The 288,358-nt window shown below is 42.1% G+C and overlaps 1 protein-coding gene and 1 long non-coding RNA gene across 4 annotated transcripts; one reads left to right on the forward strand and one right to left on the reverse strand.

The window, feature by feature from the left end:
- Positions 1–118,206: 118,206 nt before the first annotated feature.
- Positions 118,207–120,488, reverse strand: LOC136995418 (uncharacterized). Its single transcript, XR_010887011.1, has 2 exons — positions 120,349–120,488; positions 118,207–118,423 (listed from the first exon to the last, which is right to left on the reverse strand). It is a non-coding gene; the product is annotated as an uncharacterized lncRNA (long non-coding RNA).
- Positions 120,489–120,687: 199 nt separating this feature from the next.
- SEMA6A (semaphorin 6A) lies at positions 120,688–240,056 on the forward strand. 3 transcript variants are annotated; one of them, XM_067315478.1, is made up of 20 exons: positions 120,688–121,190; positions 172,569–172,706; positions 175,449–175,566; positions 181,137–181,197; positions 182,756–182,818; positions 183,670–183,771; positions 186,580–186,670; positions 189,612–189,731; positions 190,822–190,910; positions 191,812–192,029; positions 195,264–195,395; positions 198,270–198,425; positions 202,955–203,131; positions 203,842–203,982; positions 204,086–204,166; positions 205,910–205,968; positions 207,801–207,821; positions 207,953–208,003; positions 215,271–215,435; positions 237,525–240,056. In XM_067315478.1, the coding sequence occupies exons 2-20, from the start codon at positions 172,607–172,609 to the stop codon at positions 238,712–238,714; spliced, it is 3,135 nt and encodes a 1,044-aa protein (XP_067171579.1). In that variant the 5' UTR covers positions 120,688–121,190; positions 172,569–172,606; the 3' UTR covers positions 238,715–240,056. The 3 variants fall into 3 exon arrangements, with proteins under 3 accessions (XP_067171579.1, XP_067171580.1, XP_067171581.1); XM_067315479.1 differs by lacking the exon at positions 207,953–208,003; XM_067315480.1 differs by lacking the exons at positions 207,953–208,003; positions 215,271–215,435.
- The last annotated feature ends 48,302 nt before the right edge of the window (positions 240,057–288,358 follow it).

Here is a 288,358-nt window from a genome sequence, read left to right on the forward strand (position 1 = left end):
GAGTGGGAATAGGCACCAGAAAGAGAGGTGGTGGGGACCTCATCAAGGTAGCTGCTAGGATGTCATCTACCCAAATTGCTCTCTTCATAGAAGACTTGGAGGCTGGGTATTATTTATTATTATTGCAAGCGTGGAGTCCTCTCATGTTATCGCTTAGTAAGCCATGCAAGAACTGCAGATCTTCAGGTAATCAGCAGACTTGTATTAGGGACCTGATCCAGCAGACACTGAGCTCAGAGGAAGTCCTCCCATTGGCTTTGCCAGCCTTGGCAAAGAGCCTCAATATATATTTCACATCATGGGCTACAGCCCCACGCATGAAACAGTGACAGAAAGGAAGATTCTGTTTAAAGATAGTATCAGCATTCCTTGGGTAGGCTCTAAATCTTAAAAGCAAACTCAGCATGTTGTTTGCTGAATTATACTGTCTGTTCATATGTTTCAACACAGAGTAGACCTTGAAAAACATAAACTGTTTATTTTTAAGGGGTTATAGGCATTCATATACTTCACAAAAAGAGCTGACTTGTAAGGACATATGCTTCCATATATTTGAAATGAAAAAGTATTAAATTATTTAAAGGGAACAGAAAAGGACTGGAGGCCTCAGGACCCTCTGGATATTTAAGCCTCCAATATTCTTTACCAAGTGCTGCCTTTTTTTCTTATTTCAATTTACATAACTCCTGAAATTAAACAGAGTATTAAGCAATGGAGAGGAAATGTCTACAGATATAAAACATCTCCTATTTCTGCTTCAAGAGAACCTTCCTTCTTAGAGGTACCATTTTCAGAGCAATACCAGGGAAACAGGAGGTCAGTTTTTAGTATGCAGCAGGAGGCGATGGACAGAGAGGCACCGGAGCAGTGTGCGGGTGTCTAAGCCCGCCATTGCCATGGCCGCGGTACTTGTCTATCTGCCGCTTCTGGCAGATGTGCAGCCCCATCTCTCTGTCCCAGCTGTGCTGCCAGCATGAGGATTCAGCAGCTCCTGGGCATTTCGGCTATGATAAGGGTAAGAGAGAAGTGCCTTTAAGAGCCCGGTCTTTGCCTCTTGATCCCTAAACATATGATAAGGGTCAGGGCTACCAAAGTTTGTATTTCCATTCCATGGTATGGGTCAGTGTCCAGTGACTCTACTAGATACTATTGCACAGACCTCCCAAGACTTTTTGATGTTGTTGCTTGTTTCCCAGTAGACTACAGCCTTTTGTCCCTTTCTGCTGGGAAATCTATCTGTCTTAGTGCTTTTTCTGGCTCCAGGATTAGGGCACATGGGATTTATTCTCAGAGTGATTTGTGCAAGTTAAAAGCGAGCTCTGGCACCAACAAGTCTAAACACTCTTTAGTTTCCTTGACTTTTCTCATCATTTAGATTATGCAAATTCAGGTTCTTCAGACTCTCTTTAGAGCCACAAATCTGTGCAAATATTTTTGTCATTCTGAGAGTTAGTTCTTAGGTCTTAGTGTCCATCTTTCTCAGATTTTCCATTCATCTTTTGCAGTTCATCGTGAGAACTTCTTGGGGCTGCCTTGCAATCGTTTCATGTATTGCTGTAGCCAAAAAACAAATACCACTGTGGGTAAAAGCAAATCCAAATGTTAATCCAGTGTGCAACCTTAAGATGTCAGTACTGTTTTATGTCTACCTCAGCTCTGTAGAGGCGCCATGCAGGTTTTTGGGTTGTTTGGGGAATTCGTGTTGTGGGTTTTTTATGTTTTTTTTTTCAGCAAGGGCTACTACATACTCTTCCTGTGGGCTAAAAGTGCAGCATTTGAGCATTTGATAATTTAAACAGAACTCCTGTCTCATTGCAAAGAAGGTAGACAGCACCACTTAGTACACACAGACACTAAAAACATTTTCTGCATGTGGTGCTTATTTTGCTGTTGAAGAGTTGACTCAGTGAACAGACTGTGTAGGTCGTCAACATGGGAAGCCCTAAGAGAAGGATTTAAATGTTTTTCCCCCCCTCATGTATGTTTTGCACTCTACCAAGGACTATTAGCATAAAGAACTCGTTGTCTATACAGAGACAATATAAGAATGTCTGTTACATTGGAGAGGGAGCAAACCTCAAGTGGAGGCGTAAATGAATTTACCTTGCTGGAGGCAAGAAAATCCTTACAAAATTTCCTGGAATTGGGTGCCTTTTTATTCACGTATATGCCTGTAGTACTGAATAGCAGAAATGGCTTTGCATTACTGAATTTTGCTGCTGCTTTTTGCTTATTTCTGTGGTCATAGATTAGGGATGTTTTCTACAAGGCACTTGCAGAAATTCTACACTGAAATTTCCATTAACTTTTTCTAACTGAATATGGTCAGCAGGACAGACCTCTCATATATCTCCTAGTGGCTGTGCCATTCCAGTGGGGGGAGGAATAAAGGAAGAGCAAGAACTGGATGACTGACGTCCCAGGAAATGGCTAAATCTCACCTTCTCCTTCTCACCTTCTCCTAAATCTCCTGAGAAGATTCACTATAGAAATTCTGCCACAGAAGTCTTAGTGACCACCTGCAATCAAGTAAGGGAGACCTTGTAGAGGTGATCCATACTTCCAGATATTCATGCCACCAGCAGCTAAGTAAATGTTGAGCACTCTCAGCTGCTAGCAAAATCAATGGGATTTGTGTTGTGTACCTTATAACATGCTCTAGCAAAGCTAATCCTTTTGAGAAAGTCAGCTCCTCCCTCATTTAAAATGGACACCTACAATTAAGGTACCCTTCTGATCACTTTGATTTCACCATGACCTATTCCTCCTTATCTATAAGATGAGGAAAATAACAACACTTCATCTGATGGAGATTATAAGGATAAAGTCAGTGCTTACAAAGCTCTTGGATAATGCAATGAGGAGAATTATAGAAAAATCTATGAGGAAAATAATGATCCTACACTGAGCATGAGGATTGACTGGCCTGTAATAAAAAGCCAGGTTAGTGACTAACTACCAATTCAGTGACTGCAGTCCAGCCTGTGAACTGAAGAAGATAGGATCTTACAAGGGGGAAGACTGTACAGGATTGCATTGTCCAAGACTATGTAAAGGCAGGGTTGTTGTCCTTCTATCCTGTTAAAACTTTACTGTAGTCAACAAGAAAGTATTGCTTCAGCTCTCAGGAAGATCTGGCTTCTTTCTAGCTCCAGGACAGGGGGATCAAGCCCAGGATCGCAACTGAGCTTTCCCAAGTGGGACTGCAAAGCCTGCTGTCGTGGAAAGGTGCCTGCCCTGATGTTTCACAGTGAGTGGAAAATAGTACATAAACATTGATCTCACAGAGAAATTTCAAATATTTGTCTTTGTCTTTTGGTGGATGTATCTGGACAGGATATGTGTGTAAATATGACCGCTGTAAATGGACCGTGAACTTGCAAGATATGCAGTATTTGGGATTGATGGGCTCAGCTTTGTGTTTCATTCAGTAAAAAAAAAAAAAAAAAAAAGGAAAAAGATTATGTCCAAAGACTAGAGAAGGAGAAAAATAGCCCTTCCTGCTTATAAGATTCATACTTAGCTGTCAGTAATAGTTTATAAATGGAAGCACATATAAATTGCCTGTCTACATATAACTTGAAACAAGCAGCTTTTGAACAGCAGTAAGTTGAGGTAGCTCTTGCTCCTGACAGCAGCAGAGGTCAATAGAGTTGCCTTTCTGAGCATCAACAACAGAAAAAGTCAAGCTGCAATTTTGTTAGGGTAGGTGGAAAAAGTAATTTGCAGCCTCTAGTGATGCATATTTTATCGCATGCTGGGGAGAAGCTGCAGTAGCCCCATAGCACTGTTGATGAGTAAAAGGATTCATTTAATAAGTACCAAAAATAAAATGGAGCTAATTAAAGCTCTGGTATAAACGTCATGCTGCAAATTTTAGACAGAATGAGAGATAAAGTAAAAGTTTTAAATAGAAATGATATATTCCAAAAATACATTTGATGATGCTGAAGAGTCGGATGTGTTTCATACATAGTGAAAAGAGCGTGGTACTGGGAGGTGGTGTAGACCCGTTGATTTTGGGGCAGAGGAGCAGGCTGTGTTTTGTACTCAGGGAGTCGTTACTAAACTTGTATTAGACTGCAATTTCCCAGTCATCATCTGCCAAAGGAGCATTCACGGTAGCTTTTCATTGTCCGTTCTCCCCGATGATTGTCCTGTTGTATTCCAAACTACAGTAATTCCCCTACAGAAGATGATGTTAATGTACCATTTTCCCCTGGAAAGGAGAGGTGTTTGTAGCAGATAGTGTGGTTCTTTTTTCAAGGGCCATGCTAAAAATACTGCCGTTTACTCCATCCTGTCATGATGCTACAAGCATTTCAGCTTTCTGAATTTCAAGGGCTGTAACCACTGATGTTTTCCTGAGGCTCAGACTTGTCCTTTGGAGGTGTGCTTTAGAATACCATCCTTTTGATACTCACCTACAACTCTCGCTTGAAGTTTAAAAAAAAAAAAAGAAGAAGAACAGGAAGGAATAAAGTGCAAGTGTGTCCACATTCCCTTCTATATGTGGGAAATTGACTGTGTAGGACAAACTGACATACTCAGGAGAAATGGAAAAAAAATAATAAAACAGATCTTTGGCCAATATACCCAGGAGAAGTGTCTCTGATCTCAGACTTGGAAATCAACTCAGCTCTTTACATTTTAGCAAGCTTCATTGTCATTAAGACATAAGCAGGAGAGGACATGTGTTTCATCATTTATGTCCCAGTAATGCTGACAAGAGCTTCACAAATATACACTGAGGAGACAATAGACCCCAAGGTTTCAAAACATGGATGTAATATTCTTTCATGAATTGAATTTCAATCAGTCTGGCCTATTTTTGAAACATTTTAAAGCAAGTTTTATGGTTTTGAGTGCTTTTTTCTGCATAGAGAAGTCAAAACCAGCTGCAGTTTTTTAAATAACATTTTGTAATCAATTGTTCCCAAATGCAAATGAATTTGTTTACCCCATTTGGAAAATATATAAAACTAGATTGGGTTCCTTCATTTATAAAAGCATATATTGTTCATACTTTTAGTTCCTTTTTTTTATATTAGGTATGGAATTAGATAAGGTCCCTTGGACTGAGTCATGGCCTTTCCACTCATTTCTGACACAGTAGATCCTAATGAATTCATAAAAATCAGTGCAGCTTACTATTAATGCTTTAAAATTGACTTGGCAATATTCTTGCTCCTAAATGCATCATTAGTACTGCTGCATCTTCATATGCCAGTGGTCATCAAGGCCTAGGCCTTTAGACATCAGAAATGCTTCAGGAGAGACTTCAGAGCTTGTAATAATATGTGCTGGATAAATTTAGGGTGTTCATTAGTGGAAGTCATCACCTCTCATTTAGTGTTGGATGTTTTTTTGACGTGAGCTCTTTTGTTGGCACTCTTCTGCTGTCACTTAAGTTAGGCTTAATATGCATTTGTTGTCTTGTCTGTAATCAAAATGTTTATATCTGTTTGGAACCTACTTTTAGAAATACTGGTCTCCATATGGAAGATCAAAACATAGTTGAGAGAAAATGCCACAAGGATTTCTTTCATGAGTTTCCCCTGGATTACTCCTCCAGAGGTCAAAATGTTTATCAGCACCAAAGGAACAGAGAGTTTGTTCCTTTGCATAAGGTTTGCATAGAAGCCCTGTGATCATACGTGATTTCAAAGGACACCTTTACCAACCCCTTCCGAACTCTGTAGGGATTCTCTCTGACCAAAATTAACCCGTCCTAGCTCCGTATTGGGTGAAACCCCTTCTTTGAGGAAATACAGGTGCCCAGGAAGGGAAGGGAGCACCATAGCCCTCTTTCCCCATGGCAAATGGTTGGGACACCGAGAATGCAAGTAGGGCCCTTGCCCTGCCCACCAGCGCAGACGCAGCCATTTAGATCAACTTTACTGTTCAGGGACAAGGAGAAGGGCAGGAAAATGCTGGAAAGAAAAAATTCCCCATGTCTGTTTATCATAACATCTTGGCTACCATTTTATTTGGCTTGAAGCTACTGTGAAGTGTTAGCAGAGTATGAAGAAGCCACTGTCCACCTGAGTCCAAGTGTTGTTCTAGGGTGCCCTCACTGAATTCAGTGAATTAAGGAGCTGGAAGGACCTTTTGATGCTGTATTAGTTAATAAAATAGGAAATGGAAATGTTACATTTTCAACATTTTAAGGAATCATCTATGAAGTGCAGGCTGGCAAATTGTTTGGCTCAGCATGCGAGGGCAATGACTTTATCCCAGCATCACTGATTGAATTGGTGGTTTGAGACTGATTAGTCTGAGCAATCCGTTTGCAGATCTGAATGAAATAAGTGATTTGTGACTTGGAGAGAGGGAGCAACATCAATAATGCAATTCCCTACAGCAAATATAAGTTAACAGAGAGGCAGCAAACTTATCCTAGACTTACTTTACCAGCCTATACAATGGCAGAAAACCACTAATGAAGTGTAACTGACTGCTGTATTTCCAGATAAACTCTCAAATAAATGGCAGGAAGACTGTAAAGGTATGTGCCATCACTTTAAAGTGAGGTTTCTTGCTCAAGCAGAGATAACATTAAAGTCATTTTTATTTCTATTCCAGACAACAAATGTTATGTTTTGGAGTGTGGCAAAACTCACCAGCCCAAGTTATTAATGAATTAGAACATCCTTGACAATGGAATTAAAATGTGAAAAAGGTGGTGATAAGCAAGAAGACACGTTAATTAATGGTATGTCTTCCTCAGAATATATTGCTTTTCTGCATCAGCATCATAAATAATTGAGTAACCTCTTGAGACAATCATCCAGAGACTGTTTGTAACAGCAGTAACTTAAAAAAAAAAACCTGAATAAATGGCTACAGTAAGTGGAGTTGGAATGTGCAATTGTAAGCCAAAGACCAATAAAGCTAAATACAATACAGGGTTCAGTTCTTCTCTTCTGCTTTATCAAAATTCATATCGTTATTCTGTAGTGATTGGTGTTGCTAGGAGATTAAAGTACATGTGGCCTCCTTCTCCTTCCAACATTAAATTTTAGATTTAAAATGCCAAAATGTAGTTGGCTATTAAATAAAATTACACTGGAAAGGGTATTAGTTGAGTTGAAGTTCATTTCCATGTCTTGCGCATCAGTCATTTACTTCACATTAGCATATTGCATGCAACTTTTTTTTTCCAGATGTCAAAGGGTTAAATTATGTTTATACCTGAAATGTCATTGCTGATACTCAGATAGCAGGGACTGTGATTTTGAATCACAGAAGAGGGTACAAGGCCCAAAATAAGCCCAAGGAGGTCAAATGAGTTTGGAAAAGTTCAGAGAAGGGGTGTGTGTGTGTGGGGGGGGTGTTTCCTCTGAAGAAACAGGGTCCGTACATTTGGTAGCTAAATAAAGAATTGTGACCCTAATACTGGCTTCTAGTTTGGGGAGAAAGGCAGGAAAAACACAGCCATGTGTGGCAGCTGCCTGCTGGCCAGGATGACTGCTCGTACTAGGGAATAGCCGTAACGGGTGCTGCCCCTTGCCTGGTCAGCGTGCCAAGGAGAAGGAGGGAAGGGGCCCGGGAAGGGAGCTGCAGCCACTTTGCTGGACATCAGGGTGCCCAAGTTACTGTAGAGAGCATGTTGCGGGAGCCACGGGAAAGCTGAGATGAGTGCTGGGAGTGAGCATAAGGGGTTCAATGGTATTATGCTCTCTTCCTCCCCTCCACACATCTTCATCACTTTTTTTTTTTAATACAATGTTAGTTTTGCTCAGTCAAACTCTTCCTCTATTTACTCTAACCACAGAAAAGGAAAAAGGGTATTTCCACATGTGGAAAAATCCATTAAAATTCATGGACTGAGGAGATGGGGAGCAGGAAAAAAAAGAAGGATAGAGATGATTTTCTAGTTGTTGCAAGCAGGAAACTGTAAGTGTGTGGCTGCAGCCTGGTGGGAGGGAGGGTGGAGCAGCTTGGCACGACGATCCAGAAGATTAAGCAGTTTCCTTGTCTGTACCAGAATAACGGAAAGGAGGCACATGAGGGCAGAGCAGGTGGGAATGCAAAGGCAGCAGCTTGTGCAGCACAAGAAGAAAAAAATCTTGGGATCCTGTTGAAGAAAAGCTGCAGCTCCCCTCTCTAGAGCAGGTCTCAGATCTCTTCCACTGGAGCACAATGGAGCGATCAGTCTCCGAAAGCTGTCATAGAAAATCTGGTAATCCTATTGCAGACAAACCTCAACTGCTGTTACTGCTATTTCCACTCTCACTTGGGCACTGTCCAGCAAAATGACACATGCTGAAGAAAAGCTTAGCAGCTGTTGATTGCCAACCTAAGAAACCAAAGAGACTGTTGAGCGTTACAAAGGGATTGTTTTGCCTTCCTTTGTCATCTCCTGCAGAGTCAAATGATATGGTACGAAAAGACCAAAACCTGCTTCCGTAAAATGAAGAGCTAAGGTACTGTCACTTACTGCAATGCAGCAATATTGGACACAAAACTGCATGTTTCACCTATGTGCAAAAAGTGCCCGTGCTTTAAACAAAGCTTAACGTGACAGCAAGAGAGGACAAATAAACAGGTGGCATCTCAGTCCATCCAGGTACAAAAGCATGAGCCTAACTTTAGGCACTCAGTTTCAGCATTGCTTAATTTACTGGAATGATTCACGTGCTTAAAGATCAGCATATGCCTATGTGCTTTGCTGCATGAGAGGTGTCTAAACAGTAGGTTGTGTTTTCGGTTTCCCCGTTTACACTGATTAAAATGATGTGTCATTAGAGTCAAACACAGCTTTAGCAAATGGAAGAACAAACCGGACCAAAGTGAGAGCAAGGGCTTGGGAAGTTGGTTTGTGTTGCAGCCAGCCAGTTTGCTCTGTATCTCTTGCAACAGCCCTCAGCAAACCATGACAAAAATCAAATCATTGCAGGATATCTGGTTGCTCAAGTATTTTATCTGCCAAATATTTTTGCTGTAACACTCTCCATGCCTCAGGTTCACTTTGTTTTGGGGCCCTGTTAGAGAAAGACTAGTGAAGAGTTAAGAAACTTTTGTCTTCTGTTCAGCGTGTTTTTTTTTTTCTGTTTTATTTCTTTTCTGTGTTTCTAGGGAGTTTTTTTTGTTACTGTATGCTGTGGTAGGAGTCCTAAATACTAGCTGTTTTCAGGCATTTGGTTCAGCTCCAGGAAGTCATGCTGAGTGAATTACTGTAAAATGTGAAATTGGTACGACAAGTATATTTTACACTCCTCTTGAATCAGATGAGTGAGTGCAAATTAAATTTTGCACTAACCTGCCCAAAGCAGTTAGCACACAGTTTGTTTCTGAACATTTAGGCTGATTGCAATATGAAAAGTACATACCTTTCCTCCATTTGTGCAATGCGTAAATACAGCAGAACTATTTTTTGTTGTTATCAAAAATCAGTGACTTTCAGCCACTCCACTAGAGTGATGTTAAAGTTGAGCTGTTGAAGAGTGCTACATAATACATGTCACATTATACAGGATTCAAAACCAGTCAGAACCTATTACCAGGAAGGGAGGAAGCAGAGATCTCCAAGGAATTTATTACCTAAGAGGATACCAGGCACTTGAAACCTGAACAGAACAACAGGGAATTTGGTTCTACTCTATCACTGATTAGCTGTATGCACTCAAGTGTCTTGTATTGCTTTTTCCTTTGCCTCAGTTTCCCCCCTGAGCAGTCAGCTTTCTCCCTGTGCTCTTGTCAATCTGTTGGTGGCTAAAAACTGTAGGATGTTGTGTTTTGGGTTTTTTTTTTTTCCCCCTTCCTGTGTAATACTGCTTATTAGTAGACCATCCCGTCTCTGAAGGTTGCAGCGTGGTTTTTCTGGCACTCTGAAAGCTATTGTTTCTGAAGGTAACCACCCAAATGATACTGCTGATAATCTATGTGCAAGCTTTCCTCCAGGTGGGGCCTTCCCAGTAGCAGAGCCGACTCATCTTTTGGCAGACCTCTCCGCTACGGGATAGAAACCGTCCACGCCATGGAAAAGCTTGCGATGGCATCCCCACCCCTCCCTCCGGGTCTGTTAAGAGACATTCAAGTGCTCCCTGTGTGCCGAACTGGTGTTGGATTCAGCTTCGTGGCCTTGGCTTTGGCTGGCTGGTTGCACCCGCGCGAGGGCTTGGCCCTCCTGGTCTGCCAGGGGGCTTTTGGATCGCAGTGTGCGTAGCGCGGGGTGCGAATGGGCTGTAGCAGACACCGTCTCTTCAGGACAGACCTGTTAGGCAGCATTTGTGCCTTATCAGCATGCAGCAGGGAAGAGCTGCTGGCCCGAGACCTGCCCTGCGACACTGCGGAAGAGTGCCCTAGCTAGTGTTTAGGAGAAGGGAATGATTTGTGAAAATGTCAAGCGATCCTGGCCTTTCAAAAACGCAGGAAAGCTCATGCTAGGTAGAGCACGCAACTTTTAAACTTCACTCTCATTAACCCCACAACAACGGCAGAAAAGCAGCTGGGCAAAATGCTCGGCTGGAGCAGCAACTTATAAATCTACCTTGTACCTTTACGTTGCAGGAGCCGACTGCAGCAGGCTGCAGGGTTGGCGCACCTCAGCACACCCTCTATTTCGAATGTCGTGTCTGAGTGCCCCGGGCCTAGCTGTTGGTTCAGTTGTCATAAAGCAAAGGCAATGCTGACCGAAGGCCTTGTGGCGAAGGAGGGATGGAGCGCTGTGTTTTAAGTCGCCTAGGGCATATGGGACAAAGGCTCCCTTGCTTCAAGCTGAGTAAACTCATCAAATCCGCATTGTTTCAAGTTGGGTTTTGCCCTCGGATCAGAAATGGTTAGAATGAGTGAAAGCCCAAAAAGGGGAAGTAATTTACAGCCCAGTGGGGAAAAATTACATTAAATGCAATAACAAACTGAGAAACAAAACATCTGTCTTGGACTATTTTTGTTCCAAACTCATCTATATGTTGTGATTTTTTTTTGTCCTTACTGCTTTATAAAGAGAGGCTGAACTTTTCTCTCTGCTTATTAGGGTTTTACTGGGGGGAGGAGGAAGGAAGGGGCTGAAGATTTTGGGTTTTGGTTTTCTGTTTTTTTGCTTTGTGAAAAGACGACGGCAAAGCTGAAGGAATAACATAACATGACCGCTTGCCTATTTCTTTTTTTATCAAGGAATAAAAAGGTTCAAACATAATCTGAATTCTGCAATGGAAAAGAGAAACTGTTTCACATTGTTCATTCATGACTCTTTTTGCTGTAATTAAGCCTCTAATGCTCCAGATGGCTGAGTTTTCAAAATTAATAAACTTCAGCTCTGCTGAACACTGTATTTCAAAACGTGCAAAATACTAACCAGAAGCTTTTAGCAACTTTGGTGGCAAATGTCTCCAAACACTGGAGGCTCTGTGACATTTGCCACAAGGGGCCAGGATGCGATGTCCTTGTCGAAACTTTGTACTCTGTTTAGCACTGCGCCGTGCGGCTCTTACAGTCCCTGGCAGCCAGCACATGCACGACAGCACCTTCAGCGCACGTTCGGCATTTCCCGCCGTTGGACATTGCCTGTCTTCATTGGGTCAAGTTTGCAGGGATGGGCTGAGACTTTGGCAAAGGATGTTTGAAGGGAGGCATCTGGCCCCAATGCTTCAGTCTGAATGACAGTGCTTCTCGCTGCTTAGGACAAATACATGCACTACTGCCAGCAACAGCACTAAAGCAATTTGCTGCAGTTGCTCGTGGAAGCCAGGTGAACCAAGTTTCCGTTTGTTCCCCATGTGCGGCTACCATCCGCTTGCCTCCAAGGGGGAGCCTGCCGATACGCGGCATGGGCTTACCCGTGCGTTCAGGCTGACGGCACGGTTGGCCTGTGTTGGGACATACCGGCAGGTTCCTGCTGCCTTGAATGTTTGCGTAGACCAAGTCCCATCCAGCCTTTAGAGTTCAAGCTGCTTTATCAGCAACTTAGCATGACTCTAGAAATATCCCTCCTTCTGTGCAGCTTTTTCTTATAGCGATCTCTGTGTGTCACTTAATAGAAGATGTGCTATGTCATGTTTTCTTGCTGTTTGTTACTTAGAGTGAAAAACTTTTACAAAAACATTGCATTAAACTTGTAGAAGTCTTCAGGCGTTATGAACCCTTCTTTCATTTTCTTCACTGTTTCTTTTTGCTGGATCATTTGTTGAAGATCTACATTATATAGCTCCAAACCTAAAATGTGTCAGAAGCTTGAGCTTACTAAATGGCACATTACTGATGTGTCCCAAAGTGTGTGTTAAGGACAGGGCACTTAGTACTATGGCCATTGCAAAAATCAGCATAGCTTCATCTGTTGAATTTACAATGTAAAAGGAATGGCCTTTCAGGGAAAAGCAGGGAAGATGGGAAAGCAGGAGCTAGCATATAATATGGCTTCTGGAAGGTTTCATGAATGAAATTAATTTTTAAGGCTGTTATAAATGCAAGTAAAGCCCTTGGTAACCTGACTGAGCTGGTATCTCATGTAGATTCCTGGGGCTGAAGGAGGCGTTTGCTCTGGCTGTTCTCCCTTTGCTGGGTCACTGGAGATAGAGTATTTTCATTACTGCTGGTTTCTTTGAGGTAACTCTCACATATTGCTGGGACACAGCCAGGTGTTTGTATTCCTGCGCTGCTGACTTGATAGTACTGAATGATTGCAAACACCGTGTACTGAAGAGAAAAATCATTTACTTGGTGGAACTGATTCTGGGCTGGGTCCAGCCTGCACTCCCCGTCCCCCTTGGTCACGTCGCTGCCTGAGCAGCGCGGAGAAGGTGCATGGCTGCTCCTCTCCACGGCAGTGTCCAGAGGCCTCCACAGGCCCCTGGGGTAATCCTGAGTTGACTTTTCCATGGCTTTCCCAGCAGATGGAGAAAAGCCGTTCTGTGAGGTGCTGCGTCAGGCCCGCATCACCAGAGGGACCTGACTTTGCGGACAGGGCTCTCAAGGAGGGCACGCGTGGTTCGCATGTGCTGGTCTGTCAGCATGGAGCTGCTGCAACGCAGCTGAGGATCAGGGTCTCCATTTGTGGCTTTTTGTACCTTTTCAAATGAAATTCATGCTCACTGTCAGACAAAGCTGATTACAAGCCAGCTTGGGCTACGCCTGTTTTTATTCCATATTTTCACACCCAGGTCAGTCGCAGCCATTTTACCGTAATTCTTCTGAAGTTGCATTCATAAGAGTTTTGTGTCTTATTCCCCCACCACCACCCCTCAAAAAAAAAAGAGCAACACCCACTTCTGCCTCTGCAGACAGGCTTCTTCCAAATGATACAACCCCCAAATGAGAACACAGGGAACGGGGCTGTTTGACTTCAAGACTGCAGTGAGATTTCCTTCAAAGCTCTGATCAACAGGCTTCTCAAAGATCTTTAAAAGTATACCCAGGGCCTGGACCTCTGTTCACCCATTGGCCTCCTAACGGGCTTGTGGAAGTCTGCACTTAAAAGCTCACGACTCCTTCCTGAGGTGGTGCCCCTTGGCGGGGGCTTAGCAAGGCAGCCAAGGCATGGTCCTTGCGGGCAGTGCTTGGGGCTCAAGGTGCTGGTAGTCGTAGAGACAGCCAGTGTGGCAGTAGTGGAGGAGGAACTTGCGGTTGTGAGGGAGAAATAGCCTAAAGTTGGTGTTGGCAACACTGTGAGGGTGGGAGAAGGAAAAGGCAAATCTCTGAGGAGCTCCCTCTCCTTCACGCCATTTTCCTCCACGCTTGCTCCTTCTGCTGATTGTGAGGCTCCTCCTAATAGGCTGCACCTCCTGGGTGGCTTCAAACGCTTCTCCTTGTGCCGCAAATAAAAAATAAAAAAAAAAAAAGCAACAACCTAACCCTGAACAATTTCCTCCTCCTTCAAGCCAAATTAGGAACAGTCAGAGTTGGTCTTAGATGTAGTGAAACGTTAAACTGTTGTGATATAATGTAAAACATTCTAGCTAGAAACATCTATTTAATTATTCCACTGGGGAGATGAGGCTCCAAGTTTAGGAAGATTAGTTTCTAGTTCAGGTCAAGCATAAAACAGTTGATTTTAAGCTACATCACTCTTGTTGCTAGCTTTTTTATTTGAGATTATTCTTAGAATGATCTACTAGTACTTTTTTCTCTCTTCTGCAGTTCTCTCATACCACTGAATTACCAGAGAAGGACTAAAATCTCCTATATTTACTAAAAATTAATTCAAAATAACTGAAGTGTGATAAGATATAATGGCATTAAGTAATACCAATATGGAATTACTTTTATAGCTCTTTCACAGTGTCCCCTTTTGTGAGCAATGTCACCACGTTCATGTTCATGCTACTGAATACTCTTCTGCCTATGTATTTGTCAACAAAGTTGCATAGAAAGTACTTTTTTTTTTTCCTAGACATATTGTAATCCTGTGTGTCAGCACCTATTTCTTTCCCAGGCTAACCCAGTGTGTGTTCCAAAGATTGTCATATAAATATTCTTGCGACTGAGTTATAAAAGCAAAACCCCCAGGTACTGTGCTATGATTTTTATTACTTTTTTAAAAAATCTATTGTACGTTTCCAGGAGATTTCACAGTGCTTAAGGCTTGATTTATTATCAGTCTGTTTCAACCTTGTATATTGATCATTCTAATTTGGGGCTAAGAAGAAACAATTAATATTCACAATAACGACAGCTTTGTGACGAGCGAGCCCAATGTTAATTTTTCTAGCATTCAGCCTTCGCAGGCAGTGCGCACTCCTCTGGCGGGGCTGGCAATCACCAGCAGCATCTCGGGAAAAACTCAGGAAGGACCATGCCCCAGGGCAGGTTCTGCCTTCATCTTCCCAGCAACCATGAAGCTGCCCCTTCTCAAATGCGTCTGGAGACTGGCGCACAGTCCTCAGTGTGTGCTCGAGCACTGCGAGTCGAGTGTTTGGATGACTCAACCTTGCTTCAAGGTCGACTAAGACCCGGAGGAACATGGCTGAGCCTTGCTGCTGCTCTGGGGACTTTCTCTGGGCCTTGCATTTATCTGGGTGTTTGATGAGCAGTGGGGCACAATCTGCACACATAAAAAATACAGCAGAGCACACATTTAAGCCCCTCAGAAATCACGAGGAGAGCTTGTTAGAAAATAGATTTCCACACAGCTGCTTTTTTTTTCTTTTTTTTTTTTTAATACTTCTTAATACAGAGTAGGAGGAAAAAGCCAACATTCAGCAATGGCCCCTGCAGTTCTTTTCAGAGGGAAAACTGTTCTGCTAAACAGCAGTCTCATTCCAATTCTCAAAATATTATTATAAATTTTGTAATAATTTAACATTACTGAAAGCCCTTTCAAAGTAAAAAATAAAATAGTGCAATATGCCATTTTGATATTTTAAAAGCTGCTATAGTTCTGAAACTAATGCTGATCTATGAAATGCTACTTGAAACATGTCAACTTTACTGAAATGCCTGTTCCCAGTGCAACCTTGTTTAACTTGCGCTTTCTGGCCAATTTTTCTTTGCAGTATTTTTGTGCTATTAGCCTCTGTTGAACTCTTCAGTCACAGCCTCTTCAGTACCTGTTAGTTTCTACCCCTTCCTAAAATGCTCTGTAGTAAGTCAAAGTAGATGGGTAAGGAGAAATGGCCTTTAATATTTTACTGAGCAAACCTGGTTATAACCAGCCTGCTGTCAGGCAGCCTTGTTCTTGAAGTGTGTTTCATTAATTCTTCAGTATGTCCTGTGATATCCTTTCTGATCATCATAGGATAAAGTTCATTTCCTTCACACTTTTTTGGAGCTCTTTGAGGTGGTCTTCGTTTTTGTTTCCAGATGTACCAACAGTTTTGTGCTTGTAAGCCAAATGTGGTTTAAATTTCCCTTCCATTCAGGAAATGAACAAAATAATCCCAGACTGCGCTTGCATAAAGCACATCATTTGTCTCCTGAGTGCTTACGTCCAAGTCAGGGAAAGCAGCCGAGTGCCAACTGTCCTTAACTATGAAACTTTCTCATTTCCAACCCAAGACCCATTACGGGACTGGAGGCCATTCTCCAAAGTGACTTCAGACCATTTTACATGAAATTATGTCAGCCACCATAGTTGATTAAGTTAAAGGAGAACAAGGATATCTGAGAGAGGTGGAAATTGTTTTAGTGCTTCCTGCCACTCACAAACATTTGGTCTTGAAGCACAAAAGAAAATATAATTTCATCTTAGACTCCAAAGATGCGTCTGGACCCAAACCGCGCCAGCACAGGTCTGCCCTCTCCAGCCCGCCAGCTGGCCCTGCGGGTGCCCAAATCCTGCCGCGTCTCCGACAAGACATGCCACAGAAATGGCACTGGCTGCTTTAGACAGCCAGGCTTTGTGGGTGCTGCTCAGCTTCCCTGGGCCTAATCCGGCTGCAGCCACTGCAGCTTCACAGGCAGCACACATGTCATCAGTTGCACATACTGGGTAACCTGTGTCAAGTGTCAGACCTGAACATCAGGCAAATCTTTTTAATCTTGAGGTTGTTTCCTTACACACATATACGTGAGCACCTCATAAATAGCTGGATATTATTTAACATTTAAGGGGAAGGGAAACCTTAATCTTCGTAAAGCATGAAGAAGCTGGTATTTTAGAGGAATGTGTTCAAAGTTAGGTTTAGAAGAATTTACTGGGTGCTTCAATAGGTGCTGTCAATAAGAAAATGTAGATGCTGATATTTGCTGACAGATAACTTTCAGCCTTGCTTATTCTTCCTACCCTCCCATGCATCACACATACTCACTGTCCACCATGGCTATCTGTGGTTGTTTTGGGCTTGTATGCTGGAAAAAAAGGTAGGAGATTTTCTTTTAAACAAAGAAACAAACAGTAAATCCTTGACTTTTGGTCCAGTGGTCTGAAGCCAAAACCACTGCAAGTGTATTACTCCATATGTTTCAGATTAATGTGGGAGCCCACCCATAAGGAAAAAAAATTGTCCCTTCAAAGTCCCCGGCTTTTTGTAGCATTAAAGCCTAAACCGTTCTGACTGGCATGGCCAGTGCCGGCAGTTTTTATTCTCATGGTTTGTACCATGACTTCACCTAACTTAAGTCTTTGAACTTACTGTTGCCATTGAAGCCTGGACAAATAGGCCACTCCGAAGCTTCTCCAGGACCGGCCAGTATCTCTTTTTCAGCAAGGGAGGGTTGCACCCGACACACGTCAGGCACGTTTTGGAATTGAGGGTCTGACTTGGGAAAATGTTGAGTGCCCCACTTCTTATTGAGAAACAGCATCAAGACCTTGAAAGACAATGAATGAGGAGGGCAGTAGCAAAAAAACACTGCAGAATTCAGCAGCTGGAGTAGGAGCTGCTGTGCTTTGAAATGCCCCTCTGTTCGCTGCTGCCCGGGATGCCGCCAACCTGGGCAGCGCCAGCAGTAGTTCCCTAAAGCTGTTGAAGTCTTGGGCTATTCCAAACAGTTTAAAACTGCTTTTCTAAAATTACTCTAAATTACAAGCAAAAATTTAAACAGGTGGGATATTCTTGCCCTAACTTCAGTAGGCATTAGACAGACAGCCAAAATTAAACTTCTTGTGAGGGTATAGTTTTGTGATCTTTACTAGTTAAATGCTTAGATCCAAGAAATAATAGAAATAATGAGCTAATAAACATCTCAAGATTCATATGAGATCCAAATTATTAAGCTGTACCTGGTTATAAGAGAATGGCCTTTTGTGTAAATTAATCTATGGCTTGTTGGCAATATTCAGTCCCTCTAGCCTATCTCCTGGTCTTTGACTTACTTGGCCATAAGTTAAGAGTTGTGCTCATATACGTGCAAGACCACCTGAGCACACACTAGTCCTCTTGGCTACACTTGTTCAGGAGGGCAGCTCCCATCCAGTTCCCTGCCTCTGGAGTAAGCTATGTGGCCAGCTGGTTCTAAAAAAGATAGGCACAGTAGTTGATTTAAGTTATTATAGCTCTCAGTGAAACGTAGAGGACAAGCCTTCACAATGTGTAGTTATACTTTGCTGCAACCTATTTTATTTCATGTGGCTCTGGACTATGAATGATGAGTTCAGGTTATTCCATACTATTTTAATGCCTCATAACCTAATGAATGATTTAGCCAACAAAATCAGGAAAAACAAATAAGAGCTTCCCTTTGAAAATTTTCTTTAGGGTAAAATATAGAAAAAAACAAGAACTTGACTAATCCCTTCTAAGGTATCACAAAAATATATAGCTGTTACAATATTTTAGCTATTGGACTTGATTTTACAATGTGCGGAAGAGGAACTGGCACAAAGTATGTAACAAAATCTTTCCCTTAACTGTAAGATATATACATCATTAAAATAAGATATTATATTAAAGCTGATAAGGCAAATATAAACTGTAAGACTTGAGTGCATCTTAACCCAGTTGTATTTTAAAAGACCACTACTTTAAAAAAAAATTAAAGGTGATCAGGTAATTTAAAAACAGATGGGCTCACGTAGCATATAGATTGCAATAGAAGTAATCATAATCCAACATACTGACAGGTTAGTTAAGTTTGAGTCTCATAAAACTCTACTAAAAATGAACAAGATGGCTTTGCCCTTCAGTATCATGGGGAGTTGGCCATGAAAGCTGAGTCCTGCTCTCCTAGAAGTCAGAAGTAAAACAGCAGTTGAGTTCTGTGGGCTTTAGATCAATCTTTGGCTTAAGTTTCTTGTTTTTAACTTTGCATATTTAGTTTCATCATTTAACCAGCCACCCTTTTAAATCAAGCTCATTAGATGACAAAATTGATTGATCATTTAAATCTTTTTTGCACATAATATGTTCTGAGTCAGATTGTTTTCTTTTAATTAGGCAAGTGGTAGGCAGATTCTGAATAAATGTTAACTTAGGTTAATTATACACTGTATCAGTCCTGAATCTCTCAACGAAGTGGGTAATATTCATTTGCTTAACTTCTGCCCTATGCAGAGACACATGACTTTCCTATGCAGTAGCAAATGCATTGCATCTTCATCATTTTTGACAGTCTATTTTCTCCACAGAGAACGTGTCTCAGGCCGCAGAAAACATCTGTCCATTGAAGAATATTCTGTAAGGAAATGTGTGTGCCTTGTAATTTCTGGTCTTTGTTGATACAGAGCATTTTGTTCTGCGAGGAAATTTCTTTCTCTATAACTTTCTTAAATCTATTCTCTTGCCCCATAGAAATGAATCTGTGAAAGCCAATAGCTTTTGTTTTCTTCCTCAAGTGATCGCTTCCCCATCCAGTCATACTCCTTAAATAGCACAGAGATAGGAAACATGTTAAGCTGCACTACTTTTTGTCCTGTATACCATTGCTTCAGGTAAGAGCAAGGAAACTGCTGGAAAAGTTGGTCTGAATTTTGGGTATTCTTAACACGATGCATAGAAGTTGTGTACATCCGAAGGTCTAGGTGCTTTTGGCCCCCCTCCTCCTCATGAATAATGCTTCCCCTGTTGGAACTAATTAACCATGGGACCAAAGAGAGCTGTTTGTCTGCTACCATCCACCACAGACCTAGCTCTTTCCTGAGGACAGTAAGATGCATAGAGCTTTAGGTATCCAGCTCTGACCAAATGTAGTCATTCTTCCAAAATCCTGTAACTCTCAAGTCATTAGAAGCTGCTTTCAAAGATGTTGTACACTTGAAACTCCCAATGACGTTGCCTAGTGGTGAGGATGCTTTCAGCAATTCAAATCTTTAATATCACAAGGCTCCACAGTTAGTCGTGAATTCACTGTTTCTTTGCATGTCATGCTACTTTCAGTATTCCTGGTCCGTATATGCTTTAAATGGGTTTATGAAAGCAGAAAGCCTGTGGTGAGCCTCTTCTTTTCCAATAAACACATTTTAGGAATCAGAAAGTTGCCCAGTTTTTGTTAAACAGTGGTGTGGCTTTGCACTAAGATAAAGACATATCTGTGCTAACTGTTCCTGATCTTTTTCTGTTCTATGTTATGCACAAAGAAAAGGACTCAGGTCTAACTGCAAATGTAGAACACCTTTTTTTTTTTTTTTTAATGGTGGCTGAGATTTATATATACTTGCTTGTACGGAAGCAAATAGAAAGTTTAATTAAAACAGAACTGAGTCAGGTTGAACCTGCAACCTTTGAAGCAAGAAGCAGTGCTGTTATCCACTTGGCTATCTGGTCTCTAAGGGAGTTTATGTATATGGGAGTTCATTAGCTTCACTCATGTTCCTTGAGTATAATAGAAATCTGGAGGGAATACTACGTTAAAAATCATTCTAAAAATCAAATACAAGTATTATTCAGTTCAAACAAAACCTATTCCCCAATTCATACAAAGATCTAAGTGCTCAGAAAATTTAATGAAGGTTAGATTTGCAGTAATAGTCTGTTCTTTTGCTTGAACCAAAGATGTTTGAATAGTTTCAAGGGCCAAATACTAGTACTATTCAGTATGTCAACTGTTGATTTCAGTGGGATGAAGGTTTGGCCCCTGATGCCCCATTTTGGTGTTCTAATGTATTTATTGTTTGACTGCTTTGAAAAGTCTCCCAGCAGAGAGCTGCTGTAAATACAATGTTTCAGTACTATAGGGGCATTTTTTTGCTCTATGCTGTACTGACTTCCCTTACAGCCATTGTGAAATAGAAGTATTATTCAGCAAAAGAACTATATAGAAAATTATGGAGAAAAGTTAATTAAAAGTCAGCTGTAAATGTTGAGTTCAAACAAAGCTGACTCCTTACTTCCTAACTGTACGTGTAAACAAAATGTAATAAAAACTGAAGTTAATCTACTGTTTTATTTCATCAGAAAAACTTATCTGAACATGATCTGTATGCTTCTTCAATACTTAACCCATAAATATTTGCAGAAAAATGGTACTAAGAAAATTACTTTGGGATATGAGAGTGATGGGTCTGTGCAAAACTGTCAAGAGAGTAATATTTAAGAGTTTGGTGTTAAAGTTCATGCCTGAATATGAATTATCCTTGGGATGTCAGACACTGCTTTGGGCATAGAAAAGGCTCTGCCATCCATGTGTATCCTGGCTTGTTGTTTATGCGAGTTCTGTGAGACCAACACATTTTTCCTCTGGGAGTAGTGTTGTTGGAGGGTTTGGGGGGGGGGGGGTTCCTATGTGGATGTGTGCTATTTCACTCTCCTAAGTTTTGCATGAAGCTGTAAGGTTTTATGCTCCTGACCAACTGTGTGTTGACATACATCTCTGCTTCAGACCCTTGTCATTTAGCCGCATCCCATTTGTGTGTGCATCTTCAGCGTGTAGGGCTGGGAATCTGTGATACTTACCTCAGCTGGTCTGGTCTCTCAATGCAGGTTTCCTGGCACAGATAATTGAAGTCACCCAGTGGTTCAAGGAGAACTTATAATAATAAAAAAATACCATGGGCAATCTGAACATCCAGAAACAGCGAGTGAAGTCTGGCTTTTAAATAGTTATCTGTGACTTCCCTCCTAGCTGCAAAAAAAATATTACTTACTAAACATAATCTACCTGGTAAAAATTAAAGGTGCTATGGATGGCCACAGTAATGCTGTTTTGGTCTACAAAGCCATGCTGTCTAGCCAGCAATGTACCAGATCCCTCAAGTATGGTCTTGCCTAGACAGTATTCATAAAACTGCCCGTTTAACTTAGATCAGTCATAACCATGATTAGACAGACGTGTTTTGAAGTTCAGTGTAGGCTGGTGACTACTTAGCTCAAGCAACCATTGCATGATATTCCCATGTGTTTGGCCAGTGAATTTGGCTTTCACAGCAGTATCATCTAGAGCAGCAACCCATGAGGGGCTGAACAGTCCACTTTGCACAAAGTGAGGGCCAATGAGTGAAAAACTAACACTATCATTCCCTACAAACTCTTTGAAGGAAGGGGTGATAGGGTGCTGTTGTTGCTATGCAATTTCATTCCAGCTGTTCTGGGAGAACATCTGTCCTAAGTCATCCATGTTTGCTGATTTTTTTGACTGAGCAAGCTTAAGGAAAATTCTGATGTGTATGATAGTACTCTGGGCAATGATACGTAGAAAAAGGGAGGAGAGACTTGGAGGCAGACTCTGGGAACCAGAACAAAGCCGCGGTAGTTGCCATGCTTTGCAATGCAGCAGGGACAGCTCAGCAAGAGTGCTCATGCTTTCTTATTTATGTATGCCGTAAAGAAATTAGGCCAGCGTGGATAGGCCTTGATACAATAGGAAAGGAGCCAGAGAACTGACATTAGCATGGTTTCGGTGACCCTATTAGCCCATGTCACTGCAACAGCTCTACTGGAGATGCTTTGGGCAGCTGGGCTATTTTCACTGTCCTTTGCTATGAGGTGGATTTCGTCTGCCCAAATCTTCTCCCCTCACTCATTCAAAACCCACCTATCCTGTCAATGTGCTACTGCAATGTTTAGGGCAGGCTGGCTATGGCAACACCACTGCTTGGAGCTGAAATAATGGTAGCTGCTCTTATTTTGACTTACATTTTGGTAAAATAGTATTGCTGCTGGCAGCACTAGGACAGTTAGCAATGACTCCTGCTTTCTCCATCTCTTCTGAACATTACTCAGATGCAGGGGATAGAAGAGCATAGACATAAATACTTCGTGTATTTTAAGCATATATATAAATAGGTACTTTCTTGATATGCAGCTTTGTCACTATTGTAGTTCAAAAAGGGGACTTAAATCCTATCAGGAGAAGGATTTTTTTAATAATGGTTTAATGACACCACTTAGCGAATTAAGTCTTGAAGTTATATATATAACCTTTGCTGCTTTTACATAAGAGTATACTGCAGGAAGTAGTGGGTTGCTCTTGAGAGTAAATATTCCTCAGTCTCAGGACTGCGAAAATTAGCCTGTAAGCAGCAGGCCATTTATGGTTATACTCTCCATTTTCTGCTATTAGTTTTCTTCTGTACCTCTGTCTCTCACTGCAATGGTCTTGGAGAATTTGTGGGAGCTTACAGCTTTTAGATGAGGAAAAACACATCAAGGGAGAAAAATGCTGTGACATTTGACTCCCAGAAGAGTGTGCTTCTGCTGCTAAATCTTAGCATATGTGCCACCTGTGAACATATACTTTTGAAGGAAAAAAAGACAAATCAGGTGACCTAAGCAGGAGTTAGAATCACCCAAGGATGACATCCTATAAGATGCTGTGCATAACCTTTTCAAGGCATCTTTTTGCAGTCAGGCAGCAATGTACTTCAGATTCCTGGTACCATTGAGAGGAAGCAAGAGAGAGAGCACCTTAGTAAACACATATCTTAATGATCCTTATAGAGACGCCCTGAACAACAATTCTAGCATTTGTGCAAGGTTACCTGTAATTTTTACTGCAGCCAAAATGACTGAGGAAAAGATCAAGGGACAAAGGATAGAAGCAGCGTGCACAAGCCTCCTGGTTAGCTGTAATCCTGAGATTAATTACACATGTTTATGCAGGAGGTCAGTCACTTCTGTAGCAGAGAGAAGCTAAATATCTGGCTAGCCAAGCATAACAATTGCACCCCAAACACTTGGCAATAGATGGAGTTTGCCATTTGATAAAACTGTTTACTCTCACTCGCTTAACTAGGAATAGCCAATGGTCAAGTGAGGCTATATCTCACAAGAGTATAATCTATGGAAATGTATGTAGCACCCTATGAATACTAAACAAATTCATTATGATCAGCAGTATTTCCAATGAATCTGTGATGATGGAACCTTTAAATTAAATTGTCTCTCTCAATTTTTTGGTGTAATCAAGTTCATCAGCAAGTTCCTTCTTTTCCCCTTATTTAAGGCATCAAACCCATGAGCTCATCAAAATATAAAAGCACATTTGAGCTGTTCGGCCCAAGAACAAAACAGAGGGGAAAAAGACAAAGGAATCATTCTTCACATCATGGAGCACTGAATTCTGTATTGTAAAAAGTAGAGTGAAAAAGACAGGGATTAAGAAATATAGAACAAAATACCCATGCCAGAGAAATTGCAAGGGGTCAATTTCCTAATCTCTAATTTACAAAGGTATGGCAATGTCTTAGAGGGGTAAGATACCTACTGGCATTTGAATCAGTGAAAAGGATTTCTGAAAAACACTTGATGTGAAGCTTAAGCCAGCCCCTTCCTAACAAGATAAACCCCAAAACTATTTGGGGGTAGTGAAAACATATTTTTTCATCCTGTCCCTCAGACTCTTATCAGGAGCTTCTCAGTGGTCCCATCAGTAGACTGCTTGCACCTGCACTGATCAGAGAAGTATTTCCTAGGGTGCAAAGTGGGGTGGTTTTTTTTTTTTCCTTTGGGTGAACTACCTGCCAGGACAGCAGATTTCCAAGTGGGACCCAACTTCTTTCATTTCTTTAACACTAGCCTTGAGTCATCAGGGGAAGCAACAGCTGGTCATTATAACAACTCTGCTTCTTCTCTAGGAGAACTTGGCTTCCTGCACAGTGCAGCCTATTAGGGACCTCATTGCTTGTGAGCAATGCAGTCCTCCAGCTGCACTATTTGCTCTTACACTGCTCAAAATCTGTATACAGCTGCCAGCAGGCTAAGGCTACTCATTCTGCATGTCTAACAGCTCTGGATTTATAGCCTTGTCTTTCTGCGTCACTCCCAGTAGATTACTGGAACAGGTCACTCTCAAGACCATTTCTTTTCTCTGGTGCAGGGAATGCATATATGAAAACCTCAGGCTTTAGTGGCTTATGTCTTTTTTCAAACTGTACAGTCAGCTGGAATGTGTATTTTCAAGCCAAAAGCTCTTCTATGCCTAGTGGAATTGTTGAAAAAGAGTCTTTACTGTTAGTAAATGGCAGCATTTATCAATTTAATTGCCTCAACAAATCTATATGATTTCAATATTTACCTGAGTGAACACATTCTCTGCTTCTTTATTCCTTCCCCAGAAATTAATTTAAGAAGCCTGTACACAAAAGTCTGCTTTTATTCTTTGTATCCAGTGCATACACATAGATTAAAATACAGCATCTAACTTCAGCATATCTGATTTAGGATTAACTAAATAGTGCATACACAGTCAAGGAATCAAAGGAACTTGGTGCTGTTGTTTATGACAAGTGGTGTTGATCACAAGCAGTTTTAACTGGGCGCAAATAAATTGCAGCGCTCTTATTTATCCAGTAGGTCAAAATTCATGCACTTCATTGTCATTCAGCATTTGAAACAGGAGCTCTGTGACTGGTCTCCCCACATCAGATTTTTCATCCACAAACAGACAGAGGTGATAATTTTTTTTTCCCCCAGTGAATGTGTACAAAAAGCTCATTTACCTTGGATTTCTCATGACCTTTCTTCGATATGTGCTTAAGATGCACAAAAAGACAAACGCGGCTGAGTCAAATCTCTTTAAAAATGCAGAGGAATCTTTCAAGAATCCTTTTCTTGGCAATATTCATTTAGCTCCCTTGCAGACATAAAAGTATCTTCCTTTTCCCATAGGTCTATTTTCCCAGATACACAGAAGGACAAAATTTATCCCATCGAATCAGCCCCGCAGTCCGTGTGACACAGACTCCGTCTCCTGTTGGTGGCAGTCAGCCTCAGATGCTCCAGGGAAAGTTTTAGGTCCCTGCAGAATAAACTGCCCCTTGATCTCTGCTAATAGAGATTGACTAAAATCTCGAGGACCAAAGATAATATCCTTTTCAAAATCTTGTAGTAGCTTTGAAATGACCAACTACTGCCGTAATAGTTTGGCCTCTCTTCAGAGTAGCACGGTAGCAAATCCTGAAAAACCACCCATATTTCATGCTACAGGGAGATGTGGAGTTAATTGCACGAATAAGAGGTTTCTAATGTGCCTGCCGTATCGCCGTGACCAACACCTGCTCTCACCGAGTTCACCGAGCGCCCTTCAAACACTCAGGCTCTACATCTTAGATTTGTCTTGGTCTGTTTGCGGCTCCATGGCAGAACTAATAGGATAAAAAGTGTTGCATGCACTGGGTGACCTTTCTCTTTCTCTGTAGGGTGACAGCAGTAAACACATATTTACAGGGAGTTAGGTAATACAACAGTGGGGCAGGAGTCTGGTATTGCAAATATAAGCAGCTTCATAAAGTTATTTCGCACTTGCCATTGCCCTGCGAAACACTGTTTCAACACAGTTAAACTCCTGCTCATCAACATTTCACTGATGTGGGTGTATCTTCGTTTTTACATGCTTTCTCAGTTTGGACAGATGTATGTTTTTGGCAGCACTGCCTTCATCTATTGATGTCCCTAAACCTGTGGCAGCATAGCAGTTTCCAGGCTGCTTGTGCCTAGCTCTGCACATAAGCCTGGATTTTTATTGCTGGCAGAGAGAATCTCGTTTTGATCATGTAAGGAGAGCAAAGCAAATCCTAACAGACTTAGCAGTTTTTATTAGCATTTATTAGAAGTCTAGTCAATAGTAATTTTTCCTTGGATGTCAATAAGCATTTGGTTTAGTCCCCAACAAAGCTGTTCATCCTTTCACAAAATTGTTAATTAGTATATCACAGAGAATTGAAAGTACTTAGTAATGTTGTTTACAGTGCTATACTGTTAATATCTACTTGTAGTGCTGTGGTGCACTTGACGTGGCCCAAATATAATGGATGATGCAGAATGTGTTTGACAAGGCTTACATTACACAATGAGTTTTCAACAAATATGCATACTAATTAAAAAAAACAAGCTGCATCAACCTTGTTCAAAGTTCTATAGCATTTATTGTCTGGAGATACTCAAACAGTTTTAATAACATGATTATTTGTTGAATATACGTAGAAGCAGATTAAAATAGGTAGATATGCATATCACTCACAATAAGAGAAAGATACTTGGGAAGTTCTGCTTGGTTCACCTTTAAACGAGTCAGCATTAAATATCAGTTCAAAGCATGATAGCACAACAAAATTGTAATATAAACAAAAATACAAAAATTAACTGAAAGCCATTTAGAGTATTTCTTTAGAAAATTCTGTGTCTGAGGCTTTCCTTGGCTCTACCTTCTTGAAAAGATCTGTCATTAGAACAGAAGAACCTTCCACATGCAGTTCTTTCAGGCTAGAAGCACTTTTTCTTTTTTTTCTTTTCTTTTTTTTTTCCCCTCAGAAAAACAATCTGTGACAGAAATCTTGAGAAAACAGAGATTGGTTGCAAAAACTTCTCAAAGTAGCTGAAGTGTTTTCAGGATGTGGTCGGTGGACCCATGTCAGTCTGTGAGTACTTCAAAGGGATTCACCAAGTAGAAGCAAATGTCCCATAGCATGTGACGTCTCCCATAACCATACAAAAGGTCCCCTGAATCTTGCCTTTCTCCTGCTCTTCTGAATTGCTGTAGGAGCTCCTGCATTTTTTAAGGAAACCCTAGCAGCACAGAGTATTTATGGACCCTATCATCTCCCAAAAGCACTTGCTCACATTTTTCTGAACGTTTCTGGAGGCAGAGGGCTTGTCTGTTGTTGTATTTCTTATTAGTGTTCTCTCTTTTTTTCCTTGATGGCATGTCATCTTGAAAATTAACCATAGCTTTGCCGGATTGCTGACTTCTGATATTTTCTCCTCATTTAATAACCATAATTTAGAACTGCAAGGAAGGAACACAGATAGCAATTGCAAAACTGAGACCTTGACCAAAGAGCTTCTGGGTTTGTTAAGTGAGAGAAAATGTCTTTGACATGCATAGAACCTGTGACAATGTTTTAGCTGAAAACAAGTTGACACTTGAGGATTATGTAAAAAGCAAAATAAAAGACCATTGTTAGTGCCTGAATGTCAGGTTCTCCAGTGCTTCCCCAAAATGAGTAAGAAGAATGGATGTAAAATCTATTTCCAGAAAATGATAGTTCTGTTGCCAGTGTAACAGCTAAGGTAGCACCACTGCAAATTAGCCAGTGACAGTGGACCGATGCTTGAACTGAATTCAGAATTTCTTGTCCAATTCTGCTGAAAACAAAAAAGTTCTGTGACATGGCAGAATCAGTAGCATCTTGATGCTTCTTCTCCTGATCACATATTTTTACATGCTTATTCATGTTCAGCTCGAGTAATAATGAAGATGAAATCTCAGCATAAGCTAGACAGAGGACAAATAGTGTTACTGAAATAGTTTGCTCACTTTGTCATAAACTGATCTCATCTAACTCAGTAAAACTCACTGATAAGAACTGCGTTTATGCGGAACATTGCCTTTAACTTTTTGCACACCGCACTGTTTAAATATTTTTATTGTCAGCAAGCTTAAAATTGCTACACAGCAATACCTGCATACAGAATTTCAAAAGGGTCTTGAATGCCTCTATTGAAAATACATAGAGGTCTGCAAATCAGCCCTTCCTCATAGGCTACCAAGGGCTTCCACTTGCATTAAATGTTGCCCAATCAGAAATATTCAGCTGTTTTACATAGGAAGCCACAAAGACCAGAAGTCACTGAACCAGATTTTCCTTTAAGTGAACGCTACTGGAGGAACATTACAAGCTGACAAAACTTGAATTCTGTAATACTGCATTCAAAGGAAGTTTCAGTCAAACACATACTTGAATGAGTTCTTTGTTAGGATGTTGGGACCCTGCAATTAACAGGAATTAACATCTCGTGGGAACGGCTGAAGCCCTAAGCAGCCTCATGTAACTAGGACGCTGGCAGTGCTTTGGGCAGCAGGCTTGACCTCCAAAGGCCCTACCAGCCTAAGCTGTCCTGGGTCATTGCATCTCCATGGCTTCAAGCCATCTTGGCTATGAAACCAGCCATCTAGTTTCTAAACTGCTGATGGGTCATTGTCATTTCCTGGGCAGTACTGTCCAGGTAACAACAGCTCCCAGACCTGATGACCATACATCAAAACCATATTATCTCTCTTGAAGATACTAGGAGTCTGATAAACTTCAATAAGACTATTTTGACTCCACCTAGTTTAGAATAATGCCCCAGTGTTTTCAGGAGACACCAGGAAATACCAAATGCAGAAGTCATCTCCAAATGACAGTCTCTACCCACAGGTAGCTTGGTAAACAAGCCACTTAAATGAGACAGCTTCCCCAGATCAAGTCATTTATGAGTAGACCTTTAACCTGAGTCTCCAAACGTTTCCCCAGGTGTTCATCTTTCAAGTATGTGAGTACTTCCATAAGAGGCTGATGGCTGTAAGAGGTTAAGCAAATAATAGGATTAAAATATTGCCAAAACACAAGACACAATTACAAGATACCACTTTTAAATTACAAGCATTCAACATCTAGAGAACAAAATATATTAAAATTGAGATTCTTCTCAGCCTTTTTATTTTTCTTTCATCAAAGAACAGTAGAGAGAGGAGGATCTTAATTTCAGCCACATAATATAGGATATAATATTAGAAGAATTTTTTACATCCTGCCCTATACATGAATAGAGTGCCTCTTCTCTCTTTCTCCAGCACACACATGTTTTAATGCTAATTGGAACACTTACAATGTAATGGAAACCATTAATATAGCATGTTATTAAAAACTGGTTACAAAATGGCTTAAACTGTGGCCTCCGCAGACCCCCAGCATTGTCAAAACTTCCTCTCCCTTTCTATTTCTGACTGCTATAGTTTTCTACAATTTATACTGTGCTAGTCAGTTGGTCTGTATAACTTGATAAATCTTACGATAACCATCAAAATATTGTCTTTGTAGCTCTTATTTTGGCTGATAAAAGTCTAAAGAAGTACAGCTGATGTCTTTCTCCAGAAATATTTTCACTGTGATGTTATAGTTTGGTTTAGCTTCAGTTAATGTAAATATCCATGAACTGGGGCTTTTAGCTAATTTCTCATTAAATTAAACTGGCCTGAGTCAATTTCCAATGCATACATCAAACACCACAGCTTTTCCAGCATCTTTTTTTATTTAGCAGTCTCCGCTACCGTCCCCCGGGTAAAATCCATCCTTTTGCTGAAGTCTCGCAGCTGCTGAGTGAAAGGGGAGCAGCTGGAGCCAGCGTCGGCCTCGGGAAGCCGCTGCGGGTTGTGGAGAGCTCTGGGAGAGGTGCTGAGGCTCTGCACAGCTGGCACCGCTGCTTTGGGGGCAGGAGAGCAGCCTGCTAGGAACAAGGTGCCCCAAGGCGCTGCTGAGCTGGCTGCCCTGACCCAGGCGCCAGGGGGCTGCCTGCCCAGGGACAGGCTCGCCCGGGCAAGGGGCAGGGGCTCTGCTTTGGCCTGGTGGTGACTAACGGCTCTGTGCAGCCCGGGATGAAACAGATAGGAGGGGAACAAACTCATGTCTGGGCCTGGGAATGTATTTTGTCCTTCCTCCAGAGCAGCAAACTGGAATTTTTGCCCACGCTGCTGAGAAGGGCTGAACCAGCACTCCCCGTACTCCGTACTGGGACGGGTATTCCCTGCCCCTGGTTGGGGTAGCGCCAGCTAGCAGCAGCTGAAGTAAGAGTTACACCAGCTTCCTCTCCAAAAAAATTCTCAAGAAGGGGGTATTTGATCTCCCCATTCTTAACATTTGCTCAGTCAGAAGCTCATAATGCTTTGATGATTCTTTGTATGAGCAAAAGCTTCCTAACAAAAGGTACTTGAAATCACCTTTATGGGAATGGCTTAACTTAGATCTGGGTACCCAAGGTCAACATTTGGTTATACTCTGTCCTCGTGCATGGGAACGTGTGTGGAGCAGACACCCCCAAATGCTGCTCGTCTCTGCAGTCACGGTTACTGTTTGTAGTGTCAGACGTGGAGGTGGTCTAATGTTTCATGTTGCAGGAGATGATAGCAAGAGGTTTCTCAGACGTTTCTGCACGGGAAAGCTGCTCCGGTTTTGAACTCTTTCATGTTCAAAGATCTAATTTAAGTTAAGGTTTAAACTGTGCAGACCCTGCTATTTCAGATGGCATAATGGTAGCTTGCAATGAGCAACTTAAATGTTTCCTCTTTTTCTGCTGCTATATTTGTGAGGCATGGTGAGGCCATGGTAGTGGCCTCACCAAAAATAGAAAGAGTGGAATAAAAGAGTGATGGAAAGGGCAGCCAGTACTGCAGAAGACTAAAGTAATTTTAACACATGGGGCTTGGTTTTGTGAGGTGATGTCCTCTAGGAAGGTCTGTATTCCTCAACTCTCATTGTCTACAGGACTGAGCCTGTGATCTCCTATCCTGGTTCTTCATCAGTAAAGCAGCATCATATTAGGACTTCATTATTTGTTAAAGTGTTACTCTTGTAACAGTCTGTTAAGATTTCAGATTATTGCATCTAACAGAATGAGATTTCTTTCAGCCAGAAAATATGCACAATGTCGCATGTAGGAAAATGCTAATAGATTTCAACGTCTAACTCAGTAGGGACTGAGTAAGTCTATTTTCTTTCTTCCATCTGCTTTTTTTACTTTGTCTCTATTGTTTTGCTTTCCCCCTTTTTGCCTGGATCCCCTTAGCTGTTTGTTATTATTTAGTTTTATATACCTGCTTTAAAATCTCTTTGCAAGTCCTCATACTTCCTCTCTCTTTTCTAAGATAGATTTTATTTTCCTCTCTGAAACTTCCTTTCTGTTAAGCTCTCCTCCCTCTTTTCCTCTGTTTTCCTTTCATTATTCATTCCTCCCCCATCATATGTTTGTTTTTACTTGCATAGGAGATGGGGAAGGGGGAGGATGACACTGGCCATGTCTTCCAGAGTACGGGAGAGGGTCTGCGGTGGGGCCAGGAGAGGGTCTGTGGTGGGGTCAGGAGATGCTTCCGTCCTGTAAGCTGCTGTGCCGTGTTCAGAGGGAAGGGAAAGGGTCATCGGCATCACCACACAGGCATCCAGAGACCCTTCCCTTGTGCACAGGGAAAGGATCTTTCCTCCCGTACCCTCTGATCACCGCCGAGAGTCCCCATGCACAGTACCCATGGAGAGGCATTTTGGCCATATCTCTCTTGAAACTTCAGCTGCTCAAATGAAGGGTAATTGGAGTAACATGTGATATAACTTCTGCATCCTCTTTCCATAATATAAAAAACCTGTGTGATCCATAAACATAAAGCAAGGGTATAAAAATGAGCTGCAGCTTAAATGCTGGCATTCCTGGCTCCAGTCAACCCCTCGCTGTTGGTCGTTTGCAGGATCGTGCGGAGGGGCTCAGCGGGTGGGGGGGGGCTTGCTGTGCCACCGCTGTCCAAGGCAGCAGGAGCACAAACCTTAACAACCAGGGGCCTTAACAAGATAAGCACTTCTGCTACTTTAACTCTTTTTCCCTGTCAAAAAGTAACATGTATGCCAAACATTAGACTCCAGTACAGTGCTTCTACCGTTTTTTTTTATGCATTTCATTCAACCTTTTTTGCAGATTGTTGCTAGAATGAAAAGCCAGTAGAAGGCCTTGCTTGCGGAGATCAAAATTCCCATTGTTCTTGGAAGAAGAGATTGTATTTGAGTACTGAGATTTGCATAAGAATTAGCCCCCTTCTTTGAATCAAGTCAGCTATTTTCAGCTCAGTGTAGCAATCTTCAATTTCTTAGTTGTAACTATGGCAATAAGATTAGATGGTATTCAGTAAAATTCATTTTACAAATTAGCATGGGAGGGTGCCCATGACTGTGATAGAAGGAACAATGTAAAAACATTGTGGAATGAGGTTGAAATTCAATCAGAACTCAGAATATTCCTCAAAATAATGATTCTCAAATTCATCCAGCACCATCTGGTAGTTTGTGAATGATTTACAGTTAGCCACAATAAACATGATGGGATCAGTGTGCCTGATGGGGGCTGTATTTCTTACTCAATCCCATTTTGAAAAGACATTTTAACCCCATTTTGGGTGGATGCTGAATTCTTTGATCTGGAACTTTTATAACAGTAGCAGGCAAATCAATTTTGAGCACTTTCATTACAGTACAAATCTACCAAGCTCATTACGGTCGGGGGGGGGGATGGGGGGAACAAAAAGTTTTCCTCCAGGCCTCAGGTCAAGTTATAACGAGGATAAGAACGAGCAGTGGTAGGTACTGTGCAGAGAGCTGCCTCTCTGCCTTTCTGCTACGTGGTACAGTCCTGTCAGTTTAACTGAATGGCAGACCTTAATTTGCCCATGCAAAAGGTGGCTTCCTCAAGTTTTTGTGTCATTTGTAGTAAATCTTGGTTTTGATCATATTTCATTGCTAATGAGTCTCCTGTCCGTACCTGGCCTTTGCTGTTCTTAATGATATATGCAAACAGAGTTAGAAGGAAAGCAATTTTAGATGCACATTTTTCAGGTATTTAATGAATGTATTATTATTATTATTATTATTATTATTTGCATTTTCCCAATGAAACTATTGCCCTAATAAGAAAAGTCTTGCAAAAATAATTTATTTTTTAAAAAGTATTTGACTAACTGGTTCTTTCATTAATATGCTGATCAAGAAAATTTCAAATTTCCGAAAAGCAAATGAAGTCTTATTTTTCTTCTAAATATAGTCTTACATAGCTTTCCCTGGATGTAGATAGATACATTAGAAGGCTGGCTGTGATCAGTCCTGCAGCCTTGCACAGGAAGACAGCAGGATCGCATGAAATTCCATATCCCGACTCAATTTAAGTTCAAATGATGCCCTTCAGTATTGCCTGTGAGGCCTGTACTAGCTGTCTGCATAGAAGTGAATTGTCCTTTGGAGCAAACTCAGGGAACATATGTTTTAACTGCATAAATAGATAAAAAAGGAATTTTGCCTTCCTAAATAATGTCCAGCAGCCCTGATAGGACCGGATAGGCTGACCAGGCCGTCCTAGCAAACTGCGTGGGCAGCTTCTGAGATGGCAAGCAGCCCACGCGGGCCCTTGGCAAGGGAGGGGAATGACAGATTAGGTAGTCACAGGACTCTTATTTCAGTCTTGAAAGGTCGTTTTCAGGTACTTCTCTTTTAGTGTTCAGTCCTGAAGTAGTAAAGGTCTTAGCAAGGGCACCCAGCACCTTCCAGGATGAAGCTGTTATTTCCTGAATGATTATTGTGGGTATTCTGTGCCACTTGTGTTGGCTACTTTTTTGTTTCCCTCTAATATCTTCCTGTGAAGTTATTTAATTGCAAATCCTCATTGAAAGCCAGGAACAGGGACATTACTTCAGTGGACACATCATGCATTATCCAAATTGCTTGTATTTCTTCTCAGGTAGAAATACTAACACTTGGGGTGGAAATTTCCTTGCTCCCAGTTTATTCAGTATTATCTGAATAATCATTTGCTGTTCTAAATGAAAACAAATAGATGTTGGCATATAAATAATCATAACCCATTTTCTTGCCAGCAAAACATATTCGAATTGGTGGTATATAAAGCGTAGTTACGCAGTGCCTCAGAAATGACCATGCCTTTTTAAATGGTTTATTGCGCAGGATAAAACAGATTTTTAGCAGCATAAGCAAGAGCTAGCTGTCAGAGTTTTGAACCCTCCATACTTTTGCAAGACAGGATTCAGCAGTGTGGTCAGTGCTCTGTGAATCTCTGAAATGGATCACAAATTCATCTTACACAGGGTATGTGTTATAACCAGGGTGTATGATGCAGTGTGACAGCAGAATCACAGCAGTGCACATACAAAATTACTCAAATCTGTGTAATATCAAGATCTTAGTGCAAGGAGTTGAAGTGAAGTAAAACAGTGAGAAACTTGAAACCGATTACTGTAATTTAGCAGGTGACGTAGCATCAGTCCTGATTTCATATAACAGTTAAGGGATCAGGTAGATCTGCCAAGGCCCTTTCCTTCCCGGTTAGGAGGAGCCCCAGCCTAGAGCACGGTTCACCAGACAGGGAGCTGAGGCAACAGGAGTGGGACCAGAGACACATGTAAGCTAGGTGGGAACCTTATCAGGAGAGCAGCTTTTCAAGGATCCCCAGAAGGAATATCTACTGCTTCACTCTTACGCAGTGGAGAGATTTGCCTTGGTCTATCACCCTTGGATTTCAGCCCTAAATCTCATCTCTTATTCAGGAGCCAGAGGTGCTGCTCCTATGCACTTCTGGGCCTCTGCTTCATCGGTAGCACACCTCCATGAAGCATCTTTTCTGAGTGTAGAGCCCAACAAATCTCTTCTCCTGAGTTCTCCAAGCATCGAAGCGAACAGTAGTGTCCCTCTTCCCCGGCACAGCAGACATGCCCTGCGTTGTTTCTTACTGCAAGCTGAGAACGAGCTGGGATGCGTGCGTGCTGGCAGTGGGACGTGGCTGACTGTCTAGGCAAGAGTCACACAACCTGGATATACTTGAGAAAGCGGTGTGACTCTGCTATCCGTTGTGCTTCTGCTTTTCTGGCTATTGGCAGGGGGTTGTACAGTGAGAGCTGTGTGCAGTTTCTCAGAGCTTTTTTATACTCCAGAAGCCCGGATCCACTCAAGAATGCCCACAAAGTCAACATAAAGTTGCAGAAAAAGCCTATTCTGCCCATCTTGGGAAAAGTTGCAGGTTACACTTATAAATAAAGAGAAAAAGAAGCTGCTTTTAAAGAACTAGTTTCCAGGCACTAAACTGACCAGCAGATGTACTGCATACATCCGCCTCCTGCCTTTTCTAAGCCAGTCCAGGGTTCCCAGAGCGGCTGGGAGTGCAGCGGCACAATCAGTTGGGTGCATGCGCACCTTTTGTCACTGCTGCCCCCTTCTCTGCTTTTAATTTGTGAATGCACTACCTGTGTTTCACAATGTCTTTCTCTGATTGAGTTGTGTAACAGGAGCCTGTGGATAAGGTTTACTCTCCTGTTGTCCTCCATATACTGAGAACAATGCAGAAAATGAGTCATTACTTAGCTGACAATACAGGAGATAGAAGCAGCTGATATTTTTCTCTGATTGGGAAGGCATCACTATAGTTCTTTTTACCTGAGCACTCAAAACCTTTTCTTTAATCTGAGAGAAAGGAAGCTCTGCTGTTTTACTGAGTGAAGGATATTTTTAGAGCTACTGAATACTGTAGGATCAGAATTTCTACCTGTCTTTGAAATGTGCTGGAGCCTTCCTGTTCTTGTAGACTAGATTTCTTTGTCTCCTCATAGCCTGTCCATCCTACTCCCTATCCAGTTCTTGTGCAGTATAAGAAATACATGTTTAGAGGAGATTCTGGCATGTGTGGTGCAAACAATTCCTAACTTTTTGTGCAAGGAGCCAACCTTTAACTCCTCCAAGGGGAAACTGGGAGGGCTATAAGGCCCTATGTGCTTGTGCCTGTGGTGCAGTCATGAGTGAAATGAAATACCAAAACTTTCTTCTGCTGAAAGATTCTATATAACTGTACTTTTTGGATTCACAAGGAACTGAGATGCCAAGGCACGGAGCACAGTAAACATGTAGAAGAAAAGAAAAGAGGAAGTAATTCTGCAAAGTGTTTTGGGGTACATGATATGTATAAATACTTTTAAGAGTTTTAATTAAGCTACAAGGAGAATTACTCAGTGTCCACTACTGTAGGGTTTACACAAAGTCAGTGTTGAGCATCACTGTGGGTTTCTCAGTGCACAGTGACATTCAGCTGAAACAGCCAGATCCAGTGTCTTTTTGATGCAGCTGATAAGAAAAAGGTTGGTTACCTTCATCACAAAAATACAGGCTGTGATTGTATATATATGGTTTTTTTTCTGTGTTCTCATTCACCAGGCTCATGAGGAAGCCTGAGTTTAGCTTAGCATAGGTTTGCTCTACTTTTGCTTTGGAGTTTTATGGCAATGGCATTTGAATCGTGGGCAGGAAGAGGATGCCCTTGAGGTCAACTCCGAGCAACAGCAAGAGGCTCTGCTTGGAGCCTTCCTGGCTTCTTCCCTAAGAATCAGAACAAATCCTCTGCTGAGGATGGAGAAAATAGGAAAAAAGGAGGGATCTTCTGATGAAGGACTGTGAGGAGTGAAAACTCATAAGGAAGCATTGTGGGGAATCCACTGTTTGTTCTTTGTTGTTAAGAAGCAGAGTAAAAACTGCATCATCGCTACTGTACCCTTCAACCATTTGCTGATGGTGACGCCGCTGCTGTGACTCATTCTCGGCTTCTTATTGCCCTGTTGTTATTACCCATGGGGGGACAGTGGCGGACAGCAGCACGGTGCTGGCAGTCTTTGCCCCAGCCACCCTCTGGGAGCAGCCGGTAGGTCAGCATACACAGGAACGGGAAGCAGGATCCATGCCGAGGGCAGCGCTGTAAGGCTCTTGGCTGTCACAGATCACTGCTGTTATTCGAGCAGGTCTGCAGGAGTGCCCCAAATCCCCGCGCAATAACAGCGACCTGTTGTCTGAATACTGATTGCAGTACGGGCAATTCCTGTAGGAGATGCAGTAGTTTAATGTGGATATTTCCCCATTCAATCTTGGCTTGTTCTTTCTGGACTGCTGTTTTTTGCTGCCGAGTGGCCCTGCTGTGCCCTTTCCTGATTTAAATCACATTACCCCCAGCTAGGATTCTCCTGCCTGTTTGCTTGCCAAATCAACAGGAAGGCTGACACTTAATTTACAGGTATCTGCATTTGCTGACTTGTCCTATTAATCATGTTGACTGGCTGTTTTACTAATTGCAAGTGCAAGAAAGTGAGAAAGAGAGACAGCGAGAGGAGCGAGCGAGTGAGCACTAACTGACAAAATCCAGTCCCTGATTATCTCGAAACTTGTGGTGACTTGGTATCTCTGAAATTCCTGTTTGATAATTTGATAGAAATTGGCTGACAGGTTCAGAGTTGCTAGTGGGGAGGTGGCAGATGCCAGACGAGCAAGCAGACAGCGTGATGATAGCAGTCATGTTTCCTTGGTGAAACCGGCGGGGAACAAAACGACTTCAAAAAAAGTAGCCATGGAGATTTTGACACAGCAAGCTCTTGCCCTTTGCGTGCTACTTCAGAAATGTGATCCGTCACTGCTCACAAGGTCCACATGACACCTATGTCCTGTGTAAGGCTTGTGTGAGAATTAAGTGGAACTCAGGATGGAGGGATTTTTATTATTTATGCTCTCTGCTTGAAGGAACGTTTTGATCTACCTGGGCCTCACGTGCTACCAGGTTTAACATGCAGAACATCCCTCACTGGAAGTAGGAGCAAACTGCAGATATGGAGATGAGTTTTCATAGTTTGATGATGTTCGGCTGTGCGCTGTTGCTTTAGTCTTTTTCTAATTGCCACAAAAAGGCTGGAGTTGGCAGAGCAATATTTCTTACTGGACTGCGCCTGGTCTACCTGGCAGTGGGTGTTAGGCTGCTAGAGAAGGGGATCATTTTCTCAGAGAGACAGCTCAAAAATGCCAACCAGCCCAGAAAATTAATTCTTGCAGCGGCTTTATGTTGGCTTCTGTGCGCTGCTGAAGGAGATGGATAATGTATTTTATTATAGGAGTTCTGACAGAGAAGTGTCATGCTGTTTTTAAATATTACAGTTTAGACATCATCCAAAGGGAATGTATTTTGGTTTTGGTGAATAAAGTATAACGATAGCAGAAGTGAAGGACAAAAATTTAAGCCTTCTAATGTCATCAAAAGCAAAACATTTATGAGCCAAAATGTTTCCATTTGGATCATTTTGTTATCCTGATTTATTGAATGACTTCTCTCATCTGAAATCTTTAATGACATTAAAAATTCACTGACGTATTCATAAATCAGTTGAATTTTGCAGAAAAGATTTGGCTTTCATTTGTTTGGGACACATTGTGGCTGCATTTCTCTAGGTGGCCTCCCAGGGAAACAAGACTGAAAGTCTTCAGAGAACATCCCATCTTTACCAGCGAACGTCTTGGCCAGGGCTTGTGACCCACGGTCCCATATAACAATAAGCTATTTGAAGGAGATGCTCCACATGGGCACAGCTCACAGTGTTTTGGGTTTTTTTTCCCCTCATGAAAAAGCCAGCTAAGCTCCAGCCTCAGAGACACCAAAGATGATAAAAGACAATTGGTTAGAGAGGATGTGGAGATACTGAGGTAAACTTCAGGCCAGTTTAGATCGATCGGCCTGTATCAGTAGCTGACTGCACATTTAGCTGTTTTCATTTACAACAAAAAGATTTTAGCTACAGAGATGGTCACAGCGTAAATTAATGCAGTTGTCATTTCAGAGAAATTAAGCATGTTTGCATGACATTTGGCTACTGGAAGTGAAGTTTTCATGGCAAGATGATGATTAGCTCTTGCCTCACTTTTTGTTAAAAGCACATACAAAATGCTTCTGTTAACATGAGCAGAGATCTTGCATTTTTTATGTCCTGCACAGACTCGGACACGTTTTATGCAGGTATAAATGATTATGCATGATGCATGGTAGAGGAGAATCAAGCTAACTCCCTATATAGTTATTCACAGAAAAGACTGCTTCCTACCAGTTTCTTTTGAAAAAATGATTGATGCATGAAATTGTAAGGAGAAATAGTCTCCTAGCTAAGCCTTTTTTACCCCTCCTCATTCATCGCTCTGAAGAATTTCTGATCCAGTCCAGCACAGATTCAGAATTTTTGCTTTTTATGGTAGGAACTGTTTCTTTTCTTTCTTATAACTTGCAGTGTCATCATCGCCTCCTTAGAATGTCCTTTCTATCTGAGATTACAGGCTAGCTTAAATCCAGTTTCTGATTTTTTTCCCCATAAAATATATTTCCTTTCCAAAGGTAATGTAACAGAAAGCACATTTTCGATGACTTTCCATGAAATATGTGTGCAGTGTTTGGCAACTGCATTTGTTTCTCTTCTTGTGTTCACACAGTCATTGCAGGTAGCATACCTTGACATCAGCAGTAATACTTCCTTTCTCTGTTTTGTTTTAATATTTTGAGCCAAACTCCCATGTGTCTTTTTCTTATCAGATCCAGCTGATTTAGCTTACTGAAGACAGATGAAAAACAACTAATGAACTTCCTGTACCATTGGTTGTAAAGAGCATCCAATAACAATCCTTAATGTCCACTCTCAAATTTGCTTCCTCTTCCATGACATGAAAGATTTCTTTGGAAGTGCCTTTGACTTATCTCAGACTTCAAGCCATTTATCATCGAGAACTATGGCTTCTTTAATCAGCCAACCCTAATAGCCATTGGCGCTGTTACAAGCATTAGGTATATACCTTCCATCTTAAAGTGGTTGACTTAACGTTCTCTAATTAGGCAGAAAGAAGAGACAATTTCTGTAATGAAAGAAAGACTATATGAAAGATTTTGAACTCACATTGCAAAAAGTCATTTATCCAGCAGAAAGAGAGAATTTTCCTGACCTTGAATACCTTTGGGGGGTTGCTTTCATACTGTTTATCTGAATAGACCTCAGGGAACATCTTTACAAATCTCACATTTTTATTTATGTTAAGATAGCCTTGGCCAGGGCTAAGATCAGAGACCCTTTGTGCTGGGTTTTCTAAAAATACGTGCAAGAGCCTGCTTGGCAGAGATTACTACCTAGATAAGCAGTGCAGGGAAAGTGTGGGAAGAATGATTATTGCTCATGCTTTACAGCCCAGGGACTGAAACCCGAGGAGGGTTACGCTGAGCCTTTGCAGTGTAAGGATCACACTGGGAACAGAGCAGGCTGCCAGGCAAGTGGGCCAGTTCCCTGGGTCGGTGGCCAGGGCCTGTTCCTCTGAAGGGTAACACCAGGAGGATGCAAATCTTACCGTTGAGATAAGGATGCTGGTGTTTCAGAAAGCGCACACCTCTGTACACCCATTTATGTTGCTTCTTGCTTTATTGGGACCTAAGAAAGAGGGGGAAAAAAGGAAAAAAATGGAGCAGAAAAAAAAAAAAGGAGGGCTAACAAGGAAATGCCCCTGGCCTTTTGTCTATGGATGCTGCCCACATCAGCATGACCGCTTCTTTCTTCTAGCTCGTCTGGCAAGGGTCCCCCCTCAAAGGAAGGGAGCGTTAGTCAGTGGAGGTCCTGCTGCACTGGTTGTATGTGGGGTTAGGGTTTATGTCTTTAGTTTTTCTTAAGTCAGTTCATTTCTAGTTAGCCTAGATAAATGATCGTCTTTGAATGAAGAGAGATTTGGCAGTGGGGAAGCACAGCCGAATCATTGTTTTTACAAAGATAAGACACAATATATTTCTGGACTACAGTACAAAGAACTATTGTATCCTCCTTCACTGTGCAATATTCCTATTTTTGGTGAGCAAGACTTTCTTTATGCATTGAACTTCCTTCCATATTACCCACTGCTTCTACTTTCCTGTTTTTAAAATATTTCCAGTTCAGTTCTCCCAAGATTTTCCAGCCTATTAAGGTTTCTCGCAGTCCCAGTAGCTGGGTTCCTGATTCTTACCTACCTGGCTCACTCACTACTGCAAGCATGAAAGTATCATTAAATTTTCTTGTGAAATGGGGTCAGGTGTATAGAGTTTGTCGTTGTGTATGTGTGTGTATCCAGTGAAGATACTCAGAAAATGTACTCAGTTGCCAGCTCTATCAACACAGAACTTAATCACGTATTGTCGTTACAGCATATTATTTCTAAGAGACGCAGGCAGATATGACCTTTATTATTCAAATTTCTACTTAATATATTTTAACATTGCTGCACTTTTGGTTCATGTAAAATAGCCTTTTTCTAAAATTAGACTACTTAATAACAATAATGAATGTGAGCTTTAATCTGCATGCAGCCCTGTCCCCTTACTCTCATAATGCACTAAATTGGGAACTTTTCATGCATTGTAATTTGGGAAGTTATTCCTGAGCAATTGCACACACAGCTAAGCTAATCTTTCTTCCTCAGGATGGGAGATTCCTTCCTGATGCAAAACTAGGGACTATCGTTTCCTTTTCCAGGATGCTTGACTTTGACTGATAGCAGCTAACCTATTCCTTAAATGTCCCCTGAAGGTGACTGTGCCAAGTGCAGGGCTGTGACCTGCCCTCGCGACGCAGAGCATCCTGTGCGTAAAACTATTGTGCTCCGGAGCGGGTGTGCGTGGCCGTCTCTGAGGGGGGGTGTACGAGAGCGTAGGAAGAGAGCCAGCCTCTTTCATCAAGGTTTCTGCAGGCTCCTAGATGAAAGAGCAGGCAGGATCCCAGCGCTGAACTGAAGTCAAGGCAAGAAACCAGAAGAAAAAAAGGCTCTGGCGTAAAATAGATTAAGAACAAACACCTTTTTTGCTGACGCTAGCGAGAAAAAACACATTGGCATAATTCATTTGCACTGGAAATAACACGGTCTTCTAATCTAGTGGCCTTCCCGAGTCAGTTCCTCACTGTTACATGCTTTACGTGGTCATTCACACCTGTGCAAAGTGCATATGAATCTAGCAAACAGTTTTCTCCCCTTTGTCCTCATGTTAATGCTTTCTCTTTAGTTTCTACTCATTCTGCATCAGGGACAAGGGCGAATCAGCCTTTCCAAAGGTGTGTACCAAGTCTGTTTAATGTCACATACCCCATTCTTTCTTTGGGGTATATAATGTAACAAGTTTGCATTAATATGGTCTGAGTTGCTTTATGAACAGATTAATTTGAGTCTGTCTCCTATCCCAGGCCACTGCCTGTCTGCCTCCCAGGTCCCTGGCTCCTGGCCAGCTGCTCCCTGGCTCTGCCCTCCCTCCGCTCTGCCACTTCAGACCCCCGTCATTTCTCTCCCTCCTCCCAGCTCCCTCTCTTTGTCCCACCTTGGCCCAAAATCTCCTGTCCAGAGTGAGCCAATCTCCAACTGCAGCGCTTCGCCACCTCCCAGCCCCCCAATGTCTGGCTCCCCATTCCCTTTCCATGGGGATGCTCCCCTCCTGCTCTGGGATGCTCCAGCCTTCTGCCAGCTGCTGTGATATTGCCCCTTTGCGGTGTGAGCCCTGTGTGCCTGTGTGCCAGCAGGGAGAGCACTGGAGACGCTTCTCCTGCTCCAGAGCTTGGCCTCCACTGCCCCCGTGGCTCCCGGAGTCGGGAAGGGTGCAGAAAATTCAGCTGCTTCAGGCTGCAGCTGTCAGCTGTGGCACGTGCAACACAGGGGACTGCTCCAAAAACTGGCTCTCCAGCCCCGACCCATCTCTGCTGAACATGCGTGAAGTGTCATCTGCCAAAGGCTTATAACTTACAGCTTGCCATGAGATTTAAACGACCGGCTGCTCAGGTCTGGTTCTGCCTGGCAAGTGCTTACCACGCAGCGTGCTGGGACCAGCCCCAGAGCTATTCACAGACTGAGTATCTTTGACTAAGGAATAAATCACCACAAGTAGCAAGCTGCCTTTTGACTTTCACAAATGTGAGGGGAGGGGAAGATGGAAATGAAATTAATGAATTACCTTGTGGCAAGTTATTTACTTAGCTCTAACGAAAGCAGAGGGCCAGATCCTTAGGTGATGTAAATCACCCTAATCCCTTTAAGGTCAACTAATAGATTTTAAGATCAAACGAAACCTTTACATCGCATAATATGACCTCTTCTATGACCTAGGGCAGGAGAATTCACTCACTCGCCTCTTTATTGAGTTTAATATTAAATGTTTGTCAGAGGTGACATTAATGGGGTGTGGGCCTTGAAATGTTTTTTCACTGTTTTGAGAATATTTTGTAACATTGCCACTATGGGACATGTATATACATCTACATGTATATGTGTGTGTTTGTATACACACGCTGTAGGCGTGTAGTGAGTTCTTTAATAATATACTAACACATCAGCTCCTGACAAAGGGACCTTTCAATTTATTTTCAGCTGTAATGTACCAGTACAGCTGAACAACATTCGCATCTCCCCCACTTTGTGCCCTAGTGGATCCTTGCGCTTTTAGGTAAACTCTCTCAAACCCCAGTGGGGTACAGCATTTTCTTCAGTCTGTCCTCATCAGTAGCACCCATGAAACGTGCTCTAGATGACTGGTGTGAATGGAAACTAGCACTGCACAGAGCAATGCAAAGGCATCAGAGGTATAGGTGATGCTATGAGCCTCTTAGATACCAGATTTTTGTTCTTCCCTGGGTGAGAATCACGGTAGCCTCAAAGAGTGTGAGCATGTTGCTTCACTCAAGCCTGAGAAATAGCATTGGCAACCAAGTGTGGCTAAGGCAAAAGGAGCATAGGACTGCCCATGTCACAGAGAAAGCAGGTTTGATACCCAAGAGAGAAAAGGAAAGTAGGTGATTTTACTGAGAACAGTGAAATACGCTGTTAAACCGGAGGGCAGACACCTGGTATTTTCATATGCATGAATGACTTACTGTGGATTCTCGTTTATTTTCTACACTGTCTACGTGTGTGTGTATCTGTGTGTGCTTCCTAATTAGTTTATATGACAGAACACAATATAATTAAAGTATTTTATATTAAATCTCACCATTTAAAATTGCTACAGCTGATAACCTGTTTTCCAAGTTTAGATTAATGGTGACATCTAATTGAGCTGTAACTGAGCTACAGCTGGCTGTCCGTGCATCATTATGGGAGTACTCCAGAGTCGCAGAGGAGACTGATAGAGATCAGCCTGCCATGCTTGTCCTTGGTGCCTTGTGTAACCTGGGAGAATCAAATCAATCATATGCAATTAGGCATTAATTTCATTATTGGAAAGACACTATAAAGCAAAAGATGTCCCTTGTGCTCCTGGTAAACACATACATAGAAAGCGCAAATATGGCAGATCATTTTCACTAGGCCAATGTTTTCCTAGTGTGAACATCCTGTTAAATATCTTGACAATTTTTAAAGGATAATTGCTTTAAAAAAAATTCCCTGGTAAGTAGGTTGTGATTCTTCATTCATGCACCCTAACAATGGTCTCCAATACAAGTATACAAATGTTACCTATCAATTTGACTAAATATTCTCTCCCTGTTACTTTTTCTTCATTCAAATGCAAATCACAGCTTGTTTGTCATGATGCTTATAAAGGCGCCGTTTTACCAAAGTTAATTTTTGTTCCGTGACACTAGCCTCTCTTTAGTGACCGTGTAATCTCAGTTTTGTTTTTACTCATGTTCTTCTGCCCTTAGCTTTTTCCTGTTATGTATGTATAGAGGAGATGGGGGAGGAGGAAGAGATTTTTGTTCTGTGTTGTAGCGTCCGTTGCCTCTAGCTTGGTTCAAAACAGTCCCAATTCCGCAACTTCAGCCTCAAATGCCTGACCACTGCTACTTTGTGGATTTTAGATTGCAGTCTCTTGGGAGAAAAAGCGTGTCTTCGTTGTGCTGCAGAGTGCCTAGTACACAGATGAATAGAGTCATTAATCATAATACTAAGCTCTGCTGAGAGAAAAAGTTGCAGAGCTGAAAGCTTTTTAACTTCTGAGCGTATTTTTTCACTTTAATTTTATAAATAATTTTTCCTATAATTTAAGCCAATGTATTGTCTTGATTACTAACTTAACCCCCAAGCCTGTATGTAGTGTAAAAGTAAAAGCCTAGGACTAGGTCTGTGAGAACAGCCATTCCTCCTTAATGCATAAGTCAGGCTTTTTAGTCCAGTGTTCAAGTGGTTTCACAAGGAGGGAAATGCAATCATTTAGTTCTTGGCTTCCTCAAATAAACCATACCCAACAGGATAATACAAGGCTGGATTTTGATCAAGGGGTTTTAGTGACAATATAAGCCACAAGAACAAAGCTGGTATGGTTTAAACGTGCCACTAGAATCCACAGCTAAATAAAAAAGACACACAAACATTCTAATAATGCACTCTAGGTGTAGCCTGTTTATATGACTCGAAGAAGATAAAGAAGAAAAAACAAAATCAACAGACACAAACATTAACATGTTGAAAACATTGTGTGAGTTACATCCCATGGCTCCTTGCCTTTGTGGTATCGTGCAGTTGAAGCCCCCTAGCAGTGCTTTGAACATGCAAGAATAATTGCTAATTTGAGAAGCTTTTCTCAGGATTTTGGTTAAAACTTGATAGTTCCTATCCAAATCACATGGAGTGGATATTTATAGCATTTTAGCTCCTGCTGCACGTTTCCTTTCATACTTTGAAGGCTTGACATCATCCTGTTTAGCAGTCACAGAATAAATAGCTTAGAAGATCATAACATTTAATTTTTCTATAAGAGCTTTTTGCATTTCATTAGTTTTTGCTATCCTTTGTTATGTGTGCTATTAATAGAATTGCTACACTTCAATTAGCAATTACTAGTTAGCAGTAGCAAGATCACTTCTGCAAGACATTTTTTTTTAGTCATTTTACTTATTTGACTGTCTGTGAGAAAATCAGGAATTTCACTGCAGTTAACTTTCCCAGTGACACAGCCATAGTCCCTTCAAATAACTGAACAAACTGGGTTTGCATTTGCTCATGAGAAATGTGCTAGCTAAGAGCTGGAAGTAGAAAGACCACTTTGGAGTTAGGTTTTCCTTCTCGATAATGTCTGCCACAGACCTGTAGGATTTCTGACCATCATTTCAGGTCAAAAGAAAAGACCAAAGAAAAGTGTGTAAATCGTTTAGCTTCATAAATTGCTGTGTGCTTCTGCTCACGTTGGTAAATGGGACTACAGTACTTCCCTGATAAGTCCATTTTTATTTCCCATATTAACAATGCACTGCTGCCTAACAAAGATGTCGTGAGAATGAATGGAAAATAGATAACAAGAAGACAGTGCCTCAAAATACAGAGGCTTTGTCTTGAATTCTTCAACAGGACAGATTACCCTTCTCCTAGAAAAAATGACATTAGTCCCCATCGTGCTTCTGTCTCTTTCTCCAGGATCTGCAACCATATCAAGGTCTTAAATTGGGGCCTGACTTTATAGTGCAGTTCTCAGTCTCAGAAGATGCCTAGCAGTAATGGCTACTAAAGGATGCTTAATTTTTGAATAGAGTATTCAGTGTATTTCAGCAAGGTATCTAGTGACCTTAAAACCATGACTACCTTGCCACAGAAAACAGAGCAAGAAGTCATTGACTCTTTGTCTTTTTGCCAGGTCGTGAAGGGTAAATATTAGGTGGTGTCCCATTTTGGAGGTGACAGCAGCAGGATGAGTGTGTCCTCATCCCAGGAGCTGCACCCACCGTCCACTAAGATGAGGGATAAGCGTCCAATGGCGTGGCAGGATGAGCCGCAGAGGCCAGTGAAGCTGGACATAAGACGGAAGAAAGAAAGGCTAGTTCAGCAGAGAGGACGAAATTTTGGGGTTTTTTAGGTTGGCAATGTAGGTGAGCATGGTAGAGATCTCTAAGAAGTCTTCTGTCCTCCCTCCTCCAGCTGAAAGACCTGAGAAAACCAGGTGCTGTCTCACTCTCAGATTTCCTCAGGATTATTGTAACGTGAAGCAAAAGCTCTCTGAGCCACAGGGACCTGGGTGTGTTTTCTTCTGTTATATTTCCATGTGTTTGATATCCTCTTTTTCCTTCTGTTCCTCATGCTGGAACAGCCCATCCAAGCGTTCACAAGGCCGTTTTGCTGCAGTTCACCATTTGAAATGACTGTCTATCCATTTTGTGATCTGGTCACCGGCTCACTAAATGGATAGACACCATACCGCCTTTGTTTGACCACAGTCCCCCTTTACACCATGTAGTGATGTTTTTCTGTGGCACGGGACTCTCCACATTTCTCTTCAAACATCCGTCTACTCCGAAACGGTATTTTTCCTGGCTCTTACAGGGTATAAGGCAAAGAGAAATGCTTGTGAGTTTGTTTTGAGGTCTAAGCTTTGGCAGCTGCTGGGGAAATGAAGTGCGTTCCCTTCCCCCTCTGCAGCTGATGTACAGCATCCCAGATGGTGGTCTGACAGCAGAAGCAGGGACAGGGCTTTCTCATTCACTGTCTCATAGTTAGAGAGTAATTTCTCCCCTGCCTGTGCCACGGTGTGCTATGAAAATGTGGCGCTGCTACAAGGGATGATGGACAGCCCCGCTGTGCGTAACTAACAGGTGCCACACACAGAGATTTGGCTGCCCGGCCCGGAGGTGCCTTTGCGGAGGGTCTCCTCGCCAGCCGTCGTGCGGTGCCCGCTTCTCCCGTCAGGGCTTTCTGCATCCACAAGCACGCGGGGAGGAAAGGGAAGGGGGCGGCAAAGCATCTCCTAGTTAAATCGCTTCTCTTTCAAGTAGGTCCACCCGGTTCGCGTCCCGGTGTCATTTGCGGCGGTGAAAAGCTCAAGTCGCGCTCTTCACCTCTCTGGAGTTACAACTGGCTTTACACAGGTGTGACTGAAAGCCGTGTTTGCTTTCTGTAGAAATCTGGGCATTTATCTTCTTTGATAAAGTGCTGAAAATCACGGGCACAAAGCTGGCAGTGAGCCTGAGTCGCAAAAAAACAAGAGAGAGGAAAGAATGGTGACAAGTTTAGAAATGGTTTTTTCCCCTATATTTGAGAGTCAAATGGGCTCTACTTCTTGAACTACAAGACCATGAAAAAATGAGTAAGACTCAGCATTTCCTTGGGTTTATAGTGCAGAGAGATGGCGGAGGAGGAGGAAAAAAAAAAAGGAAACGGTTTTATTTCTTTTCTGTTTTACAGTTGATCTGAATCCTGTCTGTGAAAAATGCTCCGCTTTTTCTGACCTTTCCCACCATGAATTTAAAAGATGTCGCCTCTTCACTCAGTCTCAGATTTATAGCAGAACGTCTAATGCCTTGGTTGTGCATGCACAATTAAAAAAATAAGAATCGCTGTTAGTAATCCGTGTAATACCGTGTGGGTGAATTTGGGTGAGCATGAAAGCACCAGTGAACTGTTCACCTCCACAGTAAATGTAGCAAACAATCCCCTCTAAGTTCACAAACTGAATGCCGTTTTCCCATGAAGAAGAATGCTTTATCATGCAGCCTGAATGTGCCCATTAGGATGGCAAAGGAGTGTGGGTCTGAAGAGAAAGGTTTTTGCTGGCAGCTGTGGGAGATGGAGCCTGCAGCCCTATGGCAGGGCAGGGTCCCCACGCATCCCCGCGCTGTCGCGTCTCAGCGCTGCGGCCTTTTAGCCAGAATGTGCTCTCAGTTACATGGCTGCAAAGCCAGGTAATACTGAATTTTAGTGCTTCAATTTACGGCAGGGGGACCGAGAGCTGAACCTGGCCTGTTGTGGACGGCCTGTCTGAAAGACTCATTACATCTCCCGTGTAGCTCAGAGGTGGCATCTGGACTGGTGATAATGATCTTGGGGCCAGAAACTGTGAAACCCATCATGAAAACGGAGCTGAGGTTGCCCGAGTGAAAGGCAGCAGTGCAGTCATTAAGGCCTCGATTTCACGTGGGCCTCAGCCCTCGACCATCCCACCTCTTTGCCTGCATAAACACACGCCGTCAGGTGGATTGAGGCTAGGAACCGGCTTTAACATGCCTTAAAGCATGAAGAGGTATCCCTAATTACAATTTTAGCCTATCTAATATTGCTGTGGATGGTCTAATTGTCTACATAAATGTTTAATTACTTCGTGAATCCTACTAAGCCCCTGGCCTTGCTGAGACCGGTGGCAATGATTTACAGAGGTTACAAGTCACAGTTAGATAGCAGGAGGACATGCTGTGGAAAAGGGTGCCCCCGGCACCCAACGCCTCTGCTAGGGAGCCAGCAGGGACTTAGTTTTTTTCTGTCAGAGGTGAGAGCGCTCTTGCTTCATTATTCTTCTAGATATTTTAACCATGGAGCTTTGTCTACCACCGTTTCTGTATATAGTGGATACTGGGAAGTTGCTCTGTGGTTTTGAAAGGTTTTTAGTTGTTAGGATTTCTTGGGTGAGAGGGGCGTGGGTTTGGCTTTCCCTCTTAAAAGGAATGGGGGTGAGAGGGGAGAAATGGCCCTGGATTCCTTAGCAGAGCCCTCCTGGCCCTCCCCTGTTTGGGAAAGATGGGATGATGCAACAAGCAGATTAGTGGGATGTTTGCAAAATTAAAAAGAAATTAAATCCAAGCACTAAGGATGGCTAAATTCTCTGCTTGATTAATGCCACTTTGCACTGCTGTCACCATCAAAGGGGCATTAAAGCCCCTGGGTGGACAACAAGGCCCACTTTGAGGACTCCCATTCCTCCCAGGCTGCTGAGAGCTGGCACTGCTGGTGTTGGGACATCCTTGCTGCCCTGGCCCGGCCGAGGTGCTCAGGGCTCCCCAGGCAGGCGGAGCAGGGCTGGATCACAGAGTGTTTTGTGAAAGTTGACCCAGAGGAGCAGTGCGTAGGAAGGAGGCTGCCACAACGGCTGTCTCTTGCACCAACCTGTGCAGCTCAGTAGTGGAGGAGAGGAAAAGCAGGTGTTTTTTTAGAAACATTGTTATCTCCTAGTTGTTGACTCTCTACTAAAACCTAGGCTCAGAGGGGTGGATATCATGAGGTAGGCTCAGGTCATCCCTGATGGGGCTTGTTACTGTTGTCTGCCTTTTAGCTTTGATGTGCTGGAGCTCGCCAAGTGGATCGGCACTCACCAAGCAGCAGCAGCTCCGCCGCCCTTTCAGGATCAAGTCTCATTACATTGCTGTCTACCAGCAGTCTGCTGATGAAAACCTCATTCATAACACAGCATGGCACAGAAAGCTTCATGTTTAAAAAAGAAAAAAAAGGCAAATCATGCTTGAGTGCCTGTGTCTGAACTGCCATGTTTCTTCCTTGCCATGCTCTCCCACAAGCCAGAATTTCAAGAAACTCTGTTACATAAAATACAGTAGCTGCATCTCCCTCGCCTTGTGACCAAGAGGAATAACAATAATAGGCAAGGAAAAACTTTAGTCAGATAAACACTAGCACCGTGTGGAGACCTTTTTGTAGAATATCTTTATCTGCTTCTAACTAGCTCTCCTTTTTGAGTGCTCGAGCAGCCATTGCTCTGCATGCTGTTGCAGAGGAGCTTGGCTCTGGAGGCAGCCGCCTTTAGCTGCTGCATCCCATTGTGTCTCATCCTCCCGCTGTTTTTCTAAGTCTCAGTGCAGGCCAACAGCACATTTGTTTCACTTCAAATTCTTGCACAACAAGCACAAGAAAGACACCTAATTCTTGCACTCAGGGGAATGAAGAGCCGAGTGTAAAATGTCACTGGCTGAAGGCAGCTACCCTGCAAATTAATGATCAGCCCAGGATCCTCATTAGGTTCACTTTGCCCACACTTGGTATCCTCACACAAATAGACACTTTGCATTTGGAGCCCGCTACCTGTGATGGTGAATACTTCTGTTTGCAGAGCAGAGGGCTGTCCGCCCCTGCGAGCGTGTGGCGTGCTGGGTGCCTGCTGCAGAGAGCAGTGGCAGGTAGTGCGCTGCCCAAGATTGTGCTGCAGCTAGCGTATCCCTCGCTGGAGCCAGTCCAGCCAGAGGTATCCCAGCCTAGTGAGCCCTCAGTGAGGCCTGGGGGAGAGTGATGGGGGAAATACATGGCTAATATGTTTTAAGGGTTCCTGGGAGATAGGGAAGAGGTGGTGAGTCGTGGCTCTGCAGACACCATCCACTTGATTCCCTGCAAGCTGAGCTGAGCGTTTGATCGCCTCCTGTCCAGTGCCGAGCACAGGCTGCAGTCGTAGGTCGTACAAACATCACATCTGTGGGGGTAAGCAGCTTTTTTCCTTCCAACAAATGGCAGTTGGGTTCACTCCCTTTTCACTCCGACTTTGGTCTTTGCATTCCAAACATGAAAAATATTACAGAATATGGGCAGTATGAACAGAACACTTATGCCTTTTGGAGCAAGGGGGACTCTGGAGGTCAAGAAAAAAGCAGCAGGAGACGGCAATCTTGAGCTTACCTCCTTAATTTGTCTTTCACCTTTTTTGTTTAGCAACCAGCACAGTAGGCACTGCGACTTTGTTCCCATGACATTTCATCATGAGAATGAGTGTAGCCCTGGACAAGATGAGTGGAAAATCACTTTAGGAGTCAGTGATGAGCTAACTTATTCAAAATCTTCTCTTGTTCAAGACTCAGAAACATTGTCCCTGCAAATCTGTTTCAGGAGCTAGCTAAAGAGCAAAGACTCTGATGATAATTAGACCTCTGGCAATTGTGGTAGTTTGAAGAACAGACCTGTTGTATTAGTGTTGAATGCAGTTTTACCAGCCCATTATTTTGCTCTGTTTTTTAATCATCTTGCCTGAAGGCTTGTGTCAGTTCTACCTTGTTACTTACCCCTCTGTCTCTTGACCTGCTAAAATGAAACAGAGAACACTAGTAACGTATTAAAAAAATGGAATATTGAAGCATTAGGCATTGCTGAAAATTTAATGGGGAAAACTTTCATAAAATGTCATGCAACACATTCAAAACTGTATTAAACACTTTCTGTAATGCAGAGTCAAACTACTACAAACCTCAGTATTCCTTTTGAAAAATCAGTCTCTTTCATCATCTTCTGAAACTCTCGGTAGAATAGTATAAATTTTGGTTGAGAGAGTAGATTGCTTTAGAGGCATGTTATTTTCCTGCTGGGAAAATGAAAAATTTATACGTGGCTAAAAAAGAAGAAAGAGTAATCAGGAAGGCTGCACCACATTAAGGTTATTTGCAGTTCACCTCTGTGTTATTCCTAGTTGACTAATTAATTTTTAGCACTTCAAAACTTTTAAATGGTGTCTTTCTTCTGGATATGTGAATGTCTCACAACTGTTATACCAGGGCTAATGAACTTAGAGATGCGACTTTCAAAGCTGCAGGAAGAATGTGAATGCCAAATTCTTATTCAAGTTAGTTAAAGACCTGCTGGTTTTAAAAGACCTATCCCAAGTGTTTAAAGCCAGGCACCCATGCTACATTATATCCTATTATAATGGTGACTGCAGTGCTAAGCTTATTGATTTGTATTTTTCTTTCCATGCTTAAGGTGTTTGTTTAGAAGTTTAAACATGGATTTGAGTCTATAACTGAGTTTCCCAATATGAATGCTTTGTTCTTGTTACCAGTAAATCATACGTGTATACACACACTCAAGGTTTGGTGTAATGGCAGTTGCTAAATAAAAACAGGCCAGAAGGACAACTCACGCTCCTTGAGCTTGCCAAGCCTCGGAGCTGCAAGCATCCTCGAGAGTGGAGTAACCACACGGGAACTTACTGGTTTAAGTCTTCTGTAGTCACAACACCCAACGAAATGAGATGCTATGATGGACAATGAAAGGACACTTGTGTTACAGATCTTCTGGGATTTTATGGATTGATTGGTTTGAAAACGAGGTTCGGTAGCAAGCAGCACTGCACCTAGGGCATTATGTCAGTGCTGAACTGCTGCAAACTTGGCCACCTGAAGCTTCCTTTTATTTCCTAAGAGTAGTCCTAATTAAAGTGCTTAATTGTACCCTAGCTTTGATATTTAAGGTTAAACTTAACAATTAAGTAGGCCTTGTTTGACTAAGAAATAGCTTCTGAACAAATTACAGATTGTGTCACATGTTTAAGCCAGAGAATGGCAATGAATCCATTACTAATGAGAGACAGTCTTTGACTAAACTTAATCTTTGGCCTGGTTTACTCTTGGGTGTCTCCCATCAGCTTTACTTCTTTTTTTTTAATCTATAATGAGCTTTCTCTTATTCCTTTTATCCCCACCCCAGGCTTCTTCCACTATCTGGGAAAGCAAAATCATAATATCACTAAGACACCTGGGAAATCATCTGATGCAATCCCAAACAAACTAAACATTATGAGATGTATTGTCTACTTGGTATCTTCAACCATGTGTAAAGGCTTGTACAAATTTATTTGTAAGAAAAGTATGTAATGTTCATGTCCTCTGACTGAAAAAAATTGTGAGGACAAACCACTTCACCACCATGCTGAATTTTTTAATGGAAAGCCCTAAGGAACAGGGGTGGTGATTTCCTCTTAGTCTGATATTATCATTTCATGCTGCTCAACTAGCAAGAAGCAGTACAGGTTCTTTTTATTCCCACACTGGTATCTTCTTTAAAGAAGAACAGCCTATGGTGAAGTATTGCACTTTGTTCTGCCTGATATAAATAACTGTATTAGGTTAATATGATTAAGGCTAATGAGACACTGAACCTCATCCAAAAAATTTGTCATTAAAGCACATTTACCACTGATGAATTAATTAGCAAAATACAAATCAGCTTTTAGGCAGGATATGTGCCAGGGTTAGTCCAAAAAAGCCAGCATCCAAGCATTTTCTCTGTGATGGCTTCAGCTTATAAATCTGAGAGAGCAGAGAAGGACCAGTATTCTGCTAATGTAGGCACTGGCACTGATCCTCTGGACCCCGAGAGCAAAGTTTGACTGGGCTGGATGGGTATTACCTAGCATTTTTAGCTCAGGGGCCTGTCTTTTGCAGCTGTTTCTGCCTGTTTCCACCTTCTTAGTTATATTTTAGGAGCAAAGAGGAGAGGAATGTTCTGGCAAAGAGATTTTGGGAATAGCAGAGCATACTTCTGAATGTGTGGTTTTCCCCTGGGATACATATGTGCTTCTGAAAAGGGGACTAGTTTCACTTCTCTTTAAGCAAGTTCCAGTTTTCAAATGTCCCTAACCACTTTAACTGAAATTGAGAGATCACTCCAATCTAAGGTGAAGTTAAGCAAAATGATTACCTAGTCTGACCTCGCCTGCGGCACTGCCTCTGTGTGACAGACTGTTTTACAGTATCCATTTTCATCAACTCTGTAGCTCCTTTTTGAGCTAAGGCATCTGCTCCTGACTCCACTACACTTCTAGGCAAATTGTGCTAACTGACAGTGCTGTTTTATTGTTACTTATCCCTATTATTCTTTTTCTGTTGATTCTGCCCAAGTCACCCACAGCTTGTATGTCGCTGCAACAGCATTGACCTCAGTTCAGCAGGGAGAGAGGAGAGAGTGCGTGGCATGTACTGGCTCCCAGAGAGACTGGAAAAATTCGAAGCATTTATCTACCACCACTTTTGTAGTGCAGTTACCTGACAACCACTGTTGCCTTTTTAATTATTTTATGACTCTTTCAAACCTCCCCTCTACCTAGGTGGCCAAAGGAACAAGCTTGTCATAGGATATGGGCTCGTTGAGGACTACCGACGCTGCTTTTCCGTAGGCATCATGTGAGGTTACATGGCGTTTGCTCAGTGACTGGTTTGATAATCTTTCAGTGCTCACCAGAGGGTTGTGGTTTCTTGAAAAAAGTGAGAAGTGGATGAATTTCAGCCATACCAAAAAGTTTAGATTCTCATAGAAGAAATAATCTGATGGAGCTGATTATGGACTTACTAAGGAAAATCTCCACAAATCAACTTCAAAAACTCAGCAATAAAAATGTATCAGTTTCTGTTTAATTATTTAGTCAGGCAGTTATATTGACATGTAAAACCATTAATCTGTCAGTACTAACCCATGTAGCACTAACTGCACTCTTCTGATGGCTAAATATTTGTTCTTATTTAATATATTAAGCACATATCGTGGTATGGCAGAGAGGCTAAAATAGGGTTTATGTTGTGTACTGTGCATTAGGCAGCAGAGATGTGATCGTGTTCTTGCTTTGTGCAGAGGAAAGCCACAGGCACATGGCGTAGCCTGTGGTGCAGCACCAGCACTGGGCATCAGCTCAGACCTGGGCCTCCGAACCCATGCAGTGCAAAATGCCAGGGAACCAAGCACTCCCTGCCTGTGCTGTAATCACGTCTCTACCACAGGCAGGCATGAGACATTGCCTTCATCAAAAGAAGGGATGTTGGCCAAGATCGTGGTGCTGTCACCGGTGTATTTAGAAAGAGCGATAGCCTTGTTCTTCGGTACCTGAGCAGCCATGAGAAGTGAGTAGAGGGGAGCTTAGTGTAGGCACCCAATTTCCTGTGCAGCAGATTCCAGAGATGGGAAGGTACATCGTCATCAGTCACAACACACAGAGGACAGGACATCTTGCAACAGCTTCTACGTAATTCATTTACAGTGTAGGACAGGGCATGTACCAGTTGCCCTCCTAAGGTGAATGTGGTTTCTAAAATGAACCCTTTGATTTGATGGGGGTTACTGTGGGGTGTTCACAATCTCTTTCAGTTCATGTGCAATCATATTTTATCCTTACTGTACTTAGAGACGGCAAAGGCCAAAATTCTCTGAATATTTGCACTCGCTATAATTATCACCATGACATTTTCACACTAGGAACTACATGATCAAGAACCCCTTTAAACCATAGTAGCAAGTATAAACCATGGATTTGCATGTGATTACATATGTAAATGGTAATATGTGAATGCAAATTCAGCAATTACATATGCAAACATACAGAGCTGTGATCAGCACTGAGAGATGTCTGGAAGACATCATGTGTCTGCCCCTGCCCCACTGTGCTGGGGAATTAGGAACTGGGCCAGCGTTATGATTCTTTCAATTATATGTATTATAATTACCTGATAAATCCTTATGTATAAGGTGTGTTTACCTGTGATCTCTGGCTCCTATTCCACTTCCTGCTGGAAAGTTATTGTTCTTCGCAATATTAGTGATAGGTTTATTTCCAATTCATCTCTTTTTTATGTTTTCTTCTTTATTTCTTTTATATTGCGTTTTTCCTTTTTTTTTTTTCCAAAATGACCCTTTAAAGGAAAACTAAGTCCAGAGTTTCTGGACCTGAAGGCCTATATTTAGACTTCTGTAATCAGATTTATGGTACGTAAGCAAAGAGCTTAATCATCAAAGCTGTTGAGAACCCATAATTATCATCAACTTCAGTGTATATCTAGTTTCCCCAAATCAAGAGCTGCACAAGCTGGTTTTGAAAATATGCACACCAGTGAGCCTCTGTTTTTAAAAATATGATCTTTTGTGGCTTGTCTGTGAAATCAGTGGCAGGCTTAGAACGGAGGAATTCCTAGCTTCAAGGCCTGCGATTAATCCATTAGCTGGTATAGACTTTTATGAATGCATAGGTAATTTCTTCATTAGATTTCGTCTTGTTTTGACAGGAAATTCATTAGTTTGCTAGAGCATAAGGCAGCTGTACACGAAGCCCATGGACCAAACTTCTTTCATGGCACAAAAACCTACAACCCCCAAATCAATCTTACAAATTAGTTCCCTGTTAAGTGATAATTGTAAACTCTTAAATACCTAATTTATCATCCCTGAGATATTCTAGCAAAAAGCACCACGTGCAAATCCGTAGGAAACCCTATTTGCATGTCAGAGCTAAACGAAGGTGAGAGAAAGAGAAGTGTTAACGAGGATGGTTCCAAGCCGCTTACCCACTGTGTAAACTTTTAAGGGAATGCAACTGCCTTTTTAATATTTTCTCACAATGAGCACAATTTCGCAGTTGGGAGAGGCACTAAATGGTCACAGTAGTTGACTCTGGTGAGGTTATTCTTTCTCCAGGCACTGTGTGGTCTAGTGTTTCGCTTACCTTTTCTGCTCCAAGTACTATGAGGCTCAGAAGGGTTTCCTCATTATTCACTTTTTATGGCAACCTTTTTATTGTGCTGGCCCTGGCCCCCCCCTCCTCCCCAGAACCATCCGCATGCTGCCACTGGCTATAGCTGTGGTCAATCAGTTCTCTGTAAGGACACCTTCCAGGTTTTCTTTTATTCAGAGGCTTGCAGAGGGAGGCACCGGAGCGAAGTCAGAAAGGTGAAGACTTTCCAACTCCCATCACTGCTAGCCGTGGCAATCTGAAAGCTTGCAGAAAATGCTGCCTGAGATAATTATGCAAAAAGTGAGAAGGAAAAGATATTCTTTTGACACTGGTTAATGCTTTGAAAAGAGTCTTTTCCTGAAGGTGTAAATTGAGGGGATAGTACCCATTAACAAAAGGGCTCTTGCTAATGAAAAAGATTATGTATCTGGATTCCAGGGTTTGTTGTGCCACTGTTTTGACAGTCTATGATGTGTGTAAGTGCTTTTCCAATATTCCTATGAAGCTGACGTTCATTAACTAGCTTTTGGCTTTGGAGTTTGTTCTCAGCTTAATTAATGTATTTAGGCAGTTGAGGTTTACATTCACATGAAAATGAGTTGAGCGTACTGCCCGTAGAACATCCACGGGTAGCTTCTGACGTATAACTGGGGCATAGCTGGGAATAGACGTGGTTAGTGAAAAAATCCAAGCCAAAAGCTCCTCTTTTTAGGGTATCCTAAAATAAATAGAAATCAGTAGAAATAATAAATACAAAAATATGAAGCACAGAACACATCATTGCCAGAAATGTGACAGTGATGGTTATTATAAGGGAGAGTTTTTCTGAAATTTCATCGTGATTAGCCATTTCATTACTTTAATGCTTTTCAAGCTTGTACTTAATTAGCTGTGATTGGTCAGAAAGTATCCAGAAAAATGCTTTGTACAGTGTCGCTGTATCGTCAGAGCTAGCAGAAGACCAAAACTTGCCAAAAGGCTTCTCGAATCAGCCTGCACGGGCTGATAGGCTTCCACAGAAAGGGATTATGTATTATATACAGTACAGAATGACAAAATGAAATTGCCATACGGGGCGCACAGTGCAGCAATATGGGAAAGGAATTGGAGCCTCTGCATGATGATGACACACTGGTTTATGCGGATGTTTATCACTAAAAGCATTTTCAGAGCCTCTTACCAACAGCAGGAGGGAAAGGGAGCAGAGGCAGACCACACACAGAATGGGCTCGGATAAGGAGCTGGGTCATTTTTCAAGCCTTTCCCTACATCCATTTTTGAGTATTCATACTTCCAGTTAATCTGTTGTTTGCTGCCTTATGTTAATGAATAATTTGCTTTAATAAGAAGCTGTTCAACCACTAAAAAGCAACCCTGCACTAAGGGGCAATGTTAGGGGAGTTTTTTCAGGAAAAGGGGTATTGTGTGAAGTAAGGGGTTTTTTTGTTTTTTTTTAATGAGTGGATCTCAAAATTGGAATCTGCAGGTTCAAGCAATTTCACATTGCAGCCTTATCCTACTATATAATCAATTTTTATGTCAAAATATGTACCTTGAAAAGCATGAGAACTTGATGCATGTCTGTGTGCCTGATATATGTGTGAAGTGCATCTCTTGATATAAATTTAGAGAAGACATTATAGAAATAAAAATGAGCAAGGAAATATTCCTGCTTTGCTGAGATGAAGGAAATTCATCACGACAAATTTATTCTGATTCTTAAAAAAGGGTTTGGACTGGACTGATTCTATTGAGGCAAAAAGGAAAGGCATTATTTTTCTTAAAATAGAAGGGATTATACGCTGACTGATTCATTTTCTTTCTCTCTCACTCTCTCCCTTTTATTTACATTTTCTGGGACTAAATGACGCAGTGTTGAGTAGTGAAAACATAAGGTTTGGTCATGACGTTTGTGCTGCTTCGGTTGAGTGCTTTAATCTGTGAAGAGATGCGCAGGTGGCCATGAGGGCCACCTCCAGCCACAACCATGCTCCCTAGGTGTTGGGTGCCAGCGCGGCAGAGGCAGCTGGGGAGCGCTGCGGGCCGGCCCCTGGGTGATGAGACCTCGGCATCGTGACTTGGCTCCCGGGGCAGCTGGCAGAGTTCGCAGGAATGCAAACGTGTGAAAAAATCAGAGCACCCCAAAGGGAAATGTCACTTGGGGGGCCTCCCTTCTCTAGGTGGGTGCCTGAGGACCCTGCAAGGAGGCCTTGTTTCCGCAGGAAGGGTGTGCAGCAATCGGAGCGGCATGAATTTGGGGGCTCTCTGTTCACAGTACCTCCAGATACTCTCCAGAGTATTCATTCCCAATACCACGTTCCCAGTGTCTCCCCATGTTTCGTGCCCTCTCTCTGTGGCATGACTTCCGTCATGGTATACGGCTGCAAAAGCCGTCTACATAAATTGAGTGAGGAGCTGCTCAGCAAGCCTTCCCAGGATCTCCAGCCAAGTGGATTCATGTCTGCTTTGGGGGGACCCTCCATAGGAGTGAGCAAAACCAAAGAAAAACAGCTTGGGATTTTTGCTTCTGTGCTGAGATTGGTGGGTGCTAAAAATACAAAAGGTTTTGTTTGTAGGCCAGTGGTTCCTCTGCCCTGCCGTCACATGTCCAAAGGGACTTAGTAAAAGCTCAGAGAAGGAAGATTTAGAGACTTGTGATGAATACTTAAGCAATGACATGCCAGTGGACAAAATGCATTTTTTTCTAGGTGCAAGAAAAATAAACTTGAGCTCAGATCTCCAACAGCATTTCAGTAGAAGTCGTCCCTTAAATATCCATGATGATCAGGGTTTCCGTAACTGATGCTAAAAGGTTTGATAGTCTTAGAAGAGGAAAATGTGCTATGGGGTAATGGGCAGTATTTTTGTGTGCAAATAAATGTCAGCTTTTTTTCTTAAAGCCTATTAATTTTTTTTATAAGGTTGGACAAATGCTGCAATAAATATGCACAAATTATTCTTTAAGATAAAACTTCTGCATTCTCCTGATGGCATATAAAATCTTCTGAAACTGTGCGAATACAATTTCACAAGCACATTTGTGTATCTGTAAGTGATTGATTTGATTTGGTGTTAAGTCTCAGGAACTGGAGATCAGTCATTCAGCTTCTTCACTTGGCAAGACTAATGCCTTCTTTTAGGGCAGAGAAAGGATATTTAACAGCAGTTTTTCCCCCTAGGAAGAGGCCACAAGTTCAAACACTGGGGCAGTATTTCAGTTTGGACAGTGATCTGGAATGCCTATAAAATAGGATTGTGAAATTGTGTAAGCATCCACAGAAAACACAGATACACATACATATGCACATTTATTTGGCTTAATGAAAAAACGCGAGCAAAAACTCTCTCTGCTAGCTGGACAATAAGGTTTAGATTTCTTTCTTTCCCCTGGGTAGGAAAGTAATTCAGCTATTCTGAAAACTTTAATTCGTTAAAATACAATGGCTTTATGGTGGAAAAAATGGACAGGGGTTTACAATTTCCTTTGTTGTGTTCTTTCTCTGGGTTCCTGAAGACATCCTACCCCCACAAATTCCTGAGGAGCGCATTAGATCTTTATCGTTTTAATAAAGTTTAGATCAAATTATGGAACACAACACGACCATATTTAGGCTAATCAAGTCCAGAAGTGGGGGTGAATGTTCCGTAGGTGCAGTGAGCACAGGCCATCATTTGTCCTTAGGATATTGCATGGAGCTCACCAGACTCATTTTTATCAAGGTTATGCAATGGCCAATACTCAGTTGGTTATGGCTGACTGGTCCAGATTGAAACTACTGTTGGGGCTACCAGTACAGGGCAGGCCAAGCACAGAGGGCCGGTTCATGTTTAGAGATATAAGCCCGGAGTAACTTGTCTTAACTCGCCATCCCCGCTCCTGTTGGCTCTCTGTAGCCCTTCAGAAATACTTAGGCAGTAGGAAATAGGAAATTAGGTAGGGATAGGAAATTAGGTGGGGATAGGAAATCAGGTGAAGGTGGAAATTAGGTGAATACAGCCATATTTCTGGCTGCTAGCTGCATCCCCAGCACATCTCAGTTGGCAGGAGGAGGGCTTTGCTGGGAACAGCAGGGGCACAATAGGACTAGAGGAACTGAACTGCTCAGGGGACAGCTAGGACAGATTGCGAAGTACGCAGCTGGGTCACAGAGGCAATCCTAGGTGCCGTTTCTTGCTGACACTTGCATGGCAAATTATCCCATTTTCAAAAATATTTAGGTGCCTACATCTGTGGTTTGCATCCTAGATAGGCAAGAGGGACCAACCATAGCAAACAGATGACTTAAATGTAAAAATTAGCTCTACAGAACTTGTCAGCTTCATTCCTGCTCCTTTGTTTTAGGAAGGGTTTTTTTTTTAACTTTATTTGATTTTTTTGGTTCACCTGACTAGTTTTAACTGGTTTTCGTGATAATGGTGGTGATAATGATTGTTTTCCAAACCCAAACACAGCATCAGTTTTATTTCCCATCTGTTTGTCATTATTTATTGGGTCTATTAAAGGGAACACTGTGGTAATTAATGTTAGAGCAGGAATTGAGATTTGGAAACCTGAGGACTCCTATCAGCAAATAATTTCAAGCACATTTTCAGTGCTGTGCCATTGCCAGCTTTCCTCAGAGCAGTTGTATGTCACTGTGTGATTACAGCAAGCCTCTCTGGTGGAAAAAGGAGAAGAGAGAGTGGTTCCCAAAAATCTCCTAGCACTTCCCCTCAGAATTAAGAAAAGGCGCCTGCCTGACACAGTGGCAGACGGGAGGACAGTTCTCATATTCCACCAATGAGCTGACCATGTTTTCACCTCTCCTCTTTAGTCAAGCAGTCTAAATTCATGATCATTAGCACACAGGTGCTCAGTGTTTCCAGCAGTCAAATGACAAGAGAGTTGTCTTTGTTTCATTGCAGGATTTTTACTTTCTGATTTAACATAGTAGGTTCAGTCATTTCTTGAGCACAAAGGACTCCCGTGGCTGTTTCCTGAGAAACCACTTGGATGCGAATGGGGCAACGTTTTCTCCTGTCTTTCTGCCAAGTCTCCAGCTTCAAAGAATTGGCTTTTAGGATTTCACATAAAAAGCTGAAGGAGCAGGAAAAATAAAGATTACCACAACAATTACAGCAGAAAATAATCCCCCTGTACCAACAGCTATGGAACTTCCTGATTTTACTTTGCAACTTTGGCCCCAGTAATTGGAGCTAGGAATTAACCCTTACGCTGCTTCACCGTTGTTACCATTTCTTATTTGTGTTGCCACTGTGCCTGGAGGCCCCAGCCAGTGACTGAAGCTCTTTTGTACTAAACGCTGCATATGTATGAAATTTAAAGACAGCTCCTGACCCTAAGAGCTTAACAGGTGCAGCAAGTTTGATGTACACCCATTTTTCCCCTTGCACTGATGTACTCCACACATTGTCACATTTGTGCTGTACCTATAATTAAATTAATAACTGAATAAGGGAAAACTGCTGAAGTTCTGTTTTCTGTGCTTTAGCTCTGCATACAAACAATTAATTCATAGCGATGGCTCTTCTGCACTTACATCATTGCAGTCCTGGTACTGTATAATACAGTTATAAAAGGTGTGCAAGAACAGAGGGTGTCCTTCCACCGCACCTCTGCATGATGGGCAAGACAAAAGTAACAACCTTGAATCTGGAGGTCCCTGGGCCCCCTTATTCGGCTTTGTTTCTGGGTTGACTTCTGATCCTGTTGTTCATGCTGGGTAGCATTCACTCCTCAGATATTTACTTTGTAAGAGCAGCATAGTCTGGTCCTTATTCTTATTTCATTTGGGAGAGGAGCAAAGGCTGCAAAAATTTGTCTTTGAAATTGTGTCTGACAGCTTATCATGAACATCATTGTTATCCTGTCACAGAAAATACAGTAGCGTCAGTTCCAATAGAACAGTATCAGACCTGGACAGATTCTGATCTAAATTACATGGTATAGATACTGAGTAATTCTTCAGTCTCCCTGATTTATGGTAGCACAACCAAATCCAAAGTAGGTCTTAGTATTTAATCTGCAGATTAATATTTTGTTCATATTTAGAAATACTGCCAAAATGGGCCAAGATATTAATAGAAAGAGACCAACACAACACAGAAGTAGGTTGTTTTCCAAATCTCCTTCCCAGAAGTCTGCTACAGACTGACTGCAGATTATTGAAGCAATATATGAAATAGTAGTAGCTTCAGATGCCTTAGATGAAGTTTACAGCATAAATGTTTATTAAAGAATTTGGGTCAGGAATATAATAGGACCTTACAGAGGTTTCTGAAGAAAAGAGCCAGTGTTTGCATGAGTCTGTATGAACCTGTTACAGCTGCAGTCTTCATCCATAGGGAATGATAAGAACCGTTCCTTCAGTGTCAGTCCCGGGCTGGCTGATATGGGCAAGCACATGGGGAAACCGAGCCCGTATGGTACACTGGGATTTAGTCTTCTCTGTTTCACTATGTCTATATGTCTATACAACCTCTGTTTATACAAAAACATACCAAGATTAAGGCAGAACTCATTGCTGGAAAGGCAAGAATCCAAAGTTTCAGAATTATGAGCAGTAAGACTATCCATCTCTCTCCCATGTGGTCAGTATGATAAATTTGTGAATTACATGATCTCATAGTGCTTTTCTACTTGGTTTCTATCTCATTGATGAGTAGGTTAGTACTCAGTTGATGAGCAGCTGTCCCATATTCTTCTCTCTCTGTTCAGCGGCTGGCTCCAGGCCTTATCGGATGCTCGCAATGCAAAAACCCTGCTCTGGTCTTAGTCATGGGCTTTTCTGAGGTGCTCATCAAGACTTCAAGCTAGATCTAAACAGAATCAGGTTTTGTGTTGTGGCCTCAAAGTTTTTTGTGTCTGGCCTGCCAAATGCTGGACTACTTGGCTAGGTCCCCTGACTAATACCTGGAGAGAAGTGGGCACCTCAGAATGGAATCTGCAAAGACAAATCCAGAGAGCTGCAGTATCAGCCCTGTCAGCAAGGAGGTCCCAAGGGTAACCAGTGGGGAAAACTAATAATAGGAGGTTAATATATGTACTACTTCTTTGTGAGGCTTAAGTGCCTTAGTCAGTATTACCAGGCAGTGCCTTCCTGTACCCAGACTATGCATCTTCTGAGGGTGGTGATACCAATGCTCTTGCTTTGGGGAGGGGAGCCAGGTTCACTCTTTTCCTTCAAGATACGGGCAGTAAAAGAGAAGAAAGGGGTGCCTCCTAACCTGTCATTAGGCGCAGGAAAGGGAATGTGCACAGTCGGTTTCTTCTCTGTCCCGGAGAATGCCTTATCTCCCATCAGGCTGCAAGTTTTTCTGGGTTGGTAGAAGGATATTCTCAACCCTGCCCACTGGATATGAGTTCAACATGTCTGAGCATGGGAACGACTGAAAACAAGATTTCATAATGAGAGATGTTGGGGATATTGCTAATGAGCCTTGGTAGCGCTTCTGCTTATACTTTATGTGATTTCCTTCCCTCTCAGCCCCCCACAGGGCCTTAATCTTTCTATTCTTCCTCAAAAACAAGTAGTACTTTACTTCCTGGTGCAGTAAGGATGCCAGAAGGGTGACACTGGAATTAGACAAAATAAAGCTCCTTTTGTAGAAGGATTTACTGAAAACAACTCTTTTTTTGCGGGGGAGGGAGGAATTAATTATTATTTTTAGTATCTTGTCAATTTTTTTCCTTTGAAAGCACTTGTAAGCATGAGGCCAAATAACTGATGAGTCATTTGTGCACAAAGATGCTTTGCAATGATACTCTGAACATGCAATTATGTGCAAATGTACATGCTTGTCCACAGATAATGAATCTGAGCATCAAGGGCTCACAACACAAATTTCCTTCAAGTTCTCATCCAGCCCTTTCCAGCTAGTGATTCTAGTATGCTTTCCAGCATAAAACTGTTTTGCAGGTTCCTAACTCACAAAACAGTCCTACTAGCAGCAACTCAGACTCTAAACTTCATGGAAAAATACAAAGAAAGTTGTTCCCAGAGGCACAGGGCCTTATGCTGAGAAACCTTGCAGATGAGTTTATAACCCTTAGGAGAAAGACGAGATGAATGACCAGACAAAGCCCATCAGCGGTAGTAGCTGATGCTTTTCCAAGGCAGGAACCTCAAGAATTAATTTGCTCGTTAGTCCTCACCCCCTTCCTCCGTTCTTTTTGTCACTGATGAATTTGTTACCATGCCACGTTTCCTAAACATGACATCAGATGGCATCAAGAAGCGAGGGGGGAATAATTTTTTAGAGGGAAATCTAACAGGAACCACACAATAGATGGAATGGGTAAGAGCTACTGCTACAAGGTTAAATGCCCATTTAAAAATCTCATTACCAATTGTCCTTTACTGTCCTGCTCCCCTTCATTGTGTGAGTTGTTTGCAGCATGGCAGGCTTCCAAAGCTGTTTTTCAGATGCTTTGCAGCAGATGTGATAATTACAAAACGCACCATCATAGGATTTTGGCATTTATCTGTTTTCCTTAATTTCATTTTTGCTACCTTTTCTTTAAAGACAGCATGGATTGAGGCCATAAGCTGTCAAATTCTGTATCTTATGAGGCAACCAATATCATGAAATGCAAGATGATTTAAATTTTCAATCAAATGGACAGAAATGAAAAATTCAGCACAATTCCAGTAGAAGCAGGAACAGCTCCCAAGTGGGATTTTTTTTCTCCTCCTTCTAATCTTTGTAATTCCAGTACTAACACTAAATCAGAGTTTGTAGAAGATTTTCATGGTCCAATATTGGATCAGGTTAATAAGAATAGGATTCTAAAATGATCCAAGATTGTTTCCCTTCACCTTTTTCCTTGGTGTTTTTAGGAACTTCCCCTCCCCAAGGAATTAGGCTCTGCAGCATGATAATAATTCTTGTTGTCAAGAAACAAGATGGCTATGACACTTGCTAATCAGTAGGGAAAAAGGTGGGAAATAGTCAGTGATCTACTCTGAAAGCAGGATTTCTGTATCTAAGGATCTAAGTATTAATAAATTTGAACTGGAATTGGCAATTAGAGTAGGCACTCTGTGGACAAAGCGGCAGATGTGGCTATTCTTCTTAACTAAAAAGGAGGATCTTGAATGAAGGCAGTATGCTTCCCCCCTCCCATCCCAATATGATGCTGTGAACACACACACACACGCACACGCGCGCACACACACTCACACAAATCACTAAGGAAGCAAACTGCTTGTGTGGCAGAGTAAGGGAATACAAGCTGCAGAGCAAAGAGAGACGTGGAGGGAAGGACATATGGTGATGTTTCGCTGTGCTTGATATTGTCTTGACATGAAAGACAGCTCTGCAGGAGGATTTGCAGTGCCCATCAAGATGCAAAAGGCAGCTTTCAGCTAAGCAGCTCTGATAGCATTCAGTGGCTAACAGGCATGGAGAAGCATAGGCCACCTGGGATCACAGGATAATTAAATGCAATCCTGGTTTTCTTTCCTTTGCTATGGAAGAAAAACAGAAAACAACACAAACCCATGAGCCCTGACCCCCAGAAAAGCACACAAATTTGCAGCTTTTTCTCATCTAATTAATTACTGTGTCTGGTTAAGTTTTTATTCACTAACATGAGAGCTTTTACAGCAATTTCACATCTCTGTGCAAGGTCTCATGGGATAATAAAAAACCTAGTGGCAAAAGTTAAGGAGGTGGAGAGGGAGAGGAGGGGGAAATGATATTTCCACCTGAGCTATGAGACCCCTTGCTCCAGTGGCCTTTATCGGGTTATTTTGCATCAGAGCTGTTTTAGGGATGAAAAACATGCAGGTGTCAAGAAGGCGCCAGAGGTGGTGGTTACGGCCGTCAGGCCACTGGGACAGCGCTCAACAAACTGGCCTTCTCGGCGTTCAGCGAACTGCGGCAGCTTCTGTGCACCACAGGCCGTACACTTGGATAACTCCTTTTAATGAGCTGCACACAACATACGTTGTAAGAGCCAGCATAGGTTCTCTTTTTAACTGCGCCATGGCTTGGGTGGGAAACAAACTTCAGCACATGAAGACAACAGCGCTTGCATTTGCAACCATCTCTTTTAATAAGTGTATCTGAAGCTTTATGCTTGCATAACAGTTTTAATTTTGGAACAAACGATTTTAATGTAGATAGAATTTTGCACCTCTAACTACTGTTCATTCAAGCTGATTCCATTAAGTTTGCTTTATTAATGTAGAGATTTCAGGCTTATGAGAGCTACAGCTCATGGAAAGACTCTCTTTTATTTTTTTAAACTAGATAATAATACTTAATAAAACTCTGATGATAATAACCCTCAGCACTTATATAATATCATCACTTTTTCAACCTGAAAACACTTCACAAGTACTGCCTGTGAGGCAGGAGCAAGTCTTATTATCTCCATTTCACAGACTAAGAAGTTGAGGCAAGATACTAAGATTTTAATATTTTACCTTAAGTATAATGCCTTAGCTATTAAAAATCTTTTTGCTTTCTTTTCCCCTGTTTCCACCGCTCGAGCTCTGACACCAGAGCCTCTGCTAGCAGGCTTTCAAACTAGCAAACCAGCACTCCTGTATCTTACCCACGTTTTCACTGTGTCTTTGCTGATTTCAGATCCTGTGTAAAATAGCCCTCCTCATTTAAAGAAAAATATATATATATATACACTTTTTAAAACCTTCCATCCACTTCCAGCTCTCACAACATATTTTTTATTACCTCTCCCTTCATTACACTGTAACGTGTCCACTGGTTTTCACCAGCAAAAGAGCCTTCACTTCTCTGTCTCCTTTAGCTTGGAAAGCATTTATGACTATTACTGATGTTGTTTTGCAGATTATTGAACCTGAGGGCGCAGTCAGAGATTACGTGCTGTCCTCTGCGCAAACACTTACCAAAAAGACAGCTCTGGTTGAGAGGGAGCTGCATTGCTGTGAATACTACTCTTATTTGAGTTTAGGGGGAGTTTAACATAGCGTGAGGTCCATGATGTGTCTCACTGGAACTCACAGCAGGCTCACATGAGACAGCACGCCCTTTACACGTCTGCATTTTAAAAAGACCTGAGTTCAAATTTTAGATGAAAACAATTTTTCCTCTTGCTGTATCTGTATCTCTGTATTTCTCTCTCCCGTTAATATTTCATCCTGAAACTGGAGTATTGTATTTTGGAAGTATTCAGGGGATCATGTTAGCATGATATATATATTACAGTGTAAAACTGTATTTTTCTGTGAATTCTTGCCTTGAATCAAAACCACAGTACTTACTGGAAAGATGTCTAGTGATTTCCGGGGCTTTGCATCAAGCGTTCCCTAGCAAATGCCACAGTATTCTGCTTGGTGGATAGGGGCTGAGCTGATTGTTACCAAGCTATTATTCTTAAGCTCAACGATTCTGTGTTGTTCAGGCTATCTCCTATTTTATGGTATATCAATATTAATTATATTTATTTCAGTTAGAAATAAAATAATTGAAGACCTCTGAATTATGTGCCGAGGCACGTAAGATCATGGAGGGATTGGGATGCTGTTCAGAACACAAGCAACAGGCTTTTGAACACTGAGCCAGCCCAGGGCATACCTTTTTTTTTTCCCTGTTTCCTTCATGTAGGGCTGCAGTACAGTACCTCATGAAGTTATGTGAGTATGAGGTAATGCACCCTGAGTTATTGGCCCACTCTAGCAAAAATTAGCCTGTGCAGCATTCTGACATACTGCACCGTATCAGATAATCCGTTTTATAAACACTTGTTTATTTTATTGTTCAAGTGAGGATGTGCCTGTGGCTTGGAGAGTGACCCTTCAGTCAGTGGTATCCCTTGGCAGCCTCCGACAAAGCCAGCCCCCCTTGGCAAGCGAGACATTTTCCACCGCTCCTGAGCTGCAGTGCGGGCGCATGGCACAAGCTGCAGGGACCCTGCAGCTGCGTGGAGAGGTAAAGCCCTCCTTCGAGCCCCCAGGAACAGGGTGAAAATTGAGACATTAGTTAAGAAGCCTGGGTTTGCATCTTTGCAGTCATGCTTGCTGGCAAGTGCTGCACCGGCCCAATGAGGGTAACACACTGCGGTAGACTTTGCAAACAAGCGTGGAGTGTTTTACTGACCTCCTCCACTTTTCTAATTAAAGAAAATCACTATGAGTTGTATTTCCTTTGCAAGTCTCTAAAAGTCGCTTAGCCACTTTAAGAAAGTAAATGAAGAGGATTTTTTCATCTTCTCTTGCTCTCTCTGCCTGCAGCGCAGAACTACACCTTTCGCAGTCAGGATGACGGGGTGTGTAGTGAAAACGTTGTGTTGAACAGCATTAATGCCATAAGCAAACAGCTCATGGAGAAAGACCCTTTTTCGCCATATTTTGTGCTGGGCTTTTTCAAGACAGAAATCTATTGATCATGCGCTTTATGGTGTCTGAAACACTCAACAATTAATAAGAGTCTAGAGAGGTAAAAAAAGCAACCCAAAATCCACCTAGCAGCTATCAGCTGTTTAAATCCCAACTTAGATACAATTTTTTTTCCTTCTGTCTTTCTTCCTCTCTTTACTCTGTGGCCCTGTTTTCAGAGTTTCCCTTTTTACAGTAAGAGCTGTGTGTGGATTTGTAACCGTAGAAGTAGGAGATAAAATTCTAAGAAAAATATTTTGTTTGGTTTTAAACTGGCTGAACAGTCAGGTTGGAGTGTATGCATGTGCATGGGAATCTCCCTCCTCACATGTCTGAGCCCTTCTTCTTCTCTCCGCCCACATGCTGGAAATCAGCTGATAGTAAAAATGTACTGTAAAGGTTTCCCAAAAGGTTCAGAAAGGGAAAGAAGGTTGAGTAGAAAACAAGTCCAGCAGCCTATCATTGAACTTCAGTGAAAATGTGATATGGCAGTATAGTGCTGTATGCAGATGCCCCCACTCTTTAATAGGCAGGAGCTGTCATATCTGCAAGTCCTGTGAAATATTAATTGTCAATTTGCTTGGGATTAGTCTAATTCTATGTAAATTCCATGCAATCTGTAGTTTGCAGAAGGTGGGTATTATATCAGATACAGGCCACAATTAACCATAAAATCCCCCTAGGTACAATTCTTCCACCGTATTGTGCTGCTACAGCTGGGATTAACTTTCTTAGCCTGTGAGTCATCCTATTGAGATCTATGTAAAAACTGTTTATGAGTAACTCAACAACAGGCCTTCAGATTAAACAGAAGATACTCTTCTGTTCAATGATGCAAATAACTAAACAATAAGAAAGCTATAAGACCAGCACCCATCGCTTTCAGGGTAATATAACCATGCACATACAATTAGTGTCTCATGAACAGAATGACCTTGTGACGCTGCAACGGTTGCATGTTTGTTAACCAGAAGTGCAATTATCGTGATGTATCTCCGAATTTTGAGACACATGCAGTAGTATCAAAGATGCCTAATGGCAGGGAGACAGATTTTCAGAGAACTGTGGGATTACATTTTCAGGACCTCAGCTTCTCCAGTAAGCCCCACATTTTCAGAAAAGTTCTCGTTCTAGACATCTAAATGAAGGCTGAATTTTTCAAAAGCATTCAGTGTTTAACATTGCCCCTGTGTGATGTCTGTGGCCGTGTTTTCAAAAGAGCTCAATATTTAACATGATGAGAAAAACATCTGTGAATGTTGAGCTGTTTTGAAAATCCTGGCCATGAGGTAAAGTTTTCAGAGGTGCGTAAGTCATTGTTTCAAAAATGAGAATATGAGCTCAGAAACCCAAACAGGTTACTCTGAATAAACAAGTCAAGACATACCAGCATAATAAATTGTCTGCATGTGTGCTCCTCGCTATTTCCTTCTAGCCTAAACCAACTCAATATGCAACTACTTAGCATTGGCTGAGACAGCAGTTAAGATAGCTCAAGCACCGCAGTAATCTATTCATTGACTGACCCCTTAGGCATAAAGACTGCATATAAAATCACATGGCATCTTCAAACACCCACAAGCACCCAACTTTTGTGGAAAGTAGGTGTCTAGATGTTTCTGAAAATAGGAGGCCCCTTACCTGTTGACTCTTTAGGAGCTTAAAATAATTTTGAAAATGTAGTCCTACAGCGCTTTTGTCTTGACCCCCAAGTCACATAGGAGGTTTTTGAAATTTTCCACAAGCATGTATACTGTAGGAGAAGGATGAATAATTACAAATGTATAATTTATTCAACTGATATTGCTTCTTTTCTGTTCAGGTGTTATCTACAAAGAGTTACGTTCTCAAAAGTAGGCAAAAATATTTGCTGATCTGTTCCATGAATCATTTTTTAATCTGCAGCCCATTCAGCAATAGTTCACTGCAAATATTCAGAAACCAAGATGTGTCATTTAGTTAGATAAATTACATGATATTGTTTCTTTTCCCTGAGTGGGTGACTTGGATAACTAACCAGCAACAGCAAGATTTTCAAATTGCACATCTGAGTGTAAAATTAGTCATTTGGAATTACAGATGCAATTAGAAACTTGCTGCTAGTTATATGTGTGTGCACATTCCCGTACTGGGTCTATGTATGCACACATGTATGCCTTCAGGACCAGCTCTTTGGCTGGTGCAAATCAGAGTAACTCTCTTGCCAGCTGAGAATCTGGCCCGTATGTTTAAATTAACTTTTCAGAGTTGCACAAACCAAGTGAGCTAGTATTTGCATCTTCCTCAAAGCACCATGAGGAGTGTGCTGCAGGTACTCATGGCTGGTGGGCAGTGTGCAGTGCAGCAAGTTGCTCCACGTGTATCTCTGTGGCAGCCTTCCCACAAAAGCACTAAACTCACAATTAAGCAGTTACTCCCAGATATCTTAGTCTTACCTCTTATCCCAGCTCTAGCCAACTTGTTGGCCTGAGAAAAGCAGCACTTCAGGGTAGCTACAGTCACTTCTCCCCACTACAGAGTTGATGTGGGGCATTCCTGCCATGAAATGGTAGGCATTGAACTTTTGGACAGAGTGTAGGGAGACAGCACTCCTCCTCAGGGACCTTGCACGCCTGCAGCTGAGTGATGTGACGAATCCTCTAGCTGCTCCCACTGGCCCACAGCCTGCGTTTCCACTCGGACAGCTCAGGGTCCCGGTTAGGCTTATGGTATGATGGGCCTCAGGTACAGCAGTGCCTCTTGTTCAGCCTCCTGCTATCCTCAGAGAGGTTGATGCAGCTGCCCTCTCCGCACCTCAGGCTTGATTTGCTTACACTAAAGCAGGAACTGCTGAGGAGCTGTCAGAGTTTCAGAAGCTTAAGCTGGATATAAATAAGATCACAATCTCTTCTCTGGAGAGTTAATAGGGATGCAGGTTGGAAGGTGCTCTGCCAGGCTATTAGTCAGACTGAAAATGATGTTAACGCAGCTTTAGTCAGCTGCATGTCTTTGGTCTTTTCTTTCTCTTTTTTTTTAATGGAGGCCACACAGTACTGTGCTTCACAAAAGAGTGTAGCCTGAGTCAGTGGTTCTCTTCCCATATTTGTCACTCAACCACTCTGCCATCTTGGGAAAGTAATTTCATTTTTCAGTATTTACTCATCTGTAAAATGTGTATATCAATTTTTATTTCGCTTGCTAAGTCCCCGAAGACTTAATCTTCTCAACTTCTTTGAGACCCATGAGAAGCAGCAAAGAAGAATCCAGCACCACTGCTGTTGCTTGAGTATGTTAAAGTTTATATAGTAAAAAGCTCTCAGACTGGCATGCTGATGAAAAGCACGGCACAGTGCATTTCAGTTCAGCTGCCTGAAATGATGACAAAATAGTACATGCTTATGTTGCCTGCAAACCCGTCTTCAGTGTAAATTACAGGTCTGTATTTGGTATCTGTAGCATACATGCCTTGGGAACAACTCTCAGTAGGAGGAACTTCAAAATAGTGATGTGTGGTGAATATTTTGACAAAAGCTCCCATGCATTTCCGCACTCAGCTGGCTACAAATGCTATGTGTTGAGCTGTATCACTGGGAAGCTTACTCACTGGAAACAAAAATGCTTTCTCTCAACCGAAAAACAGACAGCACAGCTTGTCAAATCAGTGACATTTCTGAAGGCAGAGGCTTCTTGCATGTGAGAGCAATATGAGCGTATTGAGCAAGATGGGCAGATCTGATTTCAGCCCTAGTTTGTTTCCAAAATTCAACCATGGGAGGAATTTGCACCTGCAATTTAAATACAGGAGTAAATCAGAAGAATTGCTCCTCACTTGTTTAATTGCAGGGACAATTAAAATAATTAGAGGAAGAGATGTGCAGAGAGCTGTTCATAACTCAGTTTTTCATCCCTGAAAGCCCTTTGAAAAAGCTAGCCCTAACAGGACTTTCTGAAAACCCTGAAATATTGTTCCTCAAGATATACTAAACTATACTGCCCAGCATTTAACCTGTGAGCTAAAGGCAGGTTTGAGTGCAAATCTTCTAAACAAGACAGAAGTACTGTACCTGTGAAATAGGTGGTAACGCATGTGACATTTGGTGAAAGTCAGACCTTTCCATTAGCAAGAACCTCCCTGTACATGCTTTTTTAAAGCCCCTGGGTTAAGTCTTCTCTGGCAAGTATCATTTCGCTGTGACCACGGAGAGACAAACTCTGTTAGAAAGAGGGAAATACCCCAGGGAAAGTTCACACTTCTTTTGATGGCAAAATTTTAACAAGGATCTCCAAGCCCTGGGCGATTTCTCTTCAGCATATCTTCATTTCAGAACTATGGAGTTAGTTACGGGATTGCGTGTCTCCAAGAGAAGTTGCAAAATAATTAAATATGGAAACCTTGACATGGAGACCTGATCAGTTAGCTTAAGGGATAATGGATTTTGGCGATAACACAGGATGAAATCCCTTCTGGAGGTCTGTTGCTAGGCTCTTTTATGCTGTTGGCTTTATTTACCTCTTGGTTGCTTTAGTTTATGCCTCAGTCAGTAAGTTACACCAACATAAAACTTGAGTTAGGTGTGAATCAGCCCTTGTGATTCTGTAATGCTTTTCAACTCAGTTATGGCTGCTAAATCTTCTTGTGGCTGAGTTACTATTGATTTTGCCCAAATGTTTATTTTTAATTGATTCAAACTCTGTATATTTTTCAAGCAATTAAGGAAGTAAGAATGAGTATCTAGCAGAGCAACATAGTCTGTGGCCCTCTGATAATCAGGATGACAGCTTATGTGCTGTATTTCTTTTTCTACTAGCCTGTGTAAATTAATAGCCTTTTCAGATCTGCTTTTACTCTGATGGATATAAGAAATTGTAATGATCTAATAATTCTCTTGCTGGAGGGCAGTCAGGTATAGCTACTGTGAATCTGTTTAACTGAAATTATATAGACAGGCCCAGAGAGTTCATGATGCTGAGCACCCACGACTTCGGCTGAAATCCATGGGAGCTAAGGTTGCTCATCACTTCCGAACCTGGGCTAATCATGTATTCCTGGCAGGCTTGGTGTATACAAGCCATCCTGTGAGCAGCAGCAGTAATTAAGCCTGATTTCAGGCAGGCTGTGTTCGTACTTGTCTGCCCTGCAGTAACTCCTCATCCTTCCACCACAGCCCTCTCTAACTCGTGTAACCTCTGTTCCCCCTGTGGCGACCCTGGAGCCCCATCAGCCAGTACAACCCTCCTCCTCCATGTGTCCCCTGCCTCGTTCCCGCCATAGTGTTTTCTGTTTCTTCCACACCTCCCCTCGGGCACCGTGAACCTACTTCTTACTCCTTTCTCATTTGCCTTTTACACCAAGGGAAAAGACGCCCGATCCATCATTCCCTGGTGGGCTTGAAGCTGCTTGGCCATGTCAGTTGGCCAGTTGGCAGGCAAAACAGTGCAGGTAAATGTTTAATTCGCGCTGAAACCTTCCCCTCATTGGGACTTCTAATTTAGCTCTCACTTCCCTGTCTAGCTGCCAATTTTCAGGAAACCTGTTGCAACATAATATATTTGAGCCTGGTACCTCTCTGTTGAATTTAGTTGAACTAAGCCAGCAGTATCAAAAGTTATTAAAGGGCAGGACAGAAAAACAAATGGGCAAGCAGTACTGTTACACTAGTCTTATTTCCTTAGGAAGCCAGGCTAATAAAACATGCAGGCCGCTGTTCATTGTATTTTTTTTCTCATGACCTTTCACGTCTGCTTGGATCCCAGTTCTGCAACCATATTAAAGTCCAGTGGGCCCAGTCAGTATCCCAGTTACACCTCTGCAGCTGCATGCAGCCTCCACTCAGAGACCTTAGATCATAGGTGGCTTCATTTTCAAGCTCTTCGGGCTTGTGCCTTTTCATGACAGTGACAGTGCCTGGTCCACTTTGGTACTATTAACAGCTTACAGACCAGATGCTCATGCAGTTAAAAATTGAATCGTCTTCCATGACACTGTGCAAATTACTGGGAGCATAGCCCATCAACAGCTTTGCAGTTGCTCTCTGATGCTTTAGAGCTTTAAGGATGAAAAACAAAGCAGATGATAAGTTTGTTCAGTCTCTTGGTATTATTTCTTTATGCTGTACTCAGGATTGCAAAGGATGTGTCGGGTTTGTTGTTTTCTTTTTAGATAGCAAACCAAACATTTTTGTTGCTTTCTTCTGTTAAAAATACTTGATCTCTATTTTCTTATTTGCTCCCCCGGGAGCGTTTGGAGGTATTCATAGTGATATCACTCATGGATGTAAACTGAGCTGTGACTCGTCCTCCTCGTATGGGAGCTGTGGATGTGAGATGCTGATTCTCAGAACTGCCAGCTCAATGTAGAGGTCTGTGGGAGACGGCTGGCTGATTGTAAACATGGATGTGCTTGTTTTCCTAGGGCAGTGGCAGCACTGTGGTCGGCATGGCCGCACTGGATTTTTTGATGAGTGGTAGAATAACAGCTCATTGGTGGTCCTGCAGCTTTCTCCACAGAAGGAAGAACTTCTGTCCTACTCCTGTAGACCAGTTCCATATTGAACAGTTTGTGGAAAATTAATGCAATATGGTGTTTTTCACTTCTTGCCTGCAGAGGCTGAAAGGTTTTTTTTAGCCTGATCCAGAAACCACTGGAGTCAATGAGGTTTAGATCAGACCTTCCGCAGACTGCTGGATGTTGCCCCTGAGCCTCTGATTCAGTAAGAAATTCACAGCAATTCCGTCAGCATCTTACAAAGGTGGCAGGAGGTTTTTAGTTACCGCAAACAGATGATGTGATCAGTTTCACATCACATTTGACAGTGACCCTGTTATGCCAGCTCTAAGGGCTCATCGTTCTACACAAACTTGGCCAAACCACCGGCCATGCCCCCATCCCCAAGCCTGTAGCACTGAGATGCCAGAACGTCAGCCAGCATAGCCCAGAGCTTGTGCTAATCCTGGTGACTTAAAGCCTGTGGTACAGGAGATGTATAATTAGGAGGGAAGTTGTGCCATTGGGGGACCCATAGCTTTCCAGCAACCTTTAGCCAACTTCTCAGCTTTGAGCCTGTTGGCCCGTTGGCCCACAGGGCAAGAGCAAAAGGAATTGTAGCTACAAGCTCCTGGAACAACTGCTGTCACCCTTGCAGCTTCTTCCCTCCAAACAGGGCCAGGACTCATTAGGTTCGACTGAGGACTTAGTCCACCATCTGCATTTCTGTCAGCCCACACACTGAGGCGTAAAAGGGTTAGTTTATCAAGTCTTCTCAGCAGTATAAGCAAACTGAATTTTTCTGCTGCATAGATGAAAATGGAATTACTTCCTGGACAGGTCTTCAGTTTGCCCAGATTTCACGGAGCCGTTATTCCTCTGAGGGAAGTAAGCAAAGCCCTCTGCCATACCGGAGGGGCTTCACCTTTCCCTGAGCTGTGAATTCGTGAGAGTCTGGCCAGGGACAGCAGCTGGCAGAGCCATCAGCACCTCTTGCTCCTGCCCTGGCCCTGTGTGGTGAGGAGAGGGCTGGGGGGCTGCCGCTCCTCGCAGGAGCTCCTTGTGCTGGCGCCAGGCTCGGTCGCCTTCTCCCATGGTGCTGGGGCAGCGATTAAAGGATGCAAGGATGGGAGAACGTTTCCTCTCGAGGCAGGCAGGCCCCGGTCCCTAGCTGCGGAGCTGTTGTAACAGCTTCCAGCCTAACCAGGCTGCTGCTCCTGTCCCAGCCCGTCCTGCCAGACCACATTCCCTTGGGAGCCACATCGGCCTCAGGCAGCACTGAGGCCGCCCGCCTGCACTGCTCTGCGCCTCGGGCTTGTGTCTGCCTCATCGCCCTTTACCGGTGGTCAGGTCCAGCGCTGCTTGTCGCCGGCTCTGTGTGGGTGGAAACATGGCGGGTAGAAATGCCCAGGCAGCACGTCATTTGTACACTCAGTGAAGGAGTCTGGCTTTTCTGTAGGGAGATGGGCTCTTCCAGAAGGTGATGCAGAGCTCTGCTAAATCACTCCTTGGAAAAGCCTGCCGCACTTGCTTGACTGCAGAGGCAAGTTAAGGTTGTGACTAATTGTGTGCTCCAGGAGTGCTTAAAATCTACTGGGTTCAAGCACTTATCCCAAGTGCATGTTGTTCCAGACCGTGAAACCTCTGCCTGTGCTGCTAGAGGAAAGAAGCCCAGCCGTAAAGCCTAGGTGGGACTCACAGCAGGCTCAACGGATCAATAAGCTCGAAGAAGAGAGGGTACCTACTAGTTAGTTTAAAGCAAAGCCAAGGAGTTTAGCTTCCTTCAGTTGCCTAAACTTTTGTGAATTGAGCTGGGGACAGATCCTTCAAAAGACAGCAATTGATGTCCATAAAGGTCTGATCCTGTGCAATGCATCTTTTTCATGTTGTTACCACTTAATCTAAATAAAAAGGGGTGTTATATATCGTGGTTACAGCTTCTGTGAAAAATCTGCTAGTAAGAAGCAGATGTGCGCAACCTTTCTGAGACAGAGGGATGGTGTAGAGAAAGGGATGAGGGACGGTATAGAAAGAGGGATGATATAGAAAGCTATATGGGGATTTCATTCTGTACTCAGACATGTCTCCTGAATAACATTGCATATTGCAAGCATCAGTCAAAGGAAGCATGAAAAATGCTGTGGTTAATGCAGATTTAGGTTATTAACCTACACTTGATTCTGTTTCATCCTAGGTTATCACATGAGAAGTTTTATGCCTTAAAATGGAATAGTATCATTTTAGTTGCATGTTTGCACATCGTATTATAACTGAATTATGGAGAAGCTTTTTGTAATTATCTGAATGATGCTGGAGCCCTTTGGCCTTCTCATAGGTGAGTGTTTTAATGAGTGAGAAAGATGTAGGGATCTGCTTCCCAGAGCTCCCTGTCCTAACCAGCAACAGGTGAAATTTGTGATGGAGCACAAAGAGAAACATCAGGGAAGGAGGACAGCTGCCCAGCCGAGGCAGCAGCCCGTCGAGACAAAGCAAGTTGCTGGGTCCCCTGATACACAGCAAATACTAGGCAGTTGTGCACACTAAATATTTATAAGTTACTTTTCTGAATGACAGCACAGATGGTGCTTCACTTGTATTTCTTTTTTGCCTTTGCCCTCCTACTCCCCAAATTTACTTGTAATTAGCTGTAGTGGCATGCACTGCAGGGATAATTTGGGGACCTTTCAAGCACCTGGCATGATCCCTGTCCCCTCTGTCTGTGACTCGGCTGGTAAAGGCCTGATGATGCTTTTTGTGCGTCAGGAAGGAGGCTTTCCATAAGTGGATGTTCGTTGTGCCACTTGCAGGACCACATTCGTCTCTTTTTTCCCAGGTTTCCCCTGTTGTAACTCCTTTGATATAGATGATGGTCTCAAGACTGCAGATTAAATGCTTTAGAGTTAGGCCTGTGGACTCAACAGATTTGATTAAAATAGTTCTACCTTGACTAAAATAGTTCACCTACTAATTCCCCAGCCCAGAGATCACATATATGTTCTTTAATGTACACAATAATAATAGGAAAGCAACCCTCACATTATCCCAGCCATAGCCAAAATATACTAAATCTATAAAGAAAGACTGCATAGACTGCCTGGCTTTGCAAAAACAAATCCTTAGGGAAGATTTAATCACCACATGCTCTGAAGCTGCAGCTGAACAAAAATAACAATCCAGTAGATACAGACCAGAAGAATTAAAAATTAACAGTCCATTTAACCAGTAGAAACACAAACAGTAAATACTGTGTGGGACTGGAGAGCTTTCATTGTGTGACATAAAAATGCATCTTATTCTTTCTGCTTGTACTCAGTCCTTGGTGAGACCACTTGTCAGTCCCTTCCCCTCTTCTTCTAAGATTCTCACAAAATGGGCCTTTTTAATCTTACTTTTACTAATTCACTCTGTTTATGGAAGAAAAGACAGCTCTGTCATTTCTAGTGTCTTTTCAGTATCCAGCAGCAGGCAGGGGGCCTGGAAAACACGCGCTGTGCAATGAGTTAACCATTTATAATATTTGGAAAGTTACTTCCCTTCCTAGTTCTATAAACAAATATGAAAGGCTGCTAAGCCAGAAAGAAATCAAATCCTACCACTGAAAACAGCAATGAAAAAATGCCTGTAGTAAACTTTAATTTTAACTCTCAGCTGCTATAACCATCAGTGGGTGAAGGCTGTCTTTTGTATTGCAAAGAACCTGGCTAAGTTTTTTTTTTCTCTTAAACTTTCCAGCCCAAGAATATAAAGAATGCCGATCTTTGTGGCAACCCTGCAATTTGGTCCTTCAGTGTGACTTTTAAATAGAGCCACGTGAAATGCAAGGCTTTCAGCTTGCAGGAGTTTGTAGGAATTTATGGGAGTTTCAGAGAAATCCCCAAATCTCAGGGGTAAACGCTGGTAAAGTGACAACTCTCTAGCATCAGATTTATATGACATTGCAAGCCTGGCACAGGTATCAATATAAAACCACAGCTGGGGCCGGATTCCCTTGAAACCTGCAATTCTCTGGGTTTCCCCTCCGCTGAGTCCTCTTCATTAAAGGGAGGATTCAAGGCTGCCCAAAGGCTGCTTGCAGCCGTGGAGAGGCTTGGCCAGTGCACAGAAGATCCCGACCTCGGATCCCACTCTCCTCCCAAGCAGCATCTGTATTGGATGCAGATGCATTGCAGACCCTTCCAAGCGCCTGCACCAGCTTCAGGGTCATCGAGAGCAAATTAAACGTCAGCACAACGCAGAGCTGAAATACTGTCACTTTTTACTCCTGGGGCTGCTAGGATGGCCACCAGGCAGGGGGAAAACGAGGGGTCAAGTTAAACTGTGCTTATTATACAAAGGGCTTCTCCCAACAAGGAGAGCTCTCCTAAAGGTGGCTGCATCGCCAGCCTTTCAGAAAATGCCAGTTCTGTGATACCTGGGAACTTCCCATGCTGCCGACACACTCTGCAAACACGAGGCCAAATTCTGCTCTCAGTTTTACAGCACTACTGTGGAGTAACTTTTAGAGCCAGTAGAGTTACTGCTGTTTAACATCAGCATCAATTTGGCCTGATATAATTTGGCTAAACTTGCTGAAACGATGGCAAAATATGTAAATGAGGTATGATTTTAGTCTCTTAATTCTCCTTTACAGGGGTTTGCAATTTCCCTTTTGGCTCCTGCTCCCCATTTAATTATGCCAGGCTCTAAAATGCATTCTCAATGGCAAGCCAAGATTTTGAGTAATTACAGCGAATGGAGGATTTCTTGTTCCGACACACACATTAGCTAATTTTCCTTGGGTTCTGATACTAACTATCAAATTCCACCACCCCCGTGTCTCTGGGTTGTTTTTTTTCCTTGTTTTCCAATTGCAAAGCAGACATCTGGCAGTTCTCTGGTGGCAATAGCTGATGATACACTCGCTCTGCTCACTGCACTTTACCCGTTTCTCTGTGGGAGGTAGGAAGAGAGGCAAAAGGAGCCCTGGTTTCAGATTCAAGTCCTTATTTTTATCCTGTGTAATTCCATAGGGGGATGTTTTCTTCCTCCTCCCACCCTCAGGCTTGTGCTTTCTATTATTGCTAAAAGACCCACCCAGCGAGAAGGGCTTCCCTCGCCTTTAAAATGATGGAAATTCTGGCTTCTCCTTTTGCAAACAGTGCTTGGTGCTCTTCCTGCAAAGCCTCAGCTTCTTCCGCACCCCTGGAGGCGGGGGGCATCGGAGCTGGTGGGGGGGGCCTTAATTCAGCGCTGCCACCCGGCCCACCTGGCGCTTGCCGCTGTGGAGGGCACAGCCGTCGGAGGAGTGCCATCACGAGCACCTGCCGCGCTGTTTGGCAGTGGCAGGGGTCCCCGGGGGGCAATGCCAGCATGGGGGGCGGAGGGGAGGGGGGAAGCGGCACAAGGCTGTATCTGCCATAACGCACCCTGTTCGTCCCTTGAGGTCTTGAAGATGACTGTAACAGAGCCTTTGCATGACCTTAAGTTTTCACCTTAACATTTAATCATGATTTAGATTACTGTGATGTTGATTAAGACTGAGTAAATATATACTACACATAAATGATTTCACTCTAAATCAACAGCTACATTTCTTCCCAGTAATGATCGTCATTAGCCTGGAATGTTTCTCATGCCTATAATTTTTTAATAGATTGAAATTATTTTTATTGTACAATAATCCCCACATGCCCCTGTGTAATTTGGAATATTAATTCATTCCTATTCCCATGTCCGTGACCATCCTGCCTGAAGTCCTTGAGGCTCATAGGAGAATGATCAGATTTTAATCTTAGGCAAGCTGTAGAGTCTTCTGCTCTTTTGATACGGATGCACTTCAGCTTTCACATTGATGCTGACACAAATTAATTGTCAAGATATTCACGTGGTCTGTGGAAGGGCCTAACTTCACATGACACTTCATTCTCCATTGCGGAATACACGCGCGAATCTTGAAATGAGTCTGATGATTGATTCCAACTTTGCAGACTTGTACACATGATCTACAGATGCCTCTATCACTTTTTTATCCTACTGTACTTACTCTACTGTCTTTACTCCAGCTCACTTACATTGCAAGAAACTGTTCCTTGATATTTAAGAAAAATTAGAAGTACTGACTGTTGCTATTAAGCAGACTTAGCTCTCTGCCAGGATAACAACTATGCTGTGCCAGCCTCAAATAACATCTTCAGATCATTTTCTGAATAATACTGATCATTCAGTTTCAAAATTGCTTTTTTCAAATTCTAAACAAGCCATCATAATGTTTGGAGTTGTCATGTGAATATGTATTATAAAGCTTTAGTACCCGAGAATGTCTGAATGTATAAATATGAAAAAGAACACAGAAGAAAAATTAAAGCTCTTTTAAAATAGGCTCATCTGATTGAAAAATCAGGCTAGAAATTTCTGCTCTGAATGCCGAGAATACACAGGAGCAGGGAGCCCAGTATGTTAAAGATGTGCCATTACCTTTTACTTGTATCAGTTTGAGACTGTCAGCAGCTTTTAATGCACCTGATTTAAAGGATCCTCCTAGAATATGTAGAACAGGCCTGAAAAATCCTGCAGCCTACTGTTTCGGCTTCTGGAAAACTGCAAGTGGTAGTAAGAATCTGCACTATTTCCTTAAAGCTCGATCACGGGGCTGAGCAGCAAGGGCTTGAGCAGGCTTTAAGCAGAAAGTCAAATGTGAAGCAGAGGGAGACAGAGTGAAAGCAGTAATTTTGTGGAAGTGTCTTTTTCTAAGCACATTTCTTGTTCAGTTTAAGAAAGGCTAACATAGCACTGGGGCCAGCTTGAGGGATATTCGGATTCTGTGGCAGAAGAACTGGTCTGATACCCCCCTAAGGGCAGGCTGCTGCCGGCACAGGGTTTTTCTTCTTCAGATCACTGACCTTTAGGACCACTCATAAGTTTTAGAGAGAGCTAGTGCTTCACTTGCTTCTTATTTTTCCTGCTTGTGACTTCGAGTCACTGCATGGGGGCCCTTGATGCAGTGTATCGAATCCGAGCTGGTCGTCCCTTGTGCTGTGCAGTCGGTGGGCCAGGTTGTGCTGTGGCCTCCACCTGCCTGTCTGATGTGTCACTCCCAAAGCACAGATGGACTTTAGCCAAAGCGGTCATCGCAGACTGATGGTGTGCACGTATTTGTGATCCGTAAGATAGACTGTCATACCGCTCCACTTTATTGCTTTCTGCTGTCTAGCCGCTTATCGTGTGCAGAGTGCTGCTGTCAGAGTCTTAACTCAGAGTAAGCAGCCTGAGCGTGTCGCACGAATCTTGAGGGAATGGCTTTGGCTCTTTGTCAGAGGTTGAATTGATTTTAAAATTGCTTTGATGACTTACATAGTTGGGCAGCCATTTGGGGCATGTGTGGCTGTCTCTCCATGCGAGCCAAGGCACCATGTGAGATCCATGGGAGCTGCTCCGTGCCCTTGCCAAAAGTATAGGTTAGAGTGGTAGCATCCTCGTGCTGCAACTGCTGTGTATCCCAGGCCTGGAGGATAAAGTTGATTACAGTCAGGAGAGAAAGGTCAGTAAACTCATCTGAAAGACAACTTCACTTTAACTATTTTCCTCTAGTATCTCTTTTTTAATGAAGCAGCTCTGTCCCGTGAAACCTCTGTCCCCTTCAGCTTTTTAAAAAGTGGTTGGGTTTATACTATAGATGGAGTCTGGCTGATTAGTTTCCTGCCCTTGTGCAAGTTAAGCATAGTTTTAGTGTTGTTGAAGTAAGAGGAAAAGAAAGACTCAGCAAGAGGGGCGTAAGTGCTTATGTTTTACCTCCCATTTGGGACAGACTGAGAGCCCATATATGATCAGTTACTGTGGCTCTGCTGATGTGCAGTAACTTGTTCAGCTGCAGTAGCTTTAGCGTCTGTCTGAGCCCTGAGGGTCTGTCTACACACAAAAGTTGTAGTGTTTAACCATACCATTAAAGTGCAACATTGCCTTCAAGGATAGATGCAGTTAGATTGATATAAAAGTATGTAAAACCATGGAACTTAGTCTTGTAAGAGATTAGGAGTAAACTGTCAATATAAAGTACCTTTATACATTGTTATAATGCTATCTGTAAGAGAGTATGTAAGCCGGAGATCTCCACTCAATGCCATTAAATACCACGTGGAAACCAGGCTTGAAATAATACAGTACTCTCATTGTTAATAACATTATGACAGAACACACATTTTAAATCCTTCCAGTTCTTGAGTGTGTGGCATTCAGCAGTGAAAAAGGTATTTCACCCCAATTACGTACAGGGAAAGTGCGTGGCGTGGGAGGGAACACACAAAGTATTAAGTGTCACAAGAGTCTTGGATGCAAAAGATTAAAGCTTTCTGTTCAAGCAAGAAATGGTGTATTAAAAATTCAGAAATTGAAGAACAGGAAGGAATCTGAACCAAGGGTCGTGCTGAATTGCCAAGCTTTCTACATTATGTGTTCATTTAGTAATTGATGACAATTAGATGACGTTAAGAAGGTGGAAAGTAAGACAGTAACGTGATAGTCAGCAAACAAGTTTTGCTGGAGTCCTTGTAGGAGCTTGATTTGAAACTTGGGATCCATCCATAATGTATTCACTGTATTACAGAGGAACAAAAAAAACTAGACTTGCAGATGTATTTGATGGACTGAATGAAACTCTAAGATGAAATATCCATTATATGCTGCATATATGCACAAAATATGAAGAAATTCTTTATGACGGAGAGACAATGTGGCTCCCGGAATGGATAATAGATTACAGACCGTTTCTTTTCACATTATTTAGAAGTATTTCCAATGGCTGTACCTTGTCTGCTGTGTGAAGTGAATTGGTGAAATGAGCTGGGCACCCTCTTTTTGTCCTCTGAGGAAAAAGTGAGGCCTGAACATCAATCCAGAAATGGTTGCTGCAGAGCTTGGGTGCAAAATGACAGCCCCTCTCATAGGACAGATGGCCGTTAAGCTCAGTCTGCACACACGTAGTTACCTCTGATAGCCTCCGGCATATTTCATAAAAAGGCTAGTGGGGTTGGCAGAGCCTTTGCCCAAGGTGTCTAAATAGGCCAGAAGGACTAAACCTCCAGCTTGTGCACAGCTGGATGGAATTAAGCAATATCCACTCTGGACCCAGAGTTGACTCACAGGTTGCTCTTTCTGGCGTTAGCAGGGAAAATTTCAAATAATTTTTTTCCAGATAAACCAGACTTGGTTAATGCCTGGATTCGTTTATAGTGTGTTACTTTAAGCTGCTATATTTCCTTTAACCTCCATGGTGTATTTACGTACTATAAAGAAGCATTAAAGGACAGATTCTCACCTGGTTGTATCTTCTCTATCAGACCAGTTAAAATCAACTAAATCAACCGTCTTATACAATAAAGTATCATTTAGCATAACTGAAGTATCAGAATCTGGCCCTACACAATTAGCTTAATAAGCAAGAACACTTTTCTGCCAAAGACTTGCTGACCTTTTAGTGCTGGTTTTCATGAAAACCAAAGTGCTGGTTTAGTTTTGTCATTAGACTTCATAATCACAAAATGCCCTCTAATTCTCCTGTACCAATGTATTGAGCATTCCCAGAAGAATGCCTATTACCCGAAAGAAACAGCTAAAGTAAGCTGTGGCAGTGTCACGACACACTGTGGCAGACTGCTTCTCAGGCAGTGGCTGCACAAGTGCTTCGTACTGATCTTGCAGCTGCAAGATCCATGTATTGGTTTAACTGCATGGAGATTTTCCAGAGAGAGTTAGACTGTCCAGAAATAGTTATTTGCTAGACATTTCACAAGGCTGGAAACAGCTACAACAGAAAAAAGCATCTGATTGTTACACCAGTATAGAGCAGGCAGTCCCACTTTAGGCTTTTTTTTATTGAAAGTGACAAATATTGAGAAGGGTGTTAATAAATTACTGAGCTTTACCTGTTACAGTGATACTCATCATATCTCTGCAATTGAGAATAAACTAATATTTACAATGACATATCTGCAGAGTTTGGAGCTTCTCTAACTCCAACTTACTTTGGGAGTATCAAAGGCCATTTATTAACTGGATTTATCCCCTAAATCTCTGCCTAGCCCCAGACAGGTAGGCTGGCATTTGCTCCATCCTATAACCCATGACATCTATCTAGAGTCATAAATTCTTAGGATTCTCCCATGCCGTAAGTGCTCAGCAAGTGAGGATGACTCTCCAGCATCCCTTCTTGTTAGCTCTCCCCACTTTTAATATTCACCTCCATATTTTCCCTGTAACAAGATTTGGAGAGAAGGAGGTTTAGGTGATGGCTATGCTGAACATCATTCTTGCACCATCTAAGCAGTAAAGAAGAGAATGTGCCCCTGAGGTTTCAGCAGAATGAGCCCAGCTTCCCTGCAAGCTGTCCCAACACCCAGTGGGAGTGAGGCCCAGGCACCCTGCAGAGTCACCCTGTATAATTCATGTTAGGAAAACTGACCACACCACAGACAAACTCATACCTTGTCTCAAACACGTAGTAAAATGCAACAGCATAGAGTTTAAACTTTCCTGAGAAAGAACACATTTTACCTCACCTTTTAAATATGCTCATGTCTGATCGCCTATCTCAAGTCAGCAGTGTGGAGTAGGCACAGTACTCTGAGTCTTTAGAGTCTTTAGAGATGTGTTAGGCCTAATATATCCGTAAGTATGCGCAGGTATATATGAACCTTATTTTATTCCCACTTCTACTGGTTTTACATCTATGTATATTGATTGAGTTCAATTCCTCCTAGCATAAATGAAAGGAGAGCCAACTCCGTAGATACGAATAACTTGTAGCCTTCAAAAGTGCAGTTTAAGCTCACTCTTTGGATATAAATAATCCCTTTGGTTAACTAGAGGTACTGCTGATGCATTATGGGTACACAAGATTACCACTGGTAATAATGGTGATTACCATTACTGGTCTCTTTTTTTTTTTTTTTTTTTTTACCTCATATTCATTACAACTGCTATATCATGCAGTTTTAATTAAAAAATGCTAATTCCTTACATTCGCGATGTACATCCAATAATGATAACACACTGTCCATATAGCAGAGCGGGGCACTTTCACTGTATGATTCCGTTTTGTTTGAGAGCTTTCAGGAAGCAGGAATTTATGCAGAACGTTGCACTGCCAAAGAAGGTCATGTCTAGATTATTAAATGATGTAAGTGTGAAACTTTCAGGCCCCTGGAGCGGGATCCAGATTTCTGAATTAGGTGCTTTGGCTCCATACGTAGAGCCTAGGGAGACAGAGTCACTCCAGGAGGACAATCGAACCATCTTGTAAATTGAGGAAGCCACTGGGAAGCCAGTGTGCTGAAACTGCACCCCATCCTGGATGTAGGTGTCTGACCCAGGGCTGCAGGCAGGGACCTCTGCTCGCCTGGCTCATAGGCTGTCTCCAGTGAGTGGATGAAAGAATAGTTCTGTTTTACTGAGAGGCAAGGTAAAGGAAGAGGGCTGAGCAAGGTCTACCCCTCCCTGTGAGTCCTTGTTTTCTACCCCTTGTAATAATACTGAGGCTTTCTCATCACAGTGCCACAGTTTCCTCCCAGAGCTGAGCCCCTCAGCTATTTGCAGGGACCAGAGAGAAAACATGGTGCTGTGCAGAAAAAGGGACCCTGTGCTTTTCGCAGGCATGGCCCTCTGATGTTTCTGGTGGGACTGCGTGAAAGACTGGAGGACGGTCAGTATCTTTCCTGCTTGCTTTGGAACACAAAAATGAGAAATGACATGCAGACTTTGGTAGGCTGTGAAGAGGGTTGACTCAAAGTCTCCCACAAGGTGGCTGACTGCTTTGGCCCAAGGTAGTTATCTAATGGGTGGTGGCTGTTCCGTTTTCTCCTGATAGGAAAGAATTGACCACAGCAGCATTTGGATGAGCATCAGATCCTGCTTGTAAGTGCTTATGTTTGTATGGACGACAGCAACTGGGTTGAGTTGTGCATCATGTTAGGCAGAAACTAGGAGCTGGACTGCACTGAGAGCCACACTAGGATCTCCAGACCAGAGTCCTGGGCACACTGGGGACACTGAAAGCAAAGCAGGAGGCCCCAGGGCTAAGCAGCTATTGAAAGAGGGCATTTACGCATCTCAGTTTTACACTTGCATGCCACAGTTCCACTTGAGTTCAAGCTTAGATTTCAAAGCCATTTACTAGTATAATTCATGGTTCCCTCTTGACACAAATAACTGGATCTTCAAATTGGAATGAACTATGGCTGAATCACTGATTTTTCCAGATGTTTGATGTGTTTCCAGATGTTTGACCTTTTAAAAGTAAGGCTTAAAAAAAATGTAAATTTAATATAAACATATCATATTCTCATTTTATATGCATACTCAAACCTACAGGAAACTCTAGGACAAAAGTAATCCTCGATGCCCTGGTGATGTTGTAGCCCTTGTTTTTTCAAAATGGGGAGATATTCATGGGGCGCTATTCATGGAAGGAAGAGGAAAGGGTAGATGTCAGAGGAGAAACACACAGGAAAACAGTCTTTGCTTCTTTAAAAAAATTCAGGATGGAGCAGAAAAGTGTTCTGCTCTAACAGAGTTCTTGAAATTGTCTCCACGGTTTTCTGCAAACTATTTATTATTTTCAAGATGTCAGTGTTATAAATTTTGCAGCCTTGGAGCGAAACTTTATATACAGAGTAAAATAGAAGCTACATAAATAATTATCAGTAGATTAAAAATAACTTTCCATGAATACATGGTTAAAAAAAAGGGACGGGCAACCACTGGAGCTCTATTTGCTAATACTTCCTGGCCAGGCATACGTCAAGTATCACTTGGCAACAAATTGGCAGAAAAGCAAAGCTTCCTGCAAGTGCAAGTAAGAGACAATGAAATTAACACAACCTTAAGTTAATTTTAACTACTGCTTGGTTAAAAGAAAAAAAGAGAAGCTGTTCCTTTCGACGTGGTGATTCTTTCTTCAGTTTGCACTTTCTTCTCCCACTTAGAACAAGCATTTGACCAATTCTCGTCAACTTGATCTCATGGGATGACTTAATAGTTTCGAAGATAAACATTTAGTTTCCACAGAAGAGCTGCAGCTCCAAGCTGGAATTACAATATTCAAACAACTTTTGACACTCAAAGAAATTCCTGCCTAAAAACCTCAGACGTTATTAGTAGTGCTTATGACCAGTTGAATTTCAGTCTGTTTTTGTGCTCTTGTATATTCTCAGAATTTTATCACAACGCGGGATGTAGGAGCCCAAGCCTTTCTATTGATTTTACGAGACTCCAGAGGGGCTTCAGAAGTGTTATTAGGATATTTTATATCATACAAACTGTAAGAATTGCAGAACTTTTGGCCTAATATCTTTTTTCTGAGAATGGTCAAAAGTGATTTCCTCAGGAAGCGTTTTAAGAGTGAAGCAAGGACATAATTATATTTCCCCTAAATTCCCTCTAGCTTCCCGCAATTTGCAGCTCAGGGGATTCATGAGTCAAGGGTGATTTCTGCATAGCTGGAAGGCTTCAGGTATTTGTCTTCTCATGAGCTGATTCAATTTCCCTCTGACCCTGTGAGAAATGTTGGGTTTCACAGCATCCTATGGTGAAGAGTTTCCACCATGTAATTACATGTCATGTGTGTGAGACCCACCTCCTCTGATCGTCATTTTGCCCTTCTCCGGCCATTTTCTAAATCTACTACAACCCTTTTGCAATGGAAAGACTGTAGGACTCGCCATGAATTTATACAGTGGTAAAATCATATTCTCTGTTTTATCCCTTATTCCTTTCCTGATAATTCCCAACAGTCAGTGTGCTTTTGACCACCAAGCTGACATTGTCACAAAACTGTCTATTATAACCTCAAGATCTCATTCCTAACTTGTTACAGTCAGCTTCCAGGCCATCATTTTATACATGAACTCATGGGGAAAGGGGGAGAGAGGCGAGGTCCCGTGTGCATCCATTTACATTTATCTCATTAAATTTCATCTGTCATTTTAATGCCCAGGTACAAAGTCTCATAAAGCTCTTCTGGTAATGATGGGTAGCCCCTGTCATTACTACCCCGGTAACTCGGTGTTGTCAGCGAACTTTGCTGCCTCTCTGTTCACCCTGATCAAATTAAATACAGGTTTCCTAGGACGGTGCCAGTCAATTGTGATGCATATTTGCACGCCCATGCAGTAAACAGAGAGAAGATACAGAGATACCTGATCTGTGGAGAACAGTGAAACAGCCACAGGTTTGAGTAGTTTGCTCATGCCTTCATTTGAAGCCAGACTGTAGGAAGCTGATGAGGAAAGAATGAGACAAAAACAATCTTTTGGAAAAAGTCGGCTGTAAAGCATAGTCCTGTTCATAAAGTAAAACTCCTGCAAGGCATGCCAGTTGATTAGATTTCAACAGTGTGTAGACTTTAATCTGGTATAACTAAGTCACACTTAAATCAATTTAGAACCCCTTTAGCAGACTTAAGGGAAGAAATATATCACAGAGAGGCCTGTTTGTTATTGCTTTCGTAGCAGAGCTCGTACAGTGTGTTGCAGATGTTGCTATCACACATGCTTGTCCAGGGTGCCTAAGAGAGCTGAAACCTCGACGCACTGCATTGTTACCGGAAATAGCAAACAGAGCTACAGCAGTCTTCCAGCACGCTTTACTATGGGATGCTTGGGAGGCAAAAATGCTCTCCCAAATCCTCACTGCTTTTTTATTTATTTACATGCCAGTTTATTAGTAGACAGCCACTGTATAAAAATGTTGTTGTATTTATCGTAGTCTAACCATTCTTGCAGCAAACTTGAGCCAGCTTGTAAACTATGTGTCCAGGGTCAGTAAATTGTGGCTCTGGTGGACGGATGGAACCAGAAGGATCTGCACCAGATACAACTGCTGCCTTCTGCTAAGACACAGTCCTTTGAGCTTCCCAAAGTCTGCTTACGTGGACAGAAATACATGAATGGTGTAAAAAATGCATGAACTAAGGAGTTCCCAAGTGATGTAAAAATAGACTTAATATAGAAATAGTGCTTTAAAAATGCATTCAGAAGCAAGTAGAAGCTAAATAAAGATGTATCTTCAGTTCAACCTGCTTTCTTAAGCAAGTGGATTCACAAGTGTTATTTAGGAGAATTATTAGAAGTTGATGGTTTTGGTTTTTCTCTAGAGTAGTTCCAAGTCAGCTGCATTACAGCAAACTCACCTGGAGATAACAGAGCGTGGGTAATGGCGGAGGGAAGTAAGCAGAAGCAGGGGTGGTCTTCTGCTACCACCTAAAGATGTCTAAGTCCAATGGGGAGCATAGAGGAGAACATTTGGGGGTTATCTGAGTGGTTGAGTAACTGGTCTGGGATAATGTTGGTTTCTGCACACTGATGAAACCTTTTCCTGGCAGCCTGCAGGCCAGATACATCCTGCACTGCCTCTGCATGCCTGCTATACTAGCTGAATCTATTTTCGGGTTTTTAGATGGTACTTGATGTGTGGCCTGCCAAAGGTCCTTGAAAGATTAATCCAGCCTTCAGCGAGGGAAATAACCTCATATTAATCATTCTTCCCCTTTTGCCTGCCGTGGTTTTTGTCCTGAAATAACAACATAGTTGAAATGCAAATTGATAAGAAAGAAATTAACAAAAACGGTCATCTTTTTCCTAGTTCTTTGAACTTCTAAGTTAATGTAAGAATACTGTGTGACTCAGAAACACCCAGTGACCTTCTGTCAGCATGTGTATATCCAGTGAAAAATAAGAGGCCATTTCCTGATGCTACCTTACCCTGGTGCTAGCTAGCTGCCTTCAAGTCAACAGCACAGTTGTGTGCTCTGCACTACCAAATGCAATTTATCTTCTAAGCCATGTTGGTAGACAGAAAGGTTTCACTAGAGTATGTTCATGAGCATATCATGAAAACCAATTTCGAGGCTGCCAGAGCCTTTGTTAAACCCGGTGTGAATGTCCTGATGGAAAGGTGCAGGTTCACTGGAAGTGCTCAGCAACATAAAGCTTGAGGGAGCTTCTGTAAACATAGAAGTCTCTCGGGGCTGGAGAGGTATGACAGGTGCCTCTGTGAAATGCCTGAGAGGAATGCTGCCCTGTCTGTCTGTCCCCTCCTATAGTGCACCCATTGTTGACGAAGGCTGTCCTCCTTTTGCTGGTGTTCACTGTGGAGAGAAATGCACTCGTTATTTACTGGTGAAAATGAGATGGCAGTAACAAGCAAGGGAAGACAGTGTTGTTTTTCATTTTGCATTGACGCCCCGCTACAGAGGCATGCATTTCTCCCATTAACTTCTCAAAGCCTTACTGTCCCGGCTTCCTATTACAAACCACGCTAGTGATGGCAGCCCCGTGAAATCCCATCAGAATACTGAGAACAGTGTATTACAGTACCAGGCAAGAGAATAAGTGCAGAACAATAAGTATAATAGGGAGCGTATTACCCCAAAATGAAACAGAAGCACTGTACTGCGTGCCAGCTCTGTGAAGGTGCCTTCTCTGCTGCATGAAGACAAATAAATAGCATTTTAGGGGTTCAGCCTCACCGCCAAGTAAAATCTGCCTCGTTTGAGGGAAGGAAAACAGAGAAGCAAGAGGAGCTGCATGCTCAGGTGCTACTGTCTGTCTCCCTGTCTGTCCAAGGACTCTAATTTTAATCTCTCTGAAAGACTGACTTTCAGGTATAAAAAGCTGCCTATATTTTGATTTACAGATATAACTGGACCCTGCAAACAGCTGCACTTATTTTAGAGACTTGTTCTTTCCTTTGTTTTGCTGGCATCAATGGCAGCACATGGTGAGAGCCTTCAGGAGAAAGGCTATCTTTAAAAGCAGCCGGGTTGATCTTGAGTGTTATTTCTTGTGAAGCCCAGACTAGAAGGAAAGTGGCCAGTTTGTAGACAGGCAAGCAAGGGCCCGTTATGGATGAGCAGGAAGACATCTGGGCCATCAAAATAAGTGAATACATCAGTAATGCTGACAGTTCACAGGGGCAGGCCGGTATATATCCTCTCTTTAGATGGTCTTAATCGTCTTAAAGTAAAGGTCCATACAATAGGCAACTGAAAGCCACCTGTGGAACAATGTGCCAAACAAACAAAGATAAAGAACAATGCTGAAGAAGAATTAACATTTGCCTTTGCCTTGGAAGGGGATTGTAAAAGCCACTTCAAAACTGTGGGTTCCCACTGCCTGTCAAATAGCTGTGCGTTCAAAGGTAAGAAAGCAGCTGTGTTTCTCTAGAATGAAAAAAAAGATCAATTTGAAAGGCTTTTAAGAAAAACTGTCAATCATTTCAAAAAAGAAAATCGGAGTAGGTATTGGCATATTGTTTTTGATGACAGATCACTTTCTGGTTTCGAATATATGTTGTAATTCTAAAAATGGAAACAGTAAGTTTGGATTTTCTCCTTAAATGCCAGATGCAGTGTTTTCTGAGTTATTAACTTTAGGTGATACCATGATATAGAGCATAATTTTCTCTCTGAAATAGTTTTGTTTCTAGGTGGGGCCCTGGCTTTGCAAGCTGGCCCAATGGGTCTTTTAGATGAACAGGTCTCCAGTGAGCTTTGGGCTCTCTCTTTGCAGATGAGCTTGCAAAATTGGGCTAAAATTTGAAATGGGAACATCTCTCCGAAGACTTATAGTAGGACAAGCATTTGCAAGTCTGGTTGTTCAGCTGAATATAGCTGAAATGTATTGTCCTGGGAATTAGCATTATGTTGATGCTGTTTGGTATATTCTCCTGCAATTTCCTTTGGAAAACGCAACTACTAAATGAAAAAACTGGCTGAAAACATATGAAAACAGGCAGTGTTGTGTGATTTCTGTATATTCTCTATTTCCAGATAGGTTAGTAGCCTGCTTTGAGACCAGAAAAAAGCATAAGGTCTCTGCTAGTTAGGCCAAAGTGGGAATGAGAGAGGGCACAAAACCTAAACCCCTTCTGAAGCTTAATGTTCGATTCAAGGGCTCAGACTGAGGCTGGACAAAGGTGTGAGCTGAGAGTGTGGACTCTGCCCAGCGTGTGCAGAATCCAGATGGCAAAAACAATGAAGAACCAATCCTGTGGGAGAGCTTTCCCGACAGAGAGATGGTTGTATAATAAGCATTTCAAGCAGTGGGTACGGACCTCATTATGTGAATATCAAGGGAGTTGCTAGGATTTCCCATCTTATCATATCTAAGAAGATGCCCACATGGGTTTTGCGTAGAATCACAGAACCTGGAAAGGACTGTTTTGGTCATCAAGTATAGACAAGCATGCCAGAGGTGTTCAAATCACATAGATCCACAAGATTTCAATGTCACCTGTCCATGCGTATCAAACGCTGAACAACAATTTCTAGCACTTTAGAATAAATAGAAGGCCTGTAGTATAACATATCAAAAACCACTTTGTAGTACAGGAAGGGAGCGTGAAAGCTCAACAGTGTTGCCACTATTTTAGGCTGCTTCAGTATTCATAAAACTTCAGTTGCTCAACGTCACATGTGCTCGGGAAGGGTCAAGAACAGCCATCTTAGCAAACACAGCTTGCATCTTTAACTACAAACTAAATGTTGAAGAATTCTCAAATATAGAAAGTTACAGGGCAGGAAACTTCAGCATCTTTTGTGATGGTACCTCCTTAATTGTTTGGGGGTGGGGATGGTTAATAATGTTTTTTCAAAGAAATCCATCAAATCTGGAGGTTCTTGGCTGTCTGTCCTTGGTTGTCTATGCATGATGTGAGAGGGAACATGCTAAACATGTAATTACTAAAGAGTAATTGATTGCAGAGATATAGGTAGCTTTGTAATTACTTCCAGCAGTTATAGTAATTGTTTTTCTCTCTGTAATACCATGTGCATTCATTACATCTTATGACAAGCTGTGAAATAGAACCATAATATTTCATGTTACCTAACTGCTTCAAACTAACCCTCTTGGCAGATTCTCTTTAAACAACCTCGAAGTTACTTCTCTATCATTCCACAAGGTGTTTATTCAGTGCTATGCATTGAGTCAAATTATTCAGTTCTAGTTATCTGCAAGTTTCCCTTTGCCACAGTATGTTTGTGCTTTCTAAACTGTTAGTCATGGTCATTGTGCGATGAGTCCTCCAAACATCACTGAGATGGTCACCTTTAAGAGATGCCTGTTTTTCACACTAATCTCAGATTACTCAGTAGTGGTGAGCAGTATAGAGAGCCAGTTCTGAAAAGTCAGTTTAACCTAGGCTCTGAGGTTGATTGTTCCTCACTGTTTAAGTTCCTCCTTTTTAAGATTTCAAAACATGCATGCAGCATAAAAGTAAAATTAGTAATATGAAATACAGCCCTTAACTGAGAGAAAACCATTTACAAATATTTTAATAACACATCTGTTTCTAAAACCCCTTAAGAAAACCTTATTACAACAGTAATCCACTCTGTAATTCCTTCCTCTGGTGCTAAAAGCAAAGTGAATGAAAGTCATCTCAGAGGTGTGTCTGATCATAACGTGCTTTGAGCATGAGCATATTAAGTTTTATGACTGACTGAGCTTCATTTATAACTAGTCCATAGCAGCTGTCCAACAATTAAAGCATTACTGCCCTGAAAATGGATGTGATATTCCAAAGCGTCACTTGTTAGATGTTCTCTGTAGTCTTCCTTCTTCAGATGTAATGATAATATGAAATAATATATCCTCTTTGAAAGAAAATCAAAAAAAGTCTGCAAGTGATGCTGTTGGCTTCAGTCACTGAGGAAATATGGCTTTGCATAGAAGTGCCTCCTACTATCAGAGCTGGATTGGGGTCCTGCTGTATAAAGCCCCTATTGTAAGAAATGATTCCTGTCCCGCAGACAATCAGGCAAGATCCAGAAAAACCTTTAGAAATCTAAGGTAGGATTTAGCTGCATAAATACAAATCGCAACCCTCAGAAACATCACTTGGCTGTTGTCTAAATCTGGAAAGTGCCCGAGTTCTCAGCATTACGCTGACGTAAAGCTTGGCTTGTGGTTTCTCTGAGAAGGGCTGGAGCATCCTGACTAGGCCACAGAGTACTTTCTGCCTCATGGCCAAGACACCCACTGTCCCACAGCCTGCATTTGTTGTCTCTGTAGTGGCTCAGTGCAACCAGCATTTGGCAAGTGTATCTTCCAGATCGGGTTGTGCACAAGGCATAGCCGTTGCATTACCACAAAGTGCATCGGATGATGGGCAGAGCAGGACAGTGGTCCTGCTGCTCTCGCAAAACCTGCGTTCAGCTCCCTTCCCCACCTGAGAAGGTCCCCAAATACATATATAAACTCTCTCTCTCCCTGGTTCCTTCCCTCTTCTCCTGCTGCCTGCCTTGGTAAGAGCAGGATGCTTTCATTCACAGCTTTTCCTGTTGTTGCTCCACGTGCTATTGAATATGTCTAAATAAAGTGGGGACAGATAGTGAGCATCAGCATGTCTCTGCCAGAGTAAGACTCTAGTCCCTGCTCTACTGACATCAGACACCTTATCTAGTGAGCATTTAATGTAAAATACAACTGAGTAGGAAGCACTTGCTTAAATGCATGATGAACAAGGCAGACTGTCCGCTCTAAATCCATGCTGGTATATTTGCAAGGTATGAATAACTTAAAGGAATTTGATGACAGTGACCTGTATTCAGAGTGTTCGTTCAGTTACATCAGTCCAAAACTGCACTGCAGAATTTTTAGTTGTTACCATACGTTTCTGTCCAGCATACCAGTCCATGAAGTGGTCAGTGAGGTATCTCTTTTAAGCTCCTCCCTCTTAGGATTGTCTTAGATAATTCAAAAGTAAAATCAAAAAAAAAATTGATTTTCTGTGTTCTGGCATGCTACTCATCTCCAGATTTCAGTCTGTGAAAAGTCTTTCTCTCTCACTTATGCCCAGGGAGCATTGCTGTGGCATTAGAAAGACTACCAGAACTGCTGCTGTGGTTGTAGCCTAGGTATTTTGTAGCCACAGACTGTCTTGCCTGAGGACTTTTACTGTTTTATGGATCTGAATGTGTATTTAATTACAAACTAGTTCTAGTCCGATAGTGGATGATTCCTGTCTTTATTAGAAGCCTATTCCCTGTGAGGGGATGGAGTGTTTTTGTTGCAGGAATCCCTGTTTTGGTTGCCTTTTCCTTTCTTTAAGTGCCCCGTTGTTTCTACTTTTAGCCAAAACAAACACAAAAATATTGCAAAAGATAAAAATCTCAAGTGAAGCTACAGCTCCAGAAATTCACAGGCCTGCTGCTCATCCAAAGACATTTAGGCAAGTCTGATTAAGCTTTGAACTGAAACTTAAAGCTATACTAAACCTCCGGGCCAAGTCATTACCACTTTGAATATTATCAGCATTGCACTAACATGCCTGGGAAGTTCCTTCAGCTTTTACTCAAGCTTGTTGCTCCCGCAGGTCTGCTGACCTGCCCTCGCAAAGCCACAAGAAACGGGCCTGGCCACGTGCTGGGCAGGGTCCTCAAACCCTTCTGCACCTGGACATAATTTGTGCGCTTGCCTCGAGGTTTCCTTGTCATTTTTTTGCTCCCAATCCTGAATTCTTTGGAAGTATAACTCCCCTGTTTTGAAATTACTCCTTTATTCCCAGGAAGCTAGCTTATCAAAGAAAAAAAGCCGACACTATATGATACTTTCTGAGGAATAAGCCCAACCACAGAAAACCATAGAAAAAAACATTCTCTGTCCTTCCTGTTCCCTGTGTTGTCCCATCTAGTTATTCCCCCCTTCTCGCCGACTCTGACTGCAGACCTGTGGACAGCCATCCAGGGGATTTGGGGGGAAAGGAGGAGGTGGTGATTAAGGTCTCCCTTCACCGAGGCAAAAAAAATAAAAAGACCGTCACATGAAAAGTCGCTTCATTACAGGTTTCTCAGGGGAACAATCCAGACCCTCATTTGTAAATGAATTATGGTTTCTAAGATACCTCCGTGTTTTGGATGGTGATCCCAAGTAATTAAAAGAAATATACAGCATGTAAGTAAAGCTAATAATTTTAGCAGGCGCCTCCTTGAAAAATAAGGCTCTGTGATTTTTCTCTCTGTGCTTTAGTAAAAGAAAAACTGCAAGAAAAGTGAAGAATTTTCTTTTCTATTTGAATCCCATTCAACTTCATTTTGATTGAACAGGGAAAAGAGCCGTAAGAGCACTAAACACCACAATCCCCATCTGTTCATCCAGTACATTGAAATATTTTGCTTTTGAGTGAAACAAAGATGAAGCTAAGAAGGGTTGTTGAAGACAGAAAATCTCATATGTCTATCAATATTCAGCCTTTTAAACTAAGGCAGCACTTGCACTGAAATTTATCTTCATTGTTCAATTGTCAGCATTCTTTGTTGGGTCTTAAACTGCCCACAAATTTCTGTTTCTGATTGCAGGAATATATAGGAAATCCAGATTCAAGGCACTGTGGAGAGCAAAATATATTAATAGTTTTCAGTATTTAAATCATATGGGAAGGTAGACACTTCAAATCATTTTATTTCTGGAACTATTCTTATTGATCCTACATATTTTCAGCTGAGAAAAGCATTATAAATAAGCCCTAGATGCAGTAATACTTCATTATGTTTAATTTTTTAAAAACCCACATTTCTACTCAGAGTGAAATCAAGTGATCTGTCTTCCTTTCAACTCAGCAGATTAAAATAATCTCTTAGGGTCCCCCAGAGAAAGAATTTTACAAATACTTCATTTAGCATATTTATATAAAGCTCCACCAGCAGAACCTCTGCATCTACAAAGAGGCATTTTACCACAGCTCAGTTTAGGGATTTTTCTTTCCCTTTATCCAATGGTGGTATCCTCAAAAATAATGAATGCCTCAGTCAGAACTCCCACAGTTCCTTAAGAATACCACCAGGACTTCACTGCTAATTGAAGAAATAGATAACATGTGTCTTCACTTCAGCAGCCTTTATTTATTTTATGGACATTTTTCATCAACTTTCAGAGATTTTCACTTTGAAATTCTACATAATTTAACGTTCCCCATCTGGAATGCTAATACTCTGCATCGAGAAAAGGAAGTCGAAGTGAAAAAAAAAAACAATGTAGCAACATTTCTTTGACTCCTGTGTCAGTAGTACCAATTAGCTACATCAATTTTCCATCTTCTGTAGCTGAAGAAGAGGTGAACAGCTGCATCCTACAGGAAGGCAATCTGGTGTAGCCAGCAAAAACTGTCTAGCACCTGGTCATGTCCTGTCACTAGCTTCACTAAAACTGCACATATCAGACCACACCAGCTCTGTGTGCTAACTTTGAACAATCTCGTTTTGAAAAAAAAATTGCTGCTCTTCTGTTTTCTCTTGGCAAAATCTCTTTGCCTATTGATTTAAGCACTTTTGGTTTATATTTTACTTTATGTGCATTGGACTGAACAGCATGTGTGTGGAAATGTATGGGCCTCACAGTCTCCCAAACAATAAGCACACCAAAGTAATGCTGCAAATTAAAGAGAAATCAATGTCTCTCTTCGGCACAGCCTAACTCTGCTATTAATTGGTAATATATATTGTGTTGGGTGGTTGCATTTAATCTATTTATTTGCTTAAAGGAATACCTACCACTTTGCCCCTGTGTTTCAGATTATATCATGCAAAAGTATCTCATTCCTCAAATTTAAAAGGTGATGCTATTTTCTTTACAAAAAAGAAAAGATGTGGATATATTATTTGGATGGATAAACTTCAAAATGTTTAAAGTACTGATGTTTTCATACATTTTACATGAAGGACAAAGTTTCTCACAAGATTTCTGGCACTTTGGCTGCTGCATCCTGCTGAAAATGTTGAGAGAATACCTTTCATACAATATTATGGTCCTTTATAATTCTGGGCCCAGGAATAAGTTTCACATAAAAAAATCACGCTCCCATTCAAGTTAGCCCGTCACTTGCAGCATCATTAACAACTTGAAGTAGCGTCTTTGTCTCCCGGGTCAGATTGCCTCTTTTTAACTTCTTAGCAAAGAAGAAAAAGATTAGGCAAAGGCAAAGTCTTCCTAGAGAGCAAGATACACAAAGAATGTGAGCCTCTTATTTTAACTTTTGCTTATACCTGTGCTTGGTGCTCATTGCTGAAGCAGTCGCTTTACTCGCGTGGTGCTGTTTCAGGGCTGTGACTGCTTCGGGGGAAGGCTTACGGAGAGGTAAGGCCATCTGTAGCCTTAGGCAGGGTGAGAATGCTTCCTGGCACTGTCAGGGTTAGGAAGTTTCTAATCCTTTTAAACCTAGCGTTGTGAAACCCCTAATTTTGACCTGGCGTGAGAAATTAGTGATTTCAAAAGAAAGATTGTTTTGAAAATAACAATAGGCGTCAGGTGTTGGCTTGCACTCAGCATCTTCACAAACAGCAGTCGAAAGTGATACATTCATGTATGTTTTGGGACGTGACATGCAAGTATTTCTGTGATTTCGGTGCTACACCTCTTGTCAGGGGTTTTGCCTGACAGTAAAGACTGCCCTGTGGGCTGGGTCCCCCTTATCAAACATGCCGGTCCCATGGCTGCAGTCCACAGAGCCGTCCTCGGCGAGCACAGCGAGCAGGGAGGCAAACATCTGCAGGGGAGCCTGTGCTGACGCCGGGTACCATCCTCACGGGAGTGATGCCGGCGTAGCCTCTTCTTTGTAACCTGATATTTTGGCTGGGTCAGTGCATACTGGGGTGTGCGGTGCAGCGAGGACAGCCTCTTTGTGTAGATTGACCAGGGAGGATGGGTTTTCTGCCACAAACTCATCATTGCACCTTAGTTCAGCACAAACATTTGGGGATCACCCCTGTTTTAGCAGAGGAAATGCAGGGATTATAAATACAATCTCCAAATGTCTCAGCTAATTGCAGGTGATCGCTCTGTGAAACCCACAGCATTATTTTTAAGCTTTTCATTACACTTCATAATTTCTGGGTGAGACGTTTTTTCTCACTCCTGCATTTATACCTGTCCCCACAGCGCCTGTCCCTCCATTTTTCCTTTCATGGTTGACAGCTAAGCCTTTTATTTTTGTTTTAGCCCAAGGAAATAAAATCATTCAAACTCTTTGATTTATGAGGTCGTAAGTAACTGAAAGAAGGATCCTGGAATGGGAAATGCATATATTATTATTGGTGTTCAGCAAAGTGAAGTTGTAATAATGATCATTAAAATTCAGAGCTCACGAACCCCCTCAAAGATGCGAGAGAGTTCTCTACATTCATTCAGTCTTCAGAATCGCCAAATGTCTGGGTCCATGAAAAACAATGACTTTTTGACATAAAGATCTCTACCTTTTAAAGATAGTATCTGAAGCTAAAACTGGCCCTCTTAACATATTTAGATCCTAAGGATAATGCTTATTCATGAATAAGAGAATATAAATGACTGATTCTTGGATCTTGAATCATTAGGTTATCTTGTTACGAAGGCTTTTTTTAAGCACGGGGTATAAGTATATGGTTTACAAGTACTTTCTCTCTTCTTAGTCCATTCTCTTATGGATATCTCTCCATTCTACTTTCCTCTTCTTGGCAACTGTCCCTGAGGATAAATACTTCTTGAAAGAATTACACTTTAGATCTGAGCATTGAAGATCATAATAGGAGATTCTGCAATTAATTTTCAAAGATAAAGTATCCGACTAAGCTGCAGCAGATATTTCTCTTCATTATTGGAGCTATTTGTGTAAGGTTTATTCTTGACTCGTATTCACTGCCTTCTAAACCTGTTTTAGCTGTATATAAGCTATTTATGAAAAAGATTTATAGAAAGTGGGCCATCATCCATAAAATGTACTCCATATTTTTGGCCTTCCAAATTCAGGAAGTTCTCAGCTCTAGTTTACCCACCATAAACACTTCCCAAACAGCTAGACATTATTAGTCTCCCTTAACAGTGTAACTCCCTTATAAGACTTTTTTTATGATGACAAAATCTCTGATCAGTTTTCCTACTACATCAAGCTTTATCATTATCACTGTTGTTATAACACACACCTTTCTAGAACACACAAACAAATTGGCTCCTGAAAATGGTTTTAGATTGCACAAAGTGTCCATTAGGCACACATATAGTGTATCATATATCTACATTATATAGCCAGAAAGAATGGGGGCTAATGGACAAAAGCTGCCCATTTTTGCTGGCTGAAGGTCTGTTCCACTGAACCGTTTGTGTTTTATGGACTGACTCACTGGATGAAGCAAATGCTGCAAAGCATGTAATTATGTTAGATAAAAACAGTGAGCAATAATTTAAGTTAGAACACTGAAATGGAGCAGGTGTGTTATACTGTATTGCTTTATTCAGAAAGCACAAGGGTTGTGAACCCATGGAGGTAAATATATTGGTATTTTTGATTTAGAAATCCACCTATTTTGCCATCTTTAAACTTTGGACATTTTGTCATTTAGTGAAGGTTCATAATTTGCAGCATTAATCAGTGTATGCATCTAGATACAAGACAACACTTTTAATTCCATAATAGCTACTATATAAATACGTATGCAAAGATGTGGCATCAATCATCAACTGTTTTGGTGTTTCTGATCAAAGTGTAGGGTTCTGCAGAGCTAGATGCTGTACTGATACGGACCTGCTTAGTGCCTTTCCCCTGAAACAGAACACCGTCCATTTAATCCCCATGGTTACTGCCATGCTTAAGGCTAGAGGCAGCAACAACAGTCCTTCAGAGGAAAGGTGGGTAAGGGGTGCCATAATGGAAGCTAGTGTACTTACACTGCCACATGTGTACCATACGCTACCTCCTGGCTTTGCTATGCAGGTTTTATCCTCTTTAGTCACTGCAGAGCTCAGGAGAGAGCGAGAAGGTGAGCGGTAGAAAAAAGTGTGAAAAGGAAAGGGAGGAGGAGGGAGAAAAGCAAATGGCAAAGTGCAGGAGGGCAGCAGTGGTGAGGGAGGGAAAAGCTACTTTTGAGCAGCGACCAGCTACAAAGAGCTGTGCTGGCGAGGCAGAAAGAGCAGCTCGAAAGCATCCGTTTGAAACCCAGTGGCTGCGGTGTGGGTTTGGATGTGGTCTTGTGTCTGGCTGCTGCTGTGGTCATCGTCGCTGCTCACCTCTCCCAAAAGCCCGAAGGGGAAGGCAGGCCTTGCAGTACACCTGGCTACATTTAAAAAAGTAAACAGAGAGCTGGTGGGCTGAGCAGGGGAAGGGAAATGCTAGCGAATGCATGTCGAACCTGCCCCGTTAGCAACCCCAGCGCAACAGCTCGAGCTCCTCCAGTCATCCTGGCAGTAATGCGCTGTGCCACGCTGCGCGGGGACTTGCGGTCTCTCGGGTGGGCGGGTTCGTGCCAGCTATCGTCAGCATCAATGAGAGTGCATGATGCTGGATCAGGGGGATTTGTGGCAGTTCAGTGAGCAAAGCTTTATTTCGGAGATTTCACAGCTTTGTCATAAAAATTGCTTAAGGAAGAACCTGACGGGATGGTGCTCAGTGACTAATTTCAGCCATTGTAAACTAAGGCGAAGGGAAGAGGGAAGAAACTCGGTAGATGCAGAACACATTCGTGTCAGTCACCCGGCAATATATTCTTGTTTGTTCTACACGAATTATTTTCCTCGTTGTTCAAGTCTTCATAGACCTGTTTTCCCTGTTTTAGTGATATAATTATTATATAGGCAGAATCACTGCTATAAATGAATTCCTCCTTCTGTTTGTCAAAGCAGGGGGACCCTAGGTTTGCCTTACTAGCAATGTGTAAATGACAAAGACTAAGAAGAAGTCAAGTTAATTAAAAAGTGGTGAGACTGTGAATCGATTGTTTCCCGTGGTTGCAGTTTTTTCTTATAACCCTTTATGCTCTTTCTTGATGTATTCATGTGAAAATAGTGCAGCTACTTGAATCAGTCTTCCATATTCTTTTCAAGACTACTATGCACTCCAACTTTTAACGACAAGCACTTAAACAAAATGCACTGTTCCACTGGATTTACTGTGAGCCTCTTAAGAGATTCTTCTGGTCAGCAAACTCACTTGAAAGCTTGACAATCTACCTTTTTTTTTTTTTTTTTAATGAGTTGAAGAGGAGCTAATTTAAAGTCACTGGAGAAATCAAATGGAGGAAATTAAAGCAGCAAATCAACAGAGGAAAGGTGAACAGAATGAAATGGCCAGTGATTTAACTCTGCATGGTCTCCTCTGGTCATAGATATATTATATAAACTTCACCTCCCTTCCAGACAGTACTTCTGTAGGATGACTAGAGGTGCAATAGCTACTTAATATGCATACTATCAGTAACAGTAATCTTAAAATACTTTTCCATAAATGCCTGCATTTGACTTCATACCCCTATAGTGAAGTAAATCAGTAAAAGCTATATATCTAAATTGGTTTCCATGTGCAATGATTTCTGATGCGGCCACCTAACAGGAATTAGACAATAATAGAACCATGGCTGGATATATTTTTTCTTTTGAAACTAGTTACAAGCCCATTTATTTAGGCCATAACCCTGGTTTACTGGTCCTGAAGCTAGTTACAAACTTGCTAAATCATTTTGACTTAAAAAACAACAATCTTCTAACTAGGCTTCAGAAAACAGAGGAAGAGATTTTAATGTACTTATGCCCTCTTTTCATCTTATGGCCTAGTGATTTGTGTACTCACCCAAGATCAGCTCCCCTTTCTTCCTAACAGGGATTTGAACCTCCTTCTCTTGCAGAACACTGCCTCTATCAACATGCCAAAGTTTATTTCAGCACGATCAATCTCCCTGTTTCTATCTCATCAGCCTCATACTCGTCTTGGTGTGGTGACTCTTTGGACAGCTCGCATGAAGTGGAATAGCACCATAAAGAAGATTGAGAGTCGTTTGCCCTAGCACACCCAGGAGCACAGTGCCGACAGCACTCTCCTGGGGCCTGCAGCCTCGACTTCTTTTCAGATACTGTAGAAAATTGACCCCAAGCCTTACCAGATCCGTTAAACAGACTAACTCCAAATTATCAGGTGGATGAAGGTGCTGTTGCGACTACAGCAACGATAATGCATTGCTACTAAAAACTTGTTTACCCAGGTTTTAACCCAACTTGCATTAACCTTCAGATGCACATTCTCTTATGACCATGGTTAATCATTTGGTCTTTTAAAAACTCCATCACCCAGTGCCTCCCCCCCCCCCCCCCCCCGCAGCCTTTGGAGGTCAACTTTCAGCAGCTCACCTGGATTATCACCCTCTTCGATCTGCCAGGGGAACTGTTCGTGTGATTCTCTCTTTAATACATTTCAATCTAGATGTGTCAGGCTGGCAAAACTCTACCACTCGGATTGTTTAAGCCAGATAAAACACTGTTTAAAGAAGCACAGAAGGGCCTCTCACACCTATTTTCCTTGAAAATATTTAAAAAACAAAGCAGACCTTGCAGTAATCTGGAGAAATGTGGAACTGTTGTGACTTTGTGAATGACTAAAAATAGCATGTCATGGGAATTTCTTTTTTATTTTTTTCCCTGTGTCTAGTGAAGAGAGAGAAAAGTAATCATAAATATGCTGTCCTATTTTACACAGTTGATCTAGGAGATGGATGGTATTCAGCCCTGAGACCTAGTCACAAAGCATCAGAATCATACGCACGGGTTTTCATAAGATGCACGACAAAAAACCTTAACCATATTTTAGGTCTTTTGTTTGGTTTGGGGTTTTTTTTCAGTTTTTGTGCTCTATACTGTCTCTTCTGTAAAGAATCACCTTTTATTTTATCTTTACAGAAAATAGTGACCTTTTAATTTTTAAATAATTTTACAGGGAAAAAGGTTTTCGTGCAGTTTCTGTATTTGGCTTTTTTCAACAGCTCAGCCCTGAGATATGCACATGAAAAGATCTATGCAATGCTATTGTGAACTGTTCCCATTTAACAGCCTCAGTGAAATCTTGCCCCACTGAATTCAAAGGCAGGGTAAGGTCGATTTTTGTAGCGTTAGACTCCTTACCTGTTTCCAGGGACAGCCTAGAGATATCCAGCAACATATGTTTCCCTTTGAATCTAATGGATGAAAAGTGGTCGAGGGCAGACTTTGCTCGTGACTGTGGCAACCTGCTTGCCGCTGCAGTTCTATTTATTAATTCTGCAGCGGGCATTTTATGGATGCCATGCAATGCCAGCTGAAGGTTACCACAGCAAAGCAGCAGAAAACAGGAGGACTACAGAGTCATTGGCAGTTTATTTTGATTCAGCTGGAAAGAACAACTTGCGCTTTTATCATCCTTTGTGTTTGGCAAAGGTTAGAGCTTGTCTGAGCTTCACAAGCTGCCAAAATGCTGAGCAGATCCTGCCATTGTCTCGGTGAGCACTGAATTGCATATTAATTGAAGATCTAAGGCTCTACATCAAACAACAGAAGCATAACCAAACATTGTAGATCTGGGATGCGAATGTCTCTGGAGCTAGACGGGAATGTTTGATTTAACGAGAGCATGGATCTGACCCTTTAAATGTTTCCTACAGAAACGTTACTAAATCATTTGAAAGTTTGACGGTGTTTTGATACTAGTTGCAGTCAAAAATGAATTTCTGGAGGTCAATTCAGCATGCTTGCTTTGTGGTCGTACCCAAATAACCTATATTAGGAACAGCTCCAGTCCCCAGGCTGCTGGAGACTACGTACATCATGGAGCTGGAGCACCTCACTCCTACGAGGCCTGTTCATCATGCACACAGCCGCTTTCCTACCTCACTGGTCATTGAGAAAATAAGAAATAAGAGTAGGGCCAGGAGAGGAACTGTCAATCTCATCCTTCCAGGAGGCATATGAGTGTTGGAAGAGCAAAAAAGGCAGCAAAAAGAAGAGACCTAAACCAGCAAAGCAACCACTGCTTGAATAAACAGGCGGATTTAGTAACACTGTAATGCCTGAAGAGTTTCTATCAATCAGCCACAGAAAAGAACACATCTCCTGGATGTTCTTTAATATGTGCATATACATAAAATAGAAGGAGGCAGAGAGAACTGACCATTTATCCAATATGAAATATTAATAATCTAATGGATATTACAGAGAAAGGCAGGAATAATGCCAAGGAATTTAATAGATTCAAATCCATATAAAAAACAGGTCTGATAATGATTACAGTATGTTTGCGTTGAAGAAATTGTTCTAGGATGTTTATATGGATTGGGTATTCTTTTACAGAAATTTAGCTTGAGTCTGGGTCTGTGTTTGCTGCTCAGTCTTTGTTTTATCACGGTTCTGATCTAAAACACAGCATTTCAGCATTTGTACCTTTGTATCTTTAGGTTTGACTACTCTCTTGTATGATTTCTTTCCCCAGGGAAACATTGTGAATTAAATCCCAGCTTCACCAGTGTACAGAAAGCTGGCAACATTCAGTATCATTGTGGCTAATCAAGTTGCCTGCTTTGGAAGCAGACTCACAAACATAGGTTTTGGTATCTTAATTGCATTTCAGGTACCTACATTGCTTTCTGGATCTGACTCCAGCTGGCTGTCATGCGTATATTGTGTGCTATTTACATAGGATGAGTGTTTTGCTGAGCAGATCCACACACACTATTTTTTCATTATATTTGTAATGCAAAAGGTAAATAGTGCACTGCTGTAGAAGGCTTCACAGTGTTAAGTGATTAATGATAATATATGTAGTTTTAATGGACCTCCTTTTAACAGAGAATGGATCATAATTTTCACCATACAGTGGTGTAATTTTAGATGTGATCCAAGATGTTAAGAATCAGATATCCAAGTAGGAAGTAGCTTAAAGTACTAAGTATCAACCATAATTTTAGAGTCTGAATGCTGTAAACTGTAGTCAGGAAAATTTGCATCGCAAAGTTGTATATCATCCAGAGAAGATCTTCAGGCTCCTAGAGCTTCTTACAGACTCTCCATAGCAACTTCCAGCTCTGCTTCATCCATACAGCTGCCTTCTCTTCTTCTGCCTCATACTTTAGGGATGCACTTACAGCCACTTTTGGTAGACATATAGGACAAATGACTCTTAAGATTGCAAAGAAAGGATTGGTGAACTGAACGATGTTAAGACTCCATTTCCACATTCAGCACACATACTTAACAGAAGTTTCTTGAGTTTCTTTAATTTCTTTTCTCACAGGCATATAACCAATGAATTATAAAAATTTTCTCCTACAGCTGCTGGGGCCAGAACAAAGAGGTCATGGTTTTGAAAAGTCACTTATTATCAAGTGCCTCCTCCATATAATTATACACACACAAAACATGATTCTAAGAGGCAGCAACAAAAAAACCCAGAGATAGGTGAGATAAGTTCAGTGAGATAAGATCTGTTTTACATATATTAAAAACTCTACATCTTTCTCATATCAGTATAGCTACGGGATTTGAAAGTTGTCTATATTTCTCTTAATTCTTCAAAATGTTGTTTTACTTGATATTTACTATTTACACAGACTAGCATTTAACACTGTATGTCATAAATAAATCATATTTAGCACTGTCATTGGGATGTTAAGTTCTGTAAATAGGAAAGTCTGTACAAGAGCATCATCTCTCAAGGAAAAAGTTGCAATACAAAATTGAGTCCCTGAGGTAAAAGATAATATTTGCAACTTATCCACAGGCTCAAAGGTGGCTAACAATCCTCACCCTGTTTTAAGGTCTAACAAAAAAAGAGTGTTTCCTGGGTAGTTCTTCCAAGATAAATGTTGACTTCAAAGAAAAGAGTGATTCCATTTACAAAATGGGTCACCAACAAGAGCTGTAGGGTGGAAGGAAATATAACAAGCAAGAAGTATGGAAAAATGGAAAGTTAATTTACTGAGATCTCCTTCATGATATACAAAGCCAAACCTGCACCTGTTCTCATTCTCTGGAGAATTTTATAGTTGATTTCAATACTGATACTGAAACTTCTGTAACAAAAAAAAAAAGCAAAAATTACAGAAATTTGATCTTGATTTTTAATTTTTTTCAAAGGGGGTTATGCATAGTACAAAGTCAACTGGAATATATCATTTAACTCTCTCATATATCTTTATCTATATATTGGTATGCACAGTACAAATAAGGAATAGACTGTATTTAATCTCTACTTTTTTTTTTTTTTTAACTTTTTCATTCACCACTGAATTCATTCAGTCCTGATTTTCCAGTTGTATAATTTGAGGGCAATTAGATGTGTACTTTAACCCTCTCTTGAACTTGTCCAATGAAGTAGATTATTTAGCCAATTTGGAGACAACAGTTATATAGGAGCTTCCATGCATCCAGCATGATCCCTGTTCTTCAGAAAGTGATGCCCTCAGTGGATTTGCTTGCATGTATATGCTAAATGCTCCTACCCCCTCGTGTACAGCCGAATAATGTAGCTGGGATTTTTCAAAGAGACAGTCACCCTTAATTACCTGTGCCGTTATACAAGCTGGGCTGATAAGGCTAATGGAGTTTCTTATGTCACACTACGAACTCATCTGGAGAAGCGACCAGTCTGCTGAGCTAAATACCTGGTGCACTTTGTCCATCTTCTGACAACTGGTGGACAGAGAAATAAAGCAGTCACAGATTTCTAAAAGCCCTCATTTATCACCTGTCGACATACAGCACTGTTTATAATGCTTCCCTACCAAACTTACACACATGGACACAGAGCGCTCACTATAGCCTGTGGTAATAGTTGTCATATTTTAACTTTGTAACAGTAGCCATTTGTCTGCCAGTATAGTGCCTACTATTTTCTCATCCTAAATCTAGAAGGTTAACAAATTTAGTCAATCGGTTCAAGCTTAAATGAGGATCTAGAGGACTCCCCCAGTTATTTTTGCAGCAGCATATGCAGCAATGCAGCAATCCAGCTTGCTTGGTCTATTGTATTTCCTTCCAAAGAGGAGCTCTAAAGGGACATTTTTGTGGCTGCTGAATAACCTTGTATTTTCTGTGTTCACTAATCATGCATACTTGTGTAACATAGAGTTTGAACTGCTAGGCATAGTGCGATTCACTTTCTTATGAGAAAAAAAGGCAGGACTGTTGCACTTCACATCAGAAACAGCGAGTTTGTAACTGCTGGGGCTTTTAATGATTGATGAGAAGTTTGGCTTAGTTTCTGTTTGGAAAGAAGGGCTTTGAACTGGTGGATGAAATACGAAGAGGAGAGACTTACATAATGGGCCCATCTCCCCTAATCTCCTCACCAAAGAATACACAAGGCAGAAAAACAAGGAGTCCCTTGTAACCCTTGCAGTGACAAGCGCCTTATTTAATGTATTCAGTTACTTATTAGTAGACCAATATAAATCTTGCAGAACAGTGTGCAAAGTCAGCAGGGGGTCTGAATCCTGATGTTTTTTTCCCACTGCTGAATAAATGATCCCAACCACCAGCTTCAGAAGCTCATCCTCATTAGTATGTATGAAATGAGTGGAATAAGCACTGGGAGATTTATATTGTTCTATATCCAATTTAATTAATATGAGACGGTGCCGATTTCTGGAGGAAGGAGGCAATGTCCATAGATTCCTATGCACCTTTCATTGTAATTAGTGATATAAATCTATCACAGCATGGAGACCTTAAAAAGTGCCCTCATCATTTTCTAATCCTACTGATATTCATTAACTAGACATTTTAGCAATATGTATATTATAATATGCCACCATCATTAAGGTCACAGTAGAGTTTTCATTATAAACCCCCAGCTTCCAGGGTTTATAACTCTGCTGGAACATTTAAGGATAAGCATGTATTGCCAAGGAGTACTTTTTGCTGTTTTAGACAATGTTGGAAGAAACAGCATTCTGACTATTTTTAAACTCTGGGCAGACCAAAAAAAAAAAAAAAGAGCGACAGAAATACCATTAAAAAAACAAATAAACAGCTATCTATTGGTGTCAGACACTGCTCTGAGACTGAATAATATAGGTAGAGTCTGCAAAGTCTTGAGGGAGTCACTGTGAAATGAGTTCCCAAAAGGAAGGAATGGGATATTCTTTCCATTAGCATAAAGTAGACTGTGGAAAAAGGTGGCTTGTATATGCCTTATCTGACTAATTGGCCACTGGCTCCAGTGAGACCAAGAACTGAACTAGGCTTTCCAGTTTCATGACTGATACATTTTATTTCATAGATTAAGCTCTTCTTGATTTTCTGCTTTTACAGAGTAGGAGGCATGGTCACAAACTGGTTAATGTAATGGATTTTGCAATTTGGGGTGATATTCTAGTCCCACTAAAGTCAGTGACAAAACTTCCAAAGAATTCTGTAAGGCCAATTCTTTACCCCAAGTACTTTAGCCCATTTCAAATATAGCTCATTTATAAATCTACTTTGGTCTTTATTCAACTGAAAATCCAAATTAAAGATTACAGTAAAATACAGGCCCAGGCAAAAACTTATACTCTTAAATCTAGGACTATTTAAATTTTATTTGTCTTTGATATAAGACATAAGTAGATATTAAAAAGCACAAAGTTTTTCTGCTGACTTTCTGTGAACACTAATGCATATTCCACACAGGGCTGAATGTAAAATCCAAACATCCACAAGCAGTCACTGCCAAAAGGGAATAATGTTGTCTTCAGGACAGCCCAAGTAAAGAGTTAGTCACCAAAAATATTGCTATAAATGATACCCTTGGCAATAATATGCGAATTTATTTTTCAGCTAATGGAGTTTCATCACTGATAGCACATAAATGAAGACTGTGGTTTATTTCATGCAAGTTGATGATCTTCCCCACATTTCTTCTTCATTATACATAATCTTACCGCTTCTGTATCTATGAGGTATACTTACTTATCTACTAAACTTCCACACATGCAATGATAAATACATTCTTAGACATTATGTTTGGTAAAATGGATTAAGGAAAGGACAATGATTTAACTCAGAGATCAAATACATGTCTCCTAGCAATGGAAGCCCCCCATTTCATGGTGAGTCAAACAAGCTCTGAGCAGTCAGCTTCTACGTGGTCTCTTGCCCTTTGCGTTGGGTTAATGACAAATCTTCTGAGCAGCTTTCACTCACTTCCTCTCAATTTTGCTGCATTAGTATCGGGCCCAGGGGAGTGACTGAAACTTACCTAAGCCAGGCTGGAATTTCTGGGCTGTGATTTACCTGGGCCAGTCACACATGGGAGAGGCCACCTGGTTAATGAGTCCCAGGAATGAGCAAACACAGGAAGTCTGTCTCCTCTCTCGCTCCCTGGTAATAGTGCGACCTTCGTTAGCAAGTGCTTTTCAGCTCTAATAATCGCCAGGAAACTCCAGACTAAATCAGTCCAGAGGGAGGGGTAGCTAGCAGCAGTAATGCTGTTGTCATCATCGTCCTCACACAGGGCCAGAAGCAATCACCTCTGCAACGTAAGCAACATCGAACTCCACAGCCAGCTTCGCTAGCTTCAGGGGAGCTTCTTGTGGAGTAAAGCACTAGTAAATACAAGTACCAGTGGCAGAATAGTTATCTGGAAAAGTCTAGGCTACTGAATTTGAGTTTCCAGTGTTCTTATTACTTTTCTCGGCGTAATGCAGTACAGGGAAAGTGAAAGAGAGCCCACTCCATCTCTTTTAGTTGCACTAGTGCTAGAACCACCATCTGTTACTTTTAGTCTTAGGAAGAGGAGTATGGACAAGCAGATAAAGGAAAATACTGATTTCAGCTCTTTTTCTGAAATAATATCTTTGCTAGATCTAAAGCATACTCTGAAATCACTGAAAAGACCCCATCAATTTCCCATGGTTTGTATCCCTTCAAAGTGAAACTGTGCTACAAATGTACAGCTCCTCCCACGTTCTCCCTTGGAGAGGAGTCATTTTCTGCTGTTCCCCCTGAGACATCAAGGATATTAGCTCTTCCTTCATGACGGCAGGTATACTGGAACATGGGAGAGCTGTGTTTCCACTTGTCCTGTTTTCAACTTGCTCATAGATTTGATGTAACAGCCAAGAGGAGCCAAACTCCAACCAACTCATTTGGGTCACCTGCTTGGTCACCTGGGGCCTTTTCAGGCTGAGTGACTGCCTGACCCGTGTCCTATAGCACTGTTATTTCCTGGCTATCCTATGTCACTTTTTCCACACAGAATTAGATCCAAATAGTTCATCAGGCCGGGTGGGGAGGTGGCTGACACTAATGAAAGCTGCTTTGCCAAAAGCAGGACATGCTCTTCCCAAATACTTTGTCATGTCTTTCAACACATTTTCAGTCACTCTTCTGTATCTTAGTATACCATAATGTGTTTGACATTAATTTCTCCTTTAGTATGTAAAAATATTCATATTATCTAAAAGCAAGTGCAAACCTATAGCAACTCAGCCTCTTATTTCTTGTTGTTTTAATTCAACGATCTTGCAGAATCAAAGGATAAAACCTGATTAAAAGATCATTTTCCATCAGCTGCTTATTTGTCAAGATTTAACCAATCCCTTTTTTCCTACATTCCTGTATTGTATCTTGCTAATCTTTTGCTTCACATAGAGACTATTTACTCTTCTCCCCCTTTAGTTCTCTTTCTTCCTGTCTCCTTCCCCTCATTCTCTCTGGTTTCTCGCCCTTTCCCCCACTGCACACACTCCTTCACAAATTTTCTCAGCTGGAGCCTTTTTCTTGTCTCTTCCATTTTGTCCTAGTTGCTCTTTTTCCCTCTGTCGTTCTCCTTCCTCCTTTTTTTGTCTGTCAGTCGCAGACCCTTTCTTTCTCCAACTGCCATCAATTTGAGGGTTAAAAAAAAAGAAGTCAGCTGTATGAGATTTAATGTTATGAATTAAAGTGTGTGTGTGTTGGGGAGGAGGATGGAATAAAGCCTCTTTCTTTCAGCTACTGAAACCATTAAAGGTTTCTCTTTGGTAATATTGTATTGCCTAGCAATTCCACTTACTGAGTGCTCCTAAGGGTTCAGTTCAGCTGAAAGGACACTGAAAGCAATGATTTTGACTTATTTAACTAACTACTTTTTACTATTTTAAATTGGATTTGCTCTGTTTGATGCTATAATTGTATTTAAACATTTTTATTATAATATCAACTTCTTTCAGTGCTGTCTTTTCAATTATGATAATTTTACACTTTCTTTAGCTCCCCCATCTAGATCTGAAATGTTCACTGCTATTTTGGGAGCCACAGTAATGGTTCAGTTTGGACCACATTCATCCACTGTAAGAACACAGGCAAAGCCAAATAAATCTACTCTTCTCTTACTGCTTTCCTTAAGCTCTCAATTGATACCCTGATTTTTTGGCGTTCTGGTGAGAACAGAGCATTTACCCCAAGAAAACTGTATGATTTGGCTTAACTTTCCAATCAAAATATATTCTGCACATTTTCAGGGAGTCTGTCTACACCTCTTTCTGTGCCCCCCAAACAACTAGACAGAGTTCGTGTCAAACCTTATAAACCTTGTCAAACCTTTGTGTCAATCTTATAAACAGAATCAGTAGCTGAGAAATGTATTTTGTTCTGTTCGGTTCCTTGCTGTACTCAGAAAGGAAGCAACATCTAAGCACAATGCTGGAAAAGCTAATGGGGAAAAAAAGGAATTTCTGAAACAGTAAATTAAAAATGTAGAGCACAATATTTTGAACTGAACTACCATGAAGTAACTAAGGAGTGTACTTTCCTTTCCTATATTAAAACTCTCAAGAACGACAAACTGAAAAATCTGTAAGATTCTCTGTCTACAGTTTTTGATTAATTTTCCTCTCAAGGAGAGACTCTAACTGGAAGAGACTAATGTGAGATTGTCAACATCTGAAGTGTGAAGAAAGTAAGCTTCCCTTTATGGAAAATCCAATAAAGTCCAATAGCAAATATTTTTTCTAGAGACTTAAAGAATTGCCTATGGAATTCAAAGATCAATTATATTCCTTCTATGGAGCTCTGTAGGATCGTTAAAAATTACTGTATACCTCCCTTCCTGGTGAAATCCTACAAAACAGATTGTCAGCAGGTGAAATCAATATGGATGCGCTGACATTAATGAGACTTTACGTTAATTTACACCAGAGGAGGATCTGGCCCATACGTGTTTAGAGTAATTTGACAATAAATCTCCATAAACTTCTGCTGGTTTTAGCAACTGTTAAATTCTACAGTACTTTCCCATACTGATCGTCTGTGCTCAGTTGTTTTGTTTTTAATAGGGAACCACTCCCTTCACCATATGGTCCAGCCACTATCCACAATACTCTGCTTATTTCACCATCATGTAACACTCTCCTCTTCTGGGAACTAGATGACACAGTGACATGTGAATGTTGCTCACAGTGCAACATGAATTTCTGCTGATTTTTCTGGCACAATACAGCAGGGGCTGACCAGGGCAGCCTCTTGCATAAAACATCTGCTCCCCGGCCCTGTTTGGCTTCCAAAATGCTCCGTAGTTGTAACGACCAACCTGCAAAGAATTGGCACAGAGAGAATCCTTTTGGGTTCCCAGGCAGAGGCAAATCTGTCTATGGAGTCTTTCTAGTGAATATTTTGAACTACTTTCCTTAATTTTAAATACTTTGGGTTCCTCTGATGAGCACATGCTAGATGGGCCTATGGTCATCTGGGAATCCATGTTTTATTTGGAAGATGTCTGAAGAAAGAGATTAAGAAAAGGAAATTCATCCATGCTAGCCAGCAATATAATAATGTGGTGTTACTAGTAGGGTCCTTGTTACAGAAGGGATTTTGCAGGGATTCATAAACCATTAAAAATCACAGCCATAGCAGAAACTCATGGCCTACCTGTTCGTAACTGGATCTCATTTTAAGTGTTTACATTGGTCTGTAAAATGTTTAGCGCCCATAAATCCTAAACTATGCGCCTGACTGCAGGAGGTACTCGGGCAAAAGACTTTTTGCTATCTTACACTACGAGGCCGAGAATTGGTTCCCTGTTGTTTTCAAAGAGTCATCTTTTCTTGTCTTTTTAAGAGCTGTTGTGTGACCAAGAACAGTTACATGCTGATGAAAAAACTGCTAGCTTTCAACCACATTTTCAGAGTACAGCTGAGTTTGGTGAATTCCTCTGAACCGATTAACAGAAGGATCTTATTTTTCTCTATGTAGGAGTAATTACTTTGCCAGGATTTCAATAATGTTGTCTTGACAAAAATCATATTTACAGTTTGATGAGCTTTCATTGTTGCTGTAAGATTAAAGAAGTCAACACTTCTTTATATTAAGATGTCTCTGCACTCAGCATTTTATTTTCATTTGCGGTAAGACATATCCCCACAGGTAAAGGCATCTCCTCTGCTGCCAGAATGGGATGGGGAAAAAGGAGATAGGACCCCTCCTAGGATTACAGGCTTCCAATGTCTCATGGATATCAAAACCATTTCATACCTTCCTTGGGGGCAAAAGCCCCTGGCGTTTCTCAGCTGTCAAAAGCCTCAGCTCCACCACTCGTGTTCTTACTTGTCAATGTAAAACTTTGCTGCACTTCAAATCTTTAAAATAGGGGCAAGAATAAACCCAACTGAATCCAATATTAACAGTAGGTACAGGAAATGGCCAATGCTGCACGGATCAGGCTGGCATGGGAAGATAATGAATGGGGAATGCTCAATGCTGATGTACCACTGCATCGCCCCGGTATCCCAGCTCTTCAGAGCTGTATTTAACGGGATGCCCCACTTACAGTTACATGGTTCCAGGAAGGTGGTAGAGCAGAAAATACACATGTATTTAGCGTGCGGCTCAGCACGTCAGTTGGCATCCAGCTCTGAACAACCCATCTAAAAGAGCCAGCTGCTCCCAGTGACAGCTCTACAGAGGCTCAAGCACCCTTCCCCCATGCAGGCCACGTGTCCCACTAACCTTAGGTCAACATATTTTGTATGTAATTAGGAGACAGGGGTAGAGGTAATATTTTCATACAAACCCAAGTGGAATCTTTGGTAGAGGCAGAATATGAAGCGGGGCTGGAGTGAATTGGAGAACATCTCTGTGGCTTTTGTGGATTTTTCAGATAAGGTGCTTAAAATGCAAATTCCAGCAGCTCCATGGAAATCTTGCTGAGAAACCCTTAGTGGATTGAGACTTAAAAACCCCTTGCACTCTAGCTCAGCAGCTGCCAAAAGGCAGCTAGGCAGTGCTAGCTGGTACGGGTAACAGTTTCCTTCCCCACACCAGGGTGAGCAGCTCTGGCCAGTTTTTAACTGGTCTGGGTGAGCGAGCAAGGTTGTGTCTGTTTTCAGAAGATCTGACTGCACTACAACTTGAGGTTGATATTCAAATTCCATGAAAATAACCTAAAATCACTTGGCGGGAAAGAAAAGAATGGGAGAGTAGTTTACTGGATGGGGTGGGGGAGAGAGAAAGGGAACATGGAATCAGGGAAAAGAGGGGATTTTTTAAGCTATGAAGACACGTAATTTTGCAGATTGAGGCTAGTAAATTAAGAACAGAAGGAGCAGTAAGGGAATAAAGGACAGGAGAGCTGAATTTCCTTTTGACAGAAGGCTAATTGAAAAAAAGAAGGTTCTAATGTGAGATTTGAAGGAAGAAATTAGTCAATGCAGGCTTGGAAATTAAATATGGAAAGAATGGAAAGTGGATGAATGGAAAACACTTTTGTAAAAGAACCTGAATAATAAGTTCTTGCAATTGATGCCACATCTAATACTGACATATGGAAAATAGGATGTTTTAGTGCTTTCTGCTTCTTGCAAAACTTTTATAATACAAAAATCTGGTCTGTATTTTTCAAAGCTCTAAATATAGGGGAAAAATATTTCTGTCAAAGAGCCTTTTTTGATTAATGAAGAAATGCAAGTGTAAAATAAACTGTTCAGCATTTCAGAAGTATTTCTGATGTGAAGCACACAGTGAGGGCCCAATCTAGATTTGCTTACAACTCAAACCCACAAAAAAGTCAGTGGAAGTTTTGAACACCTCAAAATGTACATAGTGATTGACCATAATGTAATGATTGAATGTCAGCATTTGGTATTGTTGAATGGATGTTGCCCGCAAATTCAGACTGTATTTTGTCTCTGCTCTTGTTTCCTGTCAGAGAGAGAAGTAGCATGAGATTAGCTGGTGCCTCTTCGGGGAAATGGGGTTAGGGGTCTTGGCAAATCAAGGTCCATTCATCTGGTTTACCCCCCTGCCACATGGTTTGGTACCCAGAAATTATTTGTACTCGTTGAGTTTCTCTAATTGCTTTCAGATCTAGGGTAAGTTTGTTTAGCTAAAATTTATCTGTCCTCAGCAATTATTCTGTTTGGTGCAGAACTCTCTTCTGTTTTAGATTTCCAGGGAAAGAAAGAAAATATATATTAAGTCTCAGTTCCTTTGGTTAGAAAATTACCCTAAGTATATAGTCAGTTTAAACTGTCTGAAGGGAAAGAAAAAACTTTTCCTTGATACCAAAGAATGCTTTCCCTTGTAATCTAACAACTAGAAATTGAATTAATGTGTGTGTAATTTTAGATCCTAAATCAAATACCAAACCAAAACCAATTTCTGAGAGTCCTTTCATTATCTGAAAATAAAGGGCAGAAAAAGAGTTGTCATAAACAAGTAATTATTTTAATTTTCATGCGACACTTCTTGGCCTGATAGTAAATCCCCTGGTTGTAGTCTGTCCTTCCACTTATCTGGTTTAAAAAATACATGCATAAATCAACTTAAGGCAATCGCACTTGTCAGTGAATCCTCAGGAAAAGAGATATCTTCATGCCGAAGTAACCAGAGCTTCTCCTCGTAGTGCGTCTCAAACGAGACCTAGAGCACAGAAATTACAGTCAAAACTTTGAGGCACCCCACGCCACGGGCGAGGCCACGCTGGGCACCGATTTCCAGCTCGCCGGTGTCATCGGGTTTTCTCGAGACGGTCTCGCAGGGGGGGCGGCGCGCGGGCCGTTAACGGCCGGGCCGGCCGTTAACGGTCCGCGCGCCGCCCCGCCCTGTGCCGCGGCGTTGCGGGAGCGCCGGGCGGGGTTCCGCCGGGGTCGCCTCACGCCGAGCGGCCTCGGGGCGGGCAGCTGCGGGGGAGCCGGGGCCCGGCGGGGCGGTTTGCCTCGCTGCCGCCGCCGTTACCCCTGCGAGGCCGCCAGCCTCGCCGTAAAGCAAACGCGACGGCTCAGTTCTGCGCTTCTCTGAGGGAAGGCGCTAAACCCGGCATTGATTCGGTTCAGCCCGTGAAACAATCCGTTTGTTCTGCCTAATTCCGGCAATTAAAGAAGTTTTCCCAGGCACAATTAAGATGTAAGTGAGGCGCGGGGCTGGGCGGCCGCCGCCCCGGCCGAAGGGAGGCAGAGGCCCCCCCCCCCCCCCGCCGCCGCCCGGGCCCGGCCGCAGCCGGGGGATTAGCGGCGGCGGAGTGTCTCGGCACGGGGCCGGGGAGGAAGGGGATTAATTTATTAGCGCGGCCGCTGCTCCTCGCCGGACTGATTGGCTCCGAGACAGGGACGGATTAACCCGGCGAGCAACTATCGAAGTGGGATTTGGGTGGAGGAAAGGGGGGGGGCGGATCCTAAGGGGAGAAGAAAGAGAATCAGACGGCTGCGCCCTGCTCCAACCGCGTGTTGCAGCCCTGTTCCCGTTTCCCCAAGGGGGCGAGGGATGGCTGTCCCGGTGCCTCGGATCAGTGCGCTCCGCGAGCGCCGAAGTGCGATGAGCAGGTTACACAATACACTCTTTTTCTTCCCCCGTATAAAACGCAAGCCGGGAGCTGCGTGCGGGGAGGCGCCAGCGGGCGCAGCGCGGGGCCGGGGCGCCTCCGGGGTCGGGCCGCAACTTGGCAAGTTTGGCCAGCCGGTGCGCGGATGCGACCTGGCGCAGCGGCCCCCTCCGGCACCGGCCCGAGCAGCGGGAGGCGCCCCGAGCCGCCCGGGGCCCGGGACAGCCGGGCGGTGCGGGGCGCGGTGCCGGCGCGCTCCGCGGCCGCCCGGCCCGGCCCGGCCCCCGCCACGCCTCCCTCGGTGCCTCCTGCGCTTCCCGGCCGCGGATCTCCGATGCCCCAAACTGCATCCCTGCTCTTTGTAGCTGCTCTCTCCCGTTCGCCGTTTCCCTGTTTTAAACGAAACGCTGCTACTTCTAAGATAAACCCTTTTTTAGTGGACGCGGAACCATCGCGATGGTTTAAAATGCCACTGCCGGCGCTCGGTATTTATGGCTGCCTCAGCATTATATCGGATGGAGGCATACGGATCTACAGATAGAGCAGGAATAACGTTATGTCTCTTGGATGGAGGGGTGCAAAAATTTATTGGCCTTTGGCAAGTTTCCACAGTTGGTGGGTTTGGAGCGGAAGGGCTCCTCCCCTCCTACTCGTTTGCACCTGCTCAAAATAAACCTGATAACATTTAAAAATAGTCTCGTGCCGGTAGCTCACTAGGGTGGTTTTATTAGCAGCACGTTCGATACCAATAAAAAAAATTTAAATAAAAAACCTTGCCCTTGCGTGTAAATACAAAAATTCAAACATAACGTTCAGACTGTCACAGAAGATCTGTTGGTAATGTCGTTGGCATAGCCTGCCCTTTGCAGATCATCTATACGTTACATTTACGTACTGGTAGGAGAGTATTTTTTGCCGAGGCTATTTTTACCCCGCATACTTTCCAGGCCGTTTGTGCCCTGGGTGCGGTGCTGCCCGGGCCGCCGCTGGGGCAGGGGCGGTCAGAAAGTCTGAGAAATTCACTTACCCTCGTTCTTTAAAACTTCTCCATTTAAGAAAATCGATGAGCAAATCCTTGCTGGTACCTCGCCTCCCGGAGCGTCGCGGCTGGCCCTGCGTGATGCCTCCCTCGCTCCCCCCCTTCCTCCCCACGGTTCAAGCCGCCGCTGCCCGGGGGCGCCGGGTGGTCCCCCCTCCCCTCGCACCGCGGCCCCCCGCGCCCGGCGCTGCGGGGCGGGGCGTGGGCGCGCCCGTCCGGCGCGATCCAGTCCGGGATTTGGCTCCGCCCCCGGCGGCGGAGCGCGTCCCAGTGACAGGGCGCGGGGAGCCCGGTAGCGGAGGGAGGCAAGGCACGGCACGGCACGGCACGGCGCAGCCCGCTCCCCGTCCGCGCCCGGCGCCGCTCAATGACCGCGAGCCGTGCGCTAGCAGCGACTCCGCTCTCCTGCCGCGGCGCGCACGGCGCCTCCAGCCTAGGAGTTTTCCTGAAGCAGCCTTCACACCAGGAGCACTTTTGGTAGAAAGGGAGCAGGACAAGACCCTGAAATGACTTACCTCCTAAGACACGACTGAAGGGGACTTACTGGAGTGGAACCGTAGTGGAATTTGGGTTTGCAGAGGAGTTGCTAACGCTTTTTCCCTCCCCCCTTTTCTCCCATCATTGGAAATGAACAAATTGCATTTGCAATTCAGAAAGTAGAAATATTAAATATTCCATCCCCCAGGAAGCACACATGTAGTAATGACAAAGGATTGCAAAGGAGAGAGTGGCTCCAGTTTCCCAGAGAGATCCCCTTAAATGGATTACTAAATGGGACACTACAGCAGCTAGTTCTTTTCTCTAGCTGCCTAGATACATGCACCGAAAAGGTACAGTACTCCCCTGTCGTCTCTGTATCTGATGTTTCGGGGTTGCTTGCAAGGAAGGTTCCTGGGTCGCCTCGGCAGGCTCGGGAAGAGTGAGCGAGGATGGTGTGTGGTTTAAGGTTGGCTGCTGCTTTCTGTCTCGACAGCGCTTGCAGCGCCTAGGGGAGGAGGAGAAGAGCCGCCTGCAAGTGCATACGCTGCGCTTGCTGTTGCCACTTCCCAGGCATCTCGTGGCTTCGCCTTTCCTTTTTTCCTCTTTTTCGTCTCCCGGCCGCTGAATGTACTGGCGTTTCTCGCGGGCCGTGCGCGCAGGCTTCGAGGGGAGCGGGCTGCATGCGCGGCGTTGTGCACCGCTCAGCCGGCCCCGGCCCCGCGCCCGGCCGGCCCCGAGGGCCGCGGCTGCCAGCCTCGCTGCGCGGCGGCGGGCCGGGCCGCTGCGGCCGCCGCACCCGCGGGAGGGCCGGGCCGGGGCCACCGTGTGCGGCTGAGTCGGAGCGGAGAAGAAAGTCTTTGTTACAGGGACGATGTGGGCGCTCCCCGCATCGTCGCCCCTCGGGCCTTGCCGTTGTGCGCGGAGGAGCGGGGGGCTGGGCCGCGTGTTTTGTTCAGGGCTGGCGGCGGGTCCGGGGGCCGCGGAAAGCGGCGCTGCGCGGAGCGCCGGGCGGGCGGCGGGGGGGCAGCGCGCCGCCGCGGGCTTTGTTCGCCGCCGCGGGGCTGGGGCCGGGGCCGGGGCCGCGGCGCGCTCGCCGCCCGCCGCCCGGGCGCCGTCACCGCCTCCTTACCGCTGCCTCCGCTCCGCCGCGGGGGCGAGGGGTGTGCGGGCGGGGGCCGCCCTACGGGCTGCGCGGGGACCAGGGTGGCTCTCGGGCAGGGCCGCTCCCCGCCCCTTTCTCCCGGGTGCTGTCGGCCTCTCCCTGGCGGGGCGGTGGCGGGGCGCGCAGTCCCTCTCCCCACTGGCGATCGCGGCAGCCCGCTGGCCCCGGCTCCGCGCCGGCGGCGGGCAGAGGGTACCCCGCGGGCCGGCCGCCCGCGCAGCGCCGAGCCCATCCGCGGCGGCCGGGCGGGAGCGCCGCGGGGCGGCCGGGCTCCTCGCCCTTTGCCCTTGCCCGCCGCCTCAGCCCCTGCCCTGTCGCTGCCCCGGGGCGCCCCCCCCCTCGCTCCAGCCCCCGGGGAACCGGGCGAAACGGCGGAAAAAAGAAAGTTTTTCTAAAGGGGAATAACAGGAGCACAATAGAGTTCTTGTTCGGCCAGCCCTCCCGAAAGCACTGCCGGCGTGACCGGCACCCCGCACGGCCGGGCGGCCCTTCCCCCGCCGGGCGCTGCCCGCGGCGGGGCGGCGTGGGGGGGCCTCCTGCGAGGAGGGATTTTCTCCACCCGCCGTTCTCCCCGTGTCTGCATGAGCATGAAGAGCTCTCACTTGAGAGTAACGTGCGTTAAGTGCTCTAGCTGCGAATTTGCGTGAGGCGAAGCGAGAGCCCGCAAATCCCCCTGCGCTGTCTCCCTGCCCGCTGGTGCGCTGGGGGCGCGGGGCAAGCCGGCGCGCGGAGCCGTTACCGCCGGCCAACGGTCGCCAACGGTCACCGCCGGCCCGGCCTGTGGAGGGCGGCGGAAAGTTTGGGTCTGGGCGTGTGGAGAAAGTACCTGCTGCTCGCTGGGCCCTGGCCGTCACATCCCCGTCCTGCCCGGGGCAGCTGTTTCCCGGGGGTGGTGGGAAACTCGCGGCTCTAGCCGGCGTCCAGGCGGAGGGTTAAAGGGGGAAATCAAGCGCGGCTGAACCTGGGCTGCTTAGCGGAGATGTCCTTTTAACCGTGACCACAGCGTTTGTCGTGTGTGGCTGTTCTGAGGGTGAGTCGTAATGCAGTAATTGCTGGGTTTTCCTTAGGCTGGGTTGTTCTTTTCCTGCTCTTTCCCACTTGTTTAGAGGGAAATTTGTTCGCTTTTTTCCTCTCCTGAGCTAATTGCTGCTTTTGAAGTTTGTAAACCTGCGCGCTGATGCCAGCGTCTGTGTAGTACGCATCTTTAGTTGCTCTGGACACAAAATTATTTTGCTAGTAGAACTGCAAAAATACAAGCTTTAGTGGCGCTTTAATTGTAAAAAAAAAAAAAGCTAACTCCTGACTCTGCAAGGTGAATGTTTGCTCCTCCAGAGGGGCGCACACAGACTGCAGGTGTTGGTATAATGAAGAGCTAACTCTCCCCAACTGCTTTCTGTCATACGGCTGCTTGCAGTAGCTTATTACTTGACATACGTTCTGCTAACTTGTGTTTAGTATCATCCAGCACTAATATTAATTATTAATCTCAGCTCAAATATAGTGGGAAAATCACATATCTAACTACTCTGTCTTTGCAAAAGTAATTTCAGTGATTGTATTTGGTTTGCATTCATTTAATTTAAGTGTCATTCAGTGACCCTTTCTCGTGTGAGTAGTGTTGGCGGGTAAATCCTTTGGCATCGACGTGAGAAAGTCCAGCAGAGTCAGGCTCCTTTAATCACATAACTCTTGTGGAGATTTTGAGGACCGTGTGGCATCTCTCTGTGAGTAAGATTTACGCAACTGTTATCATGTTCAGGGTTTCCTTTGCTGTTAGTTTTCAGACTAGAAAAGCAAAAGGATCTTGCTCTGGTTAACTTCTGTTTTTTTAATGAGATTGATCTAGTGTATTGTGGGGAAAATTGGGTCTGTTCCAGTAAACCCCTTTCTTCGTGGAGTAGTCTCATACATGTTTGAATGGAAATACTAGCTTCATTAAGATCAGGAAGGTTTGTCACCCTTAGAAAAAGTATAGTTGCCAAGGCATTTCACTGTCTATGCTATAATTTTATCTGAAGGGAATTCGTTTTTAATATATAACTTCTCATAAAATATAATAAAGAGAAAACATCCTAACTCTCTTTAAATTCAGACAATTTGCTATGCATAAAAATGTTGATCTCAGTTTTCCACCACTCATTACCAAAGAAAATCTCCTTCTGACTTTATGGTAGTTCAGGAGTAGGCTGCCCAGATGAGGTTTCTGTCTGAATGTAGAATGGATTAACAATAGTAATTAATAGCATTAAGTATACTTGCAACATTTGCTTTTCATGTAGTAGGAATCGAATGCCTGAAGCATGGGTGAATATTCTGAGGGAAAATGAATTATATGGTCACAGATGTTCTGTATATTCTCCATTAGTCTGCATTAAAACTGTGTATATTTACTTCTAATGGCAAAATCAATCTTATCAGCTAAACAGTACTACTTAAAGCAAAAAATAATTGGGCAGTAACATCTACGAGAAACATAGGTAGTTAACACTTCTAGCTACTTGAAGATGAAAGTAGAAATTAGCAATAGCCCTCTCTTAATGTTTGTAAATTGAGGAGTGCAGTTATTGCAGTTTGAAGCTGAAGAAGGAGGTAGTCAGGCTAAGGATAAATAAGGAGTTGCCTTCATTAAATCGGGGGGGGGGGAGAAAAGGAGAAAGATCAAATTAATGACCTGTGATTAAATCCAGAATAGAACTGTTTGCATTAAAAAGGAAGTAGGTGATTGTGAACTTGTTTGTGCATGTTTTGTGAAGGGAAGGGGAAATTTGTCATCTTGTTTTGAAGAGCCATACATAAATACACATGAAAGGAGTTCACATGGTTTACAGCAGGGAAGACATAAAATGTTTTAGGATTAAATTGACCTGAGCTAATATATGCCTCGCATCTAACTTGTTTGCAGGAACACATTGTTACGCTATGCAAACAAATGTTTTTTGTATAGTACCTGATTCCCATCCACTATAGTAGAGCGCTGAAAACAAGCAACAGAGTAAATCCTGGAAAATAGCATTCTACTATATTAGACCCAGCGTACGCAAGAAGGAAGTTGAACCGTACAAGAACAGAAGTTCTCACTATCCTCATTTGGTACAGATCCTGCAATATTTTAGCTACTACTATTCCTTCATTAAGGAGGTACATTCTTAGTCCTTACTTGCCTAGTCTTACTCAAATTTAAGTCTTACCAAAGTAAACTGCCCCCCCCCCAGTAATTTTATAATAGTAAAGGCAGTTGCTCAAATATTTTTCAAATAGGGAAGGTTTTTTATATTTAGGCCCTAGTCTGAAAATACTATTTTCCAGTGAGAATCAATCCTTACAGAGGACCTGAAACTATGGTGCAAGTACTTTTGCTGTGGATCAGACCTTTAATGTTAATTCAGACCTAGATCTGTGTGTTCTAGAGTAAATGGTATCTGACTCAGGCCTACAACAAATTGTGGTAAACTTCCTGTCTCCCTTTTGCATTGACAGGGTGACAGAAGAATGGGAGGAAAAAGCAATGCTTTCTGCTGGTGATCCTTTCAGTATTATATCATCATTAATTCTGTTTATCAGCATTACTCTGGGGTGGGTGAGGCATATATGGAGATAATCTTGGCAGTAAAATACAGCCAGTATTAGTATGGAGTCCAGTTGCTGACCAACAACATACAGCAAAAATGAACAGTGATTAGAGACAAAATCAAGCAGCTGGGGGAAACTCTGGACCTAAGCCTGAAAGCTCTCTGTGGGAATATTTTTATTATGAGCCTCGCTGAACAGCTTATATGTGTGTAGGGTCTGGGGAAGCAGACATGAACTTCCTCGTTCAGGTGCAACCTTGGCAGATCAGGATTTGCATGTCTCTTCCCCCCCCCCCTTTCCATATATGCTTTCTTCTGCTATAACTGAACCATTATTCATGATGGTGGAAGTAACCGAATGTTAGCATTTACACAGTGTTACGGGATCTTTAATTGTCCACAGTGAATAAGACCTTGGTTTTAGGTCTTGCCTGCAACATGGCAAGTATGGCAGCACAGCATCAAGTCATTGCTTAAGGATTTAAAGGGAAGAGTGCCACCTACTGTGTCGTAATTATACATATTGCATGTCTTCTGGAGTTCCCAAGCTGCTCACTTGCCTATCCCATTTTAGCAACTGGAAGATGTGAAAGGATTTAAAATTTTAAGTGAGAACTGAACAGGAACTGAGAAAAAAACTTTAGAAGAAAAGAGGTGTGCACCCACCACATCGGAATATTCAGAAAGTCTTGGAAGTGGTTCATTTAAAAGATATGCATAGAGGCATTTGCTATTTTGTCACTTCAGACTCATAAAAGCTGCTAATGGTTAATTATGGGGCCACAGGAAATAGAAAAGGGAATGAGTTATCTGTGCCTTTCCCCATAAAATAATCATATTCTCAGCTTTTGTGCACCAGATGAACATAAATGAGGCTGCCAGACTTATGACCTCCAAAATCTAAAGTTTAGCTCCAGCTATAGTTTTTTAAAAAATGAAAGATACCACTTTTAAAACAGGAAGATGAAAATGAGAAAAACTCTACATGCATTACCCCATAATTTGCTGCAAAACCTTTTGATAGTTAAGTCTTCCACAGTATGGAATTGCAGTTATTTATCAGCCAAAAGGAGGGGAATACTATACTGTGTGTGAATACAGAGACATTTTTGTATGAAAGGAATGTTTCCCCAATCCCCGGAGTGTTTCTGTAGTGGCTGAAATAGAGATGTAAAATGAAGTAGATAAACCAGCTATTAACAGAACTGCCAGTTGCTGTATCTCTAGAGTGAAGACATATGGTAATTCACTGCATTCAGTGATGACCTTTCCTTTAAAACTATTGTTAATAATAGCCATTTCTATATAGAGTATTTACACCAGATACTTGAAATTCACGTGTCATGGACTACCCCATTTATTTATTTATTTATTTATTTTATTTAAAGCTACTGACCAAACTGCTACTGAGGAACTCCCAACAGAAATACAGTTTTACAACAAGAATTGATGCTGTGCTGAAGTAAAAGCGAGTTTCCAGGGACAGATGCACAACATTGCAGCATATCATGTGACACGGCAGCATGTGCACTATGCTCAGTAAAGGAAACCCTTGGCTCCTTCTCCCTCACCCTCCCCAGGTAAAGCCATGCCTCAGCATGCCTTCATTATAGGGTTATAACCTTACTGCTAGGGGGTACCAAAAAAAAAAAAAGTTCCTATATCTTTATGGTCTGTAGAACCAGTTGCCTTTAGTGAAAATCTCATGTTTATGGAAGTGGAAAGGAATACAGAATATTTTTATGTCATTTCACCTTAGTCTGAGACCACCTAGTGGATGAAGACCATAATACTAGTATTTTTACTGGAGATAATAATGGAAATTTGATTATGCCCCTTCCAAAAAAAAAGTATTCCTAACCTCTCATCAATTTTGCAATGGCTCTGACAGACTCATGGGGCCTTCTAGTGCTGAAAATGAGAGTGTCCTGGTTCAGCAAGTGAAGTGAGCATTAATTCACTGATACGAATCCCCAACACACTGGGAAAACTTGTGTCCAAATATATTCTGACTGCAGCAAACACTGTTTTAACTTTATCTCTGGCTCCTCAGATTCACTGAGATGTTCTAGATATTGAGTGTTCTCACATAGCCATTCTTACAAAGCCATTCTTATGTATGACTTTGATACAGTCAGATGGGAAATTTGCTGTATTGGTTCCTTCATCACTGTTAGCGAATGTTTATCCATTACTTGCATTGGAGGCAGATGATCATTGTAATGTTAATAGGAATTTGAACAGTTTATAGTTCTGTAGAATATTTCTTTCAGAAGAAAAAAATTGCTGTTTTGTTGATGCTTTTTGAAGTCTACTTTTTATTGGTAGATTGAGATGAATTCTATGCTAATTCCTCTTGCATTCTTGAATTATGGCCTAGCTAGGCACTGTCGCTGGGATCTTCATCTATTAATCATGGAAGCTGCTTTCTTATTCAGTTGCCATAGTTTCAGTGCCTCAGATAGTGTTGGGGTGCCTTGGGAAAGGCTTGAGATATACTCGGACTTGCAAGCCTTGCAGTTATTTTGGCAGTAGTAGTGCTCTGAAAGAACAGAAAACAGCATCCAACATTGTTCAGAGCTGGATTAAAAGAGACAACTTCTGGTTATGTCTCTCTGGACCTTGTTATGTGAACATCCAGCTGATATTTACTCAGAAGATTTGCTTCTTGTTTTGTCTTGCTAATAAAAATGTAGAGTTCAGAGACTAATGGCTACCTTTATCTATTGCAAGAAAGGCTTTTCATTAGTGCTGCTGATAAATGGTTGGGTAAATTAGGGCATTTAGGGTTTCCTAAGCAGTCCAGGTAATTTGTTTTACATTCTCTTTTAACCTAGCTACATACAACATGACATCATGTTTGAGACTGAGTTAATGTTTATTGTTTCCATTGTTACCTTAAATTTAGCCTTTTTCTTCGGTGTCCAATGACAATAAGTATCCTTTTGTTAGCTGCAGAGCTGTTTGAATTACAAAGAAGAAAGGGGGAAGTAAACTTTTGTCAGACGGAACTAGTACTCTTTCAGCACTGTGTTGGCATTGGTAGTATTTTTTTTTTAATAATGTTTCAATGTCTGTTCACAAATGTAGCATTAAAACATGCATGCTTTTAGAAATGCAGAGCTGTAAGTGGTCAAGAGTAGCTTGTTTAACAAATGAGAGAAATGGTAAAGAAGTAAATAGGTCTGATAAGAAAGTAGCTGAAAGACTGAATTCCATGTAGTGTTGAATGTTAATTGTTTTTTGTTAGTTATGCACAATATAAAATAATGCAGAGACATCTTTTGCTAAGCATAAAGCTTTTTCTTTCCCCATTGAGAAAAAAATTTTCATCGCTTTTGTGTGAGCTGGAGTAAGCAGATATTTAAACCCCATTTCTTTTGCACTTTATTTTCCAGTGTCTCAAGAATTAAGTGATTCCCTCCAGTTTTAATAAAGCAGTTTGGTTCTTGCATAGATAAGCTTGATAGGTATTTTCTGATCACAAAAAAAGCCTTTAAAATTCACATAAAGCAGAGAAACATGTTAAAAGCATTGCAGCTTAGATTAAAGAATTCAATATTATTGGAACTAATCTGGAAAATTAGCCACTTTTTAACTTTCAAATAGTTAGCTCTCATTCAAAGATGAGCTTCAGTTTGGGATTTTACTACCCAGTCTTGTCATTTTTCCAACAGGATCAATAAGCAGACTGGGAACGTGTGCTTGTTATTTGTAATTGACATTCAGGAGTCCTACCAAAGGAACCATTTCAAAGTCCAAGAATTCCATATGAATTTTAAAGATAACAAAGCTTTGCCTGCTGGTAGATACACAGAACATCCATATTTGTAATTTTGAACTCTCACACAGTATGAAGTTCCTATTTTATGGTCTGACTTTTTAATATTCTATTGTATATGCATATTGTATATGAAGTTAAGCCAAAACTTCTTCTGGCTAAACCCACAATGTATGTGTACCTAGAAGCATACCACTGTGCTAGTTTGGCAGTCTGACAGGGCAAGTAATATGCCCTGGCCAATTTGCAGTTCCTTTTGGAAGGGACCTGGTGATTGCCAGAGCAGACTGTTACGAAGGAAAAATATCTTGGGTCAAAAGCTGTAGAGGTACAAATTCAGTTGTATTTTTTTCTCAGAATTTGTAGTATTCTATTTAGTTTCAGGTTAGATGTAGAATCGTTCTGTTTAGAAATGAATTTAAGCAGTTCTGTAAGGTACCTATGTACTTTCAGTTAACGTTAATGTTTTTTATTAATTATTATTTATTTTTTATGTCCAAGATACTGAGGTGTGTAGTGATAAGTGATTGTATAGTCAGTATAGAGGCCCAATCTTGTTCCTGTTGGAGAGAAAAGTAGAGTTTCTGCTGACACCTCAGCAGCAAACCCTTATTCCATTTACAGTTCAATCTAGTTCATTTACTTTATTTATGGTTGGTCATAAGAGTTCATCTACATCCCCAGGCAGCTGAATTTTAGCAGCAGATCTCCTGAGCTCATCAGGAAAAGACAAAAATTATTTCTGGGTAACTATTACATTTTTATCTTTCTGTTTTGCAAAGCTTACACGTGTTGAATAGCATCTTACCGCCTGAATATTCCTGGAAGGCTGAAAGTTGACTTGGACTTCATGCTTATGAAGAGGCGAGAGAAGGAAGAAGGGCCTCCCTCATTTGGCCACAGAGTGCCCCTGTCGATGCATCCCATCAGTCGGGTGCACGCAGCATTCACACCTGAGCTCTCCACGTTTGTTTCAGTTGTTTTGGGGCCAGTCAATGGGGAGGGTTGATGGGAAGGGAAGCTGAAGCCGTTGCCTTGGCTCTGCTTCTCCAGTGCTTTGGCCAGTGCGACTGGGTCGGCTTGGGAAGTACTGCAGTTGTAATTGGCACAGGCCAAAGCGGGAAACTACTACATCCTCTCCGTAAATGCCAGAGCAAGAAAAAAGGTGGGATGCCTTTGGGTCTTGTAGAGGTGCAAGTTTTTCACTTGCCCTGTGCACAGAGTACAGCTGCATGTCTGTCGCTTGATTCATGTTCTGTGGCAAAGCAGAGGCTGAGTCTGACAGGGTTATCTTTTTTGAGTAGTATTGCACTCCATGAGCCTGGCTAAATGTGGCCTGATATTTGATTCAGAATGTCTTTTGTATTATATAGAGGGGATCACAAGCTGTTTAACTGCAATCTTGAAGCTCAGGTCATTCTTTATACTACTGGTTTTTCATCATAATTCTAATCTTTGCTAATGAAAGCAGGGCATAGAGCATTAAAATCAACTTTTGAATTTAGTTTTCTGTGTGAACAAAAACTTGGTTCCATGTCTATAAACTTCTAATAGCATTCAACCCATCAGCTTCCAAATAATTTGTATTTATTAATTATGAGTGTTCACCTTTTGCAATTATTACTTATTGATTTTAACTATCTTAATGAAAAGTTACCTAAGTTAAATTTATTTTTAATATTTGCTATCATCTGCTGTAGGAAGGTGATTATGTAACATCATTTTTTCAGAACTGTGTCCACCCAGTATGATTTTTTTTTTAATAAAAATACATTGTGCAGAAGATTTTTCGTCTTGGAAAAGAATTAGAGAGGCAAGTCATTTCAGATTTTGCAAAGAAGTGAGATGACAAACTTTTTCTAGTGATTCTTTGGGATCTAGATGCTTTTCTTTCCTGGTAAAATGATTCTTGAATAGGAATTTTGTTTTTCTTTACAAAGAAATTAAGACTCAAATCCTTAAAGAGCTGTTGTGGGAAAAGGAAAGGTTTTGCATGAGCTACTACACTTTTTCATTATCATCTGCAAGGTGTTTCCTTTTGTTTCTGTTGCAGGGAAGTTCAGCATGTTCAGATACACTGATTAATTCCGTCACGAGAGGCGTATGTTGTAGGGTGGTGTCTTCTTTTTTTGCTTTATCCTGTTCTGAGCATAAGACCTAGAGATACTGCCAGAACACTTCCTTTCCCAAGATGTACAAGAAAAAAAAAAAAGGAGGGGGTCCTTTTCTTGCTCAATGGCGTGTGTAGTCTGAAAGCATATTTAGCCAACCTGGAGCTAATAGCCTGAAGGTGTGAGATGAAGGCTGCTGACTGACTGGCTGACTGTGAGAATAATGCTATTTTAATTTGTCGGAATATTTTTCTTAGTGTACTGCATATATGCATAAAAGTATAAGGGAAAAAAAGCTTTAAAATGGAAAGCAAAGTGTCTGTAATGCAGTGAGTTCTCTGACATGAATTCTGATTCCATTTCAGCACACCCTTTACATTTTTGTCTGCTTTTTCTTTTTTTTGGTTGCGTTCATCTATGTTTATGTGCTAAGCTGTCTTGTGTAGCTGAAATCCTGGAGGTGACATCATTTGCAAAAAACACATATAGCACCCAACTCAAGTGTTGTTTATGTGAGAAAGGCAGTTAGCTTGACCCTTTCTGGTAACATGGTGTTGCAACTAAATGCTGCTGATGTGCTGAAGAGGGGTGGAAAATGTAGGTTGCATAATGACTGCTAATGTCAGAGAAGGGATTTGTAAGAATGCTTGCACTGATTTACCTTGAATAGCAAATCAGTTCCTTAGACTTTTTTTTTTTTTCCATAAGTGGTTACTAATCAGTTTTAGTGTAAAACAGTTCAAAGAATTCATTGTTGTCAAAGTCAAAAAAACTAAAGAGCTTTTCAAAACCTGAAACACCTACATTGGTACTCACACCACTGTTTTTTCAGAACTAATTCTGACCTCCTCCTTTATGCCAGACTCCTAAGATCTGAATATTGGGGTACCCTGCTATAAAACTCTATTCAAACAAATTGCCTTAACTTGTCTGAGTATTGTCATCAGACCCAATTACGTTACTCATGTAAGTAAGTGCAGAGCTGCTGGGCTGAGGCACGAAAATATGGGTTAGCAGGATCTAACATTTATCTCTTAACATCAAACAGACAAAATGAGGGCAAAGTTTTGCTTCAGCTCACACATCCATATTTATTTCACCAGGCATGGGATTTGTCTAAAAAGGCCTAATGCAACTCATTCGTATCAGTGACAGAACTCTTTCTGACTTCAAGAGTTGCTATTAATTCCTGAAATCTAAAATATTTGGAAGAAATCGGCTCATGAGCAAACAGATATCAAAACCATCAAGAAGGCATTGTTCTGCAGAATACAAGGGTATGTTGATAAACTGGTATTTTAGCTTGAAGAGTTTGGGGCTGGAATTTTTTCAAAAGTAAAACATCAAAAAATATATATAGTAGCAAGACTGGAATGCCACTCCACAATTTTGTTTTCATTTTCTAGACAAACATCTTGTAATAACCTGTTGTAAGAATTAATTGGATTTAATAAAGGGTTCCATAGGAATGAACCAAATATATTTACATAAATACATTTTGTGGGGGGGGGGTGTATGGGAGGGGGGCCTTAAAGGTTTCTACAGCAGAATTTACTTAGAGTTCATTGCATTTTTCATTAGTTGTATTGCAGAACCTGGAAGAGGGCAAGTAATTTTTCTTACCCTTCTATAATGGCCTTAGAAATTGCTACAGATTTCAAGAGAAGAAAAAAACCTGTCACCTTATGATGCAGTTTGTAAATCCAGTGGTAAAGGTACGACTCATAATATACTGTGTAAATAAACAGAAGAAGGGCTTGGTCACATTTTTATAGTGAAAGTGAGTCTCTAACGACTTATACAGTTTTCTCTGTTGGGCTGTTTACATTGTGAAAGCTAACAGAAAAGTGTATTTTCCTTTTTCTTTTACATGTAGCCTGCCCTCTTGTGTTTATAAATCTCAGTGCAGGCACTTCAGGCAGCCAGATGATTACTAGGGTAGTGAAAACAGTGGGAAAAAAACAGGAAATGATAGACACAAGCCATACTCTTCAAAGGCCCTGAAGTGCGTTGCCTTGCTGTCTACAGTATAAGAAGCAATGTAGTTTACAGTTTTCTTCTATAAAGACATTTGAAAGTGGGTTAGCCAAATGGACATGCAGAAAAGCTCTAGGAGCCAATTCACAGCAATGGGTAAAGGCCATAAAGCATATGGTTAAAGTGAAACACGCTGCCTACCTGAGGAATTGCTAATAAGATTCTTACACAGTTTTCATGTCTCAGTCCTGCTTTTACAGAAAATAAATTCATGTTTAGTTTCAGTGGTTGCACGATTTTGCTCAGCCCTATAGGATAGATAAGAAAATCAAACTATGCAAGTGCAACCAGTTGAACACAAAATAATACAATTTGCACTGAACAGAAACCATGTCTGTGCATATTAGCAAAACAGTTTCTCAGGTTAACATTCTCGCAATCTGTCTTGAGCTCTGGTTCTTTTTTATGATTATTAAAAAGCTAAGTAGTAAAAGGGATTCTAACAGCATAGATTGAGACAAATTAGTTAGATTTTTTGAGAAAGAAGGAAAGACAGAGATTCCAGGTCCTTTAAACATTTTTTTTCTTTCTGTTCAGACAAGAGTTTCAAAATTGCTCCAAGCTATTAAATAGTTTCTGGCGGTAGTTTTAACACTTCCCTTTACTCAGATGAAGTAAGTTTTCCCTAGCTCGAAAGTATTTTTTTACTCTCTTATGTATAAAGAGCTTCCAGAATTTTGAAAAATATATAAAGTTTTTGTAAGATGCAGAAGAATAGACTGCAGCAGCTGTATATTGTGCAAGTATTTAGTAGAATAAAGAAACGGTAATTCCTGTAATTCTTTATTTTAAATGTAATTTAGATTTCAGCTAGAGATGGGTTTGACCCACATATCCAGGGACATTTTAATTTTCATTTTTCCAATCCAGGTTTTAACTACATGAGAAACAGCATTTGGATTTGGGTTTTGCCTCAAGTCAATCCTATGTGAACTCGGTTATTTTTAAACATTTCATTTGTATCTTGCTGAGATGCAACATCTTTCAACCTACATGCAGTTCATTTTCTTAAATATAGTCATATTTTGGATCCAGAACAGGAAAATGGAGGTTAAGGTGGTGGTTGTTTAGCCATCCTGTAGTGACTTTAAGCATTTAGGATTCAAGCCCAAACATGCCCAAGTCCTAACAAAAAGGACTTGGAGGGGTTAGCATGTTTTGTTGTTGTTTTTTTTTTTAACTTCAAAGCAAGATCCCCACAGAGAGAGGTTTACGTTTTGGTGTAATTCTGCTCCAGCTCCTGCTGATCTCTTGAGATCTGCACAGGCTCTTAAGAAATCTGCAGATGGGCAAAGCTGAATACTGACGATGTCTATGGTCATGTGCTGATTCTGCACCTCTTTATTTGCCCTTTGGCTTTAGCACTGTGCCTCCATTGAATCCATTTTGCCAGGGTACAGTCTTCTGGGCACTGCTGCAGACTGTCCCACAGAAGTGGATTCCCAGCTGGAGAAGCCATTTTAGAAAAGGTGATGTGTCTGTATTTGTATCCTGTAATTGTTCTAGGGGCAGATCATTTAGGAGCTTTTTCTTGCTTAAGACCCTGGTTCACACCTTTGCATTCCACTCAGTCCACACCTCAGTCACACATCTGTAAGCCTGCAGGTGGTTTTAGACAAAATCTTGGGGAGAATGCTGCTGGCAAGCAGCTGGCCTTTAGTGTGGAAGGAAGGGGATACATTCACAAAGACATCTCTCAGTTCTTTAGACTCATTGCTCAGGTCTCACTTTTTTTGTTGTTTTTAATAAAATGTATCGTGTATGTTTAGAATGTGCCATAACTAAAATGTTGAGAGACTTGGAATGGAAACAACTCAAATGCATACATAAATAAATCAAATGCGCCAAAGGAATTATGAAAACCTCCAAGCTTTCTCTTTGTGGGTACACCATGAAGTTGATGCGTTAGGGCAGGGAAATCCATCTGCAAATATGGATGTTGCCTGATTCCTTCACTCGCGCCTGTTATGTGCTGGTAAACCAGACTTTTCAGTCCAGGCATTTGTTTATTTAGATTTATACTTTGTGCTAGCTATGGGTTTGGAGAAGTTAAGACTGAAACAGCCTCCTTTTCTTTTTTTTTTTTTTTTCCTCAGTACAAACCACAGACTTTCTAGGCATCTGTTCAAAACCCTTTTCAATACCCACTGAATAGCCTGGAAAATAGGGAGGTTGTGTATTGGAAAGGTCATCGGATTTTCAGTGTGACCAACAGAAGGTGAGAAGAGGTGGAGAAAGTGTTACAGCATCAGGCTTCCCGTGGAACGCTGCTGGAGCAGCCCCAGTGCTGCAGCCATAGCATTAGCTCCAGCCTCACTGTTTGGGTCTCACAGGCTCCAATGATAAGGAAAGATGGTTTCTGTCACCATGCAGGGTAGTTAGGAAGAAACAGAGGAGCCACTGAGCAAAAAGGAGACTCATGTTACCTAGGCAGTTTATCTTTTAAGAAATAGGTGGGATACTCCATAAAATACTATGTTACACTGTTGTGATGGAACCCGTGATTTCTTAGGAGCACGTGCAGTATTTCCATTGACATCAACAGATGTGAAACAAGGACACTATCTTTGGCTGGGGCTTTAACTTAGAAAAACTAGGACATCTTAAAGGCAATTCTGTCATTCTCTGCTTTAAACTACATTGTACCTTTGCGTTAGAGTACGTGATATAAAAAGATAAAACATTGTTCTGGAACCTGCAAGACTAAGTGGAAAATTAGGGACAAAATGGTTCTGTTAACTGCAGAAAAATCCTTTCTATCAGTGTAAATGAAACCCTTTTCTTGAACTGAGTACTTCATACCTAATGCATATTGTCAGCATTAACTATGAGTGGGCTAAAAGATAGGAAATTGTTGTCCTGCTGAAGGATGCATTGGAGGAGAATAAGTAATACAGAATTTATCCACATCAATATTTGCTATGTCTTTGAAGTGTTTGTAATATTTAGAAAAGTTTATATGTCAAGTTAATGTCTGCTCTGTAAGCTTGCTAGAGAGATTCTAAGAAAGCTATAAATAATTTCCAGAAAATTGATTTTTTTTTCCCATAGCAAAACAGCTAAGACTATCACTTTATCTTGACCACATTTTTTGAATGAAGCATCACGCACAATATTTCAGTGAAAAGAAAGGTATTTTGGATAGTTGCTCCCCAGTCAATTAAGCTGAAATTAAGTTTGTGGGGGGCATATCAGTGCTTTTAGTCTGTGTAATCTCTCAAAAACATTGTCTTCGAAAAGATAAAATCATGACTAAGTCAGCAAGAAGCCCATAAACCTTGAAATTATGGGCAGATGCAGCTGTGGTAGCATACTGCTCTTGATTCGTCCCAACTCCACCCACAAGCAGAGGGACAAATACAGGAATGTAGAGAAAGATACAGTATAAGGAAAAGAGCTTATAGGGAGCAAAGTAGCTGTAAGCTCAAGGCTGAGCGATGGAAGGTTTCTAGAAACAGAGGGTTCAAGGGAATAGGGGAAGGCCTGTATCTGTACTGCTGTATACAAGGATGGAGGAAGGACAGAGGTACAGGAGGAATGTGCTTTTATTTCATTGCTCTCTCTACCTTACAAACCTGCAGTGTGCTGTACGGTGATTCCTTTCTGATGAGCTGTCCCTGTCAAAGGTGTTTAGGAAGCTTGAAGTGAAAAAATAGATGGCACAGGGAAAAGATAAAAGTAGCTTTGTCTCTGTCTGATTTCTTTACCCTTCATATAAAATTCTGTAGGTGGGAGAGAAAGCCCAAAAGGGAATCTGTCCTGTTCCCATACCCTATTTCTTGCCCCTGGGAAATCTCATGAGATTCCTTTAACTTTTCTAACAAACTGCTGGTAGAAAAAGAAAGTTTTTTCCCTCATTGCCAAGCATCTCCAGTGATTGGCTTAGAAAGGTATTTTTCTGTGGAGAAAAGAGATTAATACACAATACGGCAGAAAGAAGAGGCGTTGTTTTCCAGCAAGCATTTTGTGTGTGCTGTGAAGCTTGTCGGAGTTGGTGTCGGAGCAAGACGTATAGTTTCAAAAGCTGGTAACTTTTAAAATTTGGATTTAGTATCTCATTCTGAACCATGGAAGAAGTACAGTAAGCAATTGTGTTGTAATCTTAAATCTTGAGTAAATAGGTGGAAAGAGGATTTACAATATATGAATTTTAAGGGAAATTGCTAATGGGATATAGAATCTTTTTACTTCTAGGCCAAGGCTGATTTTACGTTGGTACGACTGTGAGTGGAAGGCCTTACCGTTTGACAGCTGGCTGGTCAACTGTATGAAATAAGTTAATGGCTTTTGTCCGGTTTCCACTGTACTAATAAAACTTCCTTTAAAAAAAAAAAAAAATCACTGCACCTGGCACTGTTTAGGGAAATTGTCAGTAGCCTCAGCAAGGAAGCAAAGGCCTACCTAGATACAGAAGTTAAACTTATTAGAAGTTAGATTTTGATGTTTCATTCCTTTTAAATAGTGGCAGCCTGTTTTCAAAGTGAGAGGTTTTTTGGAAGGGGAAGAAGGAGGGAGAGGCTGGTGGCTCTAGAGACAGTAGGCACCCAGGCACCAGTCTGGCATTTCTGATGTAGCCCAAAATTCTTGCTGAAATAAGCAGGATTTGTCTTTGTAAAGACAGTGGATATAGAGTTTGTCTTATAGTAGAGGAAAAATAATATCAGAATGAAATCCTCATTTTAAGGTGTAATAATCTATGTCATGCTGTTGCTGTAAATGGTGATGTGCCAATACATATGTAAAGTTCAAAATGCTGTTTTCCAAGCTCAAGGCCTAGATGTCGGCAGAGAGAAGAACTGTTGAACTAGCTGCTCAAAAATGAACCAAGAGTGCAGCATGCTGGCTGGGTAATTCCAGGAGGAAGGGTAATATATGTGGCTGCTCTATCTGTTCTGTGATGAACATGAGCAATCTGGTATTTGTCATAGGTCTTAAAACTGAAAACGAACATAAATAAAGAATCTCTCTGCAGCGAACGAAAGTTTTATAGCAGTTTCCAGGAATGAAATTAAACCTAAACTGCAAGGGAAATATTCTCTGCCATATTCAAAGTTTGTGTACTGAACTTTTCAAATAAATGCTTTGTAAAAGTGATTTAATTCTGCTATGATTATGACCTTTCCCAAACATGCTGTTCCACATTATCCTTTTAAATAAATTTGATTCATAACAGCTGCAACTCCCCCAACCACCCAAATTTTATTTTTTTAAATAGATCAGAGTTAAAAAAAATCCTCAAATCATTTAAAATAAAAATTTGATTTTATTTTTAAGCTAAAATGTGCTTGACAATGTCCCATTAATAATTAGATGGACTTGCTCCTACTTGGAGAGATTGCAATGGTCTATAGTTCAAACAGACAAACTATCTTTTCAGTTTCTGGAGCACTTTGTGAGTGTTTTTAGTATTGGTTGTCTGTGTGTGTTGAACAAGTACTAAAATCTGGCTTTATTATAAATGATGCTGCTTGGTGCCAAACTGTTTGAACCCAGAGGCAGGCTGTCATGGCTACATTATAAATTAACACGTACCCCCACCACATGCACATGCAGACACTCACCCCCCGCACACACATCTATCATATGTATTTTCAAATGATGGTGTTTGTTTATGACCCATGACTGAATTGGTTCATTCATGGTGAATGCTCCATGGAACATGGCAGTGTTCGAGTGCTGAGGACCTTGATTGCTTTCCCACCCTTTCCTCCTTCGCGTAGAAAACAGCCCTGGTGAAAGAAGCCGGGACACGCTCCGTCAGTAGTGCTCTGAGCTATTGAATCCGTTGTTTGGTTCTTCCCCTAAGACGCCAAATCTCATTTTATAGCACAGTGTGTTGTAGAATTTTCACTTCATTAGGGCAACAGGCTTCTTGGTCTCCGGTTTTCCCATATATTGCTATTGCTGCCAGCACTGTGCAGCTTTCTGCATGTGTGACTACAACCTATTTTTCTGCAATTCTTGATGTGAGTGAGGGCTGCAGGCATAATATCCTATGTAGTTGTACACTAATGAGCTTGTCTACTAATTAGACAAAAAGACAAAGTTGGCAGTGTCTTTATTTATTCTCAGCGTGGCCTTTTTGACTTGTTTAGAGTTTCAGGGTGGTCTTGAGGGAAGAGGTTTGGTAAGCAATTGCTGAGTGTGTATTATGCTTTATCAACAGTGAAATAAAGTTTGTAAAATATTGTTTTGTTCCTTCTAAGCCAGATAACACAACATAATTAAATAAGTCAAACAGAAGCCAGACTGAACTTACTATTTAGAAGGAAAGGGAATCAAGTGGGAAAGTCCTTTCTTGGAATTTATTAACATTTTTGTGTGTACCGCATATGTTCTATGACATCCATGATGAATGACAGAGTCACAGGTTAAATAGCATTTATTATGCACTTTTGACCACCTCCCTTGCACTTCACCTGCTAATGCTTCTCCCTCAAGGTTCCTTGAGCATTCTAGCCTTCTTGAGCAGCTTCAGGCAGCTGCCATTTGCTTAAAGGAAAGGGCATCGAAAGGTTACCTTTTTACCCAGCAAATGAAGAATTTCCTGTCTGGAAGTACATTTTGCCAAGGTAAAGGACATTTTTTGCTGAGGTAGGAAATAGGCTTAAAGCTGAGATCCTCTGATCTGGTAAGGTTAGAGGCAGATGGCCAGAATCTCAGGTGATTTGTATCTGCTCACTGATTGCTCCCTATCAAGTGTCAGTGCTTTGCAGTATTCAGAGCAGGACATTTTCATACCTGCAAGGAGAAACACACCGCTTGCCTTCTAGTTATGTGACTGAGGTGTCAGAATGTAAGATGTAAATGTAAAAAAAACTAGACTGTAAAAAAAAAAAAAAAACAGACAGGATCATTCTGAGGTTTATAATTTTGAATTACTGTTTTTTCCTTCCTTCACCTTAGGTAGCTAAAACGTGATATTCATGAAAGTATGCAAAAATGGTATGAAACGATAAGCCAGTTTAAATGTGTGCAGTCCTTCAATCTTTCAATAATGCTTCTCTTGTCCATGGTTCTTCTCTGGGGCTTTATTTATGGCTGCTGCTAAAGACAGGATATTCCCAGGTAAGTGAACTTTTGGTCTGAATGGCCAGTATGGCCATTCTTATGTTCTGATGGCATGGGCAGTTTCAGACATGGGCCTGCTGTTAGGCAAAACAGTTGTTGAAGGAGATTTTGTAGGCTGACTGAACGAAAAAATTCAGTGTTGCTACTCTGGCTCTTTGGAACCTCTCTCAGGTCAGCAGTATAATAAAGGAAAAGATGAGGTAGCTCTGCACCACTTTGGTGGCACAGTATTTTTCATAGACTTTTCAGACAGCAAAATAATGTCACCATTTAGTGATTTTGCTCAGTTACTTCATAATTTCAAGCCCAAGAATTAAAATACTGAAGGTCTACTGGTGTCAAGTAATACTTAAGAGTATAGGTCTTTCTGTAACGTTTTGGCAATCCTTGTAAGCATTGCTGAATTTGTGGCAGACCATCAGGCTAGAAGTTCATTTCAGTTGCACTCATCAAATGAAAACAAGTGCTGCTTATGTTTCTGTCTTTTGTATGAAGAAATTATAGGTTTAGAAATTGCTATTAGGAACAGATTTTATTAGATTATGAAAGTCTGTAGACATTGGAATGTGTATTTGGGAAAGGTGTTAAAGGATAGATGTACGTTGTACAGAATGATCTCTGATTACTTCTTGTTAGCTTATTAATATTTGGTATGTATCAGAACTGATCTAGGCATTGTAAAGTGAAATGGAATTATGGCTGGATATTTTTTCTTTGTAGGATTATGTAGAAGAGGAATGTGAGTTAATTATCAGAGACTTATTTACATGCTGTACATGGGAGAGCTGGACTGGCAATTAAAGTGCTGTATATAGAGTTATTTTCTTTCTAATCCCCTCAGATACAGAATTACATGTCTTGGAGCTAGTCACTAAATATATTGTGTCTTATTTCCAGTTTTTCAAAATTGAAGAAAAAATCTTTTATATAGGGACATGAAGAGATGTAATCATTAGTTACTTGCTCTATATATTTAGTGGAAAGGCTACAGAGGTATCAATTTTTTTTTTTTGCTTAATAATAATGGTTAATGCTTAAGGAAATGTTTTATTAGAGATGCATTTGATAATTTTCCCAGTATTACAAATAAAGAGCTTTTTATGTTTTATTTTCTCCATGGGTTTGCTCTTACAGTTTAGCATCACTTGCATTTATGGAGGCTTTAAGGGGGTGTCACAACTTTCAGAGCTGCTGATTTTTCAAGACTTCCTGGTGAAGTCAGTGGCAATTGACGGTGCACAATACCTTTTGAAAGGCAGGCTGCAGATCTGTACTTTTTGCTTAAAACAGAATAGGCAACACAAGTATTTTCTTTAACCAGACCCTGCAACTCTTGCTTATGCATAATTCCCTTGGACCTTTGAATGAATCAGGGATGAAGGCTATGGAATCAGGCCCTTTGTTGGATCAACTGATAAGGAGAAAACTGGAAGAAAAAAGGGGGGGCGGGATTAGAGTCCATTACCCCCTTCTACTGTTTCTTTCAGAAAGACTTTAACAGATGAGTCCCCTGTTGGTCTAACCTAAGCTCTTGCCTGGGTTTGTTAACTGTGGGTGCTGTTCTGAGCGCAGCTACCCTGTTCCCAGTTCAGAACTGTCTCAGAACATGGGCAGAACAAGCTTGCCTCTGTCTGTGAGAAATGGTATTCAAAAAGCTCATCTTTATCAGTGGAATAAATTCCTAAATCTGGGTCTGACAGGTGGCAGTAAATATGTCACTGACTCATTCCTAACATCTCAACATGAAAACAAAAGAATTCTTCTATTTTTCTGAGGTCTCTAGAATTACAAAGAGGTACAGTGTGTCAGACTCCACTATTCAAGAACCATAGGTCAGGCTTTCAACATGATGAGATAGGCAAGCTTAAAAGGCACTCTGAAGAGATGAAGAATTTTCCTACTCCTGGAAATTCATTTAATAACGTGATTCCAGAAGCTGAAGCATCCAAGAAAATACCCAATGTTACTAGCCTTGTGATAAAAATTGTAAGAGTTAACAACACTGGCAAATACGAAAACTTTGCTTTAAAGATATAAATACATGTTGCATTAGCTGGCAAGTAATCTTCTGGTGATTCTTAAGTTATCTTCAAAAGAACATATTTTTTTTCAGCTGTCACTTAACACAAGAGGTGACTTGATGAATAAAGAAACAAATACTTTTGTTATTGTTCACCCATTGTCCGTTATCTCAAAGCAAACAAGGAGACATCCCTATGAGCAAACAATGTGAAACTAATGGTGTGCTTTCAGACTTCAAGAAAACCTTGGTTTTGGTGATGGATTTCTTGCAAATTAGTTGTTGGATCTAAAATATATTTTAAACAGGTTTATTCGTAGACTAGGGGAGTTGAAGGCCTGGTTACCATAGAATCTGTCCTGCAGTTATTAAAGCAGAAGAGCATTGGCATGGTAGAAAAATGTAAGTAGGCATGTGGTACTTTATTTAAATGCAAATAGAAAAGGCATTTAAGTTTTATGGTTTCTTAGAGAGTGAGCATGTACTTCTGTGAGGAAACTAAGAATAATTTTAAAAATTTAGGAGTGCTAGGGCAGCACGAGAGGGAAATTGGGAAGAGCTTGATTCTTAGGAAGTAGGTTTTCTAGAGCTTGTGGAGAGTATGAGGAGCAGTGACTTCGCAGTTCAGTTCTTGAACTTTATACAATAAATTTAGGCTGTCATCAGCAGTCAGATTTCCACTGGAAGAAAGAAGTATCATCTGCAATGAACTCTTTTTTTTAAAAAAAAAAAAGTCTTTAGAGCTTGTATCTGATTGTTAACCCTATTTTATTTGAAAGTAGGAACAAAAGCTGTTGAGTCAGGTTTGACCCAGACAAAAATACAAGAAGGGGAGGTCACTCTGAATAGGCTGAGGGTAGTCCCACAGTCACCAGCACATCTAGCAATGAGCCTGTTGAAAAAGTCTGCTAAAGAGCTGGAAATTGGTCCACTAAATTTACTGCAAGTACATTCACTGGCTGGACATCTGGGTTTGCAGCAGCTCTGTGGCTGCACCAGCTAGGTGCTCTTTTATAACAAAATGAACAATATTCTTAACCCTCCTGTGTACGTAGGCGCTGGAGTGTAGAAAGAGGAGGGGTGTCAGCACAGCTCAGTGCGCAGAGCTTCTCAAATTAGCTCTCATGTTTTGTGCAGAAGTGTTACAGCTGTGTTAGTACAGGGCTCTGCCAGGGTTAATAAACCCTGCTTTTGGGGGTCTTGTAATAAACTCCCTTATTTGATGTAGATGCACTGTTGTTTTACCTTACCAGTATACATGAAGCTTGCACAAATTTCAGTGGTGGGAATAGTCAGTTTGCTTACTGTTTCTGTGGAATGTTCCAAGGAATAAACTCATTTGCTGGAGTGTTTCTGGATAGAAAGTGAAAAGGAGGATAAAAAGAGTGAACAGAAATATTTTCTGGTATTTTCCCCCAGGGTTGGTCACAAGTGAATCAGCTAAGGATGTTAGGGATGAAGATTTTATACCCACTTCTGAAAAAAGGATATAGCATCCAGACGAAGTAGATGTATTAAATTGATACTAAGTTTCTTTGCAGAAAGACCAAATATTTGATAATTGTTTTTGATTAAAAAAATCTTTTTCAGTCATATAGAACCTATATCTACTAAAAATGTGTAAAAATTGAAATTTTAGGTTCAGGTAAATTTTGTGGATTTCATATCAGTGGATCATTTCTAAGAGATTTTATTGCAGCCTGCCACTGTAGTGTATGAACACTTTTCAAATAAAGTCAATTAGTGGGAATTAATTTCTTATTGGAATTCACAGTGGTTAGAAGGTATTATTCATCCCATTCTCACATAGCTAATTTGCAGCTCTTTGGAACTCTTTGCTTTAGAGAAATAGCAATACTGTAATTTTCATGATTTGAAGGGCGGGAGGGGAGAACCCTTAGACCCTGACTACAGACTCTATACAAGAAAGTTCTCGTTGCCTTTTATAGCTTGCAAGACCACAGAGAATGGCAGAGCTATACAGCAGTCTCGCACACAACATGTTGAGCCTTTAGAGCAGCCATCGGTTAAGTAAGCTGGATTCAGGGATGCGCTAGGGCAAGGTGTGTGAAAACTGTCACAGCCAGGAGCTGGCCAGTCTATTCCTGGAAATCAGTAGGACATAAAGCCACATTGTTCACAGCTTCTTTCCCTTCATTATTTCCTTTGCAGTGGTGTCCTGGGAAGCAATAGTTCAGGACACAACATGGCAGCTTTGTGCCACCATCAGAAGATAAACCCTTTCAGAAAGAGCCTTCCTGCAGCTCAGCTGTATGGGTTCAGGTCTGGTTACACTTGGAGTTAAAACAAGAACATTGAAGAATCTCAACCAAAAGCCATGTCCTGTGAGCTGGTAGAAAAAGCACTGGTTGTGCTTTAGCTCAAAAGCAGAAATAGCTCTTTATCATAAAACAAGAATGGACAAGAAAATATTTTTTATATTTTGTTCAACTCCATTTAATTTTGGAACTTTTTTTTTTCCCATTACTCTTTAGACTTAAAACATAAAATTGCCAGACATCATCAGAAAACTAATTACAGTAGACCTCAGCATTTTTGCATGCCTTATGGAATGCAACACCTGCACTCTACAGCATTGAATTCTTCGCTGATATGACTGGAGCCATATTCTAGCAGGGTAAACAGAGACTCCAGACTTTGCCGACTTGAAACGGTAGGAAGAACTACCCCAGATTAGGCTGTTGTTTGGATTAGCTGTATCCTTATCAGTCTGTTCAGCTACAGTCACTTGAGAAAAGGTACTTTATTTTGTTTATTCTATGAGCTCTTGTAGATTACAGTTGAAAAACATCTCAAAAAGCTTTTGTCTGAAAGGAGCAAGGGAAACAAACACCTTGTGCATGTAGATGTCATGTGGGTAGCTGGCAAAGAATTGGTGGAACTTGCAAATCACCACTGGCAGGATCGAAGTGGGAAACAAGTTCATATGTGAAGGACCGGGCCACTGTGTGTTAAAGTCCAGCAATCTTACTGCCTCAGCTAAATTATTAAATAACAGGAACAAGAGAGGTGAAATATCCTGTGCTCTTATTTGAAATGCTTTTGCTGCTTTCATTATTTCCTGTAGTAATGCACAGGATATCCAGCTGATTAGCCATAGCATACTGTGATCTTCACAATGTCCACAGGAACTTTATAGGATCTTTTGCTGAACCTGCAGAAGAATCTTCTAGAGATTATCAGCAATGCCAAATATTACTCCTACATACAAGTATTTTGAGTACGGCTGAGGATGGTCAAAGATGTGGATAGCTAGGATAAAGTTTTACCATTTTTTTTTACCAAACAAATTTTTTTCAGGTCTCTTCTCTTCATTCTATCTTTTATCTTCTTGTATCTTCCTTTCTCTGTATCTCCTTGTCCTTGTTCCCCAGGACCTACATAGGTAAGACTCATTTGCTACAACCATGCTTTACTTAAAATGCATTGATCCCTGTGTGAGTGATCTTATTCTGAAGTGGCCTTACATCAGCTTATCTCTGCTTGCTTTAGCAGCTTAGAATGTTTTAAGAATAAACTTCAAATTTACATCTTTCTTCAACTGTCCTAGCTTTCCTTCAGGGTCCCAGTATTGACAAGCTCCTAATCTTCGCTGCAGTTCAAACAAATGCTTTCCTCCTTTCCAGGATTCCGATTTGGAGCCTTCCTTCCTATAATTGCAGCTGCTTTTCATTCTACATCTTGACTATAGAAGTGCCTGCTCCCCCACATTCTACTTTCTTTTTCTTAGTTTCTGACTCTTTACCTCTCCTTGTCTTTCAGAATGTAGCAACATCTCAGGAGGTCTGATCTTCAGGTTTTTTGATGCATTGTACAGTCAGTTCCTGAGGAAAGCCTGAATCATCTAAGATTTAGAGTTCCCCAGAAAGCAGAGACCTTTATATATGCTGATCCCCATATTATAGTAATAAAGATACTCTCTTCATAAACAGTGGGCCTGGTATTGAGATGAAGCATTACTTATGCAGATGGGAAGAAAATGCAGATTGGGTTCAGGATTTGAACTGGAATTACAGTTCCAGCTGATTCTTAATTTTTCCCCAAACAAAAACCACCACTCCAACTCAACCCAAAATTTAATGTTGTCTTGAAGGAAGAGACTTGAGTTCATTTTTCTGTATCACTGAAAATACTTTGATCAACATAAATAACCTACTAATACAATCTGAATCATCTCTAGCAGAGCTATTTTGGTAGTTAAATCATTTTAAATAATTGTTGTTCTTGCAACTGCAGGAACTGTTAGCTATAGTTTGTGCTTGGGATTGAGCATCCTAAGGAACCAGTCATCTGCAGGTCTTTCTACATGGTTAGCTTCAAAAATTGTACTTCTTTAACCTTTTGTTTAGTCACAGGCATTAACTAATGGCTTGTGTACACAACAGGTGGAAATAGGCACCAAAGGCATCTTCATCCTAAAAGAGTGGGTGCTTTCCTGTTGGCATCAGTGAGATTGAGTTTAAGCCTTACTTCAAGAGAGAAATACTAGCTCTTGTGGGGTCAGTGGCAAAACTCTCACTGAGTCTGATTTTGTTCCAAATTCTTGCCAGGCTGTTCAGAATACGTGTGGATTTATCAGGGTATGAAATAGGTTGGGTCCCCTTCATTACTTCCTATCAAAGTGGTGCATGCTGTCAGCTCTGTGAATTGGTAGCAGACACAGCTCTCTGGTGCAGATCCGTTTCTTCTCTTCTGATCTGGATCAAGGCTGCTTTATCTCCTGGTTTGAAAGCCAGAATTCTGAGAAAATACTAGTGCAGACATGGCATGTGTGTCTCCAAGAGCAGTATATACTGCTTCTCAGACTGGAAGTCTGTGTAACAGTTAAAACATTGTTATATTAACTCTGGTGCATAAATAGTTGGCAATTTGTTCTATTGATTTTAATGATGAACAAAGGTGGAAGTAAAGATAGAGGTCATCCTTTGATTGAAAATAAACTCTCAAAAAGAAAAAATAGAAATGGAGAACGAGAAAAATGGGAAGGGTCAGATCACCTTCCTTATACCAGGTTCAGTCTGCAAGCGATCATATGAGTAGTCCAGTTAGAATCCCTAGTGACAAGGGCTGTTTCGGTACATTAGCAAGGAGTGTAACCAAGATACAGTTGCTCAAGTCCGGCCAAAAAAAATAACTAGCACGCTTTCTTGTACTGTTTAAAGGTGCGCCAGTTGCAGCTGGCACTTAGTCAAACCTGTCATCACCTTCACTGCCTTTGAAAGAACATTTTGCTAAAAGGTGAAGGCATATGCCTTTCCCTTTGCTTCATCTGCACAACTTTTCAGAGTCTTGAAGCAAATAAAAAGGCCATCTAGGTCAAATTAGTCTCCAGTCACACTGCCATGATTTATGGAAACTCAGATTTATTAGCTTGCTTTAATGTGTTGATTATTCGTTACAAGCAAAGTCAACAAACGTGGGAGCAGAAAGTTTTGAGAAGGCAGTCTTGTAACTGGTTAACTGAATGTTTTAAAAAGCAAAGAATGAAGTTTGAAACCCATAAGAAAAAAAAAAGTGAAATTAATTTATTCCGAAAATACCTTGACGTGGGAAATGCCTTGACTTTCACGTCTGTGTTTCTGAAGAAAAAATTCTTTATATTTGAGCTTGTGCATTCTTCTTAGCCATTTATAAAATGGGCTTTCTGGTTCATTAAACAAAGAGGTAAAATAGCAAATAAGTTGGAATATGAGGGAGAAAGACAATATAAATTATATTTTTTTTTAAGGGAAAAAGGCCCCCAAAGCTGACTTAGCAAAACATAATGTTATTAAGTACTTCAAAGGCTAAAAATATATGCTTTATAATTAGAACTGTGGAGGTTAGCAGTCTCTTGAATTATAGTAAAAGGAGCGTTGTACCTCATTTCACTCTCACAGCAGAGGAAATCAGGAATTATACCACTGAAGCCAATACTGTTGTTGAATATGAATAAACCTGGTGGAAGTTAGATACAAATCTTTTATTTCAGTTGGAAAATAACGTGGAATTTTCCTGCAGAGCAGAATTTAAACAGCTAGAGCTCATACATAATTCCTACTCTTGCTAGAATGGTGTTCTTCACTGGGACTAGCAGAATGCATATTTTTCAGTAAAATGAAGCTTCAAGTACTTTGGTTTGTTCCTCTACAAAGAGTGCAGTATCGTTGAAAAAATGTCTGCAAGACCCAAGATGATCCTCAGAGCCACTGAGAGCAAGTGTTCAGAAGCACTTTCTGCAATTCTCCAGTGTAGGATTTGTTGTACATTTTTTAATGTTGTGCCTTTTCTTGATCAAACAGCATTTTACGAAATCTGGCAGAGTGGCATGACTCACTGAAATAAGAGAGTACTAATTTAGCAGTGGAGATTGCACAAAGCAACAGACATGCAAACTAGGGCATAGTGTAGCTGTGCATGAGAATTCCCATGTGGATAGATCAAACTTCTTTAAGGCTTACAGAACTTACTTTTTCCTGTCCTAGATATCCAACCATGTGTAAGATACCAGCAAGTGTACTGGAACTACTAGTCTGTGTTTGAACCTGTAATGACAATAATGTGTGTTAAGTACTGGCAGACAGCAGTTCTGTGGGTAGATCATCATCATCAGTATATAATAACCCTTTGCTCTGTCCACAGTAATCTTATTTCTAGCAGTTATTTTTGTTATATTTTTAGTACCCCATCCTGTATTATTCATTCAGAACGTGGATGCAAGGACTGTGGTGTCTGGTTTCACTTCCAACAAGTTCAGAATTCTTAGACTAAGTTAATTCTTGTTAATGAGTAATTTGCTTGAGCAAGGCAAGCATGTAATTCAAAGTTTCCTCAAGTGCTGCACTTTCTCTCACTGCGCTCTGCACCGTCCTCGCACCTCCTGCCCCCCACAATGTGCAAGGGTTCCTAGGGATATTCATCCTCAAGTATGTATGGCACAAATCCAATTGGTTACCTTCAAGCACTTTGTCTTCTTTTAGAAAGTTCCATAAAGAGCTATTGCAGCAAGGGTAAGGGAACCGAATTTTATGTTACTGTCAGTATGGCTTGTTTTAATTCCCATAGTTTACACCAAAAACTCTGACACTGACTCAACTTTGCTAGTGGAAATTACATTCGCAAAGAGTTTTTGGCCTTGATTTACAGGCAGAGCAATAAAGCGTAGCCCAAGGGCTAAGAGAGATTAAAAGTAAGCACTGAAGAGGGAGAAGTGTGCCAACTAGAAAAAGGGGGAATTGCCAGGGAACAATAACATTACCGTACACTTGCCCAGCATCCATTATTAGATTATCTTGAAGTGCATTATAAAAATTAATGGGGCCTCATAACTTCCTTGTGAGGCAGGTACTGTGTTAGGATACTGATTTGCACATGGATAAACAGAGATCTTGTGAAATCCTGGGTTTTGCAGCAATGCCGTAAATACCCTCGGGAAAAGATTTGAAAAGGGGAGCAAAGACAAGCTAGCACACTGTGGACTGGTAATTATCAGCAAGCCACCCTTGCTATGTTCAGTCTTAGTTCTTAAAGGTTGTTGCCATCCATATCTTGAAACAAATTGACTTTGAAGAGGAGGAAAGTAAAGATTCTTAAAAAAAGACAAATTTGAAGCTCAGGTATTTGAGGTGGCTACTAGCTTTCCACTATGAACAGCCACTCTAGCCCTCTCTCCCTTTCCTGCCCTCCTAATGCTCTGTGTTGTTTCTTTTATTGTTAGTTCAGTGCAGTTTAGATTATTTAGCAGAGAGGTGAATTGACGTCATGGCTTAACCACCTCTGCGAGCACAAGGTTTTACTCAGTAGTCTAAAAGGAATTTCCCATCTCTGATTTATTTGACTGTGATTTATTCTTTGGGGAGAAGCAGCTGGGAATTGGGAAAAATAATACATTTCCCAGTCTCTTAAAATTGCTGCAAGGCTGCCATTTGGCGATGGCTTTATATCTTCTATGTTTGCCCCTACTGAAGAGCACAACTATTGAGGGGGAAAATGTTCCACTTTTACCTCAGCCTGTAGAGCAGACTTGAACTGCACTGTGACTAAATGCTTGATCACTGCATGCCAAAATACTTAGCTTCTAATTGACATGAAAGCTGCTTCTGGCTTGGTATTTAGAATATAACACAGCTTCTAGTACAGGTTTGGCTTCCAGAATAAAGCATATTCTTTTCTGTCATGCATGTTAATGCATTGTCCTCCTTCCTTCTCCTAATAGCCCGTGAGATTTGAACTTGGAGTCAGCAAAGTACAGGCTTTGTGAAGCACAAAAGAACACGAGGTTTTTATCACACCATGCCTGTATAAAAAGCTGTTCAACCATTCAGTTGCTGCTTGCATTGTGCAGCTGTTATTTTACTGCTGAGAACATCTTGCTGTCAACAGTGTAGTACCTGAAGGAAACACTGGCACACAGAGCTTTTCAGGAGGAGCTGGGTTTGGGATTTTGCCAGATTCCTGTGTGGAAATTAGAGGTATTTTCTCTCCCCCTGCCTCCTTTCCCATTCTAAAATCTTTGTAAATAAGTAATTTTTTGTCTGCCAGCCGGCATCTGTTCCCAGATTTTTGCACAATGAGGTCTTCCCAACACGTTGACAGTCAGTGCTTTTTGTCTTTTAAACCCACCTCGCTAAAGCTGACAGTGAGACTGCGCTTGGCCATGGCCTGCTCGGAGTTTGCAGCGCCACACTGCGCTGAGTGGGTTCCCAGGAGGGCAACTTTCTCGCACAAGGGCCCTTTCTTCCCCAAGCCCACGGTCAGTGTCTGCTCGGTCTCATCTATTTAAAGTCAGCTGAGCAGGAATCCCAGTGCTCATGGAGAGGGCGTTTTGTTTGCTTACAAGTTAACAGGAAATTCAACTGTTTCTAATTAAATACAAACAACTGTGTGAGGACAGCATGAAGGAACTGTCTTAAACCCACAGAACAGGGGCAATTCAGAGAGAAGCTCAGTCTTATTCAGTCTCCAGGGCTAAATTTGGCTCTGAGCTATTGGGGGTACAATTCCCTCTATAGGTCAGGGCTGAAATTCTTCTTAGCAATTAATGCATGTGGCTATATTTTTAGCCTGGTTTCCTAAAGAAACAAGGCTTGTGTGATCATACTGTCTGTGTGCAAGTGGTTGTCAGCTCTCCCCTAATAAATTTTGAATTTTTGAGCTGACTCTAGACCTGCACTGCAAGCAAAATCATGGTTTCCCAAGTTCCTGCAGATTTCATGCAGCTAGGCAGGCAGGTTAGAGTGTGACTTTACTGAGGCCTGTAGCGAGGCAAAAGGTGTGGGGGACTCGATCCTTTTAAAGACATCAACATCAAGATACAAATTCCTAGCAAACCAGACCTCACTGGTTCCCCTTCTCCTGGAACCGCTTGTTTAGTAGTAACATTTCCATATAAATAAATAGAACATTCCTGCTGTATGGTTGTGTGAGGCTGAATTTGGTATGTCATGTTTCACAGTGCCCGACACATCCTATAACGTAAACTAGCAGACTAGCTAGTGCAGAATATTAATTTCATAAGGTCTGACTTGCTGGCTACACTCCCATTGACTTTATTAAATTAAATGGCAGTTTTGTCTGCCTACGTTTCTCAATCCAGATCCACAGTTTGCATATTTCGAACAGTCTGAATATATAACAGTGCACAACTCCTGATCTTTGCCATATGGAATACTAACCTTGTGCAGGAGATGTAACCCCCAATAAAATAAGACAGTATTAGGAAGAAAAATGCATGGAAAAATGCATGGAAATTAATGAATGACTGAATGGAAGCAACAGCGGCATGTTGCATAACAGCATGGCAGCCCGGTATGCAGTGTACCACTGTCAAATACTTATTGGACATGCTCAGGACTTAAATGTTCTAACCTTAGATGTTTGTGTTTTGTTTGTTGCTTTTTTTGGTTGGTTGGCTGGGTTTTTGAGAGGAAGAAAGCTGAAGGCACGTTATTTATACTTCTAACTAGGATCCAAATTCAACTCCTTTTAAATTCAGTGGGACTCTTTCCATTGACTGTAATGAGAGCTGAACTGAACCCTAGTTTTAAAATTAACCTATTCGTTCCTTCACTTTGGAGTGGTGTAGGAAGCATCTAAAACCCTTGAAAATACAATTTCAAGCTATAAAATCGGGTATTATAGATCCTCTTCTCATTTGGAATTGATTTGATATCTGAGGCTGCCAAATTCCAGTCTGATACAAATTGGAACAGCTGAGTTAAAATTTTTAAATCAACCCTGAAGTTTACAGATTTATAATGGTTTCATGGGAAGAATGTTTTATCTTTGCAGCTGTATGAAAATGGTGGTCCATTTTATTTATGTTTAACTGATTCCTGTGATACAAGTCAGGTACATGGTATGTTGGTCTTTCTGTATACGTTCCTACTTCCTCATATTTCTTCCAGTTCTCTTCCCACCGTGTGCTTCTCCTCAAACTCATATTTCTGTCTTCCTCATCTTGCTCTTCTTCCATTCCACCTTGAGACTTGGAAGTCTTTTCCTCTCCGTATGGGCCATTTGTCGGTCCTCTCCTGTGCAGCTGCTGTCTGAGGTGTACGATAGTGCTCTGTGGGAAGACATTTTCTATGCTTTTATAACAAGTCCATGTGCTGCAGGCAACAGACACAATTACTATATAAATCACAGCCACACATGAATACACAGGGAGCTGGGCCCAGACTCCAGTTCCTTCATCTCTAAAAACATAAGGCCAGTTCTGATGCTTAGGCAGAATTCCCTTGGCTCAGTAAGTCTCCAGCTTTTTTTAATTCCAGTCTTGTAAGAATGAAGTGGTTGTTTTGTGGACCACCTGCCTTCCTAGTCATGATCTAAAGGCTACTTCTCCTTTCATATATGATCAGAATGCATCCCTGAGGCAACTACAGTTGCTGACATGGAAAAGTGCATTCAAGGAAGTATTTAATGTATTTTAGCTGTTCTTTATTTGATTTAGCAGCTAATAAAAAAGGGCATGCCAATGGCATGTGACCAGAGAGATACCAGCAGAAGCAATAGGGGAGTGTCTTTTGGTCCAGTCGCAACCTACAGGACACAAACTGTGTTAGTATACAGCCATAGTACTGGGACCTGTAGTCTTCCTGGGAGCCAGCTGCTGAGAGGAGAGCATCATTGCCTCATTGATATACAGTGTCAGTCAGTACACAGAGAACTTCCTTCCCTGTGTCGCTCCCTCTCCTTTATTCATTTCTGTAAAATTAAAAAGTTGGTAAGTTAGTAAAGGAGCAAAGTAACACACATCTATGAGAGCCAATTTCCAACCATACACTCCAAATGAAAATGCTTAAAATGTGTAACGGTAGCTTTAATGATGTGTTTTCTCACTCTTTCAATTCCTTGTATCCAGCTGATGTCCTTCTCTTATTTCCCTTTTCTTATTGAATCTCCTATGAATCTTTTCCCTTTCTCCTTCCCTTGCCCATAATTCCCTTTCTTCATTTGTAAAGACTCCTTTATATATATCTGCATCTGTCCTTCTGCCTCACATTCTTTTTCCAGCTATTTTCATTTTGAAATGTCCTACTTGTTCTTTATATTCTTCCCTCCATCTCCCCCTCATGTTGCCAGTCATTTCTCACCCTCCATGCCCAGATGCCACCAAAGCTCTCCCTCCCTAGCCTGTTTCACCTCTCTGAACCTCCAGCTTCCCCATTTGAGTGTTCTTCGTTCTCTGCTTCCCTTTCCAAGTTTCTGTACCCCAACCTATTCCCTTTTTTCCACTCCAGTCTTGCTTTTTTTCACTTCTTTTCCAGATTCTTCTCTCCATCGTTTTTGAATGTACCTGTACCTTCAGATGCCTTCTCTTTTGTTGTGGGAAATAATTGCATAAATCTGACAGTAGATTTCATCTCAAGTATAAAGTTTGTTTTGGAGGTTGTGATGATTTGTGTCTCCATTCTGCATTAGATTCACTCCTAGTGTTTGGATATTGTTTCTTCCATTGATGGACATTACTGGAGCACTGTTGCGTTGAAAGCATGGTAGTATGAAAACCGAATAAGCCAGCAACTATATAACAATGGTGTGTGGAGGAAAGAAACAGCTGGCATCAGCACAAAGGATTATTGGAACTTGTAATACTATGTCATCTTTCTACATCTTCAGATATGCTCAGGTATATTGATAGCTCTTCTTTGTCACTCTTTGCAGTTGTTTCCGTAAAGTCTAACAGGAGCATTTCATTAATTTCATCTCACTGTGTCTACCACTTGAGACTGTACTGGCTTCTGTGTATACCTTAATGCCTACTTCTGCAACTGCTCCCCATAGTGAAGTCAATGGGATTTCTGCATGCAGAATGACTGCCAAATTTCACCACTTTTGATTATGTAAAGCTTCCCAGGAGCAGGAACTGCATCTCCCTGTGTCCGTACAGGGCCAAGCACACAGCTGGTGCTCAATAAATAATATATGTATAGACATAATAAGGAGTGACTGTTCATCTAGCACAGCTGAGATGAAACATCCTTTTGTAATAAGAGGTAACACATTATCAATTTTACTGGTATATTTTATACTTTAGGCTTTAAATAATGAAAGTGTTAGCCAGCTAGTTCAGGGGAAGCTCATTTACACTGCCTTCACACAACAAGTCCCATGTTTCAAATGACAGGAAGGGTAGCTAGTTCTCTACAGTAGAATGCATAGTGATTAAACTGTCTGGGCACCAGCAGTAGGCAGCCATCGAACAGATCATTATTAAGATGCCTATAATTACAGAGCCAAAGCAGTCTCTTGCAGTGCACTGGTAATCTGCTTTGAAAACTGGGGACACAAAGGTGTATCTTCTTTATATATTGAAGTCCAAGCTGTGTAAAGTAGCTGCAGATTTTTATGTTATGTCAGTCATATCTTAGATGGTTAACTGCTTCTGTCTGCTCTTTGGAAGCTGGCCTGTTTTCATGGTTGGGGGATATGAGAGAGAAATAAGTGCTAGTAAAGGACTGTTTAAAAAAAAGTATAGCTATGACATTTCCACAAGAGCTGTCATGGTATTGCTTTAGTCATTAGCTGAGTGGATACTTGAGCTTAATCAGTATCAAAGGGACATACACAAAGTCATATATTTCATTAAGCTAATTTACATGACTCGGCTTACCTAAGAATCAAGTTTTCATGTATTGCCCATCTTGCTGTTAGGAAGATAAGGGGAGGGGAAGGAGTAAATGGTAAGCAATACAAGACTGAGATGTGGTGGTGTTTATTCCTTTACTCAGAGATACCTGCTAGTCTTTCAGAAACCTTCATTGCTTTTGGATACCTGAGATACAGACCAGTAAGCTTTATAAAGTATGTTTTCAGTCACTTCTGCTTAGCAATCAAACTTAGAGAGCTTTATTAAGTGCAAGTACTTCAGAGCAGTGTGTACCTAGACTTTTAGCAGCTCTTAGGGTTAAAGAGGAAGGTAAGTGTGGTTTTCAGAGGAGGGGAATGGAAGGTTAGAATAGTTAGCTACAATAGACCTTCAACCTCCCTTGGTCCCTGAGAGACATCAATGAAGTGTTTTGTGTGTAGCCTCACACAACATTGCAATCCCAAGGGAGTTGCTACTGCTATTTATATCGTGCAAGAGCTGGCTGTGACTTTAACAGAAAACTGTAATGTGCTGAGATGGTTTCTTTTCTTGTTTCTCCATGGTGCTCAGGACACTGTCCTCTTTCAGTACTGACTTTTTTTCTCTCTTTCTTTCTTTAAAAGAGAAAGAAAGATAATATTTAGTATTCTCCTTTTCATCACTGCTAGAATTGAAACTTAAAAAAATTAATGACTCTTGACTCTTGAAGACATATTGCTTTAGTTGAATCATCTGGTAACTGTTTGCATATTAAACCTTAAGTTTTTCCAAGATGTTGTCACTGAAATTTGCTTTTACAGACAAATTTGTAGTGATGATTGAAGTATTTGGACTAAATCAAGCTGCTGGAGTCTAATTACCTAATTTAACTTGATTGATTTGACAGAACAAAAGACAGCTTTCATAGGACAACTAAAAAAAATGAGGGACATCATTTCTGTTGTTATTGAACCAAGACTGATGGGGAATTCTGAAGTCCATTTTCAGACCCTGTTCAGGATTTTCAAACATCAGTGTTTCTGAAGTCTGATGTTTAGGATAAAGATTTGATAACAATCCTTTTGTTATTCAGGTAGCTCTTTTAAGTATATCTAAAAAAAACGTAGCTCTGACTGATGAGTTGGTAATGATGAAACACGAAACAAATACATGATTATGAGTTGAATATTGCCAGTGAGATGAATCATCATATTTGTTCTTCTTGAACTGGAAAACTGCACTCTGAAACCATGTCTCTGCCGAAACACAAGCTCATAGCAATAACTCATCTGTTTAGGGGAATGCATCCATGTGCGTGCATGCGTGCAAAGTTGAATTCTGAAGGACTTGGTGCTGGCCTGGAAGGTCAGTAGCTGAATGTGGTTGCTGGAGCCTAAAGCATTGTTGATCTGAGAAGTTAGTTATTACAGAGCCTGTTACACTATAGAAGCTACATCAATATTTTTACAGTCTGATAGTTAAACTGTTTGCTTAAAGAAAGAACAGGGCTAAAGAAGACTTCTGTATTTAAATCAATAGAACTGCAGTTGGGAACCATTTTTCATGTATCTGTAAAAATTAAACCCTTCTTTCTCCACATATGTAGGTATGTGTTGTCTGTGGATTGTAAACTTTTCAGGATAAGCATTTTTTTTCTTAAAAAATGCACAGCATCTACCGTTGTTGGGGTAAAATACAAGTTTATAAAAGGAACAACCAAAGGGAGTTCCAGTGGAGTAGTGTCTTTTTTTCTTTATATTGGTAGCCTTGTTGATCCAGTTCTATACTTTAATCCCCAGTGGTATTTTGATATAGGGGTTGTAGCCTAAATTTTGTAATTGTGTCAGTGATAGAACCTAGGTTACAGCCTTCTACTTTATGGTTGATTCCAGCAAAAATTTACAAGTGATAACATAGACAGGGCAGCATACTACAGTGCTCTGTTCAGCTGATGCAGGACATTGGTTGACTATAGGTAATGTGCAGTTGGTTTGTGACAAAGCAGCAATCAGTAATCAAATTCCTATTGTATAAATTTGCAGAGTCAAAGAGAAAAGGGTATATGAAGAAGGAAAGGTGGGAGATTGCAGCTGAATAAGCTCAGAGGAGAGGTTTCTTACTCTAGCATTCAAAGTTGTCTTACCTCTGAAATCATATCTGTTTTTTCTAATTAGAGCTGCTTTATTTCAGGCCTGTCATAAAGGAAAGCATACCTTTTGTCTGTGTTTACATTAGAAATACCTTGAAAGCAGCATATTGTAAATGAAAGGTTTTTTTATAAAGGTTGTGTGTGTTGTTTCATGCAGTACAATTAATTGTGTTCAAGAAAATCTAGGAAGGAGGAGAATGCTAGCTAAAGGTAGCATTCTTAAATCACCCTATGGAGCATGTGTTGACCTGGCATTTTTTTCCTAGGATGTTTGACCTCATGCATTTCTAAGTATGCATAGCGAGAGGTGAGATGGAAGTATAGTTGTTTGGAAAAGATTTCTATCCCTATTTGCATCTTCAGTCAGGCAGAACTCTTCTGGATCAGGGTCCTGCCCCAGCCCCTGGAGAAGTTCGAGCAGAGGTTACACGCTCAAATCCTGGCAGAGGGAAACAGTTATCTTTGATGGGTCAAGGGAAAGCAGGATGCCTAGTCCTATAGACTAGGAAAGAGAAAGGCAGTCAATTTATCTCCATAAAGAAAAAGAAAGAACATGCCTGCTGGGCTCCAGGAGGATACAGCTTCCTCTCCTTACTCTTCATTGTCCTACCCCTGAGGGATATTACCCACATCTCTTTATCCCAGTTTCTCTTTATAACACGTCTTCAGAGCTTACCAGCATTCGTCTGAGAGAAGTAATGTCACAAGTCAGTTTTATTTTAATGTACATTAAAGGGCATATTCCCTGTTTGGTCATCCTTTGATCATCAAGAGTTGTGTTTTTATTTATGTGAAGCACCAGCTATCTTTTTAAAACTGTCCAAAAAGGAGGGAAGATACCATCTGTCCCCACAGGCTTGCAGCAGAAATACATTCTCAGCTTTTGGAGAACATAAGGGTGTATATGAGTAAAGGGAGTAATCTGTTCTGGTGTAAGGGAAGCCAAATCTGTTCTTGGGTGAGGGAAGCCAAGTCCTTTTACGAGAGAGTCAGTGTATGTGACTGTAGTGATGGTGTGATGTAGTGATGGAATATAGTGAGTGGGGAGCTCTTTAGGATTAAGATAGGAAGTGTACAAGCATTTCTTTTAGCCTGTACTAGAGAGGCACCAGAGTTTTCATTTTTATAAAGCAAACCTGATCTTTAATAAAGTATTTTATAGAGCAGCTTAGTCTTGCTTGTTGTAGGTTCCTATGCTGCCTTCTTCAAAGATGTCCCTGCCTCACTGCATAGTCCTCCATGTGGATTCTGCACAGGTTGTTTCGCCCTGTGCTGGGGAAGTAAGTAATCCTCTCAGGACATGAGGAAAAAATGCTCAGTAGTTTGCTGAGGAAAACGCACATGTTTCTAGCACTGAATTAAGGAGGGAAGTTGTGGTTTGTCCCAGTATACAACAAGGCAATCATAAATTATCAATGAATTTCAACCTTCTTTTTTCCTGTTTTTGAAATATATGAGAATATATTCTACCTCTGAAAGTATTTTCTTACTTAAAACTGTTGATCGGCGTGTTCTGAGAATGCCATTTGTTCTGTAGCTAGTCATGTTTCTGATTCCACACTGACTAAGCATAGCTCTTACTGGTAAGTAAACTACATGTAAGGTCTGCATTCCACAGGTGAACCCAGACACTGCATAGAATAGGTGCCAAGCCAGCAAAGCCATCTGTAAAGTCATCACTGTTGATGAGTTTCATCAAACTGATCAGCCCAAGAGAATGTCAGAAACTGGGCTGTTGCTTCTACTAGGGTACTTGTATGACTGGTATCCAGAAAAGATTTTCAAAGTTAGGTACTTTCTTTCAAAGTTGAATTTTTCTATTAGAAGAGGGGAAATGCCTGAGTGAGGTCCTTCACAACACTTTGTTATTGCAAGTCTTTGAGAAAGGGCTTCCAAAAAACTGCTCTAGAAGATTCACAGGTGTGTTGTCGTCTTTTGTACATAGCACGCATCCACATCTTTTTTTTTTTTTTAAATGTAAATCTTAGAAGGAAGCTCTTTTGAATAAGTCTGCTGACTGTGCTGTATTTAGATCTAAAAGCTTTTTCACTGAACAATCACAGACCATTTTGTAGCTTATGTTTATCCTTATTGTTCAGAATACCAGAAATTATCAATGTATATGGTCAAGGTATATAGTCATAGATATTGTGAAGCTGAGATTTTCACAAGCATAGGTTGAATATAGGTGCATGCGTGTGCAAAAGAATGAATAGTGTTTTACTTGAAACGAATGTGGTGATATTTACCTCAGAACAATAATCCCCATGAGATTCTGCTTTGAATTGCTCACAGGCAGATTTTAATGAGAAAAAATAGGGCATGGAATATGATGAAAAGCACCTCGTTCAGTTACTCTAAGAAAGAAAGAACTCAAACCAAAGTAAGACTTTCTTCAAAAAAGTAAGGGTAACCTGAAATTTCACAGGAAACTTGAATATGGTATATCCACTTCCCTCACTTCACATGAGAGATTTTTGCCAAAATTCATGTAAAGTTAGCAGAATGTGACTCAGTCCTATACCAATAAGAAGTTATACTTTTATAAGGATTTAAGTATTAAATGTATACAGTTCTTTGTAAGCTGAAGGCTTATCATTAGGTAAGGCAACATCATGTATTAGCTGATGTACATGGTATGAACTGTACAGCAGGTACAGGTCTTTCTGAAGTCCAGTGGGAATCACAACTGCACAACACAGCAGACAATGGCAGCACTTCCACTGGTGTTGCCAGAAACAAGCCAATGCCCTTTAATTGTAACTGCTACTGTGTGATTCTGTTGTAACCTGGAGAATGACTACGCTGTGTTATGAGGAGACATAAGTTTCTGAGATGTCGTTCATACATGCAGGCATGGCTTGACACAGGGCTCCTGGACTGGACTCATGTTGAGAGCATCAAACCTTGGTGCCAACCTGGAGCTCTTCAGGCTTTTCCGGTTAGTTCTGCACAGTCTGTGCATACAGCCTTCAGTCTCATTAAGAAGAGATTGGATTTTCTGATCTAATTTCTTTTGTGCTTTTTCTCTTCTATCTGCTGGCAGGAATTTGAGTCTTGGCTGTAGGTCGGCTCCTGGCAGCTGATCAGCTGAATGTCCATGTTATTGAGGCCAACTCAAAGTTAGAAGAAACACTCTCTGCAGCATTTGATATAAATCACCTAAGAAGCAGAACTGCAGAGTAAGAAATAACAGCAGCAGTTTGCCAGCTACAATGTCTTCTTCTGTGTTCCTATACAGGAATTTCTGTTCTGTCAGGCAAACTGAAGAATTCATCTGGGTTCAAAGCCACTTGGCAGACTTAACAGAAATGCCATAATTGTGTGTGCCTGGTCATCAAGTGCTCTTGTGGAATTCACACAGATGCACTCAGGTAATGAACCATTGTTTTTCCTGTGTTCCCTGCTTTTAAGGATTTGTAAGTTGTAGGGGGAAGAGGAAGAAGAGCAGGAGCTTTGGAAAGAGATCTTGAGTTATCTGAGAAAACACTAGTGTTTCAGGCCCAAACCTAGCATGCAGAGATTATATGTGCCTGTTTCAGTGAACGCCAAAGCGAGAAACTTCCCATTCTGGCAATGGTGGATGTAATTTCATCATCAGGATGATGCCTGAGTTCTGTTTGCTGCACGCAATTTTTAACTCTACAAAATTAGCTAGAATATTAGTAATAATGCTTTCAGCATCAGTCATTAGTTGTGTGCTGGTGCCATGAAAATGGCTTTTCTTCCTGTGTATCTCATTATTTGCTGTTGGAACCTGAGTGTAGCCAGTCATTCCTAAAATAACTGTGGAAACCACGAGCGAAACAGAAATCTCTTTGTCTTACTGCTGTGTTGTGGGCTGCATATCTGAGTCTGCCCTAGCACAGGACCTGGAAACAGACTGCTGACTCATCTGGGTGACAGTCTGGATTGGCCTTTGCTAAAACCCTGCACGTGCTACCGAAAAGGCAGAGAATATTTCCCGCAGAAGAAAAGAATGATTTTGCCTTGTTTGACCAACTAGCCCAAGAACGGATTAGAGGCTTTTGCTATCCACAAGGAAGCTCATCCATCATGCCCCATTCAGGCAGTCATACTCTGTGGACCCGTTCTTTTGCTACAGTGAACCTTTTTCTTCACAGTTTTTCCAGAGAAATAAAGCACATAATAACAGAGCTATTACTTACTTTTGTAACTTGTACTCCAGGCATCTGTCAATGCTGCTTTGACTCCCTTTCTATGCTGCTGTAATCCCATCATGCTGTGCTAAGAAGCAGGTGTGAATGAATGTGTAAGGATGCTTGTATTCTACAGTACATGGGTGAATGTGTGTCAGGAGAAGAGTAGTGTATTTATTTGGTGCGGTGGCTGATCTCTCTCTGAACTGTATTTTTTTTTTCTGACCCCCAGCACCTCAATTTTAAATTTGCCCTTGAAATCACATCAGATAATTTTGTGTTTCCCCTTGATAGCTGTCTCCCAGTAATTAGTGATCTTGCACTGTTCTATTCATTACAGGAATTGTGATTTTTATATTCAGGAGTTAATTGATGATATCTGCATGTAACATTTTCCCTTAAAATAAATTGAATTACAGTAATTAACCTTATGTCCAGGTTAACAGACAATACTGTTCATTTCAGTAGTATTCTGGAAGTAGCATTTTTTTTAATGTATCTGTTGTCTTCTCACTTTGCCTTCTATGTTTTTCATAACCCTAAAGTAGAGAAATGAAAAGATGAGTGGAAAATGTGTCATGTTGTCATACTGAGGTGATCATTTTTCCCCAAAAGGCATTCTTGCAGATAGGGTTCTTTCTTGTATTAACCTGTCCATAAAGCTGTTAAGGTTATATATGATGTGAAATTTGGGAATTTGTTGGGCATGTATCCAGGCAGAGCAAAGCTCAGAGACTGACACTTTCAGCTAGCAATTACTAGCAAACTGCAGCAACTGGATTATTGCAAGCATCATACTCATCTCAGAGGAAAAGCAAACTACATAGATTTTTCAGTCTCAGAGTCAGATTTATTTTACTCCTTTAAGGTTTCCAAAAATACCAGAAAAAAATATTAGGCTTGATTGTCGATGAAAAGTAATCATGAAAGATAAGAGATCTGTGGAATTTGTCTTGAAAGATGGAGCTCTATGAAATTTGTCTTAGCTTCTAATAAAAACCCTTTCCTGTGATATTTGAGCCTTTTAAGTTTGGGTGAATGTCTATGAGTATGTAGGCACCTTTGAATGGATGTGGGTCCAAAGGAGAGAGATGTCAGAGGCAGTTCTGAATAGTGAATATTTCCAGTTAATTTGATTGTATTCTTAGCACTCAATGGGGTTTTTTTTGTTCTTTGTTTTTTTTTTGCCACTCACTTATGCTTATCTACAGGTGCTTTTGAAACTTGCCTCAGGGATTACATCTGTTTTGTGGACATTACTCATTTTTGCAGTAATCTCCTTCATGTTCTTCTGTAAGGTGCAGAAAAACCTAAGAAAATTGATTTCATAAAGAAGTTAGGGATTAAAATTATAAATATGTATCTTTGAGAACTCTTTGCTTACCTGCAGTTTTTATCTGTCAGGCAGACATAAATTATCATGATGAATTTTCTTGATTTCCAGAGGGGAAAACCTGACCTTTCCTTTCTCTTGTAGGAGTTCTGGTGCACATTAATAAAAGTCAGCTTGCCTGACTGCAATATCTCTGCGTTTCCTTGTGCTGAGCAACCTTCCGTAGAGTATGATATTGAGATTTGGCCCAAATATTACTATGACCATGATTAGACTATCACAGTGGGTTTTCTGAAGGTTGCTATGGAGGTAGGGCACTTTCAGGTATGGAATCCACAGCTGGAATAATTAATATATAAATGTTCATGTTCGCTGCTGGCATTGTGCAGTGTTTACAGCAGATTTCATCCACATTTGGGGGGTGGGGAGGAGAGTTTGATATTGTATCAAACCATTTCTTGCCAAAGTTGATTGGTGCCTTTTGAAAAATACTCTGACAAAAGTTGCTGTTTCACTCAAGGTAAATGAAGCTATGTTAATGAGTCAATTTTCTGCATAAATAGCTTTAGGGCCAGCACTGGCCAAACCGCACCGAAGCTAAGCAATGTGCTCTGATTACTTAACAGCTGACTTAAATATAAAAATTTGCATTTCTTTTGCTGCTTTATTACATTAAAAAATGGACACTTTCACTTCAAATAAATGGGACAAGTTTCCTGAAGAAAGCAGCCAGAGGCCATGCATGAAGAAACAACATCCCATTTCTTGCACACACACACAAAAAAAAGTAAAATTAAGTTGCTTGTGATTATGTTAAGCAGCAATTAGCTGCTCTAAACGCAGCGATAAGTTCTATGGGATCCTAATTTTTCTTCAGAATTAATCTGTTCCCTTATATATCAGTCTGATCTGTTACCCAAACATAAGTGGACTGGAAATTACAATTATCTTTCTGTTTAGAGGGTGAAGAAGGGCTGGAATGCATTTAAATATGTACCAACGTATACCAACAGCAAAAGGAAGCCTATGCTAAGTATCTGAGGGAATCTGACCTGAAGAGTTGTCTGAGCTGGAGAGATTGTTTCAGGATTCCTGCCTGATCCTAATGCTATGTTTACAGCAGACGCGTGACAGCTGAGACAGTGTCTGCAGGGCTATGTCAAACTTTTAGTCGGTGACAATTGGCAAGATTGTTGCGAAAATATATCAGGCTTCATGTTTCACCTTTGTTATCTAAAAGGAAAGGAAAACAAAGGGAGGCCGCGTTTCATTCCTGTTAGGGCTTTAGGTCACCTGGAGCCGCGTAATTTTTATTCCATCTACCAGATGAGAGAATGGAAGGTCAGTTGACTCACACTGATATTTCCCAGGCAAAGTGAGGGTCGGGAAGAATAATGGTGTTGCTGGTAGTGTGTCTGTTTTCTATTAAGCACACTGAGATGAAACAGCAAAGTATGTATCAGAGATGGTGTTCTCTCCTGTCAGAAGGCAGTGATTGCTATGTTTGGCTCTTAAATCAATTCAGAATCTTGACAAAGGTTTGCTGTAGTCCCACAAATAATCAGTAGAGCTATTTTTATCTCTTAAATGACTGAGGCTTTTAAAAATAATAAAGACATCTTTGTAATGACCGACCAAGCTGGTCTGTTGCTCTAGGTGGTGGGAATGATGAGAGAGAGGGGTTATTTGGGCATTGCCTTTGTTCCATTCCACAGGTTTATCACCCCAAAATAAAATTGCAAATGTTTCTGGCAGTCATCCTCCAAGCACAGATGGCTTTCCTCCCAGTTTTGGCAAGCCGTATTTCAGTATAAAATTGAGCAATTATTAGAAAGTGAAATATTGCATGATATAATACCACTACTGCCACCATCAACATCGTGACAAATGAAGCGTTCATTGTTTCTGTTGCTGTGTGAGAGGGTTAGTGTCACTGTGTTACCCCTTCCTCTAAAATGTGTACCTTTGCTATTCCTGTTAATGTATAAACAGAGGGATAGAACAGAGCAGATGCTTTAGCAAGGAACTGCGGCCATTTTCTCATTTGCGTTGGCTCTATATTTCAATGCAAATATCACTGAACAGGTGGCTGATGAGGCCCCTGTAGACTGTTTACAGTAAAGGTTACAACCAAAATCGATAGGCCTGAGATGCTTCTAATTCCATCTGGGAGATGTTCATCTTCCATCTGACTGTTCCCTCTCTGAACAACAGCATCCTATTAATGCTGCAGTCATCGGGGATGTCTCACTCGGTCAACAGAAGATTTCTCCTATTTAGGCCTCCATTTTTTCTTTACATTTTCTTTTTGTACTGCGCTGGGACGAGCAGTAATGTTGATCTCGACAAGACCAGTTGCCTGCATTAAGTGTGCTGAGTTTTACCTACTGACTTGACACCTGCTACTGCCATTCTACAGGCCGAGGCTTATCAGTTCTGCCAGGGGGTTGTCCAAATCTTTTCAGCTTATCAGTTATTGAAGTAGGAGGTAGTAGTGTTGCATATCATAGGTGACATTATTGTGCCTGATGTATGGCCTTGTACAGTTGCAAGTGATGGGGGAGGAAGCTGGTAAGGACTCACATTTACACAAACCTGAACAAAATAAGCAAGTACCCCTGAAACTCACTTAAGAAGTACCTTGCGTTTTATCTGAAATTTTATTTTAGCCATGTATTTGTGCAAAACTTAGTGGGAGGTTCCACATGGTCTGTGTATCTGTGGTTCATAGAACTAGTAATAGAATTTGCATTGCTCTCTTTAGTGAAGATAGGTGCTGTGGCTTACTATGTGAGGCAAAATCATGCTCGTTGGTGGCTTTCCCTTGGGCCTAATCGTCGCGTCTGGCGTGCAGCCCACAGCAGCTGGGCAATGAGTAAGCAGTGCTGAATCCAATTAAAATGGTAGTAAAGCGTGTATAGCAGAGGGCACCATATATTCCTCTTACAGTCAGGGAGTACTTCTCGATATGCACAAAAGCTGAGAAAGAATTTGCTTTATACACATAATTTATGTTTGTGGTGGCACCTAGAAACTCAAATCGGAGACCGAGGATCCAGTTGATAGAAGTACTGCCTGGAGACCCAGCAAAAGGACAGATCCAGCACCAGAGAGCTTATAATCAATAGAGAAATAGAGTCAACAGGGCTGTAGGAGAAGTGGGGGTGTCCCTTGGTCACTGCCCCACCTTCTGCTATCCCTTCTCCATCCATCTCACCAACAGTCAGGAGAGCCCCCTGGTCACTGGGTAAATTGAAGGAGTGTAAGTGTTTGCCCTGATGCATTCACACACCAGCCTCTCTGGTGTAGGGGCCAGATACCTGGAGTGCTAGAGTGCTTTTTTGGCTGCATGAAATGAATGGCCAGCTGTAGAGACAACAGGAGCAGGACAGGAGAGGGAAAGATGAGTGATGGCTGCACTGTGGGTCACAAAAAGATGTTGGAGGCTGGTAGTGATGGTGGGCACAGAGCTGGCATAAGTCTCTGTGGCCACCTGGACCACCATTCAGGTGACTGAGCAGCAACCAAGGGGGGGAAAAAAAAAAAAGGAGGGGAAAAAAAGAAAAACCAACAGAAAAAGAGCTGGCCAGACCAGACATCATCTTGCCATGTGCCAATTTGGTTGTAATGTCTGACACTCCATGCTGTGTCTTGCTGATAGCCACTTGTGTCTCCTGCCTTTTGAGTTCCCCAAGCACCCACTGAGCTTCTGTTCACTCACATCTGTCCGATCCCCTCGGCACTGTTGGGCCCAGGCATTTTGCGTGATCCTTTTTGCTGCCAAGTGCATCCGGGCAGGGTGGTTGTGCAGCAGTTAGCCTGCCACCCAAGCAGGCACAGACAAAGGATGCTCTCCTGACCAGCTCCACTCTGCCCACCTAACTTTCCTCTTTTTCTGGAAGCTGCAGCCTGCAGGTTGTATTCCTGTCTTTTTTGTTGCATTATTCCTAATTCCTTTCTCTGACTTTCATAGAACTATGTCTTTTGCTTTCTAGGAACTGTGAATTTATAGGGGTAAATAGCAGTAACAATAGGGTCTTCCACGCAGAGATTTCCACAGGTTTAGCCAAAGGAGGCAAAAGACGCTTGCCAGCATCACATGGCAAATCTGCACCGTAGCAGGGAATAGGATTCAGGTTGACTGACTGGTTTCCGCACTCTGCCTTCACCAGGACGAAGCATGTGCTGGTAGATCCATACGTGCTTGTTTATGTATGGATAGGTAGAGCTCACTCTTTCAAGTCTCTTTCAATGAGACATTAACACGGGACTTTGGTTTCTTGAATGCTCTTAAAATGCTTACCACAAGAGAGTCTCAAATCTCTTTGTTACTTCTCTTACACAACTCACTTCCCCCCCCCCTTCCTTGTTTATGGTCATTTTATTTTTGCCAGTGTAAAAAATGCTGAAAGTGATGAGAAGGGCCATTTTCTGAATATTTCTGGGTCAGTTAACAGACTATGACTTTTTCCGCTCATGCATTTTTCCTTATGCAGTAGTTCAAATTCATCAGGCTGAAATTTTTAGTTTCCTCGCTCTCTGGTTAAATACTATTCCTTTTTAATAGACGGGCAGGCTTTTTGAAGAAAGGTAGATTATTTCTACGTTTTTATAGAAACAAAAGATTTTTTTTCGTTAATACAGTCATGGGTTTTTAGGGCCATTAAGTTTTCTCATTTTGCTTCATACATAACACAGACCATTGAATTTTGTCTAGTAATTCTCACATTAAGCTTGATAATTTGTGGATCGAAGTGCAGCTGTCATGTATGGACATGTGTCATCATGATTTAAAGAAAGTTTGTAATAATTATGAATAAAACAAGATCTGTCCATTACTGATGTGGCTTACTGCGCCATGGGAAAATTCTCACATGGTTACATGCTTTGATTTTTGCTGAGAATTACACTGGGTTTAGCTGGCTGTACAGTGAGGCTAAAGCAGCTAGATGGGAGATTTTCTAACATGGAAGAACATCTTTCCCAATAGCTGTTTGTAGAAGTGTCTAGGCAGCCATTGCTGTTGAATGTGTTCTCAAGATTAAATCTGGCCTTACACTTTTATAGCATTTACCAGGAAGTTAGCACTTCCGTTTAGGATTTTCCATGTAATATATATAACCTTGCTGGAACTTACAAGCTCCAGACACAATAGCCTGGTTACTAGAAAATTGTGGCAGTAGCCATGTGAGCATTTCCTTAGCCAAGAAGCTATTCTGTGTATGCATTTCCACCCAGACTGTTACTCATGAAACACTAAAAAGAGCAGACAGCAAAAATCAGAGCTCATCATGGTGACTTCTTGTTGTCTCAGGGAACCGTGGACTCTAGAAAGCATAGAAAGCACTTGGCTCAGAAAAATCAGACCTTTCTGGTCCATATGGTTTGACTTGGAAACCATATTGGGATGGTCATTACCATCTTAGCTTCAGAAACTCCTCCGTGCTGGCAACATAATTTTTACTAAATCAAACACCACTGTGGCATGTGTGTATGTATGTATGGAGGCTTTGAGTAATGCTAATAGCAACTATATTGTGCTGGTATGCAAACTTCCTACTTGGTTCTTGATTGCCTTTTGTTCTGGACTGTACAAATAGAAAAACTTATTCCCCACCCAAAGAGGTTCCCGTCTAAGAAGGCAAAATTCTGATTTTCATATAAGCCAAGGGATCATATGGTTTATTTATATTTAATGATAAAAGGGGGGGGAATATACAATCCAATTGAAACAATTGAGTTCAGAAAGAAAAGTCAGAGCACCAAGGTATCTTGCATCAAGTTACTTTTGCACTGATCAAAGGAAAGCAAGAAGCAGATTGGTTGGATTTTTGGGACTTGGAAGAAATCTTACTACTCCATAAAGTCTGTGGCTAAAAGTCATTGCATTAGATGCAGGTTATAAAACCTGCTCTAACACATTTGCAGTGCTGTATTCCAAGCGTCTATGAGTAAAAGAACCTCACCAAAAAACACACCTCTTGTCATCACTTGTGTCCTTTACAGGAGCAGTGAGCACATTCGGAACGGGAAGAATTGGCGTTCTTAGAGCCAGTTCTCTCTCAACCTGAACAGCTTAATACAAGCCAGATTGGACTTCTGTGGTTTACGATGACTGAAGCCCTCTCCCATAATGTTTATAAGACTATTATTTGGAGATGGTACCTGTACTTGCTCAGCATCACTATCTACCCACTTGTGCTTCATCAAAAACTGTATTTAGAAGCACTTTTGATTAGGAAGTAGTTTCAGCACAGTTGCAAGTGAGGACACTTGCATCACTCCCAGGAGCCCAACCAGAGTCGAGGATGTGCTGAAAAGGAAGTTTGTACTAAAAATAAGTGTGACCTTCTCAAATCAGCACCTTTCTGAAGTTCCACTGAAACGAAACAGATTTTTCCACTGTTGTAAGGACAGCAAAACTCATGTTATGGTTGATAATTACCTCCTGGTGAAAAGCTACCTTTGGAGGCAGCTTGTGTCCTACTCTCTGTTACTTTATTGGCACAGGCATTGATACAGATGCGGAGTCAGCTTGAAACACTGACAGGTCAAAATAGGCATGTTTTGCATTTATTTTGTATGAATTCCAACAACTATCTTAGTACTACAGCAACAGTAAATGAGACTTTTTTTCTCTCTTCCCTCCCTCCCTTTCCCAGAAAATACCCTTAAGAATGACAGAATTCCATATACCTAAAAACCTTTGTACTGTTAATCTGTTAGGAGGCAATATGAGAGTACCTTTGTTGGTTAATTCTTTTCAGGTTAAAAAAAAAAAAAAAGAAGAAGGAGAAGATCCAGTCCATGAAATGACAGAGTAAGCATGTTGGATGTTATTAATTTTCTTGGAGACTGTCTCCTGTATATATTTACGTAGAGTGGTACTCATGTCTGAATGAGGAGACTGATGGTGCAGAATCGCCCATTAGAAAAGTTTTTAAAACTCTCTAGTGGAGTGGCTGAGATTTATCTGCAGTACCTTAATGCTTTCCTCATAGTGTACACAAATCATTAGATAGCAGATGATGTGCTGATAGGCAGTAACAGAAAGCAGCTATTCTGCTCCAGAGTCTCACCGTGAACCAAGTTTGGTTTGAATTGTCAGCCTGCAGACTGATAGTGTGTGAATAAAGTTTACATGGAAGAATTGGATTGCCTGATAAGTTTCTTCCTGTTAAACTGTTGCTCCTCATCTGTACTTCAGAGAGGAATTTTGCATTGAATGGTAGTAATTGCAAGAGGGAAAGAATTGAAATCTGTTTGTATATTAAGATAAGATACTTTGTTACTTTACAGTGTACTTAGAGGGGCAAAATTTTGAAAGTAGCAAAATTACATTTCAAAAAATTGTATGAAGAACATGAAATTAACCCCTTTGCTGTTTATATCTATATATAATATAGATAGAAGGAGACAGATATAGATCTTATCTTTAATTCAAACCCTTTGAGGAAAACTGTTTCCAAGTATTACATTTACGTCTGCTGTTTATTTCTACTTTGGGCATTCCTAAGGGCCCTAAATGAGGTTCCACTGGGCACAGAAACAAATAGAAAGAAACAGTTCCTGCCCTAGAGAGCTCATAGTGAAAACAACATGTAAGAGGTGATTAAAGAGACAAATGGAGGAAACAGGTAAAGAAAGTGTCTGCAGGCAGACACTGCTGCATCAGTGGTCATACATGGCTATCAGTCTAACCAGTGCTAGATGGAAACGCTTCTCCTGGGGCTTGTATGTGCTATTCTCCAGTATGCATTCTCACATAAGATATAATAGACAGTTTCTGTATTATGCTGTATTATTCTTGCTATTTTATGTTTGCCATCCTTCTGACATTGCTTAGTTAAGGGGTCATTCAGTGCCTCATATTAAGTTTTATTTTTCCTGGACTCAGGCTTTGATTAATGAAAACAGAGAATCAGCCAAGTTTCCAATTTATGTGTTTGAATAATAATAAGCAAGCATAGAGTGTAATAAATCATTAGTCCTTATGGAATATATTGCCCTACAATGAAGTCTCTGTTCCAATCCAGTTATAAGAGCTGAAATTTTATTTAAAAGCAAATATCCAATACGGCAAATTAATTATTGTGACATCTTTAATAGGATAAATGCTGAGGAATCAGCGGTGTCTGTGAAATTGCAAGTCAAAATGCAACACTCAAACTTGTTAATGCTTTTTCTGGTATAGAGAAAGGAGACATAGGCGTCTAATATTAAATGGTGTTGCAGAAGGGCAAGTTAGCACTTTGTTTGCCAAATTAAGTTTCAAAGACTATGTAGGTTACGAAGTTTGACTTTCTGCCCATAAATCTTGAATGATTGACAGACTACTGTAAAATAGCTTTGTTCAAAAAGAATCTTTGGCAGGTAGCATCAAAGGTTTGAAAATCTGGAAGGGATGAAAAGAAAACCCCACTTTTACACTGATTTCTCCCTGCAGATCAGTGTCTGTATGAAATTTGCCTGGGAATTATGAGCTATTTACTGTATTATGTGCTGTTTTCTTTCACTGTATCCAAAGGCCCCTGTGGTTCCTTTTATCTTCAAGATTTAGGGATTTTTTTTTTGGTACATGAAATGTGAATGAGTGAATGCATCAATAGAACACAGGGGAAAAAAAACGTGGTTTTAGACAGTTCTGTTCACCCTTATTTTATCACAAGTTTGAGTATTAGTTTTATGGCACCTAAATTTATGGGTACATATTTTTATGGTAAAGCCCAATGACATGTTCTGCATGCTCTATCAAGCTCTCTCAGTGTTTCTTCACTTGATTCACAACTCTGCAGGGTATGAATCAGTCCTGTAGTATAACCCTTAATCTCTTTTTAACATGAATAATGTAGTGTATTTTTTATTTATGGTGTGTGTCATCATCTAATTAAGTCAACCTAGCCAAAGAAATGGCAGACTAAATATTTGCTGAAAAGCTCTTGTCAGCTGTCATTCAGTGCAGAAGACAAAGTTTCTTTATTGTGCGCAGGCAGCTGAGACAGAAAATTCTCAGTAACACACAAATATTGAAGTCTGTCCTCAACCAAGACATGGCACTTTTGGCTGGGGCATGGGCTAAGGAGGAGATGGCCTGGCAGGGCAGTTCCTGCTTAGAAACACAACATACCTCTTCGATTACAGTGAGAAGCTTGAGGAGAAGAGGAAAGATCCCTTTGTTTTTCATTGGCTATTTTAGCTTTCTGTATGCATTGGTTGAAGCTGAATTGATACGAAGCGCTTATGCTCTTGTTTGTCTTCCACAGGGTGAAGTGCAGAAGTAAAGTCTCCCAGCTGAACTACTATGAGGTCAGAAGCCTTGCTGCTATATTTCACACTGCTACACTTTGCTGGGGCTGGTTTCCCAGAAGATTCTGAGCCAATCAGTATTTCGCATGGCAACTGTAAGTATAAGACTCTAGAAGTCTCAATTTCCATGGTACTGATCAGCAGACTCCCCGTTAACAATATTGTATTACAGTTGCAATGAATGAAATTGTTTTTCCCAGTCTCTCCCAGGTCAGCCAATTTACATTCTCCAATATTAGTAGAAGAGCAAGACTTTTTCACATTCATTTATGATTACTGGGTGGTGAACTGCTTGTTCCTCAAAAACAGGAGCCTTTCTCCTCCTCAGACAGACACTTCAGTAGCATAATCAAACCCAATTTCTTGTTTTATCTAGCAGCAAATGAGGGAAGGTTTTTTTTCATGATCAAAGAGTTCCTCACCTGATTTGTGAAAACAACATTCTGGATAACCAGCCAAGCACCTCAGAGTATCAAGCATAGCACACTAATGAAACTAAGCTGTGAAAACATAATTGATCTAACACAAATAACCAAACTTATTTCTTCAAGCTCTGATGGATTCCACTTTAGCATTTGGCATTTTTGCCTAGAAAGCTTGCTGGAAATTTTGACTAAAAAAAAAACAAGAAAAAGAATCTTTTGTAACAGAATCTCTCTTCTTTCTTACTAGCAGTAACTGGCAGACTCTCCAAATCTAGGGTAACAGACAGCTGCAAGTCAGTATTGAGATTTAGTGGCTAAACAGGTGGAGAGCTTTTTTAGCATATTACCGTGCAAAACAGGCTTAGCGTAAGTAATTCTTCCTCATTTACCACAGCTCAATTATGATTACTCCAAAAAAAAGTCTTCTGAAGTTCCAAGGGTTCAGATATTCAAAAGGAAGGACTTGGGTCTGTAAAAGTGTGCTAATGAGTGGTGAGTTAGCAGTGAGTGGGTAGGTTTATGTTAACATCTTACTTTGGATCAGGAGTTTGATTTTGAAGTGAATCTCCTGATGGTCCTTGCATACTGTGCCTTGGGGTGGGATCAGGAGTTTGATTTTGAAGTGAAACTCCTGATGGTCCTTGCATACTGTGCCTTGGGGTGGTCTTGGGGCATGTAAAATAGACCTTTTTGGATAACACTAAACTGAAAGACAGACTCCAGCAGCATACTTAATGTGCTCCAACTGCTGATAGGCATCCAGTCCATGGGACAAGGCTAGAGCTGCTCTGAAGTAAACCCCACTGAAGCGTATCTAGTGTGACTGCTGGTTCGTCAACACCAACTTTTTCACCCTCCAGTCAGGTGATGCTAATCACACTTGCTAATGTAGATTTAACCAGTCTTGATCCTTTTGGAGAAATGGAAGCATGGGATAACGTCTTTCTCTCCATCACAGAGTGCTGAAGTCTGTACAAATGTAGAGGCCCCTACTCATGTAAGATCAGTGAGTTATAAAGGAAACAGTATTGAATAGAAGAAAGCTTGGAAGTTAAAACTTGGCACTTTGCATGTAAATCTTGATCAGAAGGATTAAGCTTCTGAACATAAATCCCGGCTGAACTTTGCTAATTTGTTTCTCCAGAAATACTCAGCATCTGGTTTACAGGGAAGTTACTGTTTCTACCCAGTGTTATCACCAGGCTTTTTGGCGCATGGCAGTCTCAAGTGCTTTGCTCAAGCCACACTATGAATCCATAGTTTAACTAAGCTTAACAGGGAGAATGCTTTTAGAGGACAGTAGCTGAAAACATGAAAGCAGTACCTGAGGTTCTGAAGAAACAGACTCCTTCAAGGTAACTCCATGTTTCTGGGAAAACATTGGTGGGAAAAGGCACAGGCATGGCTAGATGCTAGTCAACTGTATAATACACACACACAGCAATTTTGCATTTATGCTACTGCTTATCAGGTTTATGCTCCTCCTGTCTTCCAATTGGCTTTTTGTTTACTTAGCTTGCTCCCTAGTTTGTGCATCTAGGTTTCACAATCATGCATACATATTTAACGGCAAGATGGCTCCTAGACAAAAATGTTCACTCTTTTTATAGACAGTACGCACAGATCATCTGGGGAGCACCAGCGCACCTTGGGTATGTTGAGGTCTCACCAAATAAACCATGAGAAAAAGCAAATAAATGCTCCTGCTGACTGGTAGGGTAAGGGGAAAAAGCTCACTTGTTGATAGCATGAAATCAATACAGGGCTTCCAGTCAGAACTGTTGTCCAGTTGCCAAAAGATCTGCAGTATCAGACTGGTTGCCAAAATAATATGCAGTGACTTTCATTTTATAAAGTTCAAGTAAATGGTTACCCACAGTTTCTCAGAAATCCCCACAGCTGCTCTACAATGGCAGCCTGATCCTGTAGGAAACCCATGGAGCTGGCAGTTTGTACGAAGCAGAGCCAGGGCTTTTGCTCTAACCACTACCAATCTAGTCTTTGTGGTGATTGATAGGCCACTGTAAAACAGCTTTGTCCTGCTAGATACACTTTGGCAGCCAGAAGCCAACATTTAAACTCTGCAAGCAGTGAAAGAAAAACTGTGAGAAAGTGCTGAGTACCTGTATACCAAGAGCTCCAGAGCAGCTTTAAGTTCTAAAAAGTCACAATTTTCATTTTCTAAAATGGTAATGACTTTCTCCTTTACAACTGCAAACAGGCTATAACCCTAAAGAACTGTTCAGCCCTCTGTGCTAGTACCTTCATGCACCAAGCTGTATTGCTGGGAGAGAAAACTGTAGTTTTGGGCAGTAGGTTGGAACTGAGATGCTCCGTGTTAACATGGTTTCACCTTGTGATTCTGTTTTGTCTTTTGCTGCTTCTTTATGAACCTTTTTTTCCTTCACACAGATACAAAACAGTATCCGGTGTTTGTGGGTCACAAGCCAGGACGGAACGCCACGCAGAGGCACAGGCTGGACATCCAGCTGATAATGATCATGAACAGAACTCTCTACGTTGCTGCTAGGTCAGTAACCCTCAGCTTCCTCGCTCCCTCCTTGCTCTTTTTAGAGTGAGAAAGGGAAAAAATGGGATATTCCAAGCTCGTCTTGGCCAGACATTTTACTTCTGGATTTTTTCACCTTTGTAGCCTGTTAATAAGACATATTAGAAACCTTGTTAGCGAACTAAGGTTCAGTCTCGCAAGGTGCTGAGCCGTTCCTTTAAGGTACCTCCACCTCCCTTTGAATCCAGGGAGAGGAGGTTGCCAAAGGAGGAGTTCAGCACCATCGTGGAGAGAGATCATCCTCATTATCTCCTTAAAGGAGCCTGTAATTTTGTTTGCGCACACAATTAATTACATATTTTAGGGAATGATTCTGCTGGTGCACAAATGCATGTTTGAATAAGAGTTGTTAAACTTCAGTGTTACTCTTTCAGGCACATTTTTAATATCATAAAACGAAAAAGAGAAAAACATGTTTGCTGCTGTTCTTTTGATGTACTCAGCAAGGTTAATTGAATTTGGTGTCTGGATATTTTTGGAGAGCTATACTGTGCAGATACAAACACATGCCTTTATGTAAAAATTGCATATAGAGCCAGCCATTTGGTTTGTGTAGCTCAACATAGCACTATGAGCTTCAGTGGAGCTATGCTGATTTATATAGCTGTCAGCCTGACGCAGATCAGACATTAACACTTCCTTTCCCTGCCTGTTCTTACCAGAGGAGCCTGACAATCTCAGGGTGGGAATTACCTGATGGGCACAGGGTAAATGCAATAAGGACACAGATTAGTGAGGGTGAGTAGTCCAGCTCAGGAGCTCTTGGGCCCAGATCCTATTTGGGACCTCCCTGCAAGCTGCCCCTCCAGTAGCAGCCTGTTTCTTGCCTGCTTTCTGCTCCTTCTGCTGCTGAGAAATACCCACTTCTGCGTGTGCCACAGAGAGCCAGGCTGTTGCTGCAGATGGGAGGAGTGGCGGGTGGGATGGCCAGGAGGTGAGAGGGAACAGCTGCCGAACAGGCAGCCACTTGCCCAGCGGCAGCCACCGGCCCTGTCCTCAAAGCCCTCAGCAGCCTCCAGGAGCTGCCTGGCTTTCTTCTCAAGCAGTTACTCCCTGACTTCTGAGTGGTTGGATGTATCCCGCAATGAGGATCTTGCCTGTTGACCTTCACTTGGCATGAAGTAATTAGTTGCTTTCACCAGCAGAATCACTGGGTGCAATTTTTACATGGTCACTTGTCTGACTACTATAAAACTGCACTGCTAACTGTGCGTGTGCCCAGGCGTTGCAGCTTTATCTGCTAAGCTCAGGTTCTTAAGGCTTTTCACATACACTAGTTTGTACTTCCTCTGTGTCATTGAGTTTTGGATTCCTGCTCACGCCAACACAGGCTGGTTTTCCTGCCATGTTGCCCCTCCACAGCAATTACTCCCAAAAGCAACAGGAAGAGCAATACAGGTCTTGAAGCCAAGAAGGTGTGGGGATTGAAGTTTTTAAACAAAGAACATATGTTTTCTAAACACCACCAATTTATTTTTTCCTTTTTTCAATACTGCTTTTTCCTAAGTCATCGCACCTCTCCTTGCATGTGCATTCCCTTCTCCCAGCTAGCGCAAGCCATACTTCTTTTACATGCACAGCTTCCAGGCACAGAAGGCGCCAAAAGCTCACGTCAGATCTGGTATTCTGCGGTGCAAAGCATCCTCTCAGGAAATGACTAGCCACCTGGGCCAGTCCCTTTGTGTCAGGTCTTGGCAAAGAGTGTGTAGACTGAATAATACATAGTTATGCAACACAGGGCTGCGGTTTCTTTTCTTCCATGGGGTGTTTGGATTCATGCTGTGAATATTTTTGTTGGCCAGGCCACTGCCAGACATCCAGGCCCTCTGCATCTTCTTCCTTCTACAGGGAAGTGTTGTGGACTTGGTGCTAAGGTGCAAAGAATGGGCAGTCCCACAGGGAGGCCTCTCCAGGCTTTACCTCAACTCAGTGCTTAGTAATTTTGCTACATTTAGTGTGATAATGAGCAGGAGGTGGGAGTGGAGTGGTTTGAAAGGTGGTGGCAGGATTTCCTTCTTTTCATGGCTGAGTTCCCTTTGCTTTCCTTATTTGTTTTCTTTTAAATTAGCAAATTATTTGCAGCGAGAAGGTGGTAAATCCGCTTTGCGGATTTTGCACTGTTGTACTTACAGCTTGTTCCCAGACTAAAAGATTGCCGCAATTACAGTGTTGAAGTGCCCAAGCAATTGACCCTACAACAGGAAAAGTCAGCTAAACATTTTGGGATCTGCAACTACTGTGTGTACAAGTTATATAAAGAATGTTGATATTTGGAGGAGAATATGTATATTTGTATGTGTATATGCATTCTAGCATAATATATAACTAGGTACATGTATAAAATGATGTTTTATAATAAGAGCGGGCTTAGATACCCCTAGGAGCTAGTGACCTGCAAAAAAAACAAAGACCTAATCTGTTTTGTTCTTACTCAAGCACAAGAACTTCTTATACTTTTTTCCTTCAGTAACTCAAAAACTCTTAAGTGTATTCTTTTCCCCCTCCACATGTTATTGGAATCCCTGCTGGGCTGAGAAGACTATGTGATATAAGTTAAAATTCAAAGGTCATTTTTATCTTCAAGTGATAAACTCCAGAAAATGAGTCATCTTTTGATAATTAGTGTGAATGAAAGTTTATAGCTATAACACTGCATCTCCTTTAGGGGAGGTAATAAACCTAGAGACTGAAGCAAATGTGAACACAATCAAAAGTGTTTCTCAAAGAGCTTTGCGACAAGATTAATTGAAAACTGTAGTTAGCATAAATCCCTTAGCTATCATATCAGATGTTGCTTTCATGCTGTTTTTTTAGGTGTCTAAATATAGCGATACTAAGTTTATGTGTGTACCCAATTATTTGAAAAGCAATCAAAACAGATGATTAAACATCGAGAGATTTTGGTTTGGGATTATTGGATTTTTTTTCTTTTTTTTTTCTTGTTTGCTTGCTTGTTTGTTTTTTAGAAAATCCAGTACCCAGTGTTTGCTTTGCAGACAATTTCTGTGGGGAAAACAGGGCAAACTCAAATTTCAGAACCTCTAATAATTTATTACTGAGTGACTGACATTGAACACAATTTCTTTGTCTGTCAGGTGCCTCTTTGGGCATGTGCAGTATGGGACTTCTGTAGTGGCTATTATCAAATAAAATTTGGTATCACTTTGGAAAGGCTTCAGTTCGTATTACAGAATAGAGATAGTCAACCTGTATAAACTAACTCAACTGAAGCCCATGAAGCCATTTTGCTCAGCAATTAGAATATCTAACTTCTAGTGTGTAAAGAAACAACTGTTTTCTTTTTTCTCCTTGGAAGGGGCTCTGTCTGCCTCTCTCTTTCTCTCTCATGCATACGCCCTTTTGTAAGTTGGCTATGTCTCCTCCTCCCATTGTATTGAGCAGTGGCTGCTTTTATTCACATTATCTGTCACCTCTCATATGTATGTACAAAATGGTTTACTGAGCCCGTGAAGCATCAGAATGATTCCCTCCTCTTTTGCAGTTACCCATTTCCAGACATTGCACTGAGTGGCCAAGGGTCATGCACAGCCAGTGGCATTATTTAAATTCTCTTCCTCCACAAGATTATGCTATGGCAACAAAACTCAGTTCTGCTGACTGGAGGTGGGAAAAACGGAAGCCCTAGGATTAAGTCAATTTGTGTTAGAATAAACTTAATTAGCAGCGAGCTGTACACATACCACAGCTAGTAGATAGTAGGAGTTAGGCAGTAGTGGGAAAAGGAGGGCGAGGACAATCCCTTATTTTCTGTAGTTAGAGAACCTTCCCCAGAATTTGACAGCTCTTTCACTTTCTGCTGACATTGTCAGCAACTATGTGTTAAATATGGTATGAGAAAATGATACATAGTTTGCCTGATACTAGCCCTCTTTAAGATGACCCCATAAGGTAGCATCTGAATTTTTTTGAATTGTTTGTTAAACCAGAAGGTAAGTCCCCTAAAAACAAAAAATCCTGACCACTGTGGGCCAAGATTAGTAACTAAAATTAAGAGCTGTATTGAAAGGGTTTTTTAGAGGTCTTGCAGCACCTAGTTTTTTATATAGTAGAACTAAAGGAAACAAAGTGTGATGTACATAAAAAGGAAATTGTGTGGTAATCTATGAAGCTGATATGCTAATAAGTAATTTTATTCCATACTGACCCTGACCACTGCTCTGCCAATAAAGTCAGACAAATAATAAACTGAGGCATTAAACCTGTCTTGACAGTAAATGGCAGTTTGTACAGAGACTGGAGGAGAAAAAAACCCACAGCTCCTCAGTTTGGCATCTTAACAAAGCAAGTGCCTCAAGTGCCGTAGCAGAGAGTAGATTTTTTAAAGCCAGTTCCCAGTAACAATGCTGCCCCTTTTCTCCATGTGAGAAAAGTGTTGCTTATTCTTCTTATAGCGGAGTGTTTTGTGTTTGCTTTAGTTAGAGACTAGCACTGTTTCCCCCAAACCTGATAAAAGGAGGCTAATCTTGACAGCAGAGATTGCTAAAATGGAAACAGTCTACATCCTACTTTCAGCAGACTCCTGTGGAGACCCCTTCAATGCTGTGGATCATTCTCCAGCTGCACGGCTTCCTGCTTTTTGAAAAAAGTCAATGTTATTTCAAGGAAAAATGTGATGCTCAGTGTTTTTCCTTTCCTTCTTCCCAGTTTGGTGTGGCTGTTACTATAGTTCTGTGGATTGGTGGGGGGTTTTTTGAATTTTAGGCTCCAGACAAAAATGTCATTGTTCTCAGCTTACACAGAGGAGAAGGTTTAAAAATAACTCTTCACCTGAGCAGCTGAGTCTATTTTCTCTTTCCAAGGAGATATTGGCAGCTAATTGTAAAGAGAGCCAGGTTCTCAGGAAAGTGGGAAGGTAAATGCAAGCAAGGAGCATAAACTTTTTTCAGAGGAATATTTTGCAGTTTATTTTGGCCATCATTGTGTGAAGAGATGAATGATTTCTGGGAACAGTTTTGTGGTTGTCAACCTTTTCCCTTCTATATTGTCAATCAAATTATCACAGCTGAGGTTAAAGGCATAATTATAAAAAAAGAGAGAGAGAGAGAAGAAGAGAAAAACATTAACCTCTTTTTAACCCTGAATGGCTCAGTGACTACTATCCCAGGAAGCTGGCAAAGGTTATCTAGGGAGGATTGCAGCTGATTTCAGGATATGCAAAAACATCTGCACACTAGACCGTAGCATCTGGTGTAAGACCTATAGAGCAGACATGATATGGGGCTCATCTCCTTTCCAAAATCTCATTTGTTCAAATAATCACTTTTGGGAAAGAATCTCATTTGGAAGTTTTGTAGAATTTCTCTTTTTTTTTTTCTTAATGGGAAGGAAGATGGTTTATATATGGAAGTGCTTTACTGGGAAAAGCAGGCGATGCTCTCAGTATTATTCCCTGGTAAAACCTGTGTTCTTTTTTGAATGGATTATGGATTATCTTGTGATAGATAGCTCTCTTCATAGGAAATGAACTGACAGCTCCATTTGACTTTGCATTCATTTGCCTTTGTTTACAGGGACCATATTTATACTGTTGATATGGACACATCACATACAGAAGAAATTTATTTTAGCAAAGTAAGTAGCTTTTATCATCACCCAGAAACCAAGGACTCTAGAACAAGCTTCAAATAAATAGGAAGATGACATTGTTTCAAACAACTTGCCAGCGCTGCTGTAAAAACTGTAATAATCAAGTAAGATGGCATTGCTAATCATATTTGGGGAAAGCTAGAATAGCAGTCATGTCCTCTGTGAATTTCTGATAAGTGATTTAGCTGGGCTGATAAGCAATCCGTACTGAAAAGCAGTGAGGTCCCTGCTGGAACATCCATCAAACATCTCTTCATTTATATTCTGCAGCTTTCTATAACTGCTATACTATCCCAATTAAGTGCACTGAAACTTTCATCATAAAAAGCAAATGCTATTTACATATTTTCATGCACACAGATTGTATTCACTGATGCAAGTACTCACTAAATAAAATCTTATTTTAGCATCGATTTGTAGATGTATTCACATTATCTCCATGGGAAGTTACATCCAAACTAAGAGCTTTGCCTGCATGGCCATATTGTACATTAACATATGCATACTAGAAGGAGTCTCCCTTCAGCTCCTTTGCATTGCATGCACATTGTGTAATATGTGGCAAACACAGTCTTGATCCACTGGAAGATCATATGAATGTGGCCACTGAATGGATTGCACCGCAGGAGGGAAGAGTGTTTTTTTGTAGCTATCAATGATGCTGAAGATGAGCTTATGCCTTGTTACTCTTCAGAAAAGTGAGGTCAAAGGCTTGTAATGGAAAGAACAGTGTTGTTACATTCACGATAAATGTTTAAGCTAAGAGCCCTTAGTGAATGCATATTGCCTCAGTTTACTGTCAGTTGACGCTGTCAGGACCAAAATCATGGTTCTGATGTCAAAGGTGTTATTTTCTTAGACCACAGGTTTTTAGATTAAGTTTTATTTTAATTAATCAGCCTACGACATTTGACCACTTCTGAAACTTACCACAGATTTCATGACTTCATAAAAGGGCTGTATCCAGAATACAGTGGAGACACGAACAAAAATCCAGGCTGGGATTTACCTGTAAGTGTTCCAGAGGAACAATGTTTACAGATAAAATCAGGAGTATTTTGATAGGTAGAGGGCTCTTTGAGTCTGTTAGCTGACTTGAAGTGATAAGAATTACCTGAATTTGATTTCTTTGCTCATCTAAAATGTCCTCTGCCAGAATATGTATTCCAGTAGCATAATGACAGGGTTTGTGGTCTGTAAATGTTTATTCTGATTTGCAAAACAAATTAAAAGAGAGAATGCAGCACTTTTAAGAAACGTGCGTATATTTTTAAAAATAGGCCTATTGCTAAATTCAGTTGTTTGCAGACTTCAAAAAAATAGGATCATTTTCTAGTTTAATGAATAGATAGCAACACAAAATTAAGTGAATGTTTTGCATCACTGATCTTTCATTGTTGTGGTGAATTAATCATGGAGAAAGGGTGCAGAAAGCATTCGATAAATATATGTTCAGCAGCTAGTCTCCCCTGGGGACTTTTACTTTTGAAATCAAATACAACAACCTCTGGTCTCTAATTGATTTCTTTCTTGATCCTTGCAGAAATTGACATGGAAATCTAGACAAGCTGATGTAGACACATGCAGAATGAAGGGAAAACATAAGGTTGGCAATTTTCATTTCTCCTGCATCTGCCACTTTAGTTTAGTTGCTTAACTATTATCTCAGGCCACTGTCTGTGATGTGGAATGGATCATGCCGTTCACTTCTTTGCTAGTAATTGCTTTTTCCATCAAGTTATTGAAGGCTTTAGTTTGCAAAAATAGTTTGCTTTTAATGTGTTAAAACATTATTACAAGAGCTGCAGCAACCTCCTGAAATACTGAGAGCTCTGGGGATTTTGGACATAATGCTAGGGGTACTGATTTTGCTTAACATTGCCTCACCAGCTAAGTGCTGCAGTCCATCCTCCCTAGGAATTTACAGAGAAGTTTGTATAAAGCATCAGAAAGCATGAGTGTTTGCAGATATAGAAAGACTGTGTTTGATCACACACCGGTTTTCCCCTGGTGTAAACTATGACTAACACAAAAGGGATCAAAATTAGGTGCAGACTCTTTGTTCCTGCTCCCCCTTCTAGTTATGTCAGTGCATTACTTTAACTTAACCGGTGATACTACTCTTACCGCAGCATAGATGAGAAGAAAATCATGTCTCTGCTCTTGGGGAAAGCAACAGCTTTAAAACAAAATTAATCTATGTGAACGATAGCAAAATCTGAGCTATAATATGAGTATCATATCCTCAGTCCTTTGCAACCATTTTTTAAACCAATAGAATGGAAATTAATTGTCTTCTTCACTGTCAGTTAAAACACAGTAGGATTAAAGCCCCAAATATCACAGTGGCTACCAGTCAATTTCATTTTAGACCTGACGATGAAAGACCATAGCATAAAAATAAAGGCAAACACCCAGAATGCAGTAGCTGAAATACTTTTTATTATTTTTCTTCAGGATGAGTGTCATAATTTTATTAAGGTTCTGCTAAAAAGAAATGAGGATACATTGTTTATCTGTGGAACAAATGCCTTCAACCCTTCTTGCAGGAACTACAAGGTATGTGATCTGTCTGTGGGATTTTATTTATGCCCTTTCTTTCTGTTGGATTTATTGTGACTATGCTGGCAACAGCATGAGGTGTGTCATTCAACAGTGCATCATTCAGTTCTGTAGCATTTATCGTGGTTTCTTTCAATGCTACGAAACTCAGTGTTGATTGCATTTCTGAGGGTTGTCAGATTGAAGACCTACTTCTTTGCAACTCTTCCATATTGAAGTTTATTGTCACTTTGCGTTGCCCTCCATAGTTGCAAAGATCCTCAGTTCCCTACATGGATGTGGGGTTGCTCCTCAGAATGTCCCTGAATTTGTCATTGACACCACATTAAGACATAGGCTGATGCTGAAGATTATTACTGGGATAACGCATTTTAAATGTCTCCATCATATTGTTCTCAATTGCAAAGCCAGTTCTGAAGACGCTTAAGGACTTTGCACAGTAAAACCCAGAACGATCAGTGTTTGGGACCCAGCAGAGAGGGAACCTATGAAGATACTATGGTATTGCATACTGTAAAAGTGATCAACTGCAGATCTCCATAGAGAAAGGCACAGCAGGCAGGAGAAATGGATGTATTTCTCACCAGTTGGGACTCTACAAAGCCAAAACATTATCTAGAGCATTGTAGAAAACTATGTTGGTCCATGGATACTGGCCATTAATTCACTGACCCTGATTTCTTCCTGAGACCTAGTGTGTCCACTCTATCTGCATATTAAGAGAGCCCATTTACTCAGCTATTTTCCATTTTCTCAGGCTTGCACCCATATAATCTGACATAACCTCCATCAATGGATGTTTTTTGAGTAGCTTTGAAATGAATTGAGTCAGGCCATTGATATCCAGACTCTCCTTTTCCAGATTCTGCTGTGTCCCAAAGGTCATTTCTTATCCTTCTTCGGGTAGAAGAAAATTCATGCTGCTTCTAATGAAGTCATGGCACATTCTCATTGACTCAGAGGTGTCAGAGTTATCAGAAGAAACAGCATAAAGATATTAACGTCCAGGAAAAGAACTTCCTTAGTGGTATTGCTTGTGACTGCTGCTCTTCTTTCCTTTCTCTGCCATGCTTGTTTACCTCATTTACCCACTGTAAGGGCTGTAGCCTAGGAAACAAGTTAGAGAAGTTCAACAGAGTATTTTCTTTCAGTCTGTGAAGGAAGAATCTTATTCAAGTGCAAGCTTGCATTGTGGTAATCAGTTGGTGCACATACCTGGTGTAAAGCAGCAAGAGGACAATAGGTGTTCTGTTAATAGCCATTTCTTCTTCCTTCCCTGACATCCTGCTTCTGGCATGCAGCTGGCTTTTCTGTTTCCAGTGCTGTATTTAGTATTCCACCACTGCTTGTAATTGCTTAGCGCTCAACAAAACTAATGCTGCTAACAAATTTCAACCAATCCTCTTGCTAGAAAGCTGTCTTTTAATACAAATAAGAGTTTTCCATGGCATCCTAATGTGAGGGATATAAATGGTCCTCCTTTCCCTTACTGCAGATGTTTCATTCCCCATGATATATGACCTGTGCAGACTGCCTCACCTGTCGCTGAGCTGCCGGAGCTTGGATAGTAATACCTCCGGGAGTCTGCAGAAGGTCACTCAGACACCTGCCCTGACTTTTCCTCTCTATATTTCTAGCAGTAGAGACAGGGCACTAAGGACATGTCAAACAGAAGATATGGCTGTCCCTCAGCACTGTAAAGTGAAAGCGCAAATGAGCTTGGAATGTCAGGCTCAGTACAGGGAAAGTTGCTTGGGACTGTAACTCATTTCCTTTCACTACCATTTGAAATGCTTTTCCATTCTAGAGTAAACACAACTAATTCCCTTCCGTGGGTCTTGACAGAAAAGATACATGAAAGAAAACAAATGATGACCAATTATCCACTGAGTGGCTTAGGTCCCATAACACAGGAGCTAAAAGTTGATTGGAGTAACTGATGGTGACGGATGGGTTATTTTTTGTGCTCTGTAATTCTGTACTGTGTGTGACTTATACAGTATAAACTGTTCAAGTTACTTGAATATGCTAGAAATATTTTTACCTCCCAAATACTGTAATATAAGAATCTTAAGCAGGTAAGAGCTGTACTTTTCCCCTGTAGCTCAGTAAACCCTCTTGAACTATGTGTAAAGTTGATCTGTATATTTGTATAATTATTAGTACCTAGGGTGAATTCATTTCCCAGGAGTTACACTTAAGCCTGAGATTTTGCAATTTCTGCACAGATTAGTTCTTGCCTGATGGTAAGAGGATTTCTTCATGACACAGACTCAACTGATACAGTTAGACTTGGAGAGCATCCTTCTAAGTATACAAATCAAGGAAGAGAACACCACTGTTGTGACTAGAGCAGAAGGATCTCCGGACTTGAGAGAGAAAAATGCACACACAGATAATTGTCCTAGTGTTGTTTCCTCTGACTGCTATCGCTTGCAGTCTTTTGCTGTGTATAAGAGCGCTTCTGTTGAATCACTGTTGAGGACAAATTTTGCATCCTTGCCAGAACTGCAGACCACATAGGCTACTACAGTTCAACAGGAAGCTAGCATACAGATAAAATATCAGACTTTTGTAAAATGTATTGGGGTTACCTCTGAAGGGATGCCTGACTTATAGGACATGCTTTTCCAGGCTGGTTTTATTTAATTCTGTGATTTTTGTTGGATTTTTAATTCACAGTCAGGAACACAGTTACACAAACAGTTATCTTCCCTTCGCAGAAATGAACAAACACTGTCATAAGTCACATCCTGGGTAATAAGTTCTGTTTCTTTGTCTGAAGAGCTCCCTTTTGTTTTTCAGATGGATACGCTGGAGTTCCTGGGAGATGAGTTCAGTGGAATGGCCAGGTGCCCCTATGATGCAAAGCATGCCAATGTTGCATTGTTCGCAGGTAAAGAAGAATGACTGTGATAATCTTTGGCTTTCTCTTCTGCAGCCCAGGTTTGCCATAGCACTGTATCTCTTGAATCCAGAATGCCAAAATCTAAAAGGTGGCAAAGGGAGTGGATAATGACTACAAATAGGGGCCATAAGGAAATCATTAGCACAGGAAACCTTGCCTTCTCTGGGATTAACTTCACTACCATAAACAACATTGCCTAAAGCCTTTGTTTCCTAATTCAATATTTCAGTATTTCCTGAATTCATGATAATATAATGCGAGATCAGTGTGAGGCCCAATTTCTGGCGTCCTGCTTCTATGAAAGTCAAGGACAAGGCTTGTGTGAACTTTTAAGGGGAGGAGGGCAGGATATGCTCCTTTAACATCTCCTAACTAAGTTAACGAAAGGAAGTTAGGGAATATGCTGTGATGTCCCCTTTTCTAGATCCAGAAGGAAAGGGAAGGCGATTTTATTTTAAAGCAGAAAACATCTTCACATTCTATCACCAGCTGTAGTATACAAACAAGAGAGATCTGTTGGTTAATAATGATTTATGCTGCATGCAGTGAAATGCAGTTAACTCTGATTTCTTCTACAGTAGTTAAAAAAGTGAGTGCTTATTAATGGGGTTAATTTGGGCTATTGATTGTGAAATGATATTTTGGTACCTCTCCTCTTCATAGATTCCCAATTAAATTGTTTCTTTATTGAACTTCTCTTAGTGTGAAACCTGCTGATCTTTTCTTAAACTTGACTGTATAATAGATGTAAAGATAAAATGAAAGCCACTTATGATAATGTCACTCCTTTTTACAGGTGTGTTACTAGAAAGCATGGCCTGTAACTTATGTGGAAATAGTTTAGGAGTTCCTCTGAAAGTTTAAGAGTTTGTACGTATTCTAGTCACTTTTAACTGAAAATCGTGTTTGTGGCTGTATTAACCACTACAGTGTTAGAGCTAGCATGACCTGCCTTACAACAGAGAGATTTTATAGCAGGTTGCAAAAAATTGTCTTACTCCCAGTACTGTAAATTAGTAGGTCCATTTGTTTCCAAAATAATGATGATGATCATGGTGATGATCTGTAATTTCTTAATTAAAGTCAAAAGAACATTAAGTAGAAATTCTGTGATTGTAGCAGATAATTCATAGACCACAGAAATAGAGAGACATCTTCAGAGAATGATTCATCCCATGTCTCAGATTTCTATCTTAGGGCAGTCTGATGACCCTTTGGAAGTGCTTTTCTCTTCCCACTGGCCAGAGAAGGAATTTATGACCAACTTAGTCTAACATTTACCTAACATGCAGCTAAAGTTAGGTGAGCTGAATCCCACTCTGTCACTGAAGAAGTTCTCTCATTTTTTGAAAAGAAAATATTTACAAAAATGATCCTACTCTCTCTTAGGATAATTCAGAATATAGATTGATTCTGATCAAATATATTCTTACAGAATATACCCAGTAAATCTACTAGCTTAAGAAAATCACTATTTGATATGCTATTCTTATTAATCCCCTTGATAACTTTTCACAGTGTGAAAAGCACTTTCATAACAGTTTAGGGCACTAATCCAGCTCACCTTAGTCTGTTGGGTGCATTTACATGAATATGGTTCTTGCAGCCTGTGGCTATTATGACTGATATGTGCAAATTGTAATTGGTCACATGGTCTGCAGGAACTGGGCAGGAAAGAAAATGAGCATGCGATTATATTAACGTGACCTCAGACATCCTTCTCTAAACAATTCAGCTTTTTATTCTATTTTAAATTGGTCTTAGCATCTGCTTTTATTTGCAATTTTTTTTCTGGTTTTGCTAAGAAAGCGAGCCCATTTTTAAATAGCCAAATAATGATAAGAACTGTGGGATTCAGAACAAAGAGTATAGTCCTGCTAATAAAAAAACATCTAATTTCTAAACCTTGAGTGGAAATTAAACATTGTCTATAGTTGCAATAAGGAGTGCTTGACCAGTAGAAGCTTCTCACGAGAGGGCCTTCGAGGCCTAATAGGCAGCATAATCTCTGTCAAACTAGATGTGGGTGATTCTGAATTTTTGTAGTCACAACTGAGACACAAGTCACTAGTCTTGCGTTGCGATGTTTGTGCTCCCACCAGACACTGTGATTCCAATTATATCTAGCCCCATGTTACCATGACCCACAAACATATTTGGCAACAAATAGCATCTTAAACTGTTGTCAGAGCTCACACTTTTACCTTGAGATTGTTTTGCAACTTTTTGTTGTCTTTGGGGTGCCATTTTGTAGACCCTTTCTGATCTTTTTTCTTCCAGTGATATTTAAGAGAGAAGGATACATAATTCATGCGGCAGATATCTAAAATGCATTTTAAAAAGGAAAAATAGATGGGAAATCCTCCTCCATCTCTTTGCATCCCTGTTTTGCCTGGGCTACCTGCACACTGTTTAATTTTTTGCTAGTGATTTTTGAGAGAGAAGGAGTTGCACATTAAAGCTCACAAAGGGAGAAATTTGAATAAGCATCAGTTAGCTGACGGTCCCTAAGACTTGTCTAGTTTGCTATGCCTGTTAAAACTAACAGTTCTCTTTCTGCAGCCCCGTATTTATTTTGCTCAGATCTGTAGGCAACTCTATGACTTCCAGGCAGGTGAGAGAATTTATGAGCATTGAACTAAAGGCATTTACAGAGAAACTGGATGGGGTAACTTGGTTTGACTTACATAAACTGATAAAGTATTATTTCTTAAGATACCTTCTCCCACAACATTCCTCTGAAATTATCATTTTAAAGATTGGTGACTTTTGTCCAGTCCCATTTACCTCGCTGGATTTTTTTCACTTCAGTGTTTCTAAGGAGATTTCTGATCATTTCATTTGTCCCCCTTCATTTGATTGATGAGAGAAAATAATTACATTATTTCTGTCACTCCTCCCTTTTGTTTCTTCTTTCCTTCTTCCTCAGAGGGAAAGCTCTATTCTGCCACAGTGACCGATTTCCTTGCAATAGATGCAGTCATATACCGAAGCCTTGGAGACAGCCCAACCCTGCGGACAGTTAAACATGACTCAAAATGGTTGAAAGGTAGGCAAACAAGCAAAGCAAAACAAAAAAGCAGCACCTCGGGTGAGAATCTTGGATTCCTGACAGACCTCTTTTGTCATTTCATTTCAGCAACACTTTCTGGCAGAAAGAAGGAACTAAATTATGTCTTTTACTTACACAGATTTATTTATCTCTTTTCCTCTTCTCCTGACCCTAAGTTACTGCACTTGACAGAAACTGTGAGCATAGTAGAGCAAAATATATTCCCGCCAGCATTCCAAGCTGAAACCTGTCAATTCACAGCTATTGGATGAAAGAGTTGGAATTTGCAGGGCTTAGTGTACTTGGCCTGTGCTTGAAACAATTCCTTCCCTAGGTAACAGTTGAGACTTTGTGTCAGGTAACAGTTGAGACTTTGTGAAGTATAGAGAATTTGTTCTGCAGCATTAAGATTCATCAATAAAAATAAAATTATGGGAATTTTGCACAGGGCCTTCATTTTATAGTTCTTAGGTACTGTACAGCTGCCATTGAATTAGGCAATTTGTGTGCTCTAAATACCTTCATTGTTAAGAACAGTGCTGTTTACTTTCACGTAGGCGTTATGAATAGTTAACATTTGGAGGGATTCTAAGCAGTGGGCAAAACTGTAGTTTGAAGGCTTTTTCTGCACGCAGAAATGTTTTGCCAGGTGTCGACTTTAGCTCTCCCACTTCGCTTGTTGCTACAGACATGTATGGGCAGAAACAGTTACATAGCTTGTTATTCCCTCCACATACAGCCATCAGGCCATAAAGGGCCCTATTTGGACCCCTCAGGCATACCATTACTTACTGCCTCTTTACCTTTTCTTGTCCGCTGTGAAGGGCAGACATGTTAGTGGCAAGTACTTAATTACTTTGCCTGCGTTCTCCACAGATTTGCCTGCAGGTATCCTGTGCATCCCAGACATTGATTCTTCTGTGGTGGTTACGCTGCCTGTTCTGAAAACTGAGCAAATTTGCTTAATGTAGGCACTTAATCTTTAGATGGTTAGTGTGGATCTATTTGGCTTCTCTCTGCACCATTAGTGTATTTGCACACAGTATGCTATACCTAGTGCCTAGACAGAATGTCGTCTTTTTTCCAGAACCATACTTTGTCCGAGCAGTGGACTATGGCAACTATATTTACTTCTTCTTCCGGGAAATAGCAGTGGAGTACAACAGCATGGGAAAGGTAAGAGGGAAAATATTGCCTTGAATGTCTTTGTGACATTCAGGAGGGGAAAAAAATATGCTATTCTTGAACCAATGCTGTTAGGAATGGCCTTGAAATAAGAGCCATAAATCATGATGACAAGGTCATCATTTTGAGAAGATTCCTATCACTCAAGGCAAAAGGTTGGTTGAAGTGAAACACTGCACTGTCTTGAAAGGAAGCAAGATGGTTTCTTATGGTGATGATGTATATTGGAATCTCTTTTGTCAACCAAAAAAAGCACAAGGCAAACATACTTAATTCAGCACATCAGGTTATTTTTAAACCTGGATTCTATAGCAAAGATGTAATTTTCGTTAGGATATCTTAATTGGAGTGCTGCGTGAACAGAAGCAAAATTTTGTCCTCTGCCATTTTGCAAAGAATAATTAAACACTTACTGCATTTTTGATAATTTCACAATAGCTTTCTGACTGAGCAGTCAGAAAAGCTGACTGAGGTCACAGAGGTGGAGGGCAGGAATAAAAGCCCGGCAAGGTTTGCATAGTTTTAAGTGCTGAAAATACTAGACTTGAAGCAAGCAGTGTGGGTTGCAGGGATTGTGAATATAAAATGTGCTTTTGCTTGGGGAAATAGAAGGCTAAGCAGCCTGTATGGAAATGAGTTTATATGGATTGAGAACAGATCTCCTGAAGGATTTATGGCTGTGTATTAAATGCCACAGCCTTATCTTTTATAGCACACTTCCAAAAGCTGAATTTTTCTCTGTTTGTTATTTGTCACAGATTATGGAAACACAGGATTAAATTAAGCACCTTGCTGTGTCATTTCAAATGATTTAAGGACAGAATTCCAATAAAGTCTTTCAGATCAAGCAAACATTTCATTTTCTCTGTTATTTTTGCTCTGCTCCTTCCAGGTAGTTTTCCCAAGGGTGGCTCAGGTTTGCAAAAATGACATGGGAGGATCTCAGAGAGTGCTGGAAAAACAGTGGACTTCCTTTCTCAAGGCTCGTTTGAACTGTTCAGTTCCTGGCGATTCACACTTCTACTTCAACATACTGCAGGCTGTTACAGATGTTATACATTTCAATGGCCGGGATGTTGTTTTAGCAACCTTCTCCACTCCATATAATAGGTAATAGGCACAGTAACCTTTTGCTTTCTGTTTCCTTTATGTTTTGCCTTTCATTGCAGTTTCTTTTTACTTTATTAAAGTACAAGCAGTGATTGCTCGTACAATGTTATTATTATGTATCATGCGCTTACCGATAGTTGGTGTTTCATTTTAAAATACCCTGGTATTGCTTACTGCGTTTTATATCTGATAATTTAGAACAGTTTTCAACCATTTACTATGTGGACATGTTCCTTGGACATATTTTTCTTAACATGGGAATAATTTAGACAGGACATCAAAAAGCGTTGCAATGTATGACTTGCAGAATGTTATTCCAAAAAGAAAATAAGATTTTCAGTTCTCAAAGGATTGGGTTTATCCTGTTTTTGTCGGCACCCTCAAAAACTGTTTTAATACTCTTCTCTCTACTTCATGCCTCCCTACTGATTCTCATATTTTCTCCTGGAAGAGCCAAGATACTAAGGTTTCCTGCTGGCTACAGAGGATGGGGCTCCAGAGCATGTAGAGGGAAGCAGTGGAATTGAACAGAGCTTCACAGTCCCTGCTTTGCTCATTTATTGTCATAGAGGAGAACTGAATTCTTCATACGTAGTCAGCCAGTCTGCTACCCTTTTACATCTCTGGAGCTGCATCCATGACAGGCTCACAAAAGGGTTCAGTGAGCAAGGAGGAAAGCAGGAGCCATGCTGAATAGAAAGTTTCTTCTTTTTCCTGGACACATCAGCATATCCTCCTGTTACAGAACCTACACTCAAGAGTCCTGATCTTGCTTGAATACAAACTACAGATACTAATAAGAGGACCCATTCCTCAAACACCTGTATTTCATTTTTCAGTCCATATGGTTTCCAAAAGCATCAGTTCATCTACTAAGAATTTATTACCATTGCACATGTTTCCCCAGAAGTTATTAGAAAAAAGTAACTGTATCTAATTATTGAATCTCCCAGAGAAGTTAAAAAATAGTAACATTATAATTAAAAAATATATTGCTGTTTCACAGAGTAACATTTGAGCTGAAACATGTTTTTTTTTTTTTTCCTGGAATTCATCTGTTTTTGCTGTTTACTTGCCACCTCTCATCAAAGCTTGACCTCAGTGAGGTTATGCACAGAACTGACTTTAAATGAGAGTAAGCCCAGGCCTGTGCTATATAATCACTGCTTTCAATAGTAAAACAAGAGGAGCTGCATTGGAACAATTATGCCACCAATACGGAACACAATTTTAAATTAGGATTATTTCTTTTTATGCAAATTGATTTAATAAAAACAAACAAACAGAGAATCAGCATCAGAAAACAGGCTGTATCATTGAGATTATCTCTGAATTGAGATTGTCCTCCTGCTCTGCTAGTATTTCCTGTGGTGTGCCATGAGTAATCCTTTTTCTTAGACCCTGCCTTTTAAAATCTAAGTACTTTATTTTAAAATCAAGGTATTTATTAAAGGCTCTGGTTTTTGCAAGGTAGGGGAGATGAGAGGAAGGCACATAGGCTTGGAGACCCCTCATTAACAGAGCTAACTCTGGCATGGACAGATCTCTCTTTCCCCTTCCACTGAGGAAAGGCTTAGAAAAATATCTCTGATCTTTGGAATAAGAAGTTCCCACTTGAATGAGCTGGAAAAGAATCCTCAGTGTAACCTGAAATCACTCAGGGTGGGAGCTGGTGATGGGTTGTAGTCCAGTGGCTGGTGTTTTTTCTTGGAAGTGACCCTTAGTTCTCCACCTGTATAGGTTTATGACACTGTGAATCCACAAACTGATGTCCTCAATAGTCGGAGCTTTTGCACTCTTCTAACCACATGATCCCTCCATCACTGTGGAGATGTGTGTTGAGTCCAGCCCTCAGTGCTTTTAGTTTTGCACAGTAAACCTCAGTCAAGCTTCTAGGGTTCTTTCTTTAAGGCTTAATTCAGCACAGTGCAATATCTTCTAGCTGAAGTAGGACTTGCAGTGTCTTTCAGGATTAGGTCCTATGTGTCCGAGATCTCTCTCAGTTAGCTATTAATGGCCAAATATACTCCCAACCAACTCGTACATCAAGATACTTTTGGCTGCCTCCATTTAGAACTCTTGCTGTGCACTATCATGTTAATGTAGAGCTCTGAACTAAGCCCCTGTCCATATAAAAACCCAGCCTGTGGAGATCCAAGCAGGACTATTACTGTCTCCCTACTTGTTGTTTCCTTCAGTAATCAGTATTTTGAAACCTTTTCATATTTATACAATTATTTTCAAATCAATTTATATCCCCTTTGAGTTTAGTTTTATTCTCTGTAATGGTATTATTGTTCCTACATTTTTTTCTTTGGTGTATAATAACCTATTAGCTAAAAGCATGACTGAAAGTCTCAGCCATCTGGGTTCACACTATTTATCTGATAAAATCAAGTGGTGAAAGTCAGACATAAATACAGTAGTTCATGTATTTAAAAAAAAAAGAGAGAGAGACAGGTGGATAAATGAATAATTCATGCTTCCAAGTGACTGACCATGGGAAACCCTTAAGCCTTTCAGAAAGTATGTAGGTAATGATATAATTATGTTTAGACAATGCTGCCATGTAGTTGCATGCAAATAATCAGAAAGTTGAAATTTACACTGTTACTATCTAAAAACAAAGTTGAATTTGCTTCTATGAGCTCTTTACACCTCATTGAGTTAAGCAAATTCCAGAGCATAGTTAACTCCTCTCCACTGAGAAAAGCTGATGGAGATCAGGCTGTGGGAGGATGGGGTAATAATGTGCAAATCCCAGGCTAATGGCACTTTGCAGCATGTTCTCAGTTTGACTAGCTCCATCCTCTGAACTGTTTGCAAAATATATTTTTGAGACATGGAGGGGACTGTGAGAATTAATATTGGGCAAACGTGACTTACAGGAACTTAAAATTCCAAATAACATGCTCTAAACAAGATTGGCTATTACTCTTCATGCATTACCAGTGGTATGCAGAGTTTCCTAGATTCTTCCCCTTCTTCAAGATTATTGCAATTACTTCTTTCTATAGAGGCTTTGAAACAATTTGTGCTGGCAGGAACTGTCTGCTGATTGGTACTTCTCAGGCTTTTCTATGGGGCTGGCTTTTCCTCTCAATACTCAGAGGTTACAAAGTTCAGGATTGAGTAGCCTGTGACAGGAAGACTTCTATACAGCATGTTTTTCACTCAAGTTTTTATGCATAACTGCAGAATGAGTAACAATTTCTGGGAAATGTCACTTTGCAGCATCCCGGGCTCTGCAGTCTGTGCCTATGACATGCTTGACATTGCCAATGTGTTTACTGGGAGATTCAAAGAACAAAAGTCTCCGGATTCCACATGGACACCAGTTCCTGATGAACGAGTGCCCAAGCCCAGGTATGTTGCGTATGCTCTGTTGTGATAGATTGCTCTGTTCCTGCACAGAGCACGCAGCTTTTGACAATTTGAAAGCCTTGTAAAGTACAGACACAACTGGAAATATATATTGTATCAGTGAAATAGAAATTGAGTTGGATTTGGATTTAAGGTATATTGGTGCAAGTGAGAATTTTTTCATTTAAACCAGATCTCTGTAATGTAAATTAGGGCAGGATCAGATCCACTTGGTCAAAATAATTGATAACTTAAGAGTTGTATGAGTTACACACCTGTTGCAAATTGGTTTGGTAATGGATGTATTTGGTAGCAAAGCCTGCTGCACCAGTTTGCTGTTCTGGGGTTAACATGCAATTTATGTGCACAGTGGATGCAATGGGGGAAGAAAACAGTCTTCTATCAAAATGGAGATTTGCTTTACCTAATTCTTCCTACGAGTTTTTTCCTGCTTCCATTTCCCTCCCGTTTGTTTCTGATCCCTTTATTGCACTCTCTTTGTATTCCCTATAAGCACCCATTTCATACAAGTTACTACTGACGGCCATTTGTTAACCAATTTATACCCACAGCCAGATTTTGCTCTGAGAATGTGATATAAATGTAGATAGAGCAAGTTCATTTGTCTCAGTCAAGTTCTCCACTTTAATACGTGATTTACATTGCCTCTGATATCTTAAGGAGCTATTCAATGTATCTAAAGCTCTGAGATGGCAACTGGGCTTCTACCTAGGTCCAGATTTGGCCCATGATATTTCAGAGAGTTGCTGAGTCTAGTATTCCCCTCCTGTCTTTATTCTGAGATTATCAATCATGAGAAGAACCTTGAAGTGACTGGAAAATCTTTTAAATTCTGCGTCTGTTTTCAGTCTGAGCCTTAGTAAGGCACCCGCTAGCATTATTCCTGGATTTTCTTCTGCTTTTTATAGTGTTCCAACAACTCACTGACATGATGGGCTGCCTTGGTAATACAAGGCTGCACACAGACTCCCAGGCCATTCATTTGGAACTCATATTCATATAGCGGATCTTGCAGGGAAGGTGGAAAAAGAGAATTGTTTTTTTGAGTGGGAAGGGAGATGAGAAAGCTGCACTGCAAGTTTGTGGTCTGAGCCAACAGCAGGCTAACAGTTACATTGGAAGATAGGATAATACTGCTTCTTCTAAGTTGTTAGCAGATAACATGAGCTGAATTGGTGAATAATGTTTTGTATAACATTTGGCCATCAATCTGCCTAATAGAAATAATCATTACTTGTAACTTACATTGAAATTCATAAGTGGTGGGGGCACAAGGCGCCTTTGAAAATAGGGTAATTTTTATTTAGATATCTCAATTTGGGGCAGAAATATTAGTGCTTCTATCAATGCTAGCGTTTCTCAGAATCATACTGGAATCTTTCAGGTGCCTAGCTTCTCTTTTTTTTTCTGAGATGAACAACAAGGTTGACTCAGTTTAGTGTTTACTTGATTAAACCAGCAGTGAGATTAAAATAGGGTTAATCCAATAATGTGATTAGGATTTAGAAAGAAATAGGATCAGATTTACAGAAACCCCAGGAACCACGGTAGCAGAAGACGTAGTCTGCTCCCTAGAATTTTCTGGAAATTTCACATAATGAATCAGTGTCCTTGGAAGGACCTAGGAGACTGGTGATACCTTTGATTTCTCCTTCTCTCCCCTTACAGCTAATTGTATATGCAGTTGTATATGCAGATAATCAAAGTATTTTGTATATGGAGAGAGGTAGAGCACACAGTCTCTGCATTGCACAGTTGGGCAGAACCAAATTCACTGACCCAGTTAGTCCCCTCCAGTTCTGTGTTATCCTGTGTTACCTTCCTACGTAACATTTAGTAACCTAACGTTTGAATATTTATCTAAATCTGAGGAATAGATGTGACAGGACTAGCATTATTGTTCAGGGTGGCATTACTCTGTTGATGTCAGTGACTCTACCCACTTTAGACCAGGTGAAGGCTGGACACTACAGCATATTTATGAGTGGATGGTCAGTCTTTCATCGTCCCATCTCCTAGTGGCTCAAAACCTGAAGAACTGCACTGGTCTGGGAAAGGGAGCAAATTAACCTTCTGTTGGAGAAAATAATCCAGAAAATGATAATGACAGACAAAGAGTTTTGCTACTCCCTGTTTAGAGATGACCTATCCATACAGGAAGTTAAGTTGCCTAAGAGGAGCAGGGCAGCTTTTAGGAATATAGTGTGTAAATTTGTATTGAAATTGTCCAAGAACGATTAGATAACATCTCAGTGAGAGTCCTGTATGTGCTACAGCACTGAAGTTCTCCCATCCAAATGGAAAGAAGGGTGAAACCAATGTTTATGCAAATGCTTGCTGGATTGTCTTCCCCGATAGTCCTCTTTCTACCAGACAGTACTGGAAGCAGTGTTATTTCACTCATGTTTAAAAAAAAAAAAAAAAAAAAAAAAAAAAAGGCTATTTCCCCTGTACATTAGAGAGACAGCTTTTATTCCAGGAAACAGCAGTAAGATAGACAAGTTAAAAATCAGAAAGTATCTGTGCCGGTGAACTGTATCAAGCCAATATGTATATACAATGGTTAGGTTCCAGGTGAGCAGATGAACTACAAACTCTGGGTCAAACTTCTGCTAAAGAAATGTCTGTGTGCTTTTAGGTGGCAACACATGGAAGTACTTCTGAGTGGAGGATAGAGCAGGATTTTAGGCTCCCCTGAGGGGCTGAACAAGTCCAACAGATGCCTCGATCCTTCATTTAAACCCTTCTAATGCACTTCAGATTTCACTGCAGGGCCTGGTCACAGGCCTTATGGAAGGGAGACTTGCACTTAGGCATCAAATAAGTGTTCTGGCTTCTCCCTCTTGTTTTATTTAGACCAGGTTGCTGTGCTGGCTCTACTTCGTTAGAAAAGTATGTAACCTCTAATGAGTTCCCGGATGATACTCTGAACTTCATCAAAACGCATCCACTGATGGATGAGGCCGTACCTTCTATTGTCAATCGACCTTGGTTCCTGAGAACGATGGTCAGGTAAATACCTCCAAATGCACTCTTCTCATCTTAACATGCTGTCAAGTTGTGCTAATAACCATGCTTAGAATACTGTTAAATTCTGTAAACATGCCTGGTGTGCCGGGCCTGAATCCAGCTAGGAAGGATGACAGTGCTGAGTGCCATAGAACTCCCTGAGCAGCTTTCAAGATTGGAAAAACCTTTCCAACCACGCTGTTCTGAAACCGGATCTTGGAGGAAGTACAGAGCAGGGAAGGTTGCCCTGCCTGTTGGCTTATGGGTTAGTATTTGAGACAGCTCTGTAGAAAACTTTGGGCAAAGATCAACAGATAGCTCAGGGATATGTACACAGGATACAAAGATGTCTGCCAGGATATGTTCACAGGATATGAAGATGTCTGTCAGGATATGTGCTGGTATGTTTCACTGTTTACACAAGTGTACAAGCAGAAATAATCACATAATCCCTATCTGTTCTATGGCAACAAGAGAAAAATAATAATGAAGAGATTTGAACAAAGACTCATAAATCAACAACCCTCAAACATGCCATCTCCTTCCTCTGAAAATATATTCCCACTCCTGTATAATGCTGTGGTCACTATACTACTTGTCTGCCCTCCAGTTGTGAATGAAATAATGTGACTAACTTTTGCCACATTTTCCTCTCTCCCTCTGTACAAGGATAGAGTTTTGTGCTTCGTCATGTTTGGCTTTGGGATGGTATGGTTTAGTTTTAATAATATGCATTCCATTAGGTGTTTATGTTAGATAAGTCAGGTTGAAGAAACTCACTTTGGACTCTGAGCAAAAAGTGGTGACATTTTGCTCTTACGGAAATTGGTTCTAGGATTTTAAGCTAGTCCTGGACAAGCTGCTTCCCACATGGATGATCTTTAACTTCCAGTTACCTTGTGTCAGAGGCATCGCTTGGGAGCAGATGGGCCGGGACTGGGGCACCTTAAGATTAAAGCAGAGACTTTAAACTTGATTCTGTACTCTATGGATAGCCAGTACAAAGAGGAAAGGTGAGATGTTGTGAGGGTACAGTAAACCATGCTGCTGAGGAGACGTGCTACGAGAGTATCATAAGTGGAGTTTCCAAAGAGCTGGCATTTCAAGGTCAGGAATATTGTCTTGCTGTATTCTAGGTACGTACCTCTAGCCAAAGGAGAGGGCAGCAAGCTTTGTGGAGTGCTTTCCTTTAATCATCAGTACCAGATCACCAGTACTTGTTTTCAATTAGTTGTGTGATCCCAAGATTCAGTATCATCTCAGCACTGAACACACTCAGTGGCTGTTGTGTGATTATTTTTCATCAGATAAAATGTCATTTAGCTCCTCGGTATTGCACTGGTACAGCTTTTCCTGCCAAATAGTTGACTATGGATCTGTTATCACTGTTGCTGCTTTTAATGGGACAAAGCTTGAAATTAAAAAAATTTCACTGTGCTGATTTTCTTTTCCTGCCTATAGAAGTCATCAGGCTAGTACTTTGCTTTTGATTGGAAGGATAATTACTAAGTGGTTTCAGACTCTTAGCACCCTTTCAGCGTTCTGCTTGAGGTGTGCTGCTGCAAACGCTTCTGCTAGCTCTTTGACATACGAACATGGAGTGCTGTCATGGATGGCTATGTGCTTTTTAGGAAAGACAGGCCAGGAAAGCGAGGTGGTGGAGTTGCTCTTTATGTGAGAGAGCAACTGGAATGTATTGAGCTGTGCCTAGGGGTGGATGAAGAGCGAGTCGAGAGCTTATGGGTAAGGATCAAAGGGCAGGCTAGCATGGGTGACACTGTTGTGGGTGTTTACTACCGGCCACCTGATCAGGATGAGGAAGTCGATGAGGCCTTCTACAGACAACTGGAAGTAGCCTCACGATCCCAGGCCCTGGTTCTCATGGGGGACTTCAACCACCCCGATATCTGCTGGAAAGACAACACAGCTAGGCACAAACAGTCCTGGAGGTTCCTGCAGAGCATTGGTGACAACTTCTTGACACAGGTGGTGGAGGAGCCAACAAGCAGAGGTGTGCTGCTGGACCTCGTACTAACAAACAAAGAAGGACTGGTGGAAGATGTGAAGGTTGGGGGCTGCCTTGGCTGCAGTGACCATGAGATGGTGGAGTTCAGGATCCTGCGAGGAGGCAGCAGGGCACCAAGTAGGATCGCAACCCTGGACTTCAGGAGAGCAAACTTTGGCCTCTTCAGGGACCTACTTGGAGGAATCCCATGGGTGAGGGCCCTAGAAGGAAGGAGTGTTCAAGAGAGCTGGTTAATATTCAAACATCACTTCCTCCAGGCTCAAGAGCGGTGCATCCCTATGAGTAGGAAGTCAAGCAAAGGAGGCAGGAGACCTGCATGGATGAGCAAGGAGCTCCTGGCAAAACTCAACCAGAAGAAGGAAGTCTACAGAAAGTGGAAAGGGGGACAGGCCACTTGGGAGGAATATAGGAATGTTGTCAGAGTATGCAGGGATGCAACGAGGAAGGCTAAGGCCCGTTTGGAATTAAATCTGGCTAGAGATGTCAAGGACAGCAAGAAGAGCTTCTTCAAATACATCAGCAGTAAGAGGAAGACTAGGGAAAATGTGGGCCCTTTGCTGAATGGGGTGGGTGCCCTGGTGACGAAGGATGCAGAGAAGGCAGAGTTACTGAATGCCTTCTTTGCTTCAGTCTTTACTGCTCAGGCCAGCCCTCAGGAACCCCAGACCCTGGAGGCAAGAGAGAAAGTCTGGAGAGAGGAAGACTTTCCCTTGGTGGAGGAGGAGTGGGTTAGAGATCATTTAAGCAAACTTGACACCCACAAATCCATGGGCCCTGATGGGATGCACCCACGAGTGCTGAGGGAGCTGGCGGACATTATTGCTAAGCCACTCTCCATCATCTTTGAAAGGTCATGGAGAACAGGAGAGGTGTCTGAGGACTGGAAGAAAGCCAGTGTCACCCCAGTCTTCAAAAAGGGCAAGAAGGAGGACCCAGGGAACTACAGGCCAGTGAGCCTCACCTGCATCCCTGGAAAGGTGATGGAGCAGCTCATCCTGGAGGCCATCTCCAAGCATGTGGAGGAAAAGAAGGTGATCAGGAGTAGTCAGCATGGCTTCAGCAAGGGGAAATCATGCCTAACCAATCTGATAGCCTTCTATGATGGAATGACTGGCTGGGTAGATGAGGGGAGAGCAGTGGATGTTGTCTACCTTGACTTCAGCAAGGCTTTTGACACTGTCTCCCATAGCATCCTCATAGAGAAGCTCAGGAAGTGTGGGTTAGATGAGTGGACAGTGAGGTGGATTGAGAACTGGCTGAATGGCAGAGCTCAGAGGGTTGTGATCAGCAGCGCAGAGTCTAGTTGGAGGCCTGTAGCTAGCGGTGTCCCCCAGGGGTCAGTAGTGGGTCCAGTCTTGTTCAACTTCTTCATCAATGACCTGGATGAAGGGACAGAGTGCACCCTCAGCAAGTTTGCTGACGATACAAAACTGGGAGGAGCAGCAGATACACCAGAGGGCTGTGCTGCCATTCAGAGAGACCTGGGCAGGCTGGAGAGGTGGGCAGAGAGGAACCTCCTGAAGTTCAACAAAGGCAAGTGCAGGGTCCTGCACCTGGGGAGGAATAACCCCATGTAGCAGTACAGGTTGGGGGTTGAGCTGCTGGAAAGCAGCTCTGCGGAGAAGGACCTGGGAGTGCTGGTGGACACCAAGTTAAGCATGAGGCAGCAATGTGCCCTTGTGGCCAAGAAGGCCAATGGTCTCCTGGGGTGCATCAGGAAGAGTGTTGCCAGCAGGTCGAGGGAGGTGATCCTCCCCCTCTACTCAGCCCTGGTGAGGCCCCATCTGGAGTACTGCGTCCAGTTCTGGGCTCCCCAGTACAAGAGGGATGTGGCCCTACTGGAGCAAGTCCAGCGAAGGGCCACAAAGATGATTAGGGGACTGGAGCATCTCTCTTATGAGGAAAGGCTGAGAGAGCTGGGCCTGTTTAGCCTGGAGAAGAGAAGGCTGAGAGGAGATCTTATCAACGTGTACAAGTATCTGAAGGGAGGGTGTCAAGAGGATGGGGCCAGACTCTTTTCAGTGGTGCCCAGCGACAGGACGCGAGGCAACGGGCACAAACTGAAACACAGACACTTCCATCTGAACATGAGGAAATACTTTTTCACTGTGAGGGTGACAGAGCACTGGAACAGGTTGCCCCGAGAGGTTGTGGAGTCTCCTTCTCTGGAGATATTCAAAACGCGCCTGGATGCAATCCTGTGCAATGTGCTCTAGGTGACCCTGCTTGAGCAAGGGGGTTGGACTAGATGATCTCCAGAGGTCCCTTCCAACCTCAGCGATTCTGTGATTCTGTGAACATGCACACACATGAAAATTCCCCACCATTTGGGGAGCCCAACTGGTACAGTCTGTGTTGATTTACAGGGTTATTCAGCCAGAAGAAGTGCTTAAATATGTTACATGGTTGGTGAAAGGCTACCACAAAGTTATTTGAAATGGAAAAAGGTGATATAATAAATAACAACCTAACCCAAGTGATGAAAAATGCTGTATCATTTTTCTAGGTACCGCCTGACCAAAATTGCTGTAGACTCTGCTGCTGGGCCATATCAGAACTGCACTGTGGTTTTCTTGGGATCAGAGAAGGGAATCATCTTGAAGTTCTTGGCCCAGACAGGAAACAGCGGTTTCCTAAATGATAGCCTTTTCCTGGAGGAGATGAACGTTTACAATCCCGAAAAGTTTGTATCTGATTCTTTGTACTCATGTATGGGCAGCTTTGACACTTCTGATTTCCCAGAGAGCAGGTTGCCCTATGAAAAGGAAAATGGCTGCAGAAGCCAAGTCTTTTGAGTCATTTTAAATGTTTGTTTGGGGGGGATGTCTGGTTGTGAGTCTCTATGTGGAAATAAAATATTTTTTATTCAATATGTGTAGAAAATAGACCATCCTACCCAGCAGTTGATGGATAATTAAAAGTGAAATTCAGCAAAGAAAAGACTGATTTCCTAATCCTATAAATAACCTAATTCCAACCAACTCACCAACCAGCAAGCCGCTCTCCAAGGGAAATTTCCTGGATTTCAGCCTTCCTCAAATATGCCTAGGGAGGTTTTGAAGTATGCCATAAACATGCAGACATTTCAGCTACTTTGAGTGCTGGAGAAGAAAAAACACAAAACCTGCAGGGCCCTCAGAGAGCTTGTCTGGTGTGCAGTCCCTCTCTACTACTTCTTGTTCCCCTGTCCCATGCATTTTTTACACTTGCTTAAATAACTTTTTATCAGTATTTCTGATGCCTGTTGTGTATTCTTTCTCTTTGGCTTGATCAGTTCTCCTTTTCTCAGTGGTTTTTTTTTTTTTTTTTTTCCCCAACTTGAGGAATCATGAAGTAGTCATCTGGTTTCCTGGCAGAACTCATTTATAACATTATCTCACTTTGTCAAACCAGGTGCAGTTACGACGGAGTGGAAGACAAGAGGATTATGGGTATGCAGCTTGACAAACAAAGCAGCGCCCTTTATGTTGCCTTCTCTACCTGTGTCATAAAGGTTCCCCTGGGACGTTGTGAGCGTCATGGCAAGTGTAAAAAGTATGTGTTTTGTGGTAGCACTTGCCCTGTTGTCAGAAGCCCTGGTGCCAGGTGTACAGAACACTAGAGGACTCAAGAATGCCTCATTTCCTTTTTTCCTAAGGGCCTGCATAGCGTCCAGAGACCCGTACTGTGGCTGGGTGAAGGAGAGTGGGGCATGCACACAGCTGGTGCTTGGTGCTAAGTAAGTAATGGCTTTCACTGGATGGACTGTGAGACTCCAACAGTGGCGCCAGACAGATTTGGACAGAGTTGTTTGAAACATGGGACTCTTAGGGAAGAAAAATGTGTGAAGTATTTGTTTCTGCCTTATTTGCTTTCTCTGAAATTTCTTGGTGTTTTTTCATGCTAACTCTCAGCTGATTGGTAACTGTCAAAAGAGGAGGAAGAAGAAAATGAAAGAACCATACTAAGGGCCACGTGTTGTTGAAAGAAGGGAACTGGATAAGTATGTCTGGACCAGCCCCCACTGGAGCCATCACAGCTGGTTAAAGAGGCAATAGAATCCAAATTAGGTTACTGAAGCGGTTTGTCCACTGGAAACAAAACCAGTCCTTCTAATTTACTGTGCATTACTAAGAGGAATCACAAAGCACAGTTAGAGCTGAAAGCAGATTCAGAGAAGTGCTTTGCTTAACAGTAGAATTTAGTTTTTTATAGTAACAAAAGGCTCTGAGAGCTTGCTTTAAATACAGTTACTAAAGCCTCTTTGCAGGGAACAGATCCACTTCAGAGCTCTCTTTTCTTGGCCACATATGACACACCTCACACTTTGAGATATGGTTATATTTTCTCAAGATAGTAGTATAAGTGTGGTGTAAACATCAGATAACCTCAATAGCCCTGCACCAGTCCAGCTTAACCCTACTTCTGTTTTGGTCTTCAGTAAACAGAATGGATGAGTTATCATTCATATGCTTGTATCAGGTTCTTAATTTGCTATTTTAATTTAGATTGTTTTATTAAAGTTCCAGTATGGACATTATAACTATATCTATATATGCATTATTATGAGAGTGTGGATTGTTCCTGACAGATCATTTGGTAAAATAATGTTAAAGTCCATCTGTGTGTATATCAGTTTTTCTCAAAAACTTACAAACATTCTCAAAGTATTTGAGGTTTTTTCCCATTTGCCATAGCAAGATTTTCAGGATTTCTGTACCTTACTTGCAAAAGTGGCTCCCGTATTTACGAACAGATTCGTGAAGACAGAGGCAGTGGAGCTTGCTGTGGTGCAGTCCACAGGTGAGCTAGGCAGGTAGCTCTCAGTCCAGTGCATAGCTCTTAGGAAGGAAATCCAGAACAACTGTTAAGCTGACTGGTGAGCTTCTAAATTACCCAACAGGAACAGACTTCAGGTGCCCTTCTGGAGTAGGTGGCAGTTGAACAGGAATTTTAAGAACCTAGAGTCCAGAGCTAGGTGCCTACAAGAGTACTTAGGCCTTAAGGGCACAATCCTAACTAATGCAGATGATAGCTTGTGCTGGAGGTTTTCCAAGGCGCTTGTCACTCACCACTGACTATACAGGGAACTTGGAAGAACAGCTTCACTAGTTATCAAAATCACAGGCACAGGTAAGGAGCCTAAATTGGGGGTGTCAGCTAGAAAAGCCTGTAAGTATTTATAGATAGAGTTTAAGTTCAGTGGAATTCCTTTTGCAATCTGGGCTTTAGGCCTTGCAATTTTGTTCAGTGCAGTACCTAAATATCCTTTAAAATGCAGGTTGCGTCATCAGAAGCCAAAGAACAATTAAGAGATGACGAATAAATGCCTATGTTGCAATTTTTCAAGCTGTGTGTGGGAGTTCCAAAGAAATGGCCGGTTTCACTGTGTCTTCATTTCAGTTGTAGATGTGATAATTTCTTTCTGGTAGTGTCTGTGACTGTTGTTATTCATACCATTATGTTTCTTTCTATTATTTAGACTGGCATTTGAACAGGACATAGAACATGGCAATACAGATGGCCTGGGTGACTGCCAAAGTAAGCAAAGCTTTTACCCTCCATTTATCCTGTGTTACAGAATCTTTCTGACTGCCTCAAATCACCATTACCTGTCAGGTGTTCTCTTGTAGCAATGTAAGCCGCAACAAGGACATTAACTGTGGCTAAAGAAGCAGGTTCAAGAGGAACACTTGTTTAAACTTGTTTAAAGAAAATATCCCAGTTGGTGTGATTTGTACAAACACCGGACTTCATAATGGTTATGTGGTGAGAAAACCACGGCTTTAGAGGATATTGATTATAGCAATGACACAATGAACTGGATGTTCTTTTTCTTTATCAGCCGCAATGGATGGGCTAGTTTGTTTATGTAGATGTGCAGAAAGGGCTTGGTTTCTTGTTGTAGATGATGACTTGGACTGCACTCCCATGCAAGACAGGGAGACAGTGAGAATGCCTCTTTGGTTTGGGATCCAGAATCAAGAAGTGGGAAATATTTAATTTGTGGATCTTACTGGATTTTACACACAAGCTGGACAAGCTAGTACTGCTAAGTGTGAGACGCTACTGATCCTACCAAAGGAACCTTAATGATAAAACTTAGGTACTAACAAAGTGAGTGGGAAGTGTCCTTTAAACGTTCGTGTTTTGCACTGAGGTACTTAAAAGTACCTTGCTTGCACTGCATGCAAAGAAACTTTGCATGCTGATTTCTGAGCCTTCAAGAATACCAACAGCTGTGTTAAGACAGCTCTCATTCCAAATGTTCTTGTCAAGTTTGGTTTAATTCTGAGCCCCAAATATTATTTATAAACTTTATGACACCAAGAATCACATTCTTTTTGGTGCAATTTGCACTGGTGCATGTAGATGCAGTAAAAGGGCTGAAGCTGAGGAGGTAATGTACAGTGAGTCATGACTTTTGGAATGGAGAGCAAAATAACAGAGGGCTGGAGCGTGCCCCAGGATACAGTGCAGGCCAGTTTCTATGGGGAATGCCAGAGCCTTCCCATGCTTTGCGCATCCTTATTCTAGGGTCATTTATTATTGTGATCACTGTGCTTGAGGGAGTTCAAGGATTTCAGCCTCTACATGCCTCCATCTTAGCTACACCTCCCTCTGCTTTTGCCCTAAGATAAGATTACTTGGGCAGTCTGTTTTTTGAATGAGGTGTACACACAGTCCCTCCTGTGCCCCCTGTAAAATGGGATAGCACCAAAATCAGGTCACTACCCAGCTGGTACAACTTTGCCCTTTTCAGATATCAGCTTAGTTCTGCTCTTCTCGGCCAGATAGGTTAGACAGGAGTAGAGTGTACGTAATATCAGTTATATATGAAAGAAGAGTAGGAAATGATTCAGAAACAGCAAGTTGTGCTCATGGAGAGAGATCCACTCCTGTGCAGGGAACAACAAAGCCAATACCCTGCTTAAATTCCCCTTAAAACCTGAATGATGCTTTGAACCTTGGCATTGCACAGGGGTAGATTTCACTCCCTGCTAACCCAGCTGATCTTACTACTTCATGTGATCTTGTATCGTGTGAGTTTTGTCCTCATTGACTCACACTGCTGGCTGCATCACTTGATGTGCCTTGCATTTAAATTAGGACTTGATCTTGCAAAGACAGCCATGGCAGAGAGAAAACTGGTCTTCTGACTTGGTATCCCTTGCAGAGGGCCAGTTATGAACACTTTAAGGTCAGACATTGTTTTCGGGTATGTCTGAATGTTGGTTTTGCCTGGGTCCTTAGGGTACTAATCACATACATATAAATATCAGCTGAAGCATAAAAGGTTGCTAGCAGCAAACAATTAAAAAGAAAAAAAAGAGAGAGAAATAATGATTTTTCCCCTGTTATTTGTCTTTCAGATTCCTTCGTAGCCCTGAATGGTAAGGAAGTTCTTAGTTTCATTATTTATTGTCAGCAAGTCAATTCTGGAGGAATCATTTTTACTAAACTTTGAAGTATTTTCACGCTTCTGTTTTATTTAATGTTTCTTCCCAATTTATTTTTTTCATAGACATTTCAACTGCTTCACCTGATCATGAAATGTCTTACAACACAGTGTATGGTCAGTTTATGGATGTTTTAAAAAATTCTCCCCAGATCCTTGTGTTAGCTAGTAGTTCCTGTCCTCAAATAGTCATTACCCTTTTTTATTTGTTTTGTCTTGTTTTTGAGGGCCTGATTCACTAATTGCAAATAGGGTTAAGCCGTACCTCTTGACTTTCAGTCCCTCTTTTCTTAGTCCTTCCTCAACTGAATTAAAGTCAAGTCAACTCAATTGAATTAAAGTCATGTTTGGCCAATTTTAACAGCACTCCAGCAAACATGATAAAGAGCATGCTTCATCTGAACACTCAGGAGAAGAACACTTAGGTATAGTGATACATCTTATCTGTTCACTGGAAAAAAGAAGATAGCACCTTGGATCCCACTCGTGATTTGTCCAGGCTGGTGTCTTGACTGTGACAGCAGCCAGTCACTGATACCTCAGGGAAAGGAGCAGAACCGTCCCTGGGTTAAAGAAAGAGCTTTTATGAGGAAAATTGTGCTGTTACCACATCAGCTGTGGCTGGATTATGCCTTGAATCTTAAAGGTTTCTGTCACTACTACAGTGAGTCATTTATGTCACCTGCACTTGCAATATCTTAATGCCCTGATGGTGTCTGGTCTGTGAGAACAAGGGGTTCACACAACAAATTAAATGACCAGAGCTGAAGAGGAGCATTCCTGGTAGCCTAGAGTAGTAGTCTCCCTCCAGGCAACTGTTAATCTGCATTCACAGTGCAGATTTGCACCACTTTGCTCAGTCTGTTTGGAAGTGGATTACACTAAAGTATAAGTAGGCACTTGGAGTGCAGAATAAGTGTCTACATGGGGAATTACTGTAGAATAAATAATTGCTTTAAATTCAAACCTAGAATTACATTGCAGTAGCTTCTTTTTGTAGACAGCCTGAACAAAGACAAGCACTCACAAGCTAAGAGGATGTGTAGTGTTGCTCCCAGTGAAGTCAGTGGCAAATTTCTGTATGGGATGGGAGCTTACTTGTGAGGTTTCTTTGAGGCAGTACAAGACTAACAGTCCATCAAAGCTGGGGCAATTACCATATGTTTGGCTGAATGTAACTAGATATAGGTTAGTGTGCAGTTGTGATGGTGCACATTAGATTGATCCCTTCGTCTTGTGCCTGCGAAATATGTAAGTACAAAACAGAACCAACAACAGCTCAGTAAAGCAGAATATAAATAACTGCAGGCACAGTAATACTGCTCAGTGCTAAAAAGAAATAAATTCCCCATTTTTTATTATTATCAGGAAATGGAAAATGTACAGGTGAAACTTGTTTGCAAGTATGATAATGAAAACCAGTGAAGGCAGTATATGCAAAATCAAAGACAAGTTGAGACATTGTAATGTATGGAAGGCTGATGGTTTCATCTGAATATACAGCTTGTACTTTCTTTCAGTTGAAAACTGTTATATTTCCAATACACAAAGCAGTAATTAAAGAATAATAATGAAATCCATACTGCTGAGTCTGAAGAAAAAGAAAATGGCCTTGGGCATAGTGCTGATGTACCAGGAATGTCTTGGGATTCCCACTTCTAAGTGCACCAATAGGCTACACAGCTGTAGCTGTGGGGCTGTAGTTCTGGATCCCATTTGCTACCATAGTAATAGGGACTCTAGCAAAAGCGAATCATTTCATCTGACCATAGAATCAGGAAAAAGGCCCAAATGAGAGGCAAAGTGAAAAAAGCTGCAGTCCCAAAGGGCATAGGTAACAAAAGGAGTCAGTTCTACTGTCTACCCATGTCAAGCCCAAACACAGATGCCATTTACTGAACTCAGTTCTTAAAATAGGATCCTACTACCAGAGGCAATGGAGAAATGCTGAGCCAACATTGTTTGGTTCTCATTCATGCCCTGTCTTTCACAGGTGATTTCACTGACATTCCTCAGGTAGATCATGATACATGGTCACTAGGCAAGACAGCTCTTCTTTTATGAGTTCAGTTGAAATACCAGTTCTGATGTTACTGCATAGCTGGCAGTCAGTCTTTTCACCTACTATGCACTCAGGCAAAATACTTAAGGAAAATGTATTAGTCACCTCTATTCATCTTCCACATGAGGAGTGTAAAAAAAAAATTCCAATATTACTCAGTAAACCAGTCTCAGTAAATATGCTCATGTTTTCTGTTATGACTGCTCTGAGTCTTTTTTTTTTTGCATGAGAAAGCTAAATTTTTATAAATGGTGCTTTTTGTGTTATTGAATACAATTAAATGCATAAGTAAATGGTATTTCATAATGGATTAAACCTCAGAACAGTGAGGTATACCAGAATGCCAATCAAGTGAATGCTCGGGGTGCCCTTTGGATCTGGTGGGTTAAATATATCCAAAGGCATCTGAAACTCCAGATGCAAAAGATGTCTTAAAGCCTAATTCTCCTCTCACTTGATTTATACTCGTATAAATCAGCTCACTTCAGTGGACTTACTGCCAATCTGTACCAGTGTAAGTGAAAGGAGAATCAAGACCTTAATCTTTGTATTCTTGGCATCAGCCTCCTCCTGAATTTGGCAGATGGGCTCCCTTTTCTGGGGCAACCTCACAAGATCAGTTGTAAACAAGCAACAAAGTGCAGAGTCCACAGATGACTGTTCAAGTACATTCCCTTTTCACACCCAAGGAGAAGATAGCATGCTGAAGGTCTGGCTGCAGAAGGTCAGAGAGAAATGATGCAAGAGCCACTGACTTGAATAAAAAGGTTAGGCTAGATTCCTCTGCAAAATTGTAAGCAGCTTCAATTACATTTGGAAATATCAATTCTTAGTGAATTGGGCCCTTACTTTACCCCCTAGCCATATTCCTTTCTTCCTCTGTAGTATTGATTTAGCCTTTCCCTCTAATTGTCTAATTAGGTTGCTATAGCTGTTAATAGGATATTGTGTGGACATCTTAACCTCTAGTATCCTAATGACTTGTGCATATTAGAACAACTATCAAATACATATTGAATCCCTGTCTTTGTTTTAAAGCAGAAGAAAAATCTCCTTATATTTTACAAGTACACTTCAGAATGAGCTGTAGTTACAGAAGTGCAGCCCTTCTGAATCATTATCCATGCTCATAGACATGAAGTGTTTTTACTCTCCATGTATTACTGTGATTACAGCATTCCAAATGAAAAGTTTTGTGAATAATTGAAGCACCTAAAATAGTTTTTTTTAAGTGTATGTTGTTTTTACATATTTGCTTTAAACAGAGAAGTTTAGAAAGCACTGTACCTGCAGTTTTTTCAGATGGATTGTTTTAAAACAAAGGCAGAATTGTTATTTTAGATGTTTAGGTGTATTAAAACCTAGCCTATGTCAAAATAGAGGTACTGGCCGCATGTCACATATGCTAAAGCCTCCTTGAATTACAGCAAAGCCTATTTATGTAGTCAGAGTGGTAAAAATGGTGTAATGAAAAACAGGCCCATTATGTTTTGCAAGCTATACGGCACATTGTGAAGGTTTAATAATGGCTGTGAGTGAAAGGACCAGGACTAGGTTGCCTGCCACTTCAGTCTTTTCTCTGTTTATGAGAGTCACTTAACTAGCTCATACATCTGTGGTGCCACTCTGCTTAAAGGTGATTTCACACGGTGGGACTGACTATGCAAACACAAGACACAGTAATATTGCTTATGGGACCAGCCACTGCCCAGTAGTAAGTGTTTGCAGAATATGGCTCTCACACAAGTGAGAAAGGTTATTAAACTCTAATCTGCTCCTGCCCTGCTTCCTCTCTCTAGTAAATCAAATGGAAGAAAGTTTGTCTCAATACATGTGGAAAATTGCTTCTCAATGTGTACTAGACTAACACATTAGTAACAGAGCATATAGTCTGATTTCTCACATTTGTGTGAAACCCTTCTCTACCTAACCACCATCTGGTACACATTAATATCATCACAAAGCCTTAGCTTTCCATTACCAAGGAGTTCTCCATGTATTTGTAGCATATGGTTCAGGAAATCTTTTTGCAGAAAATGTGTCCCTAAGGCATATATTTCCTCTAGATTACTGTATTAAGAAATGTTTTTCTTTAACCATACTTATGGCTTTTCCTTAAAATTGCCACTTGAACACACCTAAATTGAAAGTGTCTGGACAGAGATATGAGCATAAAATGCATATCAAACGCATATATAAAATATGACTGCTACTTGGCAAGACTTTCTTCTCTTCTACTTCCTTATCAAGCTATGACTAATTGCTTTCTTATGTTGAGTGCAGCACTATTTGTAGGCTGACCAAATATTGTACACATTATTGTGGTTGTTGAATGAGGTATTAACTTGGAGACTGGAATCCCATGAATGTTGGCAGTACAGTTTAGTCTTTAGGGAAAAGAAGACATGGAAAGCTCATAATTTCCACTTTCTGGCCTGTTTTCTGTCCCATTGTTTCTCTTATTTCTTGGGGACGAGTACAGGAGTTGACAAGCATAAAATGGTATAGAAGTGAAAGCTTTACCACTCCAGCATATTCTTGCTTCAAGGGAGCACATGCTTTCTCTAGCTGGATCTGTACCAGTCCTGTTGGAAACAGGCAGCCCTGTGGAACTGCTGCAGAGCAGGCAGCAAATTTGGATCGGAATCCATCTGTCTAACTGTTACCAATATATCCAGCCATGCTCTGCGGCTTATGGAAACCTTTTAGAAGTGGATAATCTGCTTGGCTTCACTTTTCTATTTGAGCAACATTTAAAAACTTCATCTTCAAACAAAATACAGCCTCTAATTTGCAGTGTTAAAGAAAGACAGCGGGTGGAAAACCACACTTCCGATCATGAGGGACAGAAGGTAATACAGTGCCCTTCTCAGTTTAATCCTTCAGCCTGAGATCCATGCTACATTAATCATGTTAATGATCAGCTGTAGCATCTGAAGGCTGGATCCATAGTGAAAACACTGTGAATCTGACCAACTTTCCCTGCAAAGTGTAACAAAATGCAAAATTAAGTCCAGAGTGCTGTCCAAATACAATTCAGAGTACAATCCTTTGCAGTAAATCAGAAAGGCCCCTCGAAAGTATATGGAATAGCACAGACATCTTTTCCAAGATCATTAATATTCAGCAGGACTTCCTTAAATCATAGCAGCATCTTAGTAGAAGTTACAGCTTTTTGGCAACTTCATTGATAGTTCAACCTTGTGAAGCGTTAAAAGGGCTAGATAAAACAAAGGACGTGGGTGCATTGAAAAGCTTGTTAACATTGGTGACCAACATTTAGATTTTTATTTGCTAGAATGGAATTAGGCATCTTAGGTACATCGACTCTCTATGCACAGCAGAGAATTAAGCTTCTCAGAGCAGAGTCCAGAATGGCTAAGATTCAGAAGCCACCAAAATCAGCCTTTTCTAGATACAGTTTCTCAAAGCTTTATTTTTATCCAGTGACTGTTTAGTATAAAACACTGAAGCACAGTCTCCTTCCTTCCCAGCTTTATGCCTTCACCATGAGGTTCCAAATTTGGGTTCCTTGTGTTGCTGCCATGAGGCTCCAAATTTGGGCTCCTTTTGTTGCTGTATCTCTGCCCCATGGAGCTGTGAATTCTTTTTCTGAGCAGTTCTTTTTTTGATACAACATAAGGGAAGGAATGGAAAGTCCCCTGCTAGAGCAGCCTGTAGCCTGGTAAGTGGACTCCTCTCTAAGGGAGACTCCCATCTAAGGAAAGAAAACTAAGTTGCTAGGCTGTTCGAAAGAAGCGGGGAGCAAAGGAGTGCTGGTATGAGCCTATCTAGCAGGATCTCGAAAGAAAGCATTATCACCATTTCTATCTGTGAGTAATCTGATTCTGTTAGTTTAAGTCTGAGCATGTTTTGAAAATGCCTGTCTTGTTGGGTTCTTTAAGGAAAGTAGGTAAAGGGAAATGTAGTTATGCCAGGCAAATTAACTAGGACCAGAGCTATTTGAGTCCTGCTGAAAATGACTCATTTTGATCACATGCCAAAAGGGAACTTTCAGAGACACCTGGAATTTTAAGGTCAAAATGTTGTGGTGTTACTGGAGTTTGGGAGTTCCAGATTGCAACTTTAGATTCAGAGACCTAGACAGCAAGTACATCACACTTTGGGTGCTGAGGTACTTCTCGGGATATAGCTGTAAAGGACATTAATTTACAAATACTTCTCTGCCCAAGCCAAACTGCTGTTAATATTGCCTTGTGTTTCCAGCAGGGCATGTTCTGTAAACATGGTGTTTGTTAGGGTGTACTCAATCAGAAGGGATTTCCTCAGCATGCTTATTAAGAACAGCAATAATGATGTCTAGGATAGCAGTAAAACTTAGTGAAACAAGGCTATAAACTTCTCCTAAATTTCTCCAGTCAAGATGATTGTGCTGAACTTCAATACCTATGTGACGAATAGGAAGTGGATTAGATTCTAAACATTTCTCCTTAAAAAGGGCAAGTGAATGTTTGAAGGGGTCCAGAATGAATAAAAATGCCAAATCTCTGCCTAAAGAGGGCTAATAGCCAAATGTGATTTGAAGGCTGTAGCAGTAGCTGCTGAAATCATGAATTCTTGAACAGATTCACATAGTAACGTATTGCCCTCACTGTTAATTCGAGCAGAAATAATGTTCAGTTTCTTGCTGGCTCTCCTTATCTCAGAGCCATTTTAGAATATCTCCTTGGACAAGACCCATGAAGAGCGTGCGCGTGGGTGTGAGCCGCTGACAGGCCTTGTACGTGTGCCATCCGAAGGGCAATGCCCCAGTGCGAACACACAGGTTCTGGGCAGCCTTTTATCCCCTCTGGGACAGGAGGCAGAGAGTTGCTGATGACATCATTTTGTAGTTCATCTGGCATTTCCCTTTAGTTTTGGCCTTATTAGAAGTTGTTTCGTTTTAACACTTAAATTGTTTTTTTTAGTTGTTTTTTAACAAAACAATTGCCAAATGTTGTGGATTTACACTTCAGTGTCAGTCAAGGCTGTATACTGAATTCAGCTGAAAGAACATTTGACTCAAATGAAGTGTGCTCACACTGTTCTGCACTCATTCAACTCTGCTGAGTAAAAACACACAGCTTTGAATTCAGCCGCAGCCAAAGGCGTGTGCATACCTATTAACAATGGTTTGTCTGGCTGATCTGAAAGGTTCAAATTCTGTACTTCCTTTGGGCAGTGCTTTGAAAGACTTTTAAAACATTGCTGAGTCTAAGACATTCATCCATCACTGAGGAAAAGCGATGCTTACCTCCTGAGATAGTGTGGTAAGTGACTAATGAGACTTGTCTTCCCTAACTGTATTTATAATGTAAACAGGACACTCCAGTTCACTAGTTCCAAGCACCACCACTTCTGACTCTCGCGCTCGACAGGGTTATGATGCTAGGGGACGCATGCTGGATTGGAAGGATCCGGTTCACTCATCTGAAAATACAGATCCGTATGTGGCAGTTTCATCCCATAATCATCAAGACAAGAAGGGTAAGGCCTTGGAAATGACTTCCTGTGGTGGAGAGGGAGGGGGGGGAGGACTAAGGTGTAACCGCTTCCAGCTGGCTCAGAGTAACATAATAAAACTCCTTCGCTATAGTTAAAAGCTTATCGTAAAGCAGAAACTAGATGGCCAATCTCAGACTCAGTCTTAGATACTCGCTGCCTAAGGAAACCACACAAAACAAATAGAAGTGTATGCCTTTGCAGTTTGTTGTGCATGTAGATGAAGAGGAGGGAGACAGTGGGGATTTAACTCTGTTTAAACTTGATCTTCCCTGTTGTCTGACTACATAAGATTTGTGGCTTTCCATCGTTCTTAAGTGTGCACTTCTACATTGCCTTTTTGTCTGAATTCCCGGGACGGCACAACAGATCGCAGCTAATTTCACGTTATTTCTGTCTGAGTTAGGGCAACAGTACTCTCACTGACAGACAGAGGTACTGCAGCACAAAGGTTTGCACTAATTTAACTCAGTAGAGTTGAAATAACACAGGTCCTAGTAACTGGACCTAAGTCCCAATGTCTTCAGTGAGACCTGAGCATCAAATACTTTTGAGAATCGGAGCTGAGGAGATCGTTAGCTTATTTCAAAAGACACTTAGGTGACTGCTGGGGGAGACAGATTCTGTGTAGCATTTTTAAAGCCTCAAAAGGTTAGAATTTAGGTGTTGTTTCAAAGTGTTGAGTACCGTGCTTCACTTTGAAGCACTCTTCTGTCTAATACAAGTGTCAGCCCTGTCACTTGGCCTCCAGTCTTCCTTTGCTATACATGAGGAGAATTAGGCAGAAAATTGCCTAAACTTGCCACTTGAGCTGCTTAGAAAAGGAGAAGTTCTTCTCCTAAATAGGGGTGATGGTGCTCCATCAGTTTATGATGGCCCTCATCATTCTATCAGCTCTTTTTAATCAGTATCTCAAAGAGGTTAAAATAGTTTCTTTGTAAATTGGAGACTTAGATCCAAATAGCTCCTCTGCCTGGAGAAATTTGACTCCCTGTTCTTCTTCTCTAGGGTGTTCTCAGGTCTGTTCTTTCAGTCTCTTCTCTGTTGAAGATGTTCCACCCTGTACGGACTAATTAAGTACACAGTGGGCCAGAAGGAGGATGTTTATAAGCAGAACTCACTTGCCGAGTGGTTAGGGTATGCACCACGGGTGAGGACACACATGGGCTTCAGCCCTTGCTGCTATGAATACTTTATATAAAACACTTAAAATATTAATTGAAATGTGGATTCCAGTCTCTATTGTTCATGCATTTTACATGAAAAAGTCATTAGATAAAAGCATCAGCTGTTCTTAGAGAAGCTACTAGTATGCCGGACCTCCTGCTCTGTGTTTTCTGCTCAAGCTACTAGGTTACTAAATCATGCTCCTTCCCCTCTCTCTGACCCATTGAATCTCTGAATTCTCTACATGTGCTGTGGAGAGTTTAAGCAGAGGGTAGTAAGCATGTTAACATTGCAGAACAGCTTTTAGCAGAGCTGCACAAACAGCTGACAGCAGTCTGGACCCAAACTATGAATTCATAGTGCCTGGAATTCACAACTGCTCCAGACACACAGTGCCTCCCACAGTCCTTTGAATATCCTGGATTTCTCACTGGATTCTCCAGGGTTGACTACAAAGAACCTTCACAGTTCCCAGCCATGAAGGCAATGTATATCACCTGGCTGGCCCAGTAGGCTTGGAGCCTGAAGCACTTTTCCAGCTGAGGAGACTGGTCAAATTGGGCAGGAGATCCAGTAATATTTCCTAAGAGGCCATGGTGACAATTAATCTAGAAGCCCTGGCTTTTAGGTTTGGTGGCAGGAAAAGGGGATACAAAGGTTTGAATTCCCTCAGGCAGAGGATGTGAACTTGTGTTTCCCACCTTCCAGCAATTAGCCCTTCCTGTAAAAAAAAAAAAAAAAAAAGGTAGGGAGAAACTGCCATTTCTTCCTCTTCCTTCAGCTGGGATTTAGAAGTGGCTACTGTTCCAAGATATTTTTCAAAGCTTAATCCTTTAGACTTACTTGGAGGTAACTGCAAAAACTATGGGGCAAAGACAGTAAATTTCTAGAACATGATCAAGCTTAGATGTGAGTTAAGCACAGGCTCCTCAGCACTCTGCAGACCATTGGGCTGCTGAGTTTGTGCAGAAGCAGAATTTCAGGCAGTTGCAGTACCCAAGCTCAAAACCATAGCTTAGGTGGCAAGGGACTGAGGGTGTTGAAGGGAAAAGCTCAGATTCCCAGTCCTTGCTTAAGCCTAATTTGAGGTACCAGCTTTATTTTTTTGAATTTGAACCCTGTTCCTCAGCCCTTGCTCCTCAGCTTCAGATGGGCAATTCAGAAAAAGCAATTTCTGAGTATCATGTATATAGAGGAGGGAAAACAAAAAACTTGTATGCCCTTCTAAAGATGGCATGTGATTTACCCGTCACTCCTCTTTACTCTGAGAAATACATCAGTGACAATGCTGACAGCAGAAAAATAAGCATTTTTTTCTGTCCAATCTCTTGGTAACATCCTGGTATTCAAAATGCTTGAGATGAGAGGACATTTCTTAGAAAATGCAGTGTTCCCTCTTTCGAAAGATAGTGGTGTCTTTCTCTTCTCCACATGAGAGCAGGGGATGTCATTAAGCAGACTTGGTGAGGAAGGAAGGAGGAGATCCTTGAGACCAGGTCTTCTGCTGACATCAGTCATGGAGGTGTGTCAGAAATCGCCAGTAGTGGAAGATCTGGCCTTTAATATACCCTAGAGGAATGCAGAGATGTTTATGCATTTTAATGGCACTATTTGTTGTGTGTGGTTCCATATTTCACAAATCTTTTGCAAAGCAGTGCTTAATAGATGGAAGACTACCTCTTAAAAGCATCTTGTATGCCAGTAGCAGCTTTCAGAGGAGCATGCAGTGAAAATATTAATAAATGTATAGCTGTTGGATTCTAATTGTTTTCACTTCAATACACTGACTGATGAGGTGGCTTACATTGAATGGTTCCCTCCCCAGGGTGTAATGTTTACCAAAGAGCCTTATTAGCACTTGACAGGGCCATTTAAATATCATGCATTCTTTGGTGCCTAATTATGAATATTGACAAAGCTGGAAGCAGTCTACACACAATCAAAACAATGGCGGCAGAGGTGACCGCATGGTTGTTTACCATTACCGTCTACTTGTGTGCTGTTACTCCTTACCTTGCCCAGTTAGAGCCGGTCGGCTCCAAAATTATATTGATTTATTTCTTTTAAAGGGCAAAGAAAAGAGTTCTTACGCAAAATTAAATCAGAAAATGTTAAGCTTACTATCCTTTTATGAAGATTCTGTTTTCATTTTTGCTGTGATTTCTTTTACCCTCACACATTCACAAAGGAAAAAAAAAATCTTTTTTTTTTTTTTTAACATTTTCTCTTTGTTTTGCAAAGTGCTTTGTGGTGTTCTTCATTGGTTGTGTTTAATCCTTTGGACAGTGTTTTCTTTCTTTTTCTGCGCTCACAAACGACTTCTCACTGATCGTACTAATTGTACAGAATCCACTTGCTGCTTTCTTTTCTGTGACATGGGTACTTTGATGATGTCACATCCATCCATATGCTTCACTTTTAATTCAGTGCAGGCATCTCAGTGAATATCTGTGGGGGTGTGAAGAGGGGGTTCTTTAAAAGGGTTGACTCATGGGAATGTGACATTTGTGTGCCACAGCTTTAGTAGCTAAATATACTCTGGGATTGTTGTTTCTGAGCTGCATCGCATTTCTTGCCAAGATGAAAATGCGTAGTGCAACCCATAGAGTGGGAACTATGTGTTGCCATCCCTCTGGCATTTTCATTTTGGCCATTAAGGAATCCACCCTTCGTATTGCAGAATGCAAAATCAGCTCTGATTGGGCAAACTGCACCCTCCTTTTCCTCTCCATCTCCTCCACACAAAAACAAACAAACAAAAAAAAAAAACAAAAAACCCTCCCATGTTCCAGAGTATGTTTATGTTTTGTTTTCTTTCTTGCTATGTTTTTAGTGTTAATTTAATTATGTGTTTCTCACCTTTGTCCGAACAGTTGTCCTTACCTTGCCAAGTCTAACCCTCCCTTCTGCTGCCATTGTACTCAGTGTCCCCCCCCCCCGGTGATAAGGAGGCTCCCCGCGTGGAATGTTCCAAGGCTTTACCCTGTACACTCTGAGCAGTACCCTGGCGCTCTGTCTCCGTAGAGTAGTCCTACTAACAAAGTGGGGAGTACCTACATGTGGCTGGCGGAAAGGCCTGTATGAAGAAAATGGAGCGATTTTCTTCAGGAATAACTGGCCTTCCCCTCCTCCCCCGCCCCATTACCCTGCTGGCCCTTCTCTACTGTCTCCTATCCGTCCTGCCTTTCTTTAGAAGTGCCTGATGCTTTTCAAGTCCTGGATTCATTAGCACAAACATAGCCAACTGTTCAGTTTTCTCACTCACTCCCTAGATGTCTGGAGCCTACCCTTTAATCACGGTGTTGACAAATTGGTTGCAAATGTGGCTTACAATGTCTCGGTTCTGCTACAATATCTATTCTGCAGTATTCAGATGGAGATGGTTTAGCTGGGCATTGAAAGATGAAAGTGTAGGGTTATTCTCAGGAGGCTTAATACTTGTCTTCTTACTTGTCTCAGCACTCATGTAAGTAAAGATTACAATGTGGGTCTCCCCTTTCTTTAACAAACCTTTTGTCGATATCCACATAACGAAGGTAGAAGGCTGACTGGAGACGGGACACGATGCACACAGTTTATAGAGTTTACAGTTGCTGGTGTATTTGGATGTCAAGAATGCTACTATAGCTACTGTGTCTGGTAGAATCTTCTTTTAAACTTCTATTAACAACAGCAACGCTTCCTCTGATACAGGATTCATAGGCATCATTAGCAATAGTCAGCTCACATGTACAGAGAGGACTGTTATTGGGGAGCCCAAGGGCTGTTCGTTTCAAAATCTGACTCTAGAAAATGTTTCTTACTGTATACAAGTGTCAGTGTTATTAATTTTTACTGTGATTATCACTACTTGAAAGGTTTGCCAAGCACTGACAATGCTTGTCTCTGGAGAGTTTGCAAATGTTAGGGCAGATTCAGCTCCAGTGAGACAGAATTATGTGGAACTTCAGGTACTGTTATGATAAAGAGTGTAAAGTGCTGATTTAACAAAATACTTTACAAATAGAGATGAAATGAAAGAAAAAATTCCATGGTAAAGCAAAGCTGCAGACTCTTTGTGCATAAATTAAACAACTGGTGTTCATCACAGGAGGGCTGAGTTCTGCACCAGGAAGTACATGTGCAGAGTATATTTTTACACAAAATGTTGTTATATGCTAAACATACACCTAAAAAGACATAAAAGATTCCAAACATGTTTTATCGGAGGAAGCAGGGAAAAGTCATTATTTTCCTGCTGGCATTTTGTAATAATTCAGAAGGGCATTTAAAGTGGCACAAAATTTATCAAGACTATCTCTTGAGTAAGTGTTTGCAGGTCTGAGGGGGAGTGTTGTATTTTCAAAGTGAGGCATATATTCTGTATTTGATTCCTATCATAGTTCTGGCAATCTCAGAAGTAACTGACTGATCCTAAAAAACGTGTTAGGCTAATCAAAGAAGGAGCTGCACTGTAGTCAGTTCTGTGTTGATGGGACCAAGGAAAAGCTGTAAACTCAAAGCATATGTGCCTGAGGAAGTTACACAAATGCACATGCTGTTGTTGCTGCTCTCTTCTGTCTCCAGACATTGTCCACACAAACAAAACTGAACTTTGCAGTTTGCTAGCCCTCTAAGGTGCTGAGGAAGTGATGAAGATAGATCAGACCTGATCCTTCATTTTCTATACTTTTAAGTATTTTGCTCACAGTCTAGTTAAGAGTGGTGTGAGAAAGGGAATGTGGAATTAGTCCTTACTATCTATGATTCTGTAGCATTTGTCTGAGATTTGAAGTGAGAGATTTGATTACTCGGAGCTGTAATGCTTCACAAAAGAATTTCATGTACATGATATAAAGTGGTGCAGGATTTAGTCCATTTAAACTTTTATAGATCCATATCTAGATTAAAACCTAATTACTTTTCCCATTAGGATTTAAACAGAGTTTGGTTGGATGAGTCTGTGCTAAACAAAGCCCTATAGATTTTTTTTCTTAAAATTTTCTTAGGTGAATTAGCATTAGATTATTGTAAACATCCCTATTTATAGAGGAGACCTTATTTATGTTTGTCACGTACAGTAGCTCCTTAGGTGGAATACTAAATTTTTTTTCCGTTAAAAACAACCCCATATTTATCTAGAATGGCTCTAATGAGCAACTTGTCCAGGAATAGGATGTCTCAGAAACCAATTGCGGCATGCCAGGGTCCTCTGCTGTGGGATACCTGTTCGGCTCCATGTCAGATAAGCACCAGAAAACCATTGTTAACAGTTAAATGGGACCAAATTTCTCAGTAGAGTTTATAGTAGTCAGATATCTGTATGACAAGACCAGGCTAATAACTAGAAAAGGTGTCAGAAGGCCAGTGAGCTCACTGTGTTGGAATTGCAGGTATCCTGTGACATATAAAAGGGGGCTGCACAGTCAGGACTACAGGAACATGACAGACTTGTCCGGAGAAATGTATACTGATCCTGTCTCTGTTCTGTCTGTCTTGCATGTACAAGCTGTCTGTTCCCAGAGCTAGAGACACCTAATCATCTCAGATTGCATACCCAAGCTTAAGCAGCAGCAATAGAAAACAAGGTGCTAATTAATAAAATGGAAATTGTATATGAAACTGATGAAAGATGATGATTGCTGGAAGGATGTTTCTGACAACAGACTTTCTGCAAACCTGTTTTCACTATGTTTTTGTAAGTTTGTATGGGAACAAGAATGAAGAGACAAAGAAGAGGCTAATGCTAGGCATGCAGAAAAGATAACAGAAACCAAATCCATGGGCAGGGCTTTATTCTTAAACCAATTTTAATCAAAAAAAGGATTGTAATAGAATACAGGACAGTGGTTTAGTGTGTCTTCTCTGTGGCTCATTTTCATTTCAAGCCTTAAATAAAAAGTCCCCAACTCATTTACTCACAGATTTTTCCATAAGATCTTTTGAAATTGTAGGAGAGGAGCACTCTCCACAATGAGAGATGGGCAAGGATCAGGAAAACAAGATAATGAAGGGGGTTTATTCCAAAACACACCAACTGCCTGTCCCACTCACATAAACAAATGCCTACACTTCATCACTGGAGCTAACTTAAAATTTTCAGAAATGAAAATGTTTCTGCACTCCACTGGCAGTGAGCTGTAAGAAGCAACAGATTTCAGGTATAACTAGCAGAAGTGGAACCATGAGTAGCAAGGCTTGAACCAAGAGGCAAGGGACTTATCATTTATTTAGTACCAAAAAAAGACAACATTGATAATGGAAGATGTTGTCTCAGTGTGCAACTCCTGGTTATGAAAATTATTGACAGAGCTCTTCTTTCTGAGTATATCTCCAAATTACTGGATCCTGCAAGTATAAGAAGAGTAAATTTTAAAATAGAGCTCATCAAATGTCAGATGTGGCTGCCGGAAACAGCAGGTATCCTTGACCTGTAATTGTCCAGCTGCCTAGATTTGAAGTCAGGCTATCCATTTACAGACTGCAATGAGCAATAGAGGCCTGCCTTACTCAAACAGGCAAAAACTGTCATTGCCCCAGGACCTTGATCTACTTTTTTCAATAAAAGAGGCCACATGTAATTTGTCAAGGCAGCTGCTCAGAGTTCAGGGCATTAGCGCTATTGTCTGCCGGATGCAATTCTCAGCTGCATTCATCCTCAGTCACCCGGGGAGGACAGCCCTGCGGAGGAGCACAGGGTGCCCCACGCTCTGGGCTGACCCGTTTCATTCTGACATATTTATCAAGAGCTGGGAATTCGCTGTAGGGTATGCTGGCCCCACAGGGCCACTACCCTGTCGGGAAATAGTGGAAAATAATTGGCGGGCAGGATGTTCAGTAACACCAAGTTCCATTTTTATGGCATTTATATTGACTATAGGGAGACTTTGTGCAATGCAAAGATGCTGAATTGGCAGAAAAGAGCTTAACCCTTTAAATAAAAGATTTCTGAAATGACTATGAAAATTGAAGGGATTTAATAGCGGAAAAGTTGAAGGAGTCTTAAAGCGCCTTTTGGTATTAATTTAATACCAGTGTTTAATTAAAATGTCAATACGCTGTTAAATTGAAGATATTTGAATAATTCATTTTTCTTATATAGGATGTGCCTAGATTCAATAATTATATTAAATAATGGGGAAGATGTCTTGTAGTAATTTTATGACAATGTAAATGTTGACTGTCCTGGTTCAGAGTACTTTTAGTATGATCTATGGACTGTTTATTAATTGCCTGCCTCTTTACAAAATACCACTTATGTTCTTTTCATATAGATAAGCCTTGAGTGAACAGTATCAATATCCCATTCTCTGCCTAGGATCCTGACTTTTACTTTTTGTACTTAGTTCTCTTTAAGACTGTAAAAAAGGCAAACTTAGTTCTTTCATGTCAGGATGGACTGGAGCTTACTGATTAACAGCATGCAGTTAATTAAAAAATTGAGAGGGTATAATTTAGATTTCGCCATCTTAATTTTATTTAATATTAAATGCAGATAAAAAATGTCATTCCATTTGGAAAGTAGTCTTTCCTATGAATATCCTTAGTTTAGCAAGATGGTTAGGTATGTGTTACTTTGAGCTCTGCAGTAGTCATTTAATGAGACACTCCAGTCTCTGGACCTCAATATCTATTGCTGTGACTTTTGCTAGATTTTAATCATGTGTGCTGAATTTTTCTATGACAGTATCTGAGAAAGAGGGTAGGGGGAAAATATGTTATTATCATGTTACCAAAAAAGTCGTCAGTGCATTTTATGGAGAAGTTTTGGAGCAGATAACTGCAAATTTACCATTGTATCAAGAACATGCATTCTGGCATACTTGTGAGGGGAAAACAAGCTGAATTTGGCCAAGTTGTAAGTTTTTGAAAAATGTCAGTCTGCCCATACTCAGAAGAGACTTGTCACAGTCTGGCAAGTAAATACTTGAACAATTCTATGCACATTGCGCATCGGTGCTATGACCACTAAGTGCATTAACCATCCAACTGATAGTCTGACAGCTCTCTCTGCCCCAGTAGTTCAGATAGGTCAGAGTCTCTGCTGAAGCAAGTTTTAACAGGTCCATTGACTTCAGGAGAGCTAGGGCAGTTCATAGGGAAGTTGCTTAGGGAATATTAAGGTACATTTCTGGCAAAGCTATACAATTCAGGAAACATTTTGAAATGGCACCGTATAGCACATTCATCAGTAACTTTATGTTGGCAGGGAAGAATACGCATATATTCTAAAACAGTCCCAACAGATAGCCTCCAGACCAGTTCCAGCCTCCCATGTCTACCAAAATGGTTAGCTGTGGATATCAAGTTATAACTCTTCCCACAACAGCCAAGGATTAGTATATTCTAGGAAATAAAATTTCAGGTGAAGGTGCAACTTGGTAACAGTGACACAACTGGGCATAAACTAGACAGCTCTTTCATATGCCCAAGAAGGTTTTTTTTAATTGGAAATAACACCAGCTGCATGCTGCTAGTAATATGCCATCTTGTTAATGCTCTGTCCCATCTTACCCACAATTGTGATATAAAAGAATAGCTGTTTAAAAAAAGGGGGGGGGGGAACAGACACATTTTTAAAGCCCTACAAAGATACTGTTATTCACCATCATGTTCTCATAGGAAGAAACAGAGGGATTTTCTGGAGAGCCTGAAGTTCTGCAGTTACTAAATGCAGACAGTACCAGCTCAGACAGTGAATTTAAGAGTGCAGTGAAATGCCTCCCAAATGGCAGCACACTCAAGCCTTCAATAAACTAACTCCAAAAGTCTTTTGAGAAGCACATATTTTACAAGTGTTTCCTTATTCTTAAAATCAGAAAACTTCACTGAGTTCCTGTTTGGAAGCAAGCATAATTGTAATCCTGAAAGAAAAAAATCCCAATTTAGAACACAGTCATTCACATCAGTTAATATAATGAATGTATTTTGTAAGAAATTATGGAAAAAAATTGAGCAAGCTACCTGTCTCTCCCCCTCTGCTTAGCAATTCAAACTCATCAGTCTCTCTAGCTGATCTGACACAGAAGTTATAAATGCTGAATAAAGTGTGAGCACCACTGACTACATTAAAGAAGCTAACAAAAGTGGTCTTGTCACTTGATGCAGAATAGGCAGTTGGTAGTTTCTCTGAGCCTGTGGTTAGCACTGGAGAAATTTAATTTCTGCCATCAGTTTATAGCTTCCATCAAACAGTTCAACAATTCATCATGTGTATTTGTTGCTGAATAGCTCCCAATCAGATGCTCTCAAAGAAGGGCCCAGAGCGAGGGTGCCCTCTGTCCCCTCTTCTGTGTCCTCTCTCCATTGAACCCCTTGCATTCAGCACAGACCCTGCCCAGAGGTTTAGGCGATCACAGCTCATAATAAAGAACATAAAGAACATTGCTCTTTTTTTGCAGATAACATCCTGCTTTATCTCTATAAAACACTAGTCTCTATTCAGTGCCTTAAAGAGGTCTTACAGTCCTTCCACACTTTATATGCTTTTTGTCCCAAGTGGCCAAGCTAGAGGCGATGCCCTTAGGCACTCATCCAGTAAGACTAATTAATTTTTCCATACCCAGTGGACCCTAGGGGGATTTGTATACCTCAGTGTGAAGTTCTCACCCGCTGAACTAAATAATGCCAAAGTACTTTCAATTATCCAGCATCAAGACCTGCAAAGACAGTAGTTCATCACTACTTACTCTTGGCAAGACAACTCAATAACACCAAATATGCTTCCCCCAAAGTTTTGGTCCCAAAAAAAAACCTGCAGCAAAGGAAAATACTGGCTTAATAAAGAGCATGAGCAGAAAATGAACAAACAGCACAGTAAATCCAAAAAGGGGAGATTTGAACCAGTACCAGAACTGATTGGAAGACTGGGGGAGTTGTATTCCAGAAACGCTGCAGTCTGTGAGATGCATTATAAAGCAAAGCTGCAGGTACAGCTGCCTAGCCTGCTGCTGGACAGTCAGAGGGTGCCCGGGTGAGCTCTGAATGTATGTTGGAGAAGAATTTGGTTTGCACACATTACTGTAGCTAGATTGCTGTTGGCTCCAGGCTAACGCTTTTGGAGCTTGCTCAGGTACCTGCATACTATAGTATGTCCCCTGAGACAAAGTTACAGTTTTGCATCATCCAGAGAAGCAGGTGGGCCAGTGTAAGTGCTCCAACACATTAAAAAATGTGTGCAAATAAGAAGCATCAACTAAATTACATAATCAAAGTATAAATATGCAAGCACTGCATACAAGAGGGAGAAAGTAGGTTAAAAAATAGAGGACTATAAATTTGACAGACAAAAGAGAAAATGCATGGAAGAAGCCACCACTGGAGACAGAAAATTATGTGAGAGAGGGAGAGAGATGATAGCAGCACCAGGACAAGAAGTCCCTCAGGGAAATACTGGATACAGAAAAAGGACTAGCGGTAGAATTGTTCTTGCTGCCTGTTACAGCCACTACTTCAGACTCATAGCAATTCTTCAGTATTCAAAGGCAGATGAGGCTATAGGACTACAAGATGGAGAAAAATAATAAACCTAACGTCAGATGTGTATAAGCTTATTTCTACCTACAGCGCCAGCGCTCCAGATATTTTTACAAGAAGCAGTCCTGTCTTTTACTGAACCCTGGGAACATGTTTTAATTCTTAAATCCAGGTCTTTTGACTAAACCTGTAGTGTTCATGAGTATTGCAGAAACGAAGAATTAATCTACAGTGTTCATTTTCTGTCACAGCATATACGGTGCTGGGATTTGAATGACTGAACTGATTTTATTCCTCCCTCTTTATAAGAGCAGAACTAACATGCAGTCCAGCCATGTTCCTAACATGTACCAGCAGCCCAACTGTGGGCAGGAGGACCATCTCAAAGAAAGAAAGTCTATGTGTATGAGTAAACATTGTTGGCTTGGTCACGTAGTTTTTGACAGCTTGATAATTCTTTCCAAGGACCTCAGGGAATAGGATGTATAGGGCACAGTCTTATTATTTAAGCATCCTAGATGTTTAATAGATGGCTCTTTTGTTAGTTCAGCTATGACGTGTTCAGTTACACAAGTAGCTTAAAACTAGCATTTCCATTTTTGTATCTTTAAAGAAGATTGGAGCTGATTAAACAATTCATGGTTTTTGGTTGTATGCATAATGTTTGAAAATCAACCCCATTTCTTCCATAAGGCTGCTTTCAGCTTCAGTCTGCTAAGCAGAGCTGCTTATGTTGACATTCAGAAAACTTGACTTTTCCCTCTTGTGCAGAGAGGCCATAGTTCAAAACAGGCTGTAAGAAAGGAGAAGGAAAGCCACAGAATTTCTCAGTGACAGCTTCACTTTCCCTGACACTGTACATAAAAACTGCTTCCAGAAGGGCGCTGGGCTGCCCAGAATACATAATGCCCACACCAGAAAAAAAAATACCCCATTTGTTCTGTGCCATCAGAGGAGCTCCATGCAGTGAAATGGGAACTGTGGAGATGAGAGATTCACATTGCAGGCTACAACAACTTCTCTGGAGCCCTGAAATCATGCATATTCAACAAAACATATGTAAATCTGGTTTAACCCAGCTGTGAAAGATCCCCTGAAGTAAACTAATAAAGAGCAGCTGGATATGTTTAAGCTCAGCCCAGGCATAGTAGAAAGGTCCTAAAATGTGCGCTGAGATTCTTTTACATCAGCAGAGGAAATGCAGCAGACTTTAAAGGAAACTTGTGTTTTAAGATGCAAAGCCGCATAAAGTTTGCCTCTGCTGAGACAAGCTACAAAAGAATTAATTTTCCTTGACGTTTGGATTTTATACATCTTGTTTTAACTGCTGCAAACGCCCATGTTTTACTTTTTATAAGGGACCTGCTGTGTCTGCCTATTGCCCATCACACCCAGACTTCTAAAATTATCATTGCTCACTGGGAAAGGGTGAGAGATGAAAGAAAGTATTGAAATCAGGAAAGTTCAAAATGAACAGCCACTGAATGCCACCTACCAGTGGGAGAAAGGTTGTCAAGCACTTTCTAGTGCAGGAGCTGGCCTTGAGCCTAGCCACTGGGATAAATTAAATTGGGCTGGCTGCAGGACTATAATCTCTGTCATTGTTATATAATAAATCCAGGAAGTTGTGTATCTCAAACCTCTCATACCTGCAAATTTACTAAATTGGTTTATTTACAAAGATACTGCTTACAGGTATGAAGCATTATTTAAAAGCTCTAGGAGCTTACTTTCAGTCTTTTTCAGGTCTGCTTCCCCTTCATATTAAGGCAGGGTAGGAGTTGTCTGAGCATGGACTGCTGGTTGAGGGCTCTTAATTTCTGTCTGTAATACTCCCTTTCAGAAGAGAGCTGCTTTCTAGTCTCAAAATTCACAGGTGTGACCATGGTGTAGGTTTGTGTGGCCACTGTGACATGCAGAAAAATTAGATTGCAGGCCCATAATTGAACTAAGGACAGCACACTGAAATCCCTTTTGAATAAGTTACTTTGAGGTTCATATGTTATCTCACATGGACACAGTGGTGTCATATCTTCAACCTATCTTGCTTGACCTATCTGGCTTATAAAAAATACAAGAATGAAGTCTTCCCATTGTGAGCAAAGCCATGTGATGATCTCCTCCTTGATTAAGTTGCAACCCTCTGTCAATGGAGAGTCATGTTTACAGTCATTCATCAAGAATGGGCAGAGGTAATGTAATCTGGACAAGTTCAGAGAAGAAATAATAACACCTTCAAAATCAATAGATGAACCCATCCTTAAGTGCTGATTGCTTCTGGAATCAGTCTGATTAAGGGCCAAACCTTGACAGCGGCCTTTATGGCTGATCTGATTGCTTACATCCTTTTCAGGCTTTGTTACATGCTATTTCAGACATGTTATATATTGATTTTTCTTTTCATATTTTTGAAATATGCTTTCTCCTCGTACCTCTAATGATCCCTGGGCCTCTTGTAACTTAATACTTTTTCTGTACTAAATTCATTCTTCTCTTCAAATACGTGCACCCTCTTTTACTGTTGCTGGGTATCTCAGACTGTTGGCTTGGGCAGTTGCCTTTGAGAGTCTTATGGAGGAATTTTTTTGGAGATGATCACTCTCCTCTCTCAGTACAGTCACACAAAACTTACATTTGCAGACCTTTACAAATCAACAGTACAGCTGTTACAGGGGGTGGGGAGGAAGCATTTGCCAGCAGTTTTAACAGTTTTTGAGATGGTGTTTTTTCTAACTGAAAAGTCCAGAAAAATGGTTACAAGGTAGAACTGCACTGAGCCAGCAGAACAAGGCCCTGCTAGCCAAGAGGAAGATGAAGGAGATAGGTTGCTTGCTTGTTTCAGCAAAGTAGAAGTTCCAGTGAAATGTCAAACATCAAATCATTGGGATTCTAATGCAGTTGTTTTGCATGAAGACCTTGAAATTATTGGTTGAAGAAAAGCAATGAGATAAGGTCTCAGAAATGCATGGGAGACTCTGCTTATTCCTGAATTTGCTGTCACTTTAAATCTTTAAATCTGTGTGTCCAGTCTAACTTCCTTTTTTTTTTTTTTTTCATTTCAACTGTTGGTTAAAAAGGAAGAAGAAAGCTTGTTAATACCTGAAGGGATTTTCCAGGTTGAAATAGTCTCTTATCATCATGAGACTGCCTGTAAACACAGTTCTAACACCTGGAGACACATGTTGAAAACGTATTCAGTGGTATTTAAAAAAGATATTCTGAAGCCTACAAAAACCTCCATGCTTAATGAGTTTATACCAGCATTCTCAGTTATCCCAAGTCTAAGAAGAGAGAGATGTACATCAGGCAGAAAAGCTTGCTCTGAAAAAAGAAATCTGCAAGGTTTTCCCCTTAAACAACAATAAAGAAACTGTCAGGCCTTGCGCAACTCTTGTTTTGTGGAAAGTCCCAAGTGATTTTGTAGGTGTTGGAGATAGGAGTGGGCTGATTCCCATTTAGCTAGAGAGGTGAAGCTTAAGAGAGCAATGGCACTCACTCCCTGACTGCTATTATGTGTAGTCTAGGCATAAATACTACCTTGTTCCCTAGTAGTCGTTCCCTCTACTTCCCTGCCAAAACATCATTCTTCATTTCCTACCTACTATGCCTGAGTTTTGTTTGTGCCACCATTTTGGATTATTACTGCACCATCTGTTGCAGATGACTTTGGAAAACTAGAGTAGGACAGCTTATTGCAGAAATGATCACAGGGTGGTCTTGATGCATGTGGCATGTGGTCATGTTAGTGTCCAGGGTGCACCTCTCGAGGTCATCAGTCATTTCCAGAACAGAGGTGTCTTTGTATCCACCCTATAGCTAACTGTAGTACTCAAACAAAAAAATATTATTTTTGGTGACAGGTGCACATAGGAACTTGCAGTAATGGGACCAGATAATGCTCTCTGGCCTGCTTTTGTTATTCTCACCAATTTTTGCTTGGTTGTAAAAGAGAGCAGCATCCGGCCTATTGTATTACTAAAACAGCCTCACATTAAGCTATTCAAACCAGGAAGGAGAGTCATTTGTTTTTGTTCATCAAGCAGTTGTGAGGGTGGAGTTGTGAAGCTGGAATTTCAATTTGTGTTCGCTGTAAAGCATACACCAGAACCTATGTGACTGTGGGGCTTTTCTTGATGTTTTGCCATCTCTATCCCTGATCACAGACGAGACAAAGAAATTTAGGCTTCAGCATGGGAGATTTCTTTTTATACTGCATATGCTAAAAAGGATATAGCTCTTTTGTTGGATCTCTGGACATGAGCTCCCTTTCTACAGATGCGTGTTAATTGTTGTTCTCCTGAGACAGACACATTCATCCAAAACAGAAATAAGGAAGCTAGTGATCCAAGAGTAAATAAATATCCATATGGAACCTTTCCATTTTATAATGCTGCTCAGTCCTTGTTCAAAGTTATGATTTTGGTTCTTTGTTTAGTCATACTTGCACCATCTGGTGCTGATTACACCCTTGCGGAAGTTTGCACCAACTTCAGCAGAATCAAAACCCTTAAGCACAGGTTAGCAAGGATTCCTCAGATTTTCTTTTGTCTAATACAGGGAACCTGTGGAGGGCACCTTACTTCAAATCTCTTTCCAGGTAGACCTTTGATCAATACTTTTCAACTGCAACTTTTCAGCAGGTTTTGGGCTGCTATCATTTGCTTCTGAGAAAATGAGTGAAAGCCTTTCAGAAGTCAAAGTGTATCATCGTTAATGTTTCCCCTTAAAAAATAAGCCATTTATCTTGTTCAGGAAGGAAGTTTGGCTGGTTTAGTGTAATTTATTCTTGGCAATTTTACTTTGGCTTTTTTATAATCACTGTATTATCCTTTAGATGCTCATAAAATTGATTGTTTAATCATTTGTTCTAATGTCATTTTCACTCTAAAAATCAGACTGACAGGTCTGTCATTTGTTAGGTCCTCCCTTTGGCCCAGCTCAAAGACAGATAATATATTTGTCCTTTTCCAGAACTCTTGATTCTCGTGCTTCCTCCAGCATTCTCTGAGATATTCCACAGAGTCTAGAGCTTGCTTTGGCTAGTTCCTCGTGTATGTGGGATGAATTCCATTAAACACTTTGAAACATCAACATGATCTAAATATTCATGCCACTTTTCTGTATTCTGGTCAGCACTCCATTGCCCAATTTTGTTACGTTTCTGATCACAGGTAAGAGTGGAGATTTTTGCTGAAGTGAAGCAGGGGAAGCAGTAAATGCTTCGGTCTCTGTGTCTCTCATTATTTGTCCTCCTTTATTGAAGTTTGCTGTTCTGATATCTATTATCCTTACTCTGTTATGCTCATGCTGTGTATTCTTTAGGATGAAAAACTCTATTCCATTTATGATTATTTCATCCTAATTACATTTCTGCCCTCAAAAGTTCTTTCCTAATAGAATTAGATGTAGCAGAAGATGCCCAGAATCATCAGCATTTTCGTACAATAATACCTTCAGCGCAGAGCAAATCTTGTCATACTGCTTTTAAACAGGTATACAGGTAGAGTCCTAACCATTTTGCATACTTTTGTTAGTTGCTCAAAAGGAGAAACCTCATCTTCTTCCTCCTTATGATTATCTAGTCTACAGTAAATCTATACCATTGTATCACCCCTGTTCTTTTCTCTTTTATCTTCACCCAGAGACATTCAACAAGCCTGCTTCTCACCTTTTGCAGAACTTCAGAAAAAGTATATGTATTATTGACATAAAATTGAACATCTCCTTGCTTTTTCCCCAGCTGTCCTTAGTGAACAAGCTAGATCAATATTCTGGTCTTTTGATTTATCCAAGCACTGACTCATGTCAGAACTGAAACACTTTGAAGGTTTGGAAGCATTTTCTTAATGTCCTCTCACCAAGGTACTTGTGTGTACCTTACTGACAAGTTCTGCCAGAAGAAAGAATGAGTTATATACAGCAGAATAATGCAATGCCGTGTCAGGTCTTCTCTCTCATTAGATGAATAAGAAGAGAGGATTTTGCATGTTCCAGATGTTACAATACAGGCCATAGAGTCTGAGAAAATGAATGGGGATGTTCAGAGATGCAGAAAAAAGGACATGGGATGGAATTACCGTAAGTCGGTGGAACAGGAGGACGGATCAGGTTGTCTATGGGAAGTAGAATAGCCATGAAAAGTGGAGGATATCAGGTGACTAGCCTGGCCCTTTTGGTAGCCGGAAACAGTAGTACATCACATGCGGGAAGACCATGGAGTAGTAAGCCCAGCTGTGATTTGCAACAGACAGATCTGGACTTAACTAAAAGAAGATATATAAGTGTCAGCATGTTGGTGGCATTATCTACATATAAGGTCCAGTCCTCGCAGATGCAAAGTTTTAACTTCATCTGTCTTTGAAGCTTGTTGAATTTTACTACAACTGTTACTACCAGACTTTTCCCAAGTGTAGTGTTCATACAGGTAATTCTATAAACAAGATCCATTTCCAGAGAATTGCAGGTTATTATCTATGGTGATATGTCTCCATGTACTACAGAAAATAGTGAAGAGCATGTATGAAAAATTCAAAACACATAAAATCAAATGTCATGTATTTTCACGTTTGGAAAGAACAAATTGCAAAGAGCAAAGTGTTAAGCAGAATATTCCAAAAGTAAACTTGTTTTATTCAGAATTATTGTTTTATTGTTCATGATAAAAATAACATAACAATGTCTATATCAATCAGATTTTACGGTGTGGTCCCATACCATTTTATGCAACCAGCCCGGTCAGTTTTCCAATTTATAATGTCTAAGAAAGATGTCACAAAACATATCGCAATAAGACTTTTCAATAACAGATGTTCCTCAGAACTGGGGGTCTGAATACTTTGTACTTTATTTAACTTTTAAAAAGGTAAGCTCTACATTTTTACCATGAGTTTTTCCATTTATTTTAGTTCTTTGAATAATGAATGCTAATGAATGATGCTGGACTGAGCCTAGGCGACTGCATTTTTCTTTGAGAACTGCAGGATATGTAAAAGCACACACAGTGCAGTATGTAAAGTGACACAAACACTATTTGTTTGCTTCCAAACTGGCACATTTTGGGGGCGTAATTGGGATCACACACTTGCTTATTCATCCCAGTCTATGAAGGCTATCACTAACGATGCTAACAATTTTGGATGTTGATTGACAACAACTGCGATGATTGTCAAGCCATTTCACATTAGATTTTCCCCCCACTGTGGTCATGATAGTAGGATGCTGAACATTCCTCATACTTTTTCATTACTTAATTTTATCTGCTCCATAAACATTATTAATGCAGGATCAAATCTTGCCCATCTTATGTCATTTGATTTCAGTTAAAGTTGTTGGGATTGCTCATATAAGTAAAGACACTTGGATATGATCCACAATAAAAATAAATTATTTCATTAGCCTGACATTGTGTCCAGGGAGGATTCCCTTGCCTAGAGCAAAGCCACTAATGTTATATATCCGTTAAGTCTATTATATATTATAGAAAACATCATAGACTTCAAGAAGGTTTGGGCTCAAGAGGAACTAGCTGAAATCAGACTATTTGAAGGCCCTCATAAATTTCTGTTCATAAAACACCTGCAGGATGAGCTACATCATTTCAGCTACTCTTATATTGAATACACATGATCACTCAGTCTGCACTGTGTGGTAATTTTGTAATGCGAGTTGTAGTAAGTCAGTTCATTAGTAATGTAAAACTGGTCTCATGTTGTGTAAAATGTAAAAAGGTCTCATGTTTGTTTTGCATGCAGTGATGCTGTTTTGCATTTTATATGCCATCATTCATAGACTAGGACTTGGCCTAAGGGTGAAAGCTGAGCAGGGAGACCAATCTCACTTAGCCAGTAGGAAGCGCAAGGAATGGAGCATCCATCCATGCATATTAGTTTAACACTGAGTTCCAAGTAGGTTGGGTGAGCTTCCTGAGTGCATACCACCTTTTCTGCTGTAATCTCTTCCTAGAAAGAGGTATAAAAGAAAGAGAGAAACCTCCCTCTCAGTGACTGGGCACTTAACTTTCGTCCCATGTGGGGATTAGAGCAACATTCCCATACCTAAGGTCATATGGGTTCAAGTTCCTCTGCAAAACCGGGCAGAGTGGCTTTTTGAAAACAAGGCTGCTGTTTTCTACCTCTGTGCCACAACTGCAAATGATTACTAAGATGGTAAAAATACATAAGCTAGGAGAAGTCTGTCCCCTTCTCTTAGGACATGGATAGCTTGTACGTGCCTCCAGACCCAGAGATTCTTAATGACTGTAAGTACTTCCACAATTAGGTGGGCAGGGATTTTGGAAGTCTTTGTCATCCAAAAACCATTGGACTTAAGTGCTGAAAGTGGCATTTTTCTGAGAAGTTTATGCCCATGAAATTAGGCACTTACTGTAAGTGCCTAGTTGGGTACTGTAAGTTGAGGGCTCTGTAAGTTGAAGCTTTCCTTAAATTCATGCCCAGCAATGCATTTCTGGATAAGACTTAACATTTTTCTGACCATCCCTGCCATCCATTCAAGACTTTCAGTTTCTGATTCTCCAGCTAACGACTGCAGACAGTTTTACAAGCGTGAATAAATTTGGTCTCAAAATGCTGGAGAGTCAGGCATGTAAATATCAGCTGCTGTAGGGCCATAAGAGACCAAGCCTATGCAGTGAAATGCAGTTCCTACTAATTGTGCTTTAACCACTAGACCATGCTTCTTGTCTATATAAAGCAACATTGTCTGTGGATTTAAATTACAGGGCTGGATTCTGTTGCCTTGTGTTAAGTGCTCAAGGCAAAGAATAAAAAAATCTGCCTCTTAAAAAGCTGCTGGGCTTTAAAGAAGGATGCTCACAGAATCATTTAATTTGAAGACTGGTTCTACTCATATATTGTTTTCTGAGGTTTATTTTCTTCCCCTTACTCTTTTGCTGTTAAGACATTTATATGACTGCAGGATCTTAGTTTCTTAAGGGGTCATCTGCTCTTGCTATTTATTCTCCTTGTGAAATCATAATCCTCTATTTGTCACCGCACAATAATTTTCATGGCAACCAGCTATGATGTCATAAGCAGGGGATTACGATTTCAAACACTGTTCTGCTTTTAAATATAAAGTTCCTATGTTGTATGCAAGTACCACTTGTCCACCAAAATGATATAATTAAATAGAGACAGAAAAATATGCTATCGAAGCAATATTGTATCTAGACAGAATACTTATCCAAGGTTTCTGTGAGCCAATGGCAACTTTTCAATGCTCTTCTAACATAGTTTGCTGAGGAGTATTTTGCATTTGGTTCTAATTCCGGGCCACTAATACCTTGTCTGCCAAATACATAAAAAGACATTATTCCAGAAAGAACTGATTTATGACATGAAAGATTTGTATCTTCCCCAAGTCTCAGGAGGGCCTTTGAGGTACATTTTCTGTCTTGCTGTCTCTCCTGTAATAAGAACATGGTTTACATTTCCTGTGAGCATGTGGGGCTTTTAATGCCCTTGCATTTGCACACTTTCTGGAGAAGGGAGTGGGGGAGATGCTCCTTCAGCTCCTTGTCAGGCACTGACTGCTCTCTGTTCAGCATTAAGAACAAAAACAGAAATGAGAAAAGCAAACTGGATGCTCTGCACTCATATTTCATTAACGCTGCTGGCTTAGTGCATAACTATGTCAGAAAAACAACTTTCTTTAGAAATTCAGGGTGTTGATTAATGCTCTGTTAGAGACTTCAAATTGCAGAGATGTACTTTGCCAAAGATGCCTTCTCAGTGCAGTGAGTGCTAGGAGGGCCAAGTAAGACTTGACAGTAATCTCTGAGCTCATCAGAGGTCAAGCTGTTCACCTGTCCAGAACAAGAGAGAGCTTTTAAAATTAAACTAGCAAGGACAACTGAAATCTAGAAGGCTCAATACATTTCAGCACTGTTCTCTATCTTTGGTAGTTATTTAAGCATCCTCCTGAAGCTCAGGCATGTGACACTGGCTTCTAAAACACATGACAATGATAACAGACTGAGGAGGAGAGAAAGAAGCCTGAAACAACGTGGGATGCACTTCTCTGATATTTGTAGAGCTTCTGTCTCCTCAATTTAAAGCTTTTTCAATGTGAATGATTTACAGTAGTAAAAATTAGATGATGAGCAGTATATCAGAGAAGAAATAATAGCCCTGACCCTCTTGAAGTCAGGGGGAATTTGCCCAGGCCTGGGGTTTCAAACTGATTGCAGCCCCTGCGAGGAAATTCTGTCTCCCCTCCTCAACGTTGTAGTGTTCAACCCCAGATCTGAATGCTGCTGTGAAAGCCCAGTGCTGTTCATACAGATACAGTATGTCTCTAAATTTGGGCAAGCTTATAAAAAAATCACTTGCAAAACACAAACCTTCCAGGGGGTGCCTTTGAATGGAGCAGCTAATGATAAATAGCATTTCCCTGTCCTTGGCTTGTTTAACCACTGTGTGCTATTTATTGCAGGAGTGATTCGCGAAAGTTATCTGAAAGGTCATGATCAGCTGGTGCCGGTCACCCTGTTGGCCATTGCAGTTATTCTTGCTTTTGTCATGGGGGCCGTCTTTTCAGGAATCATAGTGTACTGCATCTGTGACCATCGCCGCAGAGACGTGGCTGTTGTGCAGAGGAAGGAGAAGGAGCTGACCCACTCCCGCCGCGGCTCCATGAGCAGTGTTACCAAGCTCAGTGGCCTCTTTGGAGATGCTCAGTCCAAGGAGCCAAAGCCTGAAGCTATCCTCACACCTCTGATGCACAATGGCAAACTGGCCACCCCGAGCAGCACTGCCAAAATGTTAATCAAAGCCGACCAGCACCATCTGGACTTGGCTGCCCTGCCAACCCCTGAGTCTACTCCAACCCTGCAACAGAAGAGGAAGCCCAGCCGTGGCAGCAGGGAATGGGAAAGAAACCAGAACCTCATCAACGCCTGCACAAAAGATATCCCCCCAATGGCCTCACCCGTGATCCCGACTGACCTGCCGCTCAGGGCTTCTCCCAGCCACATTCCCAGCGTGGTGGTCCTGCCCATCTCCCAGCAAGGCTACCAGCACGAATATGTTGATCAGCCAAAAATGAGTGATGTGGCTCAGATGGCTGTGGAGGACCAGAATGCCACCCTTGAGTACAAAACCATCAAGGACCATCTCAGTAGCAAAAGCCCCAACCATGGGGTTAACCTGGTGGAAAATCTCGACAGCATGCCACCAAAAGTACCCCAACGGGAAGCTTCCCTGGGGCCCCCAAGCACCTCTCTATCTCAGAGTGGGCTGAGCAAGCGGCTGGAAATGCATTCCTCTGCTTACAGTGTGGACTACAAGAGAAACTACCCTACGAACTCACTCACGAGAAGTCACCAGACATCGACTCTCAAAAGAAACAATACTAACTCCTCTAATTCGTCCCACCTCTCCCGAAATCAGAGCTTCAGCAGGGGCGACAACCCCCCACCTGCCCCGCAGCGAGTGGACTCTATACAAGTCCACACTGCCCAGGCACAGGCTGTGACTGTATCCAGACAGCCTAGTCTCACTGCATACAACTCGCTGACGAGGTCGGGGTTGAAACGTACACCCTCACTAAAACCAGACGTACCTCCCAAACCTTCCTTTGCCCCGCTCTCCACATCCATGAAGCCCAATGACGCATGTACATAATCACAGTGGGGTGTGGGGGGGGAGAACAGCAATTAAGCAGAGGTTGCCCTTGAAAGCCAGTGTTCTGCAACTGTATCACTCAGGCCTCTGAGAAGACAGTTGTTGCTAAGCTGAGGATGTGTTGATTCTGCTCTCTGGGAAAAGTGGAATATTTTTTAAACCCGAGCCATATAATCCATGGTTAAAGGTTTGCAATTGCAGGACTTGCCCCCACAACCTGCCAGTTCTTTGCTCAAAAGACTAACTCTCCATCACAAACATTGAGCCAAAAGCACACAGGTGAAAGATGACTGTGACATTTCACCCCTGCAACTGCACAGTGCATTCCTGAACTGGGAAAGAGTGCTCTGAAAAGCAAAACAAACAATTAAAAACAAAACAAAAACAAAAAAAAACAAAAAAATAAAGAATCCATTGATAAAGCTAACTCTGACTTAACAATGGCAGAAGTTTACTATGTGCCGGTACTGTGAAATGCCCATCAGTGTTACAACCATTTGGTTATAGCAGTTATATGCCATGTTGGGCAAACTATGTCATAGATTTCTGCTATTCTTCTCTTTTAATGAATAACATGTGACTGTTAACGCAAGTAACTCCTATTATTTATTGTTCAACTTTTGTTTTTCCTAAGGAAATGACTTCTGCATATCATCCTATGAGCAGCTCTTCAGAAAAGTACATTGAAAGTTATACCTATTTAACGTGAAACCCATTAACTGGAGTAATTAAAACTCTTTTATTTTTCCAATAAATTCACTGAGTTAAATAAGATGGAGCTGGAATTCTGAACTTTGTGTTTGGACTGTCTGATTAGCTGAAAAAAAAGGGGAATATTTATTTAAGTAAGTCTCTCAGTTAATTCGCTGGCTGGGCTTCTGACCTAGGACAGCAACAAATAAATCCCCCAAGTTCATAACTTCTAACGCAACTGCAAGAGAAACTCTTAAAAGCTGCACATTTGTGCACCATTGCTATCAACATGGCTTTGTCAGTAGCTAATACTTTCTGTGAAGGCACCAGCTTGTGATGTGCCATCTCATTTCACCTTGCATGTGAGACGGCAAACAAAATCCACAAACGGTGTGAACTAGTTAATATGCTGGCTGTTACCATGCATAAATTATGGTCTTATCACACGGGTTTTTCGTGGGAATATATCTGTGAATAGCCTGTTTTCTTCCACATGTAAATTTGTGCCTTACACCCTCAGTTGTGTATAATTGTGAGCTGTAGTATGTAAAACCTTTTTCTTTTCCCCTTTGAATAACGCAAATATTTATTGATCCTCCCTCCTCCAAGCCCCCTCAAGAATTGGAGTAAAGACGTTCAATTTGAAGAATGTAGTGGTTATTGTCATAACGCCATGTCCCTCAAGAAATTAGGCTAGTGCCGTACCCTCCGATTCAGTTTGACTTTCTAGTCATGCCAATTCTTTCCTCAAGCCACCCGCAAGCCACGTTGCTGCAAAGGTGCTGCGCTCTGGGTGCTGGTTCTGCCTTCCTGCCTCCCTCTGCCCCCTTACAGCACGTCCGTGGGGTGATGAGTGTCCCCAGGCAGCAGAGTGGTGACAAGTGCCCGCGGCCTCCGGTCCCCTGGCTGGGCACGGGCGCAGGGCTCGGGCAGCTGGAGCAGGCAGGCGGGCTCCTGCTGCGGCTCCCTGCTGCCTGAAAGCTGGCCGGAAGGATGCTGCATACACTTCTTGGGGGGAAATGATTTTTTTTTTTTCCTTTTTTTCTTTGGCGTGGCCATGCATGTAGCTAGTGTGCGTGTGTGTGCGCACAGAGGGGGGTGTCTGTGTGTGCGCACACGCAGGTGTGTAAGTTCTTTTCCAGTTTTTTAGTTTATGCACAAAGGTAGATTTGTTTTTAATCTGTTGTAATAACTGTGTCAACATACTGTAGAAAAATGAGGGGGTTTGTTTCTGAGCTTTTTTTTTTAATATATATCTACTGGACAGTATGTTTGAATAAGGTGGTTGTTCTATTTCAATTTGTTTTTTAAAATTTTATATTTCATTTGTTTTTCAGGGTTTTGGTTTTGTTTCTGAATGATTGAAAGGAAAGATTTCAAGTCTGGTAGCTTGTAGATGGTATATAGAAAGTCTGGATGGTCTAGACCAAAGTGTGTAACAAGGGTGCTTGCGTGTTCTTTCATTTCATCATGGCTTCTTTTATGAAACAGATTTGTTCACCCTTAGTGAACTATGCAGACTGGAGTAGATAGATCTGTATCCAAAGCGATGTTGCTGTTTTTAATTAAAACAAACAAAAAACCCTTTGAAAATAGTAGGTAGCAAGGTCATTTTTTTAAAGAACCAACTTGCAACCTTTTTACCGAGCACCAAACCCCTCGAGTACCAAATGTGCAGATCCCATTGCTATTACGCAGCAAAGCATTCTGTCAACATGCAGAAATGAATAATCACTGCAACAGCTTGTACAGCGATCTGCCTTTGTGATACGCAGCACACCGGTTACTGGGCTGACCTTGAAATGCTCATTTTGTACTCAGTGGGTCTTCCATTTTAGTCCTTCCCCTGCCCCAGTTCCCCTTCGCCCTTCGGTCTGAGGGGCTCATAGACCTATGTGTGCCTTTGCTTTTCACCCTTGCTATACACTGGTAGCTGCAACAGATTCAGACTCTCATTTGTTGTAAAGTTGTAAAATATTGTGATGTCACCAGTTTCCCCTCATTTCCACGTTCCCCCTAACATCTGATTCACAACTTAATGTATGTTGTAAAAAAAAAAAACAACCAAAAACAAAAAAAAAGAAAGTAAGCAAGAAAGGAAAAGAGAAGGAAAAGAAAAGGGGAAAGAAAAGCTCTTGATTACATAAGGTAATAAAACCAGACTGTTCTACCTTAGTTCCTGTGTCCTGGTTCTTTTGTTTCCATGATGATTTATCCTTTTCCTTCAAAACCTAAACAGATGTGATGCTGATTTTTTAAAGCAGGCTACAGTAAGAAAGAAAAATCTTTGTTATTTTTCTGTCTCTTGCAGAAGATGAACTTGACTTTGGAGTGAGGTGATGGTAATTAAAAATTGAATCACACATTTGCTCTACCTCTATTCATATTCTGCATTTTCTTTTTATGAGCTTGTTCATCATCAAATATTTATGGCAGACTTGATGGTTTAAGAGATCAGGGCTGGGATTTAAGCACGCATGGTCCACCAAAACAGATCATCATTCAGCTGTGACTTCATCTCCATGTTTTACATATTAATAATGGGGGAGTCCATGTTTTCTTCTAGTAAGCATAAATCTACTGCGCTTTGTAGGCCTGATTTAGAGGATGTTGCCTGAAATTTTAATTTTGCAAGAAAATGGTCGTAAACAGATAAATAACAAAAGAGTATATAATCTCCCTGGTCCCAGGAGTTAGTAAAACATGCCTGCATACTCCGCATTGAATTTCTGTAAGTGTGGACCACTTGCACAAAGGCATTGAAGTACAGCTAAACACGCGGTTACTTTAGTAACCAGGCTTAGTGATTTGGGTTCGTGACACGAGCTTTACATGCCACCGGCTTCCCTGCAGGGCTGGCACACATATTATTCCAGACCCACAGCCCTGGGTGTGCAGTTACAAGCACATCCCCATCACCCACCTCACACCACTGATAATCCTGCAACAGCTCAGCAGAAAGTAGAGACGTGCTCGTCTTCCTCATGGAGGAAGAGGCTGTCGATTTAGCAAGGGGCATTCTGAAGCCTCGACACGCTTGCATCAGCAGAAAGTGCGAGGCTCCCTGCAGCTCCCTGTCCCCCTCTGTGCCCTGAAGGCCACCAGCCCCCCGGGCCAGCCCTGCTGTGACCTGCTAGAGCAGAGCACTGCAGCCATCATTTTTCCAGCCCCAGTTCAGTGCCTTGCCCACAGGTGTGTTTCAATCCTCTTCTCGGGCACGGGCTCCTCTCGAGTGGGGGCTGCCAGGCACACAGACGCGTGGTGCGGGCACGAGCGAGGCCAGCAGGTGCTGGTGCCTGACGGGTCCCCCCGGGTGACGCTGTGCCTGGGGAACCGAGGGCGCCGCGTGGTGTCCCACGGTGCTCACACCATCACCGCCAACACACAGGCTCCTGGAGTCAGCAAGCAGCAGAGAAAAAGCTCCCTAGGTACCCGGAGCTGGGGCGTCTTTTCAGTCCAGCAGCTGAGTCTCTGGGGAGTTATTTTGTCTAATTTTGTTTAAAATGCTGCATGTAAGCAGCACCTAGGGAAACTGTTCAAAAATTAAAGTTTCACACTGTTTCTCTATATCCAGTCACAGGCTGCTGGTTCTAATACTGGCACTCTTGCTCCTGATTCCTTATTGCTTGTTTTGGGTTTTCTTTCCTTTTTTTTTAACGTTAAATAATCCCAGGGCCTGCTGAACATATCTGTGAGCTGCGTGTTCTGTTTCCGGACAGTTTTGCAGTCATTCCCAGCAATGGTGCTCAGCCCGGAGGAGAGAGACCACGCGTCTCCAGCAGTGCTCAGACTAGCAGTGGCAATGGCTAACTCCTTGCAAAGTTCCCACAAGGCAGGGCACCCTAAACCAAGGGGGGAGGGAGGGAGGGAGGGAAGGGGGATGCCTCAATGCATGAGCCATGCGGGCTCTGTAACCATGCTGCCCACGAATTGCTTCCCAAGGGAAGGGGCAAACCTAGCCCCTTAAAGCAATTTTCCTTCTCAACACCCCTCCAGGAATGGCATGAAGCAGCCTCCACACATCATTCTCCGTAGGGCTGATCCAGTCCAACAGCTCTGAGCAGGGAGAAGAGAGCTGCGCTCCAAGCTCTCTCACTCACCAAGGATACCAGTCACCTACAGGAACCGCTGCTGCCACCTGGCAGAAATTCCCTGTGTTGTACAGGTCAAAGAGGAAGATACCCGGGAGAAGGCAGGGGTGCTTGGAGCAGTTTAATCAAGTTAATGGCACAGTACTCATTGTATTAATGGTGCTCATGATGCTCTCATTTAGCATGTCATTGTGGAGGCAGGACCATTCCTTGCCAATCTGCATTAATCTGCACGCACATTTTTACAAAAAAAATATAAATAAAGGTAGCTGAATGACTGAAAACAATAGGTTTTTGTAAATAAATCCTGGTCCACTTTCATATTCCCCATCTCCTTCCAACAGATGTAGCTTTTTAAAGTTGTTTCAGCAGCACTTTGCAAATTCTGTCCCAGTGCAACTCATACAACAGGGGATACTTTGCTTCTGACCAGTCCTTAGATGACAAAATGCAGCCTGGGCACTGTGTCTGAGCCAGGGGAGGCAAGGGCAGGTCGGGGCCCCTTCCTTACTGCCAGGCAGGATGGCAGTAAATGGGGTGGTGCCAAAATAAGGTGCCAGAACAGTCATGCATTGATGCTGGGAACAGCATAGAGGTTCAGCTGACGGCCAAAATCCTATATGGGATGCAATTCCAGATGGGTATGGCACAAAATTAGCCCTGGCAGGATTACCTTCTGGTCTCTCCCAGGGCTGGACATGGACTCTCTCTCCCCACACTTGCATGTAAAGCTCATTTAAAGCAATGGAGGGGATCTCAAGTGGTCGTCTTGTCTATGCCACTGCATTAAGGCAGGATCAAGCAATCTAACACCTTCTTGACAGCTGCTTGTCTAACCACTTCGTGTGAACACGATTTACTCTGGGAAGAAGAAAAAGTCCCTAGGGGAGCAACATCAAGCTCTTCAGAGAGCTTGAAGAAAATAACAAGAAAATAACAATAAGCAAGGAAAGGGGGTTGGGCCAGCTTAGTTAAGGCTGGTTTTCTATTTATCCAGTTAAAGTGCATTTCCCAAAAGCATGGCACCTGCTCCAACCAACAAGTGTGAAAAGCACACATTGTGTTGTGTAATAATCATATGCTTCCTGCTGACATGGGCGGCTGCTAATGAGCCTCTGCGTAGTCTTTTTATTATCATTTCATTCCTTTTTTTAAAGAATGGAGTTACTTCTCTTTTCAGACCACCGTCACAAGCCCTGTGCAGGAAACGGATGATGTGTTAGACTTCTTTGTACGAACAGAAACAGGTAAATAGTCATCTATCCTCTGACTTTGTAATTTAAACAGTGTAAATCAGTAGGGAAAGGCTATAATTGGAGTCAGAGTAAGTGAGGTGAAAATTGCTAGGTGGCAGTACCATCTGCATCTCGTTTTAATTAGCCAAGTTTTTCTATCAGAATGTAAAACTTTCTGCTGTTCAAGCCTTTGGCTTATTTGAGCCTTTGGCTTATTTCAGCCATCAGCCAAAGCGACTGTGGTTCGTCTAGGTAAGCCCAATTACTGCTCGGCAAAGGGGATTTATCCTCCCCACTGATCTGGCTACCAGTTACCGTGGCTGGGAGAAGGGCCAGAAATATGACTAACCAAGATCACTATCACATCTGCTTAGTGTTTCACGACAAACTCTATTAAAGCTAACAGCACCACTGTTAATTCAATTAGAGCAGCGCTTTCCTTTGCTGGCCATGATGCGAGTGGAAGGGCAGCGACTGCTGGCAGAGCATGGCTGGCAGGCCACAGCAAGGAATAATAGCATCATAAATAATATAGTGAGACAAGGACAAATCTGGCAGGCTGCAGTCAGAGCGCATCAGCCATATAGCTGAACCCTGCAATATCACAAGCTGGGGGGGGGAGAAAAGTAGCTATGACAGGAAATTGTACCAACCATAAATGACAGGGAATGCAGGAGGGAAGCAAACCCATTAGGTCAGCTCTTTATGCAAAGTGCAGGGGAAGCAGAGGCCAGCGCTCCCGCAGCAGTGGGGGCACTGCGTGCCCTCACACCCGTCCTCTCTGAGACAAAATAGAGGAGACCTGGCTTTAAAGGGAGGTTATAAGCAAGGAAGGGCAAATGGCAAGGAGCTCTGCAGCAGCCCAGCTCCTCTCTGCCCTAGCATTCAGCTTCATGAAGGCCTCTACACGCACGTGTACTCTCGTTTCAGCCTCTTCCATTTTCACTGGGGGGGAAAAATGCCAGAGCCTTTCCCTTGGCCAACATGCTACTAGGGAGGTGGCGATAAGCGCTCCCACAAACAATTTCCATTTTTTTATTTCATGTTGCCTCGCTGTGTGGAGAAAGACAGTCTATGCAGCAAACGAAAAGCAAAAAGGAAAACCAGAAGATTTTATTTCACAGACTTTCAGAACTAATGGCATAATCTTATCAGGTCTCAACAAATATAATCTAAAGCATTCAAGCCTCTGATAAAGATACTGCTGCTGTTGGTGCAGCAAACTGCAGATTGAGCTTTTTTTAATGCTGCTTAAATTGCCTGTGAAGCAACATTTTATGAGATATGGTGGTTCAAACAATTTCGCAAAGAGCAGGAGACAAAGAGTTCGTTTTACACTAAACTGGTTTCCTAGGAAACACTGCAAAATGTAACATGATAGCTCTTTGTGCAAGCTCAAGGACTTCTGTGTGTGTGAGTGTGCGTTTCTCCTGACCCTGTTTTTTGGTGTGCCATAAAATCTCACTGCCCAATTTTACCTTTTGATGGAATCGACAAGAACCGAGCAAGTTTGTACTACAGCAACGTGCAATCTGAAGGACATTTTTCTCTTTGATAATTAAATGTCTTCCTTAAATAGCAAAGAAGGATTTTGATCCAAGCCAAGACTTGTTCATCTGTAGCTCTGCGGTTTCAGAAGGAAAACCGGTGGCTGAAAAATCTCAAAGCAAAATTTCAGGCTTCAGACAGTCCTCGTAGCTGGTTCAGTGTATTTTCTCATCTGTATGGAGCCCATAGGGTACAACATAAACCAGTGGGAGGAAAGCAGGAGCCAAACCCTGTGATGCTCGCCAGCAGTCCGGCCAGGCATGTTGGGAAAATCAGAGTATTAAAGCCCCCTACGCTGCCCTTCGGAGAGGCGTGCTGTGCCCTGGCCCGTGTGCAAGCAGCGTGTCCCCAGCAGAGCAGTTTCTCACTATGAAACGCCAGCTGTTTACCTGAACAAAAAAGAGCTAGGTCTGAATTTCCCGGGCTGCACGCCTCTTTCTAACCGCTTGCTTTCAATCTCACCGCTGATACAGCCTCATAGGTGACACCAGTGACACAGCGTTAGGTGCATTTTCTGAGCACGTGTTAGGAGACTGCAGAGAGCCTGATGCGCAAAACCCCTTTCCCCAGCCCAGCAGAGCGTTACTCTCTGCCCTCGTCACCCCACGTACGTGGGCCGGCAGCGCAGGACGAGGTGTGGTGCCATTCCCACGTCCTGGAGCGCCCCGGCTCCAGCCCAGGCTCCCGGACCCGTGCAGGTCTGCCCAGCGCCACTGCGGCTGCGAGCAGCCCGGCCACCCTGGCCGCAGCAGCGGTGCAGCACGGCGCACGTCACAGTGCGTGGCGAAGGCACACCGACTTTTTCTAATCTTTCTTGTAGGATTAATTTGGCAAGAAACTGCTTTACAACAGACCATCGCTGGAGAAAAGGTTTAGAGCTGGGGCGAGGTATGAGACCCCAGGTCTCCCTTTGCCCAGCTCAGGAACGAACCCGCAGGGTGGCACCGGGGAGCGAGGGCAGCGGCTGGGTGCAAACGCCTCCCGGCACTTCAGCACCCCCTTAACCTCAAGCCTGCCTTCACTCAGAGAGCGCCCGGTCTTCAAACTGGGCGCGAACAAACGAACGGCTGCGTTTCTGGATAGGGCCACCCTCCCCACCCCGAACAAAACACTCTAATGAAATTAAGGAGGGTGTTGAGCTTTTTAGAAACCAAGCTAGAGCAGGTGGCCGTGGATCCATAAAAACCAGCCCTCACGCAAGCTAGCGACCCTCAAAGGCAGAGGTGCAGAAGTGCAGAAGGCGATGCTGTGCCAATGACGGTGGTTTGCAGATGCGGACTCACCTCACCCCCCCTTTGCTCATGTCCCATAAATTTTGCATGGAGGCATTCGTTCCCCTGTGTGGTACTCGCAGATGGTCCTGACGGGCATGTTGGGAAAGCTGAGGGGAGAGAAACAGGGTTTGGCTGCTGCAGTCTGCACCATGAGGGGCTCCGATGCGTTGCTCATCCTCTGCTGCATTGGCTCAGCTGCACTAATAGGGAGGAAAAAAAATGCATTCAAATGAAGTTTAATCTTTAAGAGCAGCAGGTAATCAAGCCTGCAAAGCAGCAGTGCTGCTGTTGGACAAACACTTTCTGCTTAGAAATACATTTCGCTTCCCCACTGGCCTAAACTGTTTATTCTGGGTGCTCAATCACTGAATGTTTAAATAATTCACCTCTATATTGAACCAGCGCCCCTTTGTTGTAACTTGTACATTTAAATATCTCCTAACTGCGGAACATTTGCATTTGAAGATTAAAATCTCTATATGAACAAACATATTACAAATGTGAATAATTCATACTACAATATTAGTCAAGGCAGTGAAACCTGACTTTCAGGCAGGGACTCTGTGAGACAGACAGGAACCATGAAGTCAGCGCCTGATGCCTGGGCTTTGGCTTTCATTTGCCTCCCAGTGTAGCCAGGACACCATGGGTTTTATTTAGGCTTTCCAGAAGCCAATCATCATCTCACCCATAATCGTAAATGATACAAGATCTCCTCTAATATTCAAATGCAGACTGTGAAATGCATTAGGCGGACTGGCAGAACGCTAAATAGTCTCCAAGGCATTTGCTTTTAAACAAACACAACATTTTACATAACAAATACAATTCAGTGGTTTCTTTGTTCAGCTTAATTTTTCCATAGGAGTAAGCCAAACAAGCCTACCCACAGATCAAACTACTAGCTGCTACAATGCGGGGAAGGACTTTACTCATAATCAGAGTTGGTCTAAAGCAATAAAAACACTATACCTTTGGGTTCTCTGAATATATCGTACAGAAATTAAACCAGTAGAGAAAAGATAGACTCCCCCAGATCTGAGGAAAGAGGCCCAATAAGAGAGTGCTTTCCCCCATTCCTTTAAAAACAGGAACTAAAAGCAAAAAATACTGTTTGCAGTATTCACCCAGGCAGTGCGCTATGTGGTGCCTTTAATGCCCTCTGCACATTGCCTGTAACTGGTTAAATGCTGTAACTAAGATCATTTCACATGTCTGTGGGCCCTTTAGGGGCAGTGCGCAGGGGTCTTTCCTTTTGCCCTCGCCTGACCGCCTACCTGGCTGGGACCACGTTGATGATGAACCCATTTTACGAGCAGATAGAGTGAGGCAGGCGGCGTGCTTGCCCCAGGCCAGCAGCAGGGGTGCAGGGAGGCCACGGGCGCCCGGGCCCCTGACAGGCGTCGTCCGAGAGGGGTCGGGCTCTGGCTGCCTCCGGCTGCGGCCGCTGCTCCATCTCCCCGGCCTCGAGAGCCACTGGGCTGGGTCTGCGCCAGCTGCGGAGGGCGCCGCAAGCGCAGCGTCCCCGGGGGCTCTTCCCCAAGGAAGTGCACGGGACTAAAACGCTGCTTCCTTTCCACCAAAGCAAGAAACCCCACGAGGCTGGGATCCGAGTCATGTAAGAGGGCCGAGATGGTCTTACTCAGGCAGCTAATTAAAGGTTGCCTCATGTAAATGAGAATGGAATGACCGGCTGGGTAGATGAAGGGAGAGCAGTGGATGTTGTCTACCTTGACTTCAGCAAGGCTTTTGACACTGTCTCCCATAACATGCTCATAGACAAGCTCAGGAAGTGTGGGTTAGATGAGTGGACAGTGAGGTGGATTGAGAACTGGCTGAATGGCAGAGCTCAGAGGGTTGTGATCAGTGGCACAGAGTCTAGTTGGAGGCCTGTAGCTAGTGGTGCTCCCTGGGGGGTCAGTCCTGGGTCCAGTCTTGTTCAACTTCTTCATCAATGACCTGGATGAAGGGACAGAGTGCACCCTCAGCAAGTTTGCTGACGATACAAAACTGGGAGGAGCAGCAGATACACCAGAGGGCTGTGCTGCCATTCAGAGAGACCTGGGCAGGCTGGAGAGGTGGGCAGAGAGGAACCTCCTGAAGTTCAACAAAGGCAAGTGCAGGGTCCTGCACCTGGGGAGGAATAACCCCATGTAGCAGTACAGGTTGGGGGTTGAGCTGCTGGAAAGCAGCTCTGCGGAGAAGGACCTGGGAGTGCTGGTGGACACCAAGTTAAGCATGAGGCAGCAATGTGCACTTGTGGCCAAGAAGGCCAATGGTCTCCTGGGGTGCATCAGGAAGAGTGTTGCCAGCAGGTGGAGGGAGGTGTTTCTCCCCCTCTGCTCAGCCCTGGTGAGGCCACGTCTGGAGTGCTGTGTCCAGTTCTGGGCTCCCCAGTACAAGAGGGATGTGGCACTACTGGAGCAAGTCCAGCGAAGGGCCACAAAGATGATTAGGGGACTGGAGCATCTCTCTTATGAGGAAAGGCTGAGAGAGCTGGGCCTGTTTAGCTTGGAGAAGAGAAGGCTGAGAGGAGATCTTATCAATGTGTACAAGTATCTGAAGGGAGGGTGTCAAGAGGATGGGGCCAGACTCTTTTCAGTGGTGCCCAGCGACAGGACGCGAGGCAACGGGCACAAACTGAAACACAGACACTTCCATCTGAACATGAGAAAAAAATTTTCACTGTGAGGGTGACAGAGCACTGGCACAAGTTGCCCAGAGAGGTTGTGGAGTCTCCTTCTCTGGAGATATTCAAAACCCACCTGGATGCAATCCTGTGCAATGTGCTCTAGGTGACCCTGCTTGAGCAGGAGGGTTGGACTAGGTGATCTCCAGAGGTCCCTTCCAACCTCAGCGATTCTGTGATTCTGTAAAGGGGGGGGGGGGGGGGGGGGGAAGCGTAACATTTAGAGCAATAAAAACCGTGAGTGATTTGTTTCCAAATTGTGCCAAAGAGAGAAACCCACAGAGTCAGCAAAGTTTTTTCCCGGCTCCGTGCAGGGCGGGCGGCAGTGGGTGGCTGCCCCTGCCACAGGGCCACCGAGGGCAGCGCTGCCGCCCTGCTGCCACCCGCCGTTGCTGGCGCCAGCAACCACGTGCGAGGCTTATACTATATATATATATGTATGTATGTGTGTGTAGTATGTATGTATGTATGTATAATATAATATGTATGTGTATGTATAGGTACATGTATATACACCACTGTTCGTGACACCTCAGAAGCGGCACTGGTCTGCAGGAAGCCCCCAGCAGAGATCCCTGCGCTCCCGCTGGACAAAGCCTGCTGATATTATAAACAACAAAAATCCCAAACCCAGCTTCTTAGAGTGGAAAATGTTGGCCAGCCTTAAGTACAAGGACACATTAACCCACATCCTACCATGTCCATTAATGCAGGTAATGTTATTGCAATTAAAAACCTTATTTTTTCCCAAGAAGATCCAAGATACCACGATCACCCCATCTGCTCAGAGTAGCTCATCGGAGTAACAGCTCAGGCGCTGCTCTGCGGTAACCGCTGGCAGATAGCGATGTTTTTAATGGCAAGTACGGCACGTAACATTCACTTGAAGACCTTTATGCATTAAGGTCTATTAAGGTATTTTTCTTCTGAATAGCTCATTTAATTTCTGCATTTTCAATTAACTCAATACACAGTAGAAATGTTAACAAGCCAGAGGCAAGTGTTTTTATTACCCTCTGTTTAGGATAAAGTTTTATGGAGAAACAGCCTCCACATCATGCTGAAGGACACCTGGATTTTTTGCAGACCTTTTCCAACTCTGTCTCTGTGGCAGGCTGCGTGCCGCACTGCCCGGCAAACGGCTGCTCTTCCCTTGCCGCAGCCCGCCTCCCTCAGCGCAGCTTCGTGCCTTGTCAAAGCCCAGACTCCTGCCTCCGCAGTGGAAAAACCTGCTGGAAATCTTTGATTTCAGTGAAAAGCCTCAGACACTTTCCCATACGCACCCTAGACAATGGGAACTTGATCTGAAACTCATTCAGTTATTCAAGCTAATGCAGTCCCGTCACCCGGCTGTGACATCCCGGCACTTCCCGGAGACCGTTTTAATGGGGAGCGATACGCAAGCACAGACACCCGCGGGGCGGCCGGGGCATCGCTTTCTGCCGCGCCGGTCGCCGCGGGGGCTGCTAACAAACAGCGGCGGCATTGCGCGACGCTCACGGCGCGGTGGCGCAGGACGAAGGCGCCAGGGCAGTCGGTGCCGTCGCGCGGGTTGTCCTCCCGCCCGGCCCCGGCGCCTCCCGGGTCGCCGGCAGGTTTTGCAGCAAGGTGATCCCAGCCTCTGGCAGCGGTGGCGTGTCCACCGCTCCCAGGTAGGCTTCGTCTGACCGCAGGGAACAAGCTCAGGTTATGGCGAGGGGTAGCTGGCAAACCCCATACGGCCGCTTGCCATGCTGACGCTCACCTCTGCACAGGAGCAACTGCACCACGAAAGGTGGTTTTGCCTCGAGACTGAGTCCTGCCTCGTGCTGCCGTCCGCCCCCTCCAGCCACCCCAAACACTGGCAAAGTCCAGACATGGGCATTTTTGTTCCAGAACAATATTGCATTAATCGTGCACAGCGGTAAGTTAAAACCAGCTCTCTGGTAGATCTTAAAGTAGCTACTGCTTGGGGTTGGATCCAGCAGGGCTGAGTCTTGGCCCAACATTTTTATTTCATTTGTTTTTAATCAATATCTCAACGCAGACGTGCAACCCGAAGATGAGCTGGGACCAGCAGGCAGGACCCTCCGGTGGGCACACGCCATTTCGGGTGGACCCGACCCCAGCGCGCGGGGTTTGTCCTGGGGAGGCCGGACCCAGCCGCCGCCGTCGGGGTTTTCCTGCCCGCTCCGAGGCCTCAGCTCCTTGCTGCTCTTAACGAAGTGTGGATAAGCAGCTGGGTCTCTCACATGCAACGGCAGCTTTTCGCGACTTGTAGAGCAACTTGTCGCTTGCTGGTCAAGGGCATCTCTGCAGTTAAGGGGGTTGGTGGTGGCATTTGGGGGTTTTAGCTGAAAGCCCTTGAGCTGCAGATTTCACCTATGAGGAACAGCATCTAAACAGCAGATTTGCGAAAGCGCGCTTGCCTGTGTTTTGCCCTGCACCGAGTACAGCCAGTGCTCATGTTTGAAAGATTAGACATAGTGCAGAGCCTTCAGCAGGAGTTTTGCTGATGACTAATGACTCCTTTTTGGTATTTGTTGTGCATCCCAAACAACCCAATTATCAGAACAGAAAAAAATGCTCCTGCTTGTTTTCAAACTGACAGCGCTTTCGTTTACCATTAACATCTTGTAGCTGTGCAAAAACAGTAATAAACACGATTGCAGGAAGCCGTATGCTGGGTTTGTTCATTTTACCTTTCTGCGTACCTAAAACATTCTCAAAACTGACAGATTCCTTTGCCAGGCTCTCTGAAGAGAGCACGATGCACTTCAGTGGGGATGCGATTACACCGTTTTCACACACTGAAGGGCTTTATTTGCTTAGGTATTTCCAAATGATTGTGCTGCATGTAATAAGAAGCAGCAGCATCATTAATTCATTACATTATTACATGCATATTGCAGTAGTGCAAAAAGGACCTTATGATGCAAATATCAGCGCTCCGGAGATGCAAAGCACGTAATCAGCTCATTAGGGGATGAGCGCCGGAGCCAGGGAGGCACTGGAGCCAGGGAGGGCAGCGCGGGAAACGGGAGGACGAGGGCGGTGCGGGCCCTTCACTGCCTCCTCTCTTCTTTCCCGTCTCTCTGTGTGCGTCTATCGGTGAGGCGCTAAATCCCAGGTTTGGGTTTTAGGCCTCTTTGGGGAAAGGAGGGAAATTGGAGGCTCTGATCACGGCTACTTTTGCCCGTGCTCGTTAGAGGCAGGTTCGGGACCGGAATAGGTCCAACAGCGGCGTTTCGCTTAAAAGAGCAGTCGGCGATGTTCGGCCAGTGCTTTTGCCACCGGGGAAGCAGGGTGCGGGCAGCACCCCACGGGCAGGGGGCACCCGGGGGGCCGTGCCGTGGGGCGCAGCGCGCCCTTAACCTGGCACCGCCGCGCGGGCGAAGCGCCCATCGCGGCACCGGCTGGGCGCCGTGCTGCCCTCTGTGTCGCCCGTGCTGCAGCTAGCGCAGAAATGACGCTCGCTCGGAGGAAACACGAGCGTCAGTAAAAAAACAGGGGCAGGGTGAGCCTTAAAATGGACATTTTTAATAATGTTTCACCTCGTTCTGGAGTGTTTTGGCCAATATTCGCATAAAACAGGCTGAACAGGAGGCAGAAAAAAATATTAAGTCCTTTCCAAATTTCTGTGAAACAGCCCTACTTTTATTTCCAGTTTGTTACACTACACAACTGTCCTGAATTAGCTCTTTGTTAAACCAAATGAGTCCTATTTGTTAGACCAAAATGATATGTCAAATAAAAATTATCCACCTCTTTTATAAAAGACACAGTAGAAAAATGGAAGCATTTTGCCAAACGCTGCTGTGTTTAGCAATCTTATATTAAGACCTGGATATTAAATGTATTCCAAATAAGCCTCAGGTAGCCAAGCTAAAAAAAAAAAAGAAAAAAGGAGATCCAAGGCGCCCAGAGAGGCGATGCTCACTCAGCTGGGGACCCCTCCGAATGAGGAGACTGTACCCGGCGCAAAGGAGAGACCCGAGAAAAACCTTTATTGCCCTAAATTGCATCTCTTTTTGCCTGTTCAAGGCATCTCTCTCTTTCGTATCGCACCCTGCCGCGAAACACCTTAGCCAGCCCCTGCTGCTCCATGACCCTGCGACGCACAGTGATGCGCGACGGCTGCCTGGAGACACCGGCTAGTTTTGATCCTCTGTAGCCAAAAGGGGAAACCCTAATAACGGGCGAAACCCTTCTGGAGCACAGGTCCCTTCAGGAAGGTTAAAGAATACATTTACATGCCCCATCGACTCGCCATCTCTTTTCAAATCTCGTCTGAGAACATGCATTTTTTCTCCTTCCCCTATACCTCTTCATTTCTCAGCCCCACAGATATTACTTATTGCGCTGTTTTACAGCTGTGTTACCTAACTGCAAAGAAAGCTGTAACTGTAGTTTGCAGAGAGGAGTATATATGAGATAAAGTGGCATTATATGTGTGACCCGGGGCAGCGTGTTAAAGAAAGACGAGCGCCTCAGCTGTGCCCCCAGCTGCGCCGCGCAGGCGATGCGCTGGCGGTGCCCTTGGGCCGTGCGAGGAGCAAGGCCGTGGGCGCTGGAGGCGCGAGGGCTGGGGCCGCAGCTCCCGGCCGTGCGGAAAGGGCCGCTGGCCCCGGGGCGCCCTGGGAACCGGCTCCCGGCGGGAAAGGCGCCGCCTTCCCGCTTCTTCCGCTTTTTCTCAGGCCCAAACCGGCGTCCTTCCTTGTCCCCGCTGCTTCCGAGCAGGGCGCGAGCAGGGTGACACACAGCGCGAGAGTGGCTGAATTAGGCCCCAGCAAACGTGGCAGACAGAATACTGATGGGAAAAAGGGTATTTTATAATTAAAGAAAAAGGTGGTGTAGCTAACTATCCAGATGCTCTGCTTTCCTTCAGGTGGTAATACGTGAATATTCAGTTCCCACAGTAATTTGGGAGCTAGAATTCTGAGACATATACTTAAATAAATATTAATTATATACCATGAGCCATATGCTTACAGACATTGCAACACCCCCCCCCCCCCCCGCAACACCCTGATGTGACTTCCAACAGCCCCGTGTTCGGCAACGAGATGGTGCCCGACCTCCCCACCATCCCTCCAAGGGCTGGACCGAAGGAGGACAACGCTGCCCCGTCCCGTCCCGTCCTGGCAAGGGGAGGCAAGCCAGAGGGGGAGCAACAGGCGAACACAGCCGGCAGAGCTCGGTACGGGTCCACTGGCGTCAGCGGGGCGCTCACGGCCCACACCCACCGAGCCTCTCAGACGGATGTCTAAAATGTATGTATTTCATATACCTTTAATAGTCCCTGTAACAAAATACCGTAAAATGCACCGCTGGAACCAAATCTGCCTCAACGGAACAGCAGAGCAGAAAACCTAAGATTTCTCGATAACTACACCCACTTATAAATGCGGTAACATATACCAGTAAATGCTTTTTGCATACCTATGCATTTTTCTGAAGGACAGAAATATTTCACAATTAGTTTTTGCTACTATCATTCATTATGCTATTCAATTACATTAAGTGTCCTAATTACTTATTTACAAAGGCTTAGTAACACTGTACCTGACGCATGTATGAACCTGATGTCAACAGAAATATTTTATACATATTTGCCTCTTTTTTAGTAGCTATTTTCAACAGTCCTTTCCAACACAGCATCAGGTCGGCAAACATTTAGAGGAAAGGCATGACCTCCAGCTGGCGGCCGAGCGCAGACCTCAGTGAGCCTGGCAGGGCTGGTGCTTTCCCATATTTTTTGCCAATGCATTTCTGCTCAGGAGGCGAGGGAGTCCCGGCCGGCGTCGCTCTCACCCAGCGGCACAGAGGCAGCAGGAGGTCTCAGCCACGGTGGCAGAGGGAGCCAAAACATTCGTAGCGCCAGCAGGAGCGCAAGTGGTGGAAACCCAGTGATCAAACTCGTCCTCCTTGCCCAAGGATGTCGGGTGCAAACAGTCTCCCCACCACAGCTCGCTTTGGATTTGAAGGCTCTGACCTCCAGTCAGGCTTTTCTTTAGGCCAAAGACACCCAGTTTGTTCAATTTTTCTCGTGTTTTCTAGCCTTTTGCACCACTGGCACTGTCCTCTTGGCTCTCTTCAAGTGAGCTACCCCATTTTTGAGGTCCAAAACTGGACCCGGTGGTTGGAGGTCCTACTAACTGCTGGGCGAAGCTGAAGACCCATGTCCTGCACCTCGCCTGCTGACAGTGCTGTTTGCGTGTTGTGGGCACGTGGGCTGTGACTTGCACCAGGTTTACGTTCTACTCTCTCTTTTCACTGAAAGTAATATTAAGCCAGGTTTCCCCTCATTCTTATTTGTGCAGCTGGTTTATTCCTTCTTAAGTGTAACAGCTCACATTCATCCCTATTGAAAGGTATCCTATTTTTTTCAGTCCCTACCTCTGATTTGTCGGCTTTATGTGGCATGCTAACCCAGACTGTCAGCCGACTCATAGCAACACCAACAAGCACGATCGCTGTTCCAAAATCCATCTCATCAGTGAATCGCTGAGTAGTCCCAGTGTTAGGAGCTGCCGAATCCAGGAGCTCAGCGGATGTGAGGCTGCTGCAGCTCCACGTCCCTGGGGGCAGTCGGGAGCAGGGCTTGGCACAGCATCCCCACAGGCGCATGGCACTCGCAAATGCCAACGGGACAGATGGCCCCATCTCCGTCCTCCTCCCCAGCTGGCCAGGATGGAGGGCTGCTAGTGCAATACGTACATACATATATATACATATAGATACACACATACACAGTGGGATACTGTGGGATTCCTGGGAACCGCAGGCCAGGGAAGGCATTTCTTTGCTCTTGACTCCTGCTAATGTGCCAGGTACCAGCCCACAGCCACATCAGGGAGAGCTGGACACCTGCTGGGGCATCCCAGTATAGATTTGGCAGCACCTCGGTGGAAACACCTTGTTGTCAAATTAGTTTCAAACCACCCTTAAATCAAGCAGGGTAAATACAGGGGTATTTATTCACGACATCCAGAATAGATGGGGCAACTGATTCTTTTGAAGACATAGTAAAGAAATGAAAAACAAGCATACTTAACTTCCACCAAGTGAAAAATGAAAGGTCTCTCTGTTTTTCCCTCTTTCACAACCCTTTTCCTCCCACATCTTGGAGAGCACCTGGCCTTGGTGGAGCAGGGGAGCGCCTAGAGTTAATCTCTTCCAAAAGGGATTTAATCTTCCCTTTGATATGTGTTTCTTCCTCCTCCCCCTGCCACACATCGTAATTTTAGATCAGTCAGCAAATATACTTGACTCGAAATATCTATATGGGATAGAGGTATAAGGCACAATGCTGGTTTTCACCTGGCCATAGCTGTAATCACTCACAGGCGTGAGCTTATCCTCCCACGATGGCTTTCTTCTGGCCATGCCAAGGCAAGAATATAACTGAGTGGTTGTGCGTCCGAAGCATACCCATACAGGAGGTTCGGGGAGCTGAAAAGCCCCTTTCTCCTTGCTGGAGCCCTGGGTGACATTTGGAGGCTGGAGCAGAAACCTGGCAGCAGCAAAAGCCCATCCTAGTGCACGTGGCTGCAGTGTTGGCTGCAGTTTTCACATCTCTATAAACATTTCTCTAAACAAGAAGTCAGTTTATTTCTACAAGCATTGACTGTTGCCCGTTATTCCCTAGCATGCGCGGGTGAGCCAGCAGTACAGATCCCTTTACGATACATGGGTAAAAAGTTCTCCGTGACAATAACATGGGGGAAGGGGGAAGTGGGAGTACAGAAAATAAGGGCATAAAAAGTGTGACACCTATGCCGAGCAGAAATACTAAGGCATTCTGGAAGTGCTAATGCGAATTTTAACAGAAATTTACTGAAACTGCTATTATTCCATTATGTGGCTTTGTGTTGTGAAGAGGATTCGATTGGTGAAAGAATTACTTTGAGATATATTTAAGCCTTGTATACAGGGTGAAGCCCTAGCAAATTTAAAACCTATCCAAAGGGCAATACATTTAAATGGGAAGACACCTTCCCCACTATGCATCCGCACATACAAAATTGCACATCACTGGTTAGCAAAATTCTTTAAATAGTATATATTTTACTTGCTGAAAATAAATCCATACAGATGGCCACAATGCCATACACCTAACTGTAATATATAACCAGCTGAGTTATAAAAATAAATATCAATGGAATTTTAATTCATACAGGATGATACAGAGAATGCTAATTTGAGAAATGTCTGATACCAGAAACAATGGACTTAAAAGGTCTCAGCTTCAGCATGCACTGGAGAGGTGGGGGAAATGCAGAGCAAACTGACAATGCTTGATTTATTTTTCAAAAACCTCTGGAGCTCTGTCAACGTATCACAATTAATTCCAAAAGCAAGAAAAGCCTAATATTGTTTGTGCGAGGAAAGGCTGGTTGCCATCTCTGACTCTTGTGACAGGAGAGAGAGCGACTGTTTCATACAACCATTCGAGGTATTTTGGTTTCATTCCTCTGTTGCGGCAGAGGAGCACAGAAAAAGCATCTGGGGGTGGTGGGCTGGCTTGTTTTATACCACCAGCAAAGTGAAAAAGAAATTGCAAATATTTTTGCCTTCACATCGTCAACAGTGACAGCTTAAGGCAAATAGGAGCAACTCCTCCAAAAGCTCCAGGCAGGGTTACTCCATCCCGCCGGCAGGCTCGTGCACCTATGGCTTCTGCGCTCACTCGTGCTGCACAAAACATGCGCGGGTCCTTGTATAATTTAGACAAAATATGTAGACACACTGTGGGCTTCTCCCTGTAATTACTCGATGCTGATGTTATCCCTTTCAGCAATCTCCGAAATGTTGGCGGGGTATAGCGGGAGCTCGGATGAAGCAGAAACGTCTAAATAAAGGAACTGGCCCAGAGAAGTTGCTCGTATTTGCATTATCCAAATTGCCTGCATCCTTTGCGGGTGCAGAGCATCCTGGATGCATAAGATAAAGCAGTCAATAGATTTAATTTGCCTGCCTGGCACTCGGATAGCAAATCACTGCAGACCTTGACAATATAACAGAGGTCATTAGAAAAATGAAAGAAAACCATTCTCCAGTGTATTCTGCATAAGCAAGCCCTTTCTTCCGAGCAGGCAGGTGGGTCAGTCTTTTCTGCTCTCGTTTTGCTTCAGGAGAAACATTTACGCTGCGAGGGCAGCACAGAGAGTTTCTAGGTGTCTCCGGGTGCTGGGATCTATCTTAGGATGATGAGGGCTGATACAAACTCCGGGGTATTGCCTGTGCCCCCCGGAGCCTGTGGTGCACTAACGTTACGGCTGCGCTTCTCGAGCGACAGCGCTGCCGGCAGCAAGGATTGCTATCGATCGCCTCTGTCCTCGCAGGCAAAAATCCACATTATTATTTTGTCGGGAGCCTCCAGAGAGGGAAGTGGCACCAGGAGCAGATGGTAAGGGGGTAGCAGCTTTTGGAAAATCAAAGGTGGCAGCTCTGCATGACTAAAATGCTTTGAGAAATTTCAGAGCCCACACCTCTCCCACAAATGCAAATTATTCCCACTGCCAGGCCGCGTCTCCACGGGCAAAGCGCCACCGGAGAGCTGGGGAAGGGGTGGCAGCAGCGGGCGCTGCGCGCGGGGCAAAGCAAGCCGCTCGCGGCCTCCGCAGGCTCCCGCACTGTGAGGGTGGGGACGCGCCGCCCCTCGGGGCCGTGGCACGGCTAGCGCCGGTCTCGCACACGGCTCTCCCACAGAGGAGACGAGCGGCGGGCCGGGGGCTCAGCAACGCTCAGCAAGGCAGGCCGAGGGCTTCCCAAAACGCCGCGTCCGCAGGAGCCTGCCCATACACGCTTCCTGCAGCCACCCACTCCCACGTGGATTTAGTTAAGGACTGCGCGCGCGTGGGGGCAACTCTGCTGCAGCTTTAGCAGTGCTCAAAATGTGCTCAAAATGCTTCATTTTGGTGTGGGGATACTGATAAATGAAACAGGACAAAGGGAAACCAAACTCAAATGGACATAAAGTCAAGCCCTTCGGATGGCTGATTTGCTGCCGCTCGGCGCTAAACACCCCAAAGGGGATGCTCCGAAAGGGATGTCCACGGGAAGCGCTGCACGTGATCCGCCCCCCAAGGACTGTCGCCGCCAGGGGCTGTCTGCTCCCCTGGCCAAACTCAGCCCATCCTCGGTCTTCCTTGCAATCGCTACGGGAGTGTCAGCTTTGGGACGGCGCCCTCCCGTCTGCCCTCCTTACAAACATAACAAATTCCCACCAGCAGGAAACGCGGGAGCCAGAGACGTGGGGCTCTTTGGTCCCTCCCGCAACCCGCGAGAGCTGCCGCTGCCCGTGCAACGTGCACTGCGCCATCTGCAACGCTGCCGACTGCGATCTCAGCTGCAAACGCCTGGCCCCGCAGCGTAAAGCTGCCTCTTGTATCATTATGCTCACTGGTATCTAACACCCATATGTTTATTTCCAAAAAACTATGCTGAAAACATAATCCCGACAACACCTCCTGTGCAACCATAAACGCATTCACATTCCCTGCACTTTATGCCTGTTTATGTACCCTTCGTGTTAACAAAATACCGAACTGTGACCGCACCACCGATGTCTATCATGATTATGCGATTATACTAACCGCCTTAATATATATTTCTTTACATAATAAGTTAAATAGACACTTCACACCCCAGCAAACATTCAGCAGAGATGCAAATCCTCGCATCAATGCAGATTAAGCTGGAGTGCCATAGAAAACAGCTCATGATCGGTGCAACTCAACCAGTTTCAATAGAAATTACCTCTGGCCCACAGGACACAAAGCAGCTGTGAAATGGCTTAGCTGAAACAAGAGAGGAGAGACAAAAAAAGAAAGGAACAAACACAAACGGAGACTAAACCAGAAAGAAAAGAGGAGATAGAGTACAGATGTGTTTTCAAGGGCACCAGGGCCACTGCAGCAGTACTTCTTGCCTTTTCCCACAACAAACTGCTATCTTAAAAAAAAACAAAGCAGACATAAATGTGCAGCTCATATTTGATGTCAAAACTGGTTATCAGCAATGAGGCCTAATGTTCCACCGAGTACTTGTAAATTTGCTGTCGGCTTTACCTGATACGCAGATAGGCTCATTGTACGGGTTATCTCGCTGAAGGCTACCACTGGTTTGGGGGATTTACAGGACTGGCTGAGGCTATGAAAATAAAAGCCAGGGCCTGGGACAAAATGTATTAACCCCTTAGGAGCCAGTGGGATCACTTTGCATTTTTGTATAGGGTCCAGTGCAGAAGAAAAGAACTCATTTTTATGTGATTCACGCACAGTCATTGACCTATGCGACCTAACTAAAGGCCTAAGCTTGGTATGTTACAGGGACCTGGCCATGTCCCATTCAAGGCTGTGGGATATATAAGCATACAAGCAGTGACTCTTTTGCAGTAAATCAGATGAGCGCAGCAAACACCCAGAGCTTCCCGCGGACATGGTTTCATTGCCTCCTTCACCCAGTCACACACAGTCTCCTCACGGGCACAGGGTCAAGCTGTGTCCGCCGCTGCAGTTGTCTTAGGTGCAAAAGGGCTTCACGGCGTAGTGATTCCCGAAGCAGAAGAGTATCTGCGGCTGTTACTTAAACATGTCATTAGGTTTTTATTCAAATACGAGGCAATCAGCAAGAGAGCTATCGAGTTTTGACAATTTGAATGAGAGGGGTTTTTTTTAATCGCTGTTCCCAATGTCTCTTGGAAACAGTAGCACACACATCAGTCCCCCTCCCCGCACTGCTATCGGGGCTGGGGCGGGAAGGCGGGGGATGGTGTGACAAAAAAATACGGAGACAAGAGGGACAGCAGTTCTCATGGGAACAGGCGCCGAGGCCCTGCTTGAGATTGCCTCCCTGCGGAAAGCCAGGGACAGTCAACGCGACAATATTCGTCGCAAAAACCAGGGCTAACGCTGTCCGCGGGCTCCAGAAGAGATCCTGTCCCCCGGGGAGCCCACAGCAGGATTAAAGCCCAAATCTCCCACCTGGACCTCGGTGGCTCCACTGGATCCTGGACATCCCCTGACTATTTAACATCCCCTCCCTCCCACATGCACATCAACACACGCGTGTCCTCACCAGCTCCAGTGTTTCTCCAGGAGGCTGTAGGGAAGAAAGCATGAATCATCGTCCCTACAACATCCACCCGGCGATATGTGGGAGATGCTAAGTACCAGCACGAGGGGATTCATGTAAGAGATCACATACGGAGAGAAATACATGGTCACTGTCTCCAAAATGGAAAACGGAGCTCACATAGCTCCAGGGAGAGAAGTACCCTCTCTGAGGGTGTTTACATCAAATGTGGCCACAGAGAGAAGAAAAGCATTAAAATATCTTCTTCTAACAAGCAAAGCCCGAGCTGTTGACAGCCTCTGGAATATGAGAACATCCACAAGAGTTTTTCCTTCCCAGCATCTTGTATTAATTTGGATTAAATACATAGAATATGTCCTAATAAAAAAGTATATATTAAAATACAGTAGGAGACATCACACAGCATGGACATCTGCAAATAGTGTGGTCTCACTGACCTTCTCAGGAGGAACTGTACCAAAGTCAAGGGAGTGTTGTGAAATCAGGCTCTTTCTTTGTAGAAATATTTCTTTATCTCTACGGCATTTCCAAGAAAAAGAGGAGTACAACTTAAAAAGGAAAGCTTGAAGAATTCTACCATCAGTTATTAAACATTTGTCTCTATTGCCTAGATTTGCATTTTGTTTCAGTATTTTCATAGTGCTACCTGCAGAACTACTTTGATAATACAAGTTTGTGCTAGAGGAATGACAACTCCTTGGAAATGCCTTCCCAAGAAGCATCTGGACACAGGTATAAGGAAAAAGGAGTAGAAAAAGTAATCTTCCTATTGATCTGAAGTTTCTGAACTGCCACAAGGGGCTGCAACTTCGCAGGTGCCTATAGTGGTATATGGCACATGACATGGCAGCTCTGCCTTTGTAAGAATCTGGATCCTTTAATCAATTGGGAAAATGTTATCTGCTAGCCCCAGGAACCAAATGTAAAACTGCCATTGAGTATTCCACACTGTATATAAAATTTAGCTCCAGAATAAAATAAAAATGCCTAGCTGAGGAAACTGAAAAAGAAGACCAAGTGGAAGAATGCCATTTGCAGAGTTGTAAAGAGGTGTATGAGCAAGGTGGGATAAGAGACCTGCTTTATCTTACTGCTTATTGCAGCTTGTGGGCGAAAGGCTGCTTGGCCAGGAGGACAGGGGCATGGTCTCAGATCTGGGTTCAGTCCACAGCTCAGTAACAGGCTTTGTGGGGGACCTGGAGCAAACTCAATAATCGGATCTGAGTTCAGCCCTCCAGTCGTTAGACAGGGAATAAACACTTCTGTGTCTCCCTGAGAAAATCTGGTGCAAAATCTCTTTGGCTACCACCCCTATGAAAGCAACAAGAGGCCGTCCTGCTGGTCTGATGAAGGGTTTACAACCCATTTGCAGACTTTGCTCTGAGGAAGAAAAATACTGAGTGTAAAGGCCGACTTGATAAAACAACCATCAGTCTGGCATAAGCGCAGGCAAAGAGAGTCTAACCACTTCTGATCCTGATTTTACTCTCTTTTCTTCAAATTTCCCAAGGAGGGACATTTAACCCCCTCCCCTCCCATTTTGTCCACCACCAAACCACCAGTGGTCAGCCCCAGCTCATTGCAAGGCAACTTACAGGGACGGGGAGCAGCAGTGGCTGCCCAGGGCAATGTCATTCCCGTGGGATTACTTGCCAGTCCGTCAGCAGCTTGATCCCACTTAGCGCAAGCAAATATCAAAATATTTTGTTTCTAAACAGAAGACTGAAAACTATTATGCAAATCATTCTTATCCCAATGCACATGCAAATGATTGAATTAGGGCAATAGGATTAGATGCTAATTTGTCAATATGATAGTTCAATTTAGAATATATTAAAACAAAAAGAAAAAAACAAACCGCTGACACTAGAGTTTCTGGTCTACCAGTCAACTGTTAAAGGGATGACGTCTTCTCTTTCTGGAGAGGATTCCCCTAGAGGAAGGTAATGGACTAATTAAGGCAATTAAGGGTGAAGGCGTCAGGGGCTTCTCTCCAGCTCACAGAGAGAAGGTCGCAGGAGCACTGAGCCCTCTGTGTCCCTCAGCCCACGCTGACTCCAACGGGAGGGAGGCCACGCTCAGGTTTTCTCTCCTCCGTTAGGCTCCCTCACCGGGGCCAAGGAGGACTCGCCACTGTCCGGCACCCTGCTGTCCCCATCCTGCAGGCAGATCCACCTGCATGCATGGCACCAAGATGCACGCTGCATTTCCAGTAAGGAGCCCCTTTCTCTAGTCTAGCACCACATAGGAATCCTAACATTTTACCCTGGTGTTAAAATCTCAGCGCCGTAACACCCGTGCTTCTCCACAAGGTACAGCCTCTTGCCAGGCGGTCCTTTCCCTGTCTTTTGTCTCCAGCTGTGGAGGAAGCACAGCCTGCTGCTTCACCTTCAGCAAAGGAAGATCAGTGGAAATGCCTGATTGCTTAAAGTACAGCACAAGTAGTGCTAGGCTCTGATACAGCAATTCCTGTCTGAGACAATTTAGCTTTTGATCTCTGGATGCAGCTAATTGCTACCTATGCAGATGGTGGTGGAGGAAAAAACAATCATCTCACACAATTGCAGAAGTGAGATGCTTGATGCTTAATCTTGCACCTGTCCTAAGAACTATAATGGGTTTTTTTCTTAGTCTGTATCACACTTGCAAGGAGTTGCAGATCAACAAAAGACAAAAAACATTTTGAATGTCAAATAGATGCAAATCCACTGCTTCTCTCTCATGACTAAAAAGGGAAAGTCACCAGGATAAAAATAATAAGCTGTTGCAACCAATATACTCTCATTAACAGTATTCTTCATCTCTCAGATAATAAGGCAGTACATCATATACAGAATAACTGGAAAAAGCAGTTATGTTCATTGTTCATTTGGGGCTTTTTGTCATTTGGACAATACAAGGACAGCCATGAGCCATGGCCTTCTTCAGGAAGAAGAGGAATAATCCTTCCAGAGGGGGCAGGGAGGAAGATGAGACAAGACATCAGGAGTGACCTAATCTGTGTTCAAGTCCCTGCAGATAGAACAGCTGCTGGCAAAAAAGCTCTGCCTAGAAGAAGCTGGTTAGGTATGGCTCACCCTCCCTAAAGTACAGCTGTTCAGCTATAGGCACAGCCAGATGGACATCCCAATATCCAGTTCCAGTGTGCTTCTATTTCACTGAGCATAATAGAGACAAATTTCAAAGCTTTGAAAGCTATGGTAATTGGGAACTGCCTTAAGAATAAGTCAGCCCAAAGCTCCATTTAGCCCACAGCCTGCTGTCAGTCAAGGCCAGCAGTGGGGGCTTCGAAGGGGTATGTGAAACTGGACAAGTGCTGCTTTAACCTCTGTGCATGGTGGGACCAGAACTGCAAATGAAGCCTCGCATGATGGCTAATACCAAGCCCTTCACGTTTTTGGTCTCTATCCTGATAACTCCTGACACCCAGCTTGCCTTTTAGCTTGCTTGCTGAGCACTGCTTGGATGTTTTTAGCAGCCTCTCCACAATGACTCCAAGCTGTCTTTCTTTTTTTCCTGAGCTAAGAGACTACACTTTGGTGTAGGGTCATTTGTCCCATCAACACAGAATCACACTTTAGCACTACGAGCTACTTTGGCACCTTTGCACAGCCAGTTCTCTCTTTGGTTATCCCGGATAACAATTTGCCAGCCATAAACTTTGTCACTGTTTGCTTCTTCCACCTTCTCCAGGTCACTGAGGAAGATGCTGAACATCAGACACCAGGACTGGTGCCTGCAGGACCTCCTCTTACTGTATAAGGTGACCGTTTCTTCCTGTCCTCACTTTTCTGGGGTTTAGTCCACAGGAGGATCATCTCTCTTGTTCCCTAATAAAAGTGGCTCTTTAGGAGCCTTTCTTGCTCCTTTAAGGCTTCATTGAAAGTTTTTCAGCCCAGGTGATCACAGTCTATATGCTCATTAAATCCTTCAAAGACATCTAGTGGAAGCAAAGCCTGATCTTCCTTTTGAAGCCCAGGTTTCTTCGTTGTGTTTCCCTGTATTTCTGTTACTTCTGTGCCAGCAGTGTCCCCAGCATGGGTGTGGGGTTTGGGTCTGGCTCCTGGTGCTGGAGACAGGAGTGTTCCTGGGCCCAGCCCCGGCCAGCTCCACGACCTCCCCTGGCACAAGGAGCACTGGAGGCAGTGCTGAGCCTCCCTGAACTGCCGTGTCCCATAGTGGTAACGTAGCCCGTGGCAGCACCAGCCCACACAGACGCACCAAGCTATAGTCTGGTGCTGCCCTGGGTGGAAGCACTATCTACTTGCTATCATCCTTGCTGTGGCAGAGGGATCGAGGGAAACTGGGTCCCTTCCACCACTGCAGCCAAATCTACCCCTGCTGCGGGTGAAAGCCTTTGCTGACTCCTCATTCCCAGCACCGCTCCTGGCGCCCAGCTCAAAACCTGGCATTGCATTTCCACCTCATTCTCCTGAACCCAGAGCTGATTCTAGTGCTAGATTACACAAAATTAGTAATTCAGAAATTTCTTATTTGGGGGGGGGGGGTTTCAGGACTCCTGGGTGAACATCATCTGGTGCTGAGAATTTGTTAATGTTTATTTTATCAATTTGTTCTAACATGCCTTTTCCTGACACCTCGATTTGAGACGGTTACTTAGGCTCATTCCCCATTAACGGTGTCTCTATAGTGAACACCAATGCAAAGTATCCACGTAGCTCTTCTGCAATGGCCTTGATGTCCTCCAGGGGATCTCTTCACACTGGGGTCACTTATTGGCCCTGCCAGCTTCAGATCATCTCTTGCACAGCAGAACTACTTTTGTTAATATTTATACATGGAGATAGATTTTAAATGCATTTATATTTTAAATGCATGTTGCTAAGTTTACTATGAAAATTTCAAATGGGAAATACCAAATGTGATCTTGGTACACATCCAAACACAAATGTGAATTCTTTTGAGTATTTCCTGAAATGGGAGCAATTTTTATCTTAGAGATCTACCAAAATGAAGTGGTAACCAGCCCACAGCCACATTGTATAGCCTCCAGTCATGTCAAACATTTGCTATTGACTGAGATGAATGAAGCCTGGAATAGTACCTTTCTTTGTGTTAAATGTTGCATTCAATCCCTGAAACTACTCAACAGGAGAAAGAGAAACCAAACACAAGATGACCCTTGCCTTGTCAGGGATGGTGGTTTTTTAAGCCCCTATTTTTGTGAAGAGCCGTTGAGAAGATTTATGTGAAGGTGCTTATGAAAATTCATAAATAGTGTTTCAGTACTGCAAGGTAAAATATTTATTAAAGATGAAAAGAAAAGCTCACCCTGGTGATCAGTTCGTCTTACACAAAATAAGCAATAAAGGTGAGTGCCTAAAGTTTTCTTACAATCCCAACATGAGCCATTAAAAAAAGAGAACCTTATCTCCGTAAGGGGCAGTAGTTTCTACACCACTGAAAGAGAAGAGAGTGGCTTCAGTGCAAATGGGAGGGAGATAGGGAGAGTGATTTATAAGTGCAATGATTAATCTTTCACTTCATATGGGATCAGACTTGTGCATTTGATTAAATATCCAAGGTAGGAGAACAAGATCTAATGACATAAAATCTTGTTTTGCAACAGCTTCCAAGCTCTCACTCTCTCTTCCCTGAAACTGCTTTTTTTTCTAAATTAAAGCTGATGTCTTTGGAATAAATTTAAGTGCAGAGGTATGGAAATCAGCAAGAGAGTTTTATTTATGAACCAGTACAGTTTCTTCTTTTTCTCCTCTTCCTCTCCTGTTTCAGCAGGTAAGGAAAGGAATCATAACAATGAGCAACACACTTTTGGTCCCAGGGCAAAAGACTATAACAAGCAAATTAATTGGGATGCTGCTTTGAGCTGAAATGTATCACTGTGTATTCATCAGCACTGGGCATGACGACAGATAAGGAACATTACTCATGTCGACGTGGTTAGTATAATAAACCAGCAACCCATGTCTGCGAAAATAAAGCATTCCTTGAAGGTTCGTCTGTCAGTACTCAGAGGTGAGCGGATGAGGGAAGGAATATACGAGAACCTGAAATAACATGGCTTCATGTGGGAAGATAGTACCATCTCAGAGCTCTGAATGGTGGAGACAGACATTTAAAATTCTTCTTTCGCATTTCATTAAAGAGCATATTTAGATGCTCAGCTACTGCCTTTTTCTTCTGTTTTCTGGATATTATTTTAATGAATATGCATATTTCTGAATATTTTATTTATATATGTTCATTCCTCCTCCATCGTAATTCTACCTTGTTACTAAGGGACGAGGCTGCTCTCTTGCTACGTTTTCTTCCTTCAATAATCCTGCTCATTTGATGCTGCCATTCTTTTCCCAGCACAAATAGGCCTCAGCCAACAACTGGGAGAAATAGCTGGGTTTTTTCAAGGTCCCAAATTTTGCCTGTGTTAGTAATTGTATGAGCTTTCCTGAGCTCACGGACATATGGAAAGCCTGAGACTTTCCTTATTATTGCTGTACTGCAAGCTGCCACCTCCCAGAGCGCCGCTGGGCCAAGGAAACCGAACCAAACCAAAATGAAGAACTGCATGATACTCTTTTATCTGTCAGCTTGGATAGGGCTACTCACCCAAACAGAGAATATTTCATTCAAAAGTGCAGCTGTCTTCACGCACATAGTCCAAAGCTGTATCACAAGACCATTTTCGAATTCGGGCATTTTACTGGAGTGCACCTCAGCTCTCACACAGACAAATAATTCAGACAACAAAGAGATTAAACAACTAAAAGCAATCCAATTAGAGGTACCCACTGCACCAGAAAACCAGGTGTGAGTGTATTCATAGGCATGTTCCCAGTTCGGGGCGGCAGGGAAAGCGCGATGGGGACAGCGCAGGAGCACGGCACCCAGGCAGGGCCCCGAGACGGACAGAGAGATCAACCTGCGCCGCGAGCCAGGAGGGGGGATTTTTGGTGCTCCTGCAATATTATGCTTATGGAGTTTAATTGAGGCAAACGCAGAGGTTACCAATCCGGCAGCAATCCTGCAGCTGTGTTCAAGCAAAGCAAGATGCCACAAGCCAATTTCTGCAGGCTCTGCCCTCACGAATTTCTCAGACCAACTTTTCTTGCAAGAAAAGCCTTGCGTGAGATCCAGCCTGTCTTCCCGGGCTACAGGTCCTTCTGTAAAAGAATGGGAATTTCAGAGAAATGAGGATTTTTAAGGCCAGAAGAGACCACCTTTATCATCTACTGTGATCCTCTACATACCTCCAGGAACAGCACTTCTGCCAGTAATTCCTGCATCAAATTTATTTGGACATTTGCAAACAATATTGACCTTGATGCTATATTGCAATCTGCAAAAGACAAGCAAAACAGCTTCACATTTATGAAAGCTTATTCCGTAACATCAATCAATTAATTTTTTTACTAATAAATTCACATTTCTTTCTCACATATCTCAAATTCTAATTAACGATGAATATTTCATCAAAATACAAGAGATAGCCTCTGCTATGCAACTGTATCTAGAAAAAAAAGACCCAGGAAACATGCACATTGGTTTGCTCTCCTGCTGCAATCTGAAAAGTAGATGATCTATTTTTTTTTTTAATTGCTCTAAGAGCATAGCTTTGTCAGCCAGCCTCCTGCCCTGAGCCAATTTTTCCAGCTGATTTGCAGAGCCCTTAAAATGGGTGTTCCCAAACCTGTCGCAAGCGTGGGCATGACAGATACCATCCCAGTGGACACCTCTCCAACAACAACAATATTTATTAAAGCAGCGAGACGCTGCCGGAGCAAGGCTTGCCTCCCTCGCCCTGCAATATAATCCCGGGTTTTCATGCACTGTAAACTGTTTTGTATCCTTGCCCAATAGTCAGATCATTAAAACACCAGAGCTTGTTTTCCTAAGCACTCTTGCATGCCTGTTGTTTTTCCGTCTCTGATAAAGGCTGGCTCTCTGCTAGTTATGCTCCTCTCCACGTCCCCCTCGCCAGTCCCCCCACCAAGACCCATGGCACAGCTGCTTTCAGGACCTAATTGCTCTAGTTTAGCATGGATAGCAATTAATTTTAGCAGGAAAAATGGAGAGCCAAAATTCACTGATGCAGACATGGAGATTTCCAGTGTGGAAACAACAAAATTCGTCTTGTTCCCTTTGAAGTCCGATTCCTGGCATGTTTAATTTAAAATGAATATACCTCCTGCTGAGTGGATAGTCAGTCTGAAATTTGGACTGAAGTGGTGTCAAGCTGCTCTGCGGTAATAAGTGGCACATTTGCCTCAGCTTCCTTTCAAAAGGTATTTATTTTTTGGTCTGAGAACTCTGCAGTGAATTTGAATAGGGCTGCTACACCAATGAACTCTTAGCAATGTAAAGATTTTCTTTCTTCAAAAACACTTAAAATATAGATATTCATCAATGAAGCAGCAATGGAGCATAGTTAGTATAGTACTGTAAATTGTGCAGCCTCTCAGGTTTCTCTGAAGCTAAAGAATGTTTCAGGTTTTGATAGTTTTGCTCTCAAACACATCCTGTGTTTTATTTCTTCATTACGACATAATAAATTGAGTGCAACACGCACTGTTTCGGGGAAGAGTACCAATTATTGCCCAAGATAAAGCTATCATTTTACAGCCTCATTTTTAGCAAAGAAGGACAAGGCTAATGAGCTATTTCCCAGCTTAAACCTTGCCCATATATATCGGATCTGTTTATCCCATATTCACCAGGCTTTCCCACCAGGCTCATTATCAAGGTATAATAGCACCTGTCAAGAAAAATAAGAACAAATATATGGAGTGGTCAGTTCAGATGTAACATTCAGCCATACAGAGATGCCTCAAGGTAATCTTCCAGGAAAATTACAATTAGCTTTTGACAGAACCGTTTGCATGTAATAGTTGATAAAAAAATCATTTAATAAACCTTGATATCATTATCAATAATAAAATGACAGTTAAAAGTGACATAATGGTATGACTATTTGATTAGGTTCAATAAAATGCACAGGCAAGACCAATACCAGTAACTAATTCCAGGGCTGAGCATTTTTTTAGCACTTTAAAATCATTTTGCTTGGTCACTAAGGAAAAAAAAAAAAAGATTTACAACTCTGCTGAAAAACAGTTGGAGCTGGCTGCCTCTTTTCAGGAAAGCCACACTGCCAGATTAATACACAAAACATTTCTTAGGGCGTTTTTTTCTTCTGTTTTTCACAGGAACAGTAAAATGATCTACAGGGTTATGTTCTGAGTAAATACAATTCCTTTCCAAAAGGAAGGCCTTTGGGCTGCAGGTATGGGGAAGCAGGATGCCTTTCTTCCCAGTCGTCATTACCACCAGCTCGTGGCCCAATCCGGTTTTGCAGTCCTAATTTGGAAATTGGTAGCAAGGCACCAGCTCGGCTCCCCGCGCGCCTCCTGTCCCAGCACTCGCGGCCATGGACCTCCCTGGGAATGGGGAGCCCCCGGACCCGGCCCATCCCGAAACTCTCACTTGAGAGCAGCGTAAGGGAGGGCAGTCAGAGCAGGACGGTCAAGAAAGGGCTAAATTAGCAGTATTTAGCATGCTTATTAGCACTAATAACAGTAGCACCTTTTATGAACGCCGTTTCTTTTATCCCAGGGTGTCCCACGGCACCATAGAAATGACGGCGTGTTTGCATCAGCTCCCCGAAACAAAGCCAGACCTTGCACGACAGATTGCAGCAGGGGAAAGGAGCCGTCAGTTGTAAATGGGAGCCGGGCTGGAGCTGGGCCTCGAGAAGCAAATTAAGTGCCCTGGGTGAGCTCCGGTGGGAGAGGGGAGCCCGACACAGCCAGCACTGCCCCAGCTAGCCCTGCGCGGGCATCATGCCCCCACCGCTGCCCCAGGGGGTTGCAGCATTTCGGAGGTTCAGCTCACCCAGGGGTGAGATGCAAACAGCCTGTGCTGACCCATTTTGGCACGATGACCTTCCTGCCTCCTGTAACTTACACCTGGAGCAGTTGGATGCTTTTTGGAGGTTGCCCGAGGAAAGGACACCCCTGAAAGGAGCTGAAGTGATCCCAGAGCAAAGTGCTATCAGCCTGCAAATGGATAGCAGCTGCTGGTGAGCAGAGCTGATATACATACATTTAGGCAGAGAAACGAGTCCAGCCTTGTGCCCACTTGTGTCCAGGCCGACCACGGCTGCTCCTACCCCTGACAGACCCCTTCCACTCTTTCAGGCTGCCACAAAATCACAGGGACAGTCCTGGAATCTCCCTCTTTGAACAGCTAAGAAGATCCTCAGTGCAAGCAAATCCCTATTTGATACAAAGCATAAGTAAGCTCTTCTTCCCAGATCAGGGGCATGCGGGGACATCTGAATTACAGACCTCGGGAAATGCTTATACTAGTAATAAAATTTTGTCTGGTGCAGACAGCCTGGCCATGACTAGGGACTGAGTTCCACTTGGGGAGGGCTAGCCAGTGGTAGATGGTCCTTAACTAAAAACCACCACAGAAGAGCAGTCAGATTCTTGCAGTTGTCTTCTGCAACTGGACAGCTGTCCCTCCTGGGGGAGAAAAACGTGGGCCTTTCCTCAAAACAGACATCTGCAGCTGGGATGAGAAGTTGCCATGAAGCTCTGTGGAGAGAGCGTGAAGCTCTTCTCACCCAGCCACCCCGCTTGCTCTGTGGCTCGTCACATCTGGTGGCTTTGAGTGACTGCAACACATTCTGACTACCTTTTACTTGTTAGCCTTGTAAAACCAACACCACTGAGAACAAGAGAAAGAAGGGGAATGCCTTCCCTCTTTCACCAGCTCTTGCAGCCTTTTCTTTACTGGTGGCAGTACAGGACAATGAGAATCCACAGCTTCACAGGCAGATCCCAAGTGATTATGAAACACAATAAATACAGACACTTACAATGTGTTTTTTACAAGGTTATCTTTCAGAGCACAGCTATACTCTAATGTTTATTGAATAACAACTACCACAGTAGCCAGTTTTTACTTAGGAATTTTAGACCAAATACAAGAAGAAAAGTCCTGGGAAGCAAGGTACAACATCACTACCATTACACAGCAATGTCAAGTTACCTATTTACTCTGCGTAGACACTCTGGGTTTTTGCGTAGGTACACCAGCTACAGAAACAGGACAGCTGTGTGAGCTATTTGTTGGTGCAAGGTATTTTTATGGTATAGACAGTCCTTCAGGTATAACAAGAGAAAGAGCAAGCAGATGATAGATAATACTTTTGTGCTGTGCAAAGAAACATTGTGAACAAAGCCCACTGAACACATAAACCCCAGCCTGGTCAATTATGAAGTTAAATCTTTATCTACCATTGCTACCCAGAGGAGGTAAACATCCAACTATCTGGCAGTTTTGCTCCTGCACCAGCTGCAAGACATGCCAATAGCTCTAATTGCTCAAAACTTTGTGGAGGTGATGAAATCCATGCTCTCTCTTCACCCTCAGGAACAGCCAGGGATACTGATTTGAAGCCAGAGACTTTATCTTCATGGAGACATGTGCAATCGCTGCATGCATACTTGCTTAATCAGCCCCCTGATTTATGTGGGGCTCAGACTGGATCCTCTCCAACTCTTCACACACCTGGGGCTCTCCCAGGGTTCAGACGCTTGTCATTTAAAGACCTAAACATCATCATGGAAACCATTACAGCTTTTGGCCAGTTTCATCACCTAGGAGAAATCCTTTCCAGATCCCCAAACTAGAAAACAGCATAGCTGCTGCTGGCGCCAGGACTGAACCCGTCCAGCAGATTAAGCCAAACTGGCCACTGCTCCCAACACTGTGTCAAGGTCTACTGCCCTGGGGCTGCTCTGACTGATAGGGCCAGCTCTAGCACATCGCACACCAGGTCCCCTCACAACGCCCTGATGCACTTGGAAAGGTGGGAGGGTGAAGGAGAAGTAAGTAATCCTCTCACTTCTGCTTCACACCCTCCTCACTGCACCCGCTCCAAGGAGCGAGAGCAAGTGGAAGCAGACAGCTGGAGCAAGCCCTGCACTCGGTGCCCCGACGACATGCTCCCCCAGAGCCTCTGCGGGGCACCCTGCTGCTCGCAGCCCCCGGCGAGGGCTTGGGGTGCTTGTCAGGGAGCAAGAGAAGAGGAAGCACCTGCGCACACACCAACGACACCACCTCAGATCTCCCTGCCCCCTTTCCAGTGGGAAAGCAGTCAATAACTTTTAAAGCCAGTGGCTTTTCGCTCTGCCGTTAGGTGGAGCAGGTCACACCTCTGCAGCGAAGCCTGTACTTTCTACCAGCGTGGCAATGTGCCCTCCTGTCCACCCTCCAGGTCGGACCAACCCAGGAACGATCTGTTACCTCTCCTGAACAACTGCTGAACACAACTGGTAGCCAGCTGAGCTCATGCAGAATGCCGCTATTTGGGATGTTGAAGAACAAACTGCAAAACCATGATCAGCTATGCTGACACCTAGTTTGGAGATTTGGAAAGAACTGCTTCCAAACTGTTTCTTCTCTTCAACATATTGTTGGTTACTCAAGGGCATTTAAAATAAAATTCTACGTGGATAGGATTTTCACTGGGCAACTTGACTGTTCTACAAAGAGTCAACTTCCCTGTGATGTTTGTGAGCTCATTTTTCTTTAGGATAATGAAGGTCATATCCTCAGGAGAACACTTATTCTGCTCTTCTTTCATCTGTTTGCAGGGAGAGGAGGGAGAGGGAAGGTTCAGAACTGAAAGAAAACAGAGAAAGGTGATGCTGAAGAAATGCTGGAGAAATAGCATTCAGTGAACAGTCTGATTTCTAGAGGGCTAGATTTTAAATTTGTACAAGTCAACATCACTGAAACAAAGTGAGTTTCATTAGCTGGGGAGCTGACCCTTTCACTCCAGAGACCTCCCAATTCTTAGGTGCCAAAAGACAAAGTAGCAGACCAGTTATATGTCCTCCTGTGTCACTGTATCCGAATATTTCAGAAGAATTTTAATGCTACTTTCTGGCTTGTCAGGGTTACATTTCCTTGGATAAGATTTCTATAATAGGTTTCTAACATCCTTTCACATATCCTTAAAATGGCCCAAGACACTACAGATAGCTCTAATTTTGTATAGTTTAAAACAGTCATAACTACAGAGCTGTTATATCCTGTGCATCTTGCTTTAAGGCACAGCGTAAATGAAAGTGGAGCTAAGAATAGGGCCTCATGTCTCAGCTGAGGGGAGAAGCATGTGCCTGCCTACATAAAGAGAAGCAGGTTATGTTTGGAATAACAAGAGACTTTTTTTTTTTTTTTTTTTTGTCTTAGGAAGAAATAAATAAAGTGTGAAAAGCATCAACTAAGCAGAGCTGATCTATTCTCCTTGCCTCATTCCAAAACAGGTAAACTATATATATATAAGGAAAGCAGACAGACATGAAATTCCCAAAGGAAAATCTTGTCTTGAATAATAAATTCAGTCTTCAGAGACCACAAAGTCTGAGTGTTTTTAAGCTCCATAATGTCAGTTGAATAATTATCTCACAAAATGTGTTTGTGTAGGTGAGGTCCCTCTGGTTTGGTTGCTTTCCTGCTAGGAAGTAGAAGGCTGCTAAACCCTTGAAAAAAATATAGGGAAACCCAGGAACATCAGGTTTGTATAAACACTGCTTTCCACTTGTATCCTCCCCTTTAAGTATTAGTGATAAAACATCTTAGAAATAATGCTTCTGTGTGACACAGGCTTCTCTCCCAGTTGTATTTGCAGGCAACCAGAGCGAAACATTAAAAAAAAGAAAGCAAAACACGTTGCCAAACAGTGAGTGTTAAACATGCCGCTTACTGAAACCCTAAGCTGAAGTGAAATACTTACGTATTTTCAGAAAAACTCCCTAATCAAATGCATTTATTTTATTTTTGTGAAGTTAATTAAAATTAGAGTATTAATTCAGTTGCAAAGTGACTATGTTATTAATTTGATTAGACATTTTCAGATGTGAATTATTTTACATTTAGGAGATAAAATCTGGGAGTGTGGTCCAGTGGATATGGAACTGGATTAAGAATTAATCCATTAATTGGCTGGGCAGTTGGGCAAAGCACATAATCCCTCTGCATGCCTCTTTTTTTTGTCTTTAATATGGAATTTTTATGCTTTCCAGCTTTCACAAAGTACTTTGATATTCACAGATAAAAGACTTAAAATAATTATTACAGATGAATACTGAACTGCCATAAAAGCATTTCTTAATGAAATATTGATTTAAAAAATACCAAGTGGGACTAGCTCCTTGCCCTATATATTGAGTAAAAGCCTGTGAACTAGGTGCCTTAGATAGGATTCTTCAGAGATGATTTGCTGCTCTGAAAGGAGGAGCAGACAGAAACAGAGGTATTCTTCAGTTTGATGGAAAAGCCAAATCTCAGGTCTCCTAATTGACCCAGCAGGAGTGCCATTAAAGGCCCAAGCCCGTAAGCCTGAGCCACTGTTCATGGGAAGATCCCCATGGACTTTGGTGCCTTTCAGCTAAAGAAGTTAAAGATACGATTTCATCCATCCTCTCTTGCAAAAAGTTTCCAATTTCATGCTCTGTCTCCTTGACTGGAAAGCAGTCTGGACCTAGAGGAGCGGTAGCTTTTAAAGGTTAGTAACTAGTGAGACTGCATGGAGTCACAGACCAGGAACTAGAGGAGGAGGCAGGGGTTTCTGCTAACTAAATTAGGGAATCAACAGAAAGCTGTTGGAGCTTACATTTGCAGAGACATTTACAGGATCCCACAAACACCTACAGTTTAATGTACTGTGGGTATTTTAGATGACAGTGGTAAGCTGAAGCATTTAGATAACACAGGAAGAAAGTTTCTTAACTGTAAGGGCAATCTGACAACAGCCTCGTAATTGATGCTGTATCATTAGAAGTGCTTAAAAATAGGCTGGAAAGCTATCTAGGGGATCTGGAAGGTGGAAAATCATGTACGCATGATGCAATGGGTTAAACTAAATAATACGATCTTTTCTTTCTACCCTCACAGCTGTGAAATGCGACATCTTTCTTTTTATATTCATGGCAATTTCGTTCTCTGAATTCTGCCCTTTCTTGTGTTTTTACATTTTTCTCTCTTCCCATTCCACATTTTCCCAAGCACATTTTTTTCCTCTTTCTTCATGCCATTTTGTGTGCCAGATGGCACTGGAATAAAACTGACCACAACTGGGTTTCCTGAAGCTACAGTAAACACTGCCTAAAAGTTTATCATTCTAACTCAGCTTGGCTTCACTGCCAGAAAGTCACTGAAAAGAGTGACAGGAGACAAGTGGAGCTGACTCGCATCTCAAACCCTGTGGCTGGGTCTGCCAGTGCATCCCAGGTCACAGAGCCTGTGCACATCCATCAGAAAAACAGGAGCCACGCATGGAAAATGGTGCTCTCGCCATTCTTCGCTTCCTAAGCTGGTGCTCCAGCCCCCTAGATTTGCAGTTTCTGAAGCGAAGTCTCCTTGCCTTTCTCTCACAGCGCAGCCCGGCCGTCAGCATTCATGCCACGCTAGCGCTGCAGATGAGCCCCTGGAAGCCACGAGCCTTTTGGGCTGCGTAAAGCTGGGGGGTGTTCTGGCAATCCCCTCGCTAGGCTCCAGTTCAGCAAGGTATTTTATCACATAATTTCGTCAGTAATGCCACTGAAATCTGCAGGGCTATTTGCATCTTTCTGTTTAGGCATTTGCTCTAAGTACTTTGCTGAATCTGTCCCTGGGAGCTTATTGACTTTTTTTTACCTTCTTTATACTGCTTACCCCACACAACAGTTTGCCAAAGTCTAATTAACAACCCCACCACCACTTACGTGACCAGAAGCACACTTTAAAGCACAGATGGAAGTGAAGACACATCAAGTGAAGAAAGATAACAGCTCCCCAGGGATGAAATTCAGATAATCTTGTATCGAATGCTTATGCCATGAGTAGCCCAACTGGCTTCCATGAGACCCCTGGAGGAGTAAGGTGATATTCAGCGGGAATTGGGATATTGGAGTTGGCGCTTAATAGAAAAGAAAGCACACTGAGACATGAAAACACAAAATGAAGAAAACAGCAAGTAAGCAGAGATTATGTGGCACGGCCCAAACTGCAGAGCCCACCTGCGATACATTGAAAAGGACCCCACAGAAAAGCAGCATGACCGAGCTCATAACCTTCCGCACCTGGGAACACATGCCCTGGGCTCGGCCTTCGGCAGTCTCCATGCACGGTACATTAAGAGGAGCAATTCAATACGACAGAAATAATAAAAGCCAACAAAAAAAACATTTACTGGTTTATGGCATGGGGACTGGGGAAATCTTTCATCCATCTAATCTGCAGCAATGCATTTCTGCCTTTAGTTGGTATCAGCGAGGGAACTGCAGACACCCAGCAGTTCAAGAAGCAACAATTCATGTTCCTCTATCTTTTCAGGACAGCCTGCATCAAGTACAAGATCCATAAGTTAGCAAGAGCCACAGCTAAAAAGAAAGCAAGCCCAGCAAAGAATTTAGGGTTCAATTTTGCCCCTTCTCCTGGGAGCAGGAGCACACCTCTATTTTCATGACTCTTCTGTGCCAGTAGCTAACAGATCCCCCTATTAGCCTGGTCTCCAATCCCATAATAGCAGACAATACAGTGCTGTAAATCCAAAATATCTCTGCAGAAATCATTTACAGTAACGATCTAAAAATAGACTGAGATCTCACCCAGGATCTCAGTTTTGTCAGTTATTGTGGCTTTGATGAGCCTTTCTCAGACACCATGCTAAATTCATACAGTCATCTCATTTTAGAGAGTGGGAAAATTAATCCTTCTTTTAGTTCCATCACTTCACAGAAAATACACCAAGAAGGAATCAGCCCATTAAAATAGATTTAAACTAAAGTCAGAGAGGTGAAAGCCTAATGCTTTATGAGTGTCCATTAAGTAGCTAGCAAAAATGCATAGCGTTCCAGATTTTATCCCTCTGATTTTATAAGTTATCCAAATAATGGAGACAAATCTGAAAGCTGGATCTATTAAACTCTTCATATAAAAACAAAAGCTGGGAATCAGCAAAAAGCTGGAAAGTGTGAGAAGTTTCACTTCAGTTCCCTTTTTTTTCCCCCACTATAAATTCTTTCCCACTTTCACTTCAGCGATTCAAATTCTACTCCACCATCTGTTCTGGAAAGAAACACATGGAATGGGCAACATCTCAGGTAGTTCCACAATAACCTGGGTAATCTGGCTCCAGCAAAGAATCTGAGCACAAATCAACCTGCGGATCTTTGTATTATCCAAGGAAATGCAGCTGAAGCTGAGTCAAAAGAATGCTTATAGAACAGAATGCAAACATAGCAACAAAATAAATACAGACACAAAAATATATTTACTCCTTCATTGCATTGCTCTGTCTAAAGTGGCCATTACTTCAAGGGACACGGTAGTGTCTCAGTTAAAATGCCAGTGTGGGTAACAAGTCTGAAGGACGTGCTCAGCAAATTATTTCAGAAAGTTCTCCTAAAGCTCTAGATTAAAAGCTAATAAACTTGAGTAAGTAACTATCAAATCCGTAATCTAACTTAGCAGACTTGAAACCATGATTTTAACCTTGTCAGCTGACCATGAGCTACACATCACGAAAAGCTTCCCTTCCTCTTGATGGCCAAGGCAACTGTACATCATCTTTTCACTGCGGCATGCAAGGGAGATGACAGATGAGCCTCCTCCCATGTTCCTCTTCAGTTCTGAGCGATGGAAAATTAATGGCAATGTACATCAGTCCCTTTCCAGGAACAAGGGTTTGAAGAAAAAATGTATTTAAGAACTCCTGTACTTTTTTATCTGCATTCCTAACTTCTTTCCCCATAATAGTCTGTAGGTTTAGACACAGCCCACAGTCATAAGAGTGAGAAGAAATTGTGCCGTTATTCCTCCCATTAGAGATAAGCATAAATACATAAGTAAGCACCCCATAAAGACTGCTGGTTAAATGTACAGTGACTAACTAGACATCACAGCACGGAGTCTGCACTTCCAAATACCACATCTGCTGAGCATAGCAGACTTACCTTATAATGGTTTATAAAAGAGTCAGGCTATTAAAACAGGTAACTGCCTTTCAGATTCCCTCTGTGGAAGAGCTTGTTCTGCTGGCCCAGGAGGCTGCAAGCAAACTTCTGGTGGGGGCTTTGATCACTTCCAGCAAAGATTTCTCTTCGGTCTTACAGGCTTTAGATATGCAGCTTTTAAGTCACTAAGTAGTGTGGGCTTAAATGTTTTCCTGCTTTTGTATCTAGCATGCAGATACACAAACACAGCCAATGAAAGTCTGAAATCTTGAGCTTTCTTCTTTAAGTACATCTGCAGATGTACTCAGAAGTCCTCTAATGGCCAACACATACCTTAGCTTTTCTTTGCTATGGGTACGATCTGGACAGAAATGATGACAGTGCTAGGTCTAGAGATTTATGGATATAGGACTCACCTTAACAGTGAGCTCTGCGGCACTTTTTAGTCGGATATCATCCTGATGAATGGCACCCAGCAAGTTCAGCAGTCAGAGCCCTTACTTCTGCCACTTTCCTTTGCAAAGTTTGACAAATAAGAAAGCAGTTTCAGCACAAAACAGGAATCTTTCAGCGTTCTTTACAAGATAGTAGTACTCACAGGCCCCTTGCAGAATTAGGACCACCCTGCTCTGCCATTGTACAAGCAGTCTTTCCCCAAAAGTTGAAAAACCAAGTCCCATAAAAAGAGAAGAGTCAAATAGAATCAAGTGCAAATAAAAACTGCTCCAAACACCACCCTGAATTCTGTATGAGTGACAAACTTTATAAGACAATAAAAGGAAAATTATTTTAAAATGTTTTAAAAAGCCCTAGAGGGGGTTTATATGTCCCTTAGAAGATGAAGCCAGCAGGGTGAGGGAGGAGAAAATAAATAATTTTTGCAAAGTCCTAAACATGACCTTAAATCACTCTTTTAGATAAAATAATATTTTGGTTTCAAAGCCAGTATCATTCAGTCTGCCATGACTAACAAACTCTGTATCACCACAGCACAGAAATTCCTTTCACAAAAGGGTTTTATTAGGTGCTACTATTAGACCGCATCTTCACGGCCCGCTGCAGGCCGTGAGAGATACCCTCACCTACTTCCAATGGAAAAGCCTCAGTTGTGTTTGCAATGTGCTCTGTCCAGGGTAATTAACCCTGCTGAGAAGCAAAATATATTAGCCTGGGTAGAGGACTGCTCTCATGTGGCTACTTCCATACCTAAGCTAGCCCAGGTATCTCCGCACATCACCACCTGAGCTCGCCTGAGTTCCTATACTTCACCTTAATTCCCCATGGAACACACCTTGGGCATCCTTTCCCCAAGAAACCCTGCCTGTCAGCACCCCAGCTCCCCTCATGAGGATTTCACTGGATGTAAATGACATAGCACCCACTAGAAAAATAGACTTTTCTGCATTAATAAACTCAAAGTAACAAATCTGGACCTCATTTGAATTTACATACTACACCATGGTCTTAGGATTCATATTGTGGCAATGTAAATGTGCAGGTTTGATTTTTTTTAAGCAACATTAGCTATGTTTATGCCATTCAAGGAGATGTATCATTTTCAAAAAGAAGCCTTGAGAAGATGGAGCTATTCCAGACACCAAGTCCAATATCCAGAAGCCAACAAGTTTGGTCAATGTTCCTCGAAAAGATTGTCCGCAGTGAGAAAATGCAACAAAGCAAACAAACAATTTGTTTCCCTTTCAATTTAGATTCTATTTTATCTAATGAGGCAGACACTGAAGCTGTATTTTGGATATCTGGCTTTTATGGATCAAAGAACAAGTTTTGCCTTGCATGCAGATTTTATTACTGTCAGACAGAGAACAGTTCTTCCTGTACTTTTTTTGCTTATGTTGCTAGACATCACCGTCACATACTGACTTTTAAGGATTTTCTAGTGTGTTAAGGTAGCTCCATGGATAGAGCTTGACGGAATTCAAAGTAGGAAACAATTTTTCATCTGCTTTCCTCTGCTGACCTTTCAACTTTCTTCATCCAACAGGCAATGTGAGCAAGCACTACATCTATTTAAACTGATGTAATGCCTTTAAAATGGATCGTAACAGAGTCAGTAGAGAAGATCCTGCAATAATTTAGTTCTCTGTCCAATTTATTAGCTTTCTGCCACCATTTTAGAAATTGCCAGACCCCTGCAAACACTAAAGTTCTTTTCTTTGCATCTTACATACACGCCATCTATTAGATAATTTGATAATACTCTCCCTGATGGTGAGCTCCCCTCACACAGAAATTTTCTATTCTCCAGCCTCTAATGCCACCCCCAGTTCCAAATCAGCAACAGACCCTAAGGACCAAGGTTATGAATACCTATTAACTTGAAGAAAAAAAAAAAGTTCGCACAAAAATAAAATATTGAAAAACAGACACAGAAAACTTAGATCTGCTCCAAAGCACTTTTAAACCCTCTTTATGTGTAAAAGCTATCCCACCTGGACATCCCACCAGATGGATGCTTCTTGCCTATCTTAAAACTTCATCAACAAGGAGAATTCCTGTAGAAGGTCTGTGAGCTGTCAGTAGCTATGAGGCTACAAATACAAGATGCAGCTCCATCCTTTGAATTTTTTAAGGCTTTTGTAAAGAGAGGCAAATCTCTTTGGGACTGAAATCTGATCTGGCTCAGCTCTAGCTGAGGCAGCCTTTGTCCTTTCTTTTACATGAAACTCCCTATCGTTTTATATCCTTGCAATAGTTTTCACAACCTAAAGATGCCTCTTTGAAAAAAGGTGAATTAAGAGACATCTTTATCTTTAGTAGGCAGCACATTTAAAACCATCCTTCTTTTATGGACCTCCAATATAACAGAAAGGTACCAAAGGGATGACCGCAGTCTAATGCCTGATACTCAGGAGACTGAAAAAAACAGAGCACCCTTACTAGCAATCAGATTAAAAGTTAAGAATGGAAGCTGTGTAAACATTAATGCTAAAAGCTGGTTAAAAAAAATCAAAAGACAACAAAGACTAATGAAGATAGGAAGAACTCCAATTATGCAGCCTGGAAGGCTGAACACAACAGATAGGAGGAAGGGTTTGTGAAGAAAAGAGCACATATCTACCCCCTCACACTCTACTCTTCAGACAAGACAAAGAACTCCTTGTCCAAGAGCTGAGATTAGTGTGGACCTACGAAATTCATGGCATCCTGACTAGCATGTTCCTACTTATTTACCACATAGAATTGGACAACTGGGGTGCTGAAGCTTTGAGTGGGACTACCTTGAATTTTTATTCCCAGAAGTCTGTCACAGAGCTTTCCTGAAAAATAATTCTGATACAAAATAAGAACTATCTACATAAATAGGTAATGTGAGAACAAGACAAGGTAAAGACACAATAAATTCAGGGCTGGCACACAAAATGTACTAAATTATACGCCTCAAGTGAGAGTAATGAAGTGTCAGCAGCTCTCTATGGGAATGAAGAACTAGCACGTGTCAGAGATGAATTTGAGAAATGGTGAGTCTGAAAAGGAATTTACCTATGAGGTAAATAAAGGGTTTTAGGCAGGGCTTTAAGCAGAGGCCACAGTGCTGCAGTCCATTCACGTGGCAGAAGGATGTCTGGAAGGAGTCAAGTGCCCATCCACTTCTTCAGCTCCCTCCTTCCCAGCTCAGCCAGACCTCAATGTCCAGCTCCTGGATGTGGGGCCTTGTACCAGCACCAGCCTATCTGCCACACAGAAGGGGGAGGACCGACCCTTTGAAGCCAGAGTAACCCTTCCAGAAGTCATGGAAACAGGCACCTTACCGAGTGAAGTCTGGAGAAAGGATGGAAAGGAAGGAGGAGAGGAAAGACTAATTGTGAAAAGCAGAGGAAACAATGATAAAGTCAAAGCTGACCAGCTGGGGAACAAACTATTGAAGTGTTCTTAAAAATTTGTCTTTAAATGAGTCATCCATTTCCAAACGCTAGAATGACTGTTTCCAAAAAGCAGTTCATTAAATGTCAGGTAAACACTGAGATCTCTGAGCTTTTCTAATATTCTCCTAGGAACAAACTGACTGTAAATGAGCTAAATTCTTCTGCCTGTGGTTAATTCGGTACAGATGCATCCCACCAGAGAAGGACAAAGTACAAAGACGTATCTGTATGTGTGAATGTCCATAGCTCAGGGCACACCCTGCTCAGATATTGGTGAAATGGAAGGAGGAAAGGATTGAACAGGCTCTGCGTGGGTGACATTAGGTGTGCCAAGGTAAACATCCACATTAAGCTTTGAGTGGTAGGACAGTGAAATGTTACCTGATTTTTTGACTTTAGAGCAATGTAGCTGTGCTCTACTGAGAGCACATCAAGAGCGAGTTTGCTATAGCCAATCCTCAGCCTTTCTGAGCAGGGGAATGGGATACGAGTAAACTGAGATTTGACATCTTCATGACAGGTAAAAGAAGACAAGAGTTGAGGAAGACCCTGCAAAGCATCTCCCTCCACTGTACCCACAAAACCAGTCTTACTAACACTGGGAGGAATCTTAGGGCTCAGCTGACATCCTAACGAGAGATTGCATGGATTGATGATTTGCTGAAGCTGAGCAAGGCAATAAATGAGCTGAGCCAACTTAGCACACACAAAACTGGAAAATCAAAGGTCTGAATGGACTGAAGCACTGGAGGCCAGGGTGCTGGCTGTAAGTGACAGCAAAGCATCCCTTTGTGGAAGCCAGGACATGCTTCCCCTTAGAAGCTGGAGAGGAACTGGATGAAATACAGTCTTGAGGTCTGGGACTAGTACCTTAAGTGATATGCACCAAGGTGAAGTAGTGAGGCACTAAACATAAATTTGTCCTCTGCAAATAGTCACACCAGGAAGTAGGGAAACTTACACAGAGCCACACCAGAGTTCAATATTGCTCAGCAGCATGGGAGTAAGAACTTCTGTACTTTGAACTCATCCTTGTTGTAGCCTATGTTACTGAGATTGTCTTGATCCTCATCGAGTACAGCGTGAAGCGCTTGTCTCTTCAACGCTATGTGCAACCTAATGCACAATAGGGCACAAGGCACTTTACAAAACACTTGAAGAAATACTTGTACTGCAAGCAGTAGAATTGAGCTTTCAGTCACATAGAGCCAAACTGCAAAGAGGCAGTACATCACTGAAGACCCTTCAACCTGAGATCAGTCAGTTAGTGCAGACTAAAGGGTCTTCTCTAGAGATGCTCACTGTGAATTTTTCAGGAGAGTTTTGGTCTGCACTGCCTCCTAAGCCAAGCAAACATAGTATGACATGGGAAGTCCCAAATTAGAATGTATCTAAGGCCACAGTGTAGGGGATAATACACAGTCAAAAGGAGTATCCCAACTTGGTGGTAAGTTTAGGTAACTGGTTATGATACCTGAAGCACTAGAACTTGCTGATTTCTCAGTGTTCAGTTGTTTTGTATCCTCACAGTTATTAAGCTAATTTGCACGGAATAAAAGGTTTCCAAACAATGGCAAGCCAAGGTTAAGACTTAAAAATTGTAGCAACACAATATCTACCTGAAAATGAAGTATATGTACATCTGAACTAGCTTTATACTCTGTGATACCAGATGACACCATGACACTTCAAGCCTAGCAGAAAAATAGTGTCAAAAACTCACCCAAGAAAATCAAACCATTCACATTTTTGAGTGCCACTCTTTGTTTTATTTAAAGCAGCAAGCAAATATTTTCAGGTTTTAAACTGGAAGTACAAACATATTCTCTGGAACACATGCACACCCTTCTTGTCAGTCTACTATGTTGCTATCAGATCCTTCACAGCATATTCCATGAGAATACTTTAATTCAGTTCTGCATGTTCGTGATAATATGGAATTATTTGTATCATAAAACTGAAGATGTTCTGTGTTGTTATCATTTGCTTATCACATAACACTGAGAAAAATCATATCAATCTTGCATGCTCAGCAACTAGAATTTATGTGCATCTCCGTTTTGATCATGAACCGTACCTTTTAGCAGGAAATTAAAATCTCTTGTGGAATAATCTCAAATTCATGCTTACAAAACACATCAGTGAAAAGTGTTGCTGATGTCTCTTCAGAGGATTTAATTTGACCGTATCACATTAATCACCTCTGAAGTAAAGGAATGACTCATAATTGTTTTCCATTACTTGTGTTTGCTTTTTCAGTGTCACAAAAATGCCCGAGCCAGGATCATGGTCTAGAATAAATTCTGTCAGAGCTGTGGACAAGTCTTTTAGGGTTTTTGCCATCCTATGTTACATGTTGGCCTCTTTCTTCCAATTATAAAAATTTCATTCAAATATAGGCAGTTCTTAAGCACCACATTTTCAACTTTGTTTGTCTAGACAATGATGCTCCTGTCAGTCCTTACAAGTGGCAAAATTAATCTATAGGACTATTCCACATTCTCTAGGATGGGCTCAGATCTATTTGCTTTTCAGTGAAATAATAGAAAACTACTATGCACTAATACTCAAATAAACAGACTGTATTTGCAGCTCGCAGAACGATCCTTTCTGCTAATACAGCAAAACATCTATAAAGAAAAAAATTTATGTGATCATTTAAAGAAACAATGAAAAGATTTATTTCTTAACAGGACAAACCTTCTAATAAAGGTGGATTAGAAATGTGCTTAATACGTTACAGAGACATTTCATCAATGTCTTCTCATGCTAGAAAGTTGCCAAATAATACCTTTTTTTTGAACCAGCTTTGCTGTCTCTTACTGTTTCCTGATCTTCTCTGTTATTTGGCTGGTTTATTTAGCCACTTCCCCAAGTTGGCGGGACTGAACTCGGGTGTCATTATGACGAACAGTGCAATTTTACACAGTATAATCCATTGAGAATGGTGTTTAGTGTTTCGATCTTTGAGTCCTTCAAAAGTGCATACCAAGAGAGAATTCCAGTTTTCCCCTTTCAGGATCCTTGCCAGGAAAATGGCATCTCCTGATCCTTCTGAAAAGCGGTCAGGGTACACATGTTCCAAATAGGAAGAGAACATAACAAAACGTTAATAACAACTTAGCTCTGTAGGGCAGATTCAAAGATGGTTAGCTCAAGACACACAATGAGCCAAGGCAAAAGCAATAAAAGACAGAATCTGTCAACAAAAAGATCAAAGAAAAAACTAGAAAGCTTGGAGGAAAGTTCCCACAAAGCCCAAAGGAAGTACCAAAACTCTGCTTCAGGATTTAGCGGAATGTTTCATTCTCACTGAGACTTTAGAAATGTCCTCAGAGATCAATGTTCATAAAATGTGATGGCTTGTAGACTACAGGCTAGGGAAAGGTAGCTGTGCTTTCCAGATGTGTGGTTCACAGATGTGCTGTGGTTAATAACATCCACAATTGCAGGATTTCAGCCAGCTTGCCCCTTGCGGACAGTCCCAGACCAGTCAGTTGCTGGGACTGGAGGTATCCCTACTCTCTGAAGTTTGGTCCAGTTGACTTCCCCAAGCAGACTGTCTCAAATATATTTCCCTACACTACAGAGTGATGATCTGCATTTTGAAAGTAAAAGCAAAGCATGTTTTCTTCCTTCATATTATGATAAATTTCACGCCAAGTCAGTTAATCTAAAATCTTTGGAAATCAATTTCTAATTCCTTTTTCTCCAAATAGTTTCAATATGTTACCTGAAGAAAAAGCATTTACAGGTTAGCATGGTTACATTTTCCTGCTCTTTCTCACACTAACACCCATAGACCTATTACAGCTGGATTACCACAGCACTGCATTTCCAAGGTGGGAAGAAGGATCAGCTTTCAAATATGGATCTCTCAAGGGAGAAAGAGGATGAAAAGAAATCTCCACCATCTTTGCCTGGTCATGAAGCCATGGAAAAGATTCTATCAAAATAAAAGAAATCATCATATAGTTTTAACCAATGCCAGTATAAAGTATTTGTTGAATATTTGTATTGATAGCCAACAGGTAGGGCAGATCCTCATACAAGAGATGCAGCTACTTTGTCCAGAGACTGAGAGAGCTCTCAAGAGATGGATTTTCAAGGGTGGAACTATTATCTTTTTGTTCATGCAGCAGTGGGCTAACTCAGCTTT

This window comes from Apteryx mantelli, chromosome Z, assembly GCF_036417845.1.
Source record: "Apteryx mantelli isolate bAptMan1 chromosome Z, bAptMan1.hap1, whole genome shotgun sequence".
Classification (NCBI taxonomy): Eukaryota; Metazoa; Chordata; class Aves; order Apterygiformes; family Apterygidae; genus Apteryx; species Apteryx mantelli.

Bases quoted from the DNA above. Each gene is read 5' to 3' on its own strand.
- SEMA6A (XM_067315478.1), top strand. From the start codon at position 172,607: ATGAGGTCAGAAGCCTTGCTGCTATATTTCACACTGCTACACTTTGCT. The intron at 203,983-204,085 runs GTATGTGTTTTG...TTTTTTCCTAAG, and splicing joins CGTCATGGCAAGTGTAAAAA to GGCCTGCATAGCGTCCAGAG. The intron at 208,004-215,270 runs GTCAGTTTATGG...TAATGTAAACAG, and splicing joins GTCTTACAACACAGTGTATG to GACACTCCAGTTCACTAGTT.